Raw genomic sequence first — 288358 nt, 5'->3', positions numbered from 1 at the left:
GTTATCTGGGCGCACGAGGCTGTGATGAAATGTGGCGATGATATTTAGAATGTGAGAAAGAAATTTCTCTGTTGTGTTTTATTGGTCGGAACGGATAAAGGTCCTGAAAAATCCCATTTCTTTGATCGTAATGGGACTGCTGATTCAAACATAAAACAATTCACTAATCATAAAAAAGGAATGCTTCAAGTCACTCAAGTCACCTGCAGCTGTGACTGGAGGTATTAACATTTTGTGTGGTCTTTAGTTCGTGTCAATGCAATATCTGATGTCAGTGTTGGGATATGCTGGACTCATACTGTAGATGAACTGATTAGATTTTGATGGGCAAAGGTCAAAGGTTACCATGCCTATTTTGTTGTCACTTTATTTTTAAAATCTCAATGGTCAGCATCACTGTGCCATAGCTCAGAAGACAGAAAGGTGGTTACCTCACCACTTGGCTAAGGTCTATAACCACAATAATTCAAGTTTTTTCTTTTGTTTTGTTTTTTTGGTTGCGATTTGCATAAAAACAAAAACATTACTACCCATACTAATTACCAACAGACACGAAAATAAGTGTCTGTGGAAAGTAGGACCAAAAGTATGGACAAGTTTAACAAAAGACTTGAATAACTTGTTTTCTGTTCAGTCAAGGACTCATTTTTGTTTACATTTTAACCTTTTAACCAGTAATGAGGATCTTAATGGGAATAATGCTATTAAAGAAATCCTTAACATGTGGAATTTTTTTGGTTACAGTTCAGTTTAACACATAAAGGTAACACCGAGGTCACTATTTTGATGGTTATAATATAATCTTATTATGTTCTTACAAACATGACTCAAAAACATAAGAAAATAAACAAAATATTATTGTCTGGAAAAATCATAATATACCAGTCTTACTGGAATAAGTTCAATCTAAACTTCCCTGTAGGATTTATCCCATTTAAAGCTAGTGGGCATATTAAGCCACACTAAGTACTCCTACACTGTGTGTGTGTCATGTGAAGGTCCTCTGTGTTTACAGGGCCAGCGAGCAGCGATCCACAGCCTAACCATGGACAGTGGTGTGGGGTCATATCAGTGCTGCACACTTTCCAGCAGGAAACAAACACTGGAGTGTCACGCTAAAACCTCAGCTTTCTAATTGGCTACTAACTGGCCAACGAAGTATGACCTGCAAGTTCTTTCAACTGTAAGAACCCTGAACCCTTGAATCGTGTTTAATCACCAAAGTCCATAGGTATTTTGTCAAATTTAGCAGACTGATGGAAAATATGTGATTACAAATACTGCTGCATGTAATTTTTACAGCCACAAAAACAGACTCAATATGTGCAAATGCTGAACAATATTTGAAACTGCTTTTTCTACATGGCATTTCAACAGATACATCATTCTAAATGTTCTAGTTTCTGGCTCCGGGGCCAAAATTTTACGAGGCAACAAGCACATATTTCCACGTGGAATAAAGTTGTGTAAAACAGTCCAGCTTTGAGATTTCTCTGAGGCAAACCAGAGAGAGAGAAACAGTGTAACTCATCTTGATATGTTCACATAAAGTAATAAAGTTAAACAGGGGGAGACAACATTAGTCAACAACACATTCGAATCAAAAAAGACTTTTGTCTCTCTGAGGTGTGAGAGTTGAGTGTTTGAAGAAATGCTCATCCATCTTTTACTGAGCTCCACACAAGCAGACCAAACGACATTTGTCACCTTATATTTCAAAAGAAAGCTCTTTTTCTCGACAGAAAAAGCCTGGATGCAGATTTCTACATCTCTGTGGGGTGCGTAAAGTGCAGAGTATTTGCCTGTCTGACCCAGACTCCATCTCAGCAGCACTTCTAAAGCCCGTTCATATTCTTATCCAAATGCCATCAAGTGCCGGTTGACTTTCATGTAAACGAGTTTGATTTTTTCATTCGTTTTAAAGTTCAATTTCTAAATACATTCAGCTTTGAGCTCTCCAAGCAGACTAAAAACTAGTGGGAGGTGATGAAGGGAATAGTTGTTTTGAAATATTATTATTTGGCATAAATAAGGATCATTATTTGGACTTGTAAATATAAATGATGAGGCTTTAAAGGAAAAAAGTTAAGCTGTACTAAGCAAAGATAAACTCTGATTGCTTTGACATTCAGCTGTGATGAAAATCATAAAGACATGTTAACTTGTCTTCCTTTGTTGCTACCACAATTTAATACCCTCCAAATTTTTCAGTCTTAGTCTGACTTTAGTCTTCATCAAAATAAAAATGATGAAAACTGTTATAAATTCCACTCCAATTGCTTTTCACAGGTCTCAAATAGTAGTAGCTACTATAAGTTATTTGCAACTTGATTATATTGTAGCAGATAAAATGAAACAATACAAACAGGAGATTTTAGATACAGCTGTGCTCAGGAGCAGTCTTCCCATTACTACTTATAGCAGCAGGGTCATCAGGAGGGCTGATAAGAGCATTGAGGACATTACACTCCCACACAGGACGCGATCACACCCTCAGACAGACACCACAGAAGTCTGAAATCGAGGAATAAAAGACTCAGCTTGTACCCACAGACCATCAGACTTTTCAATAAAAAAATCTCATCCGAACTATTGACTCCACTATTATTGTCTTGGACTATTAATATTATCTACTATCAGTTGTTGAAGCATAAATACAACTCCAGCTTATTTAACTCAGATTTCTTTAACACATTTTATCATTTGCATATCATTATTTGTACTTTCTCATTGCTTCCTGGCTCTATAAAGTTTTCTGTATATTCTCATCACTTATAATCTCTCTGTAAATGTATTTTTAGAATTTTTATTTTGTGTTATTTATTACATTAGAATGATTTTATAAACATCTGTGTTTGAATTTCATTGAACAGTACAAACCGCTGTCTTACTGTGTTGACCCCTACTTCTAAAGTACTTACTGAATATAAGTTGCAACTATTTCTTCTCATAATATTCACCAGTATATACATATAAACTATTTTATATTTATATAAAAAAAGAAGTCAAATGAAATCAACTCTTCAGCAAGAATGAGAATTCAAAATACTTCCGTCATCCCATATTTGGCAAATTCTTATATTACACTGGATAAAAAGATGACGAAATAGGAATAAATACTTGCTAATATCACGGACACCACAGAGATCATATTAATCTCAGGCTGTGCTTAAACACTTTTTAGAAACGTGTAAAACCACACTCCACAATGAAGCCATCATGACTGAAATGCTTTCAATGATGTCGTCTGTCATTTTTAATACATCAAATCTATGAGAGTTGAGAATTCCTTAACATGTAACTTTAAACCTGAGATCAGTTTTTAATAGATTCTTTTGAATCTTACTCTGACCTGGTGACAAAGACAAACAGATTTATTGTATTTATTGTATTATTTGATCCTGACTGACTGAACATGGAAAAGTTTTTACACATGGAAATTAAACAAATTATTAATGCTCTGAGGAAAGACGGCTCTCTTGGCTAAATATTGCATTCAGAAGTCAAAAATATCATGGAGCATGAGACAGCAATGAGCATTTACATCACGCTTTACCTGAAACCATGATCTTTGCCTAATTTGAACTTTTGTTTAGCTAACCACGTATCATATTCTGAGAGGAAAAAAAATCAAGCATAAGTGGAAACTTTAGCCCAGAAAGACTTTAGATAATTTAAATTAGCAGCAAAAACCTGTAATACACTCAAAAGCAAAACTTTTAAGTAAAATGTCGAGCTTTAGCACCTTCAAAATGTTCCAGCTGTTCAGTTTGACCAGTGTATGAAGAAAGGACTGCTACAGCTGATTGAAAAATTCCAGCTATTATTGGACAGGACTGTGTGCAAACCAGTCATGTACCAGTACGCACTGCTGTAGGTTCTGGGACAATGAAAGTGAAAAGCAACAGTTCTGTGCTTGATTAATGCACTATTACAATGTTTATTTTCATCGCTTCCCTTCATGAGAACTCTCCCTCTTTTTTTAACCCGAAAATAAAATGTGTAATCAAAGCAGTCAGTCTTGATTCAAAGCATACGTCACTCAGAATGTACTAGCTCTTTATCGGCTCAAAAATCAGGAAAAGGAAAACTAAAGATATAGCATGATGGAACATCTGCAAATAGCTCAATAATTGCTCCATTCTGCCGTTCTCCTCTAGCACACTTAAAGCTTTCAAACATTCATTTTCTTTAAATGTACAAAAACAATATAAATATTGTTTCAGAAAACAATCACAAAAACAAACTATGGTAAATAACATTACAAAAGCGATACAAACGATATTGACTGGGAAGCATGAATGATAATTAAACGTTGAAGTACTTTGTTCTATCGAATTTCCCAGAGGAACCCACCCGAGGGATTAATAAAGTTCTATCTTATCTTATCTTATCTTCTTTTTTCATTCATGAGATTCGTCACACAACATTAATGATTCATTCTAAGCCATTAGGAGGCTCTTAATTTGGAACACAAAACAACTAAACTCAGCAACTCTGGCTTTATTTGAGTTCAGATGATGATCTGTTTTCAAATCAATAATCTTTATGTGTGAATTTTGTGGATTTTATTGTTAAAAGACCAATCAGTGCTATGCACTGTGACCCATCCTGTCTGTCTTGTTGACACTGTTAACAATTATCTACCATGCTGACGGAGACCTGCAGAGTCTGAGTTGTGGCTGTTGCGTTTTTCTTAATCCATAAGAGTTAATATGATGTTGACCAACTCTGTGCAGCTAGAACAGCTTCAACTCTTCTCTGAAAGCTTTCCACAAGCTTTAGGAATGTGTTTATGGAAATTTTTGAACATTCTTACAGAAGGGCATTCGTGAGATCACACACTGATGTTGGACGAGAAGACTTGACTCACAGTCTCTGCTCTAATTCCAAAGGTTCTGTCGATTTGAGGTCAGGACTCCGCGCTGCCCAGTCAAGCTCTTCGACACCAACATGGACCTGCTTTTGTGCCCACTGCTTTTGAGTTAATCTGAAGACTGCATGATTTTTGGAGGTCTGTAGTGATTGACTCTACAGAAGATCGGTGGCCTCTGCACACTATGCACGTTACATGCACGTTACATGGCCTACCAATATACTCTGTTATAATACCACTAGGAGCTGACTGCAGAGTTCTTAGCACTGAAGAACTTGTTGTTTCGGTGAGATGAAGATACCACACTGTAATTCACTGAGCTCCTCAGAGCTCCTCATTCTTTCACAAATGTTTGCAGAACCTGCCTGAATGCTTAGGTGCCTGAAGTGATTGGAAAACCTAAATTCAGTGATTTGAATGGGCGAGTGAACACTTTTGGCAATAAAAAGTGTACTTTTCCTCTAACGGTACTTAGTTTTTCACACGCTGCTTTGGCATTTTAACTTAATCTTTGAGGAATAATTAATTAAATGGTGTAATATATTATGTACTGTTTTTCATCTCAGGTTATATTTACCTAATATAAAGACCTGATAAGGACTAGGATCATTTTTATCATATCCAGATTTGTAAAACCTTAAAATTGAAAAAGGGTGTACCCCTGTATGGCATTGCTTTCAATTTCTGTCCAAAAACTATATGAGTAGTATAAAATGTTGACCCTTTAACGGCTAATATTATCCCCATCTGGATGTTTATTTAGAGGGTGTGAGATAATAAGTCCTATAATTGGTGTTAGTAGGTGGTTTTTATTTTTTTTTGCAACCTGCTCTTTGACATGTTAGCCTGATGATGATCATATTAAATATCTACAACCATGCAATGCATTTGGCTTGGTGCAGGTTAATCAGTTTTTAAAAAATAAATTATATTCATGTAACAAAAATCAAGTCTTGCCCGCAAACAGCTATTCACATTTCAACTGTAGACAACTGTAAAAAACAAGGTTCTCAGGATGCTTATTGAAATGCCTGAACATCCTCTTGCAGCACAACAATGGAAAAAAGTAACCAGCAAACCTAAAGACCCAAGCTGTGGCTGACTCAAGTTAATTTGCAGTAGCTTTAATTAATGTGAACTTATATAATTTTCACAGACCTTTAGAAACTAATCACTCACCATTTACAAGGATTACCATTTATTAGGATGAGCCATAGTGTAACATAATTATCCTCAAAATATCTCCAAACATTTCTAGTCAGTTATCAAGCACAACATTTGTTCTTCTGTTGTAAAAAGGTTGCCATAAAAATATTTTACAATAAATTGAAAATTAGGCTTTTTAGAATTGTTGCTGTTAGAGAAAACGACAGGATTTGTAAAAATTAATTCTGTAGTTCTCACTCAATGATGTCATTTTCAGGTTATGATGGTAACTGATTAGAATTAGAAAACTAACTTATTTTTTCAGTGCATCATTAATTTTAGAACACAGTTAAGCAAAAAAGCTAAATTGTATATGGAGGAGAGAAAATGTCCCTTTGTTGCAACCCATCGTGTGACATTTGTGTTTTGAAGGAGTACAACGAAGCCTGTTCATAGGGTAAAGCTAGATTTCCTATGGCACAGCTCTCAGCTTAGCAGAGGGCTTGACTAATAGCTTTCTTTTCAAATGATCGCTTTGCTACACGACTTCAGAAGAAGGCAGAAAGCATGAAATTCAATTATGGCGCACACGCTCCGCAGCCCTGTCCAGAGCTGTCCACTTTAATCCCCCCGTTTGCCCTCAAGGATTTTCAGCCTCTTTCAGTTGGATGTCTTCTCCAAGTTCTCTCCTGTACTTGTGTTGGCCTTATGTGTGCCTTGTACAGTTTGTATTTCCCTTCTGGCTTTGACCTTACCGTGGCCTGCCTCTAACTTTAGAAGTTCCCGCCTGACTCTTATTCCTGATCTTTGGCTAGTGCATCCCTCTTGCTGACCCTTTCCCTCCTAATCCGTCTTCAATTTTACTTTTTTATTGTTAAAGAATGACAAGAATGCCATAAACGATGGGATATGTTACCCATGGGTGAATACCTTTGTGGTAATTAGGATCATAGAAATTATGACTCAGCTGTCAGAAATACAAAACAAAACAAAACACAAGTGGTGTGATTTCATACACCCTAAAAACATTGTAAGAAGGGATTCATGGTGGATGGATGTTTTAACAAAACACTGGACTTCGACATGGGAGACTGCTGTTTGTTTCCTGTTTCCTACCAATGGTCAGCATTTCATCGTCAACCAGTCTCTAACTCTAGCCAAGAAGTTATTCTTTCAACCGTGAAGACTGAAGTCCCCCAACCTTAATGAACCTGATGTTTTTAAACCAAACCACAATTTTCCCTAACCACAACAAGATACTCCTCAGCTTAAATGAATCATAACATTGTGGTGGCAAATCAGGAAAAAAAATAACAAAGCAGTGAAAATGAAAAATGCTGTGCTGCCAAAAGAAGCACGGCATCGGAAATACTACTCATACTCTTGACTTATAATGGATTTAAAATACAAATGATAATTCGATCGAAACGTATTGCTCATTACCTTCTTAAGTTGTGTCCACACAGGAAGTGATTGGCTTTGGTTACCGAGGAAACTGGTAACTGGCCTTTTCACCTGTGGTTGCTTGATGTGACTGAATACCTTCTGTATTCTCTGGCCACCACATGGTGAGTGGAACATCTAACATTTAGGATCAGGTGACTTGAGATTAATGTAAAGTGTTGGTTATTGTTTCAGTTACATGTGATTAGAAGCTGAGGCTGCAATGAAATCATCATGAAATATACTAGAAAAAAACAATGGTGTATGTAGTTCTTCTTTCAACTGGAAATACCTAAAAAAAAAAATAGAGAATGTATTGACTGACTATGTTAAAAAAATGAAGAGGTTATTCTTAAATGTTGGAAAACAACTAATCAACATTTCTGAAATAAGACTTAATGGGGGACTTGGTCTCTAGGTCTGGGCCGAGGTTTTAAAGCAGGTCAATGCCAGAAACAGAAGGACCGCCAAAAAATGCAGGGGAGGTTTCCTGCCCCAGACCTGGGCTGGGAACACAGCATCCTCAGACCCCCCCCCCTTGAGGATGAAAGACAGAGGAGAGAATCATGTCGTGTTCCTACACTCGGCTGTGCTGGCTTCACTCCTGAATGTTTCAGCTGATGGATTTTATATCTTCTTTTTCTGTCTCTATGTGACTTTATGACTGTCTCTTGGTCACTGCCTTGGAGTCTCACTTCATGTATGATTTCTGCCTCATCCTCACTCCCTCCCCTCGTGAGTCCACTTCCTGTCTTCCGTGCATATTAGTCTCAGAGGGATCGACTACAAGCAAAGTTGTGGTCTGGCCTGTGGTCAGGAACTGATTCAATGATTTCCAAAGCGTAATGACATAATAGTAAGATTTGTAGTGCAAATTGTTGAATGGCAATAATATTCCCTAGGGGACAACAATTTTGATATATGTCACAATCTGTGGTCTAGTGCCTTTAGACTGCAACACTCAGCTAAAGCCAAGAGCTCAAACAGAAAAAGAGACAGAAAACTTTCTGACACTTTGTTCCAGACAAAAGCGTATTTGATTATTCTTCTAATAAAATTACATGAGAAACAAGATATGCCATTGATTACAGGCTCCAGTGGTCCAGTTCACACAACTCTGAAACGGAGGAAGAAGTATTTAAACACTATGGCTGATAAAGTACATTACTATTCTCTTATCAGATATGCTGCTAACACAGCCAGCCATGAACGTATGGGAAATCCCATGCTTTTTGCCTCAATAGACAGTGATTGTGTCACAAGGGGCCAAGAGGCTGGGGACCCACAAATCACTTCTTTGAGTATCAGACCTCTAAATTCAATATGATGTCCAAAGGCTCCACATGAACTTTCACACTGTCTGTTTATTTGGCTCTAGAAGTCATGGGCTCATCCAATTATCTCGCTTAAGATTATATGACAGCTAGTGATGATTAAAAAAAAAAAAAAGAAGCACTTTTGGGCTGATGCCAAGATGAGGGGCTCCCAGGGGGTGCTGGTGTGGGGGTGGAGGGCTGTGGATGGAAATAGCAGTGCAGACTGTGGGGAAAGCCCCTGTACATTCTGGGACAGTGACCACAGGCCTGCCTGATGGACAAACAACTGTAGTAGTGGCGGTTGTCGTACTAGTGACGTTAAGTGAAGGCCCTTTTGGCAGCACTGTGCAACATATCTTGTTTGGTTCTGTTTGTGGCCAAGCAGATGGGAAACAAGCTGATTCCATGTTCTCGGGAGGTCCTGGGGGAATGGAGGACCAGAGGGAGGAGATTCTGCCAAAATTCCATGTCGGCTTGGCATGACTATGCCGACGACACTCCACAACAATCTACTCTTGCTCAGGGGTAATGGCTTTGTCACTAAAAAAGGTCAATGGAAGGCAAAATGTTGACATCAGAGTCATAGCTTGCACAGCTACATAAGGTCACAGTATCACATGCTGGCCATCAGAACAAATAAACAACAGTAAACCAAGTTTCTGTCACACTGCTGGAACACATCACAAAAGGCATATCTGGTCACATTCATCAGTTAGAATCAAAGAGCCCTTCAATGGAATCAGACCCGTGGGTATTTTCACTTACCCATGGTATTAAAATGCTTGTTTGTTATCCCGACTGCTCACAATTTGATCCAATCGCAATATGCAAATTAGCTAGACAAGGCTGGCTGGCTTGGTGCATCCCAGGTCAAGTGAAGCAATGGTGCTCTATGGACTAATTTGTTTTCTCCATTTCCAAGCTGGCTAAGGTTCTGCTACCGCTAGTAAAGTAAGTCATGTTTTAACTTATGGGACTGAGGCAAATTCATTCTACAAACAAGCTATTTTTGCAACACCTCTACCTCTACATGTCATTTTCTGTCAGTTCGTCACACTGCCATGACGTTCTGATGGCAAAGGCAAAAAAAAAAGACTTTACAGGGTTTTTTTGGAGGTGTAGTCGTAGGCTACGTCCACACGTACACGGGTATTTTTGAAAACAGAGATTTTCCGTTTTCGTTTTAAAAAATAATCCCGTCCACACGTAAACGCAGAAATGAAGGAAAACGCTGCTAGGAACATGCCAAAGCAACAGGTGGCGATATATTCCTAGCCGTGCAGAAATGTTGGCCAATCAGAAGTCTAGAAGCCTCGGTGGGAAAAAGTAAACAAAGCTGGGGCATAGAAGCAGAACCGAGTCGTATGTGTGGAGGGACAGTAACTGTGTGTGTATATATAAGCATTTAAACACTGCAGAGAGTACACTTAGAAGTAACAGTATTGTAGAAATTCATTTCACCGAAACAATAACGTGGCGCACAGTGTGACGTCAAAAAATGCGCACACCTTTGACACCACGTAAATGCAAAAACGGAGTTTTCAAAAATATCCACCCTGGCCGGAGTTTTTAAAAATCTCCGTTTTCAGTGACCAAAATTGCCGTTTACGTGTGGACGAAAGGTGCAAACGCATAGAAAAATCTGTTTTCAAAAATACCCGGGTACGTGTGGACATAGCCCTAATCTTTTGATCAGCTGTAAAACAGCTGTTTCAGTTTAAGCGTGGTTTTCAATAAATTGCACACTCAAAAAATGTTTTGTCTCAGTCCCATTTCTTCTTGTTGCACATTTAAGCTCTACTTGGAACCTTGTTAAGATCCAACAATGCAAAATATGATTTTTCACCATTTTCCAAGTGTTCTTAAACTTTTGATTGGGATTGTGTATGATAGTCTTCAGTTGTAATGCAAAGCACATAAATGGGAGTAGACGTACAGTAAAAATATCACATGCTACTCAAAAAATCTAACCAGAAAATAAAGCAGAAAAAAGGAGTCCGGAGACAGAAGCAAATATACAATGATCTCTGTTAACAGACAATTTTCTGGGCTATAACTGTATCTAGGTGCTTGTTATACTAATGCAAGAGCTAATATTCTGCCAGTGTGGACATACGGAGTTTCGATGTTTTCATAGCTGCATTAATTCATGCATAGACTCAGAATTGCTTCTGAAGCTTTCTCAACTTCTAAACGTAACTGTTGTTCAAGATTTATTAACTCCAAGGCCAATATGAACAGCTCAAGTAGAAATACCACTGTGCAAGTGTGAATGCAAAATATAACATTGCACACTATGGTGTAGGCTTTACAGGGACTCAATGAAGCAGTAAGCTTTAGGAGTATGTTCTGGATACAGAACGCATAGTTCCTTAAGTAGAAATAGTATTGACACACAGTAAAATGCAGCTTTTTAGCAGGTATTTTAGACTTGGTTCTATCTTCACCAACCTGAGTGTGATGCTGAAAAGTAAAAAGTTGACTGGAAGCATATGATTACAGCCGTGACTACACTTAACTATCAGTGGGTATCATACCAGTTTAATTAATTTCAGTCACATGAAAAGAAATAAAACTAGGCTCAATATGAGGCCTAGCTGCATTCGCTACTTTTGTTTACCATGAGCAGAGCTGGGTCCGAGCTCTTACACGTGTATGCCAAGTGCACCCGATCCCATGGCAACAGCATGTAAAATAAGTAATTTTTCATATTCTGAGACATTATCTGATAATTCCCACAGTCCTTCACTTACAGGCTACAGACAACATATGCAGAGTGCATTGCAAATGCAATAAACATTAACATGCATGATGGGCAAAATGATGGAAAGCATGTCTGACGCTAATAGGCAAAAGCATATCATGAAAAATTACAGGTCTCATCATAAGAATGTTAAATATCAACACGATCCCTTCGATGTTCTGTAAGATTGAATAAGAGGCGGTGACCTGTGTATTTTGAGTAGCCCGATGCACCACAGTGGTGTCATCTGCAGCTAGTGGTACCATAAGCAAACATGACGCCCTATGAACCATAAGAGGAGGAAGTTTGCAGGCAGAGGCCCTTGTGAATGTGATGGTGTGGATATAGCTCCGGTCACGTCAGACTGTGTGGGAAACACAAAGAGGGCCAGGCCGAGTCACATGGGTCGTCCCGCTCCCAAAGACGGGACTCGCTCTCCTCCTCTCTCTGTTCCTTCAATCTTTCACTCATTCCTTTTTTTACTGGCAGGCCCACCCTTATGTATCTTTCTCTCACTCACACACACACGCACGCACACACACACACACGCACACACGCACACACACCCATACAAATAGGCCTCCATTACATTCTCTATTTATGCTTTACTCCCTTTATGTGAGAGCCTTGCTTGTTTTTCATTTTCCTCTTTCAAAAATGTCAAAATGTATTAGTCCATATATAAGCAAAGAATATAACGGTAATGAGAATGCATTTGGATATAATACAAATCTTTCTCTGTGTGATTTAATGTTTGCGTTGTACGCTGTCATATCAAAAGTTAACATGCATCCAGCTGCATAATGGAACATGTGCTAAGTAGAGCACGTGTGCACACGCAGGGGTATTGTATGGTTAAGTCTGTTTACTTTAGCGTTTATTTATTCAACTATTAACTATTAAAGCTTTATATATACAGATGGCATGCACCTTTCCTTGTTTCTTGTGGGGCTGGAAAAATAAAGTAAGGTCTAAGCCAAGGTGAAGTGCCAAAAACTGCAGTTCCTGTACTGGCCACTTGAGGTTTGCTCTAAAAGCGAGTCAACCCCGATACACAACAGCAGTGAAAGAAAGAAGTCTGGACTCTAATGCAAGAACAAAAATCTTTTCACAAAAGACCTGTCATTTAACAGTGCCATATTATTTATTGGCATAACATAACAAAGTTCTCATAGAGACTCCATGTGGACAAAACTGCTGGCCCCAAAATTTGCACCTGCAGGATCTGATAGGCCATGGAAACCCATGTCATGAAGCTGGCTCGCTGTGGTTTGTAAATGCTTCCACTTTGCAATAAAACCCCTCAGAGCTGATCATGTAATATGTAGGAAGGAGAAATTTTAACTGATTTGTTACAACAGTGGTATCCTAATTGATTGATTTTTATATAGAGCTTTTCTACTCTCCCAGAGTTCTTAAAGCTCTCAATACAACATGCCACATTCACACAAACACTTTCTTCTAAGCTTTTTAGTGCTTCCTAACTAACATTCATACTCCGATGGATGCATCGGAGGGCAACTTGGGGTTAGTATCTTGCCCAAGGATGCTTGGCATGCAGACTGGCAGAGCCAGGGATCAAACCACTAACCTTCCAATCAGTAGATGACCTGCTTTACCTCCTGAGCTACAGCCACCACGAACGTTATCAAGGGAAGCTGTTAGAACGACCCTTTCCTCCAAAAATGTTTGTAAAGCTAGAGTGCATGGCCAGGTGTGACTTTGTACGCCTGAAGCAATGAGACTGAAAACACGTGAATTAAAAAAATTTAGGCACTTGGTCGAATACATTTGTCTACATGTATGTAGTGTATCCTGGTGAAGTGAGAAACAAGACAAAATGTGACTATACAATTTGTCACTGTGTACATTATTCAATTTTACTATACCATATGCATTCCAATGAAACACTGCTCACCTGTTTGTTAATCTTTAAAATGAAAAAGCACTTTTTCTCTGATTAATTATGTTAAGTTTAGAACACAAATTTAATGTAAATCACATCTTTAATAATGTCTCATGGTTACTTACTTATGCTTTATTTTGATATCACAAGATAGGTGTTAAACCCAAGTATTATTGACCATCGTGCCAATCGGATATCAAGAGTGTAGATACATCTATTAGGTCATATTAGGTCACTCAGCTGTAAATGTAAATCTTTTTGTTTGTGTTTATTGTCTGTAGCTTGATTTATAAAGGTACCGTTACAAAGAACAGGTAAATAATTTATTTTTAAAACATTTATTGAGTCAACTTTTTTATTAGAAAGTGATACTGCACAGCCTATTGTACAGCTGAGAAAACAGAAGAAATGGGCAGATGTAAATAGGATAATGTTTGTGTTGCAGCAGTAATTCCCCTGATATGCATTTAGACTACATTTGATTGATGATTCCAGAGAGAATCCCGTGAAAACCCATCCTCTGTCCTACACACAGAAACAAAAACCAAACAAACAAAGCATATAATAAGCTGTTGGGTACAAACACATGCTATTTTAAAAATGCTTTTGGCCACATTGCACCTGTTAACAAACCACTGGCACTGTTTTCTGAGGCTGACAGGAAAAGGTCTCGAAATAGCTTTCCCATGAGCCTCTGGTCCAAAATAAAATAAAGGGAGCTGGCAGGAACCACCCACTGCAGTAGAGGAACCCTGTCATGGGAACCATGCTGAACTGTCTGTGAAGATTTGAGCTGAAATAAATGAAAGTATCTCGATCTCCTTCGCAAATGCAAGTGCTCATTTATCTTTGGCGAAGAAGAAAACAGGATCCGCCTCTATGTGTGTGTGCGAGCATGTGTATGCGTTTCCATGTGTACCAGTGCTTGCACGCTGGGCAGACACGTGCTGGTGCTTGCGTAGGTGCCTTGTTGACCTGCCTAAGACGCGATCAGTGAGGAGAGGAATAAGCAAATCACATCAGAAGTGTGAGAGTGGAGAGCCAATAAGACCTGTAAACAAAAAAGGGCATGCTAGCCATTATTGCCAAAGTAAACATGTGTGCGCAGCACACTTCAACAAAAACATTTACATTAAACGGCACACAAAAGACCATTTATTAAAAGAAAACAATAATGCTTCACGACTTACAAAGCTGAAGCATCTCTGAAAACCCAAACTGCTCATATCCAAAGAAAAGTGAGGATTCCACTGAAACGAATCAGGTTTTTGGGGGCGCTGAAGCAGAATCGACTTAAGCGAGGCACACCGACCACAGTGTTCACCTTTCTCTGCTTCATTCTCAGACTGCACTGCTATTTTAGGGACCTCTGATGACTCCGTCTTGGCCACATCTCCTTTTTTCCACTGCAGAAAAAAGTTATTCATAATCCTCCCAATAACTCAACACTGTTTGTCCAATGTGATAAAGCAAAGGGAGCGCTCACAATCTAAATTTGCATTCTTCAGAGGTGAATGGCTTTGTCAGCTGGAGTAATACAGCTTGCTGCTTTGCCTTCTCTCGCTACAGGGAGGCTGTTTACATGGGGGACATCGCAGAGATCCAGAGAGGAGACAATGCTTCTGGCTTTCTTCCCGCAAGATAGGTCTCCGTGGGTGGGCAGCGTTTCACCCGCTGATGCTCCAAGATCATCCTTGAGACACACAAGATGAATAAAACTCTTAAAGGATTTGACAGACTTTGTGCCAAATAGTTCATTTTATGACATGGCTCTCCTCTCAAATGCACTTTCTGGACTTCAGAGCCTGTCACTTAAAGGGGAAAGATGAAAAATCTCAATATTCTCAGAAAAGCTACAAAAGAAAAACAAAAAGTTGTCGAAGGGAATCCCCATTAATCTAATTTAATCCCAGCAGTTTGCGGGAACTTTAGAGTGCAGGTCAAGAACTCAAGGCCAAAGGCTAGAGGTGGAGCAACAAACCGATCTAAGGGGTGATGAGAGGAAACCCCAGATCTGCTCTCAGCCATTTTGACTTGAAGTAATCAAAAACTTTCATCGAGGGATCAAGCAGGATTAAATCTGGGAGTAGCTCATTTAACTGAAAATGCTTGCAGATGACGTAAAGACGCTGCCGCAGGTTGGCCCTTCAGATTGATGGACATTTTGGTCTTTGTTTTGCTCTTTGGGGTGGAAGTTTATTATGACTCTACAGTGTTAATTTTAAGCCAAGTGAAAGTACTTTTCACTGAAATGTGGGGGGGCATAGATAACATGTACCTCAGAGGCCTTAAAGTGCTATCTTTACAGAGTTAGAAAGTACTCTCTATCAGCCACAAGGAGCAGTCACTTAACACTGGGATTTATGGGTACAAGGAGGGAGTTGTTGACACATGATAGCTAGCAGTGAGTACTTAAAGAATTGAATGTCCAAAATGAACTGAGTGTAAACACCAGCTAAAGCCTTTACTAAGCAATTTTCTCCTGTAGTTTTTAAATTACTGCACTGAAACAAAAGTAAAACAAAGATGGTAGAATTAAATGATCAAAACAAAAATAATTCCCAGTTAGTTAATAAATAAAATCAAAGCTAGCAAATCTTACTAAGCTAGCTAACTAAAAAGAGCTAAAATAATTCTTAAAATGTGCAATTAAAGTTCCTTTATTTAGAAATTGTTGTTTGCCCCTAACAACAGTTAAAACTGATTCTTTTTTTATTGTTACACAGTTCTTCTAATATTACGCCAACAGTAACAAAGTTAGTTGTAATTTTTCAGCATATCTCACAGTTTGGAAGCTATGTGACTGAAATGACTCTGGGTTTGTTATTTCGAAGCTCCTAAATAAATGAACTGCAAAAGAACCATGCCTTCAAATTCAGTAATTCAAGAAAACCCTTTCCTGTTTCATGTCAACATGAATAAAACATGAAGCTTACTTTTTAAATTATGGTCATTCTGCAAGAGTTTGAAATGGTCATTATCTGGGGCAAGCGTATTTGTTAGCAAGACGTGCTTGCCAAGTTGTAATCAGTGAGCGTGCAGTTTTCCCAGATCCACATCGTCGCTTGTAATATCCGGTTTTAAAAGGCCAGGATGGCGGTGGCAAAAATATTAAGTGCAACACGACTTCACTAAGCTTCTGAGATTACAAGAGGAGTGGAAGGTTTTTGGTGTTCTTGGCCAATAGTTTTTACTGCCTTATGACAGTTGTTGGGGTGCACAGGCATGAAGGCATGAATGGTGAAGAAACAGCAAATATTGGTATCTAGTAATGAGTCCGTCATCAAAATCCACAAGATGAAAAAAAAACCCATTAACACTTTGATTGCATGCTGAGTGGAGACATATGAGGATCACCTGCCAGTACGATGTCTTATCTCCAGACACAGCCTCACTCAGACTAAGCTGAACTTCTGCATGACTTTTTTTTTCTTCCAGCAGGGAATTTATGGGCACGAAACTAAAACACTTTGTTCTACACTCAGCCTCCCATTTCTGTTCTCTCCCACAGCCTTGGGGCGGTACAAGAAGCTGAGCTTTATCCTACCACCTGAACTTCATTACTCTGCTCGTTTATGACTAGGTACATCTTGTGTTTTGTCTTTTCTTCTGAAATATCTCATGGGTCACAGAGTCAGGCTTGAACCTATGATTCACCTGAGATTTTGACTGGCACTTGGAGTTGTTGAGGTTTTTTTACAATAAAGAGTAAAAAATAAATAGGATGGATGCCTTTTCCTTGAACAAAAATTTCCCAGAGCAGGGAGCTGTTAGCTGTTACTGCTTTTGACACGGCTCAATCACTTCTTTTTGCAAACTTATATCTTACTGGGTTGACCCAGCGTCTTTTCCAGTGTCTGCTTCCAAAATCCTGCTTTTGATCATAGGAAACATTCTCTGACAATCTTGAAGTTGTGAATCACTATGTCTGACAGGCTGTTTTTCTAATCCAGAAAAAAGCCTTATTTAGGCCAGTGCAGTACACTCCAATCTAAAATCATACAGCTCAATATAACTCAAAAGCAAACATCTCTATAATAGGTTTCTATAATAGAGCCATGCAGATCACCCAGAATTAATGGCCTAATATTTCTGATGTGCAGAGTAAGGATGGGTATTTCAAGCACAAATACAATGCAGAATCCAACTATTCTTCGAAAATCGACCCCCAACCATTCTCAAATTGTTGCTGTAGATGTGTGACATGGTGCCGTTACATGATGGCCATTGCACTGCACCTTTTCTTTCTTCAATTTTAGAAGGTGCTCCATATCAGATTTTTTGATGGCTATGCTAATCCTTTGCACACTGCATCCCAATAGCTTTTCTGACTTTTATAAATTATCTTAATACGGAAATAATATTCTTTGACTGACTTTTATTTAACTATTGTTATTTGCATGGTCAAAATAACTGTTTTTGTTTTTGGTTTTTTTGTGAGTGATATTAACTTAAAGCAATCAAGTAACAACAATGAAAACAATGAAAATTCCACTCCCACCAGTAGGAGGAAGTAGTGCACTGAAATGTCCAATCTGCTGAAAAGAGGAAGAAGAGCAGCTGCGAGGGTGTACTGTCATGCCCAGTACCCCACTTCAAATTTTAACCCTTCCCTGTTCTTAGGGCAGAACACTGGCACAACTGTTAGACAGCTCATAATTAAGACTTTTAATAAATGAATGTTAGGATTGTTTTGGCAGTAAAGACCAGCTATCCTGGCCATTGTTCCTCAGGTGGGCCTCATCTACAAATTTTAACAAAAAAATGTGAGATGTAATTGTCGTACTGTCCTTTATTCTGATACCTGACGTTGCTTCTCTAAGTTTTGAGCATTTTTTAAAGAAATAAAATATTACTTTACTTTGGGCTGTGTTTTTGCTATCTGTATGGATGTGACTATTTTATAAGAATGGAGCTGTTTTTTTATTTGTTCTTTTTGATTTCTGAAGCTCTCCAGTGTCACAAGTTACACACTTTATTTGTTTAGAACCATGCAAACCGATCATCTTTAAAAAATGCCATTTTTTACTAACTCAAGAGTACGTCTGAATTTTCTTCCTGTCAAAAGGGAGGTTTTTGTGCTTCTCATTGTTGGGTTTTTCTTTGTATTATTGCAGGGTCTTTACCTTATAATATACAGGACCTGAAGGAAACGGCAGCTGTGATTCAGTGCTATGTAAATACAATTTAAGTGAATAAATTAAGAAATAATGTAAATAATATCAAATATTACTTTACTGGATGTAGGCAAATTTGAAGTTGAAAAAGAATCAGTAAAGATTTTAAGTTAAACTCTAAATCCCATTGCCCAAACTTTTCAGTAATTTCTGAGCCTTTCAACCCATTTGATCTGCCATTAAGCACTTTGCACATGGGCATCGCTGACTACAAAGCCCTTTCTTCCAATAATGGTCAAGCAATTCATCCCAAACATGGGAATTAAGGAAAACAGTGATATCTTTAAATGATCGTGTAGCAGATGTGAAATGGTCACAATTCGTACATTATATCTCAGCTACAATCGCACCACTGAGATTTACAGATGTGATCTTGAGACTAGCTGTCTTTAAACGGTTTTAAGCTACTCTTTGAGTTTGTGGCTTTATGGCTTGTTTGGGGTGTAGCGCTGAGAACAGTAACATGACCTATGTTTGACCCCTTGGGTTCACCTTTGACCCAAAGGAAGTTATAAAATGAGTAATCTGCTGTTGGTAAAGGGTTTAAACTGTTCAGAGATCATGAAACAATGCTGGCACAAGATCCAAAGTGTCTCTAAACTGAGGTGCCATGAGATCACGGTAGAGTAGCATGCATACTGTGTGTGTGTGTGTGTGTGTGTGTGTGTGTGTGTGTGTGTGTGTGTGTGTGTGTGTGTGTGTGTGTGTGTGTGTGACAAAGTAAGGTTTCTTATGCATACCTCTTATCGGCAAGGCCTCTTTCCAGGAAAATGAATTGGAAAAATAGCAACATAAAATATGTGAACAGAAACCAGAGGGATGTTTGAGTGACACTAGTTTGATGTTGCAGGTCTCCTGACACAGGCCCTGCTGCTAAGGCCTGACAGTAAAAACGCCCCGTGAGCTCCCCTGTCACAGACTGTAATAAATGTCACAACTGTGAACTCTGTCTCACACAGACAAAAGGCACACCATTAAACAATTAACACACAGTAAGCCTGTAAAATTGCTACTAAGAATTCAACTAAACAAAACAGCTCCTGCAAACTGATATGTACTTTTTTTTTTCCAAAGCTGAAATGTTTATGGGGTGGAAAAAAAACTCACCTTTCATGAAGGCCAGTAATGTTAAAATCCCTAAAGACTATCCATAAAGATATCGTTTTTAGACATGAGTACAATCAGTCTGTATTACTCTGTTAAAGGATATTAAAGGTAAAAATGGTAGCTATAATAACAGGTATGGGAAAATACAATAATCCTTTGGTAATAAAATTGTTTCCACTGACAGTTTAGGCTTTGTCAGTGTAGGGTTTAAGTATAAATTAACCAGAGAAGACTGAGTACTAAAAAACTCCCAGAAACAATCTTGAACATGGTTTTCAAAACATGGTTTTGTTGCAGTTATAATTAACAAAATGAAAGACGTACAGTTTCTGCTGTACAGTTTTACAATATAGAAATTTACAATCTGGAAAGGCACACACCTGTCTATATAAGGTCACATTTTTGACAATGCATGTAAGAACACAAACCATGAAGTCTAAGGAATTGTCTGTAGACCTCAAACCACGGACTAACAGTATCCCACAGCTGTTTATGTTTTTGAACCCATTTTGCACAGAGAGGCATTTTTTGAAAAATGTATTGACAGCAATGTTGAATATTATTACACAGGAAAAAACAACTGCAAGTAAAATAATTCCACTGTTACTGTAACAATAGAAAAGTGTTAATAATCGCACTGAGGCAAACAGCTCCTGTCAAAAATATACGAGACTTAAAGAAAAGAAAGCCTGTATCATTCCTGTATCAAGACAAAGCTTCATGTCCACCACCTGTTCAAGAGACATAATGATAATGGGTAACTCAGCGCTACATCTCTTCAATGCAATGCCATCCAATAGAACTGTTCTGCAAGAAAAGGTGGGTTTAAAACTCAACTGTTTCCAATATTCTAATTCCCTTATATGTCAACCAGAAGGAAGAAATAAGAAATAGAAATTGCTCCTATTTTGTAATTTGTGCAGAATAGTGATCCATAACCAATACAATCAAAATCAACAACTTCATTATTCTGTGAAATAAATGGTCTTTGAACAGACTCCACATGTTTAGTTTGTGACTGACAGATTATCAAAGTATTCAAGCACAAACCCGTCAAACGCTCCAGTGATCTGTGTGGATTATGATGCTTTGACACACTCTCCTCTAGCTCTCCGCAGGGCAACAAAATGCCAAATAAACACGCATATAGCCAAGCAGCCAATAAATACACCAGAATAGCATGACAAGAATGTTCACACAGTTAATATGGATTCCACAGAGTGCCAACAGTCTGTGCCAATCCCAGTGGGAATCTGGGAGAGGGTGCAACATCAAAATGGCCACATTCCAAAAGCCAGTGCTTATTATGCAAGAGTGATTATTATAGAGTTAAAGTGAGGAAAAACAGGAAGGTCATACCAGCTAAAGTCTAACTTAAAGGCTATGCAAGCCATCTTATTTTAGTATCTTGCATAAGCAAACACAAAAACAGACTCACACACATACAGAATCTCAACAAGCAATCGTTTATGTATCTTGGAAGTATTAAATGGTAAATGGCCTGTATTTATATAGCGCTTTACTAGTCCCTAAGGACCCCAAAGCGCTTTACATATCCAGTCATCCACCCATTCACGCACACATTCACACACTGGTGATGGCAAGCTACATTGTAGCCACAGCCACCCTGGGGCGCACTGACAGAGGCGAGGCTGCCGGACACTGGCGCCACCAGGCCCTCTGACCACCACCAGTAGGCAACGGGTGAAGTGTCTTGCCCAAGGACACAACGACCGAGACTGTCCAAGCCGGGGCTCGAACCGGCAACCTTCCGATTACAAGGCGACCTCCCACCTCTTGAGCCACGATCGCCCATTAACATCGCTATTAACAAGAGGTCAGCAGATAGCCATCTTTCAATAAACCCGATGGCTTTGATTAATTAGGAGCTAGAATTTCTTTAATCAGCTGTGTCAGGTATCAAATTACATCACCCTGACTGAATAGCAGAATAATAACCTGTGTTTTATAAAATATAGTACTTCATGAAGTTCCTAAACCAGCGAAGAAAAAAACACAAATCCAGTCTATGTGGTTTAATAGATCCAGTAAACATAATTCTTTCCCATGAGATAAGAGAACTACAAAACCTTTCCAAGGAAATAACGCTGACATGAAGTCATGTTGTTGTTCTCAGCTACACTAATGACAGCATCAAGTATTTTAGTAGAAGAAAGATCCAACAAAAACAGCAGCAGCAATAACCTTTAATACTGATTATCTCTTTACAGGCTCCAAGTGTAAATTTGAGAGCATCTTCTCTAACCTTTGGGGCAGAAGCACATCATTCTTCTGCTTCATTATGAATGTTCACAAGAACGAATGCTGACATGGAATCCATTTTATTTGTGTGTTTTTTTGCAATCATACACATCTTTTTTGCCCCCGAGTGATGGATTTAGTGTAACATCTGTTTCAGGATACGAACAACAAGGCCATAACCCTGTGGAAGCATTCCCAGCCTTGCCCATGTCCATTCATCCAGACCAATGCCCATGCATGACAGTTTTACTTTGGTCTTTTTCAGCCCTGTTATTTTGATCTACGTATGCTCTCTGCTTAAGGTAAAGTTAGACTGAGAGATTCCAAACTAGAAGAACTGGAAGAGCTCTTCTTGTGTACAGTAGACTGATATTACAGGCGCATCAAGTACGCAAACATCACAAGTCTCCCATTACAACAGAGAAATCATACTGTGATACTGAGGGAGCTCTGGTACGTTGTGCTTTTCATATGTGCGTATACCAATGTGTTTTTATGGATGCACAACTCTCTCCTGTGAAGCTTCGCCACAATCCTTGTATGCTTCCGGCAACACCGTGCCAGTTGATTAATTACTAATCATCTTGGCGGTACAGAGAGGCCTGTTTTAACGACATGAGTTTTTTAAAAACAGAGAATCCAAATCAAAGATGCATTCTTTCTAAAGGCCAGGTTAGGTTTTATTGAATATAGTGTGAAGTTCATTTTGTAAAGTATGGTTTTCATTTCAGTTATAAATAATGATTAAGTAGAGTAGTGACAGCAAAAATGCTGTGCTGAAGACTCCACAATAAGAGCGAGCAGTAGGGGATATCACAGTGGTAAAGTTACTACCGTAACATTACCACTGTGACATAATTTAATGTTACCAATTTATTTTAAAAATACATTATCACAAATTATAATTTTGCCATTTTATTTATTATTTATATTATTTATTATTTATTTTATTTATTTTTACATAATTTGGGAAATTTCTGAAAGTAAAGCTTATGGATCAGATATATCTGGATCCATGAGGAAAATTGCTCGTTGTATCTTAAGCCTGCCCTAAGCACCCAGAAATCATGCACTTGTGCCTTGAGTGACTCAACTTATGTTTGTCCAGGTATGTTCTTTGATCATGAAAGGTTAACCATTTAATATTATATGTGAATAAGGGTCACTGTGATTTATACATGTGACAGTTTTCATCAGCTTTAGGGTGTTTTCAGTGTTTTGCTTGATAGCAGGTAAAAAAGAGCGGTGCTTTAATGAACGGTCAGTTAAATGTTGGTCATTTTAGCAACTAAAAGACAGTCTGGCCACAGGAGGTCAGGTCACACACTATTAGCAGATCTAATCACATGTATCTGATAGCAGGTGGTTCAGAGAGCATATAACCAAATAAGCACTATGAGCCAACCTGGCCAAAGTCTTATTTTTCCTTTTAATAGAAACTGGCAACCACAACAAGCCATCTGACAGCTTCTAATTCATTCTTTCTGTTGAATGTTTCTACGGTGTACTTTTGTTACCAGTAGCAGGTTATGATCACATAACCCGGATAAATGCATACCTATGAAGTGTGTCCCATCCTTAAACTTGAGCTTCTTCATTGATGTTTTTTCCCCTCATCATTACCGTGATCAAGATTTCACTGGAAGTAAGGAATTTATTTCTTTTAAAGCAGAAGTGCTTTATAAAGGAAGAAACAGGTGATAGGAAATAAAGGAAAACTTTGAGGTTCTTGGTGGAGAATGATAAGACATGAACATTTTCTTAAGTTTATATACAAAAACCCCACTTACACTGTGCTTCTAGGAAATAATCTCTCATTGTCATTCTCTCCAATGGCACTTTGGGGAAACCCATAATTTCCTCATCACGGTTCATGAACAGTGTCACAAAAGTGTTGCTCAATTACCAGTCTTAACAGCAGTGCAAGCAGCCAACCATGGAGCTGACCACAAAAGAAGCAGGTAGCATTCAACAGGAAATGTCACCTCGGTCAATTACCCATGAGCTTACATGTTGCCAAAACAACCATTAATCCCAGCGGTGAGCACAAGGAGGACTAGTGCAGCTTCCAAACCTTCTGCCAAGACAAAAATGACTTTCAGAGTGAGAGACAAAGGAGAAAGTATGTTATATGACAGACTGATGTGAACAATCAAATATCTATGGCTGGCTGCTGAACTTATATGTTCAATTCAATTCAGTTCAATTTTATTTACATAGAACCAAATCAGAGCAACAGTTGCTTCAAGACAAAAAAGGAGAAAACCTTACAATCAGATGGCCCCCTATGAGTAAGTGCTTTGGCGACTGTGGGAAGGAAACAATCCTTTTAAACACAAAGAACGTCTGGCAGAACCAGACTTTCTTACAGGAAAAACATGGACAAGAGGAGAAAATTATTCACGCTTTTGCAAATTTACAACTTTGCCAGAATCTATACTTCTGAAAAACTCCTTTCTACTTTTCCAGAACATGTCACGTGCTGTCATTCTCTAAACTCGTATTAAGACCTAAAGACTAGAAAACAGTTACAAGGAGAGAGCATGATATCTCATATAGCCTGTTACTGTAAACTTTCTAAAGGTATGTGCAAGATGATGAACAGTGAAGGCTCAAACATAAAAATGAACAGTATACACAAGTGAAACCAGACTCATCCCACACTTTGCACTTCAAAAAATCATGAGTTGTGTCACAAATCTCCTGGGAGCCACGTGTCCTGTCATCACAGGGTTCAGCTGGAGAATATAACAACCGGACCAATGAATCAGCTGTGTTGTTGGTATGAAAGGCCACAATGAAATGTATGCTGTAGCTATAGCAACACAGCCTTCTCTAATGTATACTCCATGTGTGTGAGTCATACATACGCATCATTTTCCAGTTACAAGGCATTTCTTACTAAATAACACATTAAGCATGCTATTACCATTATATAGACAAAAGATTAGAGTGTAATATTGAAAACTACTGACATTTAAAGTATAACTAACTAAAAATAAACAAAAAATATAAAAGCAATCAAACTAATGTGCCCAGTAAAATGTATTCATATCAGAATGCCTCTGACACGTTAGCTAACACACTACCCTAAGGAACCATTATTTATAGCACACCACTAGCTAATTACACAGCCAGCAGATTTAGAGCAATTATCCTATTTTACTTGAGTCTACAGGCTATGGACTCTCCGCATACATCATTTAAAATACCAGAGGTTTCAGCCACAGACAGCCGAGTCTTCAGCTTGGTATGTTTGCCAAGTCTTTTTCAATTATGGCTCAGTCACACTAGAGTAAAAATAAAATGGCAACTTCCTGGTGACCAGGGGAAAAAAATCAGAGGTTATCCAGAGATTGTAATGAATTTCTTTTGCAGTTGTAAGAAATTGCATTGACCAACTGGTCATCCAGAGGTTGCTTCAAATTATGTAGCACCTTGATGCTCACTGAAGCTGTACTGTAAGTTAAACTTACCAGGTGCTACATATTTACTCAAAGTTTGCTCTTCTGTCAAATAGAGTAGTACACACTGCGTGTAATAGTACTTTAGAAAGACTGCAAAATACGTAGCAGACATTGTCATAGCAGGCAAAGCACAGGTGTAACTAATATCACTAACAATGGCTCTCTTCCATGTGCGTGTCCCACAAAGATATGTCAAAGGAACGGCATGCACAGACTCACGGTCCTGTAGCCAACTCACCTGCATGAAATTCAGCAGTCATTACTTCATGTTATAAGATGCACCTGGACTCTTCCTGCTAAAACATGTGGCTAAGACTTGAATCCTATGGGTCTCAGTTTGGAAACTGTTTATTTAAGTTTTCCATTTTTCAAATCCAAGGTCTAAAAATGGAGAGTGTGGTATGCGTTAAAGACTGGAAAGCTCTCTGACACAAACTTGCTGTTTGAGCTTCATAAATAAATTCTCCTACATTTTTGTATTTTCAGTAGGACTAAAATACTTCAGCACGGACACTTGAGCCAATGAATCTTCATCTAACTCTATTAGGTCAACAGTTACATTTATCTGGATTTGTGACCAAACAGCCAAACCGATGCGATCACCATCAGGACCAGTTATACTTTTTCATGTTAACTAGCAAACATTAGCATGCTTACAATGTAATATCCTGCTTAGAATATAAATATTACTGTAACTTCCATACCTGTCATGGCGTTCATGTCGGCATCAAAGCCATACTAGTTATTTAATATTTTAAAACACTTTAATAGAACACTCTCATGTCCGAGTCTGCAGCAAAACAAACACCTTTGTTTAATTGTGCTTTTAGTATTTCCTCGGTTAACTAAAATATCAGCTGGTGAGATCAGATACACCTGATGGCAACTGTACTGTTGAGTTGTGAGAATTTTGACAATACGCTCACAAAAAGATCTGTTAAAGCGAAAATAGCTGTCATAAAGACACACTTGACATTACGATCTCTGATTAGATGGCTACTGACTTATTTATTTAAAAGTAATAAATTTAAATAATATTAAAAGTGACAGACAATAAAAAGTGATATACACAAGCAGAGTTGCACAAGTAACTTTGAAAAAGTAATTAATTATAGTTACTAGTTACTTCCTGAAAAAAGTAACTGAGTTAATAACTGTGTTACAAGATTCTAAAAGTAATTAATTACTTGAAAAGTAACGATTGCGTTACTTTAAAAAAAAATGTCTAACCCTCTGTTGTAGAGTATAATTGGCTATTTTTGACTACTTTTGATGTTTCCTCTACATTTTACCTTTAAAAACTATTTACTTTGCCTTGTTTGGTATCATACTTTTCAGCACAACCTCACGTGTCTGAATTTACAGTTATCTTTTCATTTTGACATACTATATTAACAGTATCGATCTAAAATCAGACAAAAAACATAAAATCTGAGTAGAAAAAGTTATCTTTTTTACTGTAACAACCAAAAACATGTTTATTGAATCATATTTCATAACTTTAAATGCAAATATAAATTGTCAATTTTAAAATTATATGCACAAGTTCTGCAAACAACAAAGTTATTTTCAGCCATTTAACTTTTACCCCTTTTATTTATAACCTTTTCAAACTATTTACACAACAATCAGCTGTTCTGCATTTAATGAGATGCAACATAAATTATTTGTGCCACTCCAAATATTTCTGTCCACTATAAATGAGAACATCACAGCCTGATACCTGCAGGTCTGACAGCAGCAGGTGTATCACTCCTGTTTCTACCTGGAGACAGCAGTCGCCTCATTGTTCTGACACACAACACAAAACTATCCACAACACTGCACACTAACTACACAAGACAACAAATTTACTACACACTTCAAACACGCTAAACGTCACAAATCTCTCACATCTTTCTCTCTTTTTCTGCTGTCTTTCTCTCAAAACTATTGTGACAAAACTATTCAGGAAAAAACGGCTCTGGTTTCACGTGGCCTATCAGCACAATTTAAAAACTGGTATATATCACCTTGTTGCTTTGTCATCTTAAAGTGGTCGTGTGATTGGCTTGCCACGACTACTTTATTCTTCCTCAGTCAAACAGCAGGGCCCTATTTCAGGAAGCCGGTTTAGTGCAAACTCTGAGTAAGTATACCCTGAGTTAACGAAAACTCTGGGTTTTCGGTTTCACAAGGCGAGTTTAGATTAATTCTGAGTGAGTTACTATGACGACACACTCCGTGAAGCTAACCTGCCCCCTAGCAGGTTTACTTCAACTAACCCTGACGTTCTCCGCCTCTTTGTCGGAAACCTGACTGTAGGAAGTGTCAGACATGGCGTGTCCCTTCCTTGAAGAGCCAGTAGATGTTGAAGCCCAAATTCTCCACAGAGCTCTCCGCCGGGAGAGAGTGATTAGAGCGCGTTTGGACATTTTATCATTTCCTGATGATTTTCTGTGTGAACGTTACCGTTTTTCAGCACAATCTATAATTTATTTGAATAACAACTTCAGGCCTAATATTGCTCATGTGACACATCGCGGACATTCTCTCAGTTCTGTACATATTATTTGTATTGCACTTCGGTTTTTTGCAAACGGGAGCTTTCTGTATAATATTGGTGACGCTGAGCACGTTTCCAAGGCTACCGTCTGTCGGGCAGTCAGGAATGTTACAGTTGCACTGAAACGTCTCCTGTACTCGTCTGTGGTGTTCCCCGGTCACAGACCCACAAGATTTATCAAAGAGGGATTCCACAAAATTGCAGGTATCAGGATGAACAAAACTTAATTCATGATGTGGTGATACTTGAACTACTACTTAAATTTTACATTTATTTTCACGGTTCCCAGGCGTGATTGGCTGTATAGATGGCACTCACATTCCAATCATTGCTCCTTCAGTAAATGAAGGAGACTATGTGAACAGGAAGTCTTTCCACAGCATTAATGTACAGGTACATAGTTCCCTGTAGCATTTCAAACTAACAAATTATTTCATTATAGTAATGGATGCTAATTTGTGTTCTCTGCACTGTGAAGATCATGTGTGATGCTGCCAACATTATCACAAATGTGGAAGCCAAGTGGCCAGGCTCTGTGAGTGGTGGTGGTGGAGGACCCCCACCTGTTTTTCGGGCCTCCGCTTTTTTTCTAGTGGCCATAACGGGTCACATTTGAGCATACAGAGTAAGCAAATATGTACTTGTAATGCTCAGATAATTTCAATAAGTGCTTACAGAGGGGAAATTAATGTAGCCTCTAACTGCAATTGATTTACATAGGACAAACAGACCAAGCACTATGGCTCATAATACAATTACACCTTACCTGTTTGGACTATATTTTTATATTTCATTTTTACTTGCTGCCAGGAACATTTGGGGCCTGTTGGGTTGCACCTGCGCTCACATCACATCACAAAATAAAATGTATGAAATTAAAAATAAAATAAAATATAATAAAATAACGTGTTAAATGGGTGGAAATCCCTAGATCAATGTTTAAATTAACACTCACGCATTGACTCTGTCGGCTATGTTTTGCCATGCATGCTCCCTTTCTTTTGCAGCTGAGGCTGTGTTACTTTTTTTCTGCAAAATTTGCATGTTATCGGCATATGCTGCCATCAGAATTTCGGCCTCAAGTGCTGTAAAATACATTGACCGCGCCTTCTTTCCCTCCGTCTCCATGGTGACTCGCTTAATCTGTGCTCCACTAATCAGGGCTTAATGTATCCTCGTGCGCGCGCTTAATTTGGGGTTAAAGCAACTCCGCGTTGACTGAACTAATTGTTATCAGCCTTTCTGAAACCGAATATTCCGAGTTGGACAGTTCGGGGTTACTCAACCCTGAGTATCGTTTTTCACTCTGAGTTTTCTAAACCGGCTTCCTGAAATAGGGCCCAGCATTCATGCGATTGTTTTGCCCCATTAGCTCCAGGTGTTGTGCCAAAACGTGATCGTTTGCCAGGAAGTGATTGCTGCCTGCGGGAGCGCGCAGCTGCTTAAAGCTGTAGCGCCCAGATTACTTACAGCTGATACAAGATGCGGTAAACTGAAGACAGCTTCAACCGTCGAATTGTTGAAAAATAGTAACGCAATCACACCGCATTTTCTTATTAGTAACGGTAACGGCGTTGTAATGATAGAAATAGTAATTAGTTAGATTACTTGTTACTGAAAAAAGTAACGCCGTTATTCCCAACACTGTACACAAGTTAATATTCAAAAAGTTAGTCATACCTTTACAGTGTGTAAACGATTACCACTAGATGTCAGTATATTGCAGTGAACAGAATTCTGTTTTTTTACCTCTCATTTGAAGTGCGTAATCTTAGCTATATCGGTTGCTGTCGGACAAACAACTCTCACAACCTCACTTCTGTCTGATGACGGTTATACTAAGGTGAGTTTTTGAGGATATCTTAAACTTTTCTGTTTTGCAGCATTGTAGTATTGTTTTGTTTGGTGGCGTTAGTAAATCCGTTGCTGAAGTGGATCTGTCTGAATGCAACAATGTCAGACAGTTAGTGAATAAACTCATACATGTGAGAATGTAATCGAACTCTTTATCAAAGAGAAAATGTTTAGGGTCTTTTTTTTTTTTGTTTTTTTTTAGGAAACTCAAGCCTAACATCAGCTGGCATTATGTTAACTTATAGCCAGCTATTTTTATTGTGTAGCGCCAGCTGTCCAGAGATGGTGGCATATCTAATCCAACAATACTTAACTGCAACAATATCTGGAATAAATAAGCATGTTTATGCACGTTTTGTTTGTAAGTGCACTCAGTTCAGGAGATAAAACTTAAACTGAGTAGGAAGTGGATGATGTGGAAATGAGGGAGAAGAGAGAGCAGTGTCTGCGAGGAGAAACTGATGGTATATGTGTACAAATTTAAATGGTCATATATATATATATATATATATATATATATATATATATATATATATATATATATATATATATATATATATATATATATATATATAGAGAGAGAGAGAGAGAGAGAGAGAGAGAGAGAGAGAGAGAGTTTGAAAGCACTGTTTGTGATCTTTAAATTAAAAACGCAGTAAATTAAACCATGTATGACACGTGGCCGGTCTCTAGCCACATATACTCTATTGCCCAAAGTATTTGATCATCTTCACACACTTAATTCATAGGTACAGCTATAACAGCCATAACATCTTCAACTCTTCTAGGAATACTTTCCTCATTTTTTAGGAGTGTATTTATGGTTTAGGACTCTGTGCAGACCAGTCAAGCTCTTCCATACCAAACTCACTCATGTGTGCCTATATGTATCTTGCTTGTACACTAGTGTGCATTCATGTTATAACAGGATGGCGCCATCCCCAAACTGTTCTGACAAAGTTGGGACCATGAAATTGTCCAAAATGTCTTGGTATGCTAAAGCATTAAGAGTTCCTTTCACTGAAACTAAGGGACCAACCACAACTCCTGAAAAACAACCCCACATCATATGCCCACCTCTACCAAACTTTGCATTTGGCACAGTACAGTCAGACAAGTACCGTTCTCTTGGTAACTACTAAACTCAGACTCCCCCAGTGGATCACCAGACAAAGAAGCATGTGTCGTCACTCCAGAGAACACGTCTTCACTGCTCTAAAGTCTAACTAGTCAGCCATGGAAACCCAGCCAGCCACTGTTCTTGAGTTAATCTGAAAGCCACCTGAAGTTTGGAGGTCTTTAGACTAATACGACAAGTAGTTGACTGTAGAATGAAACCTTTTGGCAATATGGCGTACATAAAAGGTGATTAGGTGGAACAACGATGTTCATCTCGGCCACTGTATTCAAGGTGACAGGGCAACATGACGGCTTCCACAAACTGGAGCCTGATCCTGTGTATTTGAATTGATTAATACTAAGGTTACAAGAATTAAATGCACACTAGGAGATGTATATTGATAAGTACAATATTCTTTTTTTTTTACCAAACCAACTCACTTGAAAATTGGTGGGAAATTCACTCAGTTATAATGATTTTTATTGTGGACAGACCTCAAGTCTCCCTAAACAAGCATGAGGACATATGGGTGTTATGGTGACTGTAAATTTTTGTGCTCGGTGTAGGAGTGGGAAGGACAGCGATTAACATCCCTGGGCCCCTCCTTTGCATCAGTGGCAGGCTTTGGTAACATTTTATATAGCTCTTGAGAATGTCAGGGAATGTATGCACTTCTATACTTTTCATTCATCAATGGTTCATGTCATGTATTATACAGCAGTACAGAACTGGACACCTTAAATTTCAACACTTCTGCTCAAGCCATCACAGCAGACTAAACATTGAAGTCATTAACAAATGCAGTTGGAAATTTAACAGCCATCTTAATAATGCCTAAAAAACACAACAGAAATATGTAAATTACCAACAGAATAACCACATTATAATTGATCAAGTAAAATAAAAACAGTAAAAATTTTATATGAAGCATTTATTCTTTTTTGTAGCCCTCAATCATCACAGTGGCATTCAGTCATCAAAACTTTGTAAATGTTTCATATAAAATTGCAGGCTTTGGAAACCTGGAGTGTGCTCATACTTTCCTTCCTCATTTCCTTTAATTATTTCACGAGTGAGAACATGCAGCATTTGCTCATCCTGGTCTCCTCGTGTAACAGAGAAATGAAAAAAATTTAATTAAATTAAAATCTTTAAAATTGTCATGTTATTCTGTCATAGCAGTGTTTTTTGATCTAATTATTCTTGCATACATTGTTGTTTTAGGGCTCAGAGAAGATCATATGTATGTGCTGCACAGACACCTCTGTTAAGTGTATTGAGGTACAAAACTGTTCACAAACATTGGGTTTTAAGTCCGATATTGTCAGGGTGCCATATTGGTGAACTTTTACTACCTGGTTCTGCAGTTATTGACTTGGTTCTAATTGGCCACCACAGCAATTAAGACGCTCCAACTTGTATCTAGCTTGCTTACATTATTGCAGCATGTCTGCCAAACAAACAGCACCACCACACTGTTGGTTTGCCAGACAAGCAGATAAATGTTTGTTTACTCTGGGTAAGTCATTGGTGGGGAATGCAAGCTGTTAAGGGTGGGTGGTGCTGATATTTTGTTTGCATTTATGTCTCTGTGTGTGGCTACAAATGCAGTATGTGATTGGCTGTATATGCACCGTGTGTTCATGTTTTTACTACGGCCAAACAGAATTTGGACCGAACGTGTGTAAGCACTTGAGGGCCACTGTATGTAAACTCTGTATGAAAACCAATTTAGTATAGTAAATATGAAATGGCGAAATGTTTATGCAAATGTAATTAACACACTAATGGGCTTTCATATCAACAAATATTGATTGAGAACATCTGCTTGATGTGTGAGATCAGTACATTCCTCAGGAAAGGTTGCATTACAACACCCACGGTTTAATCAGGTGCAGTAAGCACTGCTCTGCCAAGTCAGAAACAAAATAACAAAAAAAGGAACAGAAAATAACAGCTTATCGATGTCTTCTCCGAGAAAATCTAAATCTGGTTAGTGAGATCAGGCATTGCTCTCAGGTGAACTTGCTATCTAATTAAACCCCGTTCTATAAACACTGTATCCTATTGTAAACAGTGCATATGTATCTTCAGCATACCTGATAGTCATCATTACAGGCCATTTAACTATGGCCAGATGGTTAGGTGCATTCCAGTGATGGCAAATTTTAAACACAAGTACAAGTAGAAGTGCATTAGAGTAGAAAGCCTATATCATCACATTGATCTCCTCTTATGTTAAGAAAAAAGCAAAGTCGTTGCTGTTTAATCATTATGCCAAATATGCTTTTAGAAACTATTAAGGCAGCATTACTGTCTGTTTAATTCAAAGTTGCTGCAAGCGATAACAGACACATTTGAAGGAAATATTGTTAGATTTAAGGCACTCTAAACATTTGACAGCTGAACAGCGACGCTGTGTGTATTTTTTCTCTTCTTTTTTTAGAAAGCAATTTAAATTCTATGGGTCATGTTATTTTTACATCCTGGTTGATTTGGAAACCAGATTTTAGACACATCATAGAATCAAATGATGATTAATACATGCCCATCACACAACTGTATAAGTATTTGTAGTATTTCTGGTGGGAGGCAACCTGTCTTTATTCAACAACCGTCCAGCACGAAGTCACTAAAATCATTCTCAGCAAAGTCAACTTTGAGGAAAGCAACTGAGTTTTGTTGTTTGCTGAGATGGTCTCCATGAAAGTCAATGATTTGCAATGAGTTGTAAAATGATTCATTGTCCACTGTCTAACGAAACACATTTCTGGATACTGCAAAAATACAATCAAAAGAAGAACAGAAAATTTTCAGATGACTGTAAAACTATTTTTGCATAGATATTAATACAAGTGTGCAATAACATTTAGGTTTTCCCTCTCAGGTGCGATTGCTACAGAAATGTTTGACTTAAACCAACTGTTAAACAAAAAATAGTCAGAAGTTCAACCTGAGTCTCTGTGGTTTCCATCAAAGGATGGTTTAGAAGGCCAAGCAAAAGTAATGGCGAGACATGATTTTACTTCACCCAGAGTCTTAAGTTTCTTAAATAGCATTAAGGCTATTGAAACAAAAAAAAATAGGAATATAGAATTTCGACACAGGAGAAAAATAATAATAATCCAGCAGAAATTTTATTAAAGCACATTAAATGGAACATAATTCACATAGTAGAGCCTAACTGTAGAACGGCATAATTATTTAGGCACTTGGCAAACTTGCTGTTTTATAGAAACATAATCAGGCAACCAACCGAATCAGGTTACCTACTGCTAAGCGTCACAGATGAGTTGTGCTCATTAGCACCAATCAATCCAGACTGATTACCTTTGGGTCTGTTTGGGAATCTGTATACATTTATAAATAAGCAGCAACACAATCTGTCTATGCATTTTTGGAGAAAAGCTACCTCCCACCAGGCAACCTATGTGATGGGCTTGTGAAAGTGGCCAGCAGTTAACGGTCTTGCATACTCAACTTCTGACTGACCAGCTGGTCATTGCAACCACGCACAAATTGTTTCTGCCAGTAACAACAGACCACTCTAGAAGCTTGGCTAGATACTGCTGGTGAAGGTGGACGGTGACGGCAAAGCAAACAGGACCCAAGATGCTTGGCAGGTGCCTGTTGACAGCAAAGGAGATAGAACTGCTACAGAGCCTTGGCAGATGGACAAAAAGGCAGGGGAGGAGGCTGGTGACAGTGGAGGAGGAGACTTTCTGGAGGCTTGGCTGGCAGGAAGGAAAAAGGGTTGAGTGCTAGTGGGCGAGATGGAGTCCCTCTGGAATAGGAGGGCAATAAAGCAGGACTGGATCAGGCAGCTCAGGAACCACAGACTCAGTTGGCTCACTGGATTGCAAAAGGTAGATAAACCAAAACTAAGAAACCTAAAGGCTAAATTGAGAAACTAATCATACAGAAACCAACTGGAAATATCTGTTACACAAAGCTAAAAAAAACAAAACAAAAAACAACCAAAAAACTCAAAACACCACAAACACAGGAATCCAACTATTAATACAAAAAGGAGTCTATGACAAGATTGCCTTATTGTGAAGACGCAGCTTTTTCTTTTCTAAAAATTAGATGTAGGAAAGCAGTCGGTAGTGCAAAGCATTTTACTCAGTGAGATTAAATTACAAGCAGAATAGTTGCATGTGTCCAAGGCGAAGTTCTCCAGTAGAAATAAAAACTGTTGTGTGGAGAACCAATTACAGAATACATAAACAGTCTCAACTATGCTTTCTGATAATGAAGATATTTACTGTCATAACTTTGGATGATAAAAAAACAAAAAAATTTATAATTATAATTGAAATATTCCACATAACTGGAATAGTATCAGCATGAAGTTATACAAACCATTTTCACATCCCAGCTCGCCAGCTGTACGGGCTGCGTTTCAGACTGTCAGGTTTATATGCTGCGACTCGTGATGATCAGTGGTTGGATCTTGATAGCAAAAACAAGTTAAGATTTATTCACAAACATGTGAAGTCTTTAGACAAATACCATCTGTTCTTTGTTAATGTGATTGGAGGGTAAATGGGGCTGACTGTATTGATCCTTTTATATAAACGCTGCAGGCTCAACCAATTTGCTTCCTAAACTGAACATTCTGTCATCTACTGCACATATTTACAGGAACATTATTCCATGGCTAAGCCTTTGAAGTTAAAGCAAACGCAAGAGCAAATACCTTGCACAGGTATGAATGTGAAGGCGAGGAACATTGAGCTCTCAATGGAAGGTTAAAGGAGTAGAAAGCCTCACGGATCACATCTCATGAATTCAATCCCTTTAAGCCATGTCACAAACCCACCAAAGTATTAGACAGATTCCGCTCCAGGAATTCATGATGACATCTTAAAACCATTTTGTGCACAGCAGCAGAATAAACTCATTAAAGTTCGCAAAGGTGTTGCTTAACCAGCCAGATTTGTCTGTATCTTTTTCTCAGAGGCTTTTTGATCCTTCATTCCAATTCCATTTTTTTCATGGGACTTTATTAGAGGTTGATGCCAGTATTAGGCAGTAGAAGACCGCAGCTCATCTTCAGAAAAGTTTTAATATAAAGACTTTTAATTGCAAAACCAAGTCAATTAGCTGAAGAAACACGCGCTACCAGATTATCTCTTTAATAGTGTCTCTCTCTTTATCTTTCCTGCTGTTGAATTCCTAAATGTAATGCTAGAACGTACACCTCTTATGCACCTCTTATTAGTCGTCCCACTGTTGATCATGAGAATCATCCCATTTCCCCCTGATGTTTTTATTCAACTGGGCATTCTGTTGAATATATCCTCTATCTGTGAGGCATGTAAAGGAAAAAATTTGATGACAGTATGCTCACTCAGAAAGAAATCTAAAGGCTTCATCTCTCTTAACAGCCTCAATGCTATTAGTACAATAATGCTACTGTGTGACTCCTTCCTGCCAACGTGCCAAAAGCACTCACTGCTTTACATACACAATGCAATTGATTTCACTTTGAATTTACAATATGTATGGAAGGTAGATGAGCGATGTGGCTCATAGCACACGCATACACTCATACAGCCCAGAATTTACATAACAGATCTGAACGAACTTGACAGAAGCTTTTATTATAGCATGTAAAGTAAGAAAAAAAGTGCAACTGCAGGATCAAAACAGATGTTTTACATCTGGACTGACTTCTGCATAAGCTAAACACATTACTTATTATTGCAATTACTCGTGTCTTACAATGTAATTAGACATCATAGGAAACCCATAGGCAGCATTTCAGCAACCCAAATAATGTAGGATGTGTGTGCCAAGTCAGTTTACTGGAAGTCTAATTGGACACATGTGATGAGAAGTACTAATACATGTGCAAACCGGTAACGTGCGGCTAGTATGTGTGGCATTCAGCTGTGTTAACTGTCAAGGGAGGTGAAATAGAGGGCGTGAAACTCAAAGCCCGACTTAACCACAGTTTCACTAACTAAATGTTGTTCATACTCAATGAATCTGTGGTGCATGAAGCACAAAATTTGTGTTTGACTGTCAGAAGCATTATTCCACTGCTAACGTGGAAAAAACATGCTCTGTTTAATTTATTCCATATTAGTGGTCAGGCTTTAGGGATCATGTTGGTTCAGCTGCTCCAGAAATGCTTGCAAACCTAAAGATATTACTGTATGCTGAAACCTTTGTTCTAATTAGTTAATATAGGCAGGGTAATTTTAGCATCCCTGGTAAACATCACAGTGGAAAAATATTCGGTAAAATGAAAATGAATGGGCACAACAGTTTGCTCATGTTATTATGGATGTAAACTGAAAATCATCCTGAATAGTATTTTTTTTTATCAGCTTCCTCTTATAATAATTTACTTCAAAATGTGCAGTAGCGGGTTGCTTGGTAGCACAATAGTTTAAACTTTGTTTTTTATCAAGGTCTGCAGGCCTGAAAACCTGAAAAGAACTTATGGTGTCACGAAAAAAGCATTGAGTCTGGTATGTAAGCCCATCCTTTTTCACCTATTTGTTGGTAAGATTTATTATAGTGGATACAACTGATGAGTTTCAAAGATTTAGATGCTTTTGTTAATGATGGTCAGATTGTTTCGTCAGAGATGGATTACCTAAATGTGGGCAAATATAATACAGATTGTTCTTATTCCTAGAGGTATAAAGAATTACCCGAACAGTGTTGATTCAGAAAGAGTTGAACATTTTATTTTTTGTAGGTAAAATTTACAAATGTCCCCTAAATCCCCAAATTGTATGTGTTAATGATGGCAGTAGACGGTGCTGATGCAACATGCTAGTTCAAAACCTCCCAAAGAAGTTTTTTCTGTGTTGAAATCTAGTGAATGTGAATCCCACAGGATATGGTTTACATATTTTTTATACAACATCTGCCTTATGGAGCTGTGTAAGGATAAAAATGTTTAATCATGGGATAGAGAGAATCTCTCAGACCATCTTTGTATTGATTTGCAGCAACCAAACTATTCCAATAAAATATCCAACACACTAAAACAGAACCAATTCCCTCAATTTAAATTTTTTACCTATCTGTATAGCATCCTGGCCTAGACATTACAATAAGGCAGTCTGACTAACTGCACCAATTATTCATATAACATTACCATGTTGTTTGCATGCCAAGCTGGTGAGGTTATGCTTATCTATACTTTAGTATATTGCATGACCTATTGCACAGGTCTTAGGAGAAGAAGAAAGGAAACGTCATTGCACGTGAGTGTTAAGTGAATATGAGTGTTTCTTGAGGGAAATCAAGGAGATCAGTATCAGAGGGACATAACAGGAAACGCTGTAGGGCTTGTGGCAAAAAAGAAAAACAAAAAAAGCTCTAAAGAGACCTATTAGAATAATTAACAGCGATATATGAGCAAGTAAATAAATAATTACTTAGCAGGTTAAGGTGACCAACAGGCCACAAAGATAGTGATTATATGAGCTCTTTGAAACACGAGCACAGCATTCTTCTGAAGCCTTAACAACTGAACATATCCCCAAGTCCATTTAAATGATTTGTCTCCTGCCACTTGGAGGATCTCCCACGAAATTCAACACCATGATTGCTTCATGTTTTTATGTTTTATGTTTTTTCACAAGAGAAACGTAAGAAGAAACTAACACAGCAGGTTTCAATGCTATAAAAACTGCTAATGAAGATGATAGAAGTGTCTCCCACTCCCTTGTATTTGAGGAGAGAAACATGAAGCACAACAATATTATTACTCCAAGTAAAAGGAATTCAAAGGCACTTAATCAGAAGGACAAACTCCTTTCGGGAGTCAGTCATGAAGGTTCTTATTGCAATCAAAGGCAAGACAACACCAACCTGTCTTTATAGGCACATCTCCTGTTTAAGTAGAAGCAAACTTTGATACTCGCAAATTTCTTAAATCATAATGACGACATACAAGTTGGAATAAAACCCTAGATCTCTCTAGAAAGGTTTTTTGTTTGAAAGAAATAATAGCGTTTGTGTGTTTTTCATAAGAAAGTCTCAGTTTAACATTAGGCAGATGTTCTCAAATCAACCAGATTGTGGTGATTTCTTGCAACTCCCTAAGAGACATATTTTTACATTTGAAATGGAAGTTGTGGCAAAATGCTCTTATTCCATGGCAACACATGGTCTATTGCTATTTTCATAGATGCTGCAATTACTACAAAGTTGTAGGTATGTACCACAACAAAGCAGTCAGACAATCCAATACAAAAAGCACCCAAAGCAGACACACAATTAAGTGAATCATTCCAACTATTCAAAGTAGGGAATGAGGCCAAGTAAATGCTACAGAATCATCAGGACATCTGTCAATCAACAGTTAACTCAGTTATCCTAATGGATGAGTTTTTAAAAATTCCCCAAAGTTCACAGGGTGAAACTATCAAAAGAGGCCAAAACCATTTTTGCACCAGGCTGTAAAATGTTTTGTAACATTTGTTGGCTGTTGGAGGGACTCCAGATTTTGCAACTTGGCTTAATTTTTAAGTTCGGGGGGTTTCCTCTTGTTTGAACCAGGTTTTAACTTCCTTTAGCTCCCTCGCTGTATTATAGTAGAGTCTTTACCTTACAATATAAAGTGCCTTGAGGCAAGTGTTGTTGTTATTTGATGCAGTATAAATAAAACTGAATTTAATTTAATTCCCAATCATTTTAATCTAGATTTCTTCTGATTGGCTGCCCCTCATGAGCAGAGTTATGTGCTTGAGATGATCATATTAGGGATATCTGCATTTGTTGACATCAAACACCATTAGTGTTTTACTTGTTGCCTAAATGAAACCCAGGCTGTGGGCATTATTCAGTGAGTACTGTTTCTTAAGCTGCTGCTCAGAACAAAACACGTCTCCTATTTAGCATGAATGACCATGAGCAGTTCTATCAAAGTTTGGGAGTGAGCTGTAGTAACAAAATAAAAACAATGCTTAGAGTAAGAAAATTGACTATTATATGAGACTGAAATGTTGGTTTTGATTAAAACAATAATTAAAGTTTTCATTTTCCTTAAAGCTCAAAAAGCTCCAGACAAAACTGTCATTCAGAAGAGGAGAAAAACACTTCTTAAGTTTGTTGAGTACATCAGTTTTTGCACAAGGCCTTAATCATATAAATAGCGTTTCATACTCCATCGTGTTTTATCTGTAAAACAACACACTTCTGTGGTTCTATGTTTCCTTAATGTACAGCGCGTTTGCTATCAGTCACACAAAAGCTTTGGCCAGCTTCCTCTTCCTCATGTCAACTGCACTGACCTGCAAAAGACCGAAGCAAGTGAGAATTCTTTTATTCTGGAAAAGTCACACGGGTAATGTTTGTTTTTCAAGCTGTGGAAGCAGGACACTTCCTCGCAGAGATCTTTTAAAACTCCAAAACGTAAACTGTGTCATTACTCTAAATCGTGTTTTGCCCCATGCCCATAATAAGTAAGTAAACAAGGCCTAAATCCATGAAAATATATGAAAATGCTGCAGCCTTAGCTCGCTCTGCCATGCTGCAATCATGTTATTAATGGAAGAAACCAGATTGTTTGGATATCATATCCCCATGATAATTAAATCCAAATGTTTTGAAACGAAAGCTTATCCAGTACATGACTGTTGGCTGTATCACAGATGAATTGATGCAGTGTAGGTAAATAAACACACGGATAAGAGGGTTTGTTCATGACTGAAAGCAAACGCTAACCTTGTTTTTTGTAAATCCATTGAGGCAAGTTATCATGGTGTTATGACATCACAATACACTCATGGAGCATGAGTTAAGCAAGATTAAAAAAAAAAGACAACTGGCCTCACCTCTTCAGACATCGGCCTATAATTTTGCAAGTTCTATGCAACACAGGTTTTTCAAACATCTTTTAGCTTGTCATCATGCACAAATGAAACACTCAAATAGCCATCATGTTATACAGACAAGCAGAGCACTAACCTCAACATTAGTCTCATAGTTTCACTCACCAGCATATGCTGCTCGGACAGCTGCTTTCCATAAACAGTAATTGGATTCACTTGTTTTAATTTACTTCAGTACTGTCGGCTCCATCCATAACTCACTTCAGATACATGATTATTCAAACATTTTACGTTCAATTTCCTGTATAGTAATTACCCAGAGGAGAGAAGTGAGTAGTGTCCTCACACCCGCTCATGCCTGCTCCCATATCCAAGAACTGGACAGCATGCAAAGCACAGAGTCTGCCACCACACTCATTTGCATAATGCAGATCTGACAGTGACTTCCTTCCTGCTGCTAACATCACTGTCAGTGGAAATAGCTGAATAGCTGTCTCTTCTTCTCTTATCAATGGTGATCAATAGGGATATATTAGCATTTAGGCACGTTATAAGTATGTGCATACATTGGTTGCAATTTAGGACATTTTCAATATATAACTAGCACTTAACACAGTGGATTGGTTCTGTCCCCGTCTCTCTTTCCTTAACTTCCTGCAGGCTTCTAATCAATCTGCTGCCACTGGTCTCTACTGTTTATTTGTCTCTCTTTTCTTTAACAATGCATCAAAGTGTCCGCTGTATCGTATACAGTGTTACTGCTTAGCTTTGGAATAAGTTTGCCTAAAATTACACTCACACAAACACAGATATATGTTGATAACAATTTAGAGATTCACATTCCATTATCAATATCACTCATTTATTCAGTTCTTGTTGTATTCCCACTGGCTCACCACTAGTCACCAGTTAGGCTACAGTCCCACACACCAACACAAATCCATATCCTAATGAGAACAAAGACATGAGCGTTCTCTTGCTATTTAGGTATGAACACAAAACCAACAACAAAAAGCAAAGATGAAAACCAGCACAAAGACACTTGAACCCATTGTCACAGTGACTGCACTGTAGAAACATGCACAGGTAGAAACACAGGCTACAGCCTCACTGCTTTTGTTACCTGTTAAAGTTCAGGGTCTGGCTGCAGGGCTTGGGTCAGCATTCACTCAGATTTAAGGTCACTCTGGGTTCTTGGCTAGCTTAACGTTAGCATGCTGTCTGTGGAGAGGTTGCAAAGAGCTGAAGTTGTGTTAGCAGCATAATGCAGTTGTTTCTGTCGTTGATGCAGTTTCTACTTTACCACCATGCTGTTGTCCTTTTGTGCTATAAAAATAAAAGTAATGTCTACATCCATGCACAACTGAAAACAGCTGATTGTAACAAGTGCAAGTGATAGGGAGGCAGACAACAGTTCCAAGGAACTGAACTACTGGGAACAGGTTCTCTACAAGACCCTGTTCTCTAACTATGGGTGACATGGATTTGTTTGGGGTAGCAGATTACAATACAATACAATACAACTTTATTTGTATAGCACATTTAAAACCAGAGGTAGCTAAATTGCTTCACATAATCCAATAAAACAGTAGTAAAGTACAAAGGCAGATAAGATAGCAGGTGGGAGGCATTGATTAACCAAGCATACAAGTATACAAGTACGCAGATAAGCAAGCAAGACTTAACGATAAAAACAATAAACCAATATAACCAAAAGAGAGAGAAGGGGAGGGCAAGAAAGTACACTTAAAAGGCATGCTCTAGGAGGCCAGGAAGGCTAAGCTAAAACGGTGGGTTTTCAATCAAGACTTGAAGGTCTGGATCGAGGTTAGCCCATTTTTGCACATTTGTCACACCGAGGTATTTTCTTAATATGGAAGATGGACCTACACATTGCCATGGTTTAAATGTAGAGACATTTATGATAGATCACATTGCTAATAGGTACACACTGCGGTTTTGCTATTGGCCTTTTCAAACTGTGTACTATTTATTCAGCTCAAGCTGTTTTTTAAAAAGAAATTGTTTTCGATTGTTATAAAAGAAGAACACAGCCTAACTTTTCTTAAACCTTTTCTCCTGAAATATGTGCAATGTAATGTTTTTACACCATTTTCTTTCTCTTTTTTTCTGAAAGGATGTTGTCAGTTTGTTATGTTGTTATCGGACTGGTTTTACCTTGATTTACTTTCCACTTTCAGGTGTTTTTGCCTTTATTGGTTGCCACTGTTATTGTTATAAAAGCTATCTGTACTTCTTATTTTTTTATTAGAAAAATTAATTCAAACTATTCAAAAGTGACATGCGACACAGAATATGAGGGGCAGAGGTTAGAGTGGGGTTTTTTCCCCTTGTCGCCATGAGCTGTTAAAAAAACAAATCACAAAGAGGAATACAACAGAACATTTATGTCTCTAACAGAATTGTTTAAACAAAGCAATATACAGTGACTCTTCATTCCTATTATGGTCTGCCTTGTAATAGATACAGTGAGCTTTATGTGTAAAATTGGTAGACAGCACCACTACAGATCCATTTCCAATGGGTTTTGGCTTATTTCAAAGAAGATCATACAGTACGCACCATACTACTAATTGCCAATGAAAGGCCTCAGTGGTTGAGGATGATCCCATGTTTGCTGCTGTATTCAATGACAACATGATTGTGTCCTAATTTTTCAGTAAGTACAGTATCATCACTGTACTTAAATTATGTGGAACTATATATAAAAATTGAAGTATAGAGAAAACCTTTATGCAGTCAGTAATCAGAAAAACCTGTTTTAGTTCTGGCGGACATTAAAATACATAAAGATGATGAAGTGGAAAGATGAGAAGCTACGATACAAGATACAGGAAAATCTTTTCAAGCATTTAGTGAACACTGGAGAATCCCTTGGACTGCACTTTTGCTACACTGTTAAATTAATGTTAACAAACCTTATTATCAAAGGATGAGTAAAAATATTTCAGCTGATATGGGCGGCTCATCTTGTGACTATAAATAGTCATTTTTGATTTGCCGTTGTTTCCATTAGAGGCCAGTGGTTTCATTGGAAACTGCATAATGCTGCTGGAATGAGAGCAGCAGATGCAGCCTTCAAGTGTCGTCAGGACTACTGTGTTATTCAGAGTTTCACTCATGCTTTGTCTATGACCAAGAGTAACATATCCAAATAAGCTTTTGTTTTTGTCTTTGTAAGGCATCGTGTGAGCAGATGGTATGTTTCTGCAGCACCATTAATTTCAAATTCGGTTTTGAAATTATACGTTGTTTGCAAATAGGTGACAAAAAAGTAGCACAAAGTGTGGATAATTTAACCCGAACGTAAAAACACAGTATTTTCTTATAGTGTAGCAGGAGAATAAAGCAGAAGTGGAGAAAAAAACCAACTTCCCTACAAAGTCACTCATAACTAATAAAAAAAGTTCAGTATTTTCTGCAATTTTTTCTCAGGTTTTTAAATAATTCATCTTATATATTTGTATGTTTTCTTTTTTACATTTTTGTTGTAATTATTTAACATTATGAATTGCGTGTGTTTGTCTACATCAATAATGATAAATTAGGGGCCCTTAAACTGTCATTGTTTCCAGAGGCATCAATTCATGCATACAAGACACACTAGAACAGCACCTACCTAGCAATGCAAACCTTTGTCAAGCATTAATCTATCACATCTGTGCCTACATATTTGAGATAATTCAGCCCTTTTTTACTAAGGTTGTCAGCGATCGGTAGGAGCCATTATCTAATTAGAAAACACTTTGTTTTTAAAGAGGACATTAAATACTAAACATATAAGGGCTAATTTACATCAAGGAGCAGGGAAAAAACAAATAATTAAAAGATAGCTCCACGTTACAGTCTCCTTCACTTACATTTGTGCTTCGCTTTTTCCCATTCTAATATGAAGTCATCCAATCAGTGAGATGATGTAAAGAAAAAAAAAGGTCTTGAAAAAGTGTGGCGTCTCTTCCTTTTTTTCCCCACACATTGACCTATTTTTCCTGCAGACATCCTGCTGATGGGATTCCTGGTTGTAGTGGGGTAAGAAACTTTGTTGTGTTTGTGGTGTAGTTATGTATGTAGTAAACTGTTTGGGCATAAAATATTGCTGTTTTGGTCTACTTATTTAAGACAGCATATCAGGACAGTGATCCTAAACATATATTATTTTTAATGGTGATCGGTTTACTCCAAGAGTCATTTTACTGGCCTCAAACATAGTTCTTATTCCAGGCAAAAAGTCAGCATAACTGTTCTATGTCACTTTACAGTTGGATAAAGTTAACCTCTTGTTATGCTGATAATCTCCACTTTATGTTAGTAAATGATGCTGTCATTAATATACAGCAGACATCTTGTCCACTGCTCTCTGGCCTCTGTGACAGCCAGCTTCTCGCCCACAGCTTTTTCAACATTGCAGGCAGCATTTAGTCCAACTTTATTTCTATAAATGGTAGTTAGATTGGCTGTTGTTGTCCCAATGCAACAATGCAACCTCAGTTTGGAATGTAAGATTATATATATATATGTATATGTATTTTTATGTATTTTTTTCACAACTTGGATGAAATGTAACTTGACTAATCACAAAGAAAGCTTGTGTCTAATATTACTTTAAATGGTCTTTCCTTTTGTTGATGTTACTGATGTGTGACCAGTGGTTTCGTTGTAAAAATAATAATAGGGGAAGGGGAGGTCAATTTATATCATCAAATGCTTTCACAAATAGTAAGACCACCCCCGTTCTCTGTTTGCCATCTGGGGTGGGGAGAAGTTGGCCGTCTGGTTGGTTTCTGTGATACGAATCTTCCCTGCTCCTGCAGGAACGGGGGCGGTATGCTCATCTTCACCCCAGAAACATCTCTTGGGTCTGGGGGTGGATGGCCCCAGAGGCGATGGTGCCTGGAACTGGGAGTGTAGAGTATGTACGGGGAGTGTGTGTAACGTGTTCATTTCTGTTTGTTTCTGTGTTGGGCGAGTGCTGAGCATTTGTATGTGTGTCCATGAGGGTGGGAATGCATGTATGTATCTGTGTGTGTCTGCCTGTCTTTGTCTATATAAGATAAGATAAGATAAGATAAGATAAGATAAGATAAGATAGAACTTTATTAATCCCTCGGGTGGGTTCCTCTGGGAAATTCGACTTCCAAAAAAAAAGCACAGCAACGACCGAAGTTACAGTTACAGAATTGTTATATATATATATATATATATATATATATATATACACACACACACACACATATATAAATACAGAGACAATATAAATAAAATATACAAAGGGGATAAATAGAATAAATAGGAATAAAAAAATAAAAATACAAGTGAATTGCACATTTCAAGTATTGAGTCTATTGCACTGTTGACTATTTACAAAAAGTATTGCACAAGGTATTGTACAGTGAGGTGAAGGGGCACTACAGCTTAGTTGTTCCCCCCTCCTTTGTCCTCCTGTTTCCCCTCCCTCTCCCCTCCAGAGAGGAGTCAGATCGGGTCCGACTCCACCTCTCTCCATGCCTGCTTCATGTTCTGGGGGGCAGGGCTATGGCTACTATTATGGCTACTACACCTATAATTAGATTGTTATATGGAGAAACCTTTTGAATTCAAGCACGGTCACACACACATGTGTGCACACGGGTGTTCACAGACACACACTATCTTCCTTGGCAGCTGCCTCTAAGCATACCACGCATTGCCGGTGTTGTGCCAAAAAGTGATTGTCTGCCAAAAATTGATTTCCAATGTTTCTGTGTATTTTTTATGTGTAATATCTTTACGTATGTTCGTAAATAGACTTCGGTGAACAGGGTTTACAAAGGGGTTATATAGAGAATTAAAACAATATCTGTTTTTCAAGTATCTTTACAACTCTCTGCTATTGTACTTACATTATAACCAATCCGGTCCTTTATCCCCACTTAAAATATTTTTACAGAAATATTGTAATATTTGCTGCCATTTCTGCTGTCCTCTTGGCCAACTTACTCTTACAAAAGACATTTTTAATGTTAATGAGATTTTTTTTAACTGTTTAAATAAAGGTTATATAAAAGTCACTGCCAAAAACTGATTGCGGCTTCTACCTTGTTACACGAATGTTGTTTGTGGCTCAAGATGACTTTATGTCATCCATGAGGGATGCATTTGACATATGTTTCACATATTATAGCCCAACAAGTTACTTAAAGCAGTTTAAATACGAGCAATCAGTTTTTGGCAAATACCGGAAATCAGTTTTTGGCAGACAATCACTTTTTGGCACAACACCGGTCTTGTGTGCTACTCAGTAACATTCAGTATTTGTTATTGACTGTTACATATGCTTATTTTGGTTGTAGAGGTTTCCCTACTGTGTTGTTCTCTTATTCTCGTCTTCTTCTTTTTTTTTTTCAAGCAGGTGATCTAGTGCAGCGGTCCCCAACCCCCGGGCCTTGGACCGGTACCGGTCCGTGAGTTGTTTGGTACCGGGCCAGGAGAGTTGAGGCTCAGGTGTGAAATGTATGGTTTTCAGGGTTTTTATCGGTTTTCAGCGTTATTTTGTTATCGTTTTTATCGTTAACTTGGTTTTCCTGGGTCTTTTCACGTGTGTTATGAATAAATCTTCTTTTTTTCGGTACCGGTACTACTTTTATTTTGTTGTATTTATCCGCGACACCTTAAAGGCCGGTCCGTGAAAATATTGTCGGGCATAAACCGGTCCGTGGCGCAAAAAAGGTTGGGGACCGCTGATCTAGTGGATTTTACTGTCTTTTCTCTCTGTCCCTTTTGTCCTCTGTTTTTTTCCCTCTCCTTTTCTTGAACTTCTCTTGTCTACATCTTTCCCTTTCCTATCCCCCAGCCATGTCTGTTCTGATTGTAATAATTTAAAAGTAAAATAAATAAATAAATAATTAAAGAATAAAGATTAATCAAACGGACCAGTATGGCAAAGCCTTAATGGTCCACTTGGAAAAATAAAATCTTTTGCGCATTTTATTGGCCGTCAGACAATAATTTTGATTGCTACAGTGCCAGACAATGTAACTCTGCCTGTGAAGAAACTTATGTTTGTGGTGTGGAAATATGTGTACACACACACACACACACACACACACACACACACACACACACACACACATATATATATATATATATATATATATATATATATATATATATATATATATATATATATATATATATATATATATATTCTTTACAACTTGGATGAAATGTCACTTGACATATCGCCAGAAAAGCTTCTGTTTAATATTACTTTAAATGGTCTTTGCTTTTGCTGATGTGTGACCAGTGGTTTCACTGGAAAAATATTAATAGGGGCAGGGGAGTTCAATTGATATCATCAAATGCTTTCAGAAACAGTAAGAATATTTGTTAGAACACCCCCGTTCTCTGTTTGCCATCTGGGGCATGGGGCCAGGAGGAGAAGTTGGCCGTCTGGTTGGGGTCTGTGATGCTAATCTTCCCTGCTGCAGCAGGAACGGGGGCTGTATGGTCATCTCCACCCCAGAACAAAGGGAAACATCTCCTGGGTCTGGGGGCGGATGGCCCCTCTGGCGATGGTGCCTGGACTGGGAGTGTAGAGTATGTATGGGGAGTGTGAGTGTGTGTACAGTGGTCATTTCTGTTTGTTTCCTTGTTGGGCGAGTGCTGAGTATTTGTATATGTGTACATGAGGGTGAAAATGCATGTCTGTATCTGTGTGTGCCTGTCTGTCTATGTGTCAGGTCGGGTCTTAGACTCCACCTCTCTGGGAACCCCCCTATATGTATTTTTGATTTCATGTCTTCATCAGATCCTGACAGAAGTAAATTTGCTCTTTAACTGCTAAATGTTCTATTTTGTTCGCTAGCTAGTCGATTTCTGAGAATTGTCAAATTTTGTCACTGCTGCAAATGGAAACTCCCACAATGAGAACTCGAGAATGAACTAGTCAGAAAACTTTCCTTTAAAAATACAAATTGCAAAACATAGATAAATAGATAATATGCAAATTAAAGAAGCTCCGTGGACCGACTTGCAGACAGTGAAGGACACTGTGACGTTGACTTAAAGTCAACACATTAAGGTAAAAAAGGAGATACCAAAAACAACTTAACCAGACGTCTACTATTAACACATTATTATATTACTATTACAGTATTTTTTGGACTATAAGGTGCACTTAAAATCCTTTAATTTTCTCAAAAATTGACAGTGCGCCTTATGTATTAATTCTGGTTGTGCTTACTGCCCTCGAACCGATTTTATGTGGTACACGGCACTCAAAAATCTGTCGGAAAATATTTTAGTACGACTTTGGTAACCTTCGAAGCCGCACCGCTTGATGGATTGTTGGAGCATCACAGCTACCATAGTCAGGAGCCTCGCAGAGTAATCCGGGTCCAAACTCAGCTTCAGGTCACAAAGTCAAACAAATCACTTAAAAACTGTCTAAATTGTTTCATCTTGAAGAAAATGATCAGTGTTGCTGCATTACCAGGTGTAACAACTAAGTTTAAAATCCAGGCAAACAAAATTTAATAAATTTAACAAAGTTAGAAATTAGCAGGAAGTTAGCTAACTAGTTTCCACCTAAATATGATATAGCATGTTCTGATTGAGGGATTTCTTAAATTAAAATCTCTGCTATAACTTCCAACATAAATGAAGACAGAAAACTAAACAGCAGTGACTTTTGTAGCATTACTGAAGTTGGACTAGCTGATACATAGTGATATACTACGTCACACCTTCCCAAAGTGTGGGGCCCGCCCCCTAGGGGGGGTGCAGAGCCATGGCAGGGGGGGCGCGGGATGAAAAGGGGGAAAAGAAAACAAAATGCTTGGACACTGTTAGCACGGGGCGCCTACAGAAACGCAAAGCAGGAGATGAAGCATCGCTGAATATGTTTCCAAACCAACTTCATTCTAAGCCAAAGACTAGAAAATATGGTGAAGCAAATCTTCCCTTTGGCTTCACCTCCACAAGTGCCGAGGTAGGTCTCCCCTGCAGAATTGGTTTTCCCTTAGTGGGAGCAGCGCTGGGCTCTTCAAATCATGGACAAACAGTATCCTATATTCGTGATTTTTAGTTCACAAACATTTCTTGTAATGACTAACGACTCCTGACATTTTGGAGATATACATACTATATACAATGGAGATATACAATGAAAATAATGATAATATGAAATAATATCAGGCTCATCAGGCCACGATTTGTTCCCCCGGTTCAAATCACGGACTAACAGTATCCCACAGCTGTTTATGTTTTTAAACCTATTTTGCCCAGAGAGGCATTTTTTGAAAAATGTATTGATAGCAATGTTGAATATTATTACACAGGAAAAAAACAACTACATGTAAAATAATCACACCGTGATGCCTCTGCCTTTCTAACTGCGTGTGTGTATGTAAGCGTGTAAAACCTGCAGATAGTCAGATTAACAGTAACAGTATTTTGTCTCTATCTGCCATTCATGTAAACAATAACGTGGCGCACAGCGTGACGTGAAGAAAAGGCACATACCTTTGATGTTGCGTAACGAACTTTGTATTCCTCGTCCACACGTAAACGCAAAAAAGGAGTTTTAAAAAAAATCTCAGTTTTCGGTGATTCCGAGGGGGGTGCAACATTTTTCTTGTAAAACAAAGGGGGACGCAACAAAAAAAGTTTGGGAACCACTGTACTACGTGATCGCTAGCGACACAGCTATGTTAGCATAACATAAACACTGGGAAGCTGGAGGATGAATGCTAGCTTTTTTCCACTCAACAAAAGTTAATGCGAGGGTTCCTGATAGTTAGGAACAAATGCAATCGCATGGCAGGATGCTGTAAATGGACCAAACTTCAGTCAGGAGAACAACTGAGATAATCCATCCACAATATGAGGTTAGTCATTAATATACTGCAACAACATGGGAATAGAGCAGCTGTGATAGAATACAGCATTAATGAATCAATGGTACGGAAGTGGAGGAAGCAAGAAGAATGAGTTGAATAAAGTTTGACTTATCTGACTGTTTTGTTTTCGCTTAATGCGCCTTATGGTAGAGTTAGGTCCATATACAGTATATTTGGACAGTTTTGTTCTTGTTTTGTTTTACCTGTTTTCTGAAACATTCCCATTATAGTTATATAATGGATATGGATATAATGTGTAGACTTTCAGCTTTCATTTGAGGTTATCCACATTCAAACTGGATGAAGTGTTTCCAAGGTGAAGAGAAACCCATTCACAACAGCCAACCACCAACCAACACAGTCACCAACACTCTCCAGGAGTAGATGTATTGATATCCAAGTCAGCCATAAAGAGAAGACTACCATGAAAGTAAATACAGCACAGTTCTGGAAAAACATCTTTTGGACAGATGAAACCAAGATCAACTTCTACTAGAATGTAGGCAAGAAAAAAGTATACAGGGAGTGCAGAATTATTAGGCAAATGAGTATTTTGTCCACATCATCCTCTTCATGCATGTTGTCTTACTCCAAGCTGTATAGGCTCGAAAGCCTACTACCAATTAAGCATATTAGGTGATGTGCATCTCTGTAATGAGAAGGGGTGTGGTCTAATGACATCAACACCCTATATCAGGTGTGCATAATTATTAGGCAACTTCCTTTCCTTTGGCAAAATGGGTCAAAAGAACGACTTGACAGGCTCAGAAAAGTCAAAAATAGTGAGATATCTTGCAGAGGGATGCAGCAGTCTCAAAATTGCAAAGCTTCTGAAACGTGATCATCGAACAATCAAGCGTTTCATTCAAAATAGTCAACAGGGAGCGTGTGGAAAAACCAATCTGAACCCCATTGAGAACCTGTGGTCCATCATCAAATGTGAGATTTACAAGGAGGGAAAACAGTACACCTCTCTGAACAGTGTCAGTGGCTGTGGTTGCTGCTGCACGCAATGTTGATGGTGAACAGATCAAAACACTGACAGAATCCATGGATGGCAGGCTTTTGAGTGTCCTTGCAAAGAAAGGTGGCTATATTGGTCGCTGATTTGTTTTTGTTTTGTTTTTGAATGTCAGAAATGTATATTTGTGAATGTGGAGATGTTATATTGGTTTCACTGGTAAAAAGAAATAATTGAAATGGGTATATATTTGTTTTTTGTTAAGTTGCCTAATAATTATGCACAGTAATAGTCACCTGCACACACAGATATCCCCCTAAAATAGCTAAAACTAAAAACAAACTAAAACCTACTTCCAAAAACATTCAGCTTTGATATTAATGAGTTTTTTGGGTTCATTGAGAACATGGTTGTTGTTCGATAATAAAATTATTCCTCAAAAATACAACTTGCCTAATAATTCTGCACTCCCTGTAGAGAAGGCGTGGAACAGCTCATAGCTTATCGCTCAAAGCATACCACATCATCTATAGAACACGACGGAGGCAGTGTGATGGCTTGGGTGTGCATGGTTGCCAGTGGCACTGGGACACTAGTGTTTATTGATGATGCACACAGGACAGAAGCAGCCAAATGAATTCTGAGGTGTTCAGGACATATTGTCTGTTCAAATCCAGCTAAATGCAGTCAAATTGATTGGGTGGCATTTCAGAATACAGATGGACAATGACCCAAAACATACAGCCAAAGCAACCCAGGAGTTTATTTAAGCAAAGAAGTGAAAAATTCTTGAAGGGTCAAGTCAGTCACCTGATCTTAGCCCAATTAAGCATCCATTTCACTTGTTAAAGATTAAACTTCACACAGAAAGGCCCACAAACAACCCACAACTGAAAGCTACTGGTAGAAGGCCTGGCAGAGCATTAAAAAGGAGGAAACCCAGCTTTTGTTGATGTCCACGAGTTCAAGACTTCAGGCTGTCAGAGGGTTTTGAACAAAGTAAACGAAATGAACATTTTATTTTCAGTTTCAGTTGTCTCTGTCCAAATATTTATGGCCCTAACTGTATTTTTCTTTCTTGTAGTAAAATTTGTCTTAAGCCGGTCTTTATACTACAGTATCCCAGTACTGTTCATATTAGGTTTTGAACTAATCCTCCCTAAAACCTTAAATCTTATTCATTACGAGCTATTTTAAGTTGGATTTACTCTTGTGATTGAGATCCCGGTATAACTTAGTTGCACTTGATTCTTAAGTCACTGACTGATAAACTGCATACTCTGTTGTTGCCAGAACTGAAGCAGTACAACACGACCTCAGACTAATTCAACTGTATTTTTCTATTTGAGGAATTCTGTGTCTGGCTTAAAACAGATGCAATGTGATCTTCAAACTTACACTTTCAACTTATCAGTTCTAGAACATTCTCTCTTTCGGGGTCATCAAGATGAGTTATGACTAAATTCTTAGTTCTTCATTATCTATTGGATACTGAAGTTATGAAAACTGAAACCTGGAAGTTTAGAGGTGAGTTAGGGGGAACCACTGTCTTCCAGCATCATATAGTTGTGGTTCGAACATGAAATAAAACATATTTGGAAAGTAGCCCAGCTGTCATAGAGGTGGGATACACTCTTGGTTGTCCAATACAAACAGACAGCCACACGCTAATATCCATGACATGATCCATGACAAAATTGCAAGCTAATCTAACAAACATGCCTTTGGACTATGGAAGGACCCCAGTGTAGGTACAGAGAGAACATGCAAGCCCCACACAGAAAGTATTAGTAGTTTTATGTAGATGTTTTTAGTTTTGGCGTGTTTGCTCCTGGTAAGGTCTTTGAGACACTTTGTGCTTTGGAAAAATATCTATTTTAAGTAGTGATTGAAAGAGTTGTAATAGAGTACAGCACTAAAAGACAAAGTAGAGCTAAGCAGGAATCAAATGATTTTTTAAAGGCTTTAATCATAAACACTGAGAATTAATGATTCATCCTAAGGGAAACATGAATGCAAGAACTAGATTCAATTATTTCAACAGACAAAAGCATGAGGCGTCAGGAACTTCAAGAGGGGACATCTTTTCAAACACATTTTATAGTCTTTCTTTTAATTGTAATATCTTTCATCTCATCTTACTTAACATATAATTTGTAAACATTTGATCTTTTTTCTTTGATTCTTTGAAGTTTTTGTTTGAAAAAATAAATAAAAACTAGGATTTTTGAGATATACTATAACAATAAAATTCAACATTAAGTGAATGTGGTCGTCAGCCTTTGTTATCCTGTTTATTAATGATCGTCTGCTTCGTGCCTCAGCAGCCAAGGCTGGGAGATTACCCACCTTTTCATTCCCAACTACATCACTGGTTGGAAGAAACACTGAGGTGAGTAAGAAATTGGAAGCATGTGTTTTTCACATGTTTCATTATGCCTTGGCCTGGCATCCCAACAGCGGCATTATGCTCTCGCATGTTTGTTCTGCATTTCATTCACATACTACAAACAAATGTTATGATGTGCAGTCAAATGCTAGAGGGGCACTGGTCCATGGACGGGAAACATAAAACAAACCAATCTTAACTAAACAGATTAAGCACCCTGATCAGAATGCTCGGTGTTACCTGTGTGATGATAATATCAAGCTATATGTTTAAACTAGAACCAGATCTGTGTGCATCTTACGAGTCACCCACCTTTGACTGAATCGGGGCAATGAGCTGATGATCAAATTTTTTGACCAGAAGACTGAGGCGAATAGTTTGGGGTAACGTCACCGCATACTTTGGTGAGTCATAGATCTGGAGGTCTAGTGGGTGAGGTGGGGGTGGAGGGGTACAGAGTGATCTTATGATGTTGTAATTTAATGTAGAGTGTGTCACATTTTCTAAAAATAACAACCTTTTCAGACTGAAATAGTAGCTCTATTTCTGTTTCGCTGTTTCTTTTGGACGCGTCTGATGCTCTCTCTACGGGGTGTGCATGCTAGCAAGAGAGAGTGGGAGGAAGGGAGAGAATGTGTTGTTTTGTTTTTCATTCTTTCCCCCTTTAAAGAGGAGGGGGGGAAGATGAGGGGAGCAGCCAAAACCCTTTCAATCATCCATGCAAACTACCCACAGTTGTCCAAACCATTAAAACTTGCAATGAGTCCACTCTTACAGTGGCAAACACTGAGTGCATTCCTTTGTGGGAAAGCTGGTCACTTGATTTAGGACTGGGGTCTGAGCTAGATTGGCTCTACAATATGTCCTTCTAGTCAACAATGTGCTCTAATGACTGGAAGCAAATTGATACCATTTGTTTCAGAAAGCTCTTGTCGGACTGGAACACCAGGTTTAAGCTTACAGCTAAGCCCACGATGTGTTACACGATTACGATGGAGGTAAAGAATTATATCATTTTTCACTGTGATTCTTTCAGCGCAGTCCAGTTGGAGAAGGTGAGCTATGAATCATTGGAGCCTGAATATATTACTCATTCTCCTTAAACCGATGGTTATAGCCTCTCCAGCCTCACTCCATTCACCCTGGTCAACATGCTCCCTCTCTACTCTACATACAGTTGATGTGCTGTACTTAAAGGCACCTCTGTTTGGGTTGACTTGCCTTTAAAAGCCTTGCAGCTAAAACAACTTCCTAAAGGCTTTTTCTATCCCAAACACAGACGAAGGAATGTGTGTTTTACACAAACAGGCCATGCAGGATATTAGCACACAGCACAGGCTGACAGTGATGTGTGTTTGGGGAATACAACAACAAAGCTGCAAGTATAGTGACAAACTAGAGCTGCCATTAGTAGCTTGGAAGCACTTTTCAACCGTGTCTCCTTCAAGTACATTAAAAGATGGTACTTTAGTGCTTGGATCTAACCGCAACCCCAATATAACTCTTTGTGTGTGGTTGTGTCAACCAGTCACAGAACATATTATCTCTGTCTCTAGCAACCAGTGTTTACCATGGGGTCACTGACTAGTCTCTAGCCCTGTTTAACATGGTCTGTTACAGACACATTCACAGAAATGATGATATCGCCTGAAAATGGCGAATTTATTGGGAAACACAAATCCAGTGCCCCCTGACCAACATTAGCATTTATTTGAAGTCATAGTTTTGGTTTACTGACATTTTAAATAGGTTTTATTGCCATTCCAGGAGCCAGAGTTTCTAAGAATTTAAAAGGTCCTATGGAGCCAATGACCTGATTATTCTCACTGCCGAAATCATTATATACAATTCAGGTCCTTTTGGTTTTATAACAATTTGTTTGTGGACCTTTATTTTTCTAGTTTTGCATGTAGGGTTCTGCAGTGTTGAAATATAGCGCTCTATTGTTGTTGGTTTTTTTTAATCTTTATGTATCTTGTTCATTACATGTTCCTTATAGTGTTATCATTCATTCCTTCAGTACCTGATGGCCCTAGGTTCATTTTGTTAATTCCCCCTTTGTGTTGCTCTTCTGTTCCTCGAGTTTTGTCTCTGCATTTGTCATGTTGTACAGTGTGTGTGTGTTGTCTGAGTCATCCCTTGTTCTTTATTGTGTTGTCTCTCATTTCCCGGTGTTTTCCCAAGATTTCTGGAATTTGGATTTCCTAGAAAGTTGTGTTTTCATGGATTTAGCTGTCTTGGTGTGGGAACAGATTGAGAACAGTCTCATATCACTTCTGTTTTGGGCTGGATTAACTCTTCCATTTCCTCTAGACTTGTCCCTAAATGGTTTAAGCTGCCAAAATATGACCACCACCTCTTTGACAGTATGTTATTATTTGGGTTGTTGCTACTTGCAAGCCCCACCATATGTTAATTTGCTACTAACCAAAGGAAAAGGAGTGAGAGTGACTTCATCGCCACCTTTCCACATTAGTTCAGCTTTAGCCAAGTTTTACACAAGTCTGACAGTAACACATCCTTTCACTTTATGCCAAATTATTCCCAGTCAGAATTTTCACCTGGACGCTCCCTTAACTCAGATTTCCAACTCGGAAGGTCAAAGAAGTCCCACTGCCCATGAGGTAACAATCCAAGATGGTGGAAGTGAATGCAAACGCTAGTAAAAGTTTTTATTTGTACAGCCACTCTTGTATATTTGTGACTCACTAAATAAGAGAACTGACTGAGCTCTGTCTGTGAATATGCTGCATTCACAGATAGAGCTTTGAAGTGCAGTTACGCTGTATTACTAGTGCTCTGCCATGCTAAGCAAAAAACTTTTCTGACTTGTGAGCAGTGTTAGGTGTAACATGTTACTGTAATCACATTACGTTTTACCTTTTGCAGTAATGTAACCTTCTACTGTACTAAATTCAGAAGTTACAGTTACATTATCACTTGCGCTACAAAAGTTCTTCAGTTATCTGCTCAAACAAACAACAAAATCATCAAGCAAACGTGTTTTTTCTTTCTGCTGTCTGCTAGCCAACATAAAGCTCTGTAGGAAATCAGAGGGATGAACCCCGGTTCAACAACCAGAGCCTGAACTTCAACAAGTAGCAAAGGCAGCGAGGAGCAACCAGGCTTGGTAGCATCCATTTCTGCTTGTTCGTGTTTCTAGAATAGAATTGCTTTGTTACAGTTTTTGCTCGTTGCTTGAACACTATAAACTCATGCTTAGACTAAAGTAACACAACTTGAAGCTTTTGTTACCATACCTCAAACACATGTACCCATACCTTAAACAAAAGTGCTGCTTTGCACTCTGGTTGCAATTATGCAACACACTTACTCCTTTATGCAACACACATGGTCCTGCATACTACACTCTATTTCATACATAAGACACTTCGTTCAAAAATTAAATTTCAGGGTGCCATTTGGAAAACACATGTATCCAAAATACAAAACACATCGGGTAATTGCAACCACTCAAATATACACCTGAAGGCACTTACTTGCAAAACTGAACACCAATTAGCCAACCACAAAAAGCCCTCAGTTTAGCCATTTCAAGAACTTTGCAAGCATGGATGGAGGGAGAGCAAGAGGAAGAGGAGGAGGAGGTCAAAGAGGCCATGCACGGACCCATATTTCTGATGATATAAGAGCAACTTTGGTGGACCATGTCATCAACCACGGCCTGACTATGAGGGAAGCTGGGCAGAGAGTCCACCCACATCTAAGCCGCTTCACAGTGGCATCTGTAATACGAACATTCCGACTAGAAAACAGGTATGTCTTCACCTCCATACCTTCTGCTCTACTCAGATGGTTTCATAGCACTGTTCTACAGTATATCACATTACCATATCAAGTGTACGGGGTGCTAATGCTCCTTTTGCAGCCAAAGTGGTAGTTTCTGTGAAACATACCATGATTACTTATATTGAAGTACAGTGTTGTACAGTGGATGATACAGTATATACAGTGAAGTACTGTAAGAAAAATAAGCAAACCGATGACAATATGTGGTTGTATTTCTCTAGAATGACTCGAAGACCTTCTGGGGGAGGACGCCAACGCCTGTTCACACAACGGCAGGAACTTGCAGTTGTGGACCTAGTGAGGGCAGACAATGCCATCCGTCTCCACCAGCTACGACGGAAAATACTTGCAGACAGGCGAGTGTTCAGCAACATAGACCATGTGAGCATCACCACCATCAGACGCATCTTGGGTAAACACAGCATCACCATGAAGCAGCTCTACAGAGTCCCATTCGAGAGGAACAGTGACAGGGTCAAAGGACTTCGAGCTGAATATGTACGGGTACGTGTAACTGTCCCTTACATTTACAATAGAGTATTGGTGAAATCCAGTAGCAGCTGAATATGTACCATATCAGTACCACATGGATCTATTCTGAGAGCTACACAGGTACCTGTGTGATGGGGTGAGGGTGCTGTATGTGTAGCACTGTAGTACAGTGATATGTTCCCCTTTTTTTCAGAGAATCTTGGCCATGGATGGAGCTGCACAGCCTCATGAATACATTTTCATTGATGAAGCTGGATTCGACCTGAGCAATGCGGCGACATTCAGGTGACAGCAATCCATGGATGGTTTTGACATGGAAGAGGATATTTTCCCCAGTGCCTAGCGGGAGAAGACATTGCTTTCGATGTTGATGAGGTCCTGTGGCCAGACCCCAACAGACGGCGGGATCCATGAGCCCACGTATGCACAATTGTCATGATTTTTTGTTTACAGTATAGTGTTTTTTCTATTACTGTATTATGGTTTTTTTTTATTTTTGTTTTTTTTGCTTTATCTGAATTCATGGTACTGCAATGTACAATATTGAGTAGGTCTATTTGCTTTTTTGGTTGTTTGCAAATGTGTCTCCTGAAAATATGCCTTCTGAATGAACAATGGAAATCAAAGACTGCAGTGCTTTATATAAAGTAGACTAGTGTGTTCCTCCTGCTCTGTAAGTGTTTGCATATGATGCAAGTATGTGTCATTTTGTCAACAGAGTTACATTTTGACAAAGGAATGTTAGGTTTTGATAGCAGAGTTTAGGTTTTGAGAGTAGAGTTTCAATTTGGTGCAGATGTGAATGGTATATTTCCCAGTGTTGTGTCATGTTTACTTGTGTTTAGGGTTTTGGCACAATGAGCAAAGTTTTGCAAAATGTGTTCAGGCAACGGGCAAAAACTGTAACTCCCATGAAGTCTCCTTGGGTCAATTTTTATCTTTGCTTTGTATGCTGCCTTTGTGTTAATATGTAAATATTAAAAGAAAGATCTTGCGTGTGTTATTAGGAAAGGGATTTGTGTTTTGTGTGATTAAATGACAATGCATTTCAGGTTATTGCAGCATAAGGCTTCTTAGATTGGATAGGATAATATTGGGGTTTGTGTAAATTATTGGAGTTATGGTTGCAATGCTGTCAGATTAGCTCAGTAGTCAATAGTGAGGAGTTTATTTGCAGTAGTTAGTTGATTCATGAGCCAAATAACCAGAAAGTGTCTGGTTTGAAGATCAACACATCTTTTATGCAGTCACAGTCTTTACACACACTACCTGCCAGCAGCCCTTTCTCAAAGTCTCTCATTCTCTCTATCAACATATTTCTGTAGAAACTGCACCATTAATAAGGCTTTCAGAGATTAAATAAGGCTTATTTGTTAGCAGTAATATCATCTTCAGTAAAAAAAAATCAACAAGAAGTCAGCTATGTGATTATTTTATCTATATTATGAGAAACTGACATGAAACTCAATATTTATGACGAGGTTTAGATGGTTTGGAAAGGTGCAGAGGAAGGAAAGCAGATATATTGGACAAAGGATGTTGAATATGGAGTTAAAAAGGGAGACGTCAGAAGAGGTTCATGGATGTCATAAAAGAGGACAAGCAAAAGGTTGGCATGAAAGTCGAGGATGCTTGGGATAGGATGAGCAGGAGCAAGATAATCCACTGTGGCGACCCCTAAAGGGAGCAGTCAATAGCAGATTGACATGAAACTCTATCACCTGGTTCAAATATGAGCACCTGCCTCTGCCAATGCTTGTCTGAAAGGCAACATTCAGATGCCAGTTGAATGAGGAACTCCCAGTAAAGATGGCCTGATGACAGGATAAGACTGACTTGAACACTCAGAAGGTTCACGTCTGGGTTCATATATGCCAAATCATGATATTGCCAGATGTGTAATCATTGTATGGATGGCGCACTACGGCCGAATTTATGCTGCACAAAAGGTCAGTATTTCATAGTTGGATTCAAAGAACTCGGCAGTGGCACTTTTTGTTCTGGAGCATGATCTCATTGCTAATGATAACTGACTCAACTCCAAACACGAGAGGGGTGAGAAATTAAAACACTACGAGGCACCTACAGTGCAGCTACAGTAAAGCAGGTCCATGACGTAATGTTTCTCAAAAGCAACAGGGCGAGGTCTAAACACATGAAAGCCCTGTTTCCAATTGGAAACAGATTTGACCTGACAAGTGTGATTGTAGCCTGTTGTTTCAAGACAAGACTTTGGAGATACTCTGTGTGTGTGTGTGTGTGTGTGTGTGTCTGTGTGTGTGTGTGTGTGTGTGTGTGTGTGTGTGTGTGTGTGTGTGTGTGTGTGTGTGTGTGTGTGTGTGTGTGTGTGTGTGTACGCATGTGTGTGTGCAGGGAGAGTAGAGATAACGCTGGAGAGTTAGGTGGCTGGCTTTAAATTTCTTTTTACCATACATGAAATCCACAAACACCATGCAGCCAGGGGGAACTTAAGAGATGGAGATGAGCCTCGAGGTGCAGCTGATGAATGCACGAGACCAGCCAAGCAACATAAAAAGAGATCTGTGTAGCCATTGAAGTGAATTTCAAGCAGTTGTTTCTAATTAGGTCCGGCTCCTGGGATCATCCCAGAAGATACGTTCCTCCTGAACGTCTCTGCTTCTATAAACAATCCTCCTTTGCTTCTTGAGCTGACTGGGCCTCAGACCTGGACCCCAACATTCACCTAAGCCAATATGTCTACACAGACTCACTGCTCGACTTACTTTTGACTAATAATAATCAGATTTGGAATATTTGTCCAGTGCGTTTTGGACAATTTAAATTCTGTACATCAGCATTTAAATGTGTAGTCCACTGGAAACTATTTCTCTAAGGTGAATTATACCATTACCTTCCTTTGTTGGCTGTTTTAATTCAGTCCAGAGTGTCCTGGTAACTTTTAATCACGTCCATAAATTTGAAAGGTAACAAAGGTATTTTTGCCAGCATAAAGATCTTTTTCATTTCTTTTCATTTTTAAGTTCACCACCATTTATCAGCTGACTATAAATTTACCTTTTTTAAAACATGATTTTTTTTAATGGTATTTGCACACTTGTGACAAATACATCAGCTGAAAGAAATAAAAGCTAGAAAAGCTTCATACTGGCTAATGTTTAGCCATCGCTTGTGTCCATTATATCAAATTTGTTCCCATTATATGAGGTGAGCTTCCTCTTGTTAACTAAGTTGCCCAACATGTGAGATGTAGACACAGGGTTTGAAAAAGCTGCTAATAACTCAACATTAGCAAGGAAAGCTCTGACAATGTTGAAGAAGGGACAGCAACTCTGACCAGTTTAATAAAACAGGCAAGTTGAGGAAACGCAGGCTCTGCAGCACTTTTAGCATCTATGAGAATGGCTGAATGTGAAGTTCAACCAACTGCTTTGCCAATACTTGACATTTATTTCTTATTTATATTTAATCCCCCCTTGTAGATATAAACAGTTAAACATGTCACACACTGTTCTTTTAATTTGACAGCTTTTGTTTTGTTATTAATATAATTTAATATACTTTAAAAATGAAGATGTAGGCCTTTGTTTCTGAGTTCATGAATAACAGCTGGTTGTTTAATTGTTTAATATGCACATTTTTTCAAAAGGTTTAAAAATAAGAAAAAAATTAAAGCCTGAGATACGGTTATTACTGAAAATCAATTTATTCAGTTTGATTATTGAACTTTAATTGTTTTTTCTTCTTTGTCTTTTTGCTTTTTTTGTTTTTTGGTAAAATGTGATTTTAAAGGTGTTGATGCTACAAAAATACTACACTGGAAGGAGTTCCAAGCAGTTAATTCAATTATTTGTTGTCTGTGTAAGTTTTCGCTTTCTCTTTATTATTATACACGTACATACAAGTGCGTATATAAGTTGCTGTTGTTGTTTTTTAAAGTTAATAATGACCAAAATAAAGAATTCGAATTGTTTTGAAGTCGCCATCTTGGCTGTGTACAGCCAGAAATAAGTTTCTGCTGAAATTGAGCAGAAAGATGGAGCTGACACCCGTAAAGGCACCTCACCTTTCATTCTTCACTTTTATTTGATTAATAATGGAAGTTTTCCTGTCGATGTAATTGTTGTTTTAAAAACAAACAAACATTGGGGATGCAATAGCATTAGCTAGGGGAGAGCTAACAGCTAAAATGTATAATTGAGCTTATTTTTATTTATTCTTTAGCAACATGATATTAACAACACATACAGGGCAATAATAAAATTTTCTCCTCACCTCTGTCTGGACAATGTTAAGATTAGCATACATTTTATTTATATTACCTGCAGACCATCTTCTAATGGTTTGACCCGGATGGTTGATATCCACTTCTTGCAATATTTTTAGTTGAAGTAGATTTACTTCATCTTTGTTTTCCTTAAATAGGTAAAATCAGTAACATTAAAGCTGGAAAGTTACAGAAAGAAATGAATCTATCGTTGCTCAATTCCATAGTTTAGTTCCTGGTTAGTTCATTTTATCTCATTTTATATAATGGCAACAAAGATAATCAAGCAGTATTTTACTTCAGGAAGGCCTTTGGAGCATATGTTGGATGCTCAGTTGATTTTCTCATAGTTTCTTTAGTTTCAGCATTATCTTCTCCATGACTAATAACTGAACTTATAATTGCCTGTACTGTTAGAACAAGTTCATCTTTGCATCCTCACTTTAAATGCTTGCTGAGGTTATTATCTTTTTTCGCTCCATCAGACGCTTACAGTTATGAATCTTAACTCCATGCCTTTGAAGCCACTATCACAATGCATACTTCAGTGAAGTATCTTCATCCTTTTCTATCATACTTTGATCACAAAGTAGGAGTCAGACACAAAAACTGTTAAAAGAACTTGAATTTGGACGAGTCAAGCAGAGGACAGGTGAGGTTTGCAATTCTTTCTGAATGACACAGCACAATATTATTTCACTATTATTTATGCTTTAGCTTTGTTATTCCAGATTGCTTCGCTTTATAAAACTTGTGTCCTGAATAAAAGGAAGCCAGATTTTTTCAGAATGCCAATTCTCTTATAAATTCGCTTTACTATGCGCCAAACAAAGACGATGAGAAGATATATTGCATAACTCACACTGACTTGTCGGTGGAGGTTTGATACAGCGGCGGGGTAATCCTGATCCACCAAAAGGGTTGTCCTCACCCGGCCCTGTTGCTGCTCCACATGTACTTCGACAGTATGTGTGTTTGTATGTGAAGCAACGTGTTCTCTCCTCCCAGCAGTCTGAAGCTCTCTTTAGAGCTATTTATAATCAGGGTTCTTGTTTGCAGACTGGGTTGTTACCTCTGCAAGCTTATCTCTGACTTATTTGATAGAGTAGTGAGGTCATTGGATAAAAGTGATTTCTATAAAACAGTCATGCAACAACTGGAAATGGATGCGTTCCAGTAGCTAATTAGTTCAATCACTTAGACTGAAAGACTGCTTTATTTTCAAAACTATCCTCGCAGTGCTTGTGTCAACACATTTACACGACATGACACTCAAAATCAATCTTTGACGTTTATTATAATTATAATTTTCTGTTTACATCTACGAGTGTTAAACTGTTCATCTTCATGTTCACGACTGGTAAACTGGACCAAATAGTGACACATGTCTGAGCTTGGTGTTCCCATGGTTACAACATGATCAAATCTGAAGTAAAATACAGTCCACCCCAACCTGACTTTAACTTTGACAGATCAGAATTAAATGTGCATCAGTTTTCTTCAGTTTGGATTTTTTGCATGGAAAGAACTGCACTAGATTTCGTGTGTCTTTTTTCTAACCACTTTAGTGGTGCAAGTTCAAACCAAAATCGAGTTAAACAATTAAAAGACACTGTGGAAAACTGGAGTACCAGTATTGCTAGCCATTTGGCACATGGGTCGTACAAAATATCCACCAGTACAGCTTCAAAAGTGGGAGGAAAAGCTGGTTTGTATGTCCATAGCCTTATATTTTAAATTTAGTGAACATTATAGTGGCACATTTGAAAAATAACAAGCCCAAAAGCCTTGACACAGCTAGCCACACTTTAACTACAGTTTGGACACTTGTCCAAAGTGTACCTCTTCACATAACTGTATGATTAAACAGTATAGCCAAGTTTCTGTCATGTCAATTCTCTTTCTCATCAGTTTGACAGACAGTCCAGCGCCTGGGAAAAGTGGCATTGCGGCTGAATGGAAAGCATTAAGAGCTTTCAGCGACGCCCCAAGGCAGGCTCATATGATACCCTGTAAGAGAGGGGCTAATAATTTACAGTCAGCTTGGTATTTACCAGAAGCTTGTAGCGTTTACCGCAGATCAAGACCAAAGTATCAAAACATTCAGAGGATGAGCGATGAACCTGCCTCTCAGCTCTCTTCCGTCTATTACAGACAAGGGGTTCAGTTGTTGGTCATGAACAGTGAACAGAGAAAAATGCACCATGTCAAAGTTTGGGGGGTAAAAGTTAGACGCCAAACATGACGTCGATGTCAGGCATCTAAAATGTGACACCGAAGAACTCATAGCCTGTGAGGCACAGCCGTGACGTAATCCATGATACATAGCAATAAAATGTAGAAAATCCTCTTTTGTAAAACATGAGAGGGAGAAGTTAGACTGTTTGATTGATGGAATTGTTACAGAGTCTACTTAACAAACCTCTAAATTTAGATCTGATTTCGTATCCCTGTTCTGAGTATGAATTTCTGGCCTCCAACCCAGGCATTACCTCAGCCATGGAGCTTTGAGTGAGTGCGGTGTGCTTGAAGACTGGGCAGAAAGGCTGCTGTCATCCAGTCGTAATAGCAACTATTGGTATGTTGAACCGAACCCAGCCTGGAGTGTAATGGCAAAACAAGCACAATTGTTCACATCCAGATATATTATTCCTGCTGCTGCAAACTGAAAACATGCTCATGTTTGTGCCGGGCCTCTTCACGCAGGGAGGTAATGAGGGCCAGAGGGGCCAGGTGGTCTGGGTTTCCTCAAAGCTTTCACTCGTATACCTTTATTTGCATTTTGACAAATGTTCCCGCTGTGAATAATCACAGTGCATCAAGTCCACCTTATGAGCTGTAGGCTGATGTAAGAGAAGAAAGAAAGAGGAGAAGATGACATGCACCTCTGTTGAGCTCTGGCCTTCCGTGGGATTAAGGAAGTACTTCATTTGCATTAGAAAAACATAAATTCGTTGTCAAGGCCAGTTGTTCAGCATGTAACATGGATAAACTCAATGAGCTTGGGCTGGATACAAATACAAGTGATCAATTTGTCACACAATAACTTAGACTCCAGCACAGTGTGTATTTACTCTACTCACATACCAGACTGCTTTAAGCTGCTGTCTATTTGAAACAGGCTGATTTTAGTAATGAACCTAAAAAAGAAGTAATAATTATATTTGTACTCTTTTACTTCTTCAAAGTGCTAATGAGCAGCTTAGCATCTTTCAGCCTGCTGTTTTATTTTTAAGGCCCTTAGCTTTTTTCTTTAACTTTCTTTATCTTAATTTGCTGCTTTTTCTTTGCAAATGGCAAAAATGCAAAGTTAACAACAATTCAAGAAAAAAAATCAGCTCTTAAACTTACCACTTTAAGAAAGATACATTCAGGAGCTGGTGTATATATTGTGTTCACTGGGTCATTTACAGTGACACAAGTCAGTACAATGATGACTAAATGCTAGACGATAAAAGATTAACTGCTTTAACATATTCCAGTACCACCTTTACAACTTTACCTTTTCTTTGGTGTCTGGTTATGGTTGGTTCTATACAGAGCCTAAGCTTAGCTTTACAGACTGTTTTAGTTGTTTACTGTTCCCACGGGGAAGCTCTGCATTTGCCTATGAAGAGCCTATAGCGAGGGTACCTACTCAAATATGCAGTCCTCCCCCCAAAAAACCCCAAAACAACAAAAGCATTTAGCTCTATGTTGATGCTACGTGTGGGTCAAAATGTGATTGGTTGGAAGGGAGTAGCAGCACCACTGCCTTCCAAGGGAGAAAGGAAATGGCATCTTAAGCAGCATGAAAGCCACAGACAGTGACTTCAGTTGACAAAGTGGACAGCTTTTTTAACAGTAGGTTTCACTTCAGATCTTTGCATATTTTAACTTTGCTCTACTCTGTGGTTGTTTGAAGGCCCAATGACCTCATCAAGACTGTCATTTGTGACAGTATACAAGCTATAACTCATAGATGATGGCCTGCAAAGCTGTCCTTAATATCTGAGCAGGACAAATACAAAAGTATAAAAAAAGACATAAAAAATAGTGACTTAATCTAAGATGCCCATTTTGGGGACGTGGAAGGAATTTAATCCGGAAGGCAATGGAGGCAATTCCACACAATGAGGTCCAAAAACCAGGAGCTCCCAACCCAGCGTCTTGCTGTGAGCTAACTAAGTACTCCTAACCACTGCACCAGTGCAAGTATGTGCAGCCTCTGCTGAGAAGTAGCATACTTAACGTGACTGTTTCTGGGGACATGAGCTGTGAGGGTAAATGAAATCTGCAGAATAATTTGATTTGGAGGTTGTAACTATTTTTGCATTTTGAACTGACAGACAGAATAAAAGCTGTCTCTGCATTCCCAGATCTTAGTGGTTCCTTTCCTGAGTACAGTGTTACAATAACTGATGGAAAAAGCCAAAACTGTGTAAATAGGACTAAATATATGATAAATCACAAATTTATTTTAACTTGTGGATTTGGAGCTCTGATGTTCCCCCTTACAATGACTGAACCATATAACCATAAGTTCGACCCAAACCCACTAACTAAACACATATGCCTCCATGATCTGCATTAATATCTTCAGCAGGGACTGTAACCACCTCGTAAATGACATTGGCAGCACAGGCAAGGACATTAGTGAACTTCCAAGTTTAAAAAAAAATCCTACCAGAGTAGAAGGACTGTATTTAAGACGACTGTTTTCTGATTTTCTTTTTCAGTTTAATCCCACCCTTCTTGTGGCCCCTTCAAGGAAATGTACTCCAAACGCTGCTCTGACCTCTTTTTGTTAAACATCTATTAATGTTGCACTGAATCCTCCTTTGAAAAATTTTCTTCTGTTAAAATGAAGGAGCACAGAAAATGGCTCACTTAATTTGTATGTAAAATATTAATATCAATGATCATCAATGAAAACATGATGTGAACATTTCTTTTCCAGGCATGAAATAAGATTTAGGAATGTGGTAATTAAAGCGCTGTCAACGTCAATGATTTTCTCCATATGAGGTCTTGTTCTGAAAAGCATGACACTGTATTTCACACTTTAAATGGCATGAAAGAATTCACAGCGAACATGTAAGGAGACGTCATGTTTATGTTAAGGGTATTTCTTTCCGCAACCTGTGCAATGTGCACATTTCAAGCTGTTTCGTTTCAATAATCTCACGAGTGAATTTTGAGCAAAACACAGAGAAAAGCGGTATCTTTTATTTATAGAAGACTTGCAAACATGCTGATCGCATGTTACGCAAATGACATGAATATTTCATGACATAACTCGTATAATGAGCATTCAAAACAGATTTCCTCACACTTCGTGGCCTGAGTCGCAGATGGAACAGAAGAGGCGTAGTGTGATACCCGCAACAGGCATGACTTTCAAAATAAGCACACTGTTTTCCTTCAAATTTGGTTTGGGGCTCAGAGAGCAATGAAAGGATTTCTACTGGGTTATCTATCATCAATACTGCTATCAATACAGTCCGCCAGATGATTACTCACTCGAATTTTGCCGATACCGAAAGAAAAAAAGATCAGTTACTAATGAATTAGATTAATGTTTTAGCTGAGAATTTATGTGACGCAGTCTTGTTGGGCTGCTCTGTTTTATAACATTCACTTGACCTTTCACCACATGCTCGAGTAGCTGCAAGGCTCCACGGGAAATTGAAAGTCAAAATGGTAGGAATTCATCCACACGCTGTCAAACATTTTTGCACAAATTTTCCAGCGAAATATCCAAAATACATGAAAGCACACAGTGATTCCATGAACCCCCAAAGTCCAAACTCTTATCTGGTTTTAAGATTGATTTTGGCCTTCAAAGTCCTGACATCAAACAGGGAGAAAATAGGATTTCATCTCCCAAGCTTTCACCTGCGTGTGTAAACAACGTCCAGGAGTGTCTTTAATACATCAAATGAAGTTTGATGCATATTCTCTTGCAGCCAACATAAACATTACGCTGTTGCTTTTAAATCTAGGAGGACATCTTGGGACAGCCAGCCAGGGCTTAGCGATTACAAGAGAAACTAATTTATGATTCCTTTCTTGTCTGACTTGGTAGGCTAGTTTCAGGAGTGAGGAGAAACACTGCAAAGGTTTCAGCCAGCTGGTCATTGCAGCTAGTGTTTCTTCACAGTTAAATTATGCTTAAATAATACATTACTGATATACTTATATCCATATATTTCAATATAATAATGCATTATATTACAGCTCTTGCTACAAGCAGGCTTCCTACTTTCACACCTGTGATGAAATAACCTGAACACCTATATTATATCAAAATAACCAAAGTATCTTCACTTGCACTTCTCTCAACGAGCTTGAAACAGAATATGTGGCTTCATCCATGAAATTGGCTCCAGTTTTTGTGAATTATGTTAAATATTTCAACTTATAAAGTTTAGGGTGAAAAAGAATAACAAGTTTTCCTTAAGAATAATATTCATTTTCAATTGAAAAATAACCATGCACCCATTTATGTAATAATAATAATAATAATGGATTGGATTTATATAGCGCTTTTCAAGGCACCCAAAGCGCTTTACAATGCCACTATTCATTCACTCTCACATTCACACACTGGTGGAGGCAGCTACGGTTGTAGCCACAGCTGCCCTGGGGCAGACTGACAGAAGCGAGGCTGCCATTTTGCGCCATCAGCCCCTCTGGCCATCACCAGTAGGCGGTAGGTGAAGTGTCTTGCCCAAGGACACAACGACCAGGACAGAGAGCCTGGGGATCGAACCGGCGACCTGGTTACAGATACGCTTCCCAACCACCTGAGCCACGGTCGTAAACAAAAGGTATGGCTAAGTGAACATATTAATTAAGTTATTAATTATTAATTGAATATATCTTCATAAAGGGTCATCTCCCTATCCGCAAAGCGATACTTCTGAATGAGGGAAGAATCAACGGTGGCCCCGAAGTGTCAAATGCACTGCAACTTAAGAAATCCCCAGCAAAAAGAAAAACATTGCAAAAACACAATAAAAAGTTGAATAAAACACAATGGAAATAGAACAAAACTGAGTCTCATGAAACAGAACAGAGTTGTTTTTGCAGACAGAATAGCTGCAGAAGTGACAGAAACCAAACCATGTGACTGTCTTGATGCATGCTCAATCATCCAGGTAAGAGAAGCCCAGGAAGTTCATTCTGTTCATCTGGACGTAGCCTTTACAATGGGAGAAACGTAAGTGACTTCCTCAGTTTCAGCAGACTGCAGGTTTTTAATATGCAAATTGCTATGACCATTCACAGAGAGTTGGGGAATGGCTCCAATCACAGCATTGTAAGATGGTGAAAGATGTACCCTTAGGTCCCCCTCCTCAATTCACAGATGGTCTTTCCCTTTTCACATAAATGGAATCCTTGACTCCCCCTTTCTTTTTTATCCTCCTCCCTGTCCACGATGTGTACATCTTTATCACAGAAACAGTGACCTCTGGCCTGTCGGTGTAAATATTGGACTGAGGCAAACTTGGTGGTTGCATCGTTGCTGGCAGAGGTTGGACCAAACACAGGACTCAGAACCTCGAGCAGTAAAATAATAGGTGGTTAATAAAAATAAAATGAAATACACTAATCTAGACAAATGAGACAAGGGAAGAAAACTGGATATATTACGCACGACACTCCAGACTATCAAAATAAGACAGGAAGTAACGCACACTGAGACTCAGACTAAGATATGTGGGCGCGACACTAGAACTGGGGAGAAACAGACATGGAGACATGACTGGGAAGGATAACAAAACATGGAGATGAAACTTGGGCAGACATGAACAGACCAGAACTATAACTGCAAACTCAGAGGCACTGGAAAGTGGCATGTTCAGAAACTAGAACATGATTAACTTGTGCTTTCAAAGAAGTAAAAAGGAAATCCAAAACAAAACTCAAACAGTGGATGGAAGACCCGAGACGATGGCAAGTGGAGGGTTCATCGATGTTGTGAGGGGGAAAAGAAGCTAATGTGTGTTTCTATCACATGATTTATACAGGGAGTGCAGAATTATTAGGTAAGTTGTATTTTTGAGGAATAATTTTATTATTGAACAACAACCATGTTCTCAATGAACCCAAAAAACTCATTAATATCAAAGCTGAATGTTTTTGGAAGTAGTTTTTAGTTTTAGCTATTTTAGGGGGATATCTGTGTGTGCAGGTGACTATTACTGTGCATAATTATTAGGCAACTTAACAAAAAACAAATATATACCCATTTCAATGATTTATTTTTACCAGTGAAACCAATATAACATCTCCACATTCACAAATATACATTTCTGACATTCAAAAACAAAACAAAAACAAATAAGCGACCAATATAGCCACCTTTCTTTGCAAGGACACTCAAAAGCCTGCCATCCATGGATTCTGTCAGTGTTTTGATCTGTTCACCATCAACATTGCGTGCAGCAGCAACCACAGCCTCCCAGACACTGTTCAGAGAGGTGTACTGTTTTCCCTCCTTGTAAATCTCACATTTGATGATGGACCACAGGTTCTCAATGGGGTTCAGATCAGGTGAACAAGGAGGCCATGTCATTAGTTTTTCTTCTTTTATACCCTTTCTTGCCAGCCACGCTGTGGAGTACTTGGATGCGTGTGATGGAGCATTGTCCTGCATGAAAATCATGTTTTTCTTGAAGGATGCAGACTTCTTCCTGTACCACTGCTTGAAGAAGGTGTCTTCCAGAAACTGGCAGTAGGACTGGGAGTTGAGCTCGACTCCATCCTCAACCCGAAAAGGCCCCACAAGCTCATCTTTGATGATACCAGCCCAAACCAGTACTCCACCTCCACCTTGCTGGCGTCTGAGTCGGACTGGAGCTCTCTGCCCTTTACCAATCCAGCCACGGGCCCATCCATCTGGCCCATCAAGACTCACTCTCATTTCATCAGTCCATAAAACCTTAGAAAAACCAGTCTTGAGATATTTCTTGGCCCAGTCTTGACGTTTCAGCTTGTGTGTCTTGTTCAGTGGTGGCCGTCTTTCAGCCTTTCTTACCTTGGCCATGTCTCTGAGTATTGCACACCTTGTGCTTTTGGGCACTCCAGTGATGTTGCAGCTCTGAAATATGGCCAAACTGGTGGCAAGTGGCATCTTGGCAGCTGCACGCTTGATTTTTCTCAGTTCATGGGCAGTTATTTTGCGCCTTGGTTTTTCCACACGCTTCTTGCGACCCTGTTGACTATTTTGAATGAAACGCTTGATTGTTCGATGATCACGCTTCAGAAGCTTTGCAATTTTGAGACTGCTGCATCCCTCTGCAAGATATCTCACTATTTTTGACTTTTCTGAGCCTGTCAAGTCCTTCTTTTGACCCATTTTGCCAAAGGAAAGGACGTTGCCTAATAATTATGCACACCTGATACAGGGTGTTGATGTCATTAGACCACACCCCTTCTCATTACAGAGATGCACATCACCTAATATGCTTAATTGGTAGTAGGCTTTCGAGCCTATAAAGCTTGGGGTAAGACAACATGCATGAAGAGGATGATGTGGACAAAATACTCATTTGCCTAATAATTCTGCACTCCCTGTATAATACAGTAGATACATATGTGTTTGCTATTAGCCATTTACTGTTAGCTTGTCACTCCCTGAACTGTTGTTCATGCCAAACGCAGTGGGCAAGATATTAACCCTTATGTTGGTCTCTGATGCATCCATCTGGATATGAATATGTGTGAAAGGTTTAATGAGGCAAGTTGTGTAAAGTGCTTTGAGTGCTCAGGTAGACAAGTCCAGTGGGACTTTCATATTAACTCTGGAAGAACATTTAGACTATATAGTCTATATTTAAAAAATGAAAGAGCAATACATCTTTGTTTCAATAAAAACATCAAAATTATTCCTATGTAACATTCAGATGTAACTGAAATATTAAAAGGGAACCTAATCTAAAAAAAAAAAAAAAAAAAAGAGCTAAAACTGTTGAAGTCAGAGTGTTGGGGATTTTGAATGGACTGGGGTTCATTTCTGTTGCTCTAACCAAGAATATGATTTTGATCAAAAGTGAGGAAGCTTAGCTGGAGTAATGTCAGATGAAAACTGTAAGGCTAACAGCCCTGTTTTTAATATCAGTCCGTCATTATAACTACATTAGTTGCTATTCATATATCTAGTTGCAGTATTTGGAGTGTCTATAAATTTTCCAGCCTGCCTAGAAAATATATGTAATATTATGCTGTAGTATAACCAAGAGGAGACCGATGATGAGTGACGAGTAATGGTATTGAATACGGCGTACTATGAGACCAATGTTCAATTTAGAGGATGGTGGAAAAGAAGCATCATGTTTCAGTTTCTGAAGAACTTTACCTGTTAAACACATCTGACAAACAGAACATGGCTCTGCGTGCCCTCATGTTTTCATGTGTACTTTGGTGTAAGGTGTCACACTCGGACTCTGAGACATAGACTGATGAAGTAACAACTGAAGTGAGAAGCAAATTTGTTCAGCATTCAACTGATCTACCCACCAGTTTTTGACAATGGTAGGAATCTTTTATTGATTTTTAAGGGTTATTTGATTTACAGAAATTTCCCTGTGGAACACTGACCAGTGTTTTTATTCTCTGCAAGCATTTTTTTTACAGCGTATAATAATTGTTTAATGCTTTTTTAAACTCTTCGATCTGTTTGATGTGTTGCTAATATGGTAAGTTACTATTCCCAACTACTGTTCCCTGAACATTTTAATTACACCTCACACAGTACTAAAATGAAATCAGCACCCCAGCACATGACCTGACCCACTCCACTCAGCAGTATGGTGTCCAGAGACCTCAGGATGTGCAAGACATTAAGCAAGTACAGGTTCTTCTGTGACAACATTTGCAATGCTGTTTTCAGAACTATGCCACAATCTCTGGGCTTGAAACTGAACTCGGAATGCTGAAGGAAAAAGAGAGAGAAGAGAGCCTCTACAGACAAGCTGCCACAACTCTTGGGGACCCAGAGGCAGAGAAAACCCAAGTTCAATTATGTCAAGGATGATGCCTCTTTAGAAAACCAGATTATGTCAATGATGTGGAACCAATGGCAGCAGGAGGTGAACCAGCTTAAAGAGGAGATCAGCCTCAGAGACGATGAAATCCAGAAACTGCAGAAGGGGAATGGGTGTCTCTTTGAAGTTCACCAACACCAAGAAACAGCTGTCAGGCAAAGAAGCCAAAGACCTCCAGAGAGAAAAGGACTAGTAAACACAGCTCTGTGGAGCAAAAACTCCACCTTTTTCTCTCGCTGCTACTTGTTAGAGAGGGACATGAAGGAACTGCAGGAGTAGAAGAAAAAACTTGAAGGAAGAAGATATAGAAATGTGGTAAAAATACAGAGAAACTGAAAATGAGAATAAGAAACAGGAAGCGAGTGTGGAGAGTATTCTGGAAATGGAGATGACAATACTAGGAGCAGCTACTTTGCAACACGGTAATGGCTTTTGTTCAAAACAGCAAGGCAAGGCTACTGTCTGTTATTATCTCACTACTAAGTCAGGAAAACAGCACTCATGTCTTAGAGCATATTTTGTTAAGGATGTCTGCACTATTTTTCCTTATTTTATGTTTACACTATTAAAAGGTGACTGTTCATATAAATCATGATTTCCAAATACTGAGGTCGGTGTATGTGCCAGTAATTACTGCGAGTCACAAGCTCAGACTTGAAACAGTTTTTTCTACTCTTGGCCCTGTATGATGTCATTTCCTATGTTGACACTAATATGGTCAACATAAGCACAGATCTACTGTCCATACCACCTGTTTATAAAGGTTAGCCAATCAGAAGACAGTTGGCAATAAAGGATGTTGTTCTTAAAGGTAGTTGAACTAACATAGGTTGTTTTAGACCGAGGGGACCAAGACCCAGCATAAGAAAAAAGGGACTACTGTAAGCTGAATCAAGCAGAGTTCAGGAGTTGAGGAGACCTGTTATCTTTTTAGGGGTTCACATAGATTAGACAGCAGAGCTTTCTAACACTGACCAGGTAGTTCTGCTGGATAAACCTAATCAAAGGGTTCTCATATGTCGGTTTTATCCTAATGCAGACTCCACTGTCAGACTTAAACCAGTTCCCATTCAGTTCTATACTATATTATTATACTGTAAAGTAATTAGTAGTCAGAAGGCTGGGGCTGCGGCTGGGGATTTTAACCACGCGGACCTGAAATCTGTACTTCACAATTTCCACCGTAATGTGAAGTGTGCTACCAGAGGAGATAGAACGTTGGACCAGGTGTACACCAACATGGCGAATGCGTACAGAGCCCAGGCTTATCCCCACCTGGGTCTGTCAGACCATCTCTCCCTTCTGCTACACCCAATATACACACAAAAGATCAAGAGCACTGGGATTACAACCAAAACCGTGAGAACATGGCCGCAGGATGCTATTCCGATGCTTCAGGACTGTTTCCACTGCACAGACTGGGATGTATTCAAGGTGCAGGACACTGACAATCGTGTCGCATTGGACAGTTACACCTCCACTGTCTTGGACTACATCTGTTTCTGTGTGGACAATGTAACAACTTGGAAACGATTCCGTGTGTTCCCTAATAATCCACCCTGAATGACACACGGAGTTCAACAACTTATTCGAACAAGGAACAACGCTTTCAAATCCGGGGACCAGGAGGCATACAGTGCTGCCAGGGCCAACCTGAGAAGAGGCATCAAGACTGCCAAGCAGCAGCACAGGAGGCGCATCGAGGCCAGGTTTGAGAACAACACAAACCCAAGGCAGGTCTGGGAGGGCATCAGGGCTATCACGGACTACAAAAGAAGAACACCATCACCCTCAGCCGACAGTTCTACTCTGGCTGAGGATCTAAATCTCTTTTATGCCCGTTTTGACAGGGAGAACACCGACCCTGTCCTGTCCCCTCTCCCCTCAACCGACCCTGCTCCGGTCCTGAGCACTCATGAGCTGAGGCGTGTGTTCCGGAGCATTAACACCAGGAAGGCGGCCGGGCCGGATGGAGTGCTGGGCCGGGTGCTAAAAGACTGTGCTGCGGACCTGGCGGACGTCTTCACCTCTATATATAACACCTCGTTGTCCTGTTCACTGGTACCATCCTGTTTCAAAGCAGCAACCATCGTTCCCATCCCAAAACAGTCAAATGTCACATGTCTGAACGATTTCAGACCTGTGGCACTCACCCCCATTCCCGCCAAATGCCTGGAGAGACTGGTCATTAAACACATCAGAGCTGCTTTTCCACCATCCCTGGACTCGCACCAGTTTGCATACAGGGAGAACCGGTCAACCGAGGATGCGATCGCCACAGTGCTGCACACATTACTGAAGCACTTGGAACACAGGAACACCTATGCACGGCTCCTCTTTGTAGACTACAGCTCGGCTTTTAATACCATCCGGCCATACAAACTCCGTCCCAAACTCCACCAACTGGGACTTAACTCCTCTCTGTGCAACTGGATTGTGGACTTCCTCACTAACCGTAGACAGAGTGTCAGAGTGGGTAAGAACACCTCTTCCACCCTTGTGGTCAACACCGGTGCCCCTCAGGGGTGTGTTCTGAGCCCTCTGCTATACACTCTCTTCACCCATGACTGTATTTCCTCCCGCGCGTCCAATCTCATTGTTAAGTTTGCAGATGACACTACAGTGCTCGGACTTATATCCAACAATGATGAGACAAACTATAGGACAGAGGTGCAACAACTAGAGTCATGGTGCCACGACAATAACTTGGTCTTAAACACCAAAAAGACCAAGGAGATCATTGTAGATTTCCGGAAGAGGGGTCATAACAACCATCTGCCTCTCTTCATTGGCAGTGAGGCGGTGGAGAGGGTGAGCAGTTTTAAATTCTTGGGGGTAACTGTGACCGAGGACCTGTCCTGGGGCAACCATATCACCTCAGTTGTACGGAAGGCCCAACAGCGCCTCTACTACCTGAGGAGACTGCGGAGCGCACACATTCCCAGATCTCTGATGTTGAACTTCTACAACTGTGCCATCAGCAGCGTTCTGACGTATGGATTTCTAGTGTGGTTCCCCAGCTGCACCAAGGCCGATCAGCAAGCACTCCAGCGGGTGGTGAAAGAAGCTGGCAGAATTATTGGAACAAGTCTGCCAGAGATCAGTAATATCTTCCCCACTCGCTGTCTGAGGAGGGTGCACAGTATCCTGCGGGACCAACATCACCCTGCGCGCCACCTTTTCCATCTGCTGCCCTCAGGGAGAAGGTACAGGTCTATACAGGCCAGAACATCCAGACTGGCCAACAGCCTGTATCCACAGGCTGTGAGGCTCCTGAACTCTCTGCCCCCCTCTCACGGACAATAACCATATCCAACTTCTTAATAGCAATGAACTGGTCTGCATTGGTGCATCATATCTTTATTCTCTTCCCCCTCCTGCCCCCCCCCCCCTCTTTCTTAAATAGATAACTATCATATCTGATATCATATCTCACAGTACAATAATATTGAACGGGTTGCATTGTTGTATTTTGTCATGTTTCTCAGGTCTTTGTCTGAATTTCTACGAACATTATTGCTAAGGATTGTCTTATTGCATTGGAGTCACACTGGGTTAAATATGTACACTTGGGTTTTAAGGGGTATTTATTATTTTCTTCTTTTTTTTGGGTTGTATGGAAGCCCCAAACGCAATTTCATTGTTCTTGTCAATGACAATAAATAAATAAATACTAAATACTAAAGGGGAATAAGCAGCTCAATGTTTCACTGTGTTTTAGGAAAAGTTGTTGGATCTTCTTTTTATTTTAGTACCTGTCCACTATACCCAGCAGAATCTGGCATTAGCCACAATGTTAACAGTGATTCAGATTTTGACATTGCACTTGCTTTGTAAACGACTTCAAGTGACACGAGCATCTTAGAGGAACATTAAACCCAGTATACCTCCGTGCTGCTGTGGAAATACATTTAACAGTTGGGAGCGAGATGCTTTAAGTTCATCCTCTGTTTTTTTTCTCAGCTAGTCACAGCACTGATTGCATAGGTGTTGTCTAATGAAATAAGACATCTGCAATGCACTCTGGGCACCATTATTTCCACACATACGCATATACAGATCTGCACCTTTAGGACCAGTGAGCACCATCCAACAGGTTTTTTGGTGAGTGGAGAGAGATGAAGGAAATGATCCATCACTCAGAGTAAACTCTAAACAGCCTAATGACACGTAGCAATATAAAATGGAAAATTCAAATAAACACCAGTGGGGCTGTTTGGAGGCACTCCTGGTACAATAGGCCAAACACTAGGCATTTGAGTAATCATTACTCGTCATAACTCAGCACGCTGGCGATGTTAAATAAACAGTATACTTCTGTAAGGCATATACAACAAGGCCCAAATTTACTTTAGCTGTATCACAGGAATCTGTGAGGTAAAGGACACTCACCAGCCATGCCAGACAGTGCCTTTTAATGTCATGTCATGTCTTTTCATCAACACCGGAGCCTTTCTGTTAGGCTGTTAGAAAAACTTACTACTGTATGCCTTGGTGGCCTCGGAGCTGATTTGTGGCTGCTGTATGACATAACAAGAAACCCAAACTGTTTCAAGAACTTCAAATCTCAGTCTATACATAGTCTGTCTGATTTATAACACATCTGTGGCTCCAAGAGTGCTGTTGGACATGTGGGATCACCATTAACTAGTGTTCTTCTCCTGCCAGCGATACCTCTGTGTTTTAGTTCAACTGGAGAAAAAAAAATCCTTTTCATTGTTGCTCAAGCACGTTGTTGTTATAAGCGCAGAAATTATTTATAAAAGTATAAGCAGGCGAGCATCTAGGAATAATGTTGACCTCATAGGTGAAGCCCTGCCTCTAATTGGCTCCTAATTGGGGCTTGATTACACAGTTATTAGGAAGAGTGCTCCACACAGAGCCAGGCCAAGCCTCATCGCGGAGGTTAACACCACTGCCAGACACTGTTATGAAGCCCAGGTAAGGTGTCACCGCGGGGCTAAAACCCAGTGGGCCTTTGTTTGGAAATAGAAATAGGGGCTATTACATTATTGCTATTCCAGAACATAATTTCATGCAATTTAATAGCAGACAAAGAAGAAAAGGCAATTCATAAATAAAGTTCTTATAGTATTACAGAGTGGTCCCTGGAATCTACCTCATGCTGTTGAACAGTAGTCGGTAACACTATAAGCTAACTTGCTTTAATTTTGTCCAGCATTCCCATTCTTACTGCTCTGTTTTTGCCTCCAACTCCTGCAGGAGACATTTGGCTCTTTAGATGCTAAATGCTAAATGCTCCACTACTTCTATCAGTTAGTTTGTATCTGCCGTTTGGTTGTGAACAGTCAGTCAAAAACAAATGAAGAATGAAACATTCATCCATTCTCCTCCGCTTATCTTTGTCCCTCAGGTGGGGGGGTGGAGTCTATACCAGCTATCATAGGGCAAGAGGCTGGGTACACCCTGGACAGGTGTCTGTCGCAGGGCTAACAAATAGAGACAGACACCTAATTATCCATTAACCTAACCCTGCTAACTGCATGTCTCTGGACTGTGGGAGGGTGCCTGGAGAGAACCCACACAAACATGGGGAGAACACGCAGACTCCACACAGAAAGGATCTTCTTGCTGTGAGGCAACAGTGCTAATCACCATGAAGAATGAAACATTTCAGTTAAAACCGAACTGAGCCATGAAGCTTTGTGAGCTGCATGGAAATTAAGATTTAGTTGGTTTATTATCTTTTTTAATACTGTGTCTCGCCATTATAGAATGGCTCCTGCCTTTAAAGTGAAGTCAAAGTAAAAATTGACTTAGACCTGCGTTTTTTATAATGACCAGCAGGTAACATCTTCCCTGGTTGCAAAAAGAAGTGATTGTGTAATAGTCGATGAAAAATAAAACATATTGCTCACTTTTATGGCCTCAGTAAACACTCCTTCAAGTCTTATTGATTAGAACACAATCATTTTGTAAATTAAACTCCCATTTAGAGTAAATAGACAATATGGTATCCTGTAGGGCGTGGCTACTCTGCGACAAGTTACTCAAACTTGAGAGGGGCAGCAAATCAGAAGAAAGCTGTTTTAAAAGCAAGTTTTTAAACTGAGGGGCAGCACTAAGGCTGACTATGATATAAATAAAAGCTATTTTGAACTGTGAATCATGCTAAGCTGCTTTAGTTTAGTCCAATACTAAAAATATGAATTTCAAACAGGAAAATAAATAATAGTAGTTCCCCTTGAAGTAATCCTGTTATGTCCTCTTCTTCTGCATGCGTTAATGATGTTGAAGAATTTGTGCCACCAAGTGTTTAATTTGCTTAATTTGTCATATATTTAAGTAGAATGTAGATTTAATGGGATATTTTAATGACAGAATGGACAATAATTTTAATTCCGTTTTGTTTTTGTTTTTAATATTTGATTTCTAATTACTTTGTCATCAAATCATTTAAAGGCAGTTTGATAGCCTGCAAGCTTTAATATGACCCAAATTTGGAGCCATTTTCCAGGTATCTATACAAGATGTTCCTGACCACACTGTATTAAATGAGAGTCATAGATGCAAAGACTTCTGTTAGTTTTCAGTAATATGTACGAAAAAAGCCTCACATTTATGTCATTCTGCTGGTCCCCTGACAGCCATTAATGGCCTAATATCCTGTTTCAGAGAGAGTGAGCCTCCAGCATGTTGCTTTTGGCCCCAAACCAAATCGCAAAAGTATGAAAATTACCCATCCAGTTGTGGCCTGAAGCTCTTTAAAAGTCATCAGTGTTCCTTTTGACAAATCTCCACATGGCTCAGAGGCCAGACCTGACTGGCAGAAGGCAACTCTGCCCTCCGCCACCGTAGACCATAAAACCTCTCACCTCCTTCCCCTTAGAGGAACAAAGTAACCAGCATTGTTTCAAGCTATTTGTATAATTCACTGACCGCGCGGCCTGGCAATTATAGCTATGCAGAAAGCCCAGATAAACAGCATCGGCTTCCTCTCAGCTTGTTATCAGCTTTCTCATACACTCTCTGGCCTGTGCTTTACCCCTGCCTCGCTCAACGTGTCATATGCCTCTGCAGTGTAAATAGCATGACATGCTGTCACTGGGTGTGCTCTCCTTTTTTTCGTGAGCAGGCTAGTAGCATGCACTTCTTTCTCTGCAGCGGGTTCCAAATGTGTAAACTAAGGACAGTGCTGGGAGGACCACTTGTACTTTGAGTGCTGCACAATAATGTGTTGTCAGTGAAGTTTGATGAGGCTTTCAGAAAAGCACCATTGCCTCATTACTGATAAATACAAGGAAACACTGCCAGAGATTGGGTACAAAAGCCAAATATCTGAATAGTTCATCCTCAGATTTTACTAAAAGAAAAAGTTTTCTTTCAGTCAAACCAAGTCAAGTATGATTAATGCTGCTGCTCTTGACATGAAGTGAACAAATGAATCAAGCTCCATCCAAACCGTGAAGGAAAAGCATCATTCAGAAGCATTCAGGATTACTGGCATTCCCAAGAGGCTGAGGTATTCGCCAGATTCCTCAAACACATTCATGCACAAACAGCATCAGGTGTCAGGTGCTGTTCTCAGTCCTGCCAGTGTCAGGGCATGATCATTAAAAACGTCAAGTCTGGCAACGTGAGCGGTTTGAGCAGCAACTGGCAACTCCCCAGGAACCAGACTTTTACTGAAACAGATGCTTGCCTTTATGAATTGTGGCATATCCTCAGGACTAGACTTTGCGCCACATTTCTCGGTTAACCAGCTTTGCCAGGAATGCCTTGGAATCAGTGTCCAAAAGCTAACCCGCAACATGACTCAATGTGAAATGTGTGCTGGTGAGCAGAGCAGAATGCGGATAGGGAGAACGGATGCAAAATGAATCCTATTTTCGATGTCTATTTGCGGTCTCTGCGCGGTCTGGTGTTCAACGTCTGGTTATTGGAATTGCATCCATTGAAATCAATGAGTTCTTTTAGCTCTGTGTGTCGAACTGTTATTGAGGGAGCTGGCTTTGCCTGGCATTTCCCCTCAACCGTGTATGAGGTCATTGTCAGGCGCACAGGCATTAAACTTCTGTTTATCTCACAGATGTGTGTGAGGGTTTGCGAGGGCACGTGTGTTAAAAAGAGCTGTCGTTGTGTTATACTCCAGCCCCCTCCTGTGGTAATTGACAATGCTATTAATGTGGTTTACACATCATCTAGCACATGTTCGCGCAGTGGTTCGGCACCCACACGCAGGTTTGTGTGAACGTGTTAACGTCTTTGCACTCTAGAAAGGCATTTTGCGGATGGTCAGCACCGTATAGGTCGAGTGGCTCTGTGTTCCACTGTGACCCACCACAGTGTGCCGATCATTCCACTTCATTAGTTCTTTGTTCTGGACATCATTCCTATCACCGTAGCTGGCAATCTGATCATGTTGTTAGGGCTGCTAATGGCTTGTTCTTTCCTCCAGAGATGGTGGTTTTGATTTTTGGCCCTTTAACAATGCAAGACCACACATACATTTTCCTCTGCTATTTTTAAACCTGTCTACAGAATTACAGAATTTGGTAAACTGATCTCAGTTGAGGAACTATTGGAGTACGTTTTGTAGCCTCAACAAGCACAGCTAACCAATGAAAGACAACCATATGTCAAACTATGCAGGTGCACATCTTTCAGAGACCACAGAGGCGATGCCAAGAAGCACATCTGGGTCTCACAGTGCTGAGAAAGCTGCATTTATCATTAAATAGATAGACTGTGACTTAGCTTGTTAAAGACAAAGACTTTATAATATAAAGCTTATTCCATTTAATTAGTTTGATTTAGTTCAGGATGTTTTAAACTAGGAAATAAATCACTATTGTTTTTAAAAGACATGCATGCATGTTTTATTAATGCTGACATTGAGCATTTTGATAGTGACAATATTTTCACTCATTTCAGAAGCAAAATGTTGTCACATTTTCAGCACTGTAAAGCACTCTTTTCCATAAACATGTTGGCAAGTATGGCTGGTTGATAGCATACCAGACTCTGCTTGCTCATAGAAATGCACACTGATTTGACTGATAGATAAGATTTGGTGTAAATTCAAACAAAGCAATGCATCTAACATTTTGAGGTCAAACTGTCATCTCAGTAGAACATGTCTATGTGTGTTTCAATGGTGTTTTTGACCTGTGTTGCAAATTTGCTTAAAATATTAACGTTACAATCTACTACAGGGGTGTCGAACTCTCAAGGGCCGGTGTCCTACAGGTTTTAGACGTTTCCTTGATCCAACACAACTGATTTAAATGGCCAAATGACCTCCTCAACATGTCTTGGAGTTCTCCAGAGGCCTGGTAATGAACTAATCATTTGATTCAGGTGCATTGACCCAGGGTGATCTCTAAAACCTGCAGGACACCGGCTCTCGAGGCCTGGAGTTGGACATCCCTGATCTACTGTTTTCTTCACTGTACTTTTGTCGATGATGCTGTGGATTTTATTTGACATGCTTACCACTGAACATTCTGAGTGGGTTAATTCATATCTCAGGAAACTTTTCTTATTGATAATTTTATGAAAGAAGAAAGCACATGATGTCAATCAGTTCTTGAAGGATTTTATGGAAGAGGTTGTCCAGCTGTTGCCCAACAATGGTTTACACTGTTTTTCACTTGCTTACATAGCTGCCCTGCAACAGTAAAGCAAAGGCTGTTCACTAACCAGTATGACTTTATGGATGGTGACTCAATTTGCTTTGTGCTATACACCCAGCATGCCCTGGTAGCACAAAAAGGAAATGAAGAACCAAACATCAAAATGTCAAAGATACATATCATCTGATTTAGATCATTAGAAATCCATGTAGTTGTTTATGTTCCAGTCTACTGAACATTTGACCCTTTTTACTGTGTATGTGCCTTCCCTTTTGAGAATTTTATGTCCCACTTAAAGCAATTTGCCAGAAAATCTCAACACATTCTCAAACAGATTTCAAGTGTACAAAAGTAACACAAAAGTGTCTGAACCTCAATACAAAAGCAACAAAATGGTGTGCTCTGCACGTAAGGACCTGTTGGAGTACGAATGACTGTTGCAATTTCAGGCTCGGAAACTAATAAACGGCCCCTAAATCAATTTGTTTTCTTGTTATACAGGGTGGGTCATTTATATGGATACACCGTAATAACATGGGAATGGTTGGTGATATCAAAGTCCTATTTGTGGCACATTAGTATATGTGAGGGGGCAAACTCCTCAAGATGGGTGGTGACCATGGTGGCCATTTGGAAGTCGGCCATCTTGGATACAACTTTTGTTTTTTCAATAGGAAGTGGGCCATGTGACACATCAAACTTATTGGTAATGTCACAAGAAAAACAATGGTGTGCTTGGTTTCATCGTAACTTTATTCTTTCATGAGTTATTTACAAGTTTCTCTTTGTCCACAGCCATTGACATGTCGAAGAGGTTAACACGTGAGGAGCGGATCAAAATTGTGTTGATATCTGGTGAACGCAGTAACCGGGTCATTGCAGCCGATTTCAATGCAAGACACCCTACGAGACCACCCATCTCCCATGCTACAGTTAGCAAACTGCTCGCTAAGTTTCGTGAAACTGGTTCAGTATTGGATTTGCCAAAATGTGGACGCAAGAAAACTGTCACTAATGAAGAAACATCAGTGGCTGTCCTAGCTTCATTCAGCAAGAGCCCACAGCGTAGCACTCGCCGCATGTCACTGGAGAGTGGCATTAGTCGAACATCCCTTCGGCGGATATTAGCTACTCACAAATGGCACCCTTACAAACTCCAGCTACTGCAGCATCTCAACGAGGATGACCCAGATCGGCGCACAGAATTTGGAGAATGGGCAAAAAAAGTAGAGTAGCAGAAGATTTTGTTCAGTGATGAGGCAAACTTTTATGTGAATGGTGAAGTTAACAAACAAAACCACCACTATTGGTCTGACACTAACCCACATTGGATGGATCCCTCCAAGACTGTTGGAACAACAAAAGTGATGGTTTGGTGTGGTATATGGGGTACAACGATAGTGGGTCCATTCTTCATCAATGGAAACCTCAAGGCCACTGGATATTTGAAATTGCTACATGATGATGTGTTTCCCTCTTTATGCACTGAAGCTAGCACGTTCCTTGAGTTTTTCCAGCAAGATGGTGCACCACCATATTATGGGTGCCAGGTCCAAGCATTCCTAGATGAACAGTTTCCTGGAAAGTGGATTGGTCGTCGTGGGCCAGTTGAATGGCCCCCAAGGTCTCCTGATCTGACCCCCTTGGACTTTTATCTTTGGGGTCATCTGAAGGCAATAGACTATGGTGTGATGATACGAGATGTGCAGCACCTGAAACTACGGATACTGGATGCCTGTGCTGGCATTTCTCCTGCGGTGTTGCTATCAGTGTGTGAAGAGTGGGAGAAGAGGGTTGCATTGACAATCCAACACAATGGGCAGCACACTGAACACATTTTATAAGTGGTCAGAAACTTGTAAATAACTCATGAAAGAATAAAGTTACGTTGAAACCAAGCACACCATTGTTTTTCTTGTGACATTACCAATAAGTTTGATGTGTCACATGGCCCTCTTCCTATTGAAAAAACAAAAGTTATATCCAAGATGGCCGACTTCTAAATGGCCACCATGGTCACCACCCATCTTGAGGAGTTTGCCCCCTCACACATACTAATGTGCCACAAACAGGACTTTAAGGACTTCTATTAAATAACACCAACCATTCCCATGTTATTACGGTGTATCCATATAAATGGCTCACCCTGTAGATTCGGTGTCATGTTGTGCTAGCCTCACTTGAGTGAAAAGTTGTGTGTTGCATTGCTGATTGACAGGCTAACTTTAGTTGTTGTCCAATAAAAAGTGGGTGGGCAGTTGGACAGTTTTACTATGAATCACGTCTTTGCTCTGTTTAGTTACTTTACAATAAACTACAATTGTTTTGACTTTATTTATCCAACGCATCACAATTGGCCCATTGACACATAGAATATGGATATAAAAGATTCTGGCCTCCACATTTTCACCCACCATTGTTGGCATTGTAGCACTGCCACATTATTATTATTATTTTTAACTATTTATTTATTTTTCAGAACAAGAAGTAATCACCGGTGTATGAGCTAAGTTCTCAACTGTTGTTAGAAAGCTATGTCCATACACTACCAAACTATGAAAATACCAGACATTAACTCACTAAAAATAAAGCACAAGCGTCATGGATGAGCTGTTCCACACAGTAAGACATTATTGCCAAGATAATTCCATTAAAAATGTTTCTAAAGAGACCAACAGCACAGCTGATGACTTTCAGTGGCTAAATGCCTGATTGGAAGATACCAAACCAATTCCAAAGTGGAATAGAATGTTCTACTATAAACTGACATTTCAGATACAGACTCTGAGACTGTTTCAAAGACGCACGCTGAATTTTTCTTGTGTAACACTAAATCATTTGTAATCTTATACAATCCAGGTAAACGTGGCAGGCTTACTACAAGAGACACACAAAAATCCTTTCTTGATACTTGTTTTAATTTCAATTGTTAATAATAAAAAGAGAATCTACCCATAGCTAATGACGATGTCTGGACACCTGGACTGTGTGTGTGCATACATTTTTTACATCAACTAAGGCTTACAGATGACCATGCACTCGTGAATCAGCACAGAGATTTGGAGTCGGGACCAGACGTCCTGGACATGTGTCAAGAAGAAGTCATCTAAAAGCTAAAGTACGAAAATGAGGAATGTCTGCAAAGTCCTGCATTGTTAATATTGTATGAGTAAGATAACATGCGTGGTAATACATAAAAAAAAACAGTGACTCACAATTGTGAACATACTTGCTCTTCAGACACTTGGCCACATTTCAGTCTGTGAACTCAGTTTAGCTTTATTTCAGAGGAATGAGGATGTGTCGATGGATCGTTTAGGACAAATACCAAAAGTGTTATTTCTCCTGAATTTCATCCAGCAGGGCTCTCTCATACTGATGCTGATACACATCTGAAAGCAATAAAACAAGGAAGAAAGAGGGACCGGCAAATTATAGATGATGAAAGAAGAATTTTAACAAGTTCATAAAGGCGGTTTTTTTACTGTACCTGTTTACAAGGCTTTATGTGAAGCTGAACAAGGTAAGTTTAAACAGCCAACTGATGCCAACGCAACACAACAAAGCTTCAAACTCATAGCATAGGTTTACATATCCCCCCGCACTGGTTTATTAATCTGTATTTATGCTTGGAGCTTAAGCTAACATGAACACAGATGTTATCGGAGTGTGCCAAAAGACCTTAGGACGAGCGTGTGCCTTATTCATACAGTTGTCTATGATATTTTCTGTGGAAGTCTATATAACTTTATTAGTGAGTGTTGATTATTCCTGCTTGGCTGCAAGCATTTACATGATTTAATCTAAGGATTTTACTGACCTCTACTGGTCTACTGTGTTTACAACAACAGTTTCATATCTAAAATTAAGAAAGTGTAATAGAAATGCCTGAGCGCCCTTTCAAACTGCTTCAAAGGATTTTTTTTTGTACTCATCTGAAAAAATAAGCTCCAAAAACAGCAACGGCAGCACAAAGTAACACCTTTTTATAAAGCATGGAGTGAAGATGTGTGTATGCAGTTATTGTGTATCACTTCTGTACAGATTCAAGTGCTGCAGTAACAAAACTGAAGCTTCTGTCTTGCAAAATACCAAAGACAAGTTGTGAGCTGCTTGTATGATGGCAGCAATAAGCTGAAACTGGCAATCTTCTTTTCTTTTTTTTAAACATATCTCTCATTATTGAGAGCAAGCCATCAAAAGTGTGTGTGATGGGTTGCATAAAGACTGCCAGAGTCTTCCCAGCTGTGTGATACTGATTTTGATGGCTCAACTCAGAATATTGCCAACCTAAACCTTTCCAGAGTCTGTATATCTAACATTGAATGACTTGGAATCAGTTTTGTGTCACATGAGACCAGAAATTGTTGAATTACCCCCCCCCAAAAAAAAAAAAAAAACTACACGCATTGCTGTCTGATGAATGACAGCAGTTTATAACTATATTGACTGAAGCGACCTCATGTAGTAGCATAAAGATGCCAATTTGAAGAGACATACCACAGATGAACTGTCAAAAATCTGGAAAAACCTGGACTTTCACTGCCTGTTGTGGCCCTGATCCTTTCCCCATATTTCTGCTCTGTGTTTACTTTTGCTCTTTAACTCACAAATATCGCAAATAATCCATTGAATTTTTTTTCAACCACTGAAATACAGCAATCTTCTATTTTAAAGTTGATAGAATCCTTCTACCCTAGCCGTCTTTGTGTCAACTTTGTGTCTGTTTAACAATGCATCCTATGCAAAACTGATCCAGCTGATCCAGGGGTCAGCAACCTTTAACACCCAAAGAGCCATTTGGACCTGGTTTCCACGCAAAAGAAAACACTGGCAGCCGCAAATACTTTTTGACGTCTAAAATGAAGATAACACTGTATATATTGTTTGCTTTTTTTTACCTTTACCTTTATGCTTTGTGTGAACAACTAAAGTGTGTTGCTTATAAAATCCATGAAGTGCTAATGAGAAAGTTACATTTTATTTATGTAATTAACACATTTTGAACTCTTAAAGAAATATAACAAAAGGAAAGACACCCCCAGCTGAACTAAAATGATCCATGTAGCAAACAAAAACTGTTGTGAGCCGCCACCCTTATATCGCCTTTGGGCTTTTGGAGCCTTGACCTGACTTTTTAAAAAATAATTGGGAAAAAAAGCACTATGCTGCTAAAAAATGAAAAGTAGATAGTTGCAAAATTCTGTCTAAATATGTATTTTACCTGGTTAATGTGTGTGGCGGGGCGTGGTCTGCAGCGTCGCTGCAGGGGAGGCGGACGCACCTGAGCGGCACCCGCAATCACGCCTCGCCACCTTAAAGTCTGTGCTCTCTCTGCTGTTGTTGGTGTGTGTCGGGCTGTGAGCTGAAAAGCTACAGCCGGCTGTATGTGTCAGCAACCGTGTGTGAAAAGTGGTCAATAAAGAGAAGCTGAAAAGCATGTTCATGGAAACATCGTCGGGTCTGCCGTGATATGTTTACAATGGGACTTCTGCTCCTGAACCTCTGCGCACAGCGTCTGCAAATCGGGGCTGTACGAAGTCACTTTCATCTTTACGCAGGACTGTAAGCTGTCATCTGTGAGGCGTGAGCGGTGTTTGTTTGTAACATAGTTCACGGTCGAGAATAGCTGCTGACATAATGAGGATCAGAACATCCATAATTGGCCTACCTGGGGTTGAAAGTCTTGATAAATGCGCGGCGTTTTGGTGGGTATACCGGCTTCCGCGAGTGTGACGCTTATTTTGAGCGATGAAAAATAAAAAAATACAATTTTATTTTTATATTTTAATATCACAATAATCTTCCAATTTAGAACTACAAGTTAAAAAAAAGAACTAAGCACAAATAAAATACACTTCAGCTAAATACTTCTAATTTATTTTCCCAAACCACCCGGAGCCGCAGTATAAGGACAAAAAAGAGCCGCAGGTTGTCGACCCCTGAGCTGATCAAACCTCTAAATGCAAAGTAGACTTTCTCTGAAGCTTGCAAGACTGTCAGATAAATGAATGTTAATTAGTATGTATTAGATTAATGTGTAAATATGAATGTTCTTTGTCTTTCCACTCTGATCCCTTCTTGATAACCAGAAACAAATAGTAACTGATTAGCAACATTAGGGATTTTTTACTGTAACAGACTCACTTTCATCCTCCTCGCTGATATAAAGATGCAGTTGAAGGAAACATTCCTGGTTTATGTATCCCAGTGTCCAGCCACCCAAGTGGATGTAGCAAGCAGCTCCATCATATCAGGGACCAGGCGGTTCATGTGATTCTGAAATGGAAAGTCTGGCTTCTGCAGTTCTTTTTGCTCTGTCATAAGAAGCGAAACTCCTTAGTTGCTGCTTCTGGACAGTCTGAGTGACTCACAATTGGTCACACACATGCATATTTATTCATACACGTACACACAAACTCACACCTAAACACGCCTACACACACACTGTGCTTGAAGGTGGCCCAGCATAAAATGCACCTACATAGGATAAAAGACGTCAGAGGCGGTGTTTGATGTCATTTTGCTGCTAATCCTGTTCCACATCCCACATGAGAATAATGAACAGAGCACACACTCATTTCCTCTGCTGGCCTCACATCCTGTCAAACAGCAGCACGATGGTTCACGTTCAGTCTGTGAGGTTTGATCATATCCCACAAACAGAGGACACACAGAAAGACCACTTCCAAGAAACCAGTACAGTAGTGACGTTTGGATTTCCTCATATCAGACCTGCAGTCTGTTCAGATGGCAGGATGTCAGATTTTTGCTCAGGAATGCACAAAGTGTGGAGCATCGAGTAAACATAAAGACAAAATCAGAAGCTTCTTGGAACAGGCCTCTGACTAGTAAGTGCAGTGTTGCCACCTTGTGGTTAGCTGTGGCAATCGCATCTTTCCTAATAAACGAAAGGGCAAAGACAAAAACGAGAGTTTTCACAAAACCATCAGCATTTACATCATTTAGATTAAAGGGTTAATAAATAGTAACTTTCATACAGGTTACTTATGGATTCATATTTCGTCCGAACATATCCAGTGTGCTGATAATCGTGATGATTTTTCGAGAAGGTAAACATCCTGTATCCTCTGCATGTAATCAACGTAGAAAAGTAATGGTGCTCATCACAGCTTAACCCTACAGGGCGCAGCTTGAACATCCACTCCAGAGTCTTTGATGACCCCGAAGGAAGATGCCCTTCGAATACTAATAGGTATGCGAAGTGTTTTAACATACAGGACACATTAGCTACAACTACAGAACTTATGAATCTGCAAACGTGTTTCATTTTAAACACCAGTTATCTCTTCCATCACACGCATATTTACTACATCACATTTGTTTAAAGAGTAACTCTACAAGAAGTTTGAATGTTTTACGCAGTAAATTTATTTTGGTTCTGATACCTTTTTGCTATGTTTAAACATGTTACCTAAAATGAAGACGCTTTCGTCTGTGCGCCCTTGTTGGTTTATACTTTATCATGGCCATTTTTCTATAACTATTCACTATCTTTAGTGAATAGTTATTTACTGACATGATTTTGTGACATGTATCAGATGCATTTATCTCAGGTGTGTTGCTTGTCGTTGCCACAGTCAGAGAAACTTTCCACTGAAATCCTGTCAGGGAAAATGGGTGTCAATCAGCAACTGGATGGACTGAGGGATGTTCTGGGTCAGCTCCAAGTCGGTCATGTTCCCCAAGCAACGGCCTGATGCAAAACACGGCGTTACTATGGTTGCCGAGACACAATCAGTGCATACAGTCAACGTGACTGACCCGGGCACATGGAGGACCTGAGGGAGTCACCTGCTGCTGAGGACGAGAGACTGGACTATATAGCGGAATGCGTCCTGAGGACTCTTAAACTGAAACAGGACAAATGGCAGAAATGCGTGTCCAGCGAGGACAACAGGCAGGTGCTGCAGGAGTTCCTGGACAAAGCCGAGCAGAGGACTCTGGTGGTGTCTGTGACTGCAGGAGGACAGCTACAGACCGCCTCCTCCTTCACTGGCGACTCCAAGAACAAGGCGGTGTACTTCATAAAGCGAACCACAACCACACTGAGTCCCGAATCCATGAAAGAGAATTTGTTTTACGGGGACCTGTCTTATGCTCCACTTGACCAGTTTTCTGCTCTAGTTGAGGAGGTAAGCCACAGAGCAGGGTACGTTAATGATTGTTAGGTGCATGAAGCCCTACTTACCACGACCGAGTACATTAACCTCCTACCTAGACTGCAGTAAGCATGCAGAGCTGCGAGTGAGGGTTCAAATTAAATGACCGCTTTCATCGTGGTCCAAAAACAAAGCACTATTCCTTTTTTATGCTTAAAACAGTACATATTTCAGTACTAGGTACAAGTACTTAGGTATTTCTAGGGAAAACCAGCAAGCAAACCTCGCCAAGCAAAACAGCCAAATTATTGAAATAGTAAAAAGTCAGTGTTATTAAAAATGATGCTTAAATTAAAAATGTAATTTAAAATCTGTAATTGAAAATATTAGTTAATACGTTGCCAAAACTAATATTGTACCTAAATGGTTGACATTGTTTGCTAAAAGTAATTGTTTAACAGTGATATGCATAACACTAATGACCTGAAAGTTTTGTCACAAGTAACGGTTAATAATTGACGGGGTTAAAATAATTGCTAATGTCAGTCTATAGTTAACTTACACGCCACACTTGAGAAAAATGAGTACTTTTAAAACTTTAAGTCCTTTTTCTAATACTGCTGTCACTCTGTACTTTAAAAGTTTAGTCCATAACATTTTTCCAATTTCTTTAAACTCCTTCAGGTTATAGCTCCACTGCTCTCCAACAGCAACAACTACATTCAGTGGCCACAAGTTGTGGTACAGGATATCAAGTGTCATGTCCACTCCCTTAAGAACAGTGTGTTTGTGGTGTCTGGCCAAATCCAAGGCAAGACTCTGTTGCCTCTTCCCGCAGGCTCGGAGCGAATAGACCGAGCCGCCCTCGAGACGGACAAAAGGTAAGCAGACCGCTGTGACAGGATCGTGTCAATGCATCATTTGTCCAACTCATACATTCTAAAATGCTTTACTTGTGAAACATCACAGGGGGGAAATAGTGGATAAAAGCATCATCCACTCCTTGGAGTCTGCAGTGATAGAGTGGAGCCATCAAATCCGTGATATCCTCAAAAAAGACTCCTCTGAGGCTCTGCTGGAAGGCAGAAACCCCACACCTCACACCGAGTTGCTCTTCTGGAAGAACAGGTCAGCACCTCTGTTATTACACACACAAAGTAGCCAGTGGCAGCTTCTGAGAAGTGCTTGTTTCAGTGTCACAAGTGTGAGAAAATAACACAGAAAATAATACAACTTTGAATTACTGAAGGGACCTAAGTTTTTGCTAGTGCTTCTAATTTCAGTTTCAAAGTGCCTGTGCTGTCGAGTGAACAATGTAATTTGCAGCCCAGTACTTTCTTTATTTCTTTGCTGAAACAAATCTGCTTATGTAACAGAATTACATCTTATGAGAATTACATGCTAGCAGTCCAGTATGCTCTATTTTTACCATTTGTTTTTCCACTGAAGAAATTAGACAAAAATGAAAAACAACAAAAGTTGTTCCTTTTTCTTAAATACATACTCTAATGCCACCAGCCTTTGGTACATTTTTTATGTTATTCATATGAACAAATTAATGCCAACACATATGGTAGTTCATATTGTGCAGTCTGTAGCTACAAAATTAACACTGACCCTGCGTTAATTGAATTCAGTTTATTTATTTATTTATGTAGCACCAAATCACAACAATAGTTGCCCCAAGGCGCTTTATATTGTAAGGTAAAGACTGCAGTAATACAAATGAAAAAGAAAGAAGAACAGAGAATCTGCATTTCTTTTTGATGGTGCAACCCCTTTGGCTTTTTAAAGAATCTTTAAGGAAAATATATGAGAAAATGTTTTGATTTGTTCCTTCAGTTCCAATCTATGTAAAAATTTCTGGATGAATTTCGGGTCTCCGTCTGTAATTCAAATATTTTATAATGTATATTTTATGAATTATAGTCCCAGTAAATGTGGAATAAATTATAAAGTCTGGAATGCTGAAGGTGATTGACATTAGCATATAAATGTGCAGTGAACCAGGTTTTGCTAATGTCTGGTTTCCAAATGGTCCAGAATGGTTTTTGTAATTGTCATTTCTCAGATAAGATTTGTCCAACATTCGAGGCATAAATTAGTAAAACATTTTGGTTGTGTTAGGCTAATCAGATGTTTACCTTTCACTTGTAACCGCATTAATAATAGTTTCTTTTCTGTGATTTTTCTTCTTCACCTCTGCTGCGATTGCTGTTGCAGTAACCTGCTGTTAACACAGCTGACCGGGAAATGCTTCCAGGTTTTTAAGAACAGTTTTACACTTTCTGAGTCATTCTTTGCAGTCTTTCAGAAGTGATTCAGGCCCCTGGGAAGCTGCAGTTAAATAGATCCATAAACGTCCCTTGTTTTTCTTTAAGATATGCAGATTTTAAGTGCATCCACTCCCAGTTAAAATCATGCAAGGTGAATAAGATGGCAGCGTTGTTGGCGGCTGTGGAGAGCTGCTACCATGCTGCTTTTATGAACATGCAGCAGGATGTCCTTGCAGGTAATCTAACAACAGACAATAAACTTAATGAAGTTTGCTTTCTGAGATGCAATATGTTTTTGTTCTTTAAGGGCCAAAGAACAAGATGCTTTATCTTTTTACTTGTGGTCAAATTGACTTTGATCACATCTTCATTTGCAGCTCTCGAGGAGGCAGAAGACATCTGCACCTACCTGAGACCCCTGCAGCCTCTGTTTACTGACATGGAGAATGTGGAGATTCCTGCTGTCAAGGGTCTAATCGGCCCTTTAATGCACACAGTATGTCTGGTGTGGGCAAACTCAAGATACTACAACACTCCAGCACGGCTGATTGTTCTCCTGCAGGAGACATGTAACCTCCTCATACAGCAGGTCAGCTGCAGTTTCTGCTCTTTGTCTGCATGTTTTGTTGAAATGACTTTTGTCTTCACAATTCAATTCAGTTCAGTTTAAATCCAATTCAGTTTTATTTCTATAATGCCAATTCACAACAACTTTTGCCTCAAGGCACTTTATATTACCAGGTAAACACAATATTAGAAAGAAACCCTAACAATCAAACAAAACCGTGTCACACTATCCCCTATAGACAGGCAAGTGAATGTGTTTTACAGCTAGGTTACAGTTGGGCAGTCGGTGTTGCTAAGTAGTCATACTGCAGTGTTTCTGAACTGCGCTTTCAGGGATCACCTGTCACTGCGAAGTGGGTGGGTGATTTTCTTCTTAGAGTTTTTTTTCCTGTTTGTAGGTGGAACTTTTTTCTTTGTCTGCTCAGCCATGAAAGTTCATGCTCTCAAACTGTTCTGTTTTATTGTGTTAAGTTTATTGGAAGCAAGTCCCTGTTTTTGCAGCCAAAAATATATAATGTACCAGAAACTCCTTCCCAGGAAAGACCTGGCAGCCACCAGCGTTTACCTGCTGGGCTGTGCATTGGGAAACACTGAGCTGTAGGCTGTCTTTAGATTGCCACTGTGTCCCATGGCATTTAAGTGCCCACACTGCACATGGCAGTTTCAAACTTGGCCTAGATCCCAGAGACCAACCAATGCTTCTGTCTGGGCTATCTTCTTGTTTGCTGTTGCATATTTTTCTTATCACCACCTGAAACAATATTCACCATATAATGATTATAATATTAAAACTCAGTAGTGAAATTTGGCCATTAAACAACCCAGATTTTCAAGATTTGGTGAAAATACACTATTATTTAATGGCCTAACATTGCGGGGAACAGGCTTATTTGCTTTCTTCTCAGAGTTAGATGAAAGGGTCGATATCACATAAAATGCAGGAAAGTCACTTTTCTTGCTTTCATTGCAGCAAACTCAGCAGTAAGAGCTGTGTAATTCATCTTAGATGCAGCATCCTTTTCAATGGATAGAACAGCAGGTCTGCACAGTCTGCCCCGAGAATGTGCTGTGCTCAGATAGCTGACGATTTGTTTCAACTTAGAGAAGCTCTTCTCTCCTGATGCTCCATTTACCGTGATAGGCACAAGAATTCTGAACACATCTTGCAGCTGAGAAATGTTTATCTAATGCCTTTGAGGAAAGAAAAGGTTTGAAGTGCTGTAGTTTTCTTTGGAATTGTAGATCTGAGTATCCTCAGCTCTATAAAAGGGTCTCTGTGTTTATGTCCTCAGATGCTCTGTGCATATGTAGATGCATTTCTACGTCAGTACATTGCAGTTCTTTAATTAATGCTTTCAATGGCAACTGGTGGTTTAATATATATATTTAAACTATTGGTTGATAAACATGTATATTTATTCATAACTGTTTGATGACAGTTGACTGTAGAGCAGAAGACAAGGAATAAATAAGGAGGTCCATCTGGATTCCTCCGTTTGCAGGAAGTTGCACTCCCCGTACTCGCCTATTAAACAAAACCACTGATGCCACTAAACACAAACGCTAATTACCCATCACATATTTTTTTAATCTTATTTTTAAAAAAAGATAATTCTTGTTTCTCCTTTATCAGGCCCGCATCTATCTAGTACCAGAAGATATTCTGAGAGGAGAGGTTTCTGAGACTCTCCAGAAAATACAGACCACTCTGGAGGTCCTGATTCTCTTCAAGAGCACCTATGAGGACCGGCGGGCCAATCTGAGGCAGTACCAGAAGAACGGGAGCTTGGTTAGGCCCTGGGACTTTTCCCCTCTTTTGATTTTCTCCGGACTTGACCGATTTGTTAACAGAGTCAAAATCATTAAGGTGAGTATGGAAATACGTTCTCAGCACCTCTTGGAGAAATGCCAGCATTTTTGGTATGACAGTTGACTGGAGCTTGCCTTCTCTGCAGGATATCTTGTTAACAGCTGTCGACCTGCTGAAGCTTGAGAAACTGGAGATTGGAGGCGTCCGAGGTCGAGCCCTCAGCCAGCAAGTCCAACAGCTCCAGCAGGAATTTACTGACACGTATAAGTTCTTCACAGAGAAGCCCTATGACTGCTTGGATGTAAACAACATGGTACGAATGATTATGATCATAGGATATATGGGGCTCTAGTTCACTTGCCTGCTCTCTTATTTTACTGAGCATTGTCAAGGTGAATTCCTTTTAAAAGGGCTTTATGAAATATGAAAGGCTACAGGCCCAGCAGAGCTTTTATACCTTCTTCTTATCCTGGCTAACAGCACAGTAGCGTGGTCGCCCAGCATCGGTGGAGCAAATTGCTTTTCTGCCAATAAAGTATTTTATTTGTAAATGTCATCTGTTTGCTTATCCAAGGTTTTTGAGACCTATAAGCAAATATAAATTGACTTAACTTGAATATCTCGAATCGCAAATTGTTGAATGGCTTTGAGTCAGTGAATTGTGAAAAGGAATATGCTTTGCTGGCTTTGCATTACATCACACTGCTGTTTGGTATTTTGGCTGTTGGTGTAGCTGAGCTATTTCCTCTGCAGGAGTTTGAAGAAGACGTGAGGCAGTTTAAACTGAAGGTGGATGACATAGACCGAAGACTCGGAGCTATCTTCTGTCAGGCCTTTGATGACGCCTTCGGTCTGGAGCACGCCTTTAAGGTCTGGGATCTTTTTCTCAGACACACACACATGCATACACCCACCCGCCCAAACTCACACACGTGCACACACACACATAATCATTAAGCCCTTTGGCATATCTGTTGTCTGCAGGTTCTGGACATGTTTGGCAGCCTGCTGGAGCGCCCGCTAGTGGCTACAGATGCTCTGGACAAATACCCTTTGCTTGTGTCTATGTTTGACAAGGAGCTGGACTGCTGTAAAATTCTCTACAACAAACACATTCAAGCTGCTGAGGAGTGGGGTGAGATTCACGACAAAGTCTTTATTTCACAAAAGTCTAATTATAAACAACATTATGATGGTGTTTATTTAAAGAATATGCCACTTTTTAGTCTCACAAACTTGCAAAGAAAGACACAGTCAGCAGTTAATGTTGGTGTCCATGATAACTCTATATTTAAGGTGCATTTATACACCTAAATATACTTCATTTTGTAGTTTAGCTGTAAACACCGTTTAAATTTGAGTCTCAAGGGGAACTTGTCTTTCCCTGTTGAAAAACATCATAAAACTGCTTTTGCTTGGGGTTGGAAAAAAGGTTGAGATCAGTGAAGAGTGAGATCCATTACAACCCCTCAAGGATGTTGTCAAAGTTTCTAAAGGAATTAAACGTGGAGTGTTCTTGATTTAAAAACTTCTTAATTGAAACGACCAAGCTCTTTGGAAATTTGCTGAGTTTAAACCCTTAAAACCCCCACACACCCATAGTCCACCCACACAGATGATTTTCCTGTGTGTGGGTGTGTACATACTGAGCTTAATTAGGGCAGCTGAATCACCCTGTAATTGTTCATCATGTAATCCCCAGTGTAGCTCCTCCCAGCTGCTGATATGAGGTCACGAGGAAACAGCAGTCTTTTGAAATTTGCACTTTAAAGATAATCTTGATAGATTATAGTGTACTGACAAATCTAGCATATGGAAACTATACGACGAGGACATGAGGGGATCTCACATTATTGGGTGGTCGTTGCTCAGTTATGTGCCTTTTTAGTTCAGCTTTTCTCTGAATGTTGGTAGTATCTAAAATTTGGGAAAATTACATATTTAGTACATTTTTTGTTGTTGTTGTTGGTAAAGCAAACAATTTTACAGTTCAACCTTGGAATTTTTGCTGTCTGGAATGAGCTATGGTGATGCAACGTCTGGATCAGCCAGACTGGTGATCAGGAAGTCCAAAACTACTGATTAAGTTCAAAATCATGTGTTAGCGGAATTAAAAGGAGGTGAGGTTGGGACTGGCGGTAAGGGTACTCTGGTTTGTTGACCGTCTGTGGCTGGGTTAGAGAAAGGAAAAAATGGATTGAACTAAAAAGCTATCTGTGAAATCTCTATGCAGAAATCTTGAAATTGAAATCGGACAGGCTTGTGGTAATGATGCAAAGTACCAATTCAATTCAGTTTTATTCATACAGCGCCATATCACAAGAACAGTCGCCTCAAGGCACTTTATATTGTAAGGTAGACCCTACAAACAGCACTTTGGCGACAGTGGGAAAGAAAAACTCCCTTTTAACAGAAGGAAACCGGCAGAACCAGGCTCAGGCAGGGGCGGCTGTCTGCCGTGACCGGTTGGGGTGAGAGAAGGGAGACAGGATAAAGACATGCTGTGGAAGGGAGGCAGAGACTAATAATCAATGCAGAGAGGTCTATTAACACATAGTGAGTGAAGAAGAAATGCTCAATGCATCACAGGACTACCCCAGCAGCCTACACCTATTGCAGCATAACTAAGTGAGGATTCAGGGTCACCTGGTCCAGCCCTAACTATATGCTTTAGCAAAAAGGAAAGTTTTAAGCCTAATCTTGAAAGTAGAGATAGTGTCTGTCTCCTGAATCCAAACTGGAAGCTGGTTCCACAGAAGAGGGGCCTGAAAACTGAAGGCTCTTCCTCCCATTCTACTTTTAAATACTCTAGGAACAACAAGTAGGCCTGCAGAGCGAGAGCTAAGTGCTCTAATGGGGTGATATGGTACTACAAGTAAAGTAAGATGGGGCCTGATTATTTAAGGTCTTGTATGTGAGGAGCAGGATTTTGATTTCAACTCTGGATTTAACAGGAAGCCAATGAAGGGAAGCCAATATAGGAGAAATCTGCTCTCTCTTTTACCAGCATCAGTTACTTCCTAAAAGAAAAACTTTTGAGGTGTCTTTTGCAGATTTTAATCACACATGTAGCTGTGTTCTTGTGCTCAGGATTTCCACCGATGAAGCCTAATCATGTACATGTATATCCAGTTGCTGGTACTTGCTGAGGTAATTGAGCCATCAACATGCAGGGATGAGTGTGAAAATATAGGTAATCTAAGGTTCACCATTAAACACTTACTATAATCAGAGATAACTAATAAAACTGAATGAAACTCATTTATGTATTCAGAGCAAGGAGGTCTATAACGGTCTTGAGCTTGTATAAACTTGAAGTCATCTGTGAGGAGCAGTGGATGAGAAAAAGTTTTGGTGCTAAAAAAACAAAGCTGCCAAAAGGTAGTACTGACTTGGCAGTGTACCGTGAGTTTGGCACATGTCACAGTTGCTCTTCGTCCCTCCATGAAATAAAAAGAAACTGTGAATTAAATGTTAATTCACAGTTCAAAAAGCTCATTTTAATGTGTGTTTGCTGCAGAGGCTGTATTTATTTACTTCTTCATAAATGACCAAAATATGTCATTTGCCTAAGGGTGCTCAAACTTTGCATAAAACCGCCTATCTGTGTAATTCTATGTGATGATGTTTGACCTCCTCAGGTTCAGCTCCAGTGAATAAGAATATGCCAGCAGTAGGTGGAGGGCTGAGATGGGCCCAGGAGGTGGAGCAGCGCATCCAGACCCCCTTCTTCAAATTCAGACACCTCACCTATCCGTGAGTCTCACTTCAAATAAAGCAGATTAAAAAATGAAAGTTGATGTGGCCGTGCATTTCCAGTGGTCTCAGTATGAATTAATCACTCTGTGAGCAGTTTTAGAGGCCTCATAAAAATGAGGCTTTAGAATATTGGACCCTGGAAAGATATTGGCTCTACCCTTTGCATGGCTTGTAAAGCTTCATCTTCTCTGCAGGTGCTTGGAGACTGCAGAAGGAGCCAGGGTCATCCAGAAGTATGAGGAGATGATGCAACTGCTGGACAGGTGTGTGCCGCACTTATCTCAGCGTGTTACACTGTGTGTCATCATGCTGAGATGTATGTATTACTGAATAAAAGAACAGAAAGGAAGATTAAACAGAATAGACAGTGAAAGAATATGACACCATTTTATTGGAGTGCATAATAATACTATAAAGGCAGATATTAAATATTAGCTTTAGTCTTTGAAATGTAAATGTTTCCCTGTAATTTCATGCCAACCTTTCTTAAACCCAGCGTTTGTGATTTTGTTAGTTGAGTGTAGAAAATTTATGAAGCAGCCCCTGTGGAATAACATGTAGACATGCAGCTCTGGGCATGATTTATGTTCTCATTACTGTGGCGCTGCTCTGCAGATTATTTTGCAGGACTCCCATAATCCCATATGCCCTGTCACTGCTTACTGATGCCAAGTGAGAAATGGCCTTATAGACCGCATCCAACATCAAACCCTGCAAGATAAAGCATCCCACTGGGAAGGATATGTTGGGGTTTTTTGTTTGTTTGTTTGTTAGTTTTTTGTTTTGTTTTGTTTGTTTTTTTTGGGGGGGGGGGGCTTGTTTCCTTTTAATCCTGTCCTGTGTTCTGGCAGATTTCGCAATCACAATTATGATTTAAATACACCGTTGTGCCAAACACATTTCGCTTTTCCTCTTGTTCCGGGTTTATCTGTTTATTTCTTTATTTCTATTCATGTTATTTCACTTACTACACTGTATATGTGGTCTATAGTATGACAATGTCTGAGGCAGTACAGGCAGAAAAAAATAACAAAAGAGAGGGAAAGGATTAGGGAATTTAAAATAGTAATGCACAATGTATTGCCAACTGCTACACCTGTAAGAACAAACAAACATACAACAGGCATTCGAAAATGCACAGGTACATAAGCCGACAATCTTCTTGTGGTGTGTGTGTGTGAGTGTGAGAGAGAGAAACTGAGAGAGTGTGAGTGCATTTGTGTCTTTGTCACGAAATATATTTTAAAATGAGGGTTGGAAGCCAGAATACCACCCTCCCAGGAGTCAAAGGCAGGCAGAGAGCTAACTGAAGACCTAAAGCCACACATCTCAGAGAGAGGTCCTAGATGGGGCGCCCATGTCCACGGCAACAGGCAGTTGATCCCCTAGAGGACGGACACCCCATTGCAAGCCGAGATCAGGGTCCCAGGGTTTCAGGCTCCCAACAACCACCTGGTACCCGGCAGGAAATGCTGTTTGGATGGAATCAAACTGAGCTACACCAGTCAAAGAAACATCACAGAGATAAAAAAAATAATAATTGCAAACCATCAACATGTTTTCTCTCGTTTTACTGTTGCCAGGTTAGTTAGCTTAGCTAATGCAGTTGAATTGGATTGTGTTACTCTAAATTTCTGTTTAATTTCCTGTTATTTTATCTACCTGATAAGATACACTTTAACACTTTAACATAACACATTTGAGCAAAAGACTTCTCTTGAACAGTTTAACACATTGAAATTTTCATGAAGGGAGCATTTATTGCAGGATTTGTTAGACTGCATGAGTGTAAATCATTAGACACTTTGTTAATAGCAGTTAATATCACAATAACACACAAAATCCCATTTCTTTAGCTGAATCTACAAAAAATGATAAGTTTGAGGAAAGTGAAATGGTGAAAGTGGAGGACAAAAGAAGAAGAAGCTACCTACAGCATCTGATAGAGGAAAGTCATGTCCTCAAGAAATAGGAGGGAAAATCCAGAAAAGATGACCTAAGAGATGAATCTTGACCTTCATTTGATCCATCCACCTTTTCCCAAAACCTCATCAGAAATGGTCATAGTGGAAAGGTGGCTGTCAAGAAACCGTTCTTAATAAGAAAGTACAACATGATGAAGAGACAAATCACACAAGGACTGGTTTAAAAATCAGTGGGAACAGCTCTTATGGAGTAATAAATTCACATTTTTGTTTTAAATCTTTGTCAGTAGGAGGTCAGAGGAGACTTTCAGCAGTGAGTGCGGCGACTCTGTCATGATTTGGGGCTGCATTTCAGCTGCTGGGGTGGTTCTTATCAAAACTGATGGGATTGTGAACACACTACAATCAAATAAAACAATCAGACTTTGATTCAATACCATCTGAAAATCAGCGGTACGTTAACCTCAACAGGGGTTGGGAATGGCTTCATTGCATGACAATGATTGCAAATACAGTGAGAATACAGTAAAAGCATACTTAGATAGAAAAAGACACCATGAAACATGAAGTCGGTCTCCCCAGAGCCTGAACTTCAACATTACTGAGGCAGCAAAAGTCAGCCAACATCAAAAGAAGAGCTTTGGAATGTCCTTCAAGAAGCCTAGAAACTATTTCTGAAGACTACTTAAATAATTACGAGAAAGTTTGTAAAGCTTTCTTTACAAGAAATTAATTACAAGAAAGCTTGAGTTCGGGTTGTGTTGAAGGATAAAGATAGTCATACCAATTATGAACTTTCAAGGTTGTTCGAATTATACAGACTCAGTTTCTCCCTTATGTGCCGTATTTCCATATATGTTTACCCATTGCTGCACCTTCAGTTTTCCTAACATTTTGTTAGGAATGCTTGTTAGATGTAAAGAAATGAGGGGTGGCTCAAGATTTTTGCCCAGTACTGTAAGTGCAAGTGAGTAAGTGAGGTCTAATTATGCAGGATAATTGAAAGCACCTGTGTCGGCTTACAGGACCTTTAAACCTGTATTCATGAACATTTTCCACAGCAGACGTTTGGATATGCTGCAATAGCATTAGTGTGACTAATATTAAAGAGTGACTTCTTTTGCATACTAACTCAGTGGGACTGAGTCATCATGATTCTCAGTTTGCTTTTAATTAAATTTACTGCTGTGACAACTCAGTGTCTGCCACAAAAAGGTTTCATTATGCAGCAAAACAGCATTAGCTTCTTTTAAAATTAACACAACTAACATGTTAGTGAACTGCACCCTGTGTTGTTAATAAGTTAATATACATTAAAACTAACAGAGGCTAAAACTAACAATTTCACTTATTTTTATTTTTTCAAAAGTTGAGTTTTTATTTTTATTTTAGTGAAGTAAAATATTTTCTTTAACAATTATGTTCACATCTTTTTTCAGAGGTTTGGTATATTGTACCTACGAAGACCTCCGTCTTTATAGTGACGCTTTCCATCGTTTCATCAGAGCCCCTCCGTGCGTTTAGTACTTCCTAAGTATTTATGTAGACTACATAGATTGGAATTCTGCTGCTACATGCTTGTTAAAGATAGTCTGCAGATAGTGCCTATGGCTCCAGTATCTTTGAATCGGGGAGCTTTAGCCTGCTATATGAAGGTGGGCCACCATAAAGGATCATCTTTCTGTTTACTGTTGGGCTACAATGTAAGACTACTGCTTACAATAGCAGCAGTTACTGAGCGCAGTAAAGGTTAACCGTACAGCAACAGACAAAACAGGCTAAAAGGTTCCACCCATTTGTGTGTTAGCTTAAAATACACTGAAAAACATTTGTCTATCAAAGTATTATTTGAACAAATTCATTAAAGAGCCACATGTTTGTTCTCAAATTTGTGTTTTTCCACTTTGAATTGGTGAAGGATAAAAAATGATCACAGCAGGGTTGGAAACGTTCGAAAAGGTGGAATGAATAGTCAGCCCTTACTGCTCCGGAAGTGTAGATGCGTGTGTGCACGTGTATGCGTGGTAGTACGTGAATGAAATCCACACACACTTACAGATTCCCATGCAGAAGCCCATTCCTTATGCCTCACAGACTTAATATCACTCCTTCACTTCATGTCCCTGCAACCACAGTAATGAGATGATGAACAACACCAGTTCTTTGCCCTCAATTTACTCCCATCAGAAATTAGAGCCCTTGTTATGCTGTAATAATCATCGCCGTTGCCTCCGATGAATGCCACCGTTATTATACACATTCTAGTCAGGAACAGAATGGGCATCCTCACTCATTACCCCCACAGACAAAATGTAGTGTGATTTATGACCATGACCAAAGCATTTGATTGCCTCTGCGTCTGCGGTGCCACTATCAGGAAATGAAGCTCACAGCTGAAATCCAATAAGGAGCACACAGCGCGCACTGAAGTTCTCATCATAATCGTAGCTATTTACAGATTGATATAGCTGTACAGAGCCCTGACATATTGTCTGTTCCCTGCCTCTTGCAGATGAATCAGCGTTTATCCTCATATTACCTCCCCGCACGCCTGGATCTAACCCTCCTCACTCCTCTCCCTTTATCCTTATTGTGTGCTTGATGCAGATGAGCGATTCGCGCCTCTCATTCTGTTTACAACCATGGAGAAATGGGAGAATGGCTCAATCATATGCCTTTTAGCCTCTTGTTTTGCTGTTTATGTTAATTTCCATGATATGAGACATTTTTGTGCCGGTGGCCTTAAATTAAAAACCTGGCCCTGGTAATGGGAATTTGAAACAATGTTATACTCTGATGGTAAAAGTGCAAATTGTTTTTCTGTTGTAATAACTTTTGCTCGATTGTCATCGCGCGTCTGCTTTTTTGTTTGCTGTTTTAGATATTCCACCAGCTTGTTTGAGACATGGACAGAGACTGTTGGTGAGAGTTCTCAGTACAACCTCAGCCTGCCGTTAATCAAACGGGACCCGGACACTCAGCTGATCACAGTCAACTTTAACCCACAGGTCTACATTAGCTCCCACACAGTTTGAAAAGCTGATGGGCTTGTGCTTTTTGTAATGAGATATATTAGAGTGGTGATATATCAAGCTAATTTATTTTCATCTTCCTCATTAGTATGGTCAGTATTTCAGTTTTTAATTGAAATGATATAATGGGTTATAATTATGGGCCAAAGTGATTTTATCTTTTCTAACATCGTGAATTTAAAAAAAATTATCAGCGGCTTGTACTGATCAGACCAATTTTAATGTCTTGATATATGTTTCAGTGCTTCTAATGTACTTTTTAATCTCTTCCTAGCTGGCGGCTGTGCTTAGAGAGGTGAAGTACTTAGTGGCAAGACAGACTGAAGCCATCCCTGAAACTGCAGTGCAGATCTACACCATCAGGGGGCAGCTGTGGCAGTATGTGGCTAACCTTGAACTCACTGTGGACCGATATAATAAGGTTGGATCAGATTAGGTTGCAAGTTTTCAAACTGTGATGTGGAAATTTATCGTCAAAAAACTGCAAAAAAATAAATATATTCTGATGAGCTTTAAAGTGACCACCGTTATTCTTCAACAAAGCCTGAACTCTTCTAAGCCTTCGTGTGATTTCTTTAGGAATAGTTCTGATTTTTGAAGACCACTGTGCTTTACATTCTCTGTTATACCTCACTCCTGACCTCTGATACTAACCAAAAACCTCAAAATTGGATTCATCATTGCTATTAACCTTTTAAGCACCCACGCACCCAAAGATGGGCGCAAAAGGGAGGAGTCGTGGAGATCAGAAAACCGCTGGGGGCTTAATAGGTTATGTCCAGTTTTTGTGTAATATGGCTTAGCTCAGTTATTTCTCCTCCTTATACTTCCGTCAATTTTGACAAGAGCTCCAAGACCTGAAATGCAGTCCCCGAACATGAATCCTGTCATGTGCTGTAGAACATTTTCCAGGCCTGAGGAGCCCATGTCCAAAGAAAGCTTTTTAGCATCTTCAGGAGTCCCAGAGAACTGGACCACTTTAAAAAACAAAGAAGCTCCTTGAAAGCAGAATAGAAAAAACAGTATAGCTTCTCGCTCTGTGACAGGAAGTAAGCAAGTAAGGTGGGAGGAACGAGGAGACGACAGCTTGGTGAACCAGTACGCGTCTGCTTTAATTTAAACAGTTAACAGCTGTATATTTGCTTGTCTCCTGACACTGCAGATTAGTCTGATAAGGTCTGTGACTGCTGTGCATAGAGCAAAATGCCACTCATTTGCAGCTCTGAAGTGCCTCCCATAATTTAAATTTTCTCCAGCATAAATATTCAGTATATTAGTTGCCAGTAACAGCCCTGGTCTAAACCCTGGCACCAAGTCAGGGTTTGTTTGTTCGTGAATCACTGCTAGCAGGTACTCAACTCAGTTTACCACACGAGCTTTGCTTTTGTAGAAATGCTCCAGCAAAAGTTTCCAGTCAGATTTGACCTTCATCAAAGTCACTCAGAGGAAACTGCATGATAGAGGGTGACACTGAAGAAGGCGCTAGAAATCTTAAGGAAACATCTAGAGGAACATGATTTTCAAGCACAATGTCAAAGAATAGAATTTACAATAACTTGTTAATAACTACAATAGAAATTATGAATGCATATATAATATATAATAGAATAGAAATATAAGGCTGACATGATGCCATCAAGGCTGGATATGATGAGAAGTTATCCTCTCAAATTATTTAACATATAAATTATTTAACACAGTAAAATAATCTATGAGGACAGGACAGTGTGCCTGGGTGGAGCACTATCAGATAATGGAGAAGAATAGCTCTGTGACATGCACATTGCAATTAGACATGTCCTTATCTTTTTGGAGACTAGCACTATTAAAAATATACAGAATTATTTACCATGTGCAAAAGTCGTGAGCCACAGTTCTGAGGTTTAGCTGAATCTATGATAAAAGCCAAAGATAACAAACTCTGGCAGGGAAAAGTCGTGTTTTTGCACCAACAAGGTGATTCCCAAAGAGCTATTAGCAAAGACTTTGGCACATCTTGACACAGTGTGCAGCGTGTCTTTTAAAAACATGGCCAAGTGGAGGACAAAAGAATTGGCAAATGCACAGAATCTGAAAGTCACGTCCTTAAGACACAGGAAAAAAATCCCACAAAACACTGACACAGGCCTTTGCTGGATTATTTCAGAAATGTATTTATTAGCTGAATTACTGAGTACATAGTCTGTATTTATCAAAGACACCTTCACAGTTTTAATAAGAACTAAGCATTAGGGCAAAATAGCAGTTTCAGTAATGCGCCATGAAACAGTATACAGTTTCGTTGTGTAATTAATTCAGCCACACAAAGCTCAACTACACGTATTACAGCCACCTCAACGACATGATTACATTTTTAAAAATGTAGAAATCCAGTGCTTCAGGTAGGCAAAAGTTCAAGTCCAATTAAGTCATGACAGCATGGAACAATGCAGAAATAGTGACTATAATGAGGACGACATGCCGTGTTGACGCTCTGGGCTTGTGCTTGGCCTTTTTTGTAGAAATGATATTTAAATGATTTTTCTGTACTCACTTAGTGGGAGCAGAAAATCAGGTCTCTCTCTTTTTTTCCTCTGCTGTTTGGCTGCAGGTGGTGCACTCCGTGCTTGATGTGGAACGTCCTCTGATTCAGGGCCAGCTCAGCGACATCGACGCTCAGCTCAGAAAGGCAGAGGACAGTCTTAACTGGAACAGCCAAGGTCTGCACATTTACTGATTAGTAGCCAATACAGCTCCGGACAAATGACACATTTAAATATGTCAATTTCTGCTGTCAGTCTAGTGACATTAGTTACGACAGTACTCAACTGACAGCACAGTACAATGGAGATGGCATCACTTTGCTGAAGAAATTATGCAAAACCAGTACTTTTATTTCTTTAAGTGTTCTGTGAGTATTGAGATTGACAGAGTTCAGTGCTGATAACATCCCTGCATGTCACGGTCTGCGGAGGCAGACCGTGCGGAAATGTGTGTGGTGGACCCAGGAGCGAACACAAGCGAGGATGCAGGAGTGGAGTTAAACAAAAGCGAGCCTTTTATTCTGGCTGATGAAAGGAACAAAACAGAGTGAGGGCAGCATAAGAGTAATAGTTAAACAGAAACCTAAACTGGACATAAACTAAGGAAAAGCTATGGCTGGAGATACGGAACACAGGGGGTGGTAACACAGACGACGCGACACAGACTACATGAAACACAGAGACTAAATACACAAGAGGGATGATCAGGGGAAGTGGCCACACATGGGAACACAGCTGACACAGATAAACATAACAAGACAAGGCAGGAGTAAACAACACTGACGGGAGACTGTCAAAGTAAAACAGGAAGTACACAGGTGCAAACAGGAGGAGAGAGAGAGCACTGGCATAGTGGGCTGGGGAAACATGGAATGAAACACAAGGAGGGGAGATGAGGGCTCACAGATACATAGAGGGGCACACAGGGGATAAGAGTCACAAGGGGAAGTCAAATAAGGAACAACATAACAGGACAACTCAGGAAACATGACCTAAATAAGGTACGAAATACAAAAATACAAGAAACTAAGAATACTGGGCCCACATGGCCCAGGACCATGACACTGCAACACTAAATGGACATCACGTCTATGATTGAACTGTGTTTTCCATTCTTTTACCGACACTTTGCAGCAATGATACGGCTTCCTTCTTTCATTGTTACAGCATGTTGGATCATTTTGACATTTCATTACTTATCTACTTTAATTTAACCCAGAAGACAAATGTGTAGAAATACTGTGAAGTGGCAATGTTTTTATTTATGTCTTAAAGAAAAGCAGCAGATTTCTTTGTATTTAAGCCGGTGCTGACCAATCACAGCTCTTTGCATCTTTGCAAACACAGATTTTTAAGTAGATGTCTGCTACTGAGCTTTGTTCAAACAAAACAAAAGAGAAACAATGCAGTACTCAGTGTTATATAATATCTCAGGCTGATTGCTGCGGAAATTTATTGAAAATTAAGCACAAAGCTAGTCAAATATTTCCATCTGACTTGTTCAAAAACAAAACAAAAAAACAGCATGTACGTTTCTGATGGAGAAACTGTGTTTTCAAGTACATTTAATATAATTCAGGTATTAAAAAGCGTTTTTTATTCCTCATCTTAACAACATACTCTGTATTTAACGTAGAGTGGAAACAGTGGCAGTAAATGAGGAATGAGATTCCTGAGGGGAACCAAAAACTGCACAGCATTTTATAGAGTTAACCGAAGAGCAGGGGGTCTGGCTTAGCTCTGTCCAAAGTCACTTGATTCACTTCATATACATTTGTAGTTATGCTGGTGTTACTCTTGGCAAGCAGTGCTTTCCTTGATTTTGTTGACAGTGTGGTTGCCAGGTTGGTTACTATGCCTGCACACAGACTTTAATAATTTACACTGTGTTCACATCTTGATTGCTAAGCAGTGATATTAATTCTTGCCGTGTGATATTTCCTTTATTCTGTTTATAAAGTCCTGTAAAGAATTTATCACCACCGCCAAAGCGGTTATGTTTTTAGGTAGTTTTTGTTTTGGGTACTTGTGTATCATCATCCTGTCTGAATTAATTTTAAATGAAAAGTTTTAAATTAATTATAAGATAAAATGTTTTAGAGATGTAGAGTGGGGTCATGTTAACAGTCTATTAAAATCTGGCTTATATTTGGCTTCGCAAATTGATAATTTAGCATACTTGAAAGAAGTTTTGCCTTCACCCTCTACATCTTCCTGAGTGCCTCTCTCAGCCTTTGGTATTTCTTGAGGTTCTCGTACTCCTTCTTCCTGATATATCAACATCTATCACTGTGGCCATCGTCCACTGTTTGTCCACCACCACTATATTGGAGGTTAACCAGTCACCAGTTTGTCCATCAGTGTCTGGAAGTCCCACAGAATTTTAGCTCCATCATTCTCAACCATCCTGGGGGGATTGTGTTCTATTTTGACCTCGGGAGTTCCAGGCCATACTCGACAGAGATGTTCTTGTATATTATGCTGGCCACTTGGTTATGGCGTTCCATGTATGCCCTGCCTGGTAGCATGTTGCACCCTGCTGTTATGTGCTGGATTGACTCCAGGGCATCTTTACACAGCCTGCACCTGGGGTCTCGCCTGGTGTGATAGACCGCAGCAAATATTTTCTGGCACAACTTCACCTACTTCCGAGGTGCATGGAGACGATGAGAAACTCACAATGCAGGGGCTCCAGCAACACTTAAAAGTAAAGAGGAACAACTTTATTAACTGACCAACGCGTTTCAGCTTGTGGCCTTTGTCAGGGTCATCATCTGGTGTGGTAGACCCCAGCCTCTAAGATAAGATAAGATAAAATCTTTTTGTCTTTTGCCCTTCTCCCCCGTCCCTCTTCTCAGCTGTTTCTCTTTCCCTCTTTCTTTCTCCCCTTCTTTCCCCCAGTCAAGTCTGTCCCATATTCAGTAAGTGAAAATAAAATAAACAATAAAAGGTGAATCAAATGGACCATTACGGCAAGGCTGGGATGGTCAATTTGGTAAAGTAAATCCGTTGGGCATCTTTCTTTGCCTTTAGACAACAATTCTGATGCAAAAGAGCCAAACGGGACAGGCAAAAAGAAGAAGAAAAAAAAAAAAGATAAGATAAAATCACCTTTATTAGTCCCACAGTCCCACGTGTAAAAGTTATAACTTTGTCAGAAAGGAGTAGTGCACTTAGTCTTATTGCACATGTGTGGGTTTGTGTGTGTGTTTGAACAGCCGCAAAAGTCTTTGTTGTGGAGTCTGACAGCACCGGGGAGGAAAGACCTGCGAAATCTCTCCGTCCCACACCGTGGGCGCTGCTGCAGCCACTGAAGGAGCTGCTCAGTGCTGTCAGAGTCTCCTGCATGGGGTGGGAGATGTTGTCCAACAGGGATGACAGCTTAGCCGCCATCCTCCTGTCACTCACCACCTCCACTGGGTCCAGGGGGCATCCTAGAACAGAGCTGGCTTCTGATCAGCCTGTTCAGTCTCTTCCTGTCCCCGGCAGAGATGTTGCCGCCCCAGCAGACCACACCATAGAAGATGGCTGAGGCCACCACAGAGTCATAGAAGGTCTTCAGGAGTGGGCCCTTCACTCCAAAAGACCTGAGTCTCCACAGCAGGTACAGCCTGCTCTGTCCTTTCCTGTAGTCTGAATTATGAGTCCAGTCCAGTTTGTTGTTCAGATGAACACCAAGGTACCTGTAGCTGTCTACAGCCTCAATGTCCATACCCTGGATGTTCAGTGGTTGCAGTGGAGATTGTTTGTGCCTGCGGAAGTCTACCACCAGCTCCTTGGTTTTATTAGTGTTGATCTGGAGGTAGTTCTGCTGGCACCAGTCCACAAAGTCTTGGGTCAGTCCTCTGTACTCCTTGTCGTTCCCATCAGTGATGAGGCCGACTATTGCAGAGTCATCAGAGAACTTCTGCAGGAAGCACTGGGTGGAGTTGTGGGAGAAGTCTGCAGTTTAGATGGTGAAGAGGAACGGAGCCAGAACCGTTCCCTGTGGGGCCCCCGTACTGCAGACGACCCTGTCCGACACACAGCCCTGAGTCCTCACATACTGTGGTCGGTCGGTGAGGTAGTCCAGGATCCAGGTAGTGAGGTGATGGTCCACTCTGTGGATCTTGTGCTCAGAGCTTTTTAAAAAAATTTAAAAGGAAAACTAAATACAAAACACAAGAGACAGGACACTACCAAAATAATAATAATAATGAATAAGAAATATATAAATAAATAAGAAATAAAACAGGTAAACCTACCTGACACAGACATGGAGACACAGGGAACATAGGGGAGGCAGGTATTTTGTCTTGTAAAGAGCTATATGTTTAGTATATCTGGCTAATCATTAGTGCCTCTGTGCATAGCCAGGCATTTTATGTATCTGTGCTCTTGATTTGCCCACAGCTCAGACCGATGACAATGAAATTGCTTTACTTTTGCAGCAAAAGAGTTTTGCTTGAATCGCTCTGAATCATCTCTATGCTTTCTACCTGCTAATTTTATGAACACACACACACACACACACACACACACACACACACACACACACACACACACATACACACACACACACTCATGAAATTGAATTTTCCAGTTAAATATATTAAAATAGCAGCGATGAATGTTTTTTAACCCCGTGAACCAAAGCTGAAAGTCCTGACTGTAAGTCACAGGACTGCAAACTGAATATATTAAACAGCAAAAATAACAGAAATATTTTGTGTCCTAAAAATATGACCCTGACTCAATGTTTGCTGTATTACAGTAGATGCATGATTACAAACAGCAATGCAGAGTGATCAGGCAGTTATCATTTCTATGAATATTGACAGATGATGAGATAAACATGCTTTCCTCATTCCTCCCGTCATGGCCCTCTGTGCCATTTCCAGAGCGGAGCCGTGTGCTCTGACACGCAACGTGAACAGAGAGGCTTTGCTTTTTGAAAAGCGCATGAAATAAGAATAGGAGAGGTTTTTAATCATTGATTAGCTTTGACTGACTCAGAGCAGGCAGGCTCGTTGATAGTTTCTTCGACTTCGGGATTCCCTGAGGAATGTAGCACAAATGAGAGGACTGTTGATGGTACGAGCCAATGCACTCGAAGGTGTTTGGGGACAAAGTCACCGTTCCTCTGCAGACCATACACTACATTCACTTATCTGCCTTATGTTAATATCTGTGTGTGTGTGTGTGTGTGTGTGTGTGTGTGTGTGTGTGTGTGTGTGTGTGTGTGTGTGTGTGTGTGTGTGTGTGTGCGCATAGGTCCCGAAACTCATGTTTACACCATGAGACTTACATTTTTCATCTGTGTGGTTGACCCAGGCAGGATTATTCAATGACAAATGTATCTGTGTGAATACATTTTGAAAAGTGATAAAGTGACTGTCCCAAGTCTGACAACAATAGGATTTATTCTCTGTTTGGCCCATAGAAGTCTAAAAGAAGGACACATTTAGTGCTAAATAACAGAATTATTATTATTACCACCAAAACTGAACCATAAGCCTCTTGAATGGTTTGTATTACACACATCTGTAATATTAGTCTGATAATCTGAGATAGATGCTCAAAAAGACACCATCAGCAAAGAGTAAAGAGTCCAGTTTAAATAAATGGAAAATGGACTGTCCTTAAATTGTGCTTTTCTACTCTACTGGAGCATTGCATGTATGTGTTCTAACTGTCCTGTTGGCATTTAATTGTATTTTACAGAAAACAAACCCCGCCTTATTAAAATGACTGAGTACAACTTCTTAAAAATCCATATGTACAGAATAAGCTCCTCTAAGGATATTTTCTTTAAAAGTTCAAAAGTGATTGTTTCTCCCTGACTGATAATTCTGGTAAAAGCCAGTAAGTTCTCAGGAAATATAGCAGTATTTTTGACAACCAGGATACTATAAATGTGACTCCCTGTTCGTTCTTATGAAACTTTCATGAGCTTCTTTTGGCTTCTGCATTTTGAGGGCACAGAGCGTGCACATGAGATTTCCTCTGTCTAAGCGAATGGCTTCCTTTTAGCTCCCTGAATACATGTATATAAACTGAATAAGATAAATTAATCATACAGATTTGTCAGACTTGCTTAATTATAGCAGACCTAACAGGTCAAACTCTGATAAGAAAGACAGTCATTAAATGGTTGGTGACACGAAGTGAATTCATTATTTTACAGCAGCACCTTTTTTTAATCATATTCTTTGGGACGTACAGTTAAAGAATGTGATGATATATAACCTTACACTGTATGTCCTGAAAAGCAGGAAGGGCTACTTTTGTTAAAAGTTAAGCCTTTTTCTGCATTTATTTACAGGTCAAATGCACTTTTGTGCCATGCAGAGGTTGTGCAGTTTTTAAAAATCTCATTAAAATGTTCTTGCAACCACAGAGCCACAAAGAGAAAACTACGAAATGCTGAAGTTATTTAGTTACCCTTATTAGTGTTTATTTTAAATGCAGAAGTCAGCTTAAAAATGAGCCTCTAGTTTCATTCAGGTAATACTTAATTCAGAAGTGCAACTACAAAAATCAATTAAAAAAGAAAATGAGTATACATACAGTACTTATCAAAGGCCTTAGGATCTGAAAATAAAGGAAGGATACTTTCAAACCTCATGCAGTGAGATTTGTTTTTCAATTAAGTTAACCCACTGCGAAGAGAAAAATATTTACATTTAACTGTAATTGTTGTGAGCACAAATTGCCTTTACAGCAGCACCAGTTCCTTAGTTTTTAAGGTACTTGGCAGGTGGGATGGTGTAAGTATTTTACAGAACTCACTGTCTTGTCTCTATTCATGTAGCTGTTTAGACCATGTCATCTGTTGCACGACTCCTTATTCTTGTGTCTTGAAGTTAGTTATTTATGACTCCGACTGCATGCTAGGGCTTGTTGTATCAAGCCACAGAATACATTTGGGGCTGATTGTTAGATGAAAAAGGTATCGAAGAACTGTATACAATCACAAAATCACAAAATGCAATCACAACGGTGTGGTGTAGTAAGTCATGAGATTCAGTCGTGAGCTGAGTATGGACAGCTGTGTGCAGTACTTCTTAGATTAGACTTTAGTGAAAGCAGGTAATATATGGACCCGTAACTGTCTGTGGTGGCCCACAATTCCTTCTGTATCCTTGTACATTTTCTTTGGCTCAGAGCAGTATTAGGAGTAGTTGTACTAAGCCTGATCACTGCATACAGTAAAGACAATGAGACAGTTATGACAGAAGTTTGAATAAACAAGATGTATTTTGCACTTTAGTAAGGAAATTCCAAGTTTTAAAAAATAGTTAATATTAGAAAATAGTCTCATTATGACATTAGAAAGAAGACTTTCTCTTGTGGAGCTCGCTAAAATCTCTTTGGGGGGCATCGGTAAGTTTTTCTTTATATCAAACTCTGTATTGATTGGACAAGCTGGACAAAGTCATGTTTGTAAGAAAACCTTTTGTATCTGTGTTCAACCAAAGGATCATAAAAATCATACAACCTTTGAACTTCAGTTTTCATTTTCAGTATATTTACAGACTTTTACAGACACTGAATGTGTATTTTGTTAAATATTGGCAAAATATGATAGTGTGGTTTGGAGCTTAGATTCTGTCAAACCTTTTTAAGACACCCACAGCTGGGAGCTCCCTGTCAATCAGCAGGGAAAATCATATGCTGATTATACCTGTGCCTTAGTGCAGATATTTTAATACAGCCTCAACTTTAGGCTTGATTTATCCATCCATCCACCTGTCCATCAGTTTTCTGCTGCATATCTAGATGTGGGCTGTGGAGGAAGCAATGTAAGTAGAGAAGCCCACTGCTTATTATTACTGCTACCTTAATGATAATGTAAATGTGGTTCATGCAGCTGTCAGGTAATTGCTGCTAATTAAACAGCACCAACCAGTTTAATGCTGAAAAGCTGTTGAAACTGGAGCTTTAGTGAAATCTCAAAATTCTCATGTGCTTGTAAGGGCTGTGTGCCGGTCTGTTACTGTTGCAGACGACTCTCTAAACCACTGCTAATTTTGTTGGTATTAATTCTTATGTGAGTATCTCATGTAGTAGCTCATGGTTAAAAATATCTTAAAAATAGAAAAAATCCCAGATTTTTGCATATCCCTGTGTTGTGTCTCTACATCCTGGAATCAGCAAATTTTTTGATGTTTTGAAATTTATTTCAAAACATCAAAGAATGATATTGAAACATTTTTTTTAACCTATTTGACCTTTTAACCTCTTTCAGGTGTTTGGGAGTATATCCAGGAGGCGCGAGACCTGGTGTGTGACCTGGAAAGTCGGCTCCAGAGGGCCAAAGACAACGTAGAGGAGATTCTGAGCTGCATGAGGTCCTGGTCCACCCCCATATTTGACAGGAAGGAGGGGAAAAAAGACGCTCTGCTCAGTTTGGAGGACAGGACTGAGAGGCTCGACAGATTTTACAGTCTGATTCGGTCTTCCGGGGAAAAAATCCACTTCCTAGTTAAGGTGCTTTGCTCATTGTTATGTGAAATGTCAGATGGGCTTTAAGTTTCACTCACATTTCATCATTTTAAGCAGTTATAATGGAGTCAGCAATTTCGGATTTGAACTTCATTTCTGCAGGACTTTTCAAATGCAGTAAAGATGGTGATTCATTATGAGTGTCACACTCTGTTATGTCTCTTAGTGCAATCGGGCGCTGTTAAAGGCTGAGCCGTCCTCTGAGGAGTGGAAGGCCTATGTGGAGTACATTGATGACACGATCATAGATGGCTTCTTCAACAGCATTGAGTGCTCTCTCAGGTTTTTCCTCGATAACACTGGTATGATTTTCATGAACAAATAATACTCTAAATAAGGAAGAAAACATAAAATAAGTACTTATTTACTGTTTGTTGTGCCTCAGTCATGTTGATGGTGTTACTACTTGCTGTCTCAAAGCCAGAATGTTGCTGGCAATCCTGAAATTAATATGAAAAAAATGCAGCGCTTCTCAGTACTCTGATCCAACAGCACCCTTCAGCCAGCACTGAATTGGACAGCTTCTTAGCAACACGTCCTCGGGGTTTTTGATGTCAATTGGGTGTCCGCCTCTATTGGCTGTGGACATAAAATAATTCTGGACTTGTTAGCTGGCATGAGTTTTGTCAGCCAGTTTAGATGGACTGGGATGTGGTTCAATATGTGATGGATTGCTGCCAGAATGCTACTGTGACCAAACCTTCTACTCCTTGTTCCGCTTCTTCGTCTTTTCCTTTCCCTCTCCTTGTTTGGCTTCAAAAACTCTTAAACTCTTTAATAAATGATGTGACCCAGGGGTAGCTACGATAACAGTAGGTCCAGCATCTAAAAGCTCTGGAATTTAGCTGTTCTTTCCTTAATGCAGTGTCTTGTTTAATGTAAGAACCACAAGTGTCCATTAAAATAAAAGGAAAAGCAGAGCGAGAGTTTTAAAGCAGCGCTAATCCCAAATTTTACATCATAAGCTGATCAAATGAAAAGCTTATAGTGACAAATTCACATGGAAATATCAGTGATGAGGGGGCAGTTGAGGAGGCTCAGTCCTTTCAACTTGATTAGGTCCTTTTAAAATTAAGCACTGAATTAGAACGCTAATAAGAACCCAGTGTCAAATCTCATTCACTTAAATATGAACATCAACATGTATCAGGAGCGAATGGTAGTTGTTGATTCTGATTTTCTGTTTTCATTATATTGTAATTAATTACAAATAAACTGAACTTTAGAAAAAAGCTAAACCACAAAACTAAAATGATATTATAATATATGTTGAATGTCCTTAGTCTAAAAAGGCAGTGCATGTGTTTATTGAGTATGTCCATGTAACCGCCAAATGTTGCTTAACAACAACATTTGAACGAGTTATAGTATTATTATTGTTCTGGATTTCTGAGACTTATAATCTGAAAAATACCACACAACACTAAATACATCTAAACATTTCATTCTGGATCCAGTCTTGAAACTGGAATCAGTTCTGAGTAGTTACTACTGAAAGAATGAGGTCACGGACACAAGCATCAGAAATGAGCTTCCTCGAAGCCGGTGGCCCTTAGCGATAGCATGAAGGACTCTGAATAGAGCTGCGTAATAGAGTCTGTGCTTAGACTGCTACCCTTGTGACCTGGACATGGATAAGTAGCAAAAAAGGCTGGCAGGCATATTTCAAAATATCAAAGCTCTTTGAATGTCGAAACATTTTGAATGATTATATAGGTTTACTGTTTAGAACCAGTAGACTTAAGGAATAGTTGTACACAAAGTACACGTGACAGATGTGTATAGAGGTTGTGGCAAATGTTATGTGGCGCGCAACATCATCTATGAAGAGTTCAGTACTCCTGTTATCTGGTGAACACCAGTTCACACGTTGGGATGTTGAGCCCTCATGCCAACATCATGGACTCAGTTTCTGACACTTTGGTCTGAAACGTGCAAATGAGGAGCCCGTTATAAGTTTTGCAAGGCTCTGCCAGTGCGCCTCCTGTTCATCCTTGCACAAGGAAGCACATGCTGGCACTGCTGCTAGGTTGATGCCCATGTTCTGAGATCTTCTCCACACTGTTGAGACTGTGCTGGGAGACACACCAATCCTTCTTGCATAAGCATTCATGGATGTGTTATACTGTGATGGTCAAGTGTTCGGTTCTTCCATTAATATACAGTAAACTTATTTTAAACCTAAGCTTGAATAAATAGTAATAAGGAATAAGCCGGTTAGGTTAACTCTCATTTAGGTTTCAGTTTTTTATTTGACCAAAGAACAGAAGTCACATTTAAACCTTGGAGGAAGTTTTATATGGTAGGTAATGTTCACAGTGCAGTCTCTTTTATAATTCCATAATAAACTGAAACACAAACATACAAAGTGCAAAACACAAACAATAAATCAAAAGCAATTCAAATGAAAAAGTAAAAACATCCTTAAAAACATCCAACTGGATTATAAAATTAGAGGCCATAAAAATGTAAAAGTATTCATATAAAGGATAATGTTAATTTTATATTATTTGATTTAAAAGATTGGGCCAACTCTGATTTTCAAAGGTTGAGTATTTATTAACTCAAACGGCAAGAAAAAAACAGCCTGAAAAATCCACGAGAGCCCAATCTGCTAGGAGGCACGACCACATACAGAGTCATGAAGTGTGTGATATGTTTTGGAATAATTCCAAACAGGGGAAGTGTAAAATGTATCTGTAAAAACCTTACAAGGAGCCAATAAATGGATCAACACGGAGCTTTTATAATAACATCTCAAGTGGCAGTGTTCTGCACCAGGTAGAGCTATAAAACTGTGCTCACAAGTAGCATCTTAACACTTATTCAAATCATAAAATGTGTGTTGCATTTCCTTTCACTTCAGACCAAAGAGCTGTCATTGCCCCCCTGTTTGAGGCTCAGCTGGATCTGAGGGTTCCTGACATGGTGTTCACTCCCTCTCTGGAGGTTGGGACTAGAGAAAGTTTGTTTGAGCTGGTGGAAGGCCTCATCAATGATGTGTTTGGAATTTCTTCACTGGTGCCACGCCTCGCCCAGCATAGCCCCTTTCCAAACTACCAGGTACAACTAGTTTCATGCAACTCCAACACATGTAGCTGGTCACATTAAGATTTAATCTGGACATTTTTCACTCAGACTGACATGGAGGACATGGCTGACCTGGCAGACATGCGTAATCTCATCATGGAGCGGATCCAGGCGGCCATGGCAACGTGCTGCGAGTTTCGCAACTCTCTGGAGCGTTACAGCTACCTGTATGTGGAAGACAGGAAGGAGTTCATGCGTCAGTTCCTTTTGTACGGCCAGATTCTCACCAACCAGGAGATGGAGATTTATCCTGACAATAGTGTCTCTGAGAGTCCACCAAGTCTGGGGAACTTTAGAGAGCAGGTTAACAGGTAGGCATTACTCAAGAGGAAAGTGGTGTATGTTGAATTTTCATCTGAGGACATTTTTAAGTCATATCTTAAAGCAATTCATCTAAAATTTGGATTAAGGTTTTGTTTTCAGTTGAGCATAAACGTAATAGCTTGTTTTTGCTAAACTGCCATCGGTTTGTCTTTGTCCTGTAGTTATGAGAAGATATATGAAGAGGTGCAGGCTCTGGAGCCGGTGCATGTGTTCCACAGGTGGATGAGGGTGGATGGCCGTAGCATGAAGAGTGCTTTGCTCAACATAATCAAAAAGTGGAGCTACATGTTCAAACAGCACCTCGTTGACCTTGTTACCAACAGGTATGGCACCCAAACAACGAAAAAAGTTACAATTTTAGCTTCCATCCATTCTCTTCCACTTATCCTTATCAGGGGAAGCCTGGAGACTATCCCAGCTACCGTAGGGTGAGAGGCAGGGTACACCCTGCACAGGTGACTAGTGTTTCACATGGCTAACACAGACAGACAGATAGCCAGTGCCACTAACTGTATGTCTGGACTGTGGGTGGAAGCTGGAGTACCCGGAGAGAACCCACACAAACACAAGGAGAACATGAAAACTCCTCAAAACTAGGCCCCATGTGGTGAAGTCGAACCCAGGACCTTCTTGCTGTGAGGCAACAGTGCAAACAACAGCGCCACCGTGCTCCCAAATGAGCATTTTCAATAAATATGATAAAATACAACAGTGTCCAATCCAGGTAGACAGGCTAATATTACAGGACTTGTTTTACTAGCTTATGGCTCAAGATAAGATAGATATTAGTGTAAACTAAAATAGAAATGCTGATGTTTGAAACTGGTGGCTCATTAAAGTCCTGTTCCCCTGTCCTGTCTCCAGTCTGTTAGACTTGGAGAAGTTTATCACAGTGGTTCAGGCTGGGTTGAGCCAGCAGGTGGAGGAGGGTGATTACGATGGCCTGGTGGAGGTCATGGGTAACCTGCTGGCTGTTAAGGAAAGACAAAATACTACAGACACCATGTTTGAGCCTCTGCAGCAAACCATCGCTCTTCTGAAGGAGTATGAGCAGGAGCTGCCCGATGTGGTTTACAAACAGTTAGAGGTAAGGAGCGATGTTCAGTCATCTCCTATTATTTTCAAGCCCAGATTGTTTAGTCTGTTTCTTCCAACTGAGACAGAGCAATTTTTCTTCCTTTTTCTTTGCTTTTTTAAATCTCTGTTTCATGCACTTCCTCCTGGCAATCCATCATCTGTCAATCCTGCCCTCCTCGCTTTTCTCCCCCTCTCTGTATCTATCTCTGCATTTGTCTGTCTGTCTGCAGGAGCTGCCAGACAAGTGGGACAATGTGAAAAAGCAGGCAGTGTTGGTCAAGCAGCAGGTGGCACCACTGCAGGCTGTCGAGGTGTCCGGTCTTCGTCGAAAGTGTGCTGCTTTTGATGTTGAGCAACACACATTCAGGGAGCACTTTCGCAAAAGCAAGCTCTTCAGGTAGAGAATCTCTGCTGTGTATAACATGGTGATTAGAAATAATGTGTCTAATCACACATGAAGAAATGTCAAAGTGTTTCGCATGCTTAAAACTTACTTGAAAGAGAAAGATTGAGCTTAGCAATTTCACAAAAAACAAAACCAAAAAACGTTGAAATTATATTTGTATTCTGATGTAGCTTGCTTTAGCAGCAAACAAAGTGTTACAATTTTATGTACGCTAGAGCTTGGACATTTTTCTGTATGCAAGCAACGCCGTAATTTTCCTGAACATAGATATCTTTCTGGAGGTGGAATACAGAGAGAAAAGTAGTACACAATCCTGCAGTTACAGTGTTGTTTTTTCAAACCTGGGTTCCTCATCCCTTTCAGATTTTCTTTGCCATGCTTGAGTTTTTTAACACAAGCCCCTATAGGATCAAGGGTAGTATTACAGGAATGCAGTCAAGCTCAAATAAAGTATCCAGAATCCCATTGGATCTGGGGTCAGTTCAGTTGTCTCGCTGCAGCGGCTGTGAATCTCCTCTATCGGTTAAAAAACAAACAAAAGATACATAACAACTTTGCTGAAATTTTAATATTACAATTACATTTATTACATATTATCCTGCCATTATTGTCAATGTGTTCATATTTATATTGCTAAAGATACATTAAAGTTACATTAAAAGGACAATGTAACACTCTGGGTTACTTGTAATCTCTGGTTCTTTGGACAAAATGTTTGACTACTGGAGTTGCATTGGGTGACTAAAGCTCCAAAAACACCATGTTTGTCTATGATAGAGCATGTGTGTTCATGACAGACCTTTTGAGCCTTCCTTGGGACCAGAGATGCCCCCCTTGTAAAACTTAACACCAGAGATTGATGTTCCTGGTTCCTTATGGCAGCTGCTGCAAAGGAATGTTTGCCAAACTGGTTTTCTGCTTTGGCTTGCTGAGCGTATTGTGGGAGTGTTTGAGTGTCTGTTTTAGTGCCACTTTGCCAGCAAATGTGCCAGTGATTAGCAGAAGTCTGCAGTTGCAGACCTTGCAATGCAGAATTAGAGTTGGCCTTCGGTTCTGACCTTTTGGCAGGGCTGATAGCCATAGCTATAGCTGTTGGGTAGGGGTGAAACTCATCATGTCTCAGTCATGACAGTAGCTGAGTTCTCTTAGTTGAGTCAGCTGACAAGCTAATGGTAGTTTAACAGCTAATTGCGGCCTGCTAACAAGCTAATGCTAGTTAGATACTGAAAAGGATTTGTGTTCACGCATTAACCCAAGTTACAGAGTTGTTACAATTTCCCAGATTTATTTATTTATGAGAAAAAAGTGGATATTCTCTTAAAATACTGTTGTGCACTACTATTTATTTTATGTAGAATCTAATGTAACTGAAGGCACAAAGATGACAGATGAGCTTATTTCTTCCAATTATTACTCTATTGTCTGCTTCTGCTAGTGCTAAATAAGGGGATGTTGAAGTATAATGTGCCATCTCATTAGAGTTTTCCAGAACATTTCCTGTTTAACTTTCCTTTGGTGATGAAGTTGAGGGAGGACCTTTGAATGTTTAAGAATGTCACCTTCCTAACCTTCTGACTAGATAATAGAGAAGCGTTATCTCGAGGCTCTCACATCCGACAAGGCTAATTGAATCCTAACATAATGATAATTAATTCATAGGTGGAGATGCTTCGTCATAATGTATAATTGTCAGATTACTTATGTGTGTAATTGGTCTCTTAATAACCTGGTGATTATTTTCCCATTAATGTCATGGAAGTCATTGTTAACTGTCACAGCACTGGGACTCTCCTCTGGTTATCCTGCAGAGGGTAAAAGATGAGTTTGGCGAAAACTGGAGCCTTTCATTACCTAAACACGGCGTGATTTATACTGAGTTTGTACAAATGTTTGTGTGTGTGTGTTTTGATGGGTGCCTGTGTGCGTTCATGCATTTGTCCAGGTTTGAAAGTGAAAGCCCCTACCAGATGTTGGATGCATTCCACCGGCAGATCCAGGAACGGGAGGCAATTATGGCCTCTCTGGTGGAGTCTGCCAGCCTGTTTGAGGTCACTGTGTCAGAGTACAGACAGCTCCGACAATGCAGGTAAAGCCCAACGATGGAATAAGAAAAAAATAAACATCACAAGACACTGATACATTTAAAACTAATTTAGAGTCGTTAATTTAACATAGATGCTCTCTTGCATTCAGTATCTGAGCTGTTTCATGTTAGATTAATCAACTTTGTGCTCTGTTTCATTCTCAAGGCATGAGGTGGTTCTCTTGAAGGAGCTGTGGGACATGATCACCATGGTGGAATCCACCATGACAGCATGGAGGACAACTTCCTGGAGAGAGATCAACGTGGAGGACATGGAACTGGAATGTAAACGTTTTTCCAAAGAGATTCGCATTTTGGATAAAGAGGTGAGAGGAGAGACGTGAAGTCAAAATACTTATGATCCACAAAATCTCTTTTTCAAACATCCAATATGGGAATTTTACTGATGCTGAATTGGAAACAATCTTTGCATACTTCACATACTAATTTAAGCCTTGTATTTAATAAACAGAATTTTTTCAGTGCTCAACTGTGATCAAATTTTCCACCTCACACAGCATGATGCTGCAAACAGCAGTGAAACATTTGGTGACCTTACTGACAAGTTCAGCTCTTCATCTAACATATCGCTCTGACTCCCTGCTCAAACCAGCGTGGTATGTCCTGAGATTTGATTTTCACCGGGTGTAATCCATATGCTTGAACCAATGACTTGGTGGTGTTCCAGGGTAGGATAACAGAGCCCTCTTTTCCAGTTCTTCCATGTATAAGTTGGCCACAATGGATCAAACTGACCGTTGTATGTGAAATATGTGGAATGACGACACAGATCCAATAGCAGACACATTGGTCGGTGCTGAGAGTGATCCCGTTGCTGAGGCTGGGGTCATCCTGTAATCTCTTACAAACTGCCTCAGTGACTGGAGCACAAGTTGAACATCATACTCTCACTTTTCAAAAACAAAATCCAAGGTGTTCTGGATGTGGTGTTCAGAGCTGCCAACCAACACGTTGAGGATCGAAGTGAGAAACTTTGAGATGAATTAGGTGACTGAGTTACAGATATGTGTGTAAACCATACAGACTTGGTGTCGCTTACCCCTGGGTATAACCTGTGGTATCAGGTCCAGTCAATAGCATTGTCTTGTTCTGACTGCCTCAGACATTCTGTCGTCTTGCATTGTATTTCTTGTAACTATTTCCTAATGAAAGTGGACTTTGGATTGGTGGGTGCTTTTAATATGAAGATGCAGTAGTAAGAAATCCTCAGGCTGTGGTAATGTCACAGCAGATGCCGTGTTCATCCATTCATCTCTTTCCTTAACCAGTCATTCAAATAACAGTTGCGGGGGGCAGGAGCCTATCCCAGCTAACAAAGAGCGGGAGTTGCGGTTCTTCTAGCACCGATCATCAGTCAGTAACACATTATAAACTTGGCCAACACATTCATCCTCACATTCACACCTACAGATAATTTAAGATCTCCACAGGAAATATATAGATGTGTTGTACGTAGCAATTGAATATATACTTACAGTGCTGTTGTATCCATGTCCATAGAGTTTTCTTTAGCATAATACTGTAAGGACACAGTAAATAATAATACTGTTAATGTAAATTTGTACATTAGGCCCACAGGAATATAAAGCAGCAATAAAGAATGGAGTGAAATCAGGCATTTAAGGATTTCAATGTCTTGCTCAAAGTAAAAAAAGTACAATTCAGAATAAATCCTGAACTGCTGTTTAAAGCTGCTTTCCTCTGTCCTAAACATGTGGCCTTGTGTGTGGCAGGTTAGAGCGTGGGAGGCCTTCACAGGGTTGGAGAGCAGGGTGAGGAACCTCCTCACCTCCCTCCGGGCTGTGGCAGAGCTCCAGAATCCAGCCATACGATCCAGACATTGGCATCAGTTAATGGCCGCTACTGGAGTCCGCTTCACCATGGACCAGGTTTACAGCTTATTCTAATTTTTAAAAAACCCAACATGTTGTGGAGTTTCATTTAGAGTATTTTAACATTATTATCACACTAGCTGCAGTATTTTTTTTATTCAGGTCCAAGCAGATGTGGTAATATTTTAATGGAGGTTCAAAAGGGGGTTCTTACACACATAAGCAAATTCATTTTTCAGCTCCTCTTTGGGGTAGTTTGTGCTGCAGAAGTTAAGATGATAGGTTTTTACAGCTTTTAAGTCTGTACAAAAATGTATCACAGAGGCTAACTGATCTGCTTTGATCTTTTTTTAATATATAGATTTATATAGCGCTAGCTTTGTAAGGCTCTGACAGATTCCTCTCTCATACACATTCAGCTGGCTACAGCAGGGATTTGCTCGACTACCATCAGAGATGGTCTACAGCTGCTAATCTATTCTGACAAAGTAGCATCAGCAGCATCACCACTGCACCTGCACTTTTATCCCTGCACTTTTTTAAATGAAACACTTTTTTTTTTGCATAAACATTTGTCAGTGTCATCTGTCACATATTAAAAACTGACCAAATGTGCCATCTCATTTGTTTTTTCATACTATTACTTATTTAATAAATTAATCCAGATTTAATTGTATAGTATGATTTTAGAGCAACAGTCACCTCAATACCCTTTATATTGAAAGATAAAGACCCTGCAATATTAGATAGAATAACCTATCATAACTATGACATAATCCTCCATGAGCAGCACGAGCAGCAAGAAGCCAACGAATACTACCGAAGCAAAACTAACATTTTCTTCACTTTTTTTAAAGAAAATTCTAGCAGCTATTCTTGAGGTACTGCTGACAAAAGAACTGCGGGCAGCTCAGTTCCTGGTCCGTGGCTCTGTTGTACAGTGGCTAGGCTCGGCACTCAGCACGGAGCTTCCTGTTTTAAACCTTAAATGGGGCCTTTCTGTGTGGAGTTTCCGTGTTCTCACTGTGGTTTCCCAGTGTTTCCTTCGGGTACTCCAGTGTCCGATCCAAAAGCATGTTAATTTAATTTGTGATTCTAAATGAGCTGTGGCTGTGAGTTAGATGCAGTCCTTTAAATAGGTCTAAAGTGATTTTTAGTGGTCAGTGAGACTAAAAAAGGCTGTGGGTGATAAGAGGTCAACATTACAGTCTGTGAGTAACTAAGTAACCTTTGCTTACAGGTAACATACATGTCTACTTGTAGGTGACAGAGTTTGTGCAGTTAACCCTTGTTCATTATAAAAAAATGGATGTCTGCTTTTGATAAATATGTATGTCCATGTTACTCTGAAACTAGCTAGTATTCACTGTTACTATGACTTTAATATCACCAGATTTGAGTTCTGGGTATTGTGACATAAGCAGTGACATGGCTGTCTGTGAGCAGGAGACCACTCTGGCTGATCTGCTGCAGCTCAACCTGCACTGCTTTGAAGACGAGGTGAGAGGGATCGTAGACAAGGCTGTTAAAGAGATGGGGATGGAGAAAGTCCTGTCTGAGCTCAACTCCACATGGACAGGTACAGAAACATGAATTTTTAACTTCTAACAGTGAATTTTAATTGTTTTTTTTTACCTGCTTATGATGTTCTGATGGACTTTATTGCAGGTATGCAATTCCAGTATGAGCCCCACCACAGGACCAAGCTCCCTCTGCTCCGTGCAAATGAGGAGCTGATTGAGACGCTGGAGGACAACCAGGTCCAGCTGCAGAACCTTATGTCATCCAAGTATATCGCACACTTCCTGGATGAAGTATCTTCATGGCAAAGCAAGCTATCTGTGGTCGACTCCGTCATCTCCATCTGGTTTGTGGTTCAGCGGACTTGGAGTCACCTGGAAAGCATCTTCCTTGGCTCTGAGGACATTCGCTCACAGCTGCCTGAGGTTACACACCATACACACACACACACACACACACACACACACACACACGCACACACACAGTTCATACAGTTATATATTTCAGGTATCCGTCAGTGTCAAGCTTATATACATGCAAGCCTCAACCTGCGCCCCAGTTGTTGCCATATGAACCTAGGCAGCATAACTGTAATAGCTGTTAATTAAGAATCCATTAATTAGCCTTACTTAGTTTAAGAGCTGAGATTACACAACTTTTTAATTGCTCCCGTGATGTTCAGGCTGTGCTTAAGCCCAGATGTTTGCTATTAAACCTCTGATTCTCCCTCTTTCTTGTGGGAATCAACGCCTGCCGGGCTCCCTCATGAAATCCTCTGCAGGACTCCAGGCGCTTTGAGGGGATTGATGCCGATTTCAAAGAGCTGGCAAACGCTATGCACGAGACGCCCAACGTAGTGGAGGCCACCAACAAACCAGGCCTGTTTCGTAAACTGGAGGACATCCAGAGCAGGTGAAAGTTCAGCCAAGATCAGCGGTTCTCTGTTTCTTCCCCATACGTCTCACACAAACACACACACACACATACTGACTCTGCATGTGCTGTGCTATTTCTACAGGCTTTCTCTGTGTGAAAAGGCTCTGGCAGAATACCTGGACACCAAGCGTCTGGCCTTTCCCAGATTTTACTTCATCTCTTCAGCTGATCTGCTGGACATCCTGTCTAATGGGACCAACCCACACCAGGTGGCTTCACAAATTTATGCCCAAGGGATGGCAGTGAATTTAATGCTTCAGTCTGTTCACACAGATGAGAAAAAAACAGTACTAACGTTTTCAGCTCTTTCTACAATTTACTTTACTAACAGTTTTCTAAAACTATGCTCCATCGTGTCATTAGGCTTTTGACTCACTGCTGCTGAATTTTGTAGTACATTTAGTGCCCACACAGGGGCAATGGTGCTTATAGTTTTGTATGTTACTCCAACCTCCATCATGAGTGCACTGGGTTTTTTTTGTCCTCAGAAAAATAAATAACTGTTAAAAACAACTCGCCATCAAAATCTCTTTCATCAGAAGCTAGCAGAGGTGTAGCAGAACACTGGTCCTGAAAAGCAACACTGTAACATTTCAAACCGTGAGTGTAAATTGATCCCGAGCTGTGCGTTTGCTCAGGTCCAGAAGCATCTGTCCAAGCTGTTTGACAACATGGCTAAGATGCGATTTGAAACCGATGGAGAGGGGAATCCTTCGAAGATTGGTCAAGGCATGTACAGCAAGGAGGAAGAGTATGTCCCTTTCAATCAGTCCTGTGACTGCAGTGGACAGGTAAAAAGAGCCTTGGATATCACCATTTCTAGATGGATCCAAATGCTGAAGACGTTAATGGTGTTTATCTTTGTGACTTACTGCTGACATTGACAATTTTTCGAACCAGTCCTCTGTAATGATAGGAAATACACACACACACACACACACACACACACACACACACACACACACACACACACACAGACACACACACATTTAAAAAAATATATATAGAAAGAATCTGTTTTGCCCCTGGAGGTTTTGCATTTAAAGCTCATCAATTCATTCATTTTCCATTATATCCCGTAGTGTTTGCCTGACTCCACTTCCACTTTAATGCTTATTAATGGCCTCATTAGGGTCCACTGATAAGAGAGTACATCGGCGCTCATGTGACACACATTGCAATATTTTTTTGGTTTTTGTATTCAGGGATTTGCCTGTTTTTGTGTTTTCTCTGTAAGGTGGAGATGTGGTTAAACCGGGTGCTCGACACCATGCGCTCCACAGTTCGCCACGAGATGACCGAGGCAGTAATAGCCTATGAGGAAAAGCCTAGGGAGCAGTGGCTGTTTGACTATTCAGCTCAGGTAAATAGGTTTGGTTTGATGTATGATGCTGTGAAAAATATTTTCCCCCTTCCTGTGTTCTGTAACTCAAGCTTTCAAATTTTTCAAGTCTCTCAGATCACTGTGGATGAATGCCCCACTATTCTTTGCAGAATTGTTTCAATTCAGCCTCACTGGAAGGTTTCCAGACATGAAAGACCTGTTTTAAGATCATGCCAAAGCATCCCAATCGAATTTAAGTTCGGACTTACAACCAACCCAAAGCCATGGAAGTGCTCTCAAGCAAAGCAAGAGAAAATAACCCCTCAACCCCCATTCCTACACACTACAACCCTAATCTGATGAAGCCGAAAAAGGGACGTCACTACCGCCTGCAAAGGATAACGCTGCTCATCCACGTTGTTCAAGCGCTGAAGCAGAAAAGCAGGCCCAGACCGTGACACTACCTCCACTATGTTTGAATTGTAGTATGATGTTCTTGTTATAATATGCTGTGTTAGTTTTACACCAATCGTAATGGGACGCAAACCTTCCAGAAAGTTTGTTTTTTTTCTTCTCAGCCCAGAGAATAAATATTCTCTGGATCCTCATTCTGCCAATCCTGATTGCCTAGTGATTGCAGTGACCACGTCGGACATAACATCTCACCCTTAAGTCACCTGTGCTACCACACAGACATAATTAAAACACCTTTTCTCACTTCAGAGCAAATCTGAACCTGTATATGGGTTATAGAGTCTCAATTTCTCATAGTGAGACATCAAAAGAAATGCTAGGAATGAAAACTTTAGGTTACTTGCATCATCCCAGTTCTTAGAGAAATTTAAAAACTAGTAGTTTTGTTATGTATTTAATCTGGTTATCTCTCTAAAAAGTAAAATTTGTTTGATGATCTGAAACATGTAAGTGAGAAATATACAAGTAAAAAAAACAGAAATTGAAAAGGGGACAAATATGTTTTCACAGATTTAACTGCTGACATCTATTATTTGGACTGGTACCAAATTCCTGTCTGGGCCTCTCATAGTTACTTTCACAAGCTTAAAAATCCTTTACATAGCCAATGTGTGACTGTGATAATGGACCACTTATTCTTACCTGAAAATGCTACATACCAGGTATCACTGATTCATGTGTGGCTACAGATGGAAGTTAGAGTGGTCACTTCCTACCTCTTTTCACTTGGTCTGATTTAGGGTTGGATGATCTGCTCATTGTTTTGATTATACTAATGCTGGGAAGTTCAACATGCACAGCAGTGCTATAAGTGTGTAACTCATACACATACATGCCTAGACACTTATGACATTTATCTATGTCATAGGTCTCAGTTATATGCAGAGAGATGAATTGAAACTACAGCAATGTAGATTAATTTTTTATGAATCTCATAAAAATGATCATATTAATTGAATGCATCATTGATTAGTTATTGTCAATAACTTTGGTAATCTTTGATCCTAGATATCATCATCACAGCCTTAGTGTGATTATTGTTCACATGATAATTTATTTTATTTGTTATTTTCAATTGAGTCCTGTTATATGAAGCAAATTCCACATTTCTGGGATATTCTGTTATCTGGCTTCACTTACTCTAACATCAGCAGTGTTGCTAAGCAGTCCGCAAAGATGGTTATGAACTGAGACATGAATTCGATGAGGCCAACCCGGGGTTTCCACATCTGACTTTGAGGGCGTTCACAAATATGCTTCATAAACAACCTTAACTGCCCCTCAAACTGGGTGGTGGTACCAAATCTACAGAGAATAGCAATAAAATAAAAAAAAGTTAGGCCTTTATAGCAAAGTTAAAATCAATTCCATGATCAATAGTGTTTATGAAAGCAAGGATAAAAATATATTTAGCTTAAATTATTCCAGAAGTAACTGACAAAGACTGAAGGTCAATCTTTTAGTAATCCAAATTAATTTTTTGGGCAGGCTTTAAATTAAAAACTTAAAGTTAGCAATAAAAGCAGAACGGTCAAAATCAAAGCAGCAAAGCAGCAGAGACATAGAAATCTTGCCTTTTGAAAACAGCCTCTTCTAGAATTCCCACACACTCATTAGCATTTATTGTTAGATGCTATTGAGTTGTTTGATCTTCTAGCTCTTTCAGTCTTCATCCCCAAAGTTTGCAACACAAGCCCTTTGTCATTTTCACAGACTTTTGAAAGCTCACTTCAGAAAACTGCAAACTTCAGAGTGACAGAAAACGTTTTTCATTTTCTTACTTTTCAGTACGATTAGAATGTCCTAAACAAGTGAAGTGCCCTATTACAATTAGATGCAACTGTTTAGCTGCTGAATAGTTTTGGATGTGTACAACAAGCTACTCCTGAAGTCGTTTGGCACAAAAAAAGCTGTATTTTTTTGTGACACCAGCTGTGCACTACATCATCGGGTGTTCTTCAACCAATAAATAAATGAAAAACTGACTTTTTTGCAAAAAATACATTATAGTGAAATTGTTTATTTTACAAGTATAACAGGTGTTACATAAACCATACAACAGTGTATTTATAGCCTGAGATAGTTTGTAATGCCTGTATATTTGTATATTTGTATGGTGCGAACTTATCAGTCACACAGTAAATCACACACAGCTTTATTCTCCCTTTTGACACTAAAGAGGACCATGAATTACAAAATGAACATGATGCTCTTTCATTAACAGTAACTAGTGCTTGAGACCATAAGTTTATCAGAAAAGTATTTACTGAGGTCATAGTTTAGGGGAAACCAAGGATGTTTCTCTTGTAGACATCTCTTTGTAACCAGTGGAGATGCTCCTTGTTGGGCATAGATAGAATGCTTTCTTTTGGCTTGCATCACTCAGAAGCTAAGCTCATCTTTATTAGCTCATCTGTATACCTGATTTCTGTATGCCCTCCAACCTTACCCTTTCCAGTTGCAAAGGTATTAGAAGGCTTCAACTGGAATTATTTTTAAATGCCAAGTCCATTAATACCCAGACAAAACAACACCTGCTCAGTCCATGTAGTGTTCCTTAAAGATGACTCTCCACATTTGTCAGGAACAACAGCCAAAACAAATCTGTTTTTCAGTTCAAATATTCCTTTACATCTCTTTCCAATGGTGGGGGTTTTTATGCAAAAACATATAGGGCCATATGTTTTGTGTGCCTTTGTTGGCACAATTCCTAGATTTGTTTTACATTTAGATGATGTTTTAGCTCAAAGTGAATACAAGTAAACTACCAGAGAGAATCAGAGTGGTTTCAATGTCTCTGACTCCCTTTTCAGGTGGCTTTGACCTGCACACAGATCTGGTGGACGTCTGACGTCACTATGGCTTTTGCACGTCTGGAGGAGGGCTACGACAACGCCATGAAGGAGTACTACAAAAAACAGGTCTCCCAGCTCAACACTCTTATCTCAATGCTGATTGGCCAACTTACACCGGGTGATCGGCAGAAGGTCATGACTATCTGCACCATCGATGTCCATGCCAGAGACGTCGTGGCCAAGATGATCACTCAGAAGGTGAGAGGGTCACGAGGGATACGTCTGCCAGAGCCAGTGCTCAAAAAATCTTATGCAGCTGCTGTATTTTTTGTGATGCTGTTACCAGTGAGTAATGAACTAAAGATATTCCAGCAAGTATGTCATTATCATAATTAGAAGGTGACAAAGCATATATTATTTTGGATTGTATCTCACTGTTTTTTTTAGGTGGAGAATTCTCAGGCCTTTGTGTGGCTGTCACAGCTGAGACACCGTTGGGATGAAAAGGAGAAGCATTGTCTTACTAACATCTGTGATGCCCAGTTTCTCTACTCCTACGAATACCTGGGAAACACACCGCGATTAGTCATCACTCCTCTAACAGATAGGTATGGAGGGCTTGGACAATTTTTTGTCTCTTTTTTCCCAGACAAAGAGGCAATGAAAAAAAGTGTCATGTCTATAACTTCTGTTCTCTGAATTTGATATACAAAACATATGGGATGGGGGATATCACACCCCGTGTATCCTGCCTGAAGACACCTCTATTCAAGCCTTTACGACAGATGACCTCTAATGATGTATTTGTGGTCCTGCCTAGACATATACACACCATCACAGTCATCCCTCTCTTTCAGGGAGCAGAAGTTGTAGACATAAGAGTTTGTTTCCTTTTAGCCAGTTCACTCAGTATAACACATACAGTATGGGACATATATGTTCTCTGCAGAACAGCCACTGAACTGGAGTCGGAGCACCAGCAGCCTAGTCCTTGGTAGACCCAAGAGAAGGGACACAATGATCCACCAAAGAGGCTGTCATGTCTAAATGATGGAACTCAGATTATTTTTGCCACAATACTCAACGACTTTGCTAGAAATGCCAGGATAACCAGTGGATATTCATAAAGTGCATACAGCCAACCTGGATGTTTGGTAGATTTGAGTGGGAACCTTAGCTTGTGGGTCCTTTATTCAAAAGGGCTAGGCTTGTTACTATGGCTCTTTAGGTTGTCAACGTTTTTTTAAACACTGTATTAAAGGTATTTCAGATTTGTACATTATTTGCTTTAAAACAAGAACCATACTGCTGGGGTTTGATTACACATCGATGCAGACAGTGTGTGAAAAAAACTATAACTGAAACCACAGGATTTATACAAAGGTTGAAAAAGCTTTGTAAAAATCTTGAGTTAAAGCCTAGAAAAGTGTCGTTCTGTTGGAGACTGCCACTCATAAGACCAGGCAACATTTTTCTCTGTGAACTGTTCTTACAGGAGTGTGGCTTTCTGCTGCTGTAGCCCTTCTGCTTTAAAGGTTGACATGTTGTGGATTGAAAGCTGCTTTTCTTTTTTTTTCTCAGTTGTTACAACTGGATACTTGAGTTACTGTTGTTCTGTCAGCTTGAAGCAGTCTGACCATTTATCTCTCATCTCTGATATCAACCGGGCATTTTGGCCAAGAGAGCGGACACTGGCTGGATAGGATCAGTCCTAGAAAGCAAAGGTCTTAAAATGAAGCCACTCTCTGAATTCTTATGTATGTAGAAGAATCCAAAGATTAACTGGCCTGCTGTGTTGAGGAGAGGAAGTTTAGCAGTAAATAAAAAAGTAAATGAAAAACAACCAAGAATACTTACTGTGTAGTACTCTACAGGTGCTGTTTTGCAGGAAACTTGAGTGCTTTTCAAAAATCCATTTGTACTAATAGTCTTCTTCCCTTGTCACTGAGAAGAAAATGGAGGTTTCTCATCTGATAATCACCATCTGATGCTTTGGAAGCATCTTCATTTGAATCATTATGCACACCCACCACAAGTAAAATCTTTCAGCTCAACTCTGCATGGTCACTGTGCCAGCTGCTGGTTTGTTCGTGCCCACATGTTTTTGCAGGGTTAGTTAAGCTACAGAGAGTTGAATACCTGCCTCTCAGAGTCCTTTTGCGAACCGCAGTGTTTGACTGTATGGTTTTCCAAGCTGACCAGTATTCCCTTTGAAGCTTGAACAAAGCATAAACAATGGGCTTTGATGGCATCATCAGCAGCCGTGGAGCAAGGCTTCACCATATGGTGCATGCCCTCGCTGTGACTCACACAGTTTGCCACTGGCTTTCATTGAAACAATGGGCCATAGACCAGGGGGCGAGGTGTCAAATCCTTTAATCCATGACTTGAGAAAATGGCTAAAATAGTGTTTGCTACATGAATTGTTACACAATTCTTCACATCAGAGTCAACAAGAGAAAAACACAACCTGACATCCACAGGCACCACAGTAGCATAGAGTAAAATCCACGTTTTTATCTTAACACTACATGCAGATTTCTGTGTATACTAACATATCTTAAATGGTTAGTTTATCTAAAGTATGAAACCATTATCTTTATCAAAGTTCAGCAAGTTTATATTATATGACATCAATTTTGCAATTCAGAAGAACTTTGTTAGAGATGGAACAAAGCTGTGAGATACGATGCAAGAGGATGACAAGGCAATACAAAAAAACCTATAAATATGATTTAGACTAAATCAGCAGCACTGTTGTAGTGCAGTGCAAGCTATGAAAATCAGTCCTTGGACACACAAGAAACCAATGCACCCTGAGAACTGGAGCAATACTGAAAAGATGTCTAAACAGTATTTAGATTTCCTTTAAAAGTGAGGGAGGAGGCCCCGGGGCAGACCCAGGACACACTGGAGAGATTATATCTCTCGGCTGGCCTGGGAACGCCTTGGTGTTCCCCCGGACAAGCTGGAGGAGGTGGCTGGAGAGAGGGAGGTCTGGGCTTTTCTGCCTGGACTGCTGCCCCTGCGACCCGGTCCTGGATAAGCAGAAGAAAATGGATGGATGGATGGTGAAAGATGGAAATATATTTTTCTGTAATTATGGCAAAAAAGAAAAATACATCTCAGAGTTTACTACAGAATCATTTATTTATACTGGCTATCGTCAGGCTTGACTTAGCACCACATGAACCTCTACCTGCTGAAGGGTTCTGGTCAGAGTAACCCGCAACTTTGCAGAATAATAAAAATTTAAACAAAAAAAATGTCACAATGAGACGGGTGGTCCATGAGGTAAAATGTATGGAAGTGGGATCACTCCATCCATTTGTCTGTAAGACCTCTGCGAACTCTTCAGGCAGCCAGTAGTAGCTGTAGCTTGTAGCTTTTCCTAGCATGTAGGAACAATAATTCTTGATTTCAAATAAAGGGCACACTGGATGTTGCATTAATTCACTTCACCATCTTGTGGTTAAAACTGGTACTACAGAAAAGTACAACCGGGCCCTATTTCAGCTTAAGTTGATATATCTTTAACACGGCATATTTTGGACATAAGGTCATACCAGATATTTTTTCATATACTGTTGATAGCCTTAGTTCATTTTGAAAGTTTTTAAGCAATCTTTCAATGCTGCGATTTACAAGTCCATTTAAAAGACACTATTAATTTATTAATTACCCTCTCATGACAAATCAGAATGCTTTCTGTGACAAGGCTCTACAGCATCGGTTTACATGAAAGCAGGCAAACAGAATTTCTTAATTACTGACATTGCTGCGTTTATCAAAGCCTTTGTCACTTAAGATTTTAAACATTAATATTGTCTAGAAGAAATGTGAATTCTTAAGCAGTATGTGAATTCGTTCACATGACCTCTGTGTGATTATGTACCACAAGGTGGCTATTTTCAATCTGTTGTGCTCACTTTCTGCAGCAGGATAATTAGGCTAAAGGAAGTGACTCTAATCTATAACAGCGTGTATGTTATCAGCGTAATGTTTGCACTCACTCAATACTCCAAAGCTGCACCATTATGCAAAATGTCAACCCCCACCCCATACACACACGCACGCACGCACGCACACACACACACACACACACACACACACACACACACACACACACACAGGAGTGGAGGGAGAATGAGTCAGACAGGTAGGCTGATATATAGCTGTTCTTCTTAAAGACACTGTAATAAAATAAGTCACCTTATCGCAACCCTGTTTAGTTTCACTCTTTCCTATCTTGCTTTAGTTATTCAGTGCAGACCATCCTTATCCAGCCTCCTTGATGACTTAGTGTGAGATTTCTGGCCGTATTTTAGCGAAGAGTCGTGAAGCTGATTGGCTCTGATACACTGTATACAGATGGCATCATTTGTCTTCTCTGACTTCTATCTCTCGTTACGCTTCCCGATATTTTCCCCTTCCATACATCATCTATTAACCAGCAGCTTATTAAAACAACTGCTGTGTTGATATTTAAGGCAAACCAGCGTGTTCACTGCTGTGATCAATGGAGTCCTGATTGTCAGTTCACATTCGCAGTGCTTCTGCTTTTTATTGACACTAGCTGGGCAGACTGCTTGCTAGTCCTGACAGGTTGTGGAGCAGAAGCAATCAATGGTGTCACTAATCAGCCTGTGTCATAATCAAAGCACAGGAACAGATTATATTATCATATAATAAAATTATGTACAGTGACAGCTGAGACAACACCAAGACATTGTCAGTGCTGGTTATAGGACAACGCAGGGTTGTTTTTTGTCATGTTAATAGCTGCGTGCAGTTCTTGTAATGCGGTGGCAGAAACCCAAGCTTTTTTCTCCTATTGTGCATTTATTATAAGAGAGTGTGGATGATTTAACAGGATTGTATTGTTGCAGTGACCGGGGAAGAAAGTCCTCTGCATTCAGCTCTTTCGCTGCGTGCTGGTTCGGCTGTGTGAGGGACAGGAGCATTGTTCTTAAGTGAATTGGTGTAATGTCATGCTGATCACTGATGCCACTTTGTATTTTGATTTGACACGGAGGACTTCAGTGTCTCATTAAGCCACCTGTAAATCATGCACTCAGTCCAAATTTTGGTTTTCAGGCTTTGAAGACAATGTCTTTATTCAAATCCTTATTATGGTCCTCAGACACACAGGCAGCAACATGCAGGTTCCCACACAGAATAGTATGTTTTTGTTTTCTTATATCAGTATTTACAGCAGAAGTAGTGCTGGTAGCTGGTAGCACCTATACAGTCGCCCTAAAGCAAACAGTGGCAAACACATTTGTTCAGTTTACTGTTTACTGAAAAGCATGTTCATGCACACTGACATACCCATGCTAAAAACCTTGGGCTCCTGCATGTGTTTTCACAGAGTTTTGGCCAGAATTAGCAACTGTGAAATTTCAGTTCCTCAGCATTCATTATTTTGACACATAAAAATATAGAGAGTGTTCTGGGTTTAAACTTGCACAGAAGCAAGAGCCTTCTGTAGAGACGTTTTACTCCCGAAACTGTGATTTCATGTTTAAGTTTCCTATCTTTGTGCTCAACCAGAGAACCGACTTATATGGATGTGCGTGGACTGTAGTAATGCAACTAGAAATATCTCCACTATGTTTAGATGCTACATCACACTGACTCAGTCCCTCCACCTGACAATGAGTGGAGCTCCAGCTGGGCCTGCAGGCACGGGGAAGACTGAGACTACCAAAGACTTGGGACGGGCCCTGGGAATCATGGTGTACGTGTTTAACTGCTCCGAGCAGATGGACTACAAGGTGAGCAAGCGTGCATGAGCACAAGCTTCTGTGTTTGAGCCCACGCACAGAGCCAATGTGCGTTCGCAGCATGTGTGTTTCTTTTCATCTTTGCCTTTGTCAGCGATATGGTATGCATTTGTCATTAAAGTTGTCAACCTACCTTTATGCCCTTCTCTTTTCATCTTTGTTCTTTTCATCTTCTGTTTGCTTTCCCCTTGAAAGAATAGCTGATTAAGTAAACCCCCATTGTTATTGCTTTACCAAACCTTGTCAAAAACCCTTCTCTGTATTCATCCTCCACCTGCCTTTATTATGCTTTTATATTTCACTCATATTTTCTGCATATTGAGGGGTCAACGGAGACATAAACGCAATCTTACAATCCAGCTTGCTCCTGCTTCCACTAGACAGGGGAATCATTATATTATAGAGGTGTCCGGCACACCTATAAACTCCAAAGCTCTTGTGTACAGATAGATGTGCTAATACACGTGCACTTCAACATTTCGCAGAGCCCTGCATTGTTAGTCATATTGAGTTACGCACATACACAAGTTAAATCAATCCTCCGGTCAGCTCCAGTCCACGTCAAGGAGGCTTCGCTCTTTCTGCTTGTAATTGGAGTCAACGGCCTGCTTCATCTTGGTCTCAGGGGGGCTGTTCACCTGCTCTCGAGCCAGTGTTAAGGGTAGCTGTAATGTGTGCAGGCAATATTTTAGCCTTCTTTTTGTTGCCATCAGCCCCTGTTTTTACTAGTGTGACGCTTTGTTTGTGTTATTATTCACAAACTTGCATGTCTCTGTAGTAGCTATGACAAAACTGTTTTTTCATATATCTTCTGTGTAATTGCTGATACATATGCGTCTCCCTTTCCACGTCTTACCAGTCAGACTGGATCTGAATCTGACTGGCTTCCTGCCCCAATGTGTCTGAATATTTGTCTCTTCGTGTCCACAGTCCTGTGGGAACATCTACAAAGGCCTGGCTCAGACAGGAGCTTGGGGCTGCTTTGACGAGTTTAACAGGATATCTGTGGAGGTGCTTTCTGTGGTGGCTGTACAGGTACGATTCCCTCCCCCTCCCCCTCAGGTATTTGCAGGTGGAGTTGATTGAGAGCACCGTGTGTGCATTTTATTTGTGGTCCAACTCAATCAAGCTCTAGTGAAAAGCCCTTGAAAACACTGCTGTTCGAGGAAACGGCCTCTTCATAACCAATTCCAAGTATAATCTTTTCAGCTATAACACTAATGTACCAGGCTGCCACCTTTGCACCCCAGAGCTTCTTTATAATTGGAGCCTTCTGTGATCTGATTTGAGAGTTGAAGAGGGAAAACTGCCTCCCCAGCTTAACTTTGCAAGCAACATTAGTAGCAATCTTTGCAACTCAGATGGACTGACATGAAACACTCAGAGAACAGATAGCAAAATATTCTTTATTTGCCAACAAAATGTAGAAAAATCATCTTACAGTTTTTCCTGATACAACTGACCCCCTACAAGTCAGTCAGAACCTTCAACCTGGCCTTTTGTCATCCATAAATTAAAAACAGAACAAAACAAAAAACACCATAATATTTTTTAACCTTCTAATGATTTTTTTTTACATAATTTTCAGTTTTCCTATAATTCAGTTATAAATCACATGATACCCACCCAAATGCATGCTCTCAGGGAGGCAGAAGTTTCAAAAAACTAACCTTTATTTCAGCAAAAGCAAAGTCCAAGCAGTGATGAGCAGTGGAAGTTAATGGAAACTAAAATACAAAACAACTGGCTGAAAGAACCCGAGGTGAGATAACAGACACCGTGACGAGGACTAAAGTGAACACACGGGACTACCTCTACACAAGATGGGTAATGAGACTCAGCTGATAGTGATCAAAGACAAGTCAGGAGGGTAAATAATACTAAATGCAAGACACTAGAGATAAATAACTCCCAAAATCAACAGGAAGCGAGGCGTGGGAAGCACATGAATGAACTTAATATGAGGGAACTGACAGAAGAGGATAGAAAAAGAAACACTGAGGTTAGAGCTAAACTTGGATACAAACTGGAAATAAGAACTCAAGACTCAAGGAAATACATACAAGCATACCAGAAGCAAATATAAACACTAAGTATGCTGACAAATATGTTGTGATTGGTTGGTAAACAACGACCCATTACAGCACAATTCAAAGTGTTCACTAATAGGAACTGGTAGGTCGTTGGACTGCTTTCCATCTTTTACAAAACAGAGGATAAAGATGTTAATCTTTATGTTAACATAAAGATTAACATCTTTATGTTTACTGTATGTTTACTTGTCTGATTAATTGGTTTGAAAAACAAACAGTACTTCATAAATGTATGTGGGGAACCTGACAGCTGTGCACGTATTGTACCCATAATTTTGGGCAGTATATTACAACCTCAGTGATCCACCAGGCCTAAAAATGGTGGAACTGCTATTTACACATATGCAGCCTGAAAAACTATAAGGCAGTTAAAAAATGGACTATAAAAAAACTAGGGAAATTTAAATTAGTAGTACTGTTTTACCTGTTTTGCTGATGCCCATCCACTTATGTCCACTAATAAAGGTAAGCTATCATTCATATATCAAAAAGGTCTACTTTGATTTGGTATTTTCCCAGAATTGGAAAACATATAAAGTCCTTGCTGCTTCTCGCTTTGTATTTCCAGAGCTGCACATACAAAGCTCCTCTGTTCTCTCTGTGCCACTGCACAATCACTAATTAGTGTAAAGGAAGTGGGTTGCGCTACATGACTCGAGTGCATGAATCGAGTGCACCATTAAATTGTATTGAATCACCCCACCCCCACAGTTGCAGCATCCACTGGGTATAACAACATTTTCTTGAAAGAAGCCCTTGGGTAAAGTGGTCACATAGTGGCCAAACCTGGTTTTCAGTTGGTCTTACTGATCTCAAGTGGCCTAAAATTGATTGGTGAATTAATGTTTGTGCTTCACAGTAGGGTTAATTATTTCCCCAGAAGAAGCTGGGATAGTGCTCTTTTTTTACTACATGGAGCTCTGTGAATGACCTGAACTGATCATTCTTTATAGTTATGCTCCTTTTCTCTCTTCACTTCATGCAAAATGACACATGTGGAGAAAAAAAAAGACTCTACACCGAGCATCGTATACTCTGTGTGACCTACAGTAGCTAACCCTCTGAGAACAGCACTCTTTTGAGAAATCAGCCATACTCTGCGTGTTTCAGCTGATTCTAGCTTTTCAGCTATCTTCCATTCTGTTATCCACGATCAAAGAGATCCTCTCTCTGTGGTTTCACAAGTCCCTGTGCTGTACTCCAATCCTGCCTACCGTTAGTCCTGACTCTATCTTCATGCATGTACACTACTGTCAAAGCAAAATGTACACAGTTGATAAGGATGCTGATTGCGATCATGATGATAATGGAGATAGAGCTCCTCAAAGGATCATTATTCACCCCTAGACTTAGCAGTCACTCCTCTGCCCTTCTCCCTGTAGCAGAAATGAAAGTCAAGCAGTCTTCCTTCATAAGCCATAGAAGTCTACAGTACTTAGAGAATTTTAAAGTGCCAGAAGAATGAATTGGTGTTGCGTGGTGTAATGAATAATAAATCACGGTGGCTCCTACGTGGAGAAGTAGACCCAGAGAATGAGCGTCAAACTCCTGCTGTGAGAGCTGGCAGCCCACTCCAGCGCTCAGCCTTCCTGAGAGGAGCCAACACAGAGCCATCTCCCACCATACCACATGCACCTAATCCATCTTCTTACAGATGGATTAGGTGCGCGTGGCATTGCACAGTGACAAACGTGGCTGAGGCCTGGGCCTGGACCAGTTCTACATTAAATAAAGCTGAAACCAACCAAAGGCCTGCAGTTGTTATAACATGGAGATGGCTTGGTGGGGTTCTGCCTCGGTTACATCAAACACTGAATGTGTTTTATTTTGTTTTATTGAAGCCACTAGCTCCAGAGAGGAAAAAAGAATGGAGCTGGACCTCTCTGGATCATACCTCTTTTCTTGAGCTTCTTTTAAATGTGATTTTTGTGTTTTACTTCCCTTCCTATCCCTGTAGGATAGCAGTGGTGAGCTGCTGCCATTTCATATAAAACACAAGCTCCTCTGATGTTGTCCTAAAAACTTTTATTTCTTCTTTTTTTTTTGTCTGATGCAGCTTCCCTGTTTGTTTTTGCATTCCCCCCTCCTGCCTCTCCCCGTTGCGTTAGTATGACTGAGTGATCTGTAGCCGAGTACTCATCCATGAAGAGATGTTCCTCCTCTTTCCAGCTGTCGACTCGCTGTTCTACCGCTCGCATGTTAAATTCATAAAGCTTCTTACAGGCTGGGATTCAGAGTTTTAGGCCGAGACACACACATGCATGCACGTATACACACTCACAGAAAGTTCATTTCTGATATCTCATTCCCTCATAATGTAGACAAGCAGGGCTTTGGTAGTTCATCCATCCAGTGAACCCTGGCTGATAACATGCTCATACTATTGATGAAATTGCGTCCCTTTGCAAAAAAAGTTGCATGCTGCATAACAATTTGACAGGCTGTTGCAAATCGACTCTGCTGTGTGCTTGGTGATATTAATAATATGTTAATGAGAGTTGCACTTGATATCAACTGTGTTTCAGATAGTTTCGGCTTGGCGTGGTTTGGTAGGGAGCCGGTGGCAATCATAGCTATTACCCGCATGTAGATGCCACATTGGTTGGAATTTTTATTACAAAGGTGTGTCAGTGAGGCCGCCATATTGGATGAGCGAGCCTGTATATTTCTCAAGGCAGACTAGAGATGGACCGATCCGATATTACGTATCGGTATCGGTCTGATACTGACGTGAATTACTGGATCGGATATCGGAGAGAAATAAAGCTCAAAGACATACTTTTCTTTCTTATTCTCATTTAAAATGTCTAGCTTTTTATAAATAATTATCTGAATCTTACACCCAAAGTTTTAATCTTATGTAAAATATATAGAAGTCCATTACTGTATATAGTAACTGTTAAGTCTAATATACCCTAGTAAGCTAGTTCTTTTTCCTTTGTGAAGATACCATCTGTGCAGTCTGCAATTCTGTAGAAGAAAGATGTTGAATCTATTTAATTATTCTTGAAAAATAATTTATTTCTGTGCATTTTTTTTTCACGCTGCATCAAATTAAAGTTGACTACGTCAATTAAGCATCATGAGGTGGAGGGTGGGGGGTAGTTCCCTATTTTTTTTTTCTGGGAGTTTGCAACCCTATTAGTTAGGTTGCTTAATTTTTCTGCTAAGTACTCTTTAAAATACCAGAATAGGGAGGATGGAGTAGGTTTAAGTTTATTAGATTGATCAGTTTTGCTGAACTATGAAATATTTTGGGTGCAGTATATTTTTTACATACAGGTATAACAGAATAGCTTTAGTGTTGTTGTTTATTTAAACTTGAGTATGAACTTATACAAAATGCAGCAAGATATTAAAAAAACAGTTTTATTGATTAAAAAAACACTATATCGGATTCATATTGGTATCGGCCGATATCCAAATTTATGATATCGGTATCGGACATAAAAAAGTGGTATCGTGCCATCTCTAAGGCAGAATTTTCATCCAGCTTACCAGCTGTTAGGTTTGTTACAAATGCTATAACTGTATCCATTCATCAAAAGTTGATTTTCAGTGTTCCAAAATAGAATGTTAAAATGACTGTAAAGACATGTCCACACCGCAAGAGATTTATAGCGACACGGTAACCAGAAACCAAAGAGAGTGAATATTTGGTGAGTTCCAGATGTGTGACTGAAGAAACTACCAATGAAAGTGAGAAATACTGTTGAATGAAAAATCATGGCACCATGGACCCAAGTCCTGCAGGGATAGCACTGTTGGGAGAGTAGTTGGCCAAAGACTTTTTGACAACTATTGGATGGATTTCTATAAAATTCTGTACAAACAGTTTTGGTGCCTAGAGGATGGATTATGGAAAGTTTGGTCACCCTCGAAATTTCATTAGTGCCTTGAACATGTAGGAACCTGACGGTACTGAATTGGAATAACTGTGCAAAGATTGCATATTAGCACTTCTGATTCAACACATTAGTTGATGTATGTAATGACTTGATTATATATCCGTGTTATGCTTTGGCATGTATGTAGTTGGTGCATTGTCATGTAAATCCTCCGTGGACAAGTCCAATGTCTGTTGGCCACAATAGACAGACACAGACACTCTGTCAGTTTACCAAATGTCATGGCTCTGACCCAAGCGGGCACTAGCAGACACTGATGCAAAAAGTATACAGTAACCAATGCTGTACTAAGTAAAAGTGAGTATTAGCAGTTTAACATTCTCATTGTATTTTTTCATTATTATTCATTAATTAGCTTAAAAATAATTTTAACATGCCGTTTTTTAAACTGTGACCAAAAAAGCCGAGCAACACCATGTAATTTGTCACAATGTATCACATGATTTTGACTTAAATGATGATTAAAAACACATTTTTGTATTTGTTTTTTTTAAATTGTGGTAGACAGAGTGTGCCCTTTTTACTGCTTGGGAACATACACTATATACCCCTTTAATCCTCAAAAATGGGGCTAAAAAATGTTTGTGTGTTGGCATCCAGTTGCGACAGTTAATTCCATTTTGTATTATCTTTGAAATTAGGTCAAAAGCATCCAAGATGCCATCCGCGATAAGAAGCAGAGATTTAACTTCATGGGAGAGGAAGTGAATCTTTGTCCCTCTGTTGGAATCTTCATCACAATGAATCCAGGCTACGCTGGCAGGACCGAGCTTCCTGAGAATCTCAAAGCTCTGTTCAGGTAGGCCAAAAGATCTTCATAATGTGTACGCTTATTTGGATCATTCAGCTTGATCCTTTCATTTATTTCAGCTGGGTTAAATGGTAAAATGGTAAATGGCCTGTGTTTATATAGCGCTTTACTAGTCCCTAAGGACCCCAAAGCGCTTTACATATCCAGTCATCCACCCATTCACGCACACATTCACACACTGGTGATGGCAAGCTACATTGTAGCCACAGCCACCCTGGGGCGCACTGACAGAGGCGAGGCTGCCGGACACTGGCGCCACCTGGGTTAATCCATCTGTTAATATTTAATCCTGGGTTTACTCATGCATCAAGAGTACAAGTCATACCAAAATTCTGGAAAGAGTCCAGACCCCGAGCCACTAAAGTGGTTCAGACTCCCTAAGTCTATTTACTCAAATTACCAAAATTGATACGTAGGGACTGTTTCTTCAGCATAATGTAGGCCTAATGAAAAGTGCCAACTGTGTTTTCTGTGGATTATCAGGAGAACATGTTTGTATGGACAAATGCAACTTTTGTACATTCAGGTGATGATTCTGTGTCATTAAACGGGTTTAATTTAAAATATCACATAACTGATCCTTCTTTTAGGCTGACTAAATATTAAATAACTGTTTAAATAACATAAAGGTAAAAAACAACAAAAAAGTTGAACATTGTAATATCTCAGGTTAATGTTGGAGTGGACATTCACTGATAAGCTGTGTTTGCATACGTGTTACTGGAGAAGAGCTGTGCCGCTTTTCTTAAATAATTGTAATGGATTCAGACCTGTATGTTGACATTGTTCTATTTTTTGCAGTGTATGAACAATATCCCTATAGTGCAGTGAAAAAATGTTTGTCCCGTTCCAAGTAAACACAGAGTACAGTTTTTGAATGATGATTTCATTTGTTAAGAGAAAAGGGTATACAACCTGTGTGCCTCCCTTAAACTAACTGGCTTTGCCACCCTTAGCAGCAAAAACTGCAATTAGGCATTTGCGATAACTGGCAACGAGTCTGTCTTTCAGATCACTGTGAAGACAATACTTAACAGAATAGTTTTAATTCAGGGTTTCGAGTGTGTGAACGGGACTCAAACCTTCCATAAAGTTCAGCTTTTCAATCAATCAATCAATCAATCAATCAATCAATCAATCAATCAAGGCTTTTTTCTCATTAGTCCGCAGGGCTGTATGACTGTAGCCCAGGTAGTAGACCAGGACACCTATTTATCGGAAGGTTGGCGGTTTGATCCCTGTCTGCTCAAGTTTGCATGCTAAATATCCTTGGGGAAGATACTAACACCGAGTTGCTGTCCGATGCATCCATCGTAGTATGAATGTGTGCGAATGGTAGATAGAAGCACTTACGTAGAGCACAGAAAAAAGTGCTCGTATGGATGGGTGAATGAAGCGAGTTGTGCAAGGTGAGTGCTCAAATAGAGTAGAAAAGAGCTACATAAGAACCATCCATGATGTACTGTAGTGCAGGTGACAAAGGATTTCTCCATATGGCAGCCATATGGAAATTAACTGCAGTGTTTTTTTCTCCTTTTTTCCATATGGGTATGAACAAACAACTTAAAGTCACTGCCTTCTTTACATTTGTACACAGACCTTGTGCCATGGTGGTGCCGGACTTTGAGCTCATCTGTGAAATCATGCTGGTGGCTGAAGGCTTCCTTAATGCCCGGGTCCTTGCTAGGAAGTTTATCACCCTCTATACGCTGTGCAAAGAGCTGCTGTCTAAACAGGTATTGCTTGCTTCATTCGATGTAACGCAGCCGATGTGGTTAGTAAAACCCAGATCCATTGCCATTTATAAACTGAGCAGCTGACACAAAGTTCTTTTTATAATTGCGGCTTCTGATAAAGGAATGACTCAGAGGCTCCATACAAGAGCTAACCTTGTGACCAACCGTTCGGGTGAAGTAACACATGCATATAAATAAGAAGCTGCAGGGGGATTGGATGTTATTTCATCAACATTTTTCTTTAATCTATTTTACCCTGCTCCTGTTTTACATGTTATGCCATCATTTACGTTTTTTTAAAAAAGCAATAAAACCACTCACAGTGCTGACTAATAGCTACACAGGTGCTCCTTAGCTTAGGTAAGTGATTTTATGAGCCCTCAATTCTGGATGAATTTCCCATGACCACAGGTCTGTTTAAGTGTCATAGCACACTAATTTCTTTTTATGGCTGTTTTATGAATCTCTAGTTCTTCAGAAATGTTTTAAAATTACCTTTTTAGGTTTTCTTTGCCTGGGTTTTCCAACATTAGCAACTTAGGCAATGAAATGAAAAGATAATGAACAGACTGCTTCTCTAAGCTAAATTCATATAAGGGCTGAAACTGCAAATCAATGAAAAGTGCAGATTCAGAAAACAACTTTCTAAAGCTTAACAAGTGCCTCATAATTATGGCTTTAATATTACAGAAGTTCTGCTCCATGGGCTTGTGACTGGCCATGAAAGTGGTTTTAAATGATTGTATTTTCATTTACTGCTTTCTCAATTTCCTCTTGACTCCTTTGTTCCTCTGTCCTTTGTGTTCACTCTTAGATATTCTTCATGTTTCTGTTAGTTTCTTTTTTTTCCTTTCCACTTCTTGGGGACTGTGGCTCAGGAGGTAAAGCAGGTCATTTAGTTGGGCAGGTTGGTGATTGAATCCCTGACTGCTCCAGTCTGCATGTCAAAGTATCCTTGGACAAGCTCCTGCTGCGCTCATTGGAGTGTGAATATTTTCATATTGCATTCACTTGACACGTATTCCTTCATTCATTTGTTTACCAGAGTGATGGTGGAAGGACGTGTCACTCATATCTCATTTTTGCGTCAGCGCTTTTTGCCAGATCCATCCATGCTGTACACGGCAGCATCATTAATTTCCAAGGCATCCAGATACCAGCAGTTGTTTTTGTTTTCATATCGTCCTACTGTATTATCATCAGAATCTATGATAGACGCATTTAAAATATAGGCAATATCACAGCACAGTTACTATCTTTTACTTGTATTCTACTTTATTTTATCACATTTATTCAGAGTAACTTGGGACACAGGGCTTTGTACAAAACATTTGATCACCTTCAATTTACTGTTGAATCACGAATAGCTGTTAGATTGCTGGGTACCAACAGCCCAGCTGATATGATAAGACTAAACACTTCAAGTGCTGATCAACAAAATATGAAGCAGCAGCAGATCTGATAGCGCCATGACAAAAAATCTATGGCTTTATCTTTTCCTTCATTGTGAAAACAAGGGGGGTTAACAGTTAATCACAGCACATATTGATGTGATGTGAACCTGGTGGTTTCTTTCTATATTTAAGTGTGTTTTTCTGTGTGTTTGTGTGTGTGTGTGTGTGCGTTTATTAATATCTTTGTGGGGACCAAAAATTGGAAATTTACTATACTCGTGGGGACCAACAGCCCTTATGGGGACCAAAATCCCGGTCCCCACAAGTTTGAAGGCATTTTTGAGGCTCAAAATGTGGTTTTAGTGTCATGGTTACAGTTAGGTTATGGTTAGCTTTAAGCTAAGGGTTAGAGTTAGGCATTCATTTTTGATGGTTAGGCTTAGGATAAGCGGCTAGGGAAAGCATTATGTCAATTAGATGTCCTCACAAAGATATGAAAACGAGTGTGTGTGTGTATGTGTGTGTGTTGCCTTACTCTCCCATGTTATTTGGAGAGCCTCTGGATGGAAGTCAAAAACTGTGTGATATTATACTTCTGCCATTATGCAAATGCCTTTAGATACAGTCATCCAACACAGGTGGCAGCTTTAGATATGTTCTAAATTGAACCTGAGGTAGTATAGGTTTTTACACAAAGTCAGAAATGATCAAGTAAATAGAGTTGCATATTTAGTCTTGTTATTTCTCTAAGATTGAATTGCTTAATTATCCTCCATAAAAACATTTTTTAAAAGGTGATGAGCTTGTCGATGAAAAAGGTTCTAATAAGAGCGGTGTGTATATTTCTGTAGGACCACTATGACTGGGGTCTCCGAGCCATCAAGTCAGTCCTGGTGGTGGCCGGCTCTCTGAAGCGAGGAGACCCCGGCAGAGCTGAGGACCAGGTGCTAATGCGAGCTCTCAGAGACTTCAACATTCCGAAGATCGTGACCGATGACATGCCTGTTTTCATGGGACTAATAGGAGACTTGTTCCCTGCCTTGGACGTCCCCAGGAAGAGAGACCTGGACTTTGAGAAGGGCGTGAGGGAGTCCATCCTGGACTTGAAGCTGCAAGCCGAGGACAATTTTGTACTAAAGGTGTGGTTACTCCCTGACAGTCTTCAGGGTTATCTGCTGCAGTTTATCCAATTGTATTTTCATTACAGCTGAATAAATGAAGGACCCGTATGAGTGTAAGTCAGTTGCAAAGCTCAGGATGAAAGCAAACATAATCAGTTGTCTGAGAAGCATGAGCCAGGTCCCCAGATGGGGGGTTTCATCTTTAACAATTTAGATAGATATTACAGTTGTAGCACTTTCATTTAGATTTATCTTAGTTCTTTCCAAAAGCTGTTTACCTCATGTCATAATGTTCCACTGGGAAATACACATTAGTGTCAAACAAGACACCAGCATCTGGATGAATTGGGCAAATATTGCTGAAAACGAATGAGAGTTCAGGTGCCCAAGCTGATGACCTAATTCTAGTCATTATATTACATACAGATACACACATACAGACTCTCAATAGAAGGCATTGTATGTCAGAGACAGATGTACGCAGGACCAGGGGAAATAAGTGCAATCTGCCTCAGGTCAAATAGACACGGAACCACATAATAACACTCCATCAATGGAGGCTTGCGCTGCACCATGCCACTTAACCCTGACATTGTGAGAGCCAGCCACAGAAATAAACAAAGAGGAGGAGAAACAGAGCAAGAGAGGGAGAGAATTGCAGAGCGGTCAATAACAACCGTCCACACCCAGAGCCTGAACTTTTACTTCTATGTTTGTGTAGCAAACCTTTTGATTTCAGACCGTTAAGGGGGGAGGGCAAGAGCATACCTTTAGTGTTAGCCTGTGCTAGCATTAGTCCTCCGCACATCAAAGCGGTAATCAGCCAGGGTCTTTGAGAGTGCAAAGCTGTCTGTGCTCTGGCTGAATGGATGTGGAGAAGGAGCCCCAAGAAGCCGGGTCGATGGCATTGATTGGGTGTATGTTACAACGGAAATGGGGAGGAAATATCTTTCTCTCTTTTTTTTTGTCTCTGTCACTCTTTTTTTAAATCACTCTGTGGTGTCCACTCATACTGAATATGTTAACCCAGAAATGAAGAAGTCTGAACCCACAAAGGAATTTTGGAGCCAGTTAATTTGCAGTTCTAAAAATCAAGAAATGCTGCAGTTTCTGTGGTGAAAGAAAAGCAAACTGTTTAGATATTTTATTTCTAGTTTGCCATTTAGGTTAATTGACAACATTTTCAACAGCACATTGTATTTAAAAGCAGTGTATTGCTGAAACATTAAGCTAAAAAGCATTGTGTGTTTAGGGTCTTGTGATCCTAAAAGAGCACTCCTGCAAACTTAATTAGAAAAACAATTAAAAAATAGAATTTTTAAGTCTCCTCTCTCTTTATGTACACAAAAGAATATACACAGATCATCCACAACACTGATACTTCAATTCAATTCAGTTCAGTTGTATTTATATAGAGCCAAATCACAGCAATACACATTAGTGTTAAACAATTAAAATACACATTTAGCAAAATATGTAATTATCAGTGCAGATTCTTTAGCACTTCTATCATCTGACAGATGACGTTGATCATCTCATTGTGAGCTGCAGGGACAGAAACCTTGGATCCTAAAATTCACTTAGGTGTTACTTTTATTCATACCATCTACAGGGCAACCCCAGTGGCCCAGTGTGTCAAACAGCGGTGCTTTTGTTATAAGAGGTGAGTATTGCAGATATATGTACAAGGTGCCCATTGGCACTGGTGCCTCAATGCATCAGTGCACAGCAATATTGAGAACCGGGCTAATGGTCCTGTTTTAAAGAGTCTCGATAAGGAGGCAGGAAGGGTGGCGGTGTAATAAACAAGTTTCTCAGCCAGGCTACAGTTCATATCCCAATTTGAGAGTTTTGTGTTCTGCTTTCTTGTTTCATTTTAAAGTTACTCCCTCATTTTTACTCACTTTGTACTTTTTCCTTTGTGACTTTGGTTTAGGTACCAATAACTTCATGGCCTGGGATAAAATAGTGATACACATTAGCAGTGCGCTCACCCTGGATTTTAAAGAGCACGAGAGGACTGTGCTTCATGATAGTTATAAAAAGTACTAAAAATAGTACAGACAACTTTCTATACTGCATATATTATGATTGATTAAATCTATAAAGTACTATACAGCTTTAATGTTATGGTTAACCAGTGTAGGTACACATTACTGTGGGGAAAAAAGTATCCTTTTAATGCCATAAACAGATTTGAATGGGGTTTTTTTTATACAAAAGATGAGAGAAAAAGCTAAAACAAATAAATGTGTTATAAAAGTGGGGAAAGTGAGGGGTTACAGTAAATAAGGTTTATTTGTGGCTTGAAAGTTGTGTTTTTTATTGGCTAGGTGCTGTTGAATCAAATGTTTGGCTGGGGAACAAGTCAGCTAGTGTCTTGAGGTTGAGAGCAAGTCAGACTGGTGAGAGAGCTGGAAGCAAGGTGTGTGTGGTGCTGGTAGCTTAACTGAGACACAGGGAGACAAATAGTGTCTTTCACTAATGAGGGCCATCTAAACAAGACAAGTAAACTACAACCTGACATATAATGTTTTGTGTCCAGTCTTTAGTAACAATCTTCAATCGTTCAATAAGAGCTGGATTATAGTAACTTGATTAGGTACATGGTTATTTAATGGGGTATTTAATGACGCCCTGCCAGAAACATACAGAGAAACACGGGGCCAACAACAAGACTTTTACTGTGAATTTCTAAGTTAATTTGTAAATTTTGTAGTAACCTGTAAATTGTAAATACTGTAAAACTTTTTTCTGTCATTTAATGGTTGGGCATTGTACAGCTACAAGCATTTCACCCCCATGTCATACTGTGTATGGTTGTGTGTGTGTGACAAATAAAATTTGAATTTGAATTTGACCTGAAAAGAGCGAGGAAAATAGAAAGACTGTAAAAAGATGGTTGGGCAGAGACAACCTAATATTGACCTAATATTTACATTCAAAGCAGCATCACTTCTCCTTATGCACTGCTGCTTTAGACAATCTTGGAGAACCTCCCACTGTTCTTTTGTAGATTTAGTCTGCTTCAGTTTCTTCTGTATTTTCAAAGTAAACCCAGACTGACTCCATAGTGCTGAGATCAGGGCTCTTTGGGCCCATACCATCTGTTAGGGACATCTTTGCTCTTGTTGCAACAGAAAATAGTTCTGGATTTCACAAAACTAGCAAACCGAGCACCATAAAACGAGAGGCGAGGTGGAGCGTATGAAAAGGAAACAAAGGAGATCCAAATAACATCAAAACTTGGTCTTAGTGGAGACTGACCAAATGCCCTTCTCTATCAGTTCTGTTTAATTGTCTGCATATTTGTTTGCCTGCATTTATTAATGCTATCTTAAAATATCTTTTTAATTCATTAAATTGTTTGGTTTTCAGAGGAGGACACATAATTATACTGTGTAAAATAGATTGGGTGGCATTTTGATTATGCAGACATAGTAGTATGTGCAGAGATCTGTCCTCCCTGAAAACAACTGCTGTCATTTATCGTGGTCTGTGAACAGTGTACTAAGCTGCTGTGCTGCACTGCAATGCATCACACTCCTGTCATTCTGCATATATATTATAGCAGAATAACAAGGAGGAGTTGCACTAGACTGAGCACCACAGGGTACACAGAAAGCTACATATTTGCATATTTTGTAAGGGAATTTAGTCCTCAGTGTTATGTTTTCTTTGTGTCTATATACAAAAAAGAATTTCTAATGTTAAACTGTGTCTGTCTATTAGGTGGTGCAGCTGGATGAACTGCTGGCAGTGCGTCACTCTGTGTTTGTGATAGGGAATGCAGGCACTGGGAAGAGCCAGGTGATGAGATCACTCCACAGGACCTATCAGAACATGAAGTGTCGGCCCGTGTGGGCAGACCTCAACCCTAAGGCTGTGACCAATGACGAGCTCTTTGGCATCATCAACCCAGCAACCCGAGAGTGGAAAGATGGTGATTACAGAGTCCTTCACAGATACAATGTGATCAGTGCAAAGTGTTTAGTGACCTGTCTCAAACATCCAAAATGTCTCATGTCCTTCCTGCAGGTCTGTTCTCCAATATAATGCGCGAATTGGCCAACATTAGTCACGGCGGACCAAAGTGGATTGTTGTGGATGGAGACATTGACCCAATGTGGATTGAGTCACTCAATACAGTCATGGATGACAACAAGGTGCTATTGAATTAAACACATGCGAGTGTGTGCTTGTATTGATTCAAAGAAAATGTCAGTTTGACACAGAATAAAAGACTGTCTGTTGTTCACTGAACGAGCATTCAGATATGAAAAGGGAACGTGGTTGACTCATCACTGATACGAAAGGATAGTAAACTGTTTGTACTCTCTGAATGAGAGAGTGAATAACGGTGTCTGCATGTAAAAAGAGGCTTGGACTGTGTGCCAGGCACAAAAAGAACACATTCTGTTTAAGTTATTTCTGTTATTTCTGTGTGTGAAAATCTGCTTTCCCCTCTTGTTAGGTGCTGACTCTGGCCAGTAATGAGCGGATCCCTTTGAACCCCACCATGAGGCTGGTGTTTGAGATCAGCCACCTTCGCACTGCCACCCCTGCTACTGTATCCAGAGCGGGTAGTTCTTGTTATTCCTCTTTTCTCACTGTTTTACTTTTGCTCTTCTGATAAGTGTTTAACCCTTTAAAGCTGGTCTTAGCAGGCACGCTCCGTTTTGAGTAACTATTTTTAAATCCCGGTAGCACTGCAACCACGTAAGCTAGCTCAATAATTTTTTTTGGATATGAAACCGGAGGAGTTGTACTTACATCTTATGCCATCAGCTTGTCCTAGGTCACGGTTTCCTTCCACATATAGCTTTGCAAAAACTGCATAAAAAGCGTTTGCAGCTACAAAAACATAATATTCCAGAAACACGCTTTGCCGATCCGATCAGCTGTTCGTAACACTTCCTACGTCCATCAGCGCAAACTATCACATGTCCGCCATGACCTGCCCAAAACCGGAAGTGATGTCATTTTGCGGAAATGTAGTTTTTTACCATCAGGGCCTTATGAGCCTATACTGGTGTTTTTAAAAGTTATGTTTGACTTTATGACTTTCTGGATTCATATTGCACTGCTGGAAATAGTTTATTTTGATGCACCTGCTGTTTTTTTGCAAATTTGCACTATAATATTTATTTTCGTTTTTCCTGCAGTATATAAAAATTGGTGTATTTCAAAAATAAAACTATGAAGACACTCAAAATAAATTTCCTGTGGTGGGAAACTATTTTGTGCAACTTTTTCGTATTCACAGTTTTGAGGGATAAGCCTCTTAAATTTCTCTAACTAGAAATATATGTTAAAAAACAAAAATTATTTTCAATTGTTTTGTAGTTTATTGCACTTTTTTGCAATTTATGTAATTACTATGCACTTAATGCATACATATTATTAAAATTTGGACTATAATGGTTGTATTGATGTATAGCAACTTGAAATGCTCCCAAAAATGGCACTACAACATGTAAAAATATAATATAAGCTCTGGCGGACTTGATTCTATGATAGGTCTTAAAGGGTTAAAAAGGACCAAATTCACTGTGGGCCACTAAGTTAAATATGATTTAATTCTTTTGTGTGTCTGTCACATAGCTCTAATTAGCAATATGTGTGTTTGTGAACTTGTGAACCAAGCTGGGTAGCGTTAGCTAATAGCTTAGCACTCCACCCTCTCGTTCAGGTATGGTCACTTCTAGCTCCAAAAAATGAAGTTGCAGTGGCCAAAAGGTGCAAAAGCTCCAAAATCAGTGGCTGATGTCATAGTGGTTCCATCCATCTTTTATATACGGCATGCTTGGTGCATGGAAGGTAGGGTGGGGGGGTTCAGCAGAAGTCCAAAAAATATCGTTGCCCAAATCCAGCCCTGTTATAAACACTGTAAACCTGAATGTGATAAATTTAAATCTTACTCTATGTTTTTTTTCAGGCATCCTTTACATAAACCCAGCAGACCTTGGGTGGAATCCACCAGTGTCAAGCTGGATCGACAAGAGGAAAGTCCAGTCAGAGAAGGCCAACCTGACCATTCTCTTTGACAAGTATATCCCACCTTGCCTGGAAGCACTCAGGTCGAGGTAACGCAGCTCCTCTGTGGCTTTGTGCCACTGTAACAGGAAGTGCATGGAGTCATATATTGACGCAGGATGTTGGGGTGTGACATAACACGTAACAAATGGTACTAAGTGGGCGTGTTAGACGAGCAAACACGGACTGAGTCAGCAGAATTGGATGGTGCTTTCTATACAGGACCACTCGCCTCTTCCAACACCTCCATCACTGCTCCTATTAGAGCACACAGCAAAAACAGGAAGCAGAGGAGGGCACATTTGTTCACAATGTGAGACAGTGTGTATGGAACCACTGTGCCACAGCTCATAAATATGTCATCTCTTTTCTTGGACTTCAACATAATTCAGTGTGTTCAATTGAAAGAAGCTGTGTTTGTTCTGTTAAATGAGGAAAAGAAACATGTGATCCAATTCAAAACTGCAGATTGTAACACCAGAGTTTAACATTTTATTGTTTGCTGTGTACACAGTTGTTCCTTTATGTACTGAATGAGCAACATGAGACGACTACAATGCTTGAATCGTGTGATGTAATGCATCTATCTTTGTTCAGGTTTAAGAAAATCATCCCTATCCCTGAGCAGAGTCTGGTCCAGATGCTGTGCTACTTGCTGGAATGTCTTCTGACTCCAGAAAACACCCCGGCAGACTGTGCCAAAGAACTTTATGAGCTCTATTTTGTCTTTGCTGCGGTCTGGGCCTTTGGAGGGGCCATGTTTCAAGACCAGGTAATGCAAAGGGCTCTAGGCGTGTGAGATAAGTACTAAGTGGTTGCATAAAGAAGGAAAAGAATGGGAAATAACTGAAACAGCTGAATAATTTTTCTCCCCATAACCCCTTCCTGAAAGAGTTTCTTGCACTTGGTATTTCTTGGTATTATTCCATCCGTGATGGCTCTTATGCAACTCAACTCTGTGTCTCTATTTGTGAAAAGTCATTTCAATGTTATTTTCAGTTGATGAAATGGCAGGGGTTTTAAAAGGGAGAGATCTTCATCTGAAAATGAAGTGGACTCCATTCCCCCTGAACAACACACAGACTGGCTGAATTTAAATCAGCAGGAGAGCCATGGCGAACAGTTGCTAAGCAATCCAGTTAGTGCCGTACAGTAAGCGCGTCCGTCTAAGTTATGGGATAAAACTGCTTTCCCCTTGGTACAAATGTACTCCACTTTATTTTCCCATCACAGATGCATTTAAATGCTAAGTGGTTTTATTGACTGGAGAGTTGGTAGTGAATAGAGAAGACAGGTAGGAAGGAGTGGGGAGGCAGAGAGGAAGGCGAGGAGCTGCCAGCCAGCAGGTGATGAGGCTACTTCACCGTCTGAATCGCAGAGATGCATAGATACGCCTGCCATCTCTTATTTTCCACCCTTCATCTGCTGTAGCTGGATCACTATATTGCTGCCATTTATTTGTCCTCTGGTTTGCATTCGCACCAGTATAAATCAAACACATAGATCCATCGCTACTGTACAGAAAAGAAGCAGAGGGGAAGTCATTTTAGAGTATTGACCGCTCGCCTACCCTCTGTGTCTCTGCATGTGTGCTCTGTGTGAGCACAGCTGGTTGACTACAGAGTGGAGTTCAGCAAGTGGTGGGTGACCGAGTTCAAAACCATCAAGTTCCCTACCCAGGGCACCGTGTTTGATTACTACATCGACCCCAAGAGTAAGAAGTTTGAACCCTGGTCCAAGATGGTGCCCAAGTTTGAGATGGATGCAGACACACCACTTCAGGTACAACAAAGGTTTTAGATTAGATGCTTTTTTGTGTGTTTTCTTTCATTCTTTGCTTTCTTAGGTTTTATGTGCTATTTACGTGACTAAATGTTCCAACCAGCCAATCAGTAGCCATCTTGAAAAACCTCAAGGCGTTAATGTTGGCAGTTATTATTAAACATTTGAACTAACATTAATTTGTATGATCCAAAGCTTATTCCTTTAAATAAAAACTACTGTTAAAAATTGCTCCAAAAGGGTTTGAAAAAAATTCATTTCTTTGGAAGTTCTAACAGAATATTTACTGTTTTAAAGTATAGACTATCACAATGTCAGCCGACAAATTTGACACATTGGACAACTTTGAGCAAAAGTTAACACCAAGGCATGTTCACCAAGGGTTTGTGAAAACTGTCACAGAATTAGGATTACATTCTGCAGGTGGCTGTAACGTAACTCCAAATGCTCTAGATGTGTGAATAGACAAGCGCTTGTCTTTATGTCAACCATAGCTAATATTTTAAAGACCTGTCCACATGAGAAAAAGTGATCAGAATAATACACCTAGAATTTAAAGTAGCTACAGTAGTTCTTCCTGTTGTGCATAGCAGCAGGATGGGGACTCAATTGGAGATAAAGTATCTGAATTTCAGGAGCTGGACCACACCTCCAAACACGCTCCTTCCGGTTCTCATCTATATAGGTTCCCCCAGTTCTACAAGCCATTCATTCTCATTTACGTGCCCCACCCTCCATCCCCTTTTCACTTCTTTAACTTCTTTACTTCTATGGGGATCTGCCAGGCCCAGGAGCCGCTGTCAAACCTAAAATGAGGACTTGGGCCCAGCGAGTGAAAAACAGGATAGAGGCAGAGTAAAAGTTAATACCGTAATCCAACTCTTGAATACAAGCTGATCTTGTACATTGGTGGGCACTCACAATGCAAATCAGGTAACAAACACACAAAGGACAAAGGAGCGGCTTTGCAATATTACACGATTTAGACAATTAGGAATACGAGGAAACAAAACGGTATAGAATAACAAGGAATGTATGAGGTATAATAACGACACTGAACAGTCTTACCGGTGTTCCCATCAGACAATGTGTATCAAATATTTGTGAATGATTCCCATGTTGCAGGCATGCCTGGTCCACACTACAGAGACCATTCGAGTTCGTTACTTCTTGGACCATCTGCTGGAGTACCGAAGGCCTGTCATGCTGGTTGGAAACGCTGGCACCGGGAAGTCTGTTCTGGTTGGGGAAAAACTGGGATCACTGGACGCAGAGAAATATATGATCAAAAATGTCCCTTTTAATTATTATACCACATCTGCTATGCTTCAAGGTAGGAATGATTTAAAATGGCAAATGGCACACCTCTCTGTTTAAGCTGTGCATCTGAAGGACTGTAATTGATTAAATAACTGTGCTAAGCTGTTGCATGAGGTCATAGTACTGATGGAGTTTGCTTTTTTACCCCTCATTCATAAAAGACTGATAGAGTATTGATTTCACCAAGCCGGCTATGCAGGCAGTTCGTGACTTTGATACCATCGTGTATCTACTAAAAATCTGCGATGATTTTGAATCTTAGTGGCTTCGACCTCAAGGTCAAGGTCAGAGGTCAAGTTTTGTGAATGTGATAACTTAAGAATGTGGCAACAGAGGATTTTTATCCCATAAATGTGTTTACTTGGAGACTGAGGGGTAGCACTGGAAGTCACCAGTATTTCTTCTACTGATGCTGACCAACTCACAGTGATCCTTACAGAGAGACATATGAAATCATGATTGCATGATTTATATAGCCATAGCTGTGTTTCTGTAAGGTTACTCAAAAAATTTGAAAACATCAACATTAATATAAAAGTTATTTTACATAATTTTACAGTTTGTTTTACATAAATATTGTAAAAAAAAAAAAAAAGAAAGGAAAAAAAAGTAGAATATTTTTATGTTAAAGGATATGTATATTATGGAGCCCCGCAGGGGACATGGGAGAAAAAAAAATTAAGACGGACTTTTGCGAGATCTCGCAAAACTATCTCGGGATCTCGCAAAAGTTTTGCGAGATCTCGCAAAAGTCCGTCTTAATTTTTTTTTTCTCCCATGTCCCCTGCGGGGCTCCGTAGTATATGATCTTTAATCAGGGATACTCGGTCTTTTCTGTGTTGGGGTCTCTGTCAGGACACAGAGTCCCAGAACAGAGCAGCCAAATGTAAATTACTGCAAATATAAATAACAAATCTGTGTTTGTCTTTAGCTGCTGGTTAACCCTGTGAAGTCTAAGTCATCAGAGACAATTGCCTTAGAGTTAGTGTCAGAGTCGTCATGACAACTTGGGCCTCCGAAGGTTGAAGATACAGTTTATCAAAAGGAATACATACGTACATCCATGCAAATGTAGCATGGGTAATGCTGCTGATCCGAATCTTTATTTTCCATATTGGGACACCTCAGACTGCTTTAGTGCCTGTACCCTGTGTCCTTGTGTCTTTTTCTTGTCAGTGCTTAACACACAGAAATGTCTAACTGCTCTTTGCATGTTGCAGCTCACTTGAAATGTCAATTAATATTTTTCTTTTTTTTCTTCTTTTATTGTAAATCACACTGAGACCTAAAAAGTTAAAAATACTAAAACAGCAAAAAGAGAATAATAGAAAATTATATTTCGTATAGTGGAATAATTTTTCTTACATATTAGTTATCATTGCCTTGGGTGTTCTTCTAAAGTCAAAATGACCCCAACTCCCAGATTCGAAGCTACTCTGTAAATGCTGTTTTTCAGTTAAAGTTTCCTCTGTGCTGATTTTCCTCTTTCTGCTGTCTGCTCTTTCATTCATCTCCCGCACAGCTGTGTTAGAAAAACCCCTTGAGAAGAAAGCAGGGCGCAACTACGGACCCCCAGGCAGCAGAAGACTGATCTACTTCATAGACGACATGAACATGCCTGAGGTGGATGCATATGGCACGGTTCAGCCTCACACACTAATACGCCAACACATGGACTACAACCACTGGTAAGGCGCTGTCATTTATCATGTAGCTGTGCAGTATCCACACATGTATGGGAGAGAATATACACGTGCTGCTTGAAAGAGGAACATTATACTTATAGGTTGTGCTGTCAGAGGTGATTTTCAGAAAATGCTACATCAGCACCGCTTTAATTGCTCAAATGATGGACAGTTTTGACAATTTCTCCCTGTATTAACAGATAAAGGGATCATTCAGATAATTGAGTGCCAGTAGCTGATAGCTGTGAAATGTTAATAATTCGCAGCTTTCCTCTGAAAACTCCCTCATTTTAGTATTCACAGAAATCCCTGCCTTAGTATCAATATGCTACAACTTTTATGAGTGTCAAAAGTCAAATGTGGGAGCAGGCTTGTGTGATTTGCCTTAAAAGGATTTTGTTGCTCATCTCTCTGACACAGTGAAGCCATTCTGAACATGGTTCCACTGCGTCAGACACAGGCTAACTGGCTTAGACACGGTCAGCCCATTAGAGATATGCAAGGAGGATTTCAGGTATGAAATTTAGAGGAAGGAGGATGCTGCTGTGCCACGCCAGCTTAAGTGGGAGCTGAGGCGTCCATATCTGCAAAAGTGTGTGTGGGTGTGTGTGTGTGTGTATTAGAGACAGGGGGCATGAGTATTTTTCTGCATGCAAGACTGTTAAAGAGTGATTTTTTTCTGCATGTGTGTGTGGACTCCCAGGTATGAGCGTAATAAGCTGCTTCTGAAGGAAATACACAACGTTCAATACGTGTCCTGCATGAACCCCACAGCTGGCAGCTTCACCATAAATCCACGGTTACAGGTACACACACACACACACACATTCGGCCTCCCAGCACGCTGTGATCCACTGGTTATGCAACTCGCTGCTGAGGTTTCACGTGCACTACATCTCACACGTTATCAGTTTTTCTTTAAATTTGCTTTCTGAGTTTGAATTCAGAACCATTATCGACAAGTTTAGCAGATGTGAATTTAGCCCAGTCCTAAACCCTTTTCACTGACCTTTACTTTTAGTCTAGGACTAAGTTAATCTAAATATGCTGTTTTACAGTCATTTATTTCTTCCTTGTGAATTTGCCAAATTGTTTGTTTCTCTCTTTGTTAATTTGTCTGTTCCTTCATGCAGAGTTGATTAGATTTTGACAAAACTTTCAGGAAGCGTTAACTCCATCGTTTCTCAACATTATAATTCAGCATTTAGAAAATTAGACTGGTTTGCCTGAGGGTGGTGCCGCATTTATTCTTGCCTATTTGTGTGGCTTTGCGTTATCACACACACAACTAATCTAATGTAAGAAATTAGAAAAGAAAAAAAGAAAATATCCCAATATACATTCATGTGGCTTTCTGCCGTACAGAGGGGCTATACTACAGAAGATTTCAGGGTCAGAGTTAAAGAAGTTGCAAACAACTTCTGCAAATATATAGTATTAGAAACATAACAAGCCAGTGTGCAGCATGATGAGGACTTTGTAATGTGATATTACAAGTCACCATTCAGTACTGATTCACAGATATAGCAGAAGTGTAGGCATATTGTTTGGTATTTTTAATATACAATACAGAAAAACGATGTGGGTAATTTTAAAAACCATATCATCACATAGTTTTTCCAGCAGAGCAGCTCCAATTCCATTATTTACAGTATATCCAGCCAGCGTGTCTATTACATGCTTTGCTGTGATGTCAGGTTTATCCAGCCCTGTCTCCAACAAATGTAGCAGAGCAACATCACAGCTGGGTCACATCAAGCTGCTAGTTTTTAAAATACATTGGTTTCAGTCTAAAGTAAAAGAAAATGCACACCCCATTCAGTAGCTTAGGTGCAGTAATAATGTTCTGTATAACTTTATTAATGGCATCGTTATGGCGAAACTTTTGTTTATTGAGGTCCTACCGACTGATTCCACATGGATTAAGATGTAGGCTTGACTGGGCCACTGCAACACCTTGCTTCTATTTTGGCCTCTCTTTCGTTAACTTGCTGGTGTGCTTGGGTTCATTGTTTGACTATAGAATATTTTCTGTCAGCATTTGTGATCAACTCGACAACTGCAAAGTGCCTAGGTCTATTTACTACAACACTAGTCAAATTTATTCGTGTAGCACTATTCAGACACAAGGTAATTTATAATGCTTTACAAAGGGATGTAAAGATGACATTTATGTAAAGCATGCACAAACAGTCGTGATAGAAATGTTTTACAACCATTAGAAAAACTAACTCGTTTGATGCTTTGAAGAGTTGTTTTCCATGTTCACAGTTGTCTATCTGTCTCTGCTGTATGAATCTAGTTGTTTCAGTTACAGTCTCAGTAAAAGCAATGTCAAAAGAGCAGTAAAACTGTGGGAGGACAGAGTCCTCTATGTTATGTCCCAGGGAAAGCCGTTTGACTCTGCACTGCCATGCCTAATCTGAGACCATATGTAAAACGGGGAACCATCCACTAGAAAATAATAGAGATGAAAGGTTAAGAAGGAGGTTGCAGCCAGAGTGGAATGAAAGACAATAGATGTATTATTGGGAAGGGACGCAAGGCCAAGAGCGTTGGAGGTAGATTCAAACTGTTCTGTCATGGTGTAGATATGAAGTTGAGTAGGAATAGTGTGAATAGTGTTATAAAGGTAAAGAGTGCCAAACAGGATCAGAAGTTAGAAGCTGGAAATTGAAGGGTGAATGTTGTCACTGGATGTGCCCTGTGAGTTAGATGTCAGTTAGAAGAGAAAGAGGACTCCTGGAGTAAGTTGAATGAAGTGGTAGAGAGTATCACTAGTGGACTGAGAGTGGTGACTGGACCAGACTTCAGTGGACATGAAGTGAACAAAGATGACGAGGAGCTGTTGGGTAGGTTAAGGAGAGGAATGTAAACAGGCCGATAGCAGTGGATTTTGCTAAAAGGATGGAAATGGCTGTGTTGGACACATATTTCAGAAAGAGTGTGGAAAACAGGATAACATATAAGCGTGGTGGGAGGTAAACTACATCCTCTGCAGAAGGTGCAGTGTAAAAAAGATAGGAGACTGCAAGGTGGTGTCAGAGGAGAGTGTAGCTAGGCAACCTCGGATGTTGGCTTTGGAAATCAAGAAGAGGAAGCGAGGGAAAGTAGACGCAATGATTAAAGGGTGGTAGTTGAAAAATAAATATTTATTTATGTGATTTTAATGCTCTGGCTCGGTTGTGAAGCACTTTATGAGCTTTGTCTCGAAAGGTGCTATAAAAATAAAATTTTATTCTACTTGCTTTACTGTTACTAATATTGTGCAGAGTTCAGGGAGGAGCTGAGACGGGCTCTGGGTGGTAGGGAAAAGTTATCAGAAGACTGTGAAAGTACAGCTGAAGTGGTGAGGGAACCTGCCAAGAAGGTGTTTAGTGTATTTTCTGCACAGAGAAAATAGGACAGGAGACTTGGAATGGAATTGGTGGAATAAGGAAGTAAAGGATTATTTAAAAGAAGATGCTGGCAAATAAAAAGTGGAACAAGCAGAGATGAAGAAAGTAGACAGGACTACTGGGAGGCTTGGTATACGGCAAAGAGAGAGGTGGTTAAAGGATTATGGCGAGTTATATGTGAGGCTGGACATAAGGAAAGAGAAAAGGACCGGTGAGGCACAGAAACTGAGCTGGAAAAGATATGCAGCTGGCCAGGAAGATTAAGGATACAGATGGAAATGTACATATGAAAGAGTGGAGCTGAATAAAGAAAATGTTCAGAGGATTAGTAAGCAGAAGTGAGGGCAGCTTTGAAGTGCATGAAGAACAGAAAGGGGGCTGGTCCAGTTGATATAATGTTTGCTTTCAGTGTGTTGATGAAGGTGGAGGCATGCTTTGGAGAGAAGAGCGGAATCAAGACAGAATACATATGTGAGAATGAGAGGATAGACAGGTGTACCAGTAAAGCTGTAAAGAGTAAATGTGGTAAAACAAACATCTGTCAAAGATCAAGAATTTAATAAGTGAAAGAATCAAAACACAGAGTGAGACTGACATCAATTAGTTGTCGTTTGAGCATTGTTTGCCATATTGTCACTAAATGATTTTGTGGCTAGCATCATATCTAACATCTGAAGGAGTAGATCAACAGCTGCAGGGCTTAGATAAGAGAACAATGCTGCAGACTCCAATTTAAAAGGACTTTAACATGAACATCAAAACGTTCTCACAGAACATTCAGGTCCAGAGTGTAATGCTCAACTGTAGGAAGATTGTTGGACTGAATTCTTTTCGATACTGTTGCGATTGCTTCCTCTGGTAGAAAAAGAACAGATGACGGTAGGTCAGGGTGCCGCTTGTCATTACACTGAAACAGCTTGTAGAAAAGTTAGTGAGACATGCCTGCAATGAAGAGGTTGGGGGACAAACTTTGGTACATGGCTACAGCGTTAAAGAAGAGAGAGATCAACGATCTGAAGGTATTTAGTGTACTTTATTAGGGGCAGGAGGAGGTGATTCAGCAGGAGAGATTTCCAGCAGTTGTACTATCAGTGCTGCAGACATGATAGGTAGGAGAGTAAAACACTCCGTCTGTCTCTGATGTTTTTTAAAAACGAACTTTGTGGAATGAGAGAGCAGGTGTAAATACTAATGTTTCTAGGGACTGTTTTTTAACTGTGGAGTAAAATACACTTGCTGCTCCAGGAAATATTTCAATTTATTAAGTGGGGAAAAAAGCTTTACAAACCTAGCAGGCCCTATGGGAAAATGTAATTGTCCTATAAACCTAATTACTGGTTGTGTCACCCTTGGCAGCGAATTGCAATCAAGCATTTGCGATAACTGGCAATGAGTCTTTCACATTGCTGTGGGGGAACTTTGGCCCACTCTTCTTTGCAGAATTGTCTTATTTCAACCACAGGAGGATTTTTGAGCATGAAGGGCCTGTTTAAGGTCATGACAACACATCTCTATCAGATTTAAGTCTGGACTTTGATTACTTGTGTTTGATTACACGCTTGTTTTCCCTCCTTATAAATGAAATTATTTACCAACTGCATTTAGTATTCATTTGGGTTATCTTTGTCTAATATTAAAATTTGAGTGACGATAATTTCTCACAGCACTTAATTTTCTTTATCTTGTTGTGGAGCAGCAGACATCCAATAGAATGAGGGACATTTTTGTTTAATAAATGAAAGTTTTGGTACTTGGCTAAATGCAGATTATTTCTGACCTTGTCCTCTGCAGTTAGATTAAAAATGACTTTTGTTTACAGACACAAACTCTGACTGACCTGGAGTCACACACTTTGTACACCCAGACATTCACCCTGTCATATTTAAATTCTAAAGTCATTCTTGACTGGGTGACAGCCTTTCTTCACTTATTGCTGCAAACACCCACAAGGTGACCCTTGGTTTCATTCTGGAAACAAACCGACTGCATAATAAGTGACAAACATGTGTTTACTCTTGCCTCCTTTATGCTCTGCCCCCCTCTATAGCGCCACTTCTCAGTTTTTGCCCTGTCGTTTCCCGGAGCCGAGGCCCTGAGCACCATCTACACCTCCATTCTGTCTCAGCACCTGAGAGGAGAGGGTTTCAGTGCTGCCCTGCAGAAAAGCTGCTCCACCCTTGTGCAGTTAGCCCTGGCCTTGCACCAGCGCGTCTCCTCCGCCTTCCTCCCCACCGCAGTCAAGTTCCACTACATCTTTAACTTGCGAGACCTCTCCAACATTTTCCAGGTACTGAACACATACACCAGAAGGATTTATCCATGCAGAAATGATTTGAGAGGTATGACCTCAAGCTAAACTTCTCACATACCTCCATAAAGTTGGGAGCTTTTTTCCACATCACTCCTTTTAACTTGCTCCTTTCTGTTTCTACGGCTCTGCTTCCCATGCGGGTAGAGCCAGGCTTCTATCACTAATTTCTCATCTAAATGATTATTGATTTAAGAGCTGAGTCTGAAAGCCAGAAATAAGTCTGAAATAAGTGTAACAGAAAATAGAATGGATTTGCACTTCCACGGGTGTTAGTGATGATTTAATGTATTTAAATGAATATAATATCAGAGCGCTGTAGCTGTCAGGGGAGAAGCTTTTGGGGCAATATTTCTGTCAGAATCCTCCACGGTTTCATGGAGGGCAGGCTCTCATTTAACACCCTCCGTTGTATAATTAATGCTTTAAGCCACTGAGCTATAGGAACTAGATTTTTCATAATTTTAGCTTGGAGTTTACAGAGGACCAACTGAGGTCCAACTGAGTTTTTCACTGTGCAGAATATATAGGTGTGAAACTATGCTAGTTTAGATTCTTTTCTAATCCTGATTTTTTTTTTCATATAGGCTGAAATTTCACTCCAGAGTTTGGGCAAGCAAAACTCACAAACATGACAAACAAAGCCGGTCAGTTAAAAGCAAAAACTGCCCAAAAATACCAGCAATCAAAATCAAAATAGCAGCTGAATCCAAAAAGGCCATTAGCAAAAGCTTAAAAGGACAGCAATCATCTGCCTGTGGTCTGCCAAGCACGTCGTGTGGTTCAGAATGACTGGTACATGATGGACCTCAAGTGACAACTTTCACTGCCCCGGAAGAATGTAGACAAGTTCAAATTCATTGAGCACAAAATGTAAGTGCAGGGAGGCAGCAGGAGAGTCTCCAAGTGTAACTGTATAAAAGCATACAAAAAGGAACGCAGCTATGTGCAATATTGTTATTTGTGCATATTTGTCACAATATCAAGATTTTCCTTTAAGTGGTGATGCAGTGCTTACGATTCACAGTGAGGTTTGAACCTGGTGACCAGCTGAGTTTGCAGTTCCTCTGTGTGCTTGTGTGGGTCTGCTTTAGGAATTCTGGTTTTCACAATCCAAAGACTTTCATGTTACATGTGATTCTAAATTAGCCGTAGGTGAATGTTAATGAATGGGTGTCCAGGGTGTATCCTGTCTTTTGTCTTATTACAACCGGGAAAGGCTTCAGCACCCTCATGTGCTGTTCATTTATGGGTGGATGGAAAGTTATTATTCACGTTTATTGTGACCCACGCCAAGGATGGTGTGGATCGAAGAACAGCAAAACCAGTGGGGACACCACTGTGATGTGGAGATGTGGGAGTGTCTTTAGTTATCTCACCAGAAACAAGAATGGTAAAGACAGCTCTGTGCTGCACACTGGAGGGCTCGAAACAGCAACTCAAGAAGCTAGAATAGCTAGACCTTCAGGCATTGATAAAATACCAACACTTAGTGAATAGACAAGTACACAGTACAAAAATATTTTAGCATTGCCAAACACTGAAGAGAGCAATATTAGATGCCAAAATTCATACAGTCCTACATCACTGGGTTACGGTACTTTTCTATAACAGATAATGTGGTAGGCCTCACTGAGTTTAAGGAAAGAAAGAAAAGAGAGAGCCAGATAAAGTTTTTAAACCATCCCACCACACCTGGCAAATCACTGCATGATGTAGATGCAATGTCAGTGTTCAGCCGTCACAAGGAGAGACTCTTTTTAGACCAGATTGTCAGATGAAGTATGCTGAGCCTTCTGCACTTTAAGATTAAAGCCTACTTATCGTCCTTGCCAATGCACTCGCCCTGACCACCTAAAGACTTAGCTTCTAGGTCCTAGATCACACACATCGCTGCCGTCAAAAAGTTGGGAATTAAATTGCACCACAACACTTTGAAGCTAGTGTTTAAATAAGCCATTCTGCCTCTTTCATCAAAATCTTTTTTTTTTAATTGGTCTGCACAGCGAGATCGGACATCTAATAACCACAAAGAGGAAACAATGTCAAAGCTGTCTCCTCTCCCCATCCTGAGAGGAAATGTAAAGAAAGCCAGAAAATGGACTCCTGGAGCTTATTTGAAGTTTTTTTTTTTACTCAGTTCTCGCCGCAAAGACCCGAGGACAGGTGGGTAGAGGCGAGAAACCTCTTAGCTTACAGCTCTGCCTCGGCAGTATTTTCCCAGCCATACCTCTGTGCTTTTACACCTTCAAAAGTGGGAAAGTATTTGGCTTGACAGTACAAACGTTTCCTCTCATTTCAGCTATGAGGCCTAAATAGTTGTCAGTCAGTATTTACTAGCTTGATGTTTCAGATGTTTGCCTCAGCTGAGATAATTGGAGGACTTTTTTTGTAATTGATTTTTTCCTCTTTTCTTCAAAACTTGGAGATGTAGCCAGAGGAAGCTGTCTCATTATAATCAACACTAATGAGGCAGAAAGCCAAGCTTAGAAGCTCTGTGGGAGCTTGCAGTGGTCTGTGTAAAGGTGTTTTTGAAAATGACAAAAGGAGCGGGTCCACAAAACAGTCAAGGCTGCATCTTGAGAAGATTGTTGCTGTTTGCTGGCAAAGTTCTAAGGTTAGTGGAGGTTGCTGAATAGTTAACAGGAGCTAATACTTTCTAAACTTTACCTTCCTTTACTCGCCAACTTTTTAAAGTACCCTGTCCTTAAAAAAGTTGGCGAGTAGACAGAGAGCAGACACATTGTCTCCATAAATCTTCAGTTTTCCTGGGCTTTAGTTTGATCATTCCACCCTGCGGATTAAACGCACTATAAGTGAAGTACAGTAGCCAAATTCCACTAATAAGGCTAGACAAACAGTTTGCCGTCCGACTGGGAGCATTGTCAAAGAGCTCCGTTTGCCAGCGTTCGTTCTCTGCCATGACCAGCGGGCATATCCATGGGCTTGTCTTCTCCACGTCAGCCTAAATGAGCTCCTCGACGCTCGAGAGGCGAGGGAGGAGACGGGGGGAAAGATGGATGTGGAGTGAAAGAGGAGGACAGAGACTAGGGAGAGAAAGAGAATACACGATGGTGCAGAGAGACCAAAGCCAAACTGTACTGACTACACAATATGTCTGCATGATGTTCTGTAGATAGTCAGCTGGGTGCATTTGTTAGCAGGGGAAGCATTGTTTGGGGCTTGGAGCAGCTGTCAGGCTACGAGAAAAGCGAGCATGCTGCAGACAGAACGACAGACAGATACATGCCGACACCAAGTGCTCTCTAATCCCTCTCCTCTGAGTTGAACAAAGCAATGAAAGATCAGGGGCACGGAGGATGAGATAGTATGCCAAAGTCAGCTGGATAGAAGAAAAACAAAGTTCTGTCTGCTCTCAGTTTGTTCAAGTGATACTGCTAACAGCTAAGGCTGTGATTATTACTGTTATATAGAGTTAGGTGCCATATGGTGTTTTGTTTTGCTCAAGCACACTTGTACACAATGAATGCGGGGAGTCGTGATTGACACCATTAAACAAAGAAATGAAGTAGAAAGAGCTGGATCTATTAAAAGTCAAAAATATGACATCATTCACACATTCTCGTGGAAAACGTCTTAACTTTGGTAGAGCCGGAGTGGTGTCCATTACTCAGGCTAGGTTTGCATCTTAAGAACACTCATCCACACCCAGAGCACACCTCCCATCTGCACAATTACACAGTGGATTTAGCAGCCAGTTGTCTCATTCAGCCGGCTCAGATATGGAGTCAGATCAGACTCAGCTGGCTTTACCCCCGGAGATGATTCTGTTGATTAGAATAAGTTCTGGGGCTGGAAACACACAGCATCTGCTTGCCTCTGCCTCCTGGGTAACGCTGTGCAGAGGGGAACAAACAGTGCCTGGGCGCCTCTCCAGCCTGTTCTCATCCTATACGGCACCTGTTATGTGACGCGGTGAGACTGTTACGAGATCCGCCTGGCTTCATCGTCAGCGTCCCCGTGGGAAAGCCGTCGCATCACACTGGCTTTCTCTAGAGATGCATTAATCATCAATCATCCACCAAACACTCATCTGCTCATTGTCGTGACTTTTTTGTTTTAATCTAAGGGATGAAAAGAAAAACCCACAAAAACAATAAATTAAAAAAACACATTCATGTTCAGCCATGCTGGCTCAGTTGTTTTATAGATATTGTTGAGTGCAATTACTGCTTCTGGCCAAACTCAGAAGAAGATGAATCTTGATGATAGCCAGAAATAAGCTCTCACTTTTCCTTAAACACCACCATGGGGTTTATATTTTTAGTTGTCTCCAATTGCCATAAAATTTAAAACAGATATGCATCACAGCTTACTGTTAATAGGGACTAATTCTGCTCATTTCCATTTCCTCCATGTTTTTATTCCTGGACCTCGAGTAGCTTTTCATGATTCACATTTCAAAATAATCCTTGTTTTCTTGCCTTTGTGTAGCTTCTCAGTTCATCGCCTCTTAAAGAAGTTTAAGCTTTCTTCCTCCTCTCTAAGCTAACTTTCTTGTGATTGGCTGCCTCTCATAAACACATGCCCTAGATAATCATAGCATGATACCCCTCAGTGATATCAGAAGGAGCCAAGAATAGAAAAAAAGCTGTCTGATTCAGCATTTAGAGCAATCTGATTGCTCAGTTTTACGCTAACACTTCATTCGTATGTCATTATTTGAAATCTTGGCTACTTGACTCATCAGCCTGTCAAAATTTTCATTCATCAAATAGCTTTGTATTTACATGTTGAATTGACACAGGTTTTGCTCAAAATATTCACAGTCCAAAGAAGATGAATCAGACTGATCCCCCCCAGTTTTGAGGTGGGGGGGGGGGGTTCTTTGATTTTAACCTGACTTTTTCGTGTCTGCAATGGATTAAATATTCAGTTTATCTACTAAAGTTTTATTTTTAAGACTCTTAACACTTCCTGCAAAGTCTTCAGTGTGCATATGTGTCTGCGCAGGTAAAATATGTAAATTGCAGCAAGGCAGTAATTATAGCTCAGTTAGTACCATTATGGTCCAAAAGGACTAAAATTTCCATATGCAGTTAGTTTCTAGCTCTGTTGAGCACGACTCCCTCTCCTTGAGACGTGCTTTCTTAGAAACCCAGCAGTGGAGACAGTAGAAGCAAGCCCTCCAGTGCATTCCAGAGCTGGTATCAATAAGAACAGACATAAATAATAGGAGCTGGAGTGGAGCTGGATTGCAGTGTGGCTTGTATTAAATTCTTCTTTGCTGTCATACCTTGGAGGTCATGTATGAAATCTGAAATTCTTTGTTAACCAGCACATATCTGAAAAAGTGCATTAAACTTATAATAAATGACTGATATCCAATTAAAATGTAGGTTAGAGCATAAGATTTGTGTTTAAAGCCTCTGTGGGAATGATGTGTGGAGTCTGTGCCTGATTTATTTATTTCTTTTTTTGGTCACTCTTCCATCTCTGCACGCAGCAATACCCTTGAGACTACACGCTGAAAGAAAAGTGATCCCATATTTCTTAGTTTTATCTGACACACCTCCTAACAGCTTGTCCACTCAATATCCATTGATTTACCTGCAGTGAGTGTGCTGTGTTTCCCTCCTCGTTGTGGAATAAACGGAATGAAACTTGAAACCTTCCTCCCTCCTTTCCCTGCTCAGGGCATTCTCTTCTGTACCGGTGAGTGTCTGAAAGCCCCCCTAGACCTGCTGAAAATCTACCTGCATGAGTCGAACCGGGTCTACAGAGACAAGCTGGTGGAGGAGCAGGACTTCCAGCTTTTTGATAGGCTGCAGGCAGACACAGTAAAGAAGTTCTATGAGGTGAGAGTTTTACAAAGTTCAGCGAAGGAAGACAAGAGCGGGAGGCTGGAGGCTGGGGAGGGAGGGAAGTGCGGGATCATTAGGCTGCCTGCTCTGTGTCTGGACCTGGACATCAGTGGCCAACACAGCGAGGAGAGGAGAAAAAGGAATGTTGGGGGAGAATATTAATCAGTGTGGTGTGGGGGTCTGCCTGTCATGTCCGTGCTGTCAGCCTGGCAAATTGGAAAACATTTTAATGGTTTTCTGTCCACTGCTCCCTCACTGCACTCCCTAGCTCTATCACATGCACACTAGTCATCCCACAATGAAGAACCTGACAAGTGTATGTGTACATACACACACAGAAGGAGAAGGGAGAGAATAACCCTGCTCATGTATAGTTTTCACAGCTGGCAGCTAAGGTAAACTTATGACATTTTGCCCCTGTGCCACAGAGCAATATGCAGCATGGTTTACTGCTATATTTTTACATGCAAACAAGACAATGTTTAGAGACTTTTATAGTCTCTTTAAATACTACAGCTGAACGTGATAAATATGTAAGCTTGCAAAAGAGTAGAAAAATAGTCTAATTCATCACATCTACTGCAGCTATTTGTTTTCCGAGGAAACCAGCGTGCTGAACAGACACACAGTCTTTCCAGTCAAATGTTTGGGGCCTAACACTTCCCAGAGTGAAAATGAACTAGGTCACCCTCTGCGCAGCTGTGATATTCAGCTGTGTCCCTGTCCAGACTGTTTAGGCTTAACACTAATGTTATGCTGACAGGGGTAGTGTGTGGGTCTGTATGTATGTTTATCGCTGAAATGTGTGTGTGTGTTTGCGTGTGTGCCTCCTGAGGACATGGAGGAGACTCTGGAGCAGACCAGAGAGATGAACCTGTACTGCCACTTCGCCCATGGTCAGGGGGAGGCCAGATACATGGCCGTAGAGTCCTGGAGCAGCCTAAGTAAAACTCTGCTGGAGGTGCTGGATAGCTACAATGAGGTCAACGCCACCCTAAACCTCGTGCTGTTTGAGGACGCCATGGCTCACATGTGAGTGGAAGTTTGAAACCCCGGGGAGGAGGAGGACTACAGATAGAGTTAAAAAAAATGTATCTGTTTTTTTATTGTCTGTCAAGACAGTCGGCTGGCTTCCAAGGTATTTTAGGATTACCGCTTCCATTTTATAGACTGTCAAACATAGAGACAGGTGAATCTGTGAAAAAATAAAAAATAGCATATATCATGACAATTTAATCCAGACTGGATGCTCAGTCTAAAAGTATTTTGGTTGCAAGATTCAGAATCAAAAAATCAGTCGTCATTAAAGTTGATTTTTACAAACAGTCAACAAATTCCACAAATAGCCAAATACACCAGTCCTCTGTGCCACAGTTCCTGTCGTCCAGAACGTTTGATCAGCGTTTTCTATTCCTAGAAATAACATCCAGATTGGTTACATTAACATGTAGCTAATATTTCTTCCATATTTGGTTTAAAATCTCAAACTGAATAAAAATGCCTTATTTAAACACCTTGTTAAGAAAACAAACCTAAACTGATTGACGCTTCAATCAGGTCTCCGGGGGTAGAATTAGACTGATTAGAACGGGATGTGCTGCTTTTCTCTTCCCCAAAACAGCAGCTTCCTGAGCTGCTCCTCTGTGGAGAGTTTCTTTAACTAAGAAGTCTTTAAGACTAAAAGAATTTAGAGAAGTAACAGCAGCCACTTCACCGAGTAGATAAGCAGATGAAATAAATGCTAAAGAGATTCAACGTTTTTCAATAAAAAATTTTAATTAAAAAAAAAAAGTCTGCATGTTTTTTATTTTACCAGTTTCCCGTCTTAAAGTCTTCTAAAATGTGTAATTATAAGACTTTTATTTATACGGCACATCTAAACTAACAGCAGATGACCCAAAGTTCTTTGCAGTCTAGGCAGATAGATTAACATTCAGTATACAAAGTAATTAGTGATCAATGGGTTCGTAGTAAGGAAAATAGCATGACTACATCTTACTGATCTTTTTGTGGGATAATTAACAACATATAAGAACAACAATACTTGGGCAATATTCAGTGGATTTAAAATAACATTCTTAAAAACTAACGTGGACAAGTTTTTAGTAAAGGAGGTGATGACTGGTTAGAAAATGTGTGCGAGCAAAAGATTGAGTTCTGCCTGCTTATTCAATGCACTTTTTCAAAGTGATGTCATAATGCCACCACAAAGTTCTTGTTCTGTAAAGGTCAGCTCTTTTGTCTATCTAATGTCTGACACCTGTTATCAGCCAGCATAGATTTATGTCCTGAAATGTTAGCATGGAGTAAGATTATCTGTCAGACAGATACAGAAACTGTTTCTCATCATTTTATAGATAAGTTAACCAATGAAAAGAGAAAAGTGTGCTTTCTTACATTTATGGCTTTAGCTACTGTAAATAGTTCATCTCTAACTGTGATATCATATCTGATCTGTTTTTGGTATGAGATGTGGAGCTAAGTTAAAATTGAATCTAAAGCTTTCAAAAGCTGCTAAACTGTGATTTGAAGCACTCTCAGCAACTAAGTCGCCATTTACAGGTAAGAGCTTAACGCACTTAACTGTAATGTAAAAGATGCAAATGGATAAAGTGGAAATTGACATGGTGAAGTAGATGCAGTTTGAAGTGTAATAAATCTTAGTCGATGTGTCAGTTGAGTTTAATTTACATTAAACAACTTAGAAGTGAAAGCATAGAAGCAGAAGATGTATCTATGACTTGCTAATGTGGATGTGCAAGCTCGAAAAGTTGCTGAATCATAATTAGAAGTGTAAGAAAAGGAAGCAACTGAACTGTCAGAGATTACATTTACCAGGCCAGCTGAAGTGAGTGTCTTTTGGCACAAACGGAGCAACAGAAGCGATAATGAAGTAATTTCATCGACAACAGCAGCACACGTCTTGTGTTACTAAAATCATAAAGATTCTCCGGAGCACAGTGCAGCTGAGTGTAATGTTTGATATATTTCATTGCTGTACGTGTCAGTGGAACAGTCTGGAGTAGACGGTGGTGACAGTTAGCATTAGAACAGAGAGAGCAGGAGACAAACCTTTTTGTCTTCTGCTATTTGTTGTATGAGTCAGACATTTTTATCCGGCTCTCTTGTCTCACCCTTTCATTCATTCCTCCCCCACACCTCTCCCACCCCTGGCTGTCTGCTCCTCCACATAAAGCTGCCGGATAAACCGAATCCTGGAGTCTCCACGGGGTAATGTGCTGCTGGTCGGAGTGGGCGGCAGCGGCAAGCAGAGTCTGACCCGGCTGGCTGCTTTCATCTCCAATCTGGAGGTCTTCCAGATCACCTTGAGGAAAGGCTACAGTATCGCTGACCTAAAGGTTTGAAGAGGAGTACTTGACAAACAGATCATCCTGTAAAAGCATGTTTCATTTAAAATCTAACAAAGTTTATTATGTGCATGCACTTTTGCCAAACATAATCCTCACAGTATATAAATTTAAAGCACTCGGGCATGTATCGCTGCAAAATAACAAATCTTATTATGGGTGCCACTTTTCCCACTCCAACCCTCTCACTCTCCCTGTCATCCAGAGTGACCTGGCGTCCCTCTACGTGAAAGCTGGCGTAAAGAATATTGGCACTGTGTTCCTAATGACTGATGCCCAAGTGGCAGATGAGAAGTTCCTCGTTCTGGTCAACGATCTGCTGGCATCGGGTAACAGCAGGTTTTGCTAATTACTGCATGTCATGTTTAGCAAGAGAGAAATGCTTTCATTGCACAACAGCAACACATCACTGTGGTGCCATTTTCGGCACCATTACTCATGTGCTACCAACACATTATTGTGAAAAATTGCAGAGGAGGCTCAGACTCACAGCTACATTTAAACGGGGCATTTTAATAATCTAATGAATGGAAATTACTGTTAATAGAAAATTACTGCAAAGCAATCTGTGCTAATGTTGGCTTGCAATAGTTTTGTGAGTGTACCGTATCACTTTAAGTAGGAAGATATTTAGGATATGAGGCGTGTGCCAGCAGATGTCGATGCATTATTTAGTGAAACACTGCTGCCTGCCTGAAAAGAACAAAAAGAACAACTACACAGTTACCCGGGGTGCTGTCATATGTGCGTTACTGACACAATATTTCAAAATATATTTACTTACTGTCAATAATATAAACGAATAAAAGAGCAGCTTGTGAGGCGTGCATGGACAGTAGTGCGAACGACCGAACCTGGCAACACCATTACATGTTTATCATGAAACGCTTTGTTTGGTGTTCTGATGTTTATGGCAACAAATATAAGCAAACACAAGCTGGAATTACATGTTTTTACTCCAGTATACTGTTAGTAGCTGGTTTCGCTTAAATGGGAAATAGAATGATTTGTGTATAGCTTTATTTGGTGCATCATTCATCCATTAATACAACCACTTTTTGCTGCACCCAAGTGCTTTCTTTCTAACACTCCAGAGTAACTAGCAGTTCAGCATGCTCAGATCGATATTCACATATTTTGGCACACAGCCTGGAGTAGCCAGGGATTGAGCCACCAGCCTTATGTTTAGCCTCCTCTATCTAGTGAGCTACAGCCAACTGTGAGCTTATTGAAGGCATTAGAGGTACATACTATGATACACATACTACATACTTTTTACTCATTTCATCAAAGCTGTCTAAAACAAAATTAATGTGGCTTTAATCCAAGGAGAACATGACACTGCATTTGCAGGGAGGATGATGAAATATAATATATACGGAAATCCAAAGAATTAGAATTTATATGAAAGGCTTTTTAAAAACATATAGATGTTAATAATTGCCTTGTGTGTGATGATGTTCATGTTTTGTTCAGACTGGCCCACCTGTTATAGGGAGGAGAAGGGATCCAGACACAATAAAGTAACATTTCTGGGGCAGTGCTGCAATGTATGTGCATCCCAGGAATGTAGTAGTCATTTACAGTATTTGAAGTAAAACGCTGATCCAGTTGAATATTTCAATTTTGGAGGTCGAGTGTTTTCTCAATATGTGCACAAAGGCAGGAAATCTCTCATCAACGGAACCACCCAACCCTCCCATCAGGTCCCTTACTTCCATTTTTCATTGGCATTAAATACTCATACAGTGTCCGCGTGAACTTGGAATAATTAAAGGAATGTGGGAAAGCATATTTACGTTTTTAAATGTAAAAGCTATAATAATGGAAGTTCATCATATGATGAAGTCATCAGCTGCCGGAAAACATGATTGGAGATTTTTCAATGCAGAGTGCTACTCTGTCAGAAACATGTCCTCCACGGTGCAGGATGGATGGATGGATGGATGGATGGATGGATACATACATACATACATACATACATACATGCATGCATGCATGTATGTCAAGGCTCTGTGTGCGGGCAGGCGGAGAGGAGGATCCAAACGCAGGACTCGAACATAGATTTGAGAATCAAAACCACAGCTTTATTGCTGGCCAGAAAACAAAACATAAACCAAACATGGAAACACAAGCTGGAACATACAGGCACAGTCTGAGGGTGAACAGACGTTAACGACGCGACACTGACATAAAGACACACTGGGTTTAAATACACTGAGGGAGTCATCAAGGAATTAGAGACAGAAGGGGGACACAGCTGGGAGAAATAAGACCTAACGAGACAGGGAGAGCGAAGCCGGAATACTGACATCAGACAGGAACAAGAACCTTCAAAGTAAAACAGGAAACAAAACACACTTTACTAAGACACAGACTAGACAGAGACAGACTAGACGCTGACCAAAGTCTACTAAATAATAATCATAATCACAACAGTATCAGATCATAATATAAAAAAAACACCAAGATAACAGAAACACCAAGTACCAGAGAAACATAAAGGAAAATCCATGATGCAAAAGTACCAAAACATAATGAACTCAAAATACTGGGTCCAACGGACCCAGAACCGTGACACATATATATATCTATACACACACACACACAATCACTGCTGTTTGCACGCTCGGTGGTCTCCTGGTAGCAGAGTGAATTATTTTATTCATTTCAGGAGAGATCCCTGACCTGTTCCCAGATGACGAGGTGGAGAACGTCATTGGCAGTGTGCGGCCAGAGGTCCGTGGCTCTGGGTTGATGGATACGAAGGAAAACTGCTGGAAGTTCTTCATCAGTCGGGTTCGCCGACAGCTCAAGGTGAAGCAGTCCGACGCTTAGACATGCACAGGAGTGAAAGCTGTGTTTTTTGCTATTTTGAATTTTACTTGTTATTATCAAGTTGCTCTCAGGGGCTCTCTTCAAGGGGGAACTTTTCCATTAATCTTTCCCACACAACTGCATCTGTATTTTATCTCCATCCGCTCTTAATAGAGCAATAACTTGCCACCTCACACTCTAATTTACTATTCCTAAATAAGAAACCCCTCATACTTGGATAAACATCCAGTTTTAGGATGAAGCCTCTTCCCAAACAATTTTCTATACTTTCAGATGAACTTGAGTACAATGGGAGGTGTTGGATGTCGTTATAAATCACAGACACGGGCAGAAAAGCCGGCGTTTAGCTGAAGTTAATTTCACCATCGCGTAGCTGCTTTGTTCCCCCTAGAGAGGGACAGATTCCAAAGCATTGCTTATTCTGTCATTATTACAAGCATGCGCCACCGACACCACCCACATCATCCTCCACTTCTGTCTCGCTAACAGCTCAAGCCTCCCTGGGTTGGCAAGTGGATAAATAAAGAAGGCAATCCCAAGGGCACAGACATATCAAGAGTGCATTTCTAACTATGCAGTTATGTGTCTCAAAATTGTCTGAATAGAAAGGATGTTTTCCCGAAGAATTACCTAATCTTGTTCATAGAGTTTGTGTGACATTTGCTGAGGCTGTGTCTCTGAGCTGAGTGAAGACCTAACAGCATTATTACTTTATCACTGCCACAGATTAAAATGCTTTTAGATCAGTGGTTCCAGGCTTACAATATGTGGAGAAGGAAGTAACGGCATGATATCACAGTATCCAGTGATGCAGGCCTAGGACGTGCTCTGGATTGTCTTGAAGCCCATGTTTGCTGAAATACACTCAACAAAAATATAAACGCAACACCTTTGTTACTGCTCCCATTCCCCATGGGATGGACGTAGAGACCTAAAATTCATTCCAGATACACAATATAACCATCCCTCCCAAACAGTGGTCACAAATCAGTCCAAATGTGTGGTAGTGGGCACATCTGCCATATTGAGATAATCCATCCCACCTCACAGGTGTGCCACATCAGGATGCTGATCTGACATCATGAGTAGTGCACAGGTGTACCTCAGACTGCCCACAACAAAAGGCCACCCTGGAATGTGCAGTTTTGTCTCACAGCAAAATGCCACAGATGCCACAAGCGATGAGGGAGCGTGCAATTGGCATGCTGACAGCAGGAATGTCAACCAGATCTGTCGCCCGTGCATTGAATGTTCATTTCTCAACCATAAGCCGTCTCCACAGGCGTTTCAGAGAATATGGCAGCACATCCAACCGGCCTCACAACCGCAGACCTCGTGTAACCACACCAGCCCAGGACCTCCACATCCAGCAGGTTCACCTCCAAGATCGTCTGAGACCAGCCACCCAGACAGCTGCTGGAACAATTGGTTTGCACAACCAAACAATTTCTGCACAAACTGTCAGAAACCGTCTCAGGGATGCTCAACTGCATGCCCGTCGTCCTCATCGGGGTCTTGACCTGACTCCAGCTCGTCGCCGTAACAGACTTGTGTGGGCAAATGCTCACATTCGATGGCGTCTGGCACGTTGGAGAGGTGTGCGCTTCACGGATGAATCATGGTTCACATTGTTCAGGGCAGATGGCAGCTGAGAATGTCCCAGTTCTTGCATGGCCAGCATACTCACCGGACATGTCACCCATTGAGCATGTTCGGGATGTGCTTGACCGGCGTATACGACAGCGTGTACCAGTTCCCACGAATATCCAACAACCTCGCACAGCCATTGAAGTGGAGTGGACCAACATTCCACAGGCCACAATTGACAATCTGATAGACTCCATGCGACGATGTGTTGCACTGCATGAGGCAAATGGTGGTCACACCAGATACTGACCGGTTCTGGGTCCCCAGACCCCCAATAGCGCAAAAAACTGCACATTCCAGGGTGGCCTTTTGTTGTGGGCAGTCTGAGGTACACCTGTGCACTACTCATGATGTCAGATCAGCATCCTGATGTGGCACACCTGTGAGGTGGGATGGATTATCTCAATATGGCAGATGTGCCCACTACCACACATTTGGACTGATTTGTGACCACTGTTTGGGAGGGATGGTTATATTGTGTATCTGGACTGAATTTTAGGTCTCTACGTCCATCCCATGGGGAATGGGAGCAGTAACAAAGGTGTTGCGTTTATATTTTTGTTGAGTGTATATAGTGGCTGTCCTGTTTGTAGCAGGTGTGACTTTATTCAAATATTTTGATCAGTCTGCCAGTTATTCTTGGCCAAGTCATTATAGTATTTTACTGTTTGAGACAGAAAATAGTGAAAGAATTTCTGGGTCAAAAATCTAACTGAGAGCATTTTTAAGCAGTCTGCTGTTCAGAAACTATGCAACATACCAGAGTTTAGAGTTATTTTATTGCAAACACACAACACTACATGCATGATAAATGTTGTGACAAATACTTTGTGGCAGGAAAGTATTTTGAATAGTGTGTATTTTATTTATGAACTGAAAATCAGAGCATATCCTCTCCTACCTCACAGACTCTAGAGAGGATTTATCAGAATCAGATGTATCAGTGCAGAATACGACACTATTTTTTACCCTTACTGTTTTAAAGAGCAAATATTATGCTCGTTTATAGGCTCATAACCTTGTTTTTGGGATCGACAGTAATACGGCTGAGTGGTTAATACCACTGTGTGCCAAGTGACTGTGACTGTTTTGGTCCCATACTGGACCATGTCATACCACATTACCTCTATTAATGTTAACCATTGTTCTTGTACCTGACCATTTACAGTGTTTGTTTGGGGGGTTGTATCATTTGATAAGCCACGTAACACTGACCGTTATTCATTTAAGCATAAAAAAGGCACCAGACTTCAATGATGAATCAGTGTTGCATCTACACATAACAGACACCTTAGAAAAGAACCAATTTTAAATTATGTCTTTAGGCACTTTGTCACTAGCAGTATCAAACAAACAAATGAGGTGTTCCCATTTCTTTAATCAAATCTGCAACAAATGGTTAAAATAACACAGTTTGACTGGAATAAAATTGTATTTTTCCACCAACAAGATGATTTGCAAAGACCTATAAGCAGAACACTTACCTCAGCCATATCTCAGGGGTTCCCAAAGCCTCATCAGAAATGCTCTGAGTAGAAGGATGTCTGTCAAGAAATCATCCTCAAGAAATAGAAACACAAAGAAAAGTCTGAGGCATGCCAAATTACATTACATTTTTATGCCATATTGCTTAATCCCCTGATGAACATTAAGCATCTCAAAAGGGAGATATTTGAATAACCTCCAACAAAAGGACGGTACTTTGCAAAATATGCAAGAAAAATGTTCAAGCTAAAGGTGGAAACAACGATGCTGTTTCACCACTTTTGCCAAAAAACACAGTTTTGGTATTATTCCTCTGGCTCTGACTGTTCAGCCTGATGTGGAACAGCCATGTTTCATGCGGTCTTGAAAAAAGAAAAAACATGAAATTATTATTTCTGTTGACATCATCATTAGTAATCAGTGTTGGGAAGGTTACTTTATTCCACTACAGATTACAGAATTCATGCCCCAAAATGTATTTTGTAACGTATTCTGTTACGTTACTCAATAAGAGTAACGTATTCTGAATACTTTGGATTACTTAATATATTGTCATGCTTTTTACAACTACATGAATGTACTATTGCTGTGTGATTTATTACTATTACTGAAGGTTATTCGCCATAGCAATACCAACTAGATGTTTAAATTTTAATATAAAATGAGTAACAGTAGGTGGATATTAGGTAAGGCTGCACTTTTTGCAGCGATCTCAGATAGAAAACTATTCCGCGCGAATATAAAACAGGTCTGCGGGAGCTGTAGTAAAGGGACCTCTGGCTAATACGTCGGGTTCGGTGTCGGGCTCGTAGCCGAAATCTAGCTTTACTTTGTTGTCTGGGTCAACTTTGTGTGTGTGTGTGTGTGTGTGTGTATATATATATATATATATATATATATATATATATATATATATATATATATATATATATATATATATATATATATAAGATAAGATAACCTTTATTAGTCCCACACGTGGGAAATTTGTTTTGTCACAGCAGGAAGTGGACAGTGCAAAAGTTATGAGGCAAAAATTAGAATACAATAAGAATAAATACAGTACACAACTGTACAGAATAGAATAAAATACTATATACAGTAGAATACAATAAAATAAATATACAATAAGATAAAAATAGAATACAAATACTATATACAACTGAGTAAAAATACAATGATGACAGAAAGGATTATTGCACTTAGTATTATTGCATATGTATGGATGTGTGTGCTTGATCAGTTAAAGTCTTTATTATGGAGTCTGAAAGCAGTGGGGAGGAAAGACCTGCGAAATCTGTCCGTCCCACACCGTGGGTGCCGCAGTCTCCCACTGAAGGAGCTGCTCAGTGCTGTCACAGTCTGCTGCATGGGGTGGGAGATGTTGTCCAACAGGGATGACAGCTTAGCCGCCGTTCTCCTGTCACTCACCACCTCCACTGGGTCCAGAGGGCATCCTAGAACAGAGCTGGCCCTTCGGATCACCCTGTTCAGTCTCTTCCTATCCCCAGCAGAGATGCTGCCGCCCCAGCAGAGATGCTGCCGCCCCAGCAGACCACACCATAAAAGATAGCAGAAGCCACAACAGAGTCATAGAAGGTCTTCAGGAGTGGGCCCTCCACTCCAAACGACCTGAGTCTCCGCAGCAGGTACAGCCTGCTCTGCCCTTTCCTGTAGAGGGCGTCTGAGTTATGAGTCCAGTCCAGTCTATTGTTCAGATGAACACCAAGGTACCTGTAGCTGTCCACAGCCTCAATGTCCATACCTTGGATGTTCAGTGGTTGCAGTGGAGAATGCTTGTGCCTGCGGAAGTCTACCACCAGTTACTTGGTTTTACTGGCGTTGATCTGGAGGTAGTTCAGCTGGCACCAGTCCACAAAGTCTTGGGTCAGACCTCTGTACTCCTTGTCGTCCCCATCAGTGATGAGGCCGACTATTGCAGAGTCATCAGAGAACTTCTGCAGGAAGCACTGGGTGGAATTGTGGGAGAAGTCTGCAGTGTAGATGGTGAAGAGGAACGGAGCTAGAATCGTTCCCTGTGGGGCCCCCGTACTGCAGACGACCCTGTCCGACACACAGCCCTGAGTCCTCACATACTGTGGTCGGTCGGTGAGGTAGTCCAGGATCCCGAGGGAAGAATGGTGTTGAAGAATGGTGTTATATATATATATATATAAAAATAAATAAACCCTTCGCGGTTTCCAGAGCAGCTGGATAGCGTAGTGGTTAGACTACATGCCTTTGGAACAGAGGATCGCAAGTTCGATTCCTGCCTGGGGCGTCTGTATCCAGTAAGGGTCCTAAGGCTAGACCCCCTATGCTAAGCGAGCCTACCGCAGACATGAGCGAGACAAATAAATATGAAGGCATGCCGGCTCGGACGTCGCCCGGATCAACAAGGTCCGCGTCAGGTGTTGAGGAACCAGGGCACCCTGACGAAAAGTGGGCTACTGGAACAAGAAGGCATCGGTGGGCAAGAGACGAAAACAGGGCGTTGTTGGAATGTAACCCCGGCGGAAGGGGCTACATGAATAGGATGAGGGACCTATGGATTCTTCGATACCCAACATCCACAATGACGGCGAAACAACTAGTAGCTCAGTGTTCCAATTCGAAAGAAGGGACTGCTCTCACAGCTAGAGATTGACGAGGTACAACACAAATGCTACGGCAAGGAGGAGTCAGGACGCCAGGTCAGGGGGGCGATATCATCACCCCCACCCGAGATTGGGTACATAGCCCCAAGTGCGATAGGAGAAGGATCGTTGAGTGCGAGAGGAACTGACCTGAAAAATAGGATCATGGCCAAGCTTGAAACCTCGATCCCCCGTAGCCGGTTACCAAGATTACGTGAAGTACCCTCAGAAGGTCTGCTAGATGATGTTAATGCAGCACTACGGGCAATACCTACAACCACGATTACCGACACTAACAAGCTGATCTACAATACGGCAGCAGTGATCAGTGAGATGCTTGGCTACACGTTGAACAGCGACAAGGGGCAGTACCCTCCATGGAGAAGGAGGCTAGAGGGCAAGATCAAAGTAGCACGGAGGGAGGTTAGCCAACTAACGGAGTTGCAGAAAGGTGCGACAAATAAGGTGCCTAAGAAATACAGCAAGCTGTCCATACCTGGGGCCTTGGAAACTGCCAAGCAAAGACTCACAGCCTTGGCCAGCCGCTTGAGGAGGTACACCAGAGAGATAGAAGGCAGGAGAATAAACCAGCTGTTCTCCACAGAACCAGCAAAGGTGTACTCTCAGGGGCAAGGGAACAATAAGAGAACAGCACCACCAAGGCTGGAGACGGAGCAATACTGGAAGAGCATATGGGAGAAGGATGCAACCCATAACGGCAATGCTCAGTGGCTAGAGGATCTGAGGGCAGACCACAGCAACCTCCCTGAACAGGGTCCAGTAACCATCACAGTGGCAGATATCCAAGAAAGAGTCTCCAGTGTGAAGAGTTGGACAGCACCAGGGCCCGACATGGTTCATGCCTACTGGCTGAAGAAGCTGACTGCACTCCACGAGCGTCTGGCAGCACAAATGAACCAGCTGCTAGTTAACGAGAGACACCCGGAATGGCTAACTGAAGGCCGGACGGTCCTGATCCCCAAGGACCCCAAGAAGGGACCGGTCCCCTCCAACTACCGACCAATAACCTGCCTCAGTACTACATGGAAGCTCCTGTCAGGCATCATATCGGCTAAGATGAACAGGCACATGGGTCAATACATGAGCGGGACACAGAAAGGAATTGGCAAGAATACCAGAGGCGCAAAACACCAGCTACTGGTAGACAGAACAATCAGCCGAGACTGCAAGACCAGACTGACCAACCTGTGCACTGCCTGGATTGATTACAAGAAGGCCTATGACTCAATGCCCCACAGCTGGATACTGGAATGCCTAGAATTGTACAAGATCAATGGGACCCTAAGAGCCTTCATCAGGAACTCAATGGGGATGTGGCGTACAACACTAGAGGCCAACTCCAAGCCCATAGCACAAGTCACCATCAAGTGCGGGATCTACCAAGGAGATGCTCTGTCCCCACTGCTGTTCTGCATAGGCCTGAACCCCCTCAGTGAGATCATTAACAAGACTGGCTACGGATACCGACTACGGAACGGAGCAGTTGTCAGCCACCTCCTGTACATGGATGACATCAAGCTGTATGCCAAGAGTGAACGAGACATCGATTCACTGATCCACACTACCAGGCTATACAGCAATGACATTGGAATGTCGTTCGGACTGGAGAAGTGTAGTCGGATGGTATCAAAGAGAGGGAAGGTAGTCAGAACTGAGGGGATTGAACTACCAGAAGGCAACATTGCAGACATAGAGGACAGTTACAAGTACTTGGGGATCCCGCAGGCAAATGGGAACCATGAAGAGGCCGCTAGAAAGGCTGCAACCACCAAGTACCTGCAGAGGGTCAGGCAAGTCCTGAGGAGTCAGCTGAATGGTAAGAACAAGATCCGGGCCATCAACACGTACGCCCTGCCCATGATCAGGTACCCTGCTGGGGTAATAGGCTGGCCAAAGGAGGAGATAGAAGCCACTGACATAAAGACAAGAAAGCTCCTTACCATGCATGGAGGGTTTCACCCCAAGTCCAGCACCCTGAGGCTGTACGCTAAGCGGAAGGAAGGGGGCCGGGGACTGGTGAGTGTCAGCACCACAGTCCAGGATGAGACAACGAACATCCAAGAATACATTGGGAAGATGGCCCCAACTGACTGAGTGCTCAGTGAATACCTCAGGCAGCAGAAACCCAAGAAAGAGGAGGGAAACGAGGAACCATCATGGAAGGACAGGCCCCTGCACGGTATGTACCACCGGCAGATAGAGGAGGTGGCTGATATCCAGAAATCCTACCAGTGGCTGGACAAAGCTGGACTGAAAGACAGCACAGAGGCACTAATCATGGCAGCACAAGAACAAGCTCTGAGTACAAGATCCATAGAGGCTGGGGTCTATCACACCAGGCAAGACCCCAGGTGCAGGCTGTGTAAAGATGCCCCAGAGACAATCCAGCACATAACAGCAGGGTGCAAGATGCTAGCAGGCAAGGCATACATGGAACGCCATAACCAAGTGGCCGGCATAGTGTACAGGAACATCTGTGCCGAGTATAACCTGGAAGTCCCGAGGTCAAAATGGGAGATGCCCCCAAGGGTGGTGGAGAATGACCGAGCTAAGATCCTGTGGGACTTCCAGATACAGACGGACAAAATGGTGGTGGCTAACCAACCGGACATAGTGGTGGTAGACAAACAGAAGAAGACGGCCGTAGTGATCGATGTAGCGGTTCCGAATGACAGCAATATCAGGAAGAAGGAACACGAGAAGCTGGAGAAATACCAAGGGCTCAGAGAAGAGCTCGAGAGGATGTGGAGGGTGAAGGTAACGGTGGTCCCCGTGGTAATCGGAGCACTAGGTGCGGTGACTCCCAAGCTAGGCGAGTGGCTCCAGCAGATCCCGGGAACAACATCGGAGATCTCTGTCCAGAAGAGCGCAGTCCTGGGAACAGCTAAGATACTGCAGGACCCTCAAGCTCCCAGGCCTCTGGTAGAGGACCCGAGCTTGAAGGATAAACCGCCCGCAGGGGCGTGCTGGGTGTTTTTTTTTTTATATATATATATATATATATATATATACATATATATATAAAATATATTTACATGCTTCCATCTCCCGTTTCTGGTCGGTGACATCTCTTACTTTTCGACTCTTTTTCTCCCTCCCTGGCTCACAGACACATAACGGGTACAGCAGTCCGTTCTCCCTGCAGCATGGACTACACTGCCCATGAGGCTACATTCTTTAGGGCGAAGCCTGTAACACTCTGCCTATTGCCATCATATTAAATAATTTTTGTGAATAATTTTTTTAAATATTTCTTCACGTCATTATGTGGGCCGCAAGTAGGTGACATGGGCCGCGTGATTGAGACACAGACATGAGCGCCTCTTAATGCGTGTTTTGTTTGGGTTTCCACCGGTGTGGACACCAAAAATATAGAGTTCATAGCCTTATGAAACAGGAAAATACCGCCGTGTAATCCATTCATTTCAACAAAGTAACTGTATTCTGAATACCACCTTTTAAAACGGTAACTGTAATGGAATACAGTTACTCATATTTTGTATTTTAAATACGTAACAGCGGTACATTATTCCGTTACTCCCCAACACTCTTAGTAATTCAGATCAAATAAATGTGACCTGATAAAATAACAGAAAAACTGATGGGTGGAGAATAAAGAGCTGCTGTAAATAAGAGGAGAAAGAAAGGGGCCACAATGTTCACTGTTATGTGAATCCTGCTCAGAATGGTAGATGCAACTGTTTGTCATTGTAAGATAAATTAACTTAGTGATGTGGCATTACGACATCTTTTACAGTAAGTAAATCCTCAGTCGATAGAATATCAGTCAATATTCTACTAGTAAATAGAATATCACAGTGATTGTGAGGTAGATGTGTGGTGTTTTCTTTCTCCAGAGTTAATTATAATCAGAAGTGTCTTTGGGCATGCCTCCTGCATGTTTGTTTCTTCTGTCTAATGCATCGAACATCTGGCTGAGCTTCTCAACAAGCCAGCTGTTCATTTCCAACAGTGAATCTCAGTCTGACGTAGCCCACAGCTCAGCATATTGTTTGATTCACATCTTTGCTGGAGGCTTTGTGTGTTTAATGATGGAACTGCAGATAATTAATTCACAGTGTTCCGCTCCCTCTCTTGACCATGAAGGATAAGTCTGAGCAGAAGTGCTCACTGTGGCTCCAATCAGAAGGAAGCGAAATTAATTTGATCGACTGTGTTTGACTTGACACTCGATTCTATTTGACCTCAGTGTGCCCGTCTGTCTCTTTGGATGTGTGTGTGCATGTATTGCAGGTGGCTTTGTGTTTTTCTCCAGTTGGCAGTAAACTGAGGGTTCGCAGCAGGAAGTTCCCAGCAGTAGTCAACTGCACAGCAATCAACTGGTTCCACGAGTGGCCACAGGAGGCTCTGGAGTCGGTCAGCTTCAGGTTCCTGGAGGAGGTTGAGAATATCAATGTGAGAACAGTTCATAATCTAATACAGTGAGGTGAAGCTACTCACCTAAATGATTTTCACACTCTGATGATATAATTTCAAATGTCAACCACCATGACAGACTGAATGTGATATTCATTTAAGAGTACCAGAGGCCCCTGAAAATTAAATTCCAAGCCCGAGCCTCAAGAAATATTACTCTATATCTACATCTGCCCAGTTATCTGCTTTTAATGGGAACTAAACAGTTGTAGGACTTTTCATTCCCGCAGCCCCAAGTGAAGGAGTCGATCAGTAAATTCATGGCTTATGTCCACATGAGTGTCAATCAAATGTCGAAGGAGTACCTAGCCAATGAGCGGCGCTACAACTACACCACGCCCAAGTCTTTCCTGGAGCAGATCAAGCTGTATCGCAGTCTGCTGGGCCAGAAGAGCAAAGACCTCACCAACAAGATGGAGCGGCTGGAGAACGGTCTCCAGAAGCTCAACAGCACCTCTGCTCAGGTATTCATCCACACTGTGTTTTGCTCAGTGTTCACCTAGCTGTTTGAACTTCACTGTGCGAAGTGAGACATGTTCACAGTTTGACACTCAGGGGGGTTTTAGGTTCATGTGCTGAATTACGGGGTCTGTGACATGTAAGCTGATATGGTTTAAAAGGTAACTTACAAAAGTGTGATGTAGAAACTGGAAGCACGAGTTCACAAAATAATCTTACCACAATCCTCATTTAGTAAATGGTGTTATTAAACTTGGATATCAGCTTGTAAAATACCTCTTTAATGTAAGCATTGTGTATAGATTGTTTCATATATTAACGGAAATAGAATATCTAATAGTTAGAACAACAATCCAAAGTGTTCTTTATCATTTCTCTCTGATTTCAAGTACATATTTATTTATACAAAGGCAAAGAAAAAAAACAACCTTTTTATCATTTAGACGTGTTACTCTTACTAGAACTATGTGTATCATGCTGCAAAGAATAATTTTAAATTTTGAAACAGATGGTGATACCAAGGTCATAAACTGTATATAAAGGTCACACTTTCATTTTCAAGTCTCGACTGGTAGTTTTGGCTCTTGCCATCTTTTTTTAAAACCAGATATGATTGTATTTAGATAGGATGGTAGCGCTGGGGAGTTACTGGATTATGCAAGGTCAAGGTGCAGGCACAGTGAAATATTAAACTGGAAAACTTTGGTCGGGAAAACCAGCATTACAAAATACTTTCCAAAAATAAAGAATAAGCAAACTGTTGTTCATTTTATGACTATATATATATATATATATATATATATATATATATATATATATATATATATATATATATAAACTTTTTTTTAGATAAACACACAATGCACATATCAAAACAGGCCAAGCAGCATCAATTAAAATAAGATACAGTGTGACTGTATAGTAAATAAAAAGAAAAAAATAAAGTTAAAATAAAATTGAAAAGTTCTAAACAATAAAACTGTGATAAGCTGAGAATGTTAAAGATATAAAATGTTTAATAAAATTTACAAGAAAGCTGTACATTGAAAATTAAGTCTAAAATTAAGGGAAAAATTAGCTATCGATAGACACTTTTCCTGATTTCTTTATGGGCTCTAGTGGTAGTTTAAAGTCTTCACTAAATACAGCAGGACATTTGGACTTTGTAAAGTATGGTCCAAATTTGAGCCAGAAAGGAATTTAAACAAATATATCCTTACTTACTTGCTCACGACTTGTGATTAACAAGTCATTAATCAATAGTGGCTTCATGTATTTTATGAATGGTACACCAGGACTCCAACACTAGGCTGGATTGAGTACAAGAAAGCCTACAACCCAATGCCCCACACATGGATATTGGAGTGTATAAACACAGTATAAAGCCAATGCATTAATGCACGACTCCAAAGCAATCACGTAAGTCACATAAGTGTGGCATATACCAAAATGATGCACTGTCCCCACTGTTGTTATGCATAGGCCTCAAACCCCTTAAGCCAACTCAATGCAAAGAGTGGATACTGATATAGATTTAGGAGTGGAGTGACTTCCAGCCACTTCCTATACGCTGGCTCTGATCCATAATGCAAAAGTGTACCACAGCTGACAGGGCCTAAGTTGCTGTCTGTGCAGAGATGCTACAAAGACAGACAAGGTGCCCCAGCTACCAACCACCAACCTATATCTGGTTGGTGGTTGACAAGGAACAGAAGTCTGTAAATGTGGGATAAATGTGACAACCCCAGCCAACAGTAGCATCATAAAGAAGGAGCACAAAGAAGTACCAGAGGCTAAAGGCACAACTGCAGCAGATGTGGAAAATAAAGTCCAAATTCTCTTTCTCTCTCTCCCTCTCTTACTCACACACAGACACACGCACTTATATAGGTGTGTGTCTGTGTGTGTGTGTCAACAATACCTTATTGCACTGCTTTCATGCCCGAGCTGTAGCTCATCATTAGTTTGTGCAGACTCGTGCATCCTGGATACTGACAACGACCAGATGCTCCCACATCAGTATCATCATAACTTCTCTGCACTTGTGATTTTTTTTTTGAGAATCCATGTCAAAGTATCTTTAATTACATATGAGACTTTACATAACAAGGCACCAGATTTCATCAGTCAGCTCTATGCTGTTAAAAAGGGCTTTGGTGGGTAAGGCCATTTAGCTGCTTCAAGGTCCAGGTTAAAGTCAAAGAGGCTTCTTTTGTTTTGTCTTGCATCTCCTCTTGTTACAATTTAGTATTCAGTCTCTAAAAAAGAATCAATGTCCTGACTAACTAATATTGTGAATATTTTATTTTGTCAAATATAGCTCATAGTTACCACTAGACTCCATGTTAACTATTTAAAATACTCTTTTATGCCTTGTACTATGTTTTTTCTGTATGAAAATATGAGCTTGTTTCTGTTTTTGCCTTCAACATTTCTCTGCCTCTTAAGCATTTTTTTAATGCTTTATTCTAATTTTCTTGGTTTTTGTTGTTATTATAGCAATTTCTTTTCTTCCATAGGTCATAGTTAAAGCTATGACAGTGTTTGTGCTGTAAGTGAAGCATTATTTCTGACCTAAAATGGCCAATATGCCATTTGACCTTTGAAAGCCAGGCAGAAAGAAGCTCCCAGAACATGTTTCAAAAGTATCTCCTTCATCAAAGACGGCATCAGGGTCAAAGACAGGTGGGTAGGAAAATAGATAAGTACTTAGGAGAAGAGAAGAGTGGTGCACTGAAAATCTGAGCAACCTAGCAGTAGTCTCCTTAACAGCGTGACTCTGGATGTCTGCTGGGTTGAAACTACAATAGGCAGAAGATGGACTACAAAATACATCTAATCCACCACAAGTTGTTCTTAGCTTGTTGTTTTATTCAGGTCAATTAAACGATAAGAGCCTGTGAAAAATACCTCTGCATTACAAGTCTAAAGAAGGAGGAGCATTTAGGGAAAGGTTTACTATGACAGTACAAAACTACTGGATTTACCTAAGATGTCAATTTTGTGAGTGAAAGTTGTGGACAGGATTATCTTTGCAGCTAGTCTTATGGTATATGTAGTTGTAAGAGTTTCCCTTCCAGGAGGATATTCACATGAGCCATGCAAATGTGTTTTACAGAGTTTGCAGCACACAGTTTACTGCAAGTTGCAAAATCCAATTCCAAAAAAAGCATGTCTTATGCCTAAGGTGGCTGTGATGGTTGCTACTAGGGTTGTCTTTTTTAAGAGGGGGAAATGTTATCAGAATGAGTGTAATTGGCACTTTGTGTATGCGCAAATCTGTGAGAGTAGGGCCAAAACTTTGAGCTGTCTTTTTCTCAGCAGTGCGCACACGGCAGGCAACGTCTCTGAGGTTGAATCTGTAATGATTAAAAGTGAAATGTCTAGGAAAATTCATCTATTAATAAATATGTGTAAGTGTGTTAGATTTATGCCTGAATGTTGCTGTGTGCTACAAAAAAATGTGAATGTGGCACAGTAACATAGTAACAGTGATCACTCATAATCCTCTTTGGCGTTGTTCTACATATCATACAGGTCAGCTGTTGTTCAGGTTCACAGGGTGGAACAGTTTGTAATAGAGCAGCTTTCCTTTGACTAAATCCAGCACTCCACCTGACTCTCAATCCTCAGAACCCTATGCACTGTGCACTCTCAGAGAGAGTTGCCTTACACTAGATTATTTTGGTTAGTAGCGATTCCACTCTCTCCTTCCCGCTCCCTCAGTGGGTCTGCAGATTTTTGACTCTCTAATTTGCGCTGACCTTGGTAGAATGTTGGTTATTACTTAAGTGAACTAGTTACATCATTGTGGATTGTAGGGCATTGCAAACGCTGCAACTGCATCATTGCACTTATTTCCACCATTTAATAAATTGTCCAGAAGCCCATAAAATTAAATACATCTTATTTTCTTATATTTTCCAACTGGCTAGTGATCTAGTCTGACTTCTTTACTCCTCCCTGTTTAGGATTTATGTGACTAAAATAAAATTTCCTCCATCCATCACTTATCCCTGCAGACCTAATATTTTTGGTATGTTGATATTCACTAACATTCGTTGCCCTTGTTAAATAAATACATAATGAAATAAAGGCTCATGTGGCTGCGTAAGGACTTTTAATTTTGTAATATATGGGAAAATGACTCTTGAATCTTTTCCTCTGTGACCTCAGTAAGACTTGATTCGAGTGATTAAGCCTATGAACTAATCATAAAAATGTTTACTGAATGCAACATGAAGTTCTAGTTATTGAATCAGAGTCAGACAAGAGAATAAAGCAGGATAATTTAATGGCTAATTCCTCATGATGGACAAGTTGCCAACTAATTAGTGTGCTGTATCCTTAAGTTTCACATTTAGCTTTCTTAAGCCAGATGCCAAGTATATGGAGTGGCTCTAATATAGTGACAGGGTCAATGCTGACTTTAAGGCCTTTTAATTAGACTTCATTTACTTGGATGTCACAGTAGCATAGAGGTAGTAGAGCTAGCATTTATAATATTAGCAATGACAATTGAAGAAGTAGTGCTTTCTCATTATGGGTATGACATTATAATAAATACAGATATATGATTTTTACTAGCAGGGATGTAGTTGAAGTGATAGCTGTACATGGTGTAACAGTAACAGATGGATAAACATATCTGTATTTATGAATGACATACTAAGGTGTATGATTAGTTAAGCACTTGCTAATACCTTACAAATGCTCAATAGTGTGACATCAATTATAAAGAGCTAGGGTTAGCAGTAGTAGAAGTGATATATATAATTAACATAGTGGTGGAAGTAGCACAAGTGGCAAGAGTAAAGGCAGTATTAATGGTAGTAATAGTTAAGTTGTATTAGTAACAGCAGTGGATTTAGACTGCTACTGTGGCCATTTGTTCTGTGTGCCATAGACAGCCTGTTAATCTTACTAAACCGTAGGTAGAGCAGACAAATACCTGGCTAATTTTTGTTTTTTCATTTGTATTACAAAATGTTTATCCGAATCATTTAATGTTTCCCTCTTTAATACATACACCTGGATCAATTTGTTTAAATGTTTCCCATCTCTAAACCTTTTCAGAAGAGCAATATGGAATATGAATAATGTAACAGAAAGTCTGCGTGTGAGGCAGCCCTAATGATAGTGGGTATACTAAACCTGTTGAGTAAAAGCAAAGCCTCACATACACACACAGCCCTGCACACACAGTGTCACTGTTACATACCATGCATCTCCAGTGCTTTGCATAAACAGGCCCACACATTTCCACCCGCACAAGATCACACATACATAAACACCCCATAAACAAGTGACGTTAGTGTTGAAAGCTGCAGAGCGAAGTTTTGTTTCCCGTCTCCCATTTACTGTAGGAACAGACTAGCACACACACATGTATGCACACACGCAGCCACACAGACACATACATGAAATATACGGGGGGGAGGGGTATGATAATTGAGGAGCCTTCTAATTAGAGAGCATACCCTTTACAGCAGCAAGCCACCATTAGTGCACCCTGTATTTGTTAGTGCATTCACAATGATGGCTGCCCTATTATAAGTACTGTTATTTAACATTCTGTGCAAGGGAAACTGTGGCTCATTAGGGGCTGCGGCGGTCATGATAAACAACGACCGGAAGGGTTCAAGCAAGGGATCTTTGTCTGTGTGTGTGTGTGTGTGTGTGTGTACAGTATGTGGGTATGTGTGTGTGTATGAGTCATCTGCTCCCCAGAGAACACATTCGTTTCATGTTTTTTTTCCCTCTTCAGTTTTACAGAGGTGGATTTCTACCTTTGGTTAGTTTGCATTGTGACATATTTGTGCATGTGCTGTGGTACTACCAGCTGAAGTACTATTGCATGCTAACTGTAGTACTACTTCTAGGATAAGTAGTACTAATACAAGTAGTAGATGTACTTTGAGTTCTGGTAGAAGCAGTTGTAGAAGTATTACTAGAATGTGTACGAGTTGCAGTAGGAAGTAGTAGTTCTGATACATTAGCAGCTGTAATAGTAGGTTTTGCTAAAGTAGATTAAAGACATTAATTTATTTTGTCTCGCTTACTAATAAGGGGCCAGAGCATTCCTTGTGAACAACTAAATGACTTGTGGTATACACGACGGCCAGTATTTATGACAATAGGTAATTTATCCTAATCTGTTACGTTCTAATTGCATGATAGCATTCAAGTTCACCCTTTTTTAATATTTACTAGTCTATATACAGACCATCTGTATTGGTCTGGAAGCCAGCATACAGTCTCTCGTGTTGAAGAATTTAATCAATATTCTGATACAGTGACCATATAGAGTAGCATCATATAGTTCCTGCAAGACCATTAGTAGTACAAGCAGTAGTACAGATAGATAAGTAGGTGTATAGTTAGAGAAATAGTGGTCAATTTAGTAATAACAGCAGAATGAAAAATAAAAGGTGTAGTATGACTAATCACTGCTGTAGCAATAAGTACGTCTTTGCAGTAATTCTCCTGTTCAAATCAGTGTGGAGGTGTTTCATGTAATCGCTCTAAACTTAGCTCCTACCAAAAGAGGCTAACTCCTGACAGCTATTTGCACTGGGGAAAAGAAACGGGAGGGTTTTCTCTTATATGGATAATAACTGGAAACATTAGACACCCCGTTCCCTTAACACACAAACGGCCAGATGTCTTTTTGTTGCATGAATGAAGCTATACTTAGTCCACACGGCAATGTAAGCAAACACTGGAATCCCAAACTCTGTTGAATTTAAACGTGTGTTTTGAGTGCATAAGCATTTGAATGCATTTGAATGAATGGGTATAGTCTTTTGGTTTTGTATTGAATTTTCTCTCGCCTTAAGAAATGGTTGTTCCAATTTACATTTCCAGCTGCAGGGAGTGAGAGTGGGCTGTTTTATACAGGCAGTCAGGGGCACAGAGACATGTTTTTCCTACTTGGATTTCTATCAGCAGTACATAAACACCGAAGCAGCGCAGATATATTGAATATCACGCTTGTCTTTCACCAATTAGTTTGTCCCTTTTTGCCCCTCTCCCTCTTCCCACCCTCCCTCTTTTGCCCAACCCCCACCCCACCTATTCATCATGTTGATGGCTCACTTGGTGCTCGTCTAATGTTCAACTGCATATTTTATACAGAATTGTCGCAACCCAAAAGGGCCGTCTTCCCTCAGGCCTGATTTTTCTGTTTGTTAATTAGCTGAAAGACAAGCATGAAAAACAGTCTGTTTTTATTTCCCCAGTGCAATGTTTTGATGGAGTCGGACGTTAATGTAGAGCCCTAGTTGTCAGGGAGTTATGAGGAGTTTGTAACAGCTTTAATTTCTCTTTATGATCGTCTTTGGTCTATTCATTTGTGTGTGTGTGTGTGTGTGTGTGTGTGTGTGTGTGTGTGTGTGTGTGTGTGTGTGTGTGTGTGTGTGTGTGTGTGTGTGTGTGTGTGTGTGTGTGCGCGCGCGCGCGCGCGCTGATAGCAGCTCCAGTCCTAAAGCTTTTATATTTTCAAACTATGCATGCCGTTCATCTCTTATTTCTCCCTTTATCTGCTTGGACAGGTTACAGTTTTTTTACAGTAATGCTAAAAGGTCACATGCATGACCCATGGCACAATCCTATAGGGCACAAAATAGTATCTGCAAATGTTTAGTGTCCTTTATGAAGCGTATTTTTTTGACTCTCATAAGACACAGAATCATATTTATTGCCTTGAAGAACTGAGATGTTTACCTTTCAGTTGAGATGCTTTTGAGCTCAATCAGCAGTCGTATTAATAATGAAGATCCAACAATGATGCAAACGACAAAACAAAATGATCAGTCCTTCAAAACTACTTGAGAGATTCAGTTAGGTGATAGTGGCAGATTCATTAGTCTTAATGATATGCACACTGATTGCAAGACCATTTAACAAAACAGAAATAGATTATTGTCAGTAGCCCGCCTCTGCGCTCAAGTCATTGTTCCCTTCATCTTAATCTTTGTGTTACTTTTTTCCTTTCAACTTATGTAAACTGGAGACTGTTTCATGTTTTAATTAAATGTACAGTTCAACATCTGAGCAGTGACTCTTTTTTTGGAGAAATAGACTGATGCTAGTATCATGTTTGTGATGTTAGGATGTCTATTTTAACGTTAAAAAAAGCTGAAGCTGGTGAACTGGATGGATCAATAACTGGATGGTCTGAGGGGGGACCTTTGCAATATTAAGCTGATGGTGGTTGATACATTTTATATCTCTGCAGGTCAGAGGTGTTTCAGTATTCACTGCAGTGACTCTGTCTATTTGTAATCACAGCCAGGTTGTAGTATTGGGTGCGAATCCTGTACAGGCCTATACTAAAAGCTTTCCTCACAGATTTAAACTATTCAGTTCAATTTAATTTATTGAGAGCGAAATGAAAACAAAAGTTGCCTCAAGGCTCTTTATATTGTAAGGTCAACATCCTACAATAATACAAAGAAAACAGAGAAAACCCCAACAACCAGACAATCACAGTGCTTTGGTGACAGCAGGAAGGAAAAACTCCCTTTTAACAGGAACAAACCTCTTTGGGTTGAGGGGAGGAAGACAGGACAAAGACACGCTGTGGAAGAGAGCAATACAGAGATCAGTGGTCAGTAAGAATAGAGAAACTCCATATAAATGCTGGTCTGTTCACTTAAAAAAATCTCGTTTCTTGCCTACAGATTTGCTGGTAGGCACTCATCTCTTTGTAACTCTTAGCATATACTACTGTCAGAAATTTGTTGTACTGCTCCATTGAACAAGGATTTGACTGGCTGAAGATCTCATTTATCCAGATCTTCATCCAGGCAAATCCTCCTGACCTCCCGCTCTCCGGTGTCTCATCTTCCGATAGGTGGATGACCTCAAGGCCAAGCTGGCTGCTCAAGAAGTGGAACTCAAGCAGAAGAATGAGGATGCTGACAAACTTATACAGGCAAGAACATATATAACACCAGCACCTCAAGAAAAACAAAACAAAACACGTATCTGTGTTTTGGGGCATATTTCTCTGGCAGTGCTTAAAGAAATGAAGTATGATGTTAAATAAATCTTAATTAAGCACTAGGCTGTCATATCAGAAGCAGCATCCCTATCTACGGATGGATTTCTAGTCTTGGCTGGAACTGCTCAGTAAAATATTAGATATTCAGAGAAAGTTAGGCTTAAACCTCAGTGTCAAATTAGTCGGAAGAAAAAACGCCTGCATTTTGTTTCTCAGAGCATTCTTTGTTCTCAGTCTTATACCTTGGAATTTTGATTTGTCTTTTTACAGTTTAAAATACCAGTTTTGCTTAATTAAAGAGTAGTTGTGTTTATTAAGCCACTTTACATGTTAACCTAGCAATAAATTCTGTGTGCTGGCCCCAGGAGGTTGGGATAGAAACTGAGAAAGTGTCCAAAGAGAAGGCGGTGGCTGATGAAGAAGAAGAAAAAGTGGCTGCCATTGCTGTGGTAGTCAGCGGCAAACAGAGAGACTGTGAAGAAGACTTAGCTAAAGCCGAGCCAGCCCTGCTTGCTGCTCAGGATGCCCTTAACACTCTCAATAAGGTCAGTTACTCTCTTGTCCCATGCTGTAACGTATTGATTTACTTCATACTTTATACTTTTCTTGCTTGGTTTTGATTTAATTTTCCCAGCTTCAGTGGAATAACTTACGTGCACACAAGCCTTGAATTGTATAGGAGATTATTTAGTCATAGGATTCAGCAGGTCTTCCCCAAAATAATGTCTTCTCTGTGTTCTGCAGACATTTTACTTTATCCTTGCATCCCATGTAGGTTTATGAGCATCCTGGGGGATATTCAAAAACACCCTCTGTGTTTAAAGGTGCTCTCTGTTCAAACAAGCAGAACAGACAGTTCAATCACTGCTTAGAGCTCTCTAAAGATGCCCTAATTAGAATTCTCTGTTGTCTTCTCAGAGTCAGCACAGGTTCTTCTGTCTTTATTCTAATCCAGGGCTGCCCAATCCCGGTCCTCGAGAGCTACCGTCCTGCAGCTTTTAGATGCATCCTTGTTCCCACACACCTGAATCAAATGAATGGCTTGTTATCAGGCCTTTGCCAAACATGATGGCATGCTGAAGAAGTAATCAAACCATTTGACCATTTGATTCAGCTGTGTTGGAGTAGGGATGCATCTAAAAGCTGCAGGACGGTAGCTCTCGAGGACCGGGATTGGGCAGCCCTGTTCTAATCCTTTCCACTTTCTCTCTTTTCCCCTCAGAAGACCACAGACAAGTACTTTTATACAAACTCAATTCGATCACAGCTTTCATTTTTCATTAGTGACTCTGTCTGTCTTCCCTACATCAGAACAACTTGACTGAGCTGAAGTCATTTGGCTCTCCAGTGGCAGCAGTGACCAACATCACAGCAGCAGTCATGGTCCTGATGGCACCTGGTGGCAAAGTCCCAAAGGATCGCAGCTGGAAGGCTGCAAAGGTAATGATGGCCAAAGTGGACACATTCCTGGACTCTTTGATTAACTTCAACAAGGAAAAGATCCCAGAGGCTTGCCTTAAGGCCATTCAGCCTTACCTGCAGGTAAGTGTTCAATTAGCCCTTACTCATTGAATTCCTTGCTAACACTGTTCAGAGTGCAATGTCTGCCGCATGGCAAGCTCAACTAATAAGTCATAAATTTAGTAGGGGTGTGATTATAATGACAATGGCACATTATGGCTGCCAAGTGTTGAAATGACAGAGAGAGAGAATCAGCTAGTAAATTAAGCATTACAAATTTAACAGCCGTCCTGATGATGAAGTTCAGTGAAGCAAACATGAGGAATGTCAGTGTGGCCAATAAAGGTAAAGTGCAGCTTAAGTTCACTATGTAGGAACTGTTGAACTGAAATTAATCTCTGTACCTTGTGAAAAAAAGAACTATTTTGGAAAAACAGGTAAAATAGTTCAAACTGAGAACTATTTTCCAACTGCCTGTGCACCAAATGATTTTACTTTCATTATCACTGATTTGCTTTTGACACTGTGTGTTTGAGAATCCAGTAATATCCTGTATCCTTTAGCCAAAATAGCTGCTGCAGATCAAATTACACAGGATAACATGAAAGGACTGTGCCAAAGCAATATAATAAACAAAAATATGTCAGCATTCGTTTTGCAATAACAAACTCATTTGTAAATTGATATTCATTCTTGGTGTACATTTAATGGACAGAGGTAGCAGCTATATCAAAAGATTTTCCAAGAAAAGAAACAGCTAGCTATATCCTTGTTAGCCTCTCATGCTTATGAGTTGGATCATGAATTTTTTACCATCATTACCACGTAGTTGCTGATGAATTATTTCAGGCCCAAACTGATGTTGATGTAGAACTGTGTGTCTTCGCCTGTATGTTTTGCAGACAAAGTTACAAAAGTTAAGCTAGCTAATGTATGTGAGAAGCCTGCTAATGTCCAAGCGTTGTAAATCATTTATTACTCTCTCTCACTTCACATCAGCAACAGTGTTAAGCCTGCAACTTTACCACACAGCTCTCCTGACGTTATTACACAGAAAGACATTTTATACTGCATTTTAACCATAATTTAATATGAATTTTATGTTCATTTTCAGGATATTTGCTGACAGCCTGAGAAATTATTAACGCATTTTGAATTTGGAAGCAGGATGTGACAGCATGTGTATCCTTTTCTCCAGGATCCAGAATTCCAGCCAGACCTGGTGGCATCCAAGTCATATGCAGCAGCGGGTCTGTGCTCCTGGGTTTTAAACATCGTCAAGTTCTACGAGGTTTACTGCGAGGTGGAGCCGAAGCGTCAGGCTCTAAGCAAGGCCAATGCAGAGCTGGCGGCTGCACAAGAGAAGCTCGCCGCCATCAAAAGCAAAATCAATGTAAGCCACTGCACTGAACTGAGACTACAGGAAATGAAAAGTTTATTTGTTGCCTGACAAGTATCTGTTTCAAAAGAAGACAATTTCAATATCTAAAATCCAAAGGATATATTCTTTGAAATTGCATTACCATTTTATTAAAGAAAGGAGTACTGTTCTTTGAAGGCATGTTCTTGTCTTCTTCTTATCATTTCTTTGACACAAACGCAGTGACACGCACAAAAAAGTATTAAAACTTAAAAGAGACAGAGTTGAAAAGTGACTTATAAAAGTCAGAAATCCTCAGCACCTCACTATAAAAGATTCGTGAGACATCAGTGAGGATCAACAACTCCATCACCTGAAGATATGTAGTTATAATAAGATTTTGGTGCTACAGAAATAAAATAGAAACAACTGGAAGCCATAAGCAAAAGTTCAGAATTATTTTTCCAACACTTGAGTGACAGTTGACACATGCGTTCTTCCAGCAATGATCTACCAACAGCATTTCATCAATGCTAAGCTGTTGCAAGTGCTTTTAAAAGCTTTTGCAGTTAATTAATCTAAAACCAAATCTGTCAGCCTGAAAACCCTATTGATAAAAGCAGCTGTAAATAATTGTTTCTCAGTGGCGTTTGGCATTCAGCGCATCAGACAGCCCCAGCAGAGCACTGGGTTCGGTACACTGCAGCAGCTTTTGCTGCTTACATCAAAACCTGCAGAGTGCAGAGTGACGACTATTAATAAGATCCAGCGTGACTTCTCGCTGTCATTTTTCAAGCCCTCAGTCAGATCGCTTGAGTGGAGAGTGGCTTCGGAGCCAAGGGGAATTAGCAATCCTCAAACTAATCTACTGAACCTGTGTGCCTCTCCACCGATTAATCCTGTTTGTCCTTGCGCTAATTGCTTCCATATGCCAAGTAAATCCATAGTGGGACTAATGATAAGTTTTACCCAACTTTCTACACACTCCTAAATTTCTTTCATAGAAACACTTTGACTGTCTTTAATCTCTGTCTCTTAGGATTCGTTATGACCACACTGTACTTTAACAAGTGCCAATTTTTTCTCTGTTTTTGTGTGCGTGTGTGTTTGTGGCCTATCAGCACCTTAATGAGAACCTGGCCAAGCTCACAGCCAAGTTTGAGAAGGCCACTGCAGACAAGCTCAAGTGCCAACAGGAAGCAGAATCAACCGCGCACACCATTTCCCTGGCTAACCGTCTGGTGAGGAGGCTAGCCACTACCACAGACAAATACACTCTGTTTCCTGTCACAGCATGCTTACATAGTTACAGATGTGTGCACACTGCAATACTGCATTTTAAATCTGATGTTGATTTTGTCTTATCTTTGATTAGTAGCATTTAGACTAAGACACTTTCAATCAATTAAGCATTATTTGTGTCATATTTTTTATTTTGAGGTTACAACTGTCAGCACCTTTCTTGCTGGGTACCTGGGTTACCGATTCTTTCTTGTCTGTGGTGTAGGAAAGATTTTATGCCTAACACACATAAAATGATATCAGAAGCGCTGACTGAAGAAGCCAGCCACATCCTCTTCACCATCAATTATCGGGAGGAAATAGATTTAAAATGAAATAAAAGAAATGACAGGTGACGCATAATGTCTATATCAAAAGTTTCTTAATCTGATAATACAATCAAAAGAGGAGCTGATGCCATATGAGATAGCACAGAAGCTATTTGGGCCAGAAATGAATGAAGGCCTGAAATTTTTGCTATTTCATGCTGTAGTTATTCTGCCAACTGCATATACAGACTTGGGAAAAAATAGGATTGCTACAGAGTACATACAGAGTATTAATGTCATGAATTTCAATTTATATGTGACTTTTTGTGCTGTTTTATGATTTAATAATAACACATGATTGACAGAAATCCCCATTGTGGTCCCACTGGTATAAATAAATGGAAAAGATATGTTACTTTTTCAGACAACCAACACTGTCCATCAAGGTCGTAAATATTTAACAAAATAAGATTAAAAACGAGATTTTTGTTTTCCCCAAGATAACTAACATAAAATAAAATTATACAGAAATGTTCTGAGTGTCTCAGTTGGTGATCCTGTTTCTCAAAAGAATCACTAGTTTGATCAGAACTTGAGCAGAGATGAAAATCTCTCTTAGAAGCCTGACCCTGCTTCCTGGGCCCAAACAAAGGAGACTTTTGAGGAGAAGTCTGGCAAGGGTGTGGCTTTAGTCACATATAAAGCATCGGCAAAAGTTGGAGTGGGGCAATCAGCTACTGCATTGATTTTCTTTGGGTCAGCCTTCATATGTCCACCTTCGCTGACGTACCCTCGGAAGGTTACAGATGGAACTCAAAATCACACTTTTTTGTGATAACAATGAGGCTTTGAAGCACTCAAGAGACTTGTCAGCGATGCTCTCTAATGGTTTTGAACAGATAGAAACCCATTCCATAAAGCTCTCTGTGCTTTTGTGCCACTGTTCTTGAGCTAATCTGAAGGCCACATGAAATTTAAAGGTCTGTAGCAAATTGGTGAATTCTGCACCAGTTTTCGTGGCTGAGTTGCTGATATTCCGCTTCTAGTTTGTTATGATACCGCCAACAGCTGACTATAGAATGGTAACACTCCTGAGCTCCTAAAACAACCCATTCTGCCCTAATGCTCAATTATACATTTTATACACCTGTGGTGATGGAAGTGCTTGGAACACCTGAATGTAATGATTTGGCTTGGTGAGTGAATACTCACCAATAAAAGAAAACATCTGTGCCTACTGCTCAGCACCGAAGTCCACCAAAGCTTGTAAAGACAGAGAATCTTTTTTAACACACATGCATCAGGTAATAGCATGTGAGGTGAGGTGGAGCTGCTTGGGAGGGAAGCATGGATGACAACCAATCATGGACTGACTGTATCATATTGAACATTTGCTCCCGGCACTGTTGTTCAGTCATTAACTAGAGGGCTTGATAGTCTGGGCCCAGAAAGGCACCTTGCACAGTTTGGCCTGTTGAAATTAGATTTGAGTCATGTAATGACACTTTCCAGTAAAAAGAGTAATTTCTTTATTTGACCATATTACCATCATTTATCCTGCTGATTTGTCATGCAGCACAACTGCTTTTCTGAGTCATTACAGACAACCTGCTTTTAAGGCTTCATCAGAAGATTCTGACATTTCCTTCTGTCTTAGGAGCAATTCACATGATACTTATCTAAGTACTGCAAAATTAAACTGCTAGAAGCTAAGGCTTTATTCAGTAATGGAGACACAACTTACTGACAGGCTAAAAAAACGCTAGACATCTTTATCCTTATAAATAACGTTTCATCCAGTCTTCTGCAAAGGTTTTGTGCACTGCAGAATAAGAAAAATGGTCTGATATTGCACAGGTGTCTACTCCATGATTTGATATGAAAAGCTGCCATCTTGAATAATACACAAGATAGGGACCGTCTCAAATGTGTATTCAAAATAGTCTGCAGACAAAGAGCCTCCTTTAAAAATCTGTCACTATATATCGTGCTGCTTGTTTAATAAGGGTGGTTAAAATGGCTAAAGTGATTAATAGTAGTTCAAATATAAGAGCTGAGTCATTATAGGTGGTGACAATAACTTGATATTTTGGAGAAGGTCAACCAGACTTTTTATAAATAAATTTAACTTTGTAACTCAGTAATTATTATTTTCTTTGTTCCTAGATTGCCAACAGTTTGGAGGATAATTTAATCAAATCGTCCCCAATGATGACAGAACTTAAAGTGCTAACTGGAACTTTATTCCAGTTAGTTTTTGGAAAAACTGCCAGGACAAACGTTAATTAACACAGTGTGAAAGTATGTTTATTTATATTTATATATGTAAATATATATATGTGTGTATGTGTGTGTGTATATATATATATATATGTATATATATATATATATATATATATATATATATATACAAAAATATATACAAAAAAGTTGAACAGCCACAAGGGGCAGTACCCTCCATGGAGAAGGAGGCTAGAGGGCAAGATCAAAGTAGCACGGAGGGAGGTTAGCCAACTAACGGAGTTGCAGAAAGGTGCGACAAATAAGGTGCCTAAGAAATACAGCAAGTTGTCCATACCTGAGGCCTTGGAAACTGCCAAGCAAAGACTCACAGCCTTGGCCAGCCGCTTGAGGAGGTACACCAGAGAGATAGAAGGCAGGAGAATAAACCAGCTGTTCTCCACAGAACCAGCAAAGGTGTACTCTCAGTGGCAAGGGAACAATAAGAGAACAGCACCACCAAGGCTGGAGACGGAGCAATACTGGAAGAGCATATGGGAGAAGGATGCAACCCATAACGGCAATGCTCAGTGGCTAGAGGATCTGAGGGCAGACCACAGCGACCTCCCTGAACAGGGTCCAGTAACCATCACAGTGGCAGATATCCAAGAAAGGGTCTCCAGTATGAAGAGTTGGACAGCACCAGGGCCCGACATGGTTCACGCCTACTGGCTGAAGAAGCTGACTGCACTCCACGAGCGTCTGGCAGCACAAATGAACCAGCTGCTAGTTAACGAAAGACACCCGGAATGGCTAACTGAAGGCCGGACGGTCCTGATCCCCAAGGACCCCAAGAAGGGACCGGTCCCCTCCAACTACCGACCAATAACCTGCCTCAGTACTACATGGAAGCTCCTGTCAGGCATCATATCGGCTAAGATGAACAGGCACATGGGTCAATACATGAGCGGGACACAGAAAGGAATTGGCAAGAATACCAGAGGTGCAAAACACCAGCTACTGGTAGACAGAACAATCAGCCGAGACTGCAAGACCAGACTGACCAACCTGTGCACTGCCTGGATTGATTACAAGAAGGCCTATGACTCAATGCCCCACAGCTGGATACTGGAATGCCTAGAATTGTACAAGATCAATGGGACCCTAAGAGCCTTCATCAGGAACTCAATGGGGATGTGGCGTACAACACTAGAGGCCAACTCCAAGCCCATAGCACAAGTTACCATCAAGTGCGGGATCTACCAAGGAGATGCTCTGTCCCCACTGCTGTTCTGCATAGGCCTGAACCCCCTCAGTGAGATCATTAACAAGACTGGCTACGGATACCGACTACGGAACGGAGCAGTTGTCAGCCACCTCCTGTACATGGATGACATCAAGCTGTATGCCAAGAGTGAACGAGACATCGATTCACTGATCCACACTACCAGGCTATACAGCAATGACATTGGAATGTCGTTCGGACTGGAGAAGTGTAGTCGGATGGTAACAAAGAGAGGGAAGGTAGTCAGAACTGAGGGGATTGAACTACCAGAAGGCAACATTGCAGACATAGAGGACAGTTACAAGTACCTGGGGATCCCGCAGGCAAATGGGAACCATGAAGAGGCCGCTAGAAAGGCTGCAACCACCAAGTACCTGCAGAGGGTCAGGCAAGTCCTGAGGAGTCAGCTGAATGGTATGAACAAGATCCAGGCCATCAACACATACGCCCTGCCCGTGATCAGGTACCCTGCTGGGGTAATAAGCTGGCCAAAGGAGGAGATAGAAGCCACTGACATAAAGACAAGAAAGCTCCTGACCATGCATGGAGGGTTTCACCCCAAGTCCAGCACCCTGAGGCTGTACGCTAAGCGGAAGGAAGGGGGCCGGGGACTGGTGAGTGTCAGCACCACAGGATGGCCCCAACTGACCGAGTGCTCAGTGAATACCTCAGGCAGCAGAAACCCAATAAAGAGGAGGGAGACGAGGAACCATCATGGAAGGACAGGCCCCTGCACGGTATGTACCACCGGCAGATAGAGGAGGTGGCTGATATCCAGAAATCCTACCAGTGGCTGGACAAAGCTGGACTGAAAGACAGCACAGAGGCACTAATCATGGCAGCACAAGAACAAGCTCTGAGTACAAGAGCCATAGAGGCTGGGGTCTATCACACCAGGCAAGACCCCAGGTGCAGGCTGTGTAAAGATGCCCCAGAGACTATCCAGCACATAACAGCAGGGTGCAAGATGCTAGCAGGCAAGGCATACATGGAACGCCATAACCAAGTGGCCGGCATAGTGTACAGGAACATCTGTGCCGAGTATAACCTAGAAGTCCCGAGGTCAAAATGGGAGATGCCCCCAAGGGTGGTGGAGAATGACCGAGCTAAGATCCTGTGGGACTTCCAGATACAGACGGACAAAATGGTGGTGGCTAACCAACCGGACATAGTGGTGGTAGACAAACAGAAGAAGACGGCCGTAGTGATCGATGTAGCGGTTCCCAATGACAGCAATATCAGGAAGAAGGAACACGAGAAGCTGGAGAAATACCAAGGGCTCAGAGAAGAGCTCGAGAGGATGTGGAGGGTGAAGGTAACTGTGGTCCCCGTGGTAATCGGAGCACTAGGTGCGGTGACTCCCAAGCTAGGCGAGTGGCTCCAGCAGATCCCGGGAAAAACATCGGAGATCTCTGTCCAGAAGAGCGCAGTCCTGGGAACAGCTAAGATACTGCGCAGGACCCTCAAGCTCCCAGGCCTCTGGTAGAGGACCCGAGCTTGAAGGATAAACCGCCCGCAGGGGCGTGCTGGGTGTTTTATATATAGATATAGATATCTTTAAATATATATATATAGGGCTGCTCGATTATGGCAAAAATGATAATCACGATTATTTTCACTGAAATTGAGATCTCGATTATTTGACGATATTTATTTAACCCTTTAAGACCTACCATAGAACCAAGTCCGCCAGAGCTCATATTATTTTTTTACATGTTGTAGTGCCATTTGTGGGAGCATTTTAATTTGCTATGCAACTGTTATAGCCCATATTTTAATAATATGTATGCATTAAGTCCATAGTAACTACATTAATTGCAAAAAAGTGCAATAAACTACAAAAAAAATTGAAAATCATTTTTGTTTTTTTACATATATTTCTACTTGGAGAAATTTAAGAGGCTTATCCTTCAAAACTTTAAATACAAAAAAGTTGCAAAAAATAGTTTACAACAACAGGGAAATTTATTTTGAGTGTCTTCATAGTTTTATTTTGGAGATACACCAATTTTTATATACTGCAGGAAAAACGAAAAAACAATCCTATGATGCAAATTTGCAAAGAAAACAGCAGGTGCATCAAAATAAACTATTTCCAGCAGTGCAATGCGAGTTCTAAGCATCTCAGAAACTATTCAGAAAAGTCAAACATGACCAGTATAGGCTTTTAAGGCCTACGAGTAAAAAAACTACAATTTCCGCGAAAATGACGTCACTTCCGGTTTCGGGCAGGAAATGGCGGATATGCGGTAGTTCGTGCTGACGTCTGTTTCACTGTGGGAAGTGTTACGAACAGCTGATCGGATCGGCAAAGCGTGTTTCTGGAATATTGTGTTTTTGTTCCTGCAAGCGCTTTTTATGCAGTTTTTCCAAAGCTTTATGTGGAAGGAAACCGTGACCGAGGACAAGCTGATGGCATCAGATGTAAGTACAACTCCTCTGGGTTATTGCGCTAGCTTAGACGTTCTGGTTCTACAGGGATTTAAAAATAGTTACACAAAACGGAGGGTGCTGCTCTGACCGGCTTTAAAGGGTTAACAATGACTTTAAAAAAATAATATAAAATAGTGTGCAACACCACTGAAGTTGTTTTTAACCTCTCTTTTCCAAATAACTTCTGCTTAGCTTTCCGAGCTTTCTGAGCTTCCCTCGGGTCCTCTTAATCAGGTCTCCAACCTTTTTTGCGCCACTGACCGGTTTATGCCCGACAATATTTTCACGGACCGGCCTTTAAGGTGACGCGGATAAATGAGGGAGGGGGTAATAATCGGCTCAGTCATTTTTAATGATCGTTGAAAGCCCAGATCGTAATCGTGATTAAAATTCGATTAATTGAGCAGCCATATATATATATATATATATAGATATATATATATATATATATATATATAGATATAGATATATATATATATATATATAGATATCTTTAAATATAGATATATTTGCCCCATGTTAGTGTGGTTGTCTCTGCCTTTAGGTCCACAATACATTTACATACACATTCACATATACACATAAATCCTGTAATCATCTTTTGGTTTGTAAATCTCCTGCTTACAGCAGCAAAATGCAAAGATGAATGTTGACAATGCTAGTATGATAATCTAAATTATTCAGAGAAAGCTTCTAAAAGACCTGACAGAAGCAACAAACAGAGGTTGAGGTTGTGCTTATTGCCTAGTCAATCCAAAATGTCAGTGCAAATGCAGTCAACTTGCTGAAGTGCACGGTATTTCTGTGATGTGCACTGAGAAGTTGCAGTCTGTGTTAGTGCGTGCGCCCTCTGAAGTTTAGAGGACATAAGATATTGAGGGGAACTTTATTGATCCCTGGAGGGACACTGGGTCATTGCTAAAAAGTAAAAAGTAGTGGTGTCGGTGCACAAGCAGAGTGTTTAAACCTAAAAATGGTAATAAAAAAAAAACAACTCAAAGGTATTAAGGCATTGTTGTGGAGATTTCCTTAAATTATGGTTTAGCACCTTGGCAGCAGCAGCCATCATTTGATTTTGATTCTTTCCACAATGGCTTTGGGGAAGATGATGGAATGACGGTATTTCATTGGGAAAAATGAAAAAAAAAACAACAACTTTAAAAGTGGTCTGCTGCTATTTTCTGTTTAGGTGGGTGGTCTAGCATCAGAGAATGTTCGCTGGGCAGAGGCTGTAGAGAACTTCAAGAAGCAGGAAAGGACTCTGTGTGGAGATGTTCTCCTCATCACCACCTTCATCTCCTACCTAGGATATTTTACCAAGCGCTACAGGGTCCAGCTTATGGACAGCACGTGGAGGCCTTATCTCAGTCAGCTGAAGGTGGGTTCATTATGTGTTATTTCAACTTGAATTAGCCACACTGCAAGAATTGTGAAAAGTCTTTGAAAACCTTTACTTGTAAATCTGACTGAAATGTAACACAGAAATGAATCTGCAACCGGCCCTGTTGGTCTTTCTCTATCTCTGCATGTAATTATTGTTTGCTAGTGATGTCAGGACTTTAGGAATTTTGCCCACAGCTAAATGTACAGTGGAAAAAACAATAATCTGTTCAGAAAACCTTATATATATTTTATAAAATGGTTCAAATTTAAATGATTAATAATATAACTTGAGTAAATATAAGTAGCTTTTGTAAAAAAAAAAATAGACTTAAGGGATATTAATGCTTACTCAGCAGTTACAACGGGTTTGTATTACGCAAAACATTTAGAATACTTTATGAATTAATTAGGTCATGTATCATGGCTGATAGGACACATTAACAACTGCAGTTATAAAATGTTATGTAGTGTTGTTTATCTATTTTTTATTGCTTGCAAATTGTAATGCTACTGGTAAATGTTCCATTACTGGGCAGCTGCTGGCCTTTTGGGCCACTAATAGTGTTTCCATGATTTGAGTCCACCTGTGAAGCAAACTGGCTGAAATGAACCCTCACCAACAAGCAGTGTTTTGTTACAATTTTCCCATTAAAATGTCAGTAAAAGTCCTGCGTTGAGCTACCTGTTTGGATTGTTAAAATGCGAAGGAAAGCAGCCCACCTCTCTTGCAGTGTGGTTGAGGCTGCAAATCTGCAAAGTATTTTGCAGATTTATATAATTAATGTAAATCTGCTAATATGCTCTATAATTTAATCTATTAAAATAAATTAGGTTGGCTTTATTTGGAGGTCAGTAAAATTTTACCCCTGAAACTTTAACTAAAGTTTAATTTGCGATCAATCGTTTTATTCATAATGGTTGTTAAAGAGATTGTACCTGTTTGGACATTTGTTTGCCTGGAGGCCCAACTGAGAAAACGTTATGTTGTACATTGCTGGTCTAATTCCCACAGCACTAAACACTGCTGTTTAGTCAAACTCTATGGCATCTCAGAGATAAATACAAGGTGTCCTCTGACACTGGTGTCATGAATCACCCATCACGATGACAGATTTGTCTCACAACCAGGCAGGAACATCACATTTTGACACAACAGGCACCTTAAGCATCCTTTTTTAAAGTGAAGGATTAAAAGATATATTTTAATCCAGAACACGATCATTTTGCAAGCCTAACTACGTAGTTTTGGTGGTTAAATCAAAACGCAAATGGAAATAAATGGCAATAGAGAAAAAAAAACTAAACTGGAATGTCACTGTGATGTCACTGTCTCAACTGTAGTCAGAATCAGAAAATCAGGGAAAAACGGGCTAGGAAGGTAGAGACATTCATTCATTACTAGCAATATAATGCCTGTTTTCTGTGCTTGAAAATACCACGGCCGAATGTTCACAGAAGTCCTGAGGCACAAATACAAAACAGTGGTAGCACAGATAACAAGTTGCATTGCTTTTTATCACTACCACCGTCAGCTTCTCTGACTGAGACATGTCTGTTATGTTCACTGTTCACTGATGGTTTAGCTCTTCTATTAATATTATTAAACATTAATTTTCTTGTTTTAATTTTTTAGTATTTAGAATAGATTAGAATAATCCTTTAATTGTCCCACAAGGGGAAATTTGGTTGTAACAGCAGCCAGAAAGACACATATACAAACAAAGAGTACACAGGACACAACAGAAACAGGGATAGCTCAGTAGGTAGAGTGGTTGCCCATGATCGGAAGGTCGGGGGTTCGATTCCCCTGAACAGCTACCCTGAGGTACCCCTGAGCAAGGTACCGTCCGTACACACTGCTCCCCGGGCGCCCAATGGCTGCCCACTGCTTCACCGAGTGAATGGGTTAAATGCAGAGAGGAATTTCCACATTGGGATCAATAAAGTACTCTTTCTTTCATACACAATTTTTCTTACATATTTACATTAAGGACAATGGTTACTATATACAGAGTATTGTACAGTTATTAAATTAAATAAAAATAGCTACAGATAAGAGGCAAACCAGGTTGTAGTGCGAATCGGTTAATTAACTTATTGCAGTTACAGCGCAGATGTACCAACACAGAGCAAAGCAGCTATCTGAACGCTACCCCAACAGAGGTCGATTATCTTGTTAATAATTTCACCTCCTCACTACGTACGACTCTGGATACTGTAGCTCCTGTGAAAACTAAGGCCTCAAATCAGAAGTACCTGACTCCGTGGTATAATTCTGAAACACGTACCCTAAAGCAGATGACTCGTAATCTGGAGAGGAAATGGCGTGTCACAAATCTAGAGGATCATCATTTAGCCTGGAGAAATAGTTTGCTGCTTTATAAGAAAGCCCTCCGCAAAGCCAGAACATCTTACTATTCATCACTGATTGAAGAAAATAAGAACAACCCCAGGTTTCTCTTCAGCACTGTAGCCAGGCTGACAAAAAGTCAGAGCTCTTTTGAGCCAACCATCCCTTTAACGTTAACTAGTAATGACTTCATGAACTTCTTCACAAATAAAATTTTTATCATTAGAGAAAAAATTACCAATAATCATCCCACAGATGTAATATTATCTACAGCTACTCTTAGTACCATTGATATTAAGTTAGACTCTTTTTCTCCAATTGATCTTTCTGAGTTAACTTCAATAATTACTTCCTCCAAACCTTCAACGTGTCTTTTAGACCCCATTCCTACAAAACTGCTCAAAGAAGTCCTGCCATTAATTAATTCTTCGATCTTAAATATGATCAACCTATCTCTAATAATCGGCTATGTACCACAGGCCTTCAAGCTGGCTGTAGTTAAACCTTTACTCAAAAAGCCATCTCTAGACCCAGCAGTCTTAGCTAATTATAGGCCAATCTCCAACCTTCCTTTCATATCAAAAATCCTTGAAAGAGTAGTTGTCAAACAGCTAACAGATCATCTGCAGAGGAATGGTTTATTTGAAGAGTTTCAGTCAGGTTTCAGAGCTCATCACAGCACAGAAACAGCTTTAGTGAAGGTTACAAATGATCTTCTTATGGCCTCTGACAGTGGACTCATCTCTGTGCTTGTCCTGCTAGACCTTAGTGCAGCATTCGATACTGTTGACCATAATATCCTATTAGAGCGATTAGAACATGCTGTAGGTATTACAGGTACTGTGCTGCAGTGGTTTGTATCATATCTATCTAATAGACTCCAATTCGTGCATGTAAATGGAGAGTCCTCTTCACACACTGAGGTTAATTATGGAGTTCCACAGGGTTCAGTGCTAGGACCAATTCTGTTTACATTATACATGCTTCCCTTAGGCAGCATCATTAGAAGACATAGCATACATTTTCACTGCTATGCAGATGACACCCAGCTCTATCTGTCCATGAAGCCAGATAACACACACCAATTAGTTAAACTGCAGGAATGTCTTAAAGACATAAAGACCTGGATGGCCGCTAACTTTCTGCTTCTTAATTCAGATAAAACTGAGGTTATTGTACTCGGCCCTGAAAATCTTAGAAATATGGTATCTAATCAGATTCTTACTCTGGATGGCATTACCTTGGCCTCCAGTAACGCGGTGAGGAACCTTGGAGTCATTTTTGACCAGGACATGTCCTTCAATGCACATATTAAACAAATATGTAAGACTGCTTTCTTCCATTTGCGCAACATCTCTAAAATTAGAAATATCCTGTCTCAGAGTGACGCTGAAAAACTAGTTCATGCATTTATTACTTCCAGGCTGGACTACTGTAATTCATTATTATCAGGATGTCCAAAAAACTCACTGAAAAGCCTTCAGCTAATCCAAAATGCTGCAGCAAGAGTCCTGACAGGGACTAGAAAGAGAGAGCATATTTCTCCTGTTTTGGCTTCCCTTCATTGGCTTCCTGTTAAATCCAGAATTGAATTCAAAATCCTGCTCCTCACATACAAGGTCTTAAATAATCAGGCCCCATCTTATCTTAATGACCTTGTAGTACCATATCACCCTATTAGAGCGCTCCGCTCTCGCTCTGCAGGCCTACTTGTTGTTCCTAGAGTATTTAAAAGTAGAATGGGAGGGAGAGCCTTCAGTTTTCAGGCCCCTCTTCTGTGGAACCAGCTTCCAGTTTGGATTCGGGAGACAGACACTATCTCTACTTTTAAGATTAGGCTTAAAACTTTCCTTTTTTCTAAAGCATATAGTTAGGGCTGGACCAGGTGACCCTGAATCCTCCCTTTGTTATGCTGCAATAGATGTAGGCTGCCGGGGGATTCCCATGATGCATTGAGTTTTTCCTTTCCAGTCACCTTTCTCACTCACTATGTATTAATAGACCTCTCTGCATTGAATCATATCTGTTATTAACCTCTGTCTCTCTTCCACAGCATGTCTTTATCCTGTCTTCCTTCTCTCACCCCAACCGGTCGCAGCAGATGGCCGCCCCTCCCTGAGCCTGGTTCTGCCGGAGGTTTCTTCCTGTTAAAAGGGAGTTTTTCCTTCCCACTGTCGCCAAAGTGCTTGCTCATAGGGGGTCATATGATTGTTGGGTTTTTCTCTGTATCTATGAAGCGCCTTGAGGCGACTTTTGTTGTGATTTGGCGCTATATAAATAAAATTGAATTGAATTGAATTGAATAGATGTAAACATCTCTGATTGTTGGGAGCAGTTCTGATTGTACAGTCTGACAGCTGCAGGGAGGAAGGACCTGCAGAAACGCTCCTTCGTGCATCTAGGATGCAGCAGTCTGTCACTGAAGGAGCTCTGCAGTTCAGCAACATTTACATGCATGGGGTGGGAGACTCTGTCCATCAGAGATGTTGGCCAGAGTCCTTCTGTCTCCCACCACCTGCACTGGGTCCAGGGTGCATCCCAGAACAGAGCTGGCCTTCCTAATGAGTTTGTCCAACCTCTTCTTCCCGGCTGCAGATAAACTGCTGCTCTAACATACCACACTGTAAAAAATGACAGATGCCACCACAGAGTCATAGAAGGTCTTTAAAAGCGCTCCCTGTACTCCAAATGACCTCAGCAGCCACAGCAGGTAGCGTCTGCTCTGACCCTTCCTGTAAAGAGCATCAGTGTTGTGGCTCCAGTCCAGTTTATTATTCAGGTGAACACCCAGGTACCTATAAGAGTCCACTATCTCAATGTCCACTCCCTGGATGTTTACCGGTGTCAGTGTGGTGGGTCTGCGTCTCCAGAAGTCCACCACCAACTCCTTCGTTTTCCCGCCGTTGATCAGCAGGTGGTTCTGCTGACACCAGTCTACAAAGTCCAGAGTCCACTGTCTGTACTCTGAGTCGTCCTCACCTGTGATGAGGCCGACTATGGCAGAGTCGTCAGAGAACTTCTGTAGGTGGCAGCGTGGGGAGTTGATGGAAAAGTCTGCAGTGTAGAGGGTGACGAGGAACGGTGCCAGCACAGTTCCCTGTGGGGCCCCCGTACTGCAGACCAGCGTATCAGAGACACAGCCCTGTGTCCTCACATACTGTGGACGTTCTGTGAGATAGTCCAGTATCCACTTTGCGCTATTAACCAAAGTTTAATGCAAATCACATACAATAATGATCCAAAGAAAGGATTACCAATTTGGGCATTTATTTGCAGATGTAAATAGTCCCAAATGTAATCCTGCTCTACATGGAAACCACAATGTTTTTTATTCTAACAGCAGTTGCCAGTCGACTTTTGATGAACATAGATTTAAATACTAAAGGGAAAAGTTTATCTGTTCCTTTTTAACAACGCACCATTGCTGTGACTTGTGACCTGTCAGTCATCATGAAGAAGAATTGAAACAGTTCACTGGGAAAAACTAATTAAAATGCAAATCACGTGTAAGGTTCCTATCCCAGTGACGCATGACCTGGACCCTTTGACACTGCTGACTGACGACGCTGACGTTGCTACATGGCAGAATGAGGGGCTACCTGCTGACAGGATGTCCACGGAGAATGCTACCATTCTTACTTCTTGCCAACGCTGGCCCCTTATGGTGGACCCCCAGCTGCAGGGCATCAAGTGGATCAAAAATAAATATGGTGAAGACCTGCAAGTCATCCGCATCGGACAGCGAGGGTAAGAGCCTCATAGAAAACTGCAGTACTGAGGTTTTTTGGGCATTTAATAACCAGAATTTTGACAGATTCATTGTTATTTGTACCTTAAAGGTACCTAGATGCCATAGAGAGAGCGCTGGCAGCAGGTGATGTGGTTCTGATAGAGAACTTGGAAGAAACACTAGATCCTGTTCTTGGACCTCTGCTTGGCAGAGAAACCATCAAGAAGGGAAGGTAAGGCTCATGCTGAAAGGTGTCTTAATACTTGTAGCACTGAATGAAGCATTGTAAGGCACTGCTTCAGACAATGATCTAATTCAGGAAACTTTCTACTCATATGTAACACCGCAACAAGCACTTTCTTTTCACTGCCTTTTTTAATTATTGACACCACATGACAAATTAAAAATAGACACTATAAATGTAAATCTTTGAGAAACTATTGTTAGTTAAAGCCTAGCAGAACTTTCCAAATAAACCATTTTAGTATGTCTGTGGTTTCCACACAAAAACATTTTAAATACATTTAACTTCATTAGATTCAATACATGAGCTCTATCAGTGATTACACTATATAACATTTCTTTTTAATGAAGATGGACAGTGGCATTTATTAACTTGGTAATGTGTTAGCAATGAAAGGATATTGTTTGATGGAATTGATGGAAATGAAAACTATCAACTTACAGAGAGCTGAATTGAAGGACCTCCTGAAATCATGTAAAAATTATGCAGCAGGTCAAAATTTCATTGCAGCAACTTAAAATGGTACTCAGTAGAAGAGCCCCACATGCCCGACAACATCAGGGCATGCTTCTAATGAGACAACGTGCGCTTTCCTGGGAAATCTCCACACAGATCTGGACCAGGGTTACACTGACCCCCCTGGAGAGTCTGAGGTGTAATCTGACAGTGTTGGATGGACCAAAATATAATATGCCACAGATGTTCTATTGGATTTAGGTCTGGCAAATGTGGGGGCAAAGTCAGTGGTATCAATTCCTTCATCTTCCAAGAACTCCCTGCCTCCAATCCTGCCAATGCCTCATAGAGTAACTACCTGTCTGCTGGAATCTCCTCCATGCTATTGAGACTGTGCTGGGAGACACAGCAAACCTTCTGGCAATGACACATATTTGGTTGGACTACCTGTGCAACCTCTATGGGTTCCAGACATTGGTCCATGCTATCAGTAGTGACAGTGACCCTAGCCATTTATATATATACAAACAAATATATATATATATATATATATATATATATATATATATATTTGATTCCCAGATCCTCCAGTCCATGTGTTGAAGTATCCTTGGGCAAGTAACTGAGCCCTGAGTTGCTCCCGATACATCCGTCGGTGTGTGAGTGTACAAGTGAATGTTGGATAAAATTGATTATGTTGAGATAAATCCCTCTGTGGATGTGTATGTGATTGGGTGAAGGAGAGCTTTAGTAGAAAATGCTTTGAATGCTCAAAATTAACAGAAAGGTGCTACATAAGTGCAAGTCCATTTACCACTAGGAAGTAGGAAAAGCAACTTACCTAGCAACAAGAAGTGTTTTACAGTGTATTGAAGGAACTTTAGGATTTAAACAGCTGTTCATGATTTTAGTTAGTTATATAAAAAAAACTTATGATAGAGTGTGTGTGGTGTTCCTCCTTGTGCCTAAATAAGCCAGTGAAAAGAGTGAGTGAACCACATGACAAAATAACAAAATAAAAGCCTGGTCTGGTGACACCCTGATGTAAGTAATGGTCTCAGCATAGCCACACCTATAAATATTGTCTGGTTCAGTCACTGTTAGATACACATAGAGGGTCACAGGACATGTAGTACTGACAATTCAGGCTTACTAGAGCGTCATATGTGTCCCTAACAGTTTCCTAAGTTTCTGCAGTTTAAATGTGCAGCATTTTCAGGAAATGACTGTAATACATTTGAGAGTATTTTTTTTTTAACTATATCTGTCATGAAGAAAAATCAGTTGGTTTGGCATTGTCAAAAACTATCATCCTTGCAGAAAGGTTGTGTGACATTTTTGACAGGTTCTCATTACAAACAAGTGTCCCAGTTTGAAGATATTTGTTTGTATTAAACATATGAAAGACAGAAAAGACAGATGTTTAGATCTTTGCCAATAATGACATTGTCCACTATTATATGTGCTGTTTCAGAATCTCTACTTTCACTAAGAAACCCTCACTGATCAAACGTTTCTGTTCCTGATTTACAAACAGGTACATAAAGATTGGAGACAAGGAGTGTGAGTACAATCCCAGTTTCCGTCTCATTTTACACACCAAGCTTGCCAGCCCTCATTATCAGCCAGAGCTGCAGGCCCAGTGCACCTTAATAAATTTCACAGTGACCAGAGACGGTCTGGAGGACCAGCTGCTGACTGCCGTGGTCAGCATGGAGAGACCTGATCTGGAACAGCTGAAGGTGAGAAAGTCAGTGTAGGCAAGGAGCAACCCTGCCTGATACAACTATTTGACAACAAAGGGGAGTTTTGACAGATTCGTTTTCATCCAATATGTTACAGGAATGTAAAAGTGAACCTGAGCAGACATGAAAAGAGCATCTGTCACACTGCTCGGATGTTATCAGAGAACAAACAAGCATTCCACGATGGACTCTTTGAGTTTCTCTCTTAACATCTTTTCTGAGCAGGTGTAATTAAAAGTCACAGTCAGAGGAGTCAGGGGCCTCCTAGAGCTGCACATAACACTCTTGCTCGTCATTATCAATCCTTAATGGTTCTCGTCAGCAAGAAAAGATCGTCTGTCTTTAAACATCACAAGGTCCGGGCTCTTTGATTCCAAAACAATCAGCTAGCATCTTTGATTAATGGCTGGTGGATGTGGGATAATTATGAGGCTTAGTATGGCGCACTTATGGAGACTGGGAACCTGCACGGCTGTGAACGTGCACATCGGCACCTGTGTTTTCACGTGGCATGTGTGTGAGCATGAAGTCGTCTAAATGAAACATTTTTAAATGTACACCAAATGGTGGTTTTAAATTCAAAGTGTAATAACGTCCATCCTCAGGTATGGTGATGTTCACAGTTTCCCAGCAGTGTTCCAATAGTGTTTTCTTAGGGGAGTTGTTGAAATTAATGTGACACACAAGCATTTGCCCAGAGCTAATTCCCAATTACAGGACATTTGCATATTGCTCCGAGAGCACAAATAATATTGAAACGGTTCATTTTAAATGCAGAAATCAATCGGAGTTGTATCATCGCACTATTTCTCATGCTCTGTCAGTACCTTCTTGTGACAGAGGGGTTCTGTCTGTCTGTGCAGGCTGTCTCGTAAGCACACTGCACATTCACTCATTTTTTAATCTTCACCGCGATCATGCAGCTACCATTATCCTTCTCTGATACGAGGGTCGCACATCAAAGCAGCAGTGTGTGTCGTTTGGACTGATTGCATTTCTGCAACATGTTAGCAAATAGTTGCCTACTGAGTTTCCTCAAACAGAAACCAGTAATCAGTTAAATACCTGGTCTCTGGTGTGTTTCTGATTGGACACAATGAAATACACGGATTAAGTGCTGATTTTGTTTTGTGACTGGGCATCTGCGTTATTTTATATTTAGCAGTGCTGTTGTGTTCTGCTACTTCCATCCCTTTCCATGTGTGCACCCAAAAACCTGAAGGTGTGGAGAAAGGAGAAACCATAACAGCAAATATGACAACGATTAAACAGGATGGCTGTAGCTCAGGAGTTAGTAGGAGGAGGTCAGCGAGGTTGGTGGTTTGATTCCCGGCTACTCCAGTCTGCCAAGAGCAGGATATTCTTGGGCAGATAGAAACACTTAAGTTGAAAAGCATATAAAAAAGTGCTTGTGTGAATGGGTGAATGAGGCAAGTTGTGTAAAGTGCTTTGAGTGTTCAGGTAGAGTAGTAAAGCACTATACAAGAATCAGTCCATTTACCATTAGGTCAGAATGAGAGGGGGGAGTGAAGGTGGGTTGCAAAGCAGGTTGCAGATGTGGGTTTGTTTTGAATTAACTATTACTAAACTTGATTCGACAATTACTTTAACAGAGATCTTTTCCACGAATAAAAAATATCCTTTTTATTGTGGAAAAGATCAGTTGAGTTGAACTATGATTGCACCAAAACTGCAAAGTCATGTTCCATGTAACCAGAAAAGGGAGCTGACCCACACTTCAAGCCAACCCTTTGTAATACATGCAGTTATTCAATCTGTTTGCTGTATATAGGAAAAATCATGTAAATTGCTGACACATCAAAGAGATATGGCTGTAATGGTCAGATGTAAAGCCTGCTTTGACTCCGACAGTGGCAGATATTTTATCGTATAGTGAGCATCACATTGAGCCTATCACACTGTTCTCTGCTCCTATTGAAACGGTGCAGACTGTCACCTTTTATGCAAACATTGATCCTAAAGACATTACAGAACAGTAATCATTATATGTGACCTCACGCTTTCCTTTTCTTTCTTTGATTTTCACCTTTTGTTTGAGTAAAACAGTATTTTCATTGCTGGAAACATTGCTTTGATGCAAGGTCAAACAGAAATAAATGCTTTCATAAGCTCAAGCTACCATCTTAAATCATTTGATGATAGACAATATCAGAAAAAGCCCTTGAAGCACTGCCCAGCTAAACAGTTAATCCTAAATCAAAAAATCCTATTCACTTTTGAAGCACTGACATGTGCTAATTTACCATTGTGTTGCAGTCACCCTGGGTACTGTTCCTTTGACGTGCTGCCGTTTATCACCAAACTTTGAGAATTATGTAATCCTGTCTTGATGCTCCCCGTAAGGAGCTTTAAGCTTTTTAAGCGTTTTACTTTGGTAGCCTCATTTATGTTCACACATCTCCAAAATCAAGGGAGATGCAGATAGACGACGCTTTAAGGTGTATTTCCCTTTTTAATGTAAATGGCTGCCTTTGTTCTGTAGAGCTATTCTATTTCAGGCAGCAAGGATTAGAAAGCTGCTGTTCCACTCTGTTGATCAGCAGCTGCAGCTGTCCGGCTCAGTACTCAGTACTGTGAGCAATTTACTGCAAGTTGCTGGCAGCTCTGTAGACAACTTTTGAGAAGTAATGAGCAGCTCTTAGTTCCAATATCCATAGTATGGGCTGATGTTTATATTTAACCCAAAATTCACTTGATCAAAGCTGCAGTGCATATCAGCTGCTTGAAACTGATTGGCCGATAGCGTTACTGTACCACAGTAATTAGACGACACATTGACACACTTTCACTGTTCCTTAAATGCAGCTCTTGTTAGTTGAGGAGTGAAGGGGAAATAAGAAATTCCTTCTTGAGTACAAGTGTAGCTGACGGCAGCGACTCAGAGAGATCAGAACGGAAGATACTGTTGGAACTCTGTTAATGGGTGAGGCAGATTTACTCTAACACAATCCTATTTGCATTTTGATGGTTTCTTGAGGTGCCTTTGTTTGTGTTGGGTCTCCGTGGGCAGCTCTTTACTCCAACCTGTGGGCTTCCATCCAAAGTCAAATCAGCATTTTTAATAAATGAAAATGGGAAAAGAGAAGTTAAAAAAGCCAAAATGCCAGAGTTATTTTAAGCCTTATGCCCCCTCAGCAAAATCCAATCGAGAAGAAATAAAGTTTGATTTAATGAAGCTTGTTTAATTAGCATTTCACTGAGATTGGAGGATGACAAAAAAAAACAAGATCTAGAGCTCACTTATCATTTTAATTAACGCTGAAAGTTGAAGGTGGGTGGTGGTTGGGGTGAGGGTGGGGGTGAGCTGTTGCTGGCTGTGTTCACTCCCGAACCCCCTCCTATCAAAACGTGGCCGACAGAATGAAGTGCTGAATGGCTCTTTGTTGTCAGTAAACAACCCGGAGTGATAACAATCATCAGATTGATGAGGGAGTGCAAATTGGCTGTACCTGTTTATATTCTTCGAATGACTCTGTGCCATTATACCTTTAATGAGGTTAGCGTTGCTACTGAGCCATAAGATGACTGCTGGGTGAAAGCGCTCTCATTTAAGCAAAGCCAAAGATGGAGCTAAGGAGCTTAAAATGTCAAGTTGCCTTTTTGGAGAGTGCACAGGGGGATGAGTCTACAACCTTTTACCACAATAACTACGTCGTCTGGTCCTCCCTAAGCACATGCAAGTGTGTTTGTGTGCACATGTGTGCATGCTTGCGTATTCGCTCCGGCGCAGGCCTTTCGGTATTAATGAGAGCTAAAATGCTCCACTTCTTAAATTACCTTAACAGGGCTGCTTGCTGGCTCTCGCTAATCATTTGCCTAAAAAAATGATAGATGTAATATCTTATTTTAATCCCAATTAGAGTGTTCTGCTGACTGGTTAATTGTTTGTTTTTCCAAAGCAAGGGTAATTACAAGTACAATGTGCCAGAGGAAAGCTAATCGTTAAAAACTGACTCATTACTGGATCCAGTTGGGAATGTTTTAGCTTGGATAGCTTTTCCCCGCAAGAGCAGAGAGTGCAGGCAAGTAGAAGGTCACAGTTGAGTCACTCCAGTTAAATGTCTACAACTCAAACCAAGCTTTTTTCTTTTCTTTTCCAACCACACACACATGTCAGGTTTTCCCTTAAAATGCCACGATTCATTCTCTGTGTGCAACTTTTCTGCTACAGAGTTGGTAATAACATACAATTTAAAGCATCTGGGATTCAACAAAACAGAGGCTCAATTAGTTCTAACAATGGTGTGAAATACCTCTCATCACAGCAGTAGGAAATACTGTCATAAAGAGAACAATTAAGCATTGTGATCTCTTAAACTATCTGCTCCCCTGGCGCGATCAAAGCCAAGTACGTCTTTTGTCATGTGTGAGTTTTGCCAGAGGGAGGAGGAACAGTTCCACCCCCACCCCATCAGCATCTTCTGTGATTACACGTGGGCAGAAACAGCACTGCCAGAAACGTATTACCAGCCGCCTGTCAGGGACCACGCCACTCAAAAAACCCCTGTGCTATTATCCGTCCCCGACAACCCTCCAAGTAGGCAAATCTCACAACAGCCCACCCTCCAGTAATTACAACAATTCAAAGGTCGCAGAGGCTTCTATTAAGGGAAACTTCAATAAAGCAAAGTCATTAACGGGCAGAAACAAGGAGCTGCAACAGAATATAATGAAGGACAGGGCAGGATGAAGCTCTGTCTACTTTGTTCTCCTGTCAAACACCAGGCTTTGAAAAAAAGTGAAAGTTTCTCTCAGGTAATTTTTTTAAGCCAAAACCAAAAAAAAGAAAAGAAAAACCTGCTAGATTGAAAGCTTTGTTAGAAGACGGACTGCTCTAATGCATTTGGGGAGGTAATAACCCCATTATTGCACTGCATGATGCCTGCATTGGTACATAATTGTAAACACGGCATCTCGTAAAAGCTCATTCAGAAAAGATGTGTGTGTAATTCCCCATCAAAGCGCCCTCCCATCTTATTCAAATCGACGGCCTCATCACACCAAGGGTTAGGTGACTCTGAAAAAGTTTGATGTTGGCAACCAAACAGAAGCTGGTTAATCCATCCCAGAAAACCCCCTCCATGTGTCCGGACAACTGATGCAGACTGTATTGATTAGTTCTGTCTTTGAGGTTCTTTTTTTTCTGTTTAAAGTTTGACCTGACGAAGCAACAGAACGACTTTAAGATTACTCTGAAGACGTTGGAGGACAACTTACTATCCCGTTTGTCTTCAGCTTCAGGAAATTTCCTCAGTGACACGGAGCTGGTGGAAAACTTGGAGACAACCAAACGCACAGCTGCTGAGATCGAAGAAAAGGTTTTTGTCTTCTATTTGCTTTAATCTTTTCTCACACTTTAGATCACAGCCTTCAAGTGACAGTGTTACTACTGACTACAAGCTCTCGTTAGAGCACTTACCATTGACACCATCTGAAGTCTTCCTCTTTTCCTACTGCCTGGCAACTCCATCTTCAACATCCCTTGTCCACTATCCCTCCTCTGCTCACGTTCAGACCACCTCAACATTGGCTGTCTAACTGTTCAACCTAAACTGTTCCTCTCATGTACTCATTTCTAATCTTGTTCATCCTGCTTGCTCCTAATAAAACTCCTAATATCTTCAACGGTGCCGCGTCGGCGTCCTGTCAGTGCCGCTGTCTCCATGCATAATAGCAGTTCTCACTACCATCTTGTAAAACTTCTCTTTCGCTCTTGCTCCTTCCTTCTGTTGCAAATCACACCTGAAACTTGTGTACTCTCTTCTTCACATCTCTTGTGCACTCTCTGTACTTGACCCATGTAGTCTGTCTTGCTTCTGTTTGATTTTCATTCAAACAGAAGCATACCTCTACCTCCCCAGGTTCCATTTCATCTATGAACATCATAGTCCACAGAGCATGTTGCCTGATTGCATCTGCCAACCTGTCTCTGCACACTTTTGCATCAGTGCAGTTTGTTTCTAATGTTATCCTAAATGAAATGTAGAATGCAGTATCCTTTTTAGACTGTACTTCTTCAATAATTCCCATTTGCAGGTGCAGAATAACTGTCACCTAAAGTGTTGCCATACTCTCAGCTCTGCTTCCCTTGCTTTGTTTCTTTATTTCTTGTGGTCAGATTACAAGATCACATCAGCTCAGCGTATGATGTCTGCCAAAGATGAATTAGTTTAGCGCACTTCTTAAAAGCTCTGTGTTTTTTTTAATCTTAGAGTGTGCCTTCTGTCTGTGAGGAGATGAGCGCTTCCTTTGCAGATGTTCATCCTTAACATAATTGCACAGGCGTTTGCTGGTTATTAAAACAAAAAAAAAGCATGATTGTCATGATCCACAGAATGTGAGGACATTTTGAAGCGTGAAATTGCAACAGGACTGCTCTTCACTGGAGTATGTTTTATTGGATTGTGCACAAGTTCATCATTAACTGATTGATGGACCTTGAGTATATCCTCGTCTGTGCTGATGTATATGAGTGTGATTCCGTTTGCACTACTTTACTGCAGGTAAAAGAAGCCAAGGTGACAGAGACCAAAATCAATGAGGCTCGAGAGCACTTCCGACCAGCAGCAGCACGGGCTTCCTTATTGTACTTCACAATGAACGACCTCAATAAAATCCACCCCATGTATCAGTTCTCTTTAAAGGTACCCTGTCTATTGACCCACCATGTTACCGACCCTTGTCATGGGCCCCCAGTGAGACCCTTCTTTACACTCACTTCTCTGTTGTTTCCCTCCTCCTTCCATTTGCTCACCGTATTTTATGCTCTTTGCCCTGCTTTTATTGTGTTTGTGGCTCCCTAATGTGGTTATGTAGAGCATAATGTCTTTCATATTGTCAGCCAGGCAGTGCTGAGAGAAGGCAGCCTGAGATATTGTTTGCAATCTCTTCCGACTCCGCAGGTAGTTGCCTCGGCCCGTCTTATTTCCCAACATAATAAAATGAAAACACATTCAGTGTTTATGTACCTTTGACCTTGTGAATGAAATGAAATACATTATAATATGTGTTCTGTATACAACCTCAGAGCTAAGTGTGAATCTGCTAAATGAACAGAAATGACAGCACATTTCCTACAGTGAAAGAGGACAATTATTGTATTTCTGTGGTAATAAGTTATTTTAGAGTCGCTGCAAAAAGTGCAAACAAACTGTTTCTCCAGTACTTCAAACTCTGCATGGTTCAGTATGTTGAAGGATCACAGTATGACGTGATATTGGAATCAGAAGTCAGATCCAGTGCAGCAACAATTATTAGAAAGTTAGAAAAGCTCCCTAAAACAATGAACGTCCCTTAGTGCTATAGGCTCAGGTTGCTGTGCGATCACAATGCACTGAGAACCTTTCACTCCTTATGTGGTATATGTTTATGTGCTATTTCTGCATGTTATTAACTGTCTACTCTCACTTTGCTTTGTCCTTGTCTCTCTATGATTTTTTTTGCCTCTTTGATATTTATCTGGTTGTTGGGTTTTTCTAGCTAATACTTTAGGGTCTTTACCTTATAGCAAAAAGAGCTTTGAGCTGTAATTAAAAAATTGGAGCTCTGTAGCACAGATGACCAGATTTTGAAAACATCCTACTTATTAATGAGGTCCATTGCAAAAGATTTTTATTTTGTTTATTTTTGTGTTTAGAAATAATTTAAAATTGTCTATGTCCATTAAAGTTTTTCATTCAAGCTTACCACATTGATAAAATATTTATACATACATAAACGTTGTAATCAATTACAGCTGTCGGCTTTCCTTATAGAGCCAAAGTAGTATTGATCAGTTCATTCTTAGAACACTGCATCATATCCATCAAGTCAGCTGTAAATGACAAAGACTGATGATATCTAATTTATACTTAAAGATCAGTATGAACACAATCCAATTGCTGGGTTATCATTTGCTTTATTGGATTACCTTATGAGTTTGTATCTAACAGTACTGTTATTCTTGTGCTTTTAACACTTTGATGTCAGACACTGTTTCTGTATTGTACCTGCTCCTGTGCGTCCTCAGGCGTTTAGTGTGGTCTTCCAGAAAGCAGTTCTGAAGGCTGAGCCTGCAGAAGGTCTAAAGCAGCGGGTGTCCAACCTAATTGACAGCATCACCTCCTCAGTCTTCCAGTACACCACCAGAGGCCTATTTGAGTGTGACAAGCTCACATACATCGCTCAGCTCGCTTTCCAGGTAGGAAGGTGCATCCGGTTTCATCCTCTGCACGGTTTGTTTTTGAGCACACGTTTGCTGCTGAACAGGCTTCTCCGGAGACCGGCGGCCCTGTTTGGGTTTAATCAAGTAGAAAGGAGATGTGCTCTGTACCGAAAACGCATCATTGTAAAGTTATTCCTGTTTGTTTTGTGCCCAGATACTCCTGATGAATAAAGATATAAACCCTGTAGAGCTAGACTTCCTCCTGAGGTACCCTGTCCAACCAGGTGTAACATCACCAGTGGAGTTCCTATCTAACCACTCCTGGGGGGGGATCAAGGTATGAAAAGAGGCTGCGTGAAAGGGCACAACTCGATCTTTTTTTCACAGTCCCTGAGCAAACCAGAGATATGTGATGCTGTGTCTTAAAGTAACTGTCCCAACACACACACACACACACACACACACACACACACACACACACACACACACAAAATGGCTAAACTTCCTGTGTCAAAGATTTCCTCCACCTCTGTGAGTTAACTGTCCCTCATTTTCAACCATTTTTTAAAATTAAAAACACGTTGTGTGTAACATGTATAGTTGGGGAAATAATTATTTGATCTAATGCTGAATTTGTACATTTGCTCACTTACAAGAAAATCAACAATCTCTAATTTTTATGGTAGTTTTGTTTAAATGAAGACAGAAGGATCTCAACCATAAATCAGGAAAAAACACATTACACAAAAATTAGAAACTGACTACTTTATGACCCATCCAGAAGTCTGGTTCCCACAGATTGCCTGTGCGCCCATGTGGTTCACAGATTACAATCAATCACAGATACTCCTGATCTGAACTTCTTATGTGTATAAAGCACACCTGTCCACAGAATCATTTTCTTCCATTCCAACCTCTCCACCATCATGGTCAAGACCAAAGAGCTGTCGAAGGACATCAAGGACAAGACTGTAGATCTGCACAAGGCTGGAATAGGGTACTAGAGCATCAGCAAGAAGCTTTGTGAGAGGCTGTTGGTGCAATTATTCAAAAATGAAAGAAATACAATATATAATATGCATCAATCTTCCATGGAGTGTGGATGATCACAAGAAAGGTGGTGGATCAGCCCCAAACATGGGAGGAGCTTGTTAATGATCTGAAGGCAGTTGGGACCACAGTCGCTAAGAACACTATTGGTAACACACGCTGTAAATTATTGAAATTTTGCAGTGGCCTCAAGGTCCCCTGGCTTAAGGCACATATACAGACCCGTCTGGGATCAAATAATTATTTCCCCCAGTATATACCATTAAAACATTAACACAGAGAGAGAAATATAGTTATATATGGATACATATTTGATTTATCAGTGTGTTCTTATTCAGACTCGCATCAAAGGTAATTTTTTTTCACTTACGAACACTTTTGTTCTGTTTCTCAGAAATAATTAAGCCCAGTCCCAGACTTTAACCTTTTTTCCGTAGCTATCTTCATGGTTTTGTTTTTTGTGTTTTTTTTTTCAGTCTGTGGCTAAGAAACGTGCTGACTTTGCATTATATGAAACTCTTGTAAAATTGGAGGTCCTTGATGAAAACAAGTTTGTGTTTTTACTAGTAATCATTATCATTCTGTGTTTGTAGGGGACTCCTGTAACTTTTGGTGGCCCAAAGATATTTAAAAGCAATTTTGATTTTCCGAACCTTTCGGTCTCTACTTGTTGAAAAGCCTGGAGGATTCCTGGAATACGCGCGAATGGATTGCACCCTTAGTTGTGCAGCCTATACTCAGTCCTTTCTTGGACTCCTTAAATGCCGGTGTGACAACATCTGACCATATTTTTCCATCTATATTTTGTTTTCTTTGCTTTTTCCACTACGTTACTGAAATTACAAAATTTCATTCATAGTCTGTAATCACCCTAATATGTTTTCATTTTCCAGTATGCTTTTTACTACTCGAAAAAGTGGTTGCAGCTCAACTGCATTTACACCTGGTTAATAATACGAGAGATTTCAATCTGGTTTTCGCTCATGTCACAGTACAGAAACTGCTTTACTTAAAGTCACTAACGATCTTCTTATCGGAGCTGACTCTGGTCTTTTCACCATTCTCGTCCTTTTAGATCTGAGTTCAGCCTTCGACACCATTTCTCACTCTGTATTTCTAAGCAGACTTTCCTCTCTCGCATCTCTGACACACCCCTCGCCTGGTTTCAATCATATCTCCTTGACCGTTCCCAGTTTATTCAACTAAGATCATTCCGCTCTCGTCTATTCCCCGTCACATCTGGTGTACCTCAAGGCTCAGTTTTAGGCCCTCTTCATAATATACATCCTCCCTCTAGGTACCATTTTCTGCAAAGTTGATCTTCAGTTTCACTGTTTTGCTGATGACACCCAGTTATATCTCTCTTGCAAACCCGATTCCTCCCTCCCACCTTCTTCCCTTTCAGAATGTCTATCCGAGTTAAAATCCTGGTTTACCTCTAATCTAAAGCTCAATGAGGATAAAACTGAGATCCTCCTTATTGGCACCAAATCCAACCTTTTGAAGGTGAACCATTTCTAACTCACCATCGATAACTCCACAGTTTTCCCTTCTCCTCAGGTTAAGAGCCTTGGTGTCATCCTAGACAGTTCACTTTCCTATAAATCTCACATCAGTAATGTCACCCGTTCTGCCTACTTCCATCTACGTAACATTAACAGATTGCTTCCTTCTCTTTCCACCCAGTCTACGTCCATTCTTGTCCACAGTCTTGTTACCTCTCGTATTGACTACTGCAATTCTCTTCTGCATGGTCTCCCCCAAAAATCCCTCCATAAGCTTCAACTGGTTCAGAACTTTGCTGCTCGCATTATCACCAGAACCCCCTCCTACCAGCACATCACCCCTGTTCTTCAGGAACTTCACTGGCTCCCTGTGAAATTCCAGATAATATTCAAACTTTCAACAGTAGAAACCTTCTTGGCTGTAGGTCTGTGAAGGGTCTCCGTCATCCAGGTCATCGTAGTCTAAGGAGCTTGGAAAGAAAAGTGTCTGGACTTCTTTCAGTTGCTTGAAGACTTTTTACCTCTCATCCGAGAAGCTTCTTCAGTTCTAAGGTCAAATGGTGGAGACTCCCAGATTTAAGCCCTATAGGAATGTCCCCCCGAGAGGGACATGGACCCCCTAATGATCCTTTACCTAATCACATGAGCCAAGGTGTGAAAATGTGAGTAGGCCACAATAGGCCTTTTGATCTCTGGAAATCACATGATAGGGTTTTTAAATAAATATATTATTTATTTCTCTTAAAATAAATATTTTTTTCACTCCTTGGCTCACGTGATTAGGTAGAGGATCATTAGGGGGATCCATGTCCCTTTTGGGGGGAAAGTCTGGGACTCTCCACCATTCGACCTTAGAACTGAAGAAGCTTCTCGGATGAGAGGTGAAACGTCTTCAAGCAACTTAAAGAAGCCCAGATGCTTTTCTTTCCAAGTTCCTTAGACCTTCTTGGCTGTAATGGTACAAAGCTACACTGTGAAGTGTGAATTTGATGAATTCATCAAAATAAGCTGTTCTTTCAGAAAGCTAGAGCTCCGTCTTGAACTTCATAAAGATGCAATAACTTGTAGATCAGCCCTATTTTTCGAATTCCATCCTATATGTTGAAATCTCTAAAAGATAATAAAAAATAATTCACCTCTATTTCTTTCTAAATTTTGTTGTCCTCCACCTTGTCATCTGCGAGATTCAAGGCTAATATCCTTTATCGGCTCCACACAGTGCGCAGTATGTACAGTGGATTTTCCCAACAAGTAAGCACTAAAGTGAATGCACATAATTGGAGTGTATATCTCTGTATCACCCAAAACTCCAGTCTGACAGCATGCAGTCTCCAGGGTCCCACTGTGCTATGTGACCCTGCTAGATTCTAACACTGAAGGGTGCTAGAAGAAAAACTCAGTCTCTCTGTTTGTGTCTCAGAGAACGCAGTGCTGTGGACAGCAGAGGTTTCTTATCTTGTCAGATGAGTTTAACAGCAAAGTAAACCCTAACTGCAGCATGTCTTTTAGCCCCTCGTGCTCATGAATATTTCACTCTATATCGCCTTCAATATTAACTTAACCTTAAACCCCTCTGAGGATTAAGAGATGGCCTTTCTGTAACTGCTCTCAACCTGCTGTGGATGTTTAAGTCCCTGCTAATCAAATTCTGTCACTTGATTTTTCTTATCGTAGTTGGAAACATAATCAGTTGGAAAGATTTAAAGGAGGATAACGTCCTCTGATTGCTTGCCCCAGTTGATGATATTAGCAGAGCTGGAATCCCTCGGGACCCAGTGTTTCTCATTACACTGGGGCTGATCGGTCGCCAACCACCTGTAGTAATTAAACTGAGTCACAGTGAAGGTGATGTGTGCCGAGCCGCTCCTTCTCACTCTGCTCTATGTCTTCCCCTCATGGCTTGTGTCGAGGGGTTGGTTTCATAGAGTGACACGGGATGTTTTTGCCTTGACACCTTGTATTCTGTGTCTCTGCTGAGAGAAGATTTCAGCATCCTGCTCATAGTTTGCACAGTGCGGGAGACAGCAGAGCTGCTTGAGGCTGCACTGCGTGACACTGCTGTTCTCTGCAGATGAGATGAGGTGTCTGTCATCTGGGGCATCACAATGAAGCCCTCACTGGTTCTGCAAGAGATGCATATTTAGTGCTCCCCTACCCCCTGTCCCGTTATGAAAGCTTTGTGTTTACTCAGCATTTCTGTTTGAATAAATATTATTTATAAGGACATGAGGAAAGATAAGCATTCTGTTTTTTTATGACTCTCCATATTTTGCAAACAGACTCTCTTTTTTTTTTTTTTTACCTGTGCATTGTGAAAAATATCTCTGGTCAAGAACTTTAATGTGTATCATTGATCGCAGTGCAGCAGCTCTTTTAACAACATGCACTATGTTTCACTCCACAAATCCTATTTCTTTTCCAAAACCTCCAGGCTCTTTGCTCCATGGAGGAGTTCAGAAACCTGGACAGAGACATTGAAGGCTCAGCCAAACGCTGGAAGAAGTTTGTAGAGTCCGAGTGTCCGGAAAAAGAGAAATTCCCACAGGAATGGAAGAGCAAAAGCTCACTCCAGAGACTGTGCATTATGAGAGCCCTGAGGCCTGACCGCATGACGTACGCTGTCAGGTAAGAGGTGGTATCATTTCCCTTTGCTCTGTGATCTGTGAAAGCTCCTACTTGACCTGTTCTGGTTACTGAAAAGGTAAAAAAGTTGAACAACAGAACCTTTGGCTTCTATCCTGAGATGACAGTTGACTGAGTCACACAGATTTTCAGGGACAATCATCAAACCTAAGTATTAAAAGAGAACGTCTGTGTCCACTTGTACCAAATCCAGACCCCAGTTACACTCTGAATTAACATACATTAGGTGTGAGATGCAGTATTTTAGTTCTATTAAGATGCCTGTGTCTGTGGGGTTTCTTAGATATTAGGCTTTGGAGATATTAATTAAACAGATTATGTGGTTTTTTGTTTGGTCTGAAGGGCACTAATGGCTCCGAAACAAACATTTCACAAGTTCGATTTCTAATAAACTGGGCACAAATCACTCCAGTATGTGAGTGAAATTTTAACCAGAAGGCTAAAAGTGGGGAATTAAAGCTGACTCATCTAATGATTGTGATTTAAAGTGCATATTACGAGTCTTATGAAGATTGTGCTTGGTTTAATCTGTGTCCATAGTTCTTTAGCGAGAGGAGGAACTGAGTCATTTTGCTCAGTTCATTACGCAGATTCATACCTGTAGCCAATAACTATGTAGCTTGTTCATATTTTTTTATAAGCAATGCGATTACATTAATTTTGAAATGAATAAGTGAACAGCTAGATCACTACTCATAATACATTATAATGCAGTTTATCACTCTTGGTAATTTGTTAAGACTGGCAGTATAATAACCAGCACCACATTGCAATTTAACATCTCAGAGTTCATGAATTTGTTTTTAATGTGCTGCAGCTTTAGATGGTTAAAACCCAGACTGATTACAAAATATGGATGTAGCTTCTAGATGTAGCTTAATTATTCAGCATGCTGTGTCACACAGTTTCATAGTTAGTTCTACCCTGCACTCACAATGTCGGGTTTTAAAAAATATGAGATGGATGACATCATGTTGGCTTTCCAAGGTGGAGACCAAAAGAGAGCTAAAAGTAGAGCAAATGGTGGAGTTTAGAACTGCAAAGGTCTCCACATCTGCCAGGAAATTCTTGGAGTTGTGGTCAATGCGCAACAGCTGGACAACTTATTGGCACACTGCAGAACAAATACACAGAATTCACATTTTGCTGCTTTCTGTGTTTTCATTTCTTCACTATCGGTTCTGCACATGTATGTTTGTATTTTCAGAAACCTTAAGTGGAGGCGGAACTAAGGTTATAGGACAAAATACAACATATGTACAAAATATATTTTGTTAAAAAGTGAATTCTTGATTTATTTAAGACTGTGATTTGGTTGAAACTGAAGCAAGAAAAGCATAATGTTTGAAAGACCAAAGCATTTAATCCAGAGAGGGTGAAAAGAGCTACTGACAGCTGAGTCGTGACTAGAGTTTATAGTTTTGAAGCAGCTGTCTGTCTAATGCACTGTAATACAGACAATTCCGGTTCTTCAAGTTCTTCAGCTTGTTGTCAAAGATAATAAAGTCTTAAGGAGAACTGAGTCACACTCTCCTTTACAGAGACTTTGTAGAGGAGAAACTGGGAAGCAAGTATGTGATTGGCAGATCACTGGACTTTGCCGTCTCCTTTGAAGAGTCAGGTCCAGCTACGCCCATGTTCTTCATCCTCTCTCCCGGAGTTGACCCTTTGAAGGATGTGGAAAAACATGGTAAGGCTTCTGCTTGTTTTATCTTTAAAAAAGCTTTTAAATCCTGCTTAAAAGTGTGTTCAGGACTTTTATAAGAGCGAACACATTGCCAGTCTATCGTTTCTTTTAGCTGTGTAGGGTTTTGGGTTAGTTATTAAGAGGAAATGCCTTGTCTACCTGCATGCATGATTTCATTTTAGTTCTGTTGCATAGGATTATCAGTCAGAACAACACATTTGTAATGTGTATCTGCTGTAATATCAGCCATCACTGCCGATGCACAACCAGCTCTGGATAGACTGAAAGGATTATACTAAAGGTCAGAAATATGTGAGATGACACCACTGGTGTATTAGGGGCAACAGAAAGTAAATGTCATTGGTTTTAGAGTTACTTTACATTCCTTTATGAATAATGGGTGGCGAGATTATTTTTAACTAGAAATATGGAAAAAGTTGAAGCTTTTGTTCTGACCTAGGCATTAATTCAGTTTTTGGGTATTTGAAATCAGCTGTATGAAATATTCAGATTGCAGGAATTGTTTCAATTAACTGGAACAGATTTCCTCATTATTTCTCTTCTACCCAAGCATATGCATCGGCATTTTTGCATTCAAGTAATGAATGATTTGTTAGGGTTTTTGTTGTTTTGTTTGTTTTGCCTTACTTGGGTTTCAGTTTCTCCTTTGTCATCCTTTTATCCTCGGATTAATTTATCACACAGACCCATTTCAGCGTGTTGAAGTGTTGGTTTATGCCCAACACACTGCATTATTTGTGACTATTTTTAGATGCTTCATTTTTATAGGCATCGCCAGGTGGTTAAATCAACCATGGAGCTACTATAGGCTCAGAAACCCCCTGTAAAATCCTCCATCCTCTCCTAATACCATACCAAATAGCACTCCTGCTGAAATTGCCTCTAAGGGCTCTGATTATTGATTAGCAACACCCTCATCCTGACCATAGCCAATCACATCAAAGTTAAAGGTAACCAGCTGCTCCTGTGCTGATGAAAAGCAGAAGAACATGTTTTTTCCCCATTATATTTGTGTCTGTGGGGTTTCTTAGATATTAGGCTTTGGTGAGATTTTCATTAGACAGATTATGTGATTTTTGTTTGGTCTGAAGCGCACTAATGGCTCCGAAACAAACATTTCACAAGTTTGATTTCTAACAAACTGAGCACAAATCACTCCAGTGTTTGTGTGAAATTTTAACCAGAAGGCTTAAAGTGGGGAACTAAAGCTGACTCATCTAATGATTAGGATTTAAAGTGCATATTAGTTAGTTTAGCCTGCGTCCAAGGCATGGATAGTGCTTTAGCCAGAGGAGGAGATATTGTGGAATTGAGTCATTTTATTCAGTTCATTACACAGATTCATATCCAATAACTATGTAGCTTGTTCATATTTTTCTAAGCTATGCAGTTAGATTACATTTGAATAAGTGAGCAACTAGATCACTACTCTTAATACTGATTATAATACTGTTTATCACACTTAGTGATTTGTGACTCCCACCTAAGAACCATTTGTGACGCTCAGTCATAGACTGTACATTTAAAAATGGACTTCACCCACTGTTTTTCACTGTGTTTCTGTTTTTGTGTTTCTGTTTTCTGTGCGAGGTTCTGTGTGAAATTTTGGTTTTCAAACTGATCGCTTTTAGTTTTGCAACATTTAGTCTCAATTAGCATCGATTGGAACTAAAAGAGACATCTAGCATTACTTTTAAGAGGAGACTAATAAGATATTAAACATATAAATAACACAGTTTGTTTATTACTTTCTTGGCTTATTTCTTTAACAGTTAATCAGAGCTTGGTCTGTACCATTATTTTGCTAATCTAGGCTAAGCACATTTCAGAGCTACCTCTCTGTAGTGCAGAGAGGTAGTAAAGATGCAGATGGATGCTAAATGGAGTTTAATAGACTAGCAAATAGCAGTCCAGTTCAATAGACTGCATTTATCATTTTAGTCTTTGCAACTGTTTCTGCAACCAAAGTTTTATTGAAACAATTACTTTTTTTTCTTTCAGGGAGGAAGCTGGGCTACACATTTGACAACAAAAACCTCCATAATGTCTCTCTGGGTCAAGGTCAGGAAGTTATCGCTGAACAAGCCCTCAACTTGGCAGCTAAAAACGGCCATTGGGTCATATTACAGGTACAGCAAATATACTTTTGAAATAGGGACTGTGATGTTATTTGTAAATATGAGTATCAACACAAATTCAGTGAGTTCACACTCCAACCAATATGTTTTCTGAAGATTATTGCAACAATCACTGGTGGTGGTCAGAGGGCCCGGTGGTGCCTGTGTCCGGCAGCCTCGCCTCTGTCAGTGCGCCCAGGGTGGCTGTGGCTACAATGTAGCTTGCTATCGCCAGTGTGTGAATGTGTGTGTGAATGGGTGGATGACTGAATGTACTGTAAAGCGCTTTGGGGTCCTATGGACTAGAAAAGCGCTATACAAATGCAGGCCATTTACCATTTAATCATATCAAGTAGATCCAATTATAGTTTGTGGTGTTTGAACACTAACACAAAAGGTATAAAATGACAATTCATTATAATTGTTAGAACATTTTGTCTTTCACTGAGTTGTCCCATGTGGTAAACCCATCCACATCACATAAAACGTGCCAAATTACAAAAAAATATGTCTGTTATCAAATGTAATATATACAATGCTGTAGGCACTCGGAAAACTGAAACAAACACTCTTTGGAAATTGAATACAGGGTTCATTTATGTCAAGGATTTTCTATTCAAGGGGTGATTTTATGTGGCATTTCCTTTATCTGTACGTGTTCTGAATGAGGCACATTATCACTTTGTTTTTCATTGCATACTCAGTGGGATGTTTGCTTTCCTCCAAGGTTCGTCTCTGTGGAAAAGCGAATTTAATTTTCGAGGGAAATTTCCTAACTGAAAGGGCCACGGCATTATACAGTACAATATCTACAGCCACGGTGTCTGTTCTCCTCTTATCTGGAGGGCAAGGCTGGCTTTTGCATTTTAAGTGGAAACCTTGGTGGAATTCTAATGTGAAGTATCGACAGATATGAACCACAGACCAGGCACTGTGGGACACCCATTTCTTTTAATTCACACAGCTTGTTGGATTTCAAAAAAAGAGAGAGAAGGTTGCGACAGCATCACTCTCCTCTCCAGACCCAGGATAGCACAGACAAGCAGTTGTTTAATTACCTTTGCATAAGAATCCCGATCGATACGCTTAAAAAGGCCTTGTCCCCCTGGCAACAAACCTCCTACTCGCTTTATCTGTCTGTTTGTCTGCCTACCAAGTGCCACCCCTATGGTACTGGCCAGGGAGGGAAAGAATAAAAGAGGGGAGGGGAAGGGAGGGGAGGGGAGGTAACATATTCCCATCTATCTCCTGCTTAAACCATCCGTATCTTCTCCATCTTCTCTTTTCTATTCCTCTGCCCACTCTCTCATTCTGTGAAGTAACTTTGATACTTTGGTTTTATCATTTTCTCCACCACATCTAACATCCTATCAATCCTCCCACTTTTCCTGCTAACCTGCTATCTCTTCATTCCCCCTCTTTGACCTTCTTGTCTCAGTTCTCCTCCTACCTATTCACCACTCCACCTTTATTAAGCCTGGCTCCATCAGTCCAGGATCATGTTAATGGCAGATTCCCTTTTGCTGCTGGGTAATTATATTGGAGAGCAGCATCTTCTTTTCAGATGGGCACAAGAGACAAAATAGCAGAAACTTCAAAGCAGTCCAATGCATTTGGTGGGAGTATGTGTTTGCAGATTGGAGTTGAAGATCTCACATTGGCCAGGAGGCCAAAATCGAGTGGCCAGAACTTGCTGGTCTGTTTCGAATGCCACTTTTAATCTTAAAACCACCCATTTTGAGCTAGTGACAGAAAAACGTCTCTGGAGGGCAGACAGTTGGATGAAACGATTTCATCACGATGTCCTCCCCTCACTTCTGAAAGAAATGATTCATAAATCCCACAATGACAAATTTCTCATATTACAGTCATGAAGTCTTACAAAGATGGCAATAAATAAAAAACAATTACAGCTACATTTAGAATATGATGCATGCATGTTTTTTTAAGTTAAGGGTGACACATCTAAAGTGACATTTTGTAGTCTTTACAATACAGTGGCAAACTGGAAGGAGCTGCTGGCTGCAGAAGGGTTTTTTCCGGTGAATATTGCACCTTCAAAGATTTCATAGATAGAAATCCATGTCTAGAAATTGATCATTTTTTTCAGTAGTTATGGGTATACAGATCCTGTACGATGACAAATTCTTATAAGGTTTAACATGCAGCTTTAATTGTCCTGCAGGAAAAAGGCAGCATAATAACATTTGTGTCAGGTGAAATAAGTACATTTGCAGGAATTCTCATTCTGCAAGTTGTGGACATATCACATGACCTCTACAAATTACTCTACAGTGTATAATAGCAGTGGCATAAAAATAGACCATTTATGAACCTTTAAAGACCTCCAAACCCTACACTAAATAAATATGTATCTTTTGGCATTGGTGGATGTATGCCTTTATTTTTAAATTTAGTCTCAAGGGCGTGTCATGCTGTCAGTGCCTGCAGTGTGTCGACAGTCCTGCTTGTCCCTCCATCCTGTTCACGATGTTCCAGTGTCACTCAGAGTCTGCTGTGATACCGCAGGGCCGCCTCCTCAGTGTGGAGCCCGGCAGTGCTGCAGCTCCTTGACCAACAGGGTTTTTTTTACGTGTAAAATAGAAAGATTATGTGTGGGCACCTGCTCGTGTTTCTGTTTGCTTGTCTGTGAGCCAGCGTGTGCAGTTGGACGTGCCATTGTGCCTTCCCTCAGGTTGTGTTTGGTAGCAATGCATCAAAGACCTTGCCAGTGGTGTCTTCTAATGGGTTTTGGATTCAACTTTTATATTATTATGTAAATAGGTGACTCTCTGATGTAGTATCAGCGTAGTCATTGCCAGGGCTGGGAGGCCCTTATCGAGAAGACGTTGAGGGAACAAAAAATGTCGCACCTGAAAGTTAATTAAAAAGCCATAAAAACGCGTCTGCCCCTCTGTCTTGTTTGTTTGTCTGTCGGTCTCTTCGCCCCCTTGCTTTCCCCTTGCAGCCAGAGGATGAATGGTTTCATTACAGTGACGAGTTCTGAGGCAGTCTCTCACTTCTTCTGTTGGCTCTCTTTATTGCCAAACTATTTACATGCCAAGAGGAAAGGTTGTACTCTGGCTTGATGAAAAAGTGCTTGAATTTAGACTTTTAATTTGTATACCATTCATTATTCTCTAAGGCACTGAGAAGAAAACTAGCTTATCCCCTTCTCAGCTCCCAGCTCATTCTGGACACTTGCTCACAGAATGTAAAAGTTTCTTCTCCTGTATTTTTCAATGACTCCCCCTAAAATCGACGTTCCGCTCCCTTCTGTGTCCCATCGTTTGGAAACTTCAGCCATCGTAAGGAAGATTAAATGTGGAGTGCAAAGGGAAATGAGAAAGTAAAGAGGCTTATGAATTAATGACTGGAGTTATTAGTGCTGTAATTAGATTTAGGGAATGGGCAGTGCTGCGTGGTGAGATCTGGGGGGTTTGGCTGACTCCTTATCATTCACGGGATATCCTGTAAGTGTCAGGACAGTTGAGATGGAAAATTGAGCTCATCCATGCTTGTGTGATAGTACAAGTCAGCCCTGCTGCCCGCACCGCACCGAGCGATGATATTGCAGAAACGTCATGGTAAAGTAAAGCCAGAGAATGGTCGTTCAATGTCAGCAACCTAGAAATGGGTTTCATGTGCTATGTACCATTTAATTTGGTGCCACATCAAAGTCACGGTGAAGCGAGAGGAATATGAAACATATTAATTGGTCCTTTTGCTAGTTGTTATTACAACAATTATACATAAATAGGCAATATTTGATGCATTAGCATCAAGCAGAGTATTAAAGTATTGTGTACACTCCATTAAAGCCCAGACTTTTGTAGTCTTCACCTCCGTGTAGATTGCGTTTTCTACACTTAAAAAAGCAAAACTGATTTGCATAAAAATGAGCCAGATTAACAGCAGGCTTTGCCCTTGTAGAACATCCACCTCGTGGCTCGTTGGCTGGGCACCCTTGAGAAACTTCTGGAGCAGTACGGAGATGGAAGCAATGAAAATTTCAGAGTGTTTATTAGTGCGGAGCCCTCATCAACCCGCGAGGGCCACATCATCCCCCAGGGTATCCTGGAGACCTCCATCAAGATCACCAATGAACCACCTACTGGCATGCACGCAAACCTGCACAAGGCCCTCGACAACTTCAACCAGGTAACACACTTACAGGTTTAATACCTGCTCTACCTTTATTACCTACCTACGCTTCACCACTGGAAAGCAACTTAGCACAAAAGGTTTTTATATGGTTACATTGTGTGTAATTATGTGAAATCTTCTTTAGCTTCTTTTTCTATGAACTTTTATTTCAGAAGCAGCAGACTGTGGTTTTAAGCATAGTTACCCTAAAAAATCCACATTTACAGCAGAGAAGCAAAGGTAGTAGCTAAAGGAAGGCTAGATAAGACTAATGTTGTTGTAGGGCAGCTGGATGTGCCAATTAAAATTGGACTGATTCTTATATAGCACTTTATACAACATACCACATTCACCCAATCACTTTCTTCTAAGCTTTTAGTGCTTCCTAGCTAACATTCATACTCTGATGGATGCATCGGAGAGCAGCTTGGGGTTAGTATCTTGCCCACAGATACTTGGCATGCAGACTGGAGGAGCTAGGGATCAAACCGCTAACCTTACAATCAGTAGATGACCTGCTCTACCTCCTGAGATACAGCCACCCCAAATGTAGACCTGTTTAACTTTACTTCAGCTAAATAAGCATACATGATAAGAATGAAATGAATGAAGAAAGATTCCTTTGTGCTGTGTCTGGAATGATTTAAAGGGCTGCATCGTAATACTGTGTTTTTAATGTGAGTATTTCTGGCTTAAATCTGGGTCATAAACCAGTAGAGAGAAAGAAAATGTGATTTGATTGAAACTTGGCAAAGAAAGCTGAGAGATCTGTGACCATTTTATTAATTAACTTTTTAGTTACACCCGCTAGTGCAGCATGAGGTTACAACTAAGGAAAAGAAAGCTATTTTTTTGTAGCAGTTCAAGTGCCCGTTCCACAGGATCTTAGTAGGCTATTCTTTTGAGGATTCTCTTGATTCTCTAGGATTTTACATGCTACCTACCTCTGAATGCTCATTTTCCTTTTAGCTGTGAGTGGCAGTTGAAACAAAACATGTCAGTTCCCGATTTCTCATCAAGTTGCCAATTTGCAGAAGTCTTGCAGCGAGCAGATGGCAGCTTCACCTTTCACTCACCCTGGAATTGCTTCTGACCTGAAGAGGACAGATGTGATCATCGCACATGCTAACGCTAAAAGTTTGGTTACATTCTGCTGTGAGAAAGAGGGATTACTTGAGCACAGACCTCAGCAAAGTCCATTTGCTGATGTTTGTGTGAGTTATTGGAACACATCCAGACAATATCACTTACCCAGACTATTCTCCAGCCCCATAGTTAGAATGGATCAGGGTGCTACAGTGGCCTCTCCTAGCTTTACTTTACCTTATCAGTTCTTAGTCTCTATCTAAGCTTTACCATTACCTATGTGCTTTGCTGCTAATGCATCTTCCTTTGCACCATTACCTGAGTGCTCAGTTTCCTCCCGGTCCATTTCCATGATCCTTAGTTTGCCGATGTGTATCTGTCTGATAAGAGCATCATGCTTGTGAGCCCTGCCTTATGCAGAGCTAAAGGGAGGTCCACTGAGGGGAAGATGAGAGAATATTCCAATCATGTGTACTCAGTGAAAGTTAATCAATAACTCTCAGTAATGGCCCATCTACACGGCAAAAGGCAGAGAAGTGACATTTCTTTTCTTTTGGTCTATTCGCTGGCAAATGCATACAGCATCACAGCTTTTAAACAGCCTCTGCTAGAGTAGTAATATCAGCACGGTGGTACAACTAAGCTGTTGTGAATTTACTGTTTGTCTAAGCTAATCATTTAAATGATGAAATCATTTTAACAGTATCAGACTACACAGCTTTTTCAGACTCTTGCATACCCAGATGTTAATCTTGAAACTGTTGTCAAATCATAAATATCAAAGTTTGTGTTCCCTTGCATGTGCGAGGACTTCGACATGTGTTTATGCGTCTTTGTCTCTCTGCGATCGGACAGCATGCCGATTTTCTCCAGTCCACGGGTCATGAATAGAGGGGCTATGCATCTCCTTCAGCTGTGTTGAGCAGAGGAGTACCATACAGAATACTAACTAAATCTCCAAAAGGGTGCGTGCATGTGTTTGTGAGTGTGGTAGTCAGCCTGCGCTCTGCTTGTGCAATCTACACGTGCATCGTCAGAGTCAGCTCCCCTGGGCACTGCAGTAGCGGAAGCGAAAAGGCCTTCACCGTAGCACTCGGTGACACATGTTAGAATAAAGAGAATTTAGCCTTCCTATTTCCATAGGGGTTATTGGCAAGCTTATTTAACTATCTCTCCCCCCTGAGATTACAGTGCCATTTATGTCCACTTTTTTATTTGCCTGTCTTGAATAATGAGCCCATGAGATAGTTGAAGGCTGAAAGCGCTTGACAAGTTGTGACAATTAAAAAAGGGAATCTCATCGTTGGTTTTATTGCCATCTAGTCTTCTCATTGTCTCTTTTACCATGAAGCACTGCTGGGATCTGACAAAATATTGCACATCACAGGGCTACCTGCCACAACTTTTTACCCATAACATGCAGATATAACTCCAGTGCGAACAGTTCGAGATGCCCTTTGAACATGCCGCTTTTTGTTCTTTTGCGTTTCAGGATACGCTGGAAATGTGCGCAAGGGAGAATGAGTTTAAGAGTATTTTGTTTGCCCTTTGCTACTTCCATGCGGTGGTGGCAGAGAGGAGGAAATTTGGTCCTCAAGGTTGGAACAGATCATACCCCTTTAACACCGGAGACCTCACCATTTCTGTCAACGTCCTCTACAACTATCTGGAGGCAAATCCAAAGGTACACGTTTCTTTACAAAGCCTGCTGTTTGTTATCTTAATTGGAAATCCGAACACGGGTGACCTCAGCTAAACACCAAAGGCCACTTTCCAGCAAAACAACATCCCCGTGCTCTGTAATCCCCAGGTGCCGTACGATGATTTGCGCTACCTATTCGGTGAGATCATGTATGGTGGTCACATCACAGACGACTGGGACCGGCGTCTGTGTCGCACATACCTGGAGGAGTTTGTTAAGCCCGAGATGATGGAGGGGGAGCTGTACCTAGCACCTGGTTTCCCCTTGCCTGGAAACATGGACTACAACAGCTACCACCAGGTGAGGCAGATAAGACTGGACTCATTTAGGCCATGAAACATTAAATAAAGATAATGTAGCCACAAAAAGGACACGACAGAAAATTAAAAGCAGAAGCTCCTAGTGGAATCAGCCATGTAAAAGCATAGTATCTCCCACTTACAGTGCAAGAAAAATATTAAGATTGTATTCTTCAATGTGTCCCCAAGGGGCGTCTATGTGGCCTCCAGTAAATTAATGGTGGATTAATGTGGCCATAACTGAATTACTGTAATTAAAAGGTTTTCACCATCATTATTCCCCATGTACAGTGTGGAGTAGTACAATCCAATGCTAAATCAATAACAATAAAATGCTTCCCATATGGGTCCCTGGGACATAACAGATTGTTGTTTGAGTTACATAAATATTTCTCTGAGGTGGAGCTGCTCTGTGGGTGGAAACTGTTTGCCAGTAAGTCTAACTGGCAAAGTTAAATGTGAGCAAACCAAGAAACATAAAATGTATGCAAGTCAGAATAAATAAAACCAGTTGGGTCATTGAGCTTACAGTATAAAGCAGGTTTCCAAACAACAAAATAGTAAAAATAAGAAAACAGTCGGTGACAGCAGCTACAGCTGTGTGCTGCTAGACTTTGGGAAAATAGCATTTTGTAGGGTTTTTGTCAGTAATTGCAGCTCCTGTAAAAGAACACAATATGAATGGATGTCCTACAAGCATGCCTTTGATGATGGTAGACTTAATTTGACCATCGGTCCGTTCCCAGCACTTATTTCTCAAACCTCTGTGGCTTCAGTAGAGGATAGGCTGTTCATGTGTTGCTTAAATGATCCAAGATCCACTGGGTGATCTGCATTCAACTAATGCTGAGCCAGTTTATTTGGTTCTTTAAAGCCATGGGAAAATTGGATTTGAATCCAATAATTCGAGGTGACTGCACAGTCTGGTGGTCACTGACTACTGGAAACACAATAATACTGGAAACCATTTATAGCAACTGTTTGACTTTTTAACTTTAGAACAAATAATTACAATAAAGGTGAGTAAAGTCCTGAAGGTCACATTTTTAAAAAAAAAGCAAAAACAAGAAAGTGGTGGGGACAATAGCACACCAAAGGGATGACAGAAGCACTAATACTAAGGTTTGTTCATTAGAATGCACTTTTATACTAGAATAGAATAGAAATATTATTTTTTGTCACTCAGTTCACGAGCTGCAACAAAACAGTAGAGAAACGGAGTTTAGGAGTAAAATTCAAAGAAATGAGAAATGGTAGCTTTATTGAATTACAGTTTGTTTGTATACACATTGTCTTTTGGGGACCCACTCAGGGAGGCTCAGGGAGGGACACCCACTCACGACACATGGCTGCCCCTCCCTGAACCTGGTTCTTCCAGAGGTTTCTTCCTAAAAGGGAGTTTTTCCTTCCCATTGTCGACAATTGCTTGCTCATAGTGGGTCAACCAATTGTTGTTTTTTTTCTCTATTATTGTAGTATGTTTACAATATGTATGTTTAGAATAAAAAGCATCTTAAGGTAACCTTGAGATGCTATGTGAATGCATTAAATTGAACTGAATACACCTACACTGAATAAACCTGCCCACGAGCATTCTTGGGCGTGATACGTGTAATCACCTTCCATTTTTCAGTAACACAGTAATATTATGTATAAATCACATGGTAGTTATGTTATTTCTTGGGTTGTACAAGGTCTTGAATTATCTAAATGGTGATTAATTTCACTGAAGGATAGAAACACAAACCGTAAACTGTAAATGGGCCATAAAGCAGTTGTTCATAGGCTGAACTATAACAGATAACATAACACATAACATCTTTCATGAGACAAATCACAAGCTGCCTCACATCAAATAAAACCAACAAAATGCAGACATAAGACCAAAAAGGTTAAATCAGCACATCAGATAGAAAATGAAGCTGAAATAAACACATTTTAAAAAGTTTAAATAAAGTAAAAATGCTACATTAAATATGCCAGTTTAAAAAGATAATTCTTCAATCTATTTTCAAACAGGCCCAGTGAACTCACAGATCATAGACTGGAGGCCAGAGAGTTCCACAGTGTGGAAGCTACACCTGCAAAGGTTCTGTCACCTTTGCTTTTTAGTTTGGATAACGAGCCTCTGATCAGAAGGCCATAGAGTCGTGCTGGTGACATATGGCTGTCAGAGTTCATTGGTGATTCACCATGCAGAGGCCATGCAGGTGAAAACCACAACTTTAAATTGAATTTTGAATTTGATGGGGAGCCAGTGCAGTGACATCAGTGGAGGTGTGACATGGGAGGTAATCTAAGGAGCTTGGAAATAAAAACCAACTGGACTTGTCAAGTTTCTTGAATAAATTTCACCTCTTATCCGAGAGGCTTCATCTGTTAATGGTGTAGAGTCCCAGATATTTTGGCCCTAGCAGGAGTTGTCTGTTAAGAGAGTCGTTGACCCTCATCACATGAGCTGACATGTGAAAAAGGGTGTGGCTCTTTAGATTACCAGGACCTGGGTGACTGAGAACCTGCACAGACATCCAGGGAGGTTTTATTGTGACAAGTTAAAATTGAGTTACAGCAATCAAGGCAAGATGAAATAAAATCATGAATAACAATCTCAATCTCAGATTTTGATGCAATAAATCAGAGTTTACTGATGTTTCTCCAATGATTAAAACAGGAACCAAACCTCTGTCCTGCAAATCCAATAATAAAAGACACTCCTGTGTTTGCAACAGTTTCCAAAGATCTGGAGGACCAAGCTGAAAATGATCTGATATCCAAGACTGTATGCAGACCAAACAGTTTTGTATATTTTCAACTTCAGAAACACATTTGAGGTTTAAAGTTTGATGTAAAATCACCATCATAACAACCACAAAACTAAGAGCGATCATGGCCACAGATCTGTGTGTTGTTGCTTTTTTAATTTTGCGCTTGGCTTTGTGTTATAGGAAATATTGAAAAAGCAGTTATTTTGATTGTTGTCGCCTGAACTCACTGAATATCGTTGATCTTCTATAGCCTCCGGTCACTTCTAATAGCGTCCTTTGTGGGCTGCTCTTAAGGTTTATAATGTAAACGTATTATTTTACAAAGTATCCCAGGCCATGCTGTGGAATAACACAAACACAACTTAACAAGCAACATAAATAACAGATATTGTACATTCCGTTCTTTTATTTTATTTTTGGAGTTACAATCCAAACGCTAGGTTTAACTCCACGAATCCAAACAATCCAACCTTGTTCTGAAAAATCAGAAGTTTAACAATTTGATGACATTATAGTGTTAATCCGCATACAGAGAAAATGGTAAGCTTTGGAAAACTGTAATGATGTTAATATTCTTCAGTCAAATTCTTTATATGACTCAGATTAAACCCAGGAATTCTTTTACTGGGTCACTGCAGTGCTATCTTAGTTACACATTTAAGACTCTTCGAATAAACCTGCAACATATTGTACATTTGCCCATTCCCTGTGTGATCACCGTTAATAATGTTGACATGGACATGATGAAACCAGACTGTGACAGCTCCAAGCATTATCACGTTACTGCTTCCCCTCACTTGACCTCACCGTGTTTCCTGTCTGTTACTTGTCATTTAACACTAAACTCTATTGATAGGGTAAAATCCTACAGACTTCACAAGCAAGGCCAAGTATGTTCAGGTTGCTTTAGAATTTATCTTCAGTCTTTGACGGCACAAACCAGCGTGACATTTCCCTTCAGCATTTATGCAGTTCACATTTACTGCATGTGAACCACGAATTGTCATTGCTCTTGTGAGCACAAGAGCACAGGGGAGCACAGGGGACTCCCACAGGGAGTGGAGAGTTTTTTTGCAGTTAGCCTGACTAGGTGGTGGTAACTGAGTTTTTAGCTGTTTAAATTTGTCCAAAGAACAAAGGCTTTAAAGACCTTTGTGTTGTTGGAGGTCTGTTGGGCCATCTCCTACCATCTAAAACAAACCTACTGTATAAGAGAGGAGACAGGTGGACCAAGCACAAAGAAAAAGCCAGCGAGTCAGCAGTTCTCCTCCACTTTCAACAACATACAAATGTTAGCCAAAAAGTACTGAGGCTATCTCAAAACAGCTGACTACAAAGTGTTTCTGTATTAAAGGCCAGTATATTTTCCATCAAGACTTTCATCAGGACTTGATTAGAAGAACTTTTTTTTTTATTTAAGTGCCCCACAAAAGCCCCCCTTTTCAGTTGAGTTTTCACTTTCATCTGTACTGACTTAAAAGCATATTGATATTCATTATGGACCAGCAGATGGAAAATGTCACATTTCCTTTCCCTTGTTATGGTCATTAACAGTCTGTCAATTGATCCAGAGTGTTTGAATCTCCCCCAGAAATATCTCACCATTTATATGGCTCCATTCTTGTCCTTTGTCAGCAGTACTTCAAACGAAACACCAGAGTGGAGAAAAAAGTGATGATACTTTCTAGACAGGAAGCAATTGAGTTGCAAATTTCCATTTTGCTATATACAAAAGAATGAAAAGGAATCTAAGTGTAAATTAGGGTTAGTCAAAGGAGCTTGCAAAGAAAAGCGTCTGGACTTCTTTAGGTTACTTGAAGACGTTTCACCTCTCATCCGAGAAGCTTCTTCAGTTCTAAGGTCAAATGGTGGAGAGTCCCAGATATAAACCCAGTGGGAGTTTCCCCCCACAGAGGGACAAACGGACCTCCTGATGATCCTCTAATCGCCTGAGCCAAGGTGTGAAACTGGGTGTGGGTCCCAATCAGCCAGAGTTTCGGGTGAGTTCATTGTGAAACCTGGCCCCACCTTATCATGCGAATTCCTGAAATCAGATGTCCCAGGATGTGAGTGGGCGTTAAGGCGTCTGGGAAGGGATCTCAAAACTGGATTATAGATGGCAGAGAGTTGGTGTCGTAAACCACCGCCTCTGTTCAAAGATGGTCGCTCACAGTGGACAAGAAGCCATCTATGTCCACTGTGAGCGACCATCTTTGAACAGAGATGAACCTCTCATCTCGGATGAGAGGTGAAACGTCTTCAAGTAACCTAAAGAAGTCCAGACGCTTTTCTTTGCAAGCTCCTTTGACTACGATGACCTGGATGACTGAGAACCTTCACAGACATAAATTAGGGTTAGTTAATCTTAAAAGAAAACAATACTTTCTGACTGATTCTGATAAAGTTCTGACTTTTTCCTGCTCCAGTACATCGATGACAACCTTCCTCCTGAGTCCCCTTATTTGTATGGCCTTCACCCCAATGCTGAGATTGGCTTCCTTACACAAACCTCAGAGACACTTTTCCGCACTATCCTGGAAATGCAGCCGAGGGACAGAGGAGTGGGTGAGGGAAGCGGGACGACGCGTGAAGAGAAGGTAAATGCTTAATTTGTTTTTTACAGTTTAGTAAGATAGGCAAAGTTTGCAAAGTACCTTGTATTTAAATGTAGTTATTAGTAATTAGGTTGCATTGGGAACCATAAGATAGTGCTCTGAAAATCCACTGTCAGCTTGACGCATCGCAGTCCTATTGAACCATCGGCAAATTAAGCTAATAAATAAAAGTCAAGGACTGTCACTAGTGAGCTCTAATTACAGCGTGTCTAAGAATCCATTTGTGTAGTACATAGATTGTATACAAAGATCGTCACCCATTGGTTTTAACTGGGCTGAACTGAAATCTTGAGAACCCCTCTACAGTTGATCCCATCTTTATCCAGCTGGAGCCAGAAATATAGAAAGCACTTTGGACCAGAGGTAGTGACACCGCAAACATCATTAGGGCTCTGTCAGGACGTAACTTTCTTTGAGGATCAATATCTATCAAATGATTAAAATTATTTTTTTAAAATGACCACTAGCATACAGATCATAAAGAGTGGATTTATCTAATAGTTACTGACCTCATGTCAGGATCCATCCATCCACTTATCCAATTCAGGGCCATGGGAGGGCTGGAACCTATCCCAGCTGCCATAGGGTAAGAGGCAGGGTGCACTCTTAACTGTCAAAGGGCTAACACAGAGGCACAGACAACCTTTCACACCTATGGTCCATTTAAAATCCCCAACAAACCCAAACTCACTAACAGTCTTTGGACTGTGGGAGGAAGCCAGAACACCTGGACAGAACCCACAGAGGCACGGGGAGAACATGCAAACTCCACACAGAAATGCCTCAGCATTCAAACCCAGGACCTTCTTGCTGTCAGGCAACAGTGTGAAGATGTCATAGGGTAAAAAAAATTTGGTGAGATGTTGTGTTTTGTCAGAACCGAGCGAAAAACAGCTCTGGTGCTGAAAAATGAAGCTAAACATAAAGTGACAAATTTCAGATACTTTAATGGTTACTTGAGTCTAAGGCTCCGAAAGTGAGTCAGTCCCAGAGTTTTACAACCTGGTGCAAAAAATAGGCTTTGATTGTATAGATAACATACAACCTAAACCTGTATCAACTGTATGGTGGTTTATTTGTGAGTTGTTGTTTTTTTTTTATTAATAACTCAACCATTTGGTATTGTTGTTAAAGGCTGTGTTGTGTTTGTATAGCATTATGGAAATTTTAGTGGATTTTCCTAACAAATAATATGCCTCGTGTCTTATACCGTCCTTAGATGTTTCTGCCCATGTGACCACTATTATATAATATAATATATGACATAATAAGAAATGGGGAAACCAGGTTTTCCACATGCAGAAACAATATTTCAGGAAATGTAGATCTAAGTTTACGATATTTTATATTTATTGTATGTAAATAGAATGATCCCATTAATAAAAATATTAGTTCATTTTGAAAACATTTAAATGAAACCACCAAACAGGGGCCCTGAGGTCACCCACAGCATAAGCTCATCCCCTCACAGAAAAGGGGCTCCGCTGTTTATCATATCTTGAGACGTGACCAGATACTCTGAAAATCCAGAAATCTCATAGTAATGAAATATTATTTGCAGTAGCAGTAAGATTTTATTTCATTTGAACTATAGGAGCTGGCAACACCCAAGAAAAACCAGACCAATGTATTTGTTTTGAAAATGTAACATCCCGCCTCTACTTTCCCAAAGCTGATGTATCCTGATTCTTTGGCAACTGATAATCATATCTGATAAACTAACCAGCACCATTTTTATTGCAGTGAGATATGAAATAGTTGCAAATTAATTTTGTGATGATTAACTAGTTGAATAATGGACTAAGAAATTGAGCTCTGATGGGGAAGTACTTTAGGCTGTATAAAATCTCTTTAATTGGCACACAAGGACTTGCAGAAAGATTTGATCTGATTTCAGCATGTTTTTTCCTACTTGCTGATTAATGCTCTGGCATTTTTAGGAGTTTCTTACTTATACTCATTGCTTAGTTTGACTTGCTTTAACTTCCTCCAAAGATTTTCTTTACTTTTGTCATTTCTCCTGATCTTCTGCCAAAAATTGATGTTCTTAGTCTGAACTGACAGATTCATTTTCACCTGGTATTACTTTTGATTTTAAAATTAGGAAACAGCCTGGATCTGTTCTGTGATGACCTTTGTGATCAGGGCAGGGAGGAAGGAATACACATATTCATTAACTCTAGTGACCTGTACTAGCAAGTTCAACATACCAAACATACCCAAGATATCCATTATTTTTCTTCAATTACATCATATTACACTGACATCAGGCTAAGCGGGCACAAGAAGATGGTGTTCAGCCGGATAGACCAACCACGAGTTTTCAAGTCTATCTGTGAGTACATTTACATGAAACGGGGGGTATTGTGGGTATTTGATCAATCAGAAAATGGGCAGGTGTGCTGGCAAGGGAGTGATGTAAGAAATAATGATAAAAACTATGCTGTGAAAAGATAAAGAAGTTACACACATGCTGAAAGCAACTCAAACAGCAGAGTGTGACTGTGTGTAAGAGGAAAAGACTGTACAATATTTTAATATTGAAAGCTTTAAACGACAGAGTTAGCCCTCACGTTTTGCTCAAATCCTGCTTCAAACTACAGGGCTCTGTTGTCTGTCAGAAAGTGTCCATACCATATAAACATCATATACATATATTCAGCTAAATATTAACAGATCCTCATGAGGTGAGGAGGATCGTTGGAGTGGTGGTGGATGAGCCCAAAACTACATGGGAGAAGCTTGTTAATGATCTGAGGGCACTTTGGAGCACAGTCACCAAGAACGCAACTGGTAACACACTATGGCTTAATGCAGCGATTCCCAACTCTTTGTAGTTTTGTGTCTTATTTTGAAAGAAATATTTACACGTTACCATAGCAACCAGAGAGCATTAAGGGGCAGAGAGGAGGATGTCACTCTCAATGTTGTTGGCGCATTTCAGGAGGACGGTGCTAATAAAGTTGCACAGTTACACAGTGAATTTGCGTTTATTATTATTATATTTACAAAATACCACAGTTTTTGTCTTGTCTTGTCTTGTCATTTCATTTTGTTGTGTTTATCTGTGACATTTTAAAGGCCAGTCCGTAAAAATATTGTCTGATATTAAACCAGTTGGTGGTGCAAAGAAGGTTGGGGACCGCTGCCTTAATGGATCGGGCAATGTACTGCAAAATCTTGGATGAGAACCTTCTTTGCTGAGCCAAAATACTGAATATGCCTTGTGCATGTGTAACCCATTTGTGTGTGTTATGCCTATTGATGTGTTGTGGTCTGGCGAATGAATAAGAGGCAGGAGACAGCACTGGATCTCTGGGCTCTTTACTGCAAATTGCTGTAACATCTGCAATCTCCCGCCATGCTGAAAGGAGCTGTGACTGGGGTACACATGCACGCACCTACGTCATCACGCAGCGCACAAGCACACAAACACACACGGGCTCGAAACACATAGACAGGAGATTAAATGAAGTATTTAATTTTAAAAAAGGGTGTTTTGGGGAAATTCAAAAGCATTTAACACATATCCTACACAGGATCTTCCAGGATGAAAATGACCCAAAACATATTGTTCAGGCAACAAAGACGTGACTGCAGAAAAAGCATATGAAGGTCAATGACTGGCCTTAGCTGGTCTCCAGACCTCAGTTTCCAAGCAGCACCCAAGAAACCTAAATAATCTAGAGTTTCTGTAAAGAGTGGGCCAAAATACTTCATGAGATGTGTGCAAACCCAGTGAACAACTGCAGGAAACCTCTTGCCGCTGTGCTTGGCAACAATGTTTTCTCAATCAAGTACTAAGTTTTGTTTTGTTTGGAGATCAAATACAGATTTTTCTGTTTGTTGGCTGATTTTGTGTCTCGCCATTTGAAGTATGTTAAAAATTAGAAACTGTTCATTTCTTTGTAAGTGAGCAAATTTAGAAATTCAGCAGAGAATCAAAAACTGGTTTCCCCTTCCTGTGTGGTGCCTACGAAAATTATTTCATTTTAATATTCCATGTGTTTTGTGCCTGCACCATATCTCCAGTTTTATTATTTGACACACATTCTCCCTCAAAGACTGGCCTGACATATTTGGTACCATTACCATCTTCAGTAAAATGTGAATTAGGTTTAAGCAGTGTTTTTCTGCATAGTGAATATTTGTTATGACAATGCTACAAGCAGGTCAGTTATATTCATGGGTATATGGGAATGGTAGCATTTAAACTCAGATTTTGATTTTGATGTGATTTTCTGCCCTTGTGTACAATAGATATCCCAGGCAGATATATGAACCAGGGCCTTAGTAAGTCTCACACGAAATTCTAAGCGAGATCCTTAAAACTTAAATGTGTGATGACAACGGGTGACATTTTCTGTGGCTCCTGCATGGCCAATTGAAAATAAATTGTGACCAACTGTTTGGGGCTTTGAAAACACCTAGGGTGAGTTTTACAAGGATGGCATTTTGTGGTGCATTTTTTGGTTCAGTACTGCTGTGAAATAAAGTTTATATGACTGTAAATGGCCCGTAGCAATGGGCCAGACACCCCATATTCCCGCAACACCTCCCACAGGACACCCCGAGGGACACGGTCGAATGCCTTCTCCAAGTCCACAAAACACACGTAGACTGGTTGGGCAAACTCCCATGCACCCTCAAGTATCCTGGAGAGGATAAAGAGCTGGTCCAGTGTTCCGCGACCAGGACGAAAACCGCATTGTTCCTCCTGTATCCGAGGTTCGACTAACGGACGAACTCTCCTTTCCAGCACCCTGGCATAGACTTTCCCAGGGAGGCTGAGGAGTGTGATCCCCCTGTAGTTGGAACACACCCTCCGGTCCCCTTTCTTAAAGATGGGGACCACCACCCCGGTCTGCCAGTCCACAGGTACTGCCCCTGATCTCCACGCAACATTGCAGAGGCGTGTGAACCAGGACAGCCCTACAACGTCCAGAGCCTTCAGGAACTCGGGGCGGACCTCATCAACACCAGGGGCTCTGCCACCAAGGAGTTGTTTAACTGCCTCAGTGACCTCGCCCCCGGAAATTGGCGGGTCATTCCCCTCATCCCCAGACTCTGCTTCCTCCTCGGAAGACGTGTCAGTGGGATTAAGGAGGTCCTCGAAGTATTCCTTCCACCACCTGACAATTTTCTCAGTCGACGTCAGCAGCGCTCCGCCAGCACTATACACAGTGCAGGTAGAGCACCGCTTTCCCCTCCTGAGACGTCTGACGGTTTGCCAGAATCTCTTCGAGGCAGTCCGAAAGTCTTTTTCCATGGCCTCTCCGAACTCCTCCCACACCCGAGTTTTTGCTTCAGCCACTGCCCGAGCCGCATTCCGCTTGGCCTGTCGATACCTGTCGGCTGCCTCCGGAGTCCCACAGGCTAACCAAGCCCGATAGGACTCCTTCTTCAGCCTGGTGGCTCCCTTCACCTCTGGTGTCCACCATTTGGTTCGGGGATTACCACCACGGCAGGCACCCACCACCTTGCGGCCGCAGCTCAATGCAGCAGCTTCGGCAATGGAGACGCTGAACATGGTCCATTCGGACTCAATGTCCCCAGTCTCCCTCGGAATGCTGTTGAAGCTCTGCCGGAGGTGTGCGTTGAAGATCTCGCGGACTGGGGCCTCTGCTAGACGTTCCCAGCACACCCACACTACGCGTTTAGGTGCACCAGGTCTGTCCAGCGTCCTCCCCCGCCACCTGATCCAACTCACCACCAGGTGGTGATCAGTTGACAGCTCAGCCCCTCTCTTTACCCGAGTGTCCAGAACATATGGTCGCAGGTCTGCTGATACGATTACAAAATCGATCATCGACCTACGGCCTAGAGCGTCCTGGTGCCACGTGCACTTATGGACACTCTTATGTTCGAACAGGGTGTTCGTTATGGCCAAACTGTGGTTAGCACAGAAGTCCAATAACAGAGCACCGCTCGGGTTCAGATCAGGGAGGCCGTTCCTCCCAATCACGCCCCTCCAGGTCTCGCTGTCGTTACCCACGTGAGCATTGAAGTCTCCCAGCAGGACAACAGAGTCTCCAGGTGGAGCACCCTCCAGCACCCCCCCCCCCCCCCCCCCCCCCCCCCCCAGGGACTCTAAGAAGGCTGGGTACTCTGAACTGCCACTCGGCGCATAAGCGCAGATGACAGTCAGGACCCGTTCCCCGACCCTAAGGCGCAGGGAACAAACCCTCTCGTCCACCGGGAAAAACCCCAACGTACCGGCAGCAAGCCGAGGGGATATTAGGATACCCACCCCAGCCCGCCGCCTCTCACCAGGGGCAACTCCAGACTGAGACAGAGTCCAGCCCCTCTCCAGGAGACTGGTTCCAGAGCCCAAGCCATGTGTAGAGGTGAGCCCGACTATATCTAGCCGGTACCTCTCAACCTCACGCACTAACTCAGGCTCCTTCCCCACCAGAGAGGTGACATTCCATGTCCCTATTGCCAGTCTTGGCAGCCGGGGGTCAGTCCGCCAGGGCCTCCGCTCCTGGCCGCCACCCGGCACACAATGCACCCGACCCCTATGGCGCCTCCTGCGGGTGGTGGGCCTGCGGGAGGATGGGCCCATGTCTCCTCTTCGTGCTGTGCCCGGCCGGGCCCCATGGACTAAGGCCCGGCCACCAGACGCTCGCCCTCGGGCACCCTCCCCGGGCCTGGCTCCAGGGCGGGGCCCCGGTAACCCGGGTAAACTGTTCCCTCGGTGTCCTTTTCATAAGGGTCTTATGAATCGCTCTTTGTCTGGTCCCTCACCCAGGGCCAATTTGCCATGGGAGACCCTACCAGGGGGCAAAAGCCCCCAGACAACATAGCCCCTGGGATCCCTGGGACACACAAACCCCTCCACCACGATAAGGTAGCGATTCAAGGAGGGACACGCCTTTGGCTGGAAACTTCACCTTTGCACTTCGCTTCCTCCCCGAGACCTTCCACCCACATGCCCCTTTTTAATTTGTCATTTATTAAAATTATAAATATAGATTTTAACTCAAAAGTACAGTTTTTAAATTTAATCCTAACCCTTGTGCGTGTTTTTTATTTTGACAGCGAATGCGCACCTGTGGACCACTTATGTGCACCCCTGGTTATTTAGCTCATCATATCCAGCCACAGAAATTATTTTGTCCATGAAACCATAAAGCTGCACTTTCTTTTTGCCTTATAGTCTGATTTGTCATAACTTTTCCGTTTTGCGGTAAGCTTTTCTTTGGCTGTCACTTCTTCACCCTGACCTGTCTTATTTGGCTCAGCAGAACTAAAATATATATCCTGCTGCTTTTACACAGGCACTCACATAAGCTCAGCGATTCTCTGCGCGATCAACCACTCACATGTTTAAGCTTGCTGCGGGAGATTTCACTTGTCATGTTTGCATAGTAAGCTAACGATTGATAAGACGATGTCAGAGGAATTGGTGCACAAATTATCATCACTCACAGATCAGTGCTGTCGCTCTCTATACACAGTTCACGCGATTGCAAAGTGAAAGCAAAAAAACAAGCGCAAATTCAAACGCGATTTCAATATGTCACATACTGACAGTGGCTCACCGATGCCAATGACATAATTACCCAGCTACATTTCCGAAAGAATGCAAAAGCATTGACATATATTTTTCCTTCCTACAATAGCCGGACGGGCAGGGAAGAGATAGATTTTGGTAGCCCGACTGGAAAAATCGCTAGCCCCAGGACGTCGGGCTAGCGATTTTGCGAGCCCTGTATCTGATTGAGGAATCATGCATCTTTGGAAAAGAGAGTTTATTACAGAGAAATGGCTCTTTCCAAAATAAAAGCTATACTATACGCTTCTTCTGGGCTATATTCTCAGCAGCATATTAAACATATCAGGTCCCCATAAGGAGAATCATGTGCTAACGGCTGTCTAAATGACTCGGGTAAAGTTTGTAGCATGCATGCTTGTTGTTTTTGTCTTTGCACTAGGATGATGTCGGCGTAAATGTGCAGTCATATTCGTTATGTTCCCACTAGTGCTTTCAGGTTAACCTCGTTAAAATGACCTTAACGCCACAACACGGCAAATCTCCGTTAACACGTTAACGAGCTAACTGCGCTAACACACTAGCTCCCACCCATGTAATGACCAAAGTTGTTGCAACTGTGTGCAATGAACTTGTGATTTTGTTGCCTTTGATATGGTTGCTTTGAAGACGGGGGACAGATCCTTGACCACTCAGTCAGCTGCTATCTTCAAAGTGATTTTGGTGACTCACAACAGCAATTAAATGACAGTAAAACAGAATCAGTCTCATTAGATGTTATCTGTTTATGATAACACAGCAGTTACTGTAATAAATAGGCAAAAAGTACAAATCCAGCTACTGCAAATGTGTTGCTTTTTACATACACGGAAATTCACATTAAAAAGGAATTCACATTAACTGCTTACATTTAGAATCCCAGAAGATTAGAATCAGAAATTCATTCACAGATAGTGACATAGTTGGTGCTTAAAAATCGCATTCCAACTTTTATATAGGAATATAATGAGAAGACGAGTTGGCAACCGGCTTACTCAAGTCTCCTACTGCAAAAAGGCATGTCACAGACAGGTTCAGCTCATCGGTTCAGACTGACTTAATTGCGAAGTTTTGGAAAATAAATGCCAATTATTTGTTGACCTTGACTAATCTGTCTAAGAATGATTACAGTTAGTCCAAGATGGACTATTTGAAGATTGTTTAAAGATAACTTAGAAGTGACTACCCCAAGGTTAAGCATGAAAAGGCCTTAGTTGGTTGACTCAACTACTTGTGGTCAGATGTACAATGCAAAAAGTTCAATTTATTAATCTGATATGCATAAATCTTTCCTATTCACAAAGAGACTCTCATCCTATTTTTGCTCTAATATGACTGAGAAAAGTAAAAGCTTAAATTAATTGCTTTAAATAAAAGTGCCCTGTAAAGTACGTGGTTATGGAAGCTATTTATAAACTAAACTATAGCTAAATAAGCCACACAGCCCAGAGAGTGGTCAGCAACCATCTGACAACCACGGATTGCAAAGGAAAAACAGGTATTCCCCAACCAAACAATTGACTGCTGGCAGTTGTTGTGAAATTGATCAATAAAGCCCCATTCACATGTGTATTGTCCATTATTCAGTCGAGTAAACTGTGTGTTGACAATGTTAAAAATGGGAGTAGTTAATGACATTGGACAGAAAGACAAAACTGGAAAGTTCATCACAGTAACTGTGAACAGATTATGAACAAGCTCCTCCTGTGTAGTTTTGGGCTCATCCACATTCCAGCTCCCGATCAAGGATGATTAATGGACAGTCTACAGGTCTACAGTCTTGTCCCTGACATCTTTAGACAGCTCTTTGGTCCATGTTGGTGGAGGAATTGGTGTGCTTTTTACTCATAATGGGTTGAGATTAGACGTATCTATAATTGACTGATTAATTGACTGTAATCTGCGTGTCACATGGGAACACAGTCAGTCATCTGTGGGAGTCAGAATTCTGGTTGGGTAAGACTTTCATGTAATGTGTTTTTCTGGATTTTTGTTGATATCCTGTCTCTCTCCTTTAGTAAAACTATGGTAAAAATTAGAGACTGTTCTTTTCTTTGTAAGTGAGCAAATCTATGAATTCTGCAGGGGATCAAATAATTATTTCCACCACTTTATGATTACAATTTGATAATTGCAACAACCCCTTTCTAACAGAAAACATTAATTTGATTTCACCGCTGACCATTAGGGAAGTTTGCTCAGCATGTTTCATTCATGTTTAATTCATATGCGCATGCTTTTAACTGGGATTGATTTACTTATGTTTGCTCTCATCTGTATTTTTAAGTCGATGATTAGTTGACCTTAAAATGTCTAAAAACATATATGTAAGGTTGATTTGTGACTTTACATTTGCCGTGTGTGTGTGTTTCCGTGTTTCCATTGGTCATTTAATATATTATGATTTGGAATCTTTCTGGCTTACTGAAGAGGCCCACTTTGTATTCTGGGTGTTCAGTAGCTGCCAAAGTCAAGTCAGATATTCAGAATCATCAGGAATAAAAAATCCATAGATACGATGACCTGATATCCTTAGTTTGGTACCTAATCCTTTGATTGATCTCTCTTGCTGGTTGTCTTGGGAAAGTTTGGACACAGACATTAGCTTTCACCCCTTGTCCACAAAAATACGATGTGAGCATTGATTTTCTGAAGGAATAATACTGTTATTGAAAACAAAAAGCTGGTGTTGCAAAAATGTGTCTTCATGAATATTTATGGAACAATTTCAAACAGTTTCTCAGACTGTCAGCATTGACAGGACTGAGTTTATGTGACTCAGATGAACCCATCTCTTTCAGATGTTTGCTTAGGATAGTATTGTCTTACCATTGGTGTTTCTTGTCCTACTTAGCTTTAATATTGACAAGCATAATGGGCTACTTTACTGGGAAACACTCCTCTCACTACATTCCTATCCATGTTATCAGGTGCATGCAGTGCTGGAAGAGATACTGGAGAAACTCCCAGAGGAGTTCAACATGGCTGAGCTTCTAGGGAAAGCAGAGGAGAGGACTCCCTATCAGGTCGTGGCGCTGCAGGAGTGTGAGCGTATGAACATTCTCACCCAGGAGATCAGATGCTCTCTTCACGAGCTAAGCCTTGGACTTAAGGTGAGTAGTGGCTTTGAAGAGTTAATGGGAGGCTATGCACTGTTATGAGACTGGAGATGGAAGTGTTTTGCCTTGCAAAAACATTTACATTGTACATGTCCTGTGGACAAAGCCTGAGTTTTATTATGATACAGTATTCAGTAGCTACCAAGTCAAATAAGATCCATCCATCGATTCATCCACTCATCCATCTTCTTTCACCTATCCTGTGCTGGGTCACATGAGCAACCTAAGCAAGGAAGCCCAGAAGTCCCTCACCGAGGTGTTCCCAGGCCAGCAGAGAGACCTATTTGACATGGGTCTACTCCTGGGCCTCCTGCTGGTAGGAGATAGCAACTGTCACACTATTTCAGTCACTACCCAAAGCCCATATCCATACGTGAGGATAGGGACGTTGATCGACCAGTCTAGTCTAAGGTTCTAGTTCTCATTCCCACTGCTTCAGACTTGCAAACCACTCCGGTGCAAGCTGGAGGCCACTACCTGATGTTCATCCTAATAGAGATATCTCCAAATGGAGCAACTTTTGAATGACAGTCAGGACCAATTTTCCAAGCCGAAGGTGCGGGGAAGCAACCGTCTTTTCCTGTAATAAAAACTCCAATGGTGATACGTAGGATATCCAGGCCTCCCCACCTCCTTCCACCAAAGGCAACTCCAGAATGGAAAAGAGTCCATCCCTTCTCCAAGAGACTGGTTCCAGAGCTCAAACCAACTCAAATGCATTGAATTTAGCCGTTTAAATTTGTATAACACAAATGACACAGCAAGTGGAAGCCAGAACGACAAGTCTGGGGGGGAGAGATCATCACCCCCACCCGAGATTGGATACCAAGCCCCAAATGCAATGGAAGAAGGATTGTTGAGTGCAAGAGGAACTGACCTAAAAGACAGGATCATAGCGAAGCTTGAAACCTGGACCTTCTGTAGCCGGTTACCAAGATTACAAGTTCCCTCTGAAGGCCTACTGTCGATCAGAATCAGAATACTTTAATAATACCTAAGTAAATTATGTAATTATGTGAATGCAGTACTACAGACAATACCTACTGCAACCATTACCAAGACAAATCAGCTGATCTACACCACGGCTATAGTGATCAGTGAGATGTTTGGCTAGGAGTTGAGCGACCATAAGAAGTATAGAGAACATTCGAGATCTCTGTCCAGAAGAGTGCAGTCCTAGGAACAGCCATGATACTGCACAGGACCCTCAACGACTAAAAACCTGCAACGCAAAACAGTGAACTGTGACTTGAATCCCCACCATAAAAAGCTTCAGTTATTCTCAACACCTATGATTCACTTTACATAGGCTTCTCTACTGTTGACATCAACAGACTGCTTAGTTAGTATTCCTGCACAACTAAATCTTTTCCTTTGTTGTTTGTCAGAAGCACGGTTGTAAGAGTGACTCAGAGATCTGGCTTACAGAGTAGCAGAAAGGAATGAGATTTCGGCATTCTCTGTGTCAAGCCTGACTGAGTCATGTGTTAACAACAAATGAAAAGAGAAAGAAAGGGGGAAAAATATGTCAATGCATTTGTCAGGAGTTATGAGGCTTCGATCTCCCCGCCCTACAAGCCCCAATAAATCGGCTCAGTGATTTAAAAGCCATGTACACTGTTGTACCAGCAAATGGAATCATATGTTGCCTCTATAGTTCAATAAATAGGAACTATCAGAATGTTATCCTGGTTGAGGTGTTGGAGCTTCATAGTGCTATGAGGTTGAGTATGAAATGGCTGAACTGATGGATTATTTTGAGGAGTGGTTAATGATAAAGTCACTTATCTAGATAAACCCACAGAACCTTATCACCCTCATAAAGAATTCTTATGTCAGAAATGGGTATCTATACATCAGCGATACATCAGCTACACTATCAGCAGGTGAAGGACACTACTGTTTTCACTCGCATGCTGTCTCATTACTCATCAGTGCCATCTTCTCTTGGCTATCTTACAGCATGTTTCCTTATCTGGCATGGCTTGCTTATTCCCATGTTTACTGATTTCTAAAGGGCTTGTTACCATTCAACACCTTAAGTAGCTGGAAGGTCTCACCTCCAGTGTTTAGCTAGACAAGCAGGAACTTTTTTCCCTTCCTGTAAATAGCATTCAAAAACCAGCAAGAAGTTTTTTGCACAGACACAGCATTTGTCAGCACTGAGAGCACTCGCCCTAATTAAAATGGGTATTTCCAGATGATCAAGAAGAGCATGAAAGCCAAATTATACAACAGATTTTTCATATCCACAAGCAGCCTGTTCAATAAAGTACAGCAAACAATGGCAATAGAACTAATATTAGCATTTATGGTGACATCACCAGCCTAGCAAGCTCTGGTGATTATACTGCAACAAATCCGCACTATATCAACATAATGTTATCTGAAAGATTTTTTTTTTCAAAAATGAAGTTAGAAATTGGATAAATTAGATTTATCTATTTTCTATGGCAAAGGGACAGAACTTGCCGATACCCGTGTAGATGTTGCAGTTTCGTGTTTCATGACCTGCCTATCAAACACTGGTCGGGTCACACCAGCAGTTCATATTGCAATATCTAACATTTTAATGGAATCCTCACATTCTAACAAGTAAATCCATACTTTTCTATTGCATCATATTCATGTTTGTTTTAAAGCAAAATGTCTTGAAATTACTGAACTTCAAAGGAATACCAAGGGAGTATCCAAAACAGAGGAAAATGTTGTAGCTTATGAACACAATCAAATGTTATTTTCCTTTTCTGTTGGCTTCCACACATATAAGTCTCAGAATTCTGCATGTGGGATAACCTATTGTTATTGTAATGCCGACATAGAAGTGTTCTTTAATTTATTATAGTGGTAGATTTATGAAGTCAGGCCTAGACCTCAGTTTGCACCCACTATGCAACAGCAAGTCGTTGGTCTTCCTTGGTCTCTTGTGCTCTGGGGGTCTCTGGATGTCTGGAGCCTGGATCTCCTCCATACCTGCTTCATGCCCTGGAGGACGGGGCTGTGGCTCCCCACACCCTCTAGCAGATCATTACATGAAGGAACCTTTTGAATACAAGCGCGCTCATGCTCACAGGTGTACACACGGGTGCTCACAGACACAAATTACACCTTACCTTCCTACCTCAAAGCACACTGTGAGCTGTTGATCTTATGTGCTGCACAATAATATTCAATATTTAGTATTTACTTTTATATTCACACAGGTTATCGTGATGTTGTTGTTTATTATATTGCTCTTTTTTTTGCTTGTTTTCTCTTTTTTCTTTCTCAACCGGTGATCCAGGTGATGATTATGTATTTTTTGTCTGTTTGTTTTGTTTGTTTTTGTTTTGTGCCCTTTATCACTGTTCCTCTTCCCCGCTGTTTTTGTTTCCCTACCTCTCTTTCTTTCTCCCTTTTCTTTCCCCCAGTCATGTCTGTCCCATGTGTAGCAAGTGAAAATAAAATAAAATAAACAATAAAAACAAAGGTCAATCAAATGAACCAATACGGCAAGGCCGGGATGGTCCATTTGGTAAAGTAAATCCGTTGGGCATCTTTCTTGGCCTTTAGACAATAATTCTGATGGCAAAAGAACCAAACGTGACAGGTGGGGAAGAAAAAAAGGCACAACTTCGCATCACACTTTCTTAATTTTCACTATGGCTGAGTGGTTAGTTAGCATACTCTGTGTTAGCTAGCAAGTGTTTGCAGGCAAGGCAGCATCTTCCACACAATCTACAGGCAACCACAGCAGTCTCCTAGCTACCAAAGCAATCACAGGAAGGTTTTTCGTATACCACTGTCTTTGAGGCCAACCTCACCCAGCAACAGCCTCTAGTAACCACACACCAGCTGGTCAGGAAATACACCACTGTCAACCATTCTCTAGGTCTGTGTGACAGAGGCCTTAGCTATCCAGCTATCTGCAGTCCTTTTTGTCTAGTAACACCACTTTGTACCTCTTTCCTGACTGTCCTCAGCCATGCACAACAGGAAGAAATAGTTTTGCTATGCTCATAGAAAGATACTTACTGAAAACGCTGCAGAATTAATAGGATAAACAGGATATAAAGAGTGGCTAGTGTAGGAGCCATAATTGAATGTATTGGATTTTGATGATCACTGGGTTTTTTATTTGTTTGGTTGTTATGGGAGTCACGTGGGTGCTAGCGGTGACATAAATGGGCGTTGTCAGTCTGTCATTCACTGGTTTTGATTTTGACAGAGAGGAGGGCTGGGTAGCCGTAGTTTTTGTTGACCGCTGCACGACATGTTCGCTTCGTTATATTAGAGCCTGTGATGTTGTAAGAGTTTGAATCAGGAGCCGATGATACTACTCTGTAAAAATCGCAAAGCACTTTAATTAAACGAGCAAACAATTCCATCTCTCGCATTATTGCGTAACTGACAGCGCGTCAGGCAAATAGGCAGGCTCCATCCCCGGCCTGTAGCGACTGTGGAAGTCGCTACATCTTTAGTCAACAAAAAACGGCATTCTGGAGAAGCCAGCCGTGAGCAGGATCAAAGAAATCAGATCAAGGAACCTGAAAGACGCCAAGTAAGTGCAGCGCATCTGAATGAGTGAGCCCAGCAACACCGACACACCTGATGCAATTCTGAGGAGCGCAGGTAAGAATACCTGTGCATGTCTGGTTGTGGAAAAGGAAGCCACATTGGATTAGCGCTGAGATGTTTCAAGAAGAGACACTGAATGGAATGAATGTTGGTTAAATGTGCAACGTTTTTGGCTGCGCTCTTGGAATGATGTCTGCGCTGCGTCTTATTACCGTAATTATGCTGCTTGGATGACGTTCAAATGGACAATTAAAGTGCCGTTACGTTGAAAGGATTTTATGGTCAAAGTCTATTGTGGCTTCCAGTGGATATATGTTTTAATGGATGATCACTGAAGATTAAAATAAATAAATAAAAAAATCGAACAAACAAACGGGAAAATCATGAGTCAAACAGCTGGTGATGATTGTTCCTCTAATCATTTGAGGGGAAAGAGAGAAAGAAAATTGACTGGAAAGGCATTGTTGAATAAAATCGAAAAATTACAAAATGAATGCAAAATATATGTCAATAAAATGAAAGGACTAATACAAAAAATGAAAGCGCTCATGCAACACACTGAAAATCTTTCTCAAATTAAGCAGTATTTGGTGGATTTAAAGGCACTGTGTGAAAAGGCTTCAAGTTCACATGTTGAGGTGTTGTCTTTGGTGCCAGAGGAAGAAGTAATAAAACAAGAGGAATGGTTTTCAAGTATCATGAAATACACCAATGTGTTTTTAAATGAAATTCAAAACTGGATAAATCAAAGAGAACAAAATCCTGCTGTTCGTCCAAAGCAAATCAATTTATTGGAAAACAATGTTGCATCAAATACTGAGACAGAAGTGGAGGATGATATCAAGCCAAGTGATAGTGTTTCAAATGTTGAAAGCCACAAAACTTCTTCATCAAGATCTTCAACTTCATCTGTTCGTATGAAAGCTGAGGCAGAGTTGGCAGCTTTAATGATAAAGCAGAAATTATTGAATGAGAAACATGTACTGGAAGAAGAGGAGGAACGTCTTCGTAAAAGAAAGGAAAGGCTAAAATTGGACACTGAAATTGCTGAAAAAATGGCTACAATAAATGTCCTTAAAGCTCAAAGTATAACAAGCAAAAAAGGCTCTTTAAAAGTTTCAGATGGAATGAATTCATACATTTCCCATGAAAGATCTAAACAAACCCTTAATGTTGATGCATTGGAATTTATACCTCACATTTCTGCAAAACAAAATTCATTGACTAATGCTGAAACTCAAAACAGGAGAAAAGATAAAACCCAGGAATGTGTCATGCAACAAGCCGTGCTGACTGAATCTTCTCAAAATAAGCATCCTCGACAATATTCAGTTATTCCTTCAAACCCATCTGATGCAAATGGACAAAATGACTGTCATACAAATGGTATGGTGGAACTGGAACCACAAAATGATGTTATTGGAATAATGACTAAACAAAATGAAATAACAACACTCTTAATCCAACAACAAAGACTCTTTTCTTTACCAAAGAGAGAAATACCTCATTTTGATGGAGATCCACTTCAATATTATTCATTTATTAAAGCATTTGAGAATGCAGTTGAGTGCAATACGAAAAATAACAGCGATCGTTTATATTTTTTGGAACAGTACACAAGAGGCCATGCAAAGGAATTGGTGAGAAGCTGTCAACAAATGAACTCGGATCGTGGTTATCACAAGGCAAAATCACTGTTAAAGGAACACTATGGCGATGAACAGAAGGTCGCAGCTGCATATCTGGACAAGGCACTTTCATGGCCATCAATTAAAACGGAGGAAGTAAAAGCTCTTCAGAACTACAGTTTGTTCCTCAGGGGATGCTGTAATGCAATGGAGGAGGTGCAGCATCTGAGTGATTTGGACATGCCTTCTAATATGGTGAACATTATTAAAAAATTGCCGTATAAATTTAGGGACAAATGGAGAAGCCATGTTTGTGACCTGCAAGAAAGGCATAAAAGAAGAGCCAAATTTATGGATATTGCAGACTTTTTGGAGAAGCAAATAAGAATATTAACTGATCCTGTATTCGGTAATATTCAAGATTCTCCTCTTTCTTTACCAATAAAAGGAATGAGTAAAGCCAAGTATCAAGGCAGACCTGGAAATAAAGGAACAAGCTTTGCCACCACTATGCAAGTTGTGGAGAGTACACCTAAGCCTGCGGAAATGGAAATGAAAATTAATCAGGTTGGAAGGAACGTCTGTATTTGTTGTGGAGGAAGACACATGTTGGACGTCTGTGCACAGTTGGGAAAAATGGCTCATGAGAAGAAGATAACCTTCTTAAAGGAAAATGGCATCTGTTTTGGCTGCTTGTGTATAGGACACATCAGTAAAGATTGCCGTAAGAGGATTTCCTGTTCCAATTGCAGCCGGAAACATCCCACCATCCTGCACAAAGAAAGTTCACCTTCTGAAAAGACCGACAGGAACATGCAGCCGCATGTGAGCACACTGGTGTCGAGTGGTCTTACAGGGGCTGGAGACCAGGACTGTAAACTGCCCATTGTGCCTGTCCAAGTAAAGTCAAAGAAAGGAAGCAACATTATTACAACATATGCTTTTTTTGACCAAGGGAGCACACTAGTTTTCTGCACTGAGAGTCTGATGCGCAGACTTCACCTTGAGGGAAGGAAAGGAAACATCCTCCTCAGAACCATGGGCCAGGAAAGAGTTGTGAGCAGCAACACTTTATCAGGACTGGAGGTTGCCGCTCTTTGTGGTGATGAATTTCTGGAACTGCCAAAAGTGTACACACTAGAGATGGACCGATCCGATATTACGTATCGGTATCGGTCCGATACTGACCTAAATTACTGGATCGGATATCGGAGAAAAATAAAAAATGTAATCCGATCCATTAAATATCACGAAAGCACCTCACAAAACTTGCAACACGCCGTAACTCGCCTCAGAACGTCGGAGCAGTATGCATCACGTGATAGAGCAGCTGTGGCATGCGGGACCTGTCGGTGGTCTGGATAGCATTTGGAGCTTCGCTAGCAACCTGGCATTTCATCTCCGACAAAGTTATCCCCGAGAGAAGTAAAGCAAGTGTGTAAGTCCATCTCTGAATGTTTGTAAAGCATTCCCACGTTAACGAGCGACTGCCTCTTGCTCTCCGGCTGCTACTTCAATCATGAAACTGATCAGCTGATCGGCTTTTCTGTCGTGAGTCTCTCTTGTTTGTTTTTGGTCCACTTTGCGCCAGAAAGAGGAAACCAGCGGCTGAACAACAGCAGCACGTTTAAGCTTGATAAGCTGTTGTTACAATTTATTTAATATTACTTTCTACACCAGGATCTTTTTCTACGTAGCTGACGGCTGGTAACTGTGCAGGGGCGGATCTAGCAAAGTTTAGCCAGGGGGGCCGATAGGGCATTAACTGGGAAAAGGGGGCACAAAGACATACTTTTCTTTCTTATTCTCATTTAAAATGTCTAGCTTTTAATAAATAATTATCTGACACCCAAAGTTTTAATTTGATGTAAAATGAATAGAAGTCAATTACTGTATATAGTGACTATTAAGTCTAATATACCCTAGTAAGCTATAGTACATTTTCCTTTGGGAAGGTACCATCTGTGCAGTCTGCAATTTTGTTGAAGAAAGATGTTGAATCTATTTAATATTTCTTGAAAAATAATTGATTTCTGTGCATTTTTTTTCACACTGCATCAAATTAAGGTTGATTACGTTGATTAAGCATCATGAGGTGGAGCGTGAGGGGTGGTTCCCTATTTTTTATTTATTTATTTTTGTTGTTGCTGGGAGTTGGAACCCTATTAGTTAGGTTGCTTAATATTTACGCTAAGTACTCTTTAAAATACCAGAATAGGGAGGATGGTGTAGGTCTAAGTTTATTAGATTGATCAGTATTGCTGAACTATGAAATATTTTTTTTGTATACAGGTATAACAGAATAGCTTTAGTGTAGTTGTTGTTTTAAACTTGAGTATGAACTTGCAGACTTGCAAAATGCAGCAAGATATTTTAAAAAACAGTTTTGTTGATTAAAAAACACTATATCGGATTCATATCGGTATCGGCAGATATCCAAATTTATGATATCGGTATCGGTATCGGACATAAAAAAGTGGTATCGTGCCATCTCTAGTACACACAGGAGTCCATGCCTGTACATAAAGGAAATATTACAACACCAAGAGATATTGAAGGATGGGCACATTTAAAACGCATAACCTTGCCTCAAATAAATGCAGGAATCGAACTTCTGATTGGAACAAACATTCCCAAAGCCTTGGAACCTCTGGAAGTGGTGTGTAGTGTTGATGGAGGACCGTATGCCGTAAGGACAAGGCTTGGCTGGACCATCAATGGACCACTTTCAGGAAACTGTGAAGCTAGCAAAGTTGATGAGCAGGTTGGATTGTCAAGAGAGGATCAGAGATTTCTGGAAATAGTGACTAACTCTGCCAAATATGTGGGTGGTCATATCCAGATAGCATTACCTTTTCGGAATGCCAGTATCAGTATGCCAAACAATAAGAAAGTTGTTCAACAACGTCTGTGCTTTCTACAAAAGAGATTTGAGAGAGACACAGTGTTTCATACTGAGTACAAAGTCTTCATGAATGAGCTTCTGGCTAAAGGTTATGCTGAAAAGGTCCCGGAAGAGGAGATCAATCGCAATGATGGCAAGCTGTGGTATATACCACACCATGGTGTTTACCATCCGACCAAGAAGAAACTCAGAGTTGTGTTTGACTGTGGAGTGAGTTATCATGGAACATCTTTAAACTCCCAACTCTTACAAGGACCTGATCTTACAAGCTCTTTAATAGGAGTGATCACAAGATTCAGGAAGGAGCCAGTTGTAATTATGGGAGATATTGAATCCATGTTCCATCAAGTCATGGTTCCAGCTGAAGATAAAGATCTATTGAGATTTCTCTGGTGGCCTAAAGGTGATCTGGAACGACCAACATCTGAATACAGGATGAATGTACATCTCTTCGGGGCAACTTCGTCACCAAGTTGTGCCAAGTTTGCACTCAGAAAGTGTGCGGATGACTTTGGACATCTCTACAGTGAGGAAGCTGTGAAGAAGTTGTTGCACTGTTTTTATGTGGACGATTGTCTTGTGTCCGTTGAAACTGATGAGGAAGCAGTGTTAATGTACCACGAGTTGGTTTCTTTGTGTGCCAAAGGAGGATTTTTGCTCAAAAAGTGGATCACCACCAAGCCTGGAGTGCTGGAATCAATTCCTGAAAGTCACAGAGCCACAGGAATGAAAGAGTTGAACATGGAATTGGATTCCTCAATGATCGAGCGAGTTTTGGGCGTGGAGTGGTGCATAAAATCAGACTCTTTTAAGTTCAAGATTGTGCTCAAGGACAGACCGCTCACCAGAAGAGGAATCCTTTCAATTGTCAGTTCTATCTATGATCCTCTTGGAATGCTAAGTCCTGTGGTCTTAACTGCTAAGAAAATCCTAAGAGATCTATGCCAGGAAGGAATCGGCTGGGACGATAACGTACCAGAGCTGTTTTCCAAAAGATGGTTAACATGGCTCCAGCAGCTCCAGCTATTGAGCAAGTTTGAAGTGAGTCGTTGTCTGAAACCTGATGGATTTGGAGAAATCACGAGTGCTCAGTTGCACCATTTCTGTGATGCCAGTGAGGATGGGTATGGAACAGTGACCTACCTGCTGATTGAAAACATTTGTTCAGAACGACACTGTGCGTTTGTTATGGGAAAAGCTCGTGTCGCTCCTCTTAAATCCTTTACCGTCCCGAGAATGGAGCTCATTGCAGCAACCATGGCCAGTCGATTGGATGTACTCTGGAGGAAAGAGCTGCAGATGGAACTTCTGGATTCTGTGTTTTGGACAGATAGTGCTTCTGTTCTTAAATACATCAGGAGTGAAACTTCAAGATTCAAGGTTTTTGTGGCCAACCGAGTTTCACAAATCTTAAGAGTTTCATCTTCCTCGCAATGGAGATATGTGGACACTGCCAGTAATCCAGCAGATATGGCCTCAAGAGGAGTGAAAGTCGATGTTTTTATGAAGAATACAAAATGGTTGTCTGGGCCTCAGTATCTTCTACAATCTAGAAGTGAATGGCCTGTCTACCCAGATGACATCAGTCTGCTTGCATCTGATGATCCTGAGGTAAAAACAGTTGCCACAGTGAGTGTTGAGCAAGCTGGAGAAAATTCTGTTACTCGCTTGTTTAAACATTTTTCCACCTGGACACGTCTTAAGAAGTCAGTGGCATGGCTGTTAAAATTTAAGGACTTGCTTCTGTCCTTTGTGAAGAAAAGGAGAGAATTGTGTTCAAGTTTACCACAGTCAGAGGTCACCAAAGAGCAACAGAAATCATTTGTGGAAGAAAAGCTGAGGAACTTTAAGAGGACATCTGTGATTAAGAATCTTACAGTGGAAGATCTGGACAAAGCTGAGGTTGTCATTATCAAGTTCTGTCAGAGGAGGAGATTTTCCTTGGAGCTTGTGAATCTGGAGAAGGGACAACCCATTATAAAATCAAGTCCTCTAAGAAGAAGGAAGAAGGAAGCTTCGCCCCAGAAAGGCAGCAGGCCCAGACAAGGTGTGTCCTAGGATGCTTAAGGCGTGTGCTGCTGAACTTGGGGAGCCGCTACAACGAGTCTTCAACCTCAGTCTGCGACTGGGGAGAGTGCCCGCCCTATGGAAGACATCCTGCATCGTCCCGGTCCCTAAAAGGAACCGGCCCAATGAGCTGAATGACTTCTGACCGGTGGCACTGACGTCACATCTTATGAAGACTCTAGAGCGGCTCTTCCTCAACTTCCTCCGACCACAGGTACAACATGCCCAGGACCCACTACAGTTTGCATACAAGGCGGGTGTCGGAGTGGAGGATGCCATCCTGTACCTCCTACACAGAGCCCACTCACACCTGGATGGGGGAAAAGGCACGGTCAGGATACGGTTTCTTGACTTTTCCAGTGCCTTTAATACCATCCGGCCCTGTATGCTTCAGGAAAAACTGAACAGGACGGAGGTGGACCCCTGCCTGGTTGCTTGGATCTCCGACTACCTCACCGACAGACCACAGTACGTCAGGCTGAAGGACATCACGTCTGACACTGTGGTCAGCAGCACAGGAGCACCACAGGGAACTGTGCTGTCCCCTCTTCTCTTCACCCTGTACACCTCTGACTTCTGCTACAACTCTGAATTATGCCATATTCAGAAGTTTGCAGATGACACGGCCATCATGGGGTGTATCTGGGATGATCAGGAAGAGGAGTACAGAAGTCTGGTGAGGAACTTTGTCGCATGGAGTCACACAAACCACCTGCAACTCAACACCTCAAAGACTAAGGAACTGGTTGTGGACTTCGGGAGGTCCAGAGAAGGTCCACTGCCGGTTCAGATAGAGGGGGAGGAGGTGGAGGTGGTCAACAAGTACAAGTACCTCGGGCTGTGGGTGGACAATAAACTGGACTGGTCATGCAACACAGAGCACCTGTATAAAAAAGCCCAAAGCCGACTGTACTTCCTCAGGAGGCTGAGGTCTTTTAACATCTGCAGGAAGCTCCTGAGGATGTTTTACCAGTCGGTGGTTGCTGGAGTACTTTTCTATGCTGTGGTGTGCTGGGGGAGCAGCACAGCAAAGAGGGACTCATCCAGGCTGGAGAAACTGATCAGGAAGGCTAGCTCTGTGGTCGGCATGAAGCTGGACACTCTGGTGACAGTGGCAGAGAAAAGGACATTAAAGAAACTGATGGACATTATGGACAATGCTGGGCATCCTCTGCACACGGCCATAAACAATCAGAAGAGTCTGTTCAGTGACAGGTTGCTTCTCCCCAAGACAAGAACTAACAGACTTAAAAACTCCTTTGTCCCACACGCCATCAAACTGTTTAACTCCTCTCTGGAGGGGAGAGGGAGGGGAAACAGGAAACAGGAGGACAAAGGAGGGGGGAACAACTAAGCTGTAGTGCCTCTTCACCTCACTGTACAATACCTTGTGCAATACTTTTTGTAAATAGTCAACAGTGCAGTAGACTCAATACTTGAAATGTGCAATTCACTTGTATTTTTATTTTTTATTCCTATTTATTCTATTTATCCCCTTTGTATACTTTATTTATATTTGTCTCTGTATTTATATATGTGTGTGTGTGTGTGTGTGTGTGTGTGTGTGTATATATATATATATATATATATATATATATATAACAATTCTGTAACTGTAACTTCGGTCGTTGCTGTGCTTTTTTTGGAAGTCGAATTTCCCAGAGGAACCCACCCGAGGGATTAATAAAGTTCTATCTTATCTTATCTTATCTTATCTTAAGACTCTGCCCACAGCTGCAAGATGGAATTCTCAGAGTAGGTGGGAGACTTGGTATATCATCAATGCCGGTTGAGGTGAAACATCCCATAATACTAGCAAAGGATCAACACATTTCCGAGCTCTTGCTTAGACACATACATCAGGAAGTTGGACATGGTGGTCGTAACCACATGCTGTCTAAGCTAAGAGAAAAGTACTGGTTGATTGGAGCTAGTACAGCAATAAGAAAAGTGTTATCTAAATGTGTCATCTGTCGACGTCTTAATGCTCCACCGGTGAATCAACAGATGGCGGATTTGCCCAATGAAAGAATCATTCCAGATGAACCTCCATTCACGCGGGTGGGAGTGGATTACTTCGGACCCTTCAGTGTAAAAAGTAGGAGGAGCGTGGTGAAGAGATACGGTGTTATGTTCACCTGCCTTGCTATCCGTGCTGTTCACATTGAGGTTGCTCCATCATTGGATACTGACTCTTTCATTAATGCGTTCAGACGTTTCAATGCAAGAAGAGGTCAGGTTCGAGAACTGCGTTCTGACAACGGAACCAATTTTGTAGGTGCTGAACGTGAACTTAGAACTGCCATTGAACATTGGAACCAGGTAAAAATCAATGACGTCTTTCTGCAAAAGGGAGTTAAATGGACCTTTAATCCACCTGGAGGTTCACATCACGGAGGAACCTGGGAGCGACTGATAAGACTGGTTCGCAAAGTACTTAATTCCATAATGAAAGTACAAAACCTGGATGAAGAAGGTCTTCATACTGTACTTTGTGAGGTTGAAGCCATCATTAACAGCCGCCCAATTACCAAAGCCTCAATGGATCCTAACGACCTGGAAGCTTTGACCCCTAATTATCTTCTTCTGTTAAAGACCTCACCGATATTACCACCAGGAGTATTCCATTCCACTGATATGTACACACACAGAAGATGGAAACAAGTCCAATACATGTCTGATTTGTTTTGGAAAAGATGGGTGAAGGAATACCTACTACAGCAACAGGAACGTCAGCGATGGATTGGAGTAAAAAGGAACCTCATCGTGGGAGATCTGGTTCTCATCATGGACAGTTCGGCACCTCGAAACTCTTGGCCAATGGGACGTGTGATAAAGACTTTTCCTGACCGAAGAGGATTCGTTCGTCAAGTTCGGATTAAAACTCAGACTAGTTGCCTGGATCGACCTATTACCAAACTGTGTCTACTGCTGGAGGCAGATCACAGTTAAAGACTTCTGGGTCCAATTATCAGACTTTGATTGTATTTGGATATAAAATGTCTCTCATTTTTCTTTATAGATAGACTTTAAGATTACCTATAGGATTCCTGCGGGTAATATTGAAATACAGTAAATGCTTGACTTTTCTCTGCATGTTTTATGTCTCCTACTTGGTTAATTATGGGTAATTATTAGAAGGGATCCTAATAATTAGGGGCTGGTGTGTAGGAGCCATAATTGAATGTATTGGATTTTGATGATCACTGGGTTTTTTATTTGTTTGGTTGTTATGGGAGTCACGTGGGTGCTAGCGGTGACATAAATGGGCGTTGTCAGTCTGTCATTCACGGGTTTTGATTTTGACAGAGAGGAGGGCTGGGTAGCCGTAGTTTTTGTTGACCGCTGCACGACATGTTCGCTTCGTTATATTAGAGCCTGTGATGTTGTAAGAGTTTGAATCAGGAGCCGATGATACTACTCTGTAAAAATCGCAAAGCACTTTAATTAAACGAGCAAACAATTCCATCTCTCGCATTATTGCGTAACTGACAGCGCGTCAGGCAAATAGGCAGGCTCCATCCCCGGCCTGTAGCGACTGTGGAAGTCGCTACAGCTAGTATTTCGTTTAGCCTTGTTCCTTCCCTCTCTGCTGGTGGTAAGGTGCAATCCAGAGGACACTGCCTAAAGCCCAAATCAAGCAGATTATCCAGCAGATCATCATGCAGGTTGTTTGTTGGAAGGTGTCAATGTTGTATCAGTGGGATTGTAGCTTAAAACACCAGGTGCTCTACTGTCAGTGTGTTGCAGAAATTAATGAAAGGAGAAATAAGAAACAAGAATTTTTTTTATTACTCCGTTAACGTGTAGCAGTATATATTTTTTTATCTCATCTGTTCTCTCTCCTTTAACCCTCGCTCATCAGGGAGAGCTGACCATGACCAGTGACATGGAAAACCTTCAGAATGCTATCTTCCTGGACATGGTGCCAGAGAGTTGGACCAAACGGGCATATCCCTCCATGTCTGGCCTGGCCCTGTGGTTCACTGACCTGCTGGCCAGGATCAGGGAGCTGGAAGCTTGGTCAGCTGATTTCAGCTTACCTTCTGCAGTGTGGCTGGCTGGCTTCTTTAACCCTCAGTCCTTTCTCACAGCCATCATGCAGGCTATGGCGAGAAGGTAGGGCTACTCAGCATTAAGATATAAGAAAATGATGGAAACCACATGGCTTGTTAACAGGAAATGTGTGGTTATGCGGCAGAAACGAGTGGCCCCTGGACAGTATGTGTCTGCAGTGTGATGTCACAAAGAAGAATCGCGAGGACTTCAGCTCTCCACCTCGTGAAGGGGCCTACATACACGGGTTGTACATGGAGGGTGCACGCTGGGACACACAGGTACATGAGTTTTTATTGATTTCCTTGTTTAGCTGAGTGCCGCAAAGTTGCTACAGAAAGTTGATACAACAAACACAACACGCTTTCACTTGCAAGCTCCTCAGACTATATATCTAAATGAGGTGAGCTGACCCTCACCTCATTTAAGCTCACAAAAAAAGCACCTTCACATTTCCTTAGTGGCTTCATTTTCTGCTTTGCAACCTGCTTGTGTTCAGCTGTTGGGGCATAGCACATTACTCAGCTTCCCAAAGCTCTTTCTATCTCTATACATTCAAGCTCTGCATATGTGCCCAGCTTTCAAGGTGCATCCCACTAGACTTCTTAATTAGGGAATGTGCAGAGTGTGCACTTGAGCACTGAGATCACCCTTTGGAGGAGTGGTTCCTTTTTTCTTCATTAAAGTTGGAGGCGCAGGCAAATAGACAGGCAGCCCTACAGGCTGGGTGGCTTCCACTCACACAACTCTTCTCCTCCTACCCATTCTCCTCTCAGCCCCAGGGCCAGTTCTGTGCCACTGGCAGGGAGTAGCAGAGTGTGAATAGGCGAGTATGCAGCGCTCCGTTTGGACAATGCTCTGTGCAGCCATTAAAGTCAAAGATTTATATTAAACCTAATCTATATTAATGAACCTTACATTTTATTCAGAGATGGTTCAGACATCATGTATTGCATGTGGAATCACAGAATATGCAGATATGTCCTTTGAAATGATTTGTGTTTGTGATGGACACTACTTATTGATGTCCTGCTTTGTGATGTACTTGATTCTTTCAATATGTTGTGTGAGCACACGATCAAAATGGATATTCGCTAGTGTAGTAAGAGTGTAGACACAGCATCATTAGGACAATTTATAATTGGGCGATCGTGGCTCAAGAGTTGGCAGGTCGTCTTGTAATTGGAAGGTTGCCGGTTCGAGCCCCGGCTCGGACAGTCTGGGTCGTTGTGTCCTTGGGCAAGACGCTTCACCCTTTGCCTACTGGTGGTGGTCAGAGGGCCCGGTGGCGCCAGTGTCTGGCAGCCTCGCCTCTGTCAGTGCGCCCCAGGGCAGCTGTGGCTACAATGTAGCTTGCCATCACCAGTGTGTGTGAATGTAGTGTAAAGTGCTTTGGGGTCCTCAGGGACTAAGTAAAGCGTTATACAAATACAGGCCATTTACCATAATGACTTGCTCACTTTAGGATCCTCATCATTGTTATTTACCCGAAACAGATATAAGGTTATTGGTACTTAGCAACTCTTTAAAGTGTTGTAGGAATTGCAGATGCAGTCCGGGCTTTGTCCTCTTTGCTTTCCAAAGTCATCAGGATTTACATTCATTCCTGAAAGTCACTGTGCATGCATGGAGAAACTTCTGTTTGTCAGGAGCTAATTGTAGGAGGATTAATTAGCGAGACAGACCACTCTGTTTCCGACTGTTTAGAGAGTGTGTATACTAAGACAGGGTAGCTCGACTTCAGCTCAGACTCTCTTGACTTTCACCACTTTTCAAGGGTGCCACAAAACTGTGTTTAACAAACTCTAACTCTGCTTGTGCCATCCAAGATTAGTCAAACAGCTTCTTTTCTTTTCTTTTCTTTTCTTTTCTTTTCTTTTCTTTTCTTTGCTTTGGCACAAAATGATTATTAAATGGAGGCTCAATGGCAAGCACAGCATCTGAGCAAAGCTTCCTCAAACCTCAAACTAATTTATAACTTCAGTTCTGTGAAATGTTCCTGTCTGGGGTTGATTGGCTTGTCATTCCTCCTTCACACCCTCCCTCTCCTTCCCATCTCCCCGACTTTCCTTCTTTATTTCTTTTTCTTTCAGACTGGCTTGATTGTGGATGCCCGTCTCAAAGAGCTCACCCCAACCATGCCGGTCATGTTCATCAAGGCTATCCCAGTGGACAAATGGGACAACAGAAACCTCTACCAGTGCCCTGTTTATAAGACTCGTCAGAGGGGACCCACATACGTATGGACCTTTAACCTGAAGACCAAAGAAAACCCCTCCAAGTGGACCTTAGCTGGCGTGGCTCTTCTTCTACAGATCTAGAATGGTTTAAGATGAACGCGCTAATGATCCTGAAAGAGGGAATGGTTCAAATGTCAATGGACATATATGAGATGTGTTAGTATTTGGGTATAACAAATGAAAAGGTAGATTTATTGGTCAAAGCACTCAGGGAATTCTTGCTATAGCCTCTGTTGGTTTTACTCTAGATAGTTTCAGAAAGCTAAGTTAGACCGTTCTTACTTTTCCACCTACATATAAACATTTCAAAAGTTTTGCAAAAATAGAAACTGACTCAAAATTAAACACCTTACCCCGCCTAAATAACTCTAAGACCCAATGTTTTTAGCATTGCTTTAACAGGAACCCCATATTATAGCATTTGTTAAAGGTAACTTGGCGTCATTGATTGTGCCATTATTGTTATAGTGGGACTTGTGGCCACAGTGGTTGCTGTTCTGATTATGGGACACCCGTGATTATAGGACTTCATTTCCAATCTTGTGCTTCTGAGCATAGGACTCTTTGATGATAAGAACCACTCTGACACTTGTCCTGTGGGGAAAGTTTCTATAAGAAACCTTTGATCTAAGAAGAGATTTCTCATCTTTGAAGGCCTGTCTCTCAAGTAAGTGACACATGAAAAATGGCAACATGTAAAACCCACATTAGTGTATTTTGTAAATCAGTCACACTCTTACATTTTCTCCTGTCAGGCTGTTGAAGAGCTCCAAATCATTTTCTGAGACACTGAGCTTTATTTTATTTTTTTCTGTCATCATTTACGGCAACTATAATTCCGGACCTTCCCTATCAGGAGAGCGTCACATACATTTCACATAAATCATGAATTTATTACCTCTGTAACAGCAGAATTCATTTGAGCTTCTGTGGTAACTACAAACAGTCCATTTTCTTGACTCAGTCTGGTTCATTACATATTATTTAGCCCAGACAAACCAAGACTTGTTCCAAACTTAGCACATGAACATCTGCTTTGGAAGACCTGTACCCCTAAAGAAAATAGGATCACGTTCCATCTGACAAAAATGTGAAGAGTTGGTAAAGAGATATCAAAAAAGTCCCTTTTAAAGATCCCAACAACTTAAAAGGGTTGAGAAAGGTGAACCATCATCTTTTTTCAGTCTATTACAAAGAATTCAACCAATTTGACTAAAAGAATTCTAAGTGGCACATTGGCAGGAAAGTGGAAAAACTAAAACTAAGCTAAAATTTAGAGCAACTCAACTCCAAATTTACAAAGTTTCACTGAAACTAAACACACAAATGAAGCGTCCCATTATTTATTTGTAATTTGTTTTTAAAAACATTTGATTGACTTTATTTGGTTATACAAATCTCTGAACAGTCAAAACTTATTGTTCCCACATGTAAAGGAGGCACTTTAGTATGAGTGGTAAGCAATGTCCCCTCCAGTCGTTGGAGGTCGTGACTCAAAAAAAAGGACACATTACTGGTTACTGTAATGCAGTATGTTACTTAACTACCAGAGTAATGTGTTAAACTGCTTGTTACATTACTTTCTCGCAAGGCCATAAATGGACCTAAAACTCATTGTCACATAATTACCAGTTGACAGTATAAATCCATGCACCAACACATATCCCTGAACTCTAGTGTTTACGTGTGAACACAAAGCCCACAACAAAAAGCAAAGATTAAAACCAGCCCAAAGAGACCTCAAAGCACTCGCCACAGCAGCTCTGCTGTAGAAACATGAAGAAATGGAGGCTGCAGTGCTGCAAACACTCAAAGCAAGTCCTACTCACCCAATCACATAGACAGTGTACAGCACTTTTACATTTATACACACACATTCCAGTGCATGCACTGAGGGCAGTTATTTGCCCAAAGATATTTCAACAGAAACATGGAGAAGCCAGGGACTGATCCACCAGCCTTTCAATCTTTAGACTCCCCATGCTCACACATGCTCCACAGCTGTCTGAAGTGAAGGTGAAAAGGCTAAAAACTGCATTTTTTCCCACTTGAGGCTGGTTCCATACATTCCCATGTTAAAACGTCCAGTTTTACAGGGCTAAAATCATGCTTACAGTCCTGTACAATAGTGTTCTTGTCTAAGAACAGTTTTCCCCTGCATAACAACTATGCAGTGGGCACTTTTAAAATTAGGAGTATGCCTACATTTTTTTAACTGTTTTTCCGAGACAGTCACCACCAGGAAGTGGCAAAAACGTCCTGTTGGTGATTTTATATAGGACTATATAGAAGTGTCACAAAGAGCAATGTTGGATCTTTTGCATGATGTACCTTTAAATGTAACTTTGTGAAGCTTGAAGCGTTTTAATTACTGGTCATCTGTGTGTGGAGAAATTCTGCAAATATGTATCTGTGAGTCACTGTATGAGGAGGTGTTGTAAAAGATGTGGCTGGTTGGAAAATATCACAGAATAAATTTAACTATTGGGTGATTTAACACTTTCTTACTGAATTCACATCAGTAGAGCTACCTACACTATGCACACATAATCTCATAATCATATCTTAACTAACCACATACAAAATATATGTTTGAAATATATTTATATGTGTAAATATTTTATTCATTTGTACTTTCTTCCAGAAAAGTTGCAGAATAAAAATGCTTTATCTTGCCTCTCCAGATTGCACATGTGGTTTTATTTTCATATACTCCATGATATATCCCATTTGAGTGCCAATATGCAGTCATTTCGCCTATCTCATGTTTCCAGTTCCCCACTCCTGCCTCTTCTCTTCCAGCTCTTTAGACCTACTCTCTCCCCCTCTCCTCCTCCTCCTTCCTTCACCCCTTTCTTCCTCTCTCCTCCCCATTTGAGATAATAAAAAAAACATCTCCAAAGCAGAAAGTGCGCAATCTCCCAGACACACCCACGCACACACACACACGTACTATGATATAACCCAACTTTAAAACTCTGTCTTCCTTTCTTTTTTCTTGTTCTGCTGCTGTCTAAGCCCAGGTTCCCCAGCGTCATCTTTATCTGGTTATTTGAGAGCCTTAACAATGCTCTAAGAGACAGAGGCACGAGGAGCACGTGAGGGGAAATAGGAAGAGAAAAGTAGCGATGCACGGCGAGGAATTTTATGTCGGTCTCCTAAAGTACAGCTTCAGGTGTCATTATGAAAATAGATCCTGCTTTGGTACACAGGTCATGTCACTGTAGCATAGCTTATGGCGTGCTGTTCAGCAGCAGTGCTGTAGTTATTCTCTGATGTAGCCAAGTCAGTATTAGGATCTCAATGCAACTGAGCTGCTAAATACTGTAATCTAGACTGTAAAGCAAAACAGAGCAAGACCTGTGAACAGACATCTAATGACAGCCTGGCAAAGGATCACATTGAGGAAATGCATCCAGTGATTACAAAGGACTTTGTAATTATTAAGCCTAACATTTGAACTTTGAAGAAGTTTTGTTCTCCTAAATGGTTAATGCTACATTAGATTTCCTCGATATTGTTTCACATATGTGTGCTTTTTCTTCGGTTTCTTTTCTTTCATTATCCCTCCTACATTCATTTTCAGGTTACCTTAAAAAAGTCAACCACTCCTCCACTGTTTTAGATGATAACAGGACAGTTTCCAAACTCACATTTATTACTACTACCTTAGTTGAAGGAAACAATATCCTTAATAAATTCCAATCTTGTTACAGACAAAACCACATCACTGAAACAGCTGTATTAAAAAATAAGTGCTGACATAAGATGAGCCTTCCTAGATTTATTGGCAGGCTACGCTTATCAACAGATTACAAAACTGGTGGGCATCATTGGTACTGCGCTCAAATGGTTTTCATCCAACAGTTCAGAATTCATATTAACCAATGTGTGTCCTCATCTGCAACCCTCATATGTGGAGTTCTCATGGCACAGGTCTTGGACCAATTGTGTTTTGATTTTTAATATATATATATTACCTCTGGGTAATCTAATTAATAGTTTTAATCTCCTGTCACTGGTATGCAGATGATACACGGCTGTACTTTTCTGTTAAGCCAAAAACCCTCAACAGCCTCTCTAAAATTACTAATTGGATGTATTCAAATGTCCTCCATCAACTGGCCCTGACTGACCTTCACTGACAAAAGTACACACATTCTGTACTTAAGTGGAAGTATAGATATGTGTTAAAAAAAATACTCTGGTAAAAGTTAGAGCGGATTGTAGGAAAAGCTGACTCAACTTCTTTATTCAAGTGAAAGTGAAAAAGAAGAGACTAAAATGCACTCAAAGTAAGAAATTTAAAAGTAGATCTTCGGTGGATATTTCTAGCAGCTATTTTTGTGCAAAGATGACTAAAAGCTGTGCAATATTAATGGAATAATAAGCAATACTGATAGATAGGATTACATTGGACATTATAATACATTTTTTTTACATGATTTCCTCTGGGATTAGAGTATTCTAATTCTAATCCTACTGACTTTTAGTGTGATTTGGTAGGTGGGGAACCACCTGGCTCACTGTGGGGAAAAGAATCACAACTCACAATAATTTCTGTTCAGAGCTCCACTAAAATTTGCTAAAAATCTACACACAGCCCAGTACTTACTCTTTGACTCCCATCACCCACCCAGGGGATTATTACCTGTGACTCTACACCAATTGTTCTAGACCTGAAGAAGCCTCTCAGAGAGATGAAATGTCTTGAAAACCAAGAAGTCCAACTGTTTTATTTTTAATCTCTGAAGATGAGCAGGACAGAGTGTATCGGAATGAATTGGAATTTCAATAAGAATAAATCAAATGAAAAATGTAGTCAGCTTATGACTATTTTTTGAAAGCAACTAACAGCTTTTTTAGACACAAACATCAATAATCCCTTCATGGTTATAGTTTTGGAAAGGCTAACAGCCAAAATATAAATGCTGAGTTGTGTGTTATTTATTTGCAGTGCAGACTAATAATATGAGCTTCAAAATGCCCCTGCAGATCAGCACTATCCTGGTGTGTCATGAAAAGCCAGATGTATCAGCTCTTAAGAGCAGTTAATGATGCGGCTTTGCCTGCTACGCCAGCTACAGACCCCTGGTCTCAAAAGGCTAAAAAAAGCATGACGATTCATATTTCATATTTGTAGGTTATATGAGTGTTCTTGGCATGCTACTGAGGAGAATGCTGGAGTCGAAGTAGTGGGCGGGGGGGATCTATCAAAGGCTCCATGCTCAGAATGGAAAAGAAGGTACCTTTAATCATCTGCTTGTGTGAGATGTCACACGGTTGCTAGGTTACAGGTCAGCCCAGAGAAGCTCCTGAGTGTTATAGAGATGCCTTAGTGTGTATAATGTGTAAGCATGTCAAATTCTAATTACAGTCATACGTGATGATTTAATTCCAGAGCTCGACATTAGCAAATGATCGTGGAGATGTCTTGATGACGTCTTCCCATTTCTGTTTGTTACTGTGCTGCAAACATTCCGCACAAGTCCAGCATATGCAAAAATCATCAAGATGGTCATCTGACTAGAGGGTCAGTAATCCTGCGATCATGTGGCGATTGCTGTCGCTGCTCACTGGTCACGTCTGTGCTGTTTTCACACTATACACCTCTCAGGAACCACTTGGCAGCCAGACTGTGTCCACTGCCCATCCTAAAAACTCACATCCCACTCCTTCTGACTGCTGAGAAACGTGCTGCTGAGATACATCACTAGCAGTAATTTCCATGACAGGCGTGTTACAAGCTGATAAATAGTACAATGTTTTCTCAGCCTGTAATTCTATTTAACCCATTCTTTCCACTTCTCTGACCTGCAACTCTCAGCCATGGCAGAATGGCTGGATTAGCCACTCTGATTCCTGCTACAGCACTGCAAGCCGGTCTTGTCTCCTCGCAGCCTCTGGCTCCTCATATCCTGTCACAGCCAGCAGACTCAGCTGTTATGCAAACCAACTGCGAGAGGAGCAGTTTTTGGCTTTGGCTGGAAACTGGGGTAATTAGCTTTGACAGAGCTGATGAGTTGCTAATTAAATGTTTATCTGAATCTGGCATCTGTCGTAAAACAAATGTCTGTTAGCTGCCTACAATCTGTGGATTATCAGAAATAACTGGGGTTGGGTCCTGCATCCAGGCAGATAAGCAGAGAGGACGGTGTTTTGAGCAGTCAGGCGGAAACTAGTCACAACAACAGCACCTACTGTGTACATGTTAGGAGCTTAAACTCACCCGTAATGGTTAGATGATTCTGTCAGTCCACATTCAAGCTGGCACTTGTGTACCAACAAATGTTGTTACAAGTACTGACTAATATCAATTTGAAAATCTGTTATCAAAGCTAATTTTTGACTTTTTAATACATTAGTTAAGAGTTATACATCTTTGTTTGTTTTCGTGACAGGGCATTATCTTTAAAGGGAAACCTTGACCTTTGACGATATTTTATTTTTGCAGTTGTTTGTGTTTTCTGGTGTGACACTGGATGCAGATGTTCACTTTTCTTGGCATTCCTCATAAATTCAAGGTTTCTTAATGTGATAAATGTTTGAGTTAAGACTAGGTTTTTGTACTACACTATATGCACTATGGGTAAATACAGAATGTGGGGTTGCTAGTTTTGCAATTAACAGAAATTACATCTGGCATATAATAATGAAGAACAATTTAACATGCATGAACACCAAATAATAATAAAACACATGTAATTGCAATGCATAGAAAAAGATAATGCTATGTTAGCTTGGTAGCAAAGCAGTGGCTCAAGCAAACACATTCCAAAAACAGTAGTTTCGAGGGCTGCATGGCTCCAAAACCCAGACTCTAGTGTTAAAATGCCCAGCTGTACACCTTTAAACAGGACGTTTACAACCTGGTCCAAACTCTTTTAAGCTCTATGGATAGTTTTCAACTTCTTAATCACTGCACGTTTGATTTTTTCAAATCACTTGGTTACAATTTGTTCATACATTGTAAGTTTACAAATGCTGCTTGCTAACAATTTGCTAGTGGTAGGTAATAACTTAGCACTCCAAACAATGCTAATCGTGAGGGTTCAAAATGTGTGGTCCAGAAACCGGTGCGTGATGTCATGGCAGCTGTGTCCATTTGTTAGCTACACAATGATATTGTCACCATAAGTGAATCTTCTTTTAACAAGCTAAAAATTATTTCAAAAAATTTCACACTCAACCTTTTGACCATTACGGGTGTTTGTTTAATATTGTAGAATCTGTAGTCTACAATTTAAAGCACCTTGACGTGACAGTTGTCGTGAATTTGGGACATATAAAAGCCTCAGACTTGTCATCGTGGCTGCACATATACAGCACGTATGCGATTTGAGACACCCTAATCTTTTTTTAAAGATGTTATCACCTGAAATCCTCCTGCTGAACTGTATAACTTTTGTTTAATTATGTAGTTATTAAGATAAAGATCTCTGATAATGCAGATCTTGTACACAAACAGAATCAGGAACAAACAAACTTTTATCCAGTGTAATGAAGGAAGTTTTAAAGTCTTTGGGGATATAATGACACGTTTTTTGTAGGAGTACAAAATAAAAGTTTTGTGGCTTTCTTGTTTTTGTCTCTCAGTTATTTGTAAAATACTGCGTTCCACCAAACAGCTTCACATGTCCAGAGTAGAGAAGATCAGAGCTGATCATCATGCAGATACAGTCAGTTGTTGCTATGATTTCACAATGACAAACTTCATGAGGTGAGAGTGAGAGTGAGAGATGTGGCGCTTTGAGGTTTTTCAGAGCTGGGTACTGCTTTGTCAGGAGAGTTGGTTGTTGCTACATACATCACAAGAAGACTTGCAAATCATTTTTAGGGCTGAAAATATTTTATTAAGCCTGTTATGTTCAACATTATGCACTCCACACTGTATATAAATGCCACTTGTTTTGCACATATTCAACTCTGTATATTTTATATATTTTATTATTATTATTATTATTATTATTATTTTATTTTATTTTTTTACTATTTAATTTGTAAAAATGTGTATACACACACACACACACACACACACACACACACACACGTAGGAAAATATTTAGTATACACATCCAGAAATGCATACACTATTATATATTGTACATATATTTATTAGTTTCAGGTTGGCCATTCTTGTATTTTGCTCGTTTGTGTTGTTGTGTTTGCACATCTCTGTTGCTTGTGGGGCTCGCACACAAGAATTTCACTCGCATGTGCTGTGCCAGTGTGCCTGCACATGTGATGTGACAATAAAAAGTGATTTGATTTGATTTGATTTGATGTCTTTGGGACAAAACTGTTGTTGTGTCAGTATTTATGAATATTTTATTATGGCTGAAAAAAGAACTGAACATCAGACTCTTTATACAAGGCACTGCATAGCAAATGTTTTGTTTTGTTGTAATTTTTTTAAATTGTCTTCGACCACCCGTGTAGTCACAGACTGAAGTGGTTTCAGTTTACAGACAACAGATGTTTCTTGGAAACGGTAAAACAAAGTGTCTTTTATTTTGGCTTTTCTTTGGATCTGAAGTTTAAAGTCGCTCTAACCCACCCATCCAGTCTGGTTTCATTGATTAGCTTTTGTTGAATTCATTAGTCTGTCATTCAGATTTGTTTTCCATCCAACATTATGAGTGCTGAATTATATATGCAATATGTACATTTAATGTAATGGAATTTATATAGCCCCTTCTGACTGACTGACCGGAGAAAATGCTTTTAGACTACGAGTTATATTTAATCACACATACATCACTTTTTATTCTGTGCAATTAAAATGGACAAGAGGAATACAATGATTTATGTGATCTTAGTTACAAGAGGTTGTGTAAGTTCATAGTTGTCGAAGATCTGCATATATTTGAATTAGATGGTCATTATTGTGGTTAAAGTATTCATGTTAACAATATCATTATGAAATGTTTGAATAACTATAATGCTACTAGTGAAACTCATCAACAATTTGGTAATTGCTTCATCTTTTTTTTTAATTTAACCTCTTAGGACCTGACATCCACATATGGTGACATCACATTTTGGGTTGTCTAGACCACAGTACTAAACTTTCCTCTTTCAAATGAGCCATATTGCTCAAAAGGGCGCAATTGTTGTTTCTCATTTTGTTTTGTACTCAGGAGAAATGTTGTGTTCAGACACCAAATAAAGAGTTTTGCACATCATTACTCAGTTCTATCGGACACTATAAAGCCAAATAGCAAAGAGAAATGAAAAATGCATGCCATGAAAGACTTCAGGTCTTAGGAGTTTACAACAAAATAGTTTTTGTAGTATTTATGATTGTATTACATTTTTGACAGAGGATGCATTACTTTATGTGACAAATGCAAATATATGTATTTTTTGTATTTGTCCAGGGGTTGTGCTGAGCAGCAGCTCCTGTTTTTGCTTTTTGCTTATTTCATTTTAGTGACTTGATCACTTGATGAAACTGATATTTCTTGCTTATTGTGACTCATACGAAGGTGAAATAGCAACTTTTTGTTTTGGATGTCCACAGCTTTTCCCCCCTTCTTGACAGCAGATAATCTTCACCAGCTGATTGTGCCGACAGTTCTGCTGAATGTAAGGTCTGTAATTATGGAGGAGACACAGAGGAAACAACGGCAGTTCAGAGTGGGACCTGTTTCATGTGTTTCATGGAGCATTGCAGCGTTGAAGTGAGACACTGCCGAACTCTTACTTCCCAGACCACAGTGTTACCATACCTGGCTTTGTGGCTTTTCAGACAGAGAGGATGTTATTCTGGTGAGAAGAGAAGTGGTGCAATCCTGCTAGCTGTTGGAATGCGTCCACATGACTCACCGAGGAAAGTCGTCTTTGGTGTTGCTGTTTGAATCCAGTTTGAATCGACACTGTTTGGATTCTGCTGCCAGCAGAGGTCATCCGAATGACTGTGGCTGTGGTGAATGGATGTGAATAATTAGTGGATCCTGAATACTCTGTGCATTACTTACTGGACATGCACATGAACAGCTTCTCTAACAACTGTTTCAATTCTGCTGAATCACCTCACACAAGCATATCTGCATTCATGTTTAAATTGAAGCTACTTATTTTCTCATATTTAGATTTTTGGTTTATTGAACACTTCATTGTTTTGTATTTTATGATTAACTGAGCTCTTTGATTAGTGGAAATATTTACCTTTATGAACTATTTTATTCCATATTTGTTGTTTTTTTTGTATGCAGTGCATGTATTTTAATACTAGCAAATCTAAGTTGTTTTTCATGCTATGACTGCTTTAATTCTTTAATTTTCCAAGTTTTAGGATAAATATATTTCTTATGTTTTTTCTTACGTACATTTGTTTCCATTCACTTTAGTTATATATGTTTTGCATATTTAAGTGTACTTTATTTTGCTGTGTTTTTTATGCGACACTCTGCACGACTGATGATTTGACAGTCTAGTCACCTTTACCGCTGCATGATGAATCTGGGCTGTGTGCTCTGTCATGTGTGGTGCTAAACATTGAAAATTAGCGTGCTTTGCCTCGAGGAGATGAAGATTTCCTCGAAGGCATTCTGAAGGGCAGTAGTCAGATTGTAAGTATTTGAGGAAAAGAAAATAAAGAGCAATTATGACTTGAAATAGCTGGCTTGAACATATCGCCACAATGTATTACACGTTGGCTCGACACAGTGAGTGTTTTGGCAGGTGCCGGGCCACTGTCATGTTCTTTTGACCTTTTTCAAGATATCCACGGCAGCTTAAAAAATATCAAATAAAATAACATAAGTCATTCCCTCTATTGTCATCACTGAGGGCAGTAGAAGGCGTTTCATTTTACAGGATTTCAGTTTCGTACCTGTCATCGTGTTTGCTGTATATAAAAAAAAAAAAGCATTTTCCCCACAGCGGACTAAAATTGCAGCTTTCTATAAGGAAGATGAAACCCAGAAAAGAGCCCACTGCCTTTTTTTGTATTTTTTATATGTCTAAACTACATCCTCTGAATGTCACAGGGAAACTGAAAATGTCTTTCTGTTTCAAATCCAGACATGACAGTGCTCACTGACCGCACTCAGAGCTGGCGAAAGCAAGGACCAAATGGAAAAGTACAGAAAAGGAGATTGAATTTTTAACCAGCAAAATAAGACCTCTGTTCCTGTATCATGTTAGCATTAAATGCAGAACACATGAGTAATGAAATACATTGTTGAAGAAATGTGTGCTATTTGAGATGTGGAAAGACAGTTTGAAAGCTGCTGATTGTTTTATGGAAGACCATGTTCTGCACCTCCTCCTCCTCGCACCGCTTGAGCTGCAGTCATTGTTGTAGCCAGCCTTCCTCTCACTCTTCAGCTGCTCTCCCATTCATAGATTCTTTTTGACTGCAGTCTCATATTTTCATTTAAATGCTGATGGGCTCGAGGATCAGTGTAAATTGCAAATGCAAACTTTTTCCATTTTTTTCTTATCGCTCTTTAAAAAAAACAAAAAAACAAACTTGTGTGTTTATGGAGGAGTGCAATTTGCAGACGCTGTTGTTTGCTGCGAGAATTGTCCTTCACACCCATGGATTTCCATGAATTTAAACAAGGTTTGAATTTGCAATGACCAGCATTAAATTAAAGTTAAGTTAAACATGCGTGCCGGGCTGGCTGTGGGATGCTGTCAGAAAAGGTGCGTGACCCCCACCGCTGTACAATCAAACCTGTACAGCTGGCAGATTGGACCTGTAATTACAGACAATTTTCTGAGGCATAGCTGTTCCAGAATCATAAATATTCTTATTGGTTGCTATACTTCAGTGGGCAGCGACAAAAGTGATGTTTGCACAGTGTGAGCTTCTTAAATTGAGGTTAAGAAGGTATCGTCATTAGATAAAACGCAGCACTTGCTGTTTGTTAAAGCTGATTAAAACAACCTGTTTGTCATACTGAAACAAGAAACCTTAAAGGGTGCTCTGTAAACCCAAAGTTACTGTTGCATGAAGTTCACACAGGACCTAAAAACAGCAGCAGTAGCATATATCTATTAAATCCATAATGATCAAACTACAGAGAAATGCACTTACTCCAGTGCAACTCAATAATGTAGACATCACTTATCCACACCACAGACACAGACAGCCTTCAGAACTACAAAAGATATGGTTCTGTAAGTGAATTTAACTATTTCTAACTATTATTTTACAATATAGACGCTAGACCTTTATGTCTAAAAATGCCCTTTTGAGTAAGGTAAGGAAGTTCGAATTGTTGTTTTTTTTTAAGGTCAAAGTATAGAGATATCTATGTAATTTTGGTGTGTGTCAACACTGTATATATATATATATATATATATATATATATATAGTTATATCTCATATAACTAGTGATGTAGTAATATTATCAGTTGATCGCCTAGTGGCCAATCATGTGTAAATGATGCTTTCTGGTTTTAGTTTTCGATCAGAAAGGAATTAGATATGAAAACAAGCTCTACAGGACATCTACAGTTAGTAACTACTACAAAGCAGCCTTACCTTGCCTTGCCAGGCTTGATTTTCACAAGATGAGATTCTGCAAATCATGTGAGGATGAAGCTGTTCGTTTGAATGTGCAAATATTTGTACAGACACATAAAAATATGCATATAAATGCAAACTCTGTTTTTTGACTTTGTTCTTTGAAGAGGTAAGGATAAGCACAACAGGATGGATGGATGCATGTGATAAAAAAAGACGATTGGTCTTTTTAGATCGTTTCCAAGTACACGTAGCAGACACTTGGTTTTTACTGCAATTCACAAGTCAAGTTTTGCAGGTCTACTAGCGACTTGTCTTTGCATTGCACTCTTGATGATTAATCTCCTCGGGCTGACTTTTTTTTGCCTCGAGCAAGGCCTGTAATCCTGAAGAAGCTATGAAGGAAAGAACAGGGTTTCAGAGATGGAGCTTTTCCATCTACCATCCAGCAATCATCATGGGGAATGTGAGGTGTTTGGACAGCGAGCTGAGAAAGACCAAAAGAAACACACTGAGTATAGTTTGATGTGTAGTTTTTGTGAGATATTTCCACACTCACACATCCTAGACCACAATATGAAATTTCAAAGCTTTTTAGGTGCAATAGTATGTTGATGGTATAAAAAAGGCAGATCTGTTACATCTGTTGTCTTGGGTTTGCTTGAGTGTTTTGTGAAACATGCCAGGCCTTAGAATACACTTTCTTTATGAACTTTATAGATTGTGAAATGAGTTCTAAAATCTGGAAATTAGTTACAATTTTGCACTTTTAAGTCACCACCAGAGATGGGCAGTAACGCGTTACACGTTACTGTAATCCGATTACTTTTTTCAGGTAACGAGTAAAGTAAGGGATTACTATTGCAAAAACGGTAATTAGATTACCGTTACTTTCCCGTAGGAACGCTGCGTTACTGCGTTACTAAAACCGTGATTTTTGGCGAGAATGTCTCATGACAGTGACGTAAGCGAGTGCGACGTTCGTGACAACAGCTGTGTGCAGATCAACAATGGATCATATGAGTGCGGGAGAGAGTATGAGCGTGCAGCGTTTAAAGTGTGGAAGTACTGACCT

At 40.4% G+C, this 288358-nt stretch overlaps 1 protein-coding gene across 1 annotated transcript; it reads left to right on the top strand.

Annotated features, from left to right (window-relative positions):
- Nucleotides 1–90969: 90969 nt before the first annotated feature.
- dnah9 (dynein, axonemal, heavy chain 9) lies at nt 90970–277485 on the top strand. The gene is made up of 78 exons (XM_085465473.1): nt 90970–91350; nt 92002–92198; nt 92287–92445; nt 93699–93829; nt 93971–94182; nt 95794–96027; nt 96116–96283; nt 96724–96840; nt 96955–97105; nt 99612–99726; nt 99924–99992; nt 104536–104662; nt 104961–105107; nt 107277–107385; nt 115439–115680; nt 115862–115997; nt 118562–118758; nt 118834–119096; nt 119271–119432; nt 119974–120196; nt 120417–120583; nt 122535–122678; nt 122842–123001; nt 124430–124585; nt 125975–126107; nt 126197–126474; nt 126831–126961; nt 127068–127194; nt 127624–127776; nt 128223–128348; nt 131597–131836; nt 132026–132186; nt 137199–137355; nt 138295–138399; nt 144007–144164; nt 145774–145912; nt 148158–148445; nt 152160–152370; nt 152466–152593; nt 152902–153010; nt 154366–154513; nt 155061–155235; nt 156072–156245; nt 157371–157578; nt 159088–159253; nt 159954–160056; nt 164696–164935; nt 170614–170775; nt 171617–171813; nt 173978–174140; nt 174355–174478; nt 176824–176966; nt 187031–187192; nt 187444–187677; nt 196530–196610; nt 197045–197224; nt 197991–198221; nt 199339–199533; nt 200622–200741; nt 208178–208366; nt 214233–214468; nt 214561–214683; nt 216689–216893; nt 222071–222235; nt 223421–223561; nt 224926–225096; nt 225275–225397; nt 230047–230240; nt 231800–231948; nt 233968–234095; nt 238017–238244; nt 240808–240999; nt 241126–241317; nt 246508–246678; nt 257161–257343; nt 272372–272625; nt 272708–272843; nt 274656–277485. Exons 1-78 carry the CDS (start codon nt 90988–90990, stop codon nt 274881–274883), a joined length of 13407 nt encoding a protein of 4468 aa, XP_085321599.1. The 5' UTR covers nt 90970–90987; the 3' UTR covers nt 274884–277485.
- The last annotated feature ends 10873 nt before the right edge of the window (nt 277486–288358 follow it).

This window comes from Copadichromis virginalis, linkage group LG8 (genome assembly GCF_057382275.1).
Source record: "Copadichromis virginalis isolate Kocher_CV1m ecotype Utaka linkage group LG8, C_Virginalis_male_GT1.1, whole genome shotgun sequence".
Classification (NCBI taxonomy): Eukaryota; Metazoa; Chordata; class Actinopteri; order Cichliformes; family Cichlidae; genus Copadichromis; species Copadichromis virginalis.
The sequence above is the reverse complement of the archived record's forward strand: the minus strand, read 5'-3'. Positions and strand labels throughout refer to the sequence as shown.

What these genes read in the sequence shown, in the direction of transcription:
- dnah9 (XM_085465473.1), top strand. Translation starts at nt 90,988, where the DNA reads ATGGAGGACCTGAGGGAGTCACCTGCTGCTGAGGACGAGAGACTGGAC. An exon ending in GCTTGGATGTAAACAACATG is followed by an intron (nt 96,284 to 96,723) that starts GTACGAATGATT and finishes TTTCCTCTGCAG; the next exon opens with GAGTTTGAAGAAGACGTGAG. An exon ending in GGGTTCGCCGACAGCTCAAG is followed by an intron (nt 176,967 to 187,030) that starts GTGAAGCAGTCC and finishes CATGTATTGCAG; the next exon opens with GTGGCTTTGTGTTTTTCTCC.